The sequence below is a fragment of the Salmo salar genome, chromosome ssa13 (assembly GCF_905237065.1).
Source record: "Salmo salar chromosome ssa13, Ssal_v3.1, whole genome shotgun sequence".
In the NCBI taxonomy this organism is placed as follows: Eukaryota; Metazoa; Chordata; class Actinopteri; order Salmoniformes; family Salmonidae; genus Salmo; species Salmo salar.
Window position 1 is genome coordinate 73,623,630 of NC_059454.1, and position 282,918 is coordinate 73,906,547.

A 282,918-nucleotide genomic window follows, 5' to 3' on the forward strand; every position below is an offset into this window, starting at 1 on the left:
GCCCTTTTTGTGCAAAGCAATGATGACAGAACGTGTTTCCTTCCAGGTAACCATGGTTGACAGAGGAAGAACAATGATTCCAAGCACCACCCTCCTTTTGAAGCTTCCAGTCTGTTATTCGAACTCAATCAGCATGACAGAGTGATCTCCAGCCTTGTCCTCGTCAACACTCACACCTGTGTTAACAAGAGAATCACTGGCATGATGTCAGCTGGTCCTTTTGTTGCAGGGCTGAAATGCAGTGGAAATGTTTTTGGGGGATTCAGTTCATTTGCATGGCAAAGAGGGACTTTGCAATTAATTGCAATTCATCTGATCACTCTTCATAACATTCTGGAGTATATGCAAATTGTCTTCATACAAACTGAGGCAGCAGACTTTTTGAAAATTGATATTTGTGTCATTCACAATACTTTTTGCCACAACTGTAGATTTGGCCATGTGTTTTAGGTTATTGTCCTGCTGAAAGGTGAATTCATCTCCCAGTGGGTGGTGGAAAGCAGACTGAACCAGGTTTTCCTCTAGGATTTTTATTCTGTATAGGCTTCCTTCTTTTCAGTCTGTCAATTAGGTTAGTATTGTGGATATTGGAATAACTACAATGTTGTTGATCCATCCTCAGTTTTCTCCATGCAACGTATTATGTGACTTGTTACTTACATTTACGTAATTTAGCAGACGCTCTTATGCGCTCTTATGCTTGAACTTAGGCTTGAACTTATTTAGGCTTACCATAAGAAAGGGGTTGAATACTTATTGACCCATTTGAAAACAGATCCGACAAAGCAACTACCTAAACAATTTATTTTAATGCAGATCTCAGGAAGTGACTACTTTTCAGAAACTATTGGATTGGCTGTCTTCAATTAATGGTAGGGCTGTATCTGGAACAGCATGTTGAACATGAACTATCATGAATAGAGCATACACAATCTCCTATACTATTCCAATCATATTGTCATATTTGATCTACACAATACATTTCTATGTTAACATTCTATAAATGTTCTCCTGAACGTCCATTGCCCCAGGAGTACATTATCAAGGCAAACCAATTAACCAATGATATGTTAATTGTATGTGACTCTCATCTACTGTATAACTCTTTCAACATGCCACTGAAAAGGTTGAGTGCTGCAATGAATTTTATGATACCAGAAAATACTGTAGAGTAATTCAAAACCATTTGCAAATGTTGCTTAGCAAAAACAACTTGGAATCTGAGGGTAAGTGTTATTGTTTCAAACTCACACTACATCATCTTTAAAGAGATAGTTTACTCAGAATACAAACTAACACGATTTTCCTTCTACCTTGGCTGTAGTTGATTTATGAAGGCAGTTTTGGGATATTTTGTTTACTTTCGACACTTAATCAATCAATCATTCAAATGTATCAATATTCGTAAATCAAAAATCATCCTAAAAGGGATCTGGTAGATTAAATTAAAACAGTATGGGACTAGATACAGAAGTAAAGCAGAAAGGGTTATCACTTTCAGCACAAACAGGCGCAGTGCTTGCTCACTATTAGAAACTTGATATTTTATTTATGCAACTATTAAAAACATGACGTTCCGGTCGTCAATGTCCTTAATCAGAGTAGGTGGGATAGTGGATGGGGAAGGGCTTAAGCTTACTGATAGGGAGGATAGACCCATAGGCCTTTTCTCAATTGGATAAAATCCTCAGTGACCCGAAAACTGAAAAGTGGTTGACAAATGTAGGAGAGTGTCAATTCGTTATTAGGCGAATGAAGGATTTTCCTACTCTCTTCAATTGCCTCCTCCGGTGGAGGATGCTCAGGTGTATCCTACTGTAGAAGACTTTTGAAATCAGCCACACCCCCTGCAAACGGCTGTTGTTTCTCAGAGGAGAAAAGCATGCTTGCACACACTTAAAAATTATCCGCTAATTATCCATTTATATATAAAATGTATAGCACTACCAGCTGCACTTCTTTTTACCACTTTACACATGTATTTTGGGATTCCACCCCTATGAACATAATTTGCTAGTGGAGAATGAGTCTCATTTCTTACAAGCGCCTTTGTTTCCACGTTTCCTTTCCTCACTTCCTCACTGAGGAGAGGAAAGGATGGGAGGAGATGACGCGATGAGTCGATAAAATCCAATTGAGGAAAGGCCACAGTTCCCTCTGGTGGTGTCCACTCTACATGTGAGAGAAAGGGATTCCATATCTGCAGATGGCAGTAAATCACCAACCTTGGCTTTTTGTCTGTTCAGACAACACACTCGCGGTAGCAGTGTACACCCTTTCAGTTTGTTTACCAACTCATAGAAGTAGAAGAAATTGACTACTTTTAAATGGAGGTTAGACAGTCCTTCTGCTCATAGATGATGCATGTATGAACTACACATTGACACATCCAGCCCAAAGCGAGAGGTTTAAAAAATACTTAGTAGTCTCCAAAGTTCCAGAGCATATCTTTAACTTTATTATCCCAAAAAGTTTGTCATTTGGTCCAAAACACCATACAAAAGGGACGTAAAAAACAACAATAAATATAAAGAAATGGGCAAAGATACATCGAATTGTATCTTGTTACAAAGGATCCTGTAGACCAATGTATCAAAATAAAATACCAAATACTTTTGCCAAGTAATGTATTTAACTAAAACACCAAAAATACATCTGCAAGTAGCCCCCTAACTACAACTACATTCTCAGTAACGGTTACATAAACTTTTGACTTGTTATGACTGTTTTATGTGGTTGTTTATCGACCTTAGTTGCTCTTAATAAGAGCGTCTGCTAAATTACCTAAATGTAAATGTGCAAAGCACACTGAGTACTATTCTAATGAGCTCTGCCCCCAAACAATTTGTATTTTAACAAACCCACCACTAGTGTGTGTGGTCAAAGAGCTCTATTTTCATATCATCTGACCATAGCACCGCCTGGAGTGCTAAACGGCATTGGCACTTGGATTGAAACTGGTGCTATGGTCAGATGACATGAAAATAAACCTCTTTAGCCACACACACCAGTGGTAGGTTTGGTGTCGAAAAACTGAAACATATGGATCTGTTATGTTATGGGGCTATTTTGCCTCCACTGATCCTGGGGCCCATGTTAAGGTCAGCAGCATCATGAACTTTACCAAGTACCTAGGACATTTTAGCCAAAACCTGGTTTCCTCTAGTCTGGCTAACACCTAACTCGAAGTTTCCTGACTTCAGAATCTGGAAAGGTTATTTTGATGTTGTCTGCACGATGCATCGATAATAAAGGGGATGTGATTTTTTACTGTTTGGTTCTGCTCAGCCTTTCTCACTCAAACAAACACACAGCCCCCGTGGGGAAGTTCATAAGACCAGATGATGGATATCAAGGATCTAGAAAGATCCCCATAAAGGAATGGTCTAATATCCCTCCCAATGTGTTCTCCAATCTCAGAAAACATTTGATAAAAATGCTCAGTGCCATTATCCTCGCAAGGTGCGGTATTGAAAGCATTGAAAACAGGGGTGGCAATCATTTTGAACGTCATCTTTTTTACATTTTTTTATTACTATATTACAACAACAACAAAAAATTCTGAGCAATTGTATTACTTTCAAATAATATAATTTCTTTCTTTTTTTGCTTCAGTATTTGTATTATTTAGTTCATACAGTCTTTTTTGCTCATCTTTATCAAGGGTGCCAATAATTGTGAACCTGACTGTTTATAAGTACATTTTGTAGAACCTACACATAAAAAAACGCATATTCGATCAAATAAGCCTCACATAGCAAATTAGCAATTATATTTTATTTTGACCAAATTCGACTCTCTCTCATAGACCTCCATGCAAAAAATCCCCACTTCCACTGATTAACGCTGTACTTTTGCACAGACAGATTTTAGGGTGGCTCATTAAAATAATACCATGTGTACTTTGCAAGTGCTCATTTACATTTAGGGCCACAAAGTTGTGGATAAACATTTTTTTAATAGAGAAGTATTTTATATTTTGAAAATACAAAAATACAGGTCTCTAAAGTGTATTGTTACAAAACGCATCTAATTTTTGTTCAGGCCAGTGAAATATAAATTACGGAATACACAAAGTTAATTGAAATACGTATTTCAAATTCATGTAACAGAAATACTGCCCATCTCTGTCAACATACACTGAGTGTACAAAACATTAGGTACACAATTAATTGCAGCTCTCAATCTTTTCAGTGGCATGTTGAAAGAGTCATAATAGTACATATCTGTTCAACATATCATTGGTTAATTGGTTTGACTTGATAATGTACACTGAGTATACCTAAGATTAGGAACACCTTCCTAATATTGAGTTGCACCCTCTTTTGCCCTCAGAACAGCCTCAATTCGTTGGGGCATGGACTCTGCAAGGTGTCGAAAGTGTTCCACAGGGATGCTGGCCCATGTTGTCTCCAATGCTTCCCACAGTTGTGTGAAGTTGGCTGGATGTCCTTTGGGTGGTGAACCATTCTTGATACACATGGGAAGCTCTTAAGCATAAAAAACCCAGCAGTGTTGCAGTTCTTCACATAAACCGGTGTGCCTGGCACCTACTACCATGCCCGTTCAAAGGCACTTAAATCTTTTGTCTTGCCCATTCTGAATGGCACAAAATGGCTTAAAAATCCTTCTTTACCTGTCTCCTACTGATCATCTACACTCATTTAAGCAGATTTAACAAGTGACATCAATAAGGGATCACAGCTTTCCCCTGGATTCTCCTGGTGAAAGCAAGAGCAGATGTTCCTAATGTTTTGTACACTCAGGGTATATGTACACAAATTCATGGAAAGATACAAATAATCTGCGACCGTCTTTATCTAAAAAGAAGAACATCAACAAACTCCCATGACAAAGCTGAAATATCCTGCTAGAATTTTCTTTCTTCATTGAACTTGTTTATGGCAATCCTCGGATGAGGTCCTGATATTATGCCACAGATGTGTCAAGCCAAGGCAAGAGCTGCTCCAAGAACAGTACATGTGTTATGTATTTTCTCAAAAGTAGGTATTACTTTCTTACTCTTAGTATTGTTATTTTGAACTATGCTCAATGTGAATTCCTACGTTTGGTTTTCACCCCATAAGTCTGGGCCTCTGACTTTGCAGGACTATCCAACATCCTTGCCCTTATCTTGCCATCCCCCAGACTCTCCTTGACTAGATTCTCCCATTGGTCCAGAGATTCGCCCATGTAACTGACTGCTGAACTCATAGTGCCGTGCCCAGAGGATGCAGCAGATCTCCCAGCATACTTCACTCTCCATTCAGACACCTTGGCATGTGCTCCATAATTTATGTAGGAACTCCCAACTTCAGAGGGAGTCTCACAGCTCACTGAAAACCAGGGCAACAAACACTGTTAGAAGATCCCTTTGACTGGAATACCCAACAATAAATGTTAAGGATTCTAATAAACATTTCTAAGATAAAAAAAAAACGAACAGATTTGGAAAATGTAATGTCAAACGTACTGCTGGGGATGAAGAAATCAATGCTATTCTTCCCCTGTACAAATGGCAGTTTGGATTCCTCTGGTTCTACCACCACTGCCTTCAACATCCGCTCTATGAGTTCCTCTTCTCTCCTGTTCCATTCCTCTTCAGTCATCATGCCCTTTCCTGCTAACCAGTGAAGCATTGGCTTCTGCCTACTCTTCTGTTCAATAGTGAAATTGCGCCCTTTGTTACGTACAACCATCTCCTTTACCTTCCTCAACAGTGTTGTGACCTGAGAGCCATCATCCCAGCCATGGCAGTTCATTACATGATACCTGTTCCCACATTTTTCAACAAGTTGTTGGAGTGCCTCTCCTTCTCTCTCAATATATTCCTCAATGGCTCTGTCTCCTAGCCAATCTCCCCAGGTGAACAGCACCATTGTGTGTCTCCAGACTTTCTCAGTTAATAGCCCAAGGTGCTCCTCTACTGCTTTGAGGTCTCCCTCTGAAAATGGTGCAGAAATGGGAATGACCAGAAGAAAAGCATGGGGGCCAGGTGGACAGAGAGAAACACTGCGCACCACTTCATCTTGAACCCAATCTCGTGCATCCTGTGGGGTTCTCTTCCACCAGCCTGGTGTATCTACAACTTTGAGCTTCATCCCAGCAACTCTCTTTTGTTGCATTACACACTGCATAGTTCTGTTTTGAATTCTGAATTCCTAAATATATCAACAACAAAAACATTTATAATCAGAATAATTAAGCAGAAAATAACTTTACCTGTATTTAGGAGTTACCAACAGGGGAATGTCATAAACAAACATCACTTTATGTTTTTAATTTCAACAAACTCCTTAGTATTAAAGAAACATTTCCTGGGCTTTAATTTCCACTTTAATGATAGAGACACTTTAAACGATAGTTACAGTTACAGGACAGGAGGACCCAAAATCTCAAAGTATGTTGCACTCATACAGTATCTGAAGGGATATAAAGCAGGGTGAATTCAAGTTTCCATACCTTGGTCAAAGCTGTCGGAAACAACTCTCCAACCAGTATTGTGTTTCCTGCCACACTCTTCCCAGCCTCTCTTCTCCCAACAAGTACAATTCTCAACTCATCCTCAGAGAATATTTGTTCCTCCCCTTAAAAATAAAAATCTACTATTTTTGCATTCTCTTGTTACAAGTTTCCTAACTAATTCCAAACTAAATCAATAACAAATTGAATTTTCTTTACCTAGGAGATATGCACAAATGTTTGTCCACAGAGGAAACAGAAACAACAATGTAGAAGTGGTGAAAGTAGACATATTCTGTTAGTGTTATGCTTAGAATTCAAATAAACTCACCTTTAAACAGTTCTCTGAGTGTCGTCATTTGTCTCTGCACCTTCATCGTGATCTTTTGAGCTCTTTCTTTTCCGGCCCTCTTTTTCTGTTCCAAGTCTGCTGAAACATCTCTGTCAATTTCATAAGAACAACCTCTGTTTTCTGCCACCATCTCCTCTACTTTCTCCAGCAGCTCGGTTACCTGTGTTTCATCACTTCGATTCTTGTTGTCAAAAACATGGTATCTGTTACCACATTTCTCAATGAGCCACTGAAGACCCTTCCCTTCACTCGCAATGCGCTGCTCAACAGTTGTGTCTCCCAGCCAGTCTCCTCGTGTGAAGAGCACAATCGTGTGCTTCCAGACTGCATCTGTGAGGAGACCCATGTGCTCCTCAACAGCTCTTTTATATGATTTGTTGAATGCTGTTGCAAAGGGAACCACCAGAAGGACCGCATGAGGTCCTGGAGGACATTGAAACACACTGTGCACTATCTCAAATCTATCCATCTTGGAGGTGTTCTGTAGAGAACTATTGTAGTGCCAGCCTGGTGTGTCAACCACCGTAAGCTGCCTCCCTGCTACTTCACCATGTCTTGTCACACAGTGCACTGTTCTTCTTGTATTATCAGCAACATCAAACACACCTTCCCCCAGAATGGTGTTTCCTGCTGAGCTCCTGGCAGCCCATTGTGCCCCAACAATCACAAGCCTGAGGTATGTTGGGCTAGTTGCCTCTCCTTTAAAATTGAAAATAAATCAGAAATTTACAGTGAGGATGCAGAGCAAATGCTCTGAGGTAAGAGAGGGGGTGGGTGCTCCTGTTTTATGCAATTTTTCTGGTACTCAAGAAACTATATGTATAATGCTATGTCAGGTTTCCTTCAATCTTGTCCTTAGTATTTCACACACACATTTAAACTCACCTTTGATCAGCGCTCTGAGTCTGGTCCTTTGTTTCTGTACCTTAGCCATCATCTGTTTGGCTACTTCATTCACTGCTAATCTCTTCTCTTCCAGCTCTTCAGACAGAGCTTGGTCTGTCTCATAATGATTGCCATCGTTTCCTGCCACCATTTCTTCTATCTTCTCCAGCAGCTCTGTGACCTGGGTGTCATCACCCCTGTTATTGATATTCAGAACATGATACCTGTTCCCACACTTCTTAATAAGCCAATGAAGATCCGGCCAATCTCCTATGTGTTTCTGTAAACTTATGTCATTGGGGGGAGTGATTGTACTAAACAGCACGATAGTGTGTCTCCAGAGTCTTTCATTGAATAGCTCCAGGTGTTCCTGTAACGATCTTTTGAATATGTCGGGAAAAACGGTGTCCACGGGAATGACCAAGAGAAAGGCTTGGGGTCCAGGATGACATAGATATACACTTCTCATGATTTCCAATTGATCCAATTTGGGAGTATTATCTACAGGATAACCCCACCACCAGCCTGGGGTGTCAATCAAAGTTATCTGCCTCCCATACACATACCGTTGTCCGCTCACACATTGGGCAGTTCTTCTTCCCGTCTCAAAGATGTCTATGCCCAGGATGGTGTTTCCTATTGAACTCTTCCCGCTGGCTTCTATATCCCACATCTGTCTTCCCCCAATTAGCACAATCTTCATCTCTGACCGATGGTGGGTCTCCCCTGTCAAAGAAAGAGCTCAGTATATTCCTGAGGCACTCCTCAAATGGGAATTAGTTTTTCTTTTATAGGGTACTGTATATCCTGAACATTGCCACAGAACTTACCGAGGGAGGGAGGAGCCCTACTTGCCATTTTGTGTTCTCCACACTTCCTCCTTAGCCGTCACTGGCAGTAGGGCTTATTAACCCTAACAAAATAAAACTGACAGACATTGTTTTTATGAGAAATTTGACTAAATGAAGCACATAATACAACTTTGAAGGTTGCATCGACATCAAATTGCTCTCAAAATTAGGTATTTTTAAGATTATGTTTTTAGACAGAAATACATCATACCCAAGAAGACTCAAGACTGTAATCGCTGCTTAAGGTGCTTCAACAAAGTACTGAGTAAAGGGTCTGAATACTTATGTAAATATGATATTTCCATTTATTTATTTTTTTTACCCACTTTTTCTCCCCAATTTCGTAATCTTGTCTCATCGCTGCAACTCCCCAATGGGCTCGGGAGAGGCGAAGGTCAAGTCATGCATACTCTGAAACATGACCCACCAAACCACGCTTCTTAATTAACACCCGCACAATTAACTCTTAAGCCAGCTGCACCAATGTGTCGGAGGAAACACCGTTCAACTGAGGTGCCCAGCCCACCGCAAGGAGTCACAATTTAATCAATTTTAGAATAAGGCTGTAGCATAACAAAATTAGGAAAAGGTCAAGGTGTCTGAATACTTTCCGAATGCACTGTATACCACAGCTAAGAGCTGTTCTTAAGCGTGACGCAACGCGGAGTGCATGGATACAGCCGTTAGCCCGTGGTATATTGACCATATACGACAAAGCCCGGGGTGCCTTATTACTATTATAAACTGGTTAGCAACGTAATTAGAACAATAAAAAGTATTTTTTTGTCATACCCATGGTATATGGTCTGATATACCAAGGCGTTCATCCAATCAGCATTAAGTGCTCGAACCAGGTATATAATTGTAAATAAATCCCCTTTGCGCATGTGCATAACTATAGATAAATCCGACAGGAGAGTTTGAGTGATGAAAATTGGTCAGAAATCTGAAATCTCTGAGCAAGAAACACTTGGATGAACATTAAAAAAACGAATGTTAGACTATTTTCTGGTAATTGTGCTGTTATTATGTGCCAGATGTTAGGACTACAAACCATTACAAATGGCCCATTTGCGAGATCAACTTGTCATTTGGCCTATTTATTGCCTTACCTCCTCACGCCATTTGCACACACTGTATATAGACTTTTTAAAATGTTTCTGTGTTATTGACTGTATGTTTGTTTATTCCATGTGTAACTCTGTGTTGTTGTTTGTGTCGCACTTCTTTGCTTTATCTTGGCCAGGTCGCAGTTGTAAATGAGAACTTGTTCTCAATTGGCCTACCTGGTTAAATAAAGGTGAAATATATATATATATAGTTTTTAAATGTCAATAGGCATAGGCTACAGATTAAAATCTGGGTTTACGATTGTAATTACATTTGGCCATGGTTTGCTTATATAAAGGCAGGTAGCCTATAGCTCCTGATAGGTCTACATCACATTTCAGCTATTGTTTTCCAATAGCCTGCTGGATTGGCTACTGAGGATGGGGTCATAATTTCAATCACTGAATTAAATATGAATAATATGTATATAAACCAAATATGCTTGCGAACAACAGCCAGTGTTATTGACAAACATTTTTTGGTAAGATTTTTTTTTATTTTTTATACCTGTAGCTTAATCTGACTACTGTTGCGTCAAATGCATTCTAACAACTGATCGGCAATTGCCATAAAGCTTTGATAACTTCCAATTTAATTAACTAAACGTGTCCATTAATACTTGCAAATTACAATAAACTGAAGTCATAGGCTATTTATTAAAATTGGTTTGACAGCTCCAGGTACGCTATACAAGCGGCACAAATTGATTTGCAATGACTCCAGTAATGTCGTCATTTCAACATATTGTACTGTTTTACCCATTCGAAAGTCTCTCAGCCTATCACACAATGTTATACAAATGAGTTGCTGTATGTGAGGATGCGGGAGGCAAGGCGTTGTGTGCGGTTTGTCAGTGCTGGTGTGCACTGTCTGTTCGTCCCAAAAAATTATAACTCGAATATTCGATGGCAAATCAGTGTCCAAGACTGGTTTCGCTAGTCAACAAACAACGTGCGAGTTTAAATAGCCTATCTACAACTGGTAAAACGTTCTCACGCGACGTGTGCGCTTGCTGCTGTCTCCTCTCGCTCACGTGACTCTGCCAATAGACTCTGCCACATACACTCAATCAGTAGCTTGACTCGCTTTCTGACAGTCAGTAGCAAGTAACAGTGAATTATATATTTTCTAAGAGTATTGCTTTGGCGGCCGCAGTAAAATTTAGAGTAAGCACAAAAACCTTCAAACCGCGACCAATATATTTTCAGCCGTCAAATCGTTTTCAAAGAAGCAAGAAATAGGCGAATACTGCATCACTGGCTACGGTTTTTGTCCCCGCCTCTTATTTTCTTCTGTGGGGTTTATCGCGGTTGGCATCCAACGTTATGGTGCATTACCGCCACCTAGTGTACGCGGCCCCGACTCCCACCTATGGACAGGAGACCTAGCTTAATAAAAATTGACCAACAGATAGAGGTATGAAGAGGGGTTCCTGGACCCGTACAAAAAATATATAGCAATTTTGGTGTTTGGATGCAATATTTGCAGCTATACTGCACTCTGACTGCAAGCTTTTTTCATTAGGGCAGATACAGGAATGCCCACATACTGGAACGGCCCGAAATGAGGGCCGCAATTGCACTCCTCAGCTTTTTGGGCAACTCAACCAAATTAATCTACAAATGTGAGTGTTAAGTCTGAGAAGCGGTAGACCTGTTCTATTGGTACCATTTCTTTGCTCCCCTTAAATAACATTTTAGCTTTTACTTTCAGTTTTGTACACCAGCTTCAAAGTGCTGAAAATGTGATATTTTGGTTATTGAAAATATATTTCTCACCGCTTTAGATGGCACAATGATTCTCCACACTATACATTGCTTGTTTTGTCACAAACTGAAATTAGGCGAACCATTCAAATTTTGGCAACTGGGAAGTGTACGCATATTATTGTAAAGTAGTATTAGTGTTTTTTTATGTTTAAATACTAAGTTATATGTCAAAAGTTTGTCGTCACAGAATGGTAATAAACAGTATATAAGACAAGATCCTTGTTACGCTAAATGATTTAAGCAACTTACCATATGTTGAATGAGATGACTTGGTACAATATCTTGTCGCAAAGTCAACAAAAAGAGTAGCAAGTGAAAGTGAAATCTGAACACACACACACACACACACACACACACACAGACACACACACACACACACACACACACACACACACACACACACACACACACACACACACACACACACACACACACACACACACACACACTGGCACTAACTTTCTGAGTCTGCATTTCAGGGTTGCATTTTGAAATACAACAGAAGATTCACAGTGTAAACCTGCCTCAACCTGTTTAGGTCCCCAAAAATGTTTAAACTACAACCAATGCAGAAATGTAGACATGATCAGCATTGGCATATAGTGCCATACAGACCTGGGATCAAATACTATTTCAAATAATTTCAAACCCTCATGTGTGCTTGATTGAGCTTCTGCTGCAATTGAAAAGTCCCATAAGTGCAAACCCCAACCCACTGGCACTTCAGGCTGGCTAAAGCAAACATTCAAAATCTTTGAAAGATTTAAAATAGTATATAAACCCAGGTCTGGTGGCATACTGCCCCCATCAGGTTGTTATACTGCCAAGCTGCAGGGTGGAAAAACCATCACGGTTAAGTTGGGTTCTTGAGGCAAATGTTCTACCTATGACAAAGAAGGACATTTGGAACAAAAATTGTGACTGTGGAACAAATGGAGGTGGGTCTTGACTCTGAATATAATGTGTTGGAGAATTTATTTGGCTATTCACACCTAAATGTCAGTCACTTTCAGAGTTCAGATCAATCAGAAATGTTTTATTATCATGGGGGAGATTTGTTTTTATTTATTGAAAATGTAACATTAATTGCATATTATTTTGCAGTTTAATAAAAGACAAATACAAAGCCTATTGAGTCAAAATAAACCCTCCACATTTAAGTATACAGGTTACTCGGAGTCTCGCTGATTTTGGCAAACTTTCGGAGGACGTCTGCACTCGGACAAGACTCCAACTGGTGGTTAAAGGAGAAAAAGAGGGATCAGCAAAATGAAGATACACACTGCTCTTAAGAAAACAAATGTGTTCATTCTACCACTCCTATGATACTGGATACTGTACAATACCACAGGAGATTGGTGGCACCTTAATTGGGGAGGACAGGCTCAAGGTAATGCCTGGAGCAGAATGGTATCAAATGTGTTTGATGCTATTTCATTCACTTTGTTCCAGGCATTATGAGCCATCCACCCCTCAGCAACCTCCTGTGTACAGTACGCACTTTAACCAACTTGCTTAAACTTGTCAGAGCAGGTTTGTAGGTTTCCATGGTGACCAAGTCTGGGCTGATGACAGAGTAACATTGGTACAGAACAGCTGGAATCTGATGGACTTGGCAGTGGCTCAGTACTGAGGAAAGAATAGAGATTCATTTTAGAATTTGGGTTTTTCTGTGTGAAAATAATCCAAGAATGACCATGACGTTTTTTCCTGAACCCATGGAGAGCAGAGACAGTACGGCGGTACCTGCAGCTGGCTGTCCAGTGAGGATGTTGGGCTGCTCTACTGCAGGGCAAAAGGCCTGGCATTTGTAGGCACTGCTCTTGAGGGAGTGTATGAAGGGGATGGTGCTACCGTAGAGGTAGTCTGGCGTTTTGTACTCGGCCACAGGGCTGTCTGAAAGCACCATCACATTGAGCCCTCTATTCTGGAGGCAGCCAAACACCTAGTATAGAGGGAAGGGGAGAGAAGAGCAGACAGAAAGAGACCTTTAGTCATTGCTGAAGAATGGTTTTTGGTCACCATAGCTCCTTAATTATAACCTTACATCTGCGTAATGTATTCATATCAAGCAGTGGGCATCAACCTCTACAAGACGACAATAAAATCACAAGAGGCTTAACTTTTCTGTCCATTGAAACAGCTGGTCCTGTCACGTTGCGCCAATTCGAATCTGGTATTAGGATATAAACAAACCATGCAACTTAGTTTTGCAATGATTATTTAATTTATAAATAGAATGATAGTACAAATGGAAAATATGATGTTCGTATATATACGATCTCGCTGTGACACCACGCAGGGCAGACAGAGAAGAGAGCGACACATCCTTTGTTCATCCTTAAATACTCTGACAGAGATAGTTCCCGCTCATTGCTGGCCTGTCAGACCGAGGATGAGCGTGGTTTAAACTATCGTCGGCGTGCAGGCTGGTCCCAGCCTCGTGACGCACTTCCTGTCGCCGGGTGTAGTTCTTGTCTTCAGCAGTTGACTTATCCGTAGTTTATATACTTAATATTGTAGCATAGCTTCCCCAGTATATTATATAGGTTATGCAAACAAATAGCCAGTTCAACCCTAACAATCCCCCTTTTCACACCCCTTGGGGTGTGAACATACTCCAATAAGAAATTTCAGAGAAATGTAGGATTCCCCCTTTTGACACCCCCTAGGGTGTCACTCAACACAATTTGTATATCTTCATTTTATTGATTATATAATTCTTTATAAACCCTCACATCCTTCCGGCTACACCTAACTTGTACTAGGTTGACTACCAGTCACCCAGGAACTTCAAACCCTCACATTAGGAAAGACAAATTTTACACAGGTTACATTCAAAACATTTTACTTAAAAAACGTATAAAAAGAAGACCTTCTTGCAACAGCGGCTACACCTAACATGTGTGGGACAGACACTTTGTCCCAGTACTTTAAACCTTCACATCCACTTGCCACTACATTTAATACATATGCAATTACTGTGGATACGCTTTATTCAACCACTTCCTTAACAGCAAACCAAGGATCGTCCTCGGACAGATCCATCTTTTGCCCTGAGCTAGATTTAGTGTTCTCCGGGGTCAATTCCATCAAAGGCATCATTCCGGTTGCTTTGATAACATCTGTAAAATACTTTCTTAAGCATGGGATTATACAGGCAGCACAACATGTCAATAATAGGAACACAAGCACTAGGGTCAGAAATCTAGTAACCACCAATCCAGCATACTTACCAAACCACTCTCCTAACCAAGAGAACAGACCACTCTCCTCCACCCCAGCCATGCTCTTCATCTCCGCTGACAGTCTATCTAGACCAACTAGGGCTTTGGAAAATACTTCCATCAGGGCTGGTATTGTTAGGGATAAACGTACAGCATTGTTCCCCAAACATTTTACATACTCCCCCTTGGTTAGCCAACATCATATCTAGAGCCAGTCTATTCTGCCTAGCCACACACAAAGTGGCTTCTAACTGTTCTGATATTCCTGTAAGAGCAGTGTGTGTATAGTTTACAAATCTTTGCTGATTATAATATATGTAGTTTATACAGGATCGTTGTTTAGCAGCATCAATTGCTGGACCTATGATTGGGACTAGATGCCAGAGACCATCATTCCTGTTAAGGGCTTGGAACTCCTCTGGGACCCCCACCGGTACACCCAACAGGTTAGCATGGATTTCCTCCCCTTCTGTCCAAGGGGCGCTTCGCCTCTTTCTCCTCCCTGAGTCCCCCTTATCATTCTCCGACTGGGTAGACCCCAGGAGTTGATCTGCGGTTACATCAATGATGGTCAATGGGATGATCAGGCTAGTTAATGCACACGTACCTTTCCAATCACCTGTGAGAATCGGCGTCAATTTCCTATTTGGGCCACACATCCACCATACATCGGCTACCCCTCTAGTTTGATTCTTGCCTTTCCCTGGCCAGGTGGCATTAATGGTTACATTTCTAATGCAGTCAGGCTTAGGCAACTGACCGTAATTAATACCCTTACCTACCCCAGTGATGCAGCTATATTTACCCCCATAAGCCTTAACCCCCCTTGGAGCCTTCTGAGGCAGTACTTCTGGAAACACTAAACTCAAAGTTCTACACAGAGATGTAATAGGTTGAGACTGATAGAACCTATCCAAAATACACTTCCATCCCTCACCTTCACCTATAGCAAATGGATGGGTTGCCAATTCAGGTCTAGCATGTCCACAGATGACACAATTATTTTTCTTCAATGTTCTAGCAGTATATCTCATATATTCCAACCACATATTTTCTTTCCCCTCATACCCAGTTTCAGTACCCAATTGGTCGCTGTCCGTTATATCCTTAACATTAATTACCTGTACTAGGTTTGGTACCTTTGGGGTTTGAGTCCGAGCTGGGCCTGGAGTAGTGGTATGGTTCGACTGGACCTGTCCCTTTCCGGTCGGGGCTGGTTGCGGCTTTAGAGCCACCTTTATGTGGAATAACCCCATTGAGTCTCCCCCGATTCTCTCCAGTCCTAGAGTATAGGTACCTGTATCTGTAAGTTGCACATTCTGAATAGTTAGTAGGATTTCATCACCTTTACATGGATCATTGGGTCTTTGCCACTGCATCGAAAAGCGAGATATTCTATTTGGATCCCCTATTGTATATGGATATTCCTTTCTCCACTCCCAAAATTTCCCTGTGTTGGTAACCATATATTCCCAATAAGGGCACCACATGCCCATACAGAGATAAGCCGGTGTCACGTCCTGACCAGTTAAGGGTTATTTGTTGTTGTAGTTTGGTCAGGACGTGGCAGAGGGTATTTGTTTCATATGGTTCGTGGTGGTGGTGTATGTAGTAGGGTGTTTTATTTATGTATTCCAGGGTTTTTGGGCACTGCTCTGTGTTTATGTATTTCTATGTTAACCTGTTATGGCTAGGGGGCAGTATTTTCACGGCCGGATAAAAAACGTACCCAATTTAATCTGATTATTACTCCTGCCCAGAAACTAGAATATGCATATAATTATTAGCTTTGGATAGAAAACACTCCAAAGTTTCTAAAACTGTTTGAATGGTGTCTGTGAGTATAACAGAACTCATTTGGCAGGCCAAAACCTGAGAAGATTCCTTACAGGAAGTGCCCTGTCTGACCATTTCTTGCCCTTCTTGATTATCTCTATCCAATACAGGGGATCTCTGCTGTTACGTGACACTTCCTACGGCTCCCATGGGCTCTCAGAAGGCGGCAAAAAGCTGAATCGTGGCTTTGCAGGCTCTGGCTGAAAAAAAGTAGCGCGTTTGGATAGTGGCCGGTCACAGTACTATGAAACTCAGGCTCGTGCACGAGGGGATCCCATGCTTTTATTTTCTCTCTCTTTGTACGTATACACGCTTTCCCGGTCGGAATATTATCGCTTTTTTACGAGAAAAATGGCATAAAAATTGATTTTAAACAGCGGTTGACATGCTTCGAAGTACGGTAATGAAATATTTAGACATTTTTTGTCACGAAATGCGTCGTGCTCGTGACCCTTATTTACACTTCGGATAGTGTCTTGAACGCACGAACAAAACGCCGCTATTTGCATATAACAATGGATTATTTTGAACCAAACCAACATTTGTTATTGAAATAGCAGTCCTGGGAGTGCATTCTGACGAAGAACACCAAAGGTAATCAAACTTTTCTAATAGTAAATCGGAGTTTGGTCAGGGCTAAACTTGGTGGGTGTCTAAATAGCTAGCCGTGATGGCTGGGCTATCTACTCAGAATATTGCAAAATGTGCTTTCACCGAAAAGCTATTTTAAAATCGGACACCTCGATTGCACAAAGGAGTTCTGTATCTATAATTCTTAAAATAATTGTTATGTTTTTTGTGAACGTTTATCGTGAGTAATTTAGTAAATTCACCGGAAGTTTGCGGTGGGTATGCTAGTTCTGAACGTCACATGCTAATGTAAAAAGCTGGTTTTTGATATAAATATGAACTTGATTGAACAAAACATGCATGTATTGTATAACATAATGTCCTAAGATTGTCATCTGATGAAGATCATCAAAGGTTAGTGCTGCATTTAGCTGTGGTTTTGTTTTTTGTGACATTATATGCTAGCTTGAAAAATGGGTGTCTGATTATTTCTGGCTGGGTACTCTGCTGACATAATCTAATGTTTTGCTTTCGCTGTAAAGCCTTTTTGAAATCGGACAGTGTGGTTAGATAAAGGAGAGTCTTGTCTTTAAAATGCTGTAAAATAGTAATATGTTTGAAAAATTTAAGTTTTTGTATTTTTGAGGAATTTGTAATTCGCGCCACGCCTATCATTGGATATTGGAGCAGGTGTTCCGCTAGCGGAACGTCTAGATGTAAGAGTTAAGTCTAGTTAGTTGTGGGTATAGGTTCTAGGTTTGTTTTCTATGTATAGTTAATTGGGGTTGGACTCCCAATTGAAGGCAGGTGTGTTGAGTTGCCTTTGATTGGGAGTCCTATATAATAGGGTGTGTTTGTCTTTGTGTTTTGTGGGTAGTTGTATTTCGCACTGCTAGTCTTCATTTAGCCTGTGAAACTGTCCTTCGTCGTTCTTGTTGTTTTCTTGTTTTCTCGTGTTCAACGTCATTTAATAAATTAAGATGATGAGCACCAACTCTGCTGCGTATTGGTCCACGTTCTCAGACGACGATTTCTCTATATCGTCGGAAGATGAAGAGACTTGTGACAGCCGGAATATTTCTATATGCCTTGGTAAGCCGAACCATACAGTTACTGTATTCAACAAACCTAGATTCTGGGTTGCATTTTGTGTGGCATGTACATATGTCTCGCCCTCTGCCCCCTAGGGTCAGTATATCACATACCTTCAATACCACTACGCTTGAGTCCCCCTCAGTCAGCTGGGCCTCTAGTGGCATAGTTCCAAATGGGGTTGCCCCACTCTGCCCTAAAAGGGGCAGAGTGATTGCTACCCACACTACTAAGTTCATTGGCTGGCCGTCACGTCCGTGACAACTTGATCCAATGTTCTTCCTGGGGTGGAATCTTTAGCACAGTGGGTTCTATGATACCACGTGTCTTTCTTTGTGGAGTTTACTCTTAGGGAGTGGCTTGATACCTCTTTTACCTGGAACGGTCCTTTCCACCTAGGCTCTGTCCACTTCCTGGAATGCACTTTCACCCTCACCCAGTCTCCCACCAGGATGTCTCTGTTTTCGTCTGTGGTCTCAACAGCCGGGGTGCGAACCTCCACCACCTGTTTGGACAGTCTTTCAACAAGAGAGGTTAGCGCCTGCATGTAGTCAGTATATCTGATCTTAGCAACATCTAGCCTGGGCAAACTAAGATTATCCGCTGGTGGCCCTGGCATCCTACGCCCTGTCAACAGCTTGTGTGGGGTTAAGTGCGTATCAGCACCTGGTGAGTTTCTCATGGACATTAGGGCTAAAGGTAACGCTTCTACCCATTTTAGTTTTGTCCCTGCCATAATTTTGGCCATCTTTTGTTTCAGAGATTGATTAGCTCTCTCTACCAAACCCTGCGATTGGGGATGATACACTGACCCGAACTTGTGGGTTATCCCCAATGCCTGTTCTACCTCCCTCAGGTGTTTGTTCTTGAAGTGGGACCCGTTGTCGGAACGGATCATTCGTGGGACCCCAAATCTTGGTATAAGATCCCTTTTCAGCCATTTAATAACTGCTTTAGCATCTTCTCTGGCAGTAGGGATTGCGTCCACCCACCTGGTGAACCTGTCTACCATGACTAACAGGTACCTTTTTCCCTCTACCCTGTTGTCCTGTCCCATATCAGTGAAATCTATGCATATATCCTGGAATGGTGCATCAGGTATCGGAAAACTGCCTATCACTGCCCCTAGTGATACCTTGTTGTTATAGCTCTTACATATTTCACAGCTTTCTGATATCTCCCTTGCCATATCCAACATATAGGGGTGCCACCATGCCTTTTCAACTGCTTTTGCAACACTTTTCCATCCCCCGTGCGCCTTCCCGTGTTCCTCTCGAATGATTGACCTGAGAAGTTTAACAGGTGCCACGGTTCTTCCTGTGTGGGACCTCCAGATTCCTTGATGGTCCTTTCTCGCACCCCGTCTGCTCCACACGTTCTGTTCATAGACATCAGCTGCATCTTGTAACTGTCTTTCTGTATCCTCCGTTAATTCCTCTTGTCCCTGGGTTATTCGCTGTACCATTTGTTGGGCTCTGTAGCCTCCTGCTTCCTTGGCTGCTTGGTCAGCTCGGTCATTTCCCTCCCGCACCTTCGTGCTTTCCTTGCTATGTCCTTTACATTTCATGATTGCAACCCGTTTTGGCAGGTTGATTGGTTCGTTCGAGCTAGTCAAGAACCCTCTCCTCATCCATTGAGGACCATCAATGTGGGCAATTCCATGGGCATAGGCAGAGTCGGTATAGATATCCACCTCTGTTCCTTGGCAGAGCTCCAACGCTCTCCGCAGTGCTCTTAGTTCTGCTAGTTGTGCTGAGGCTTCTGTTGGCTCCAATTTTTCTGCTTCCATTACTTTATGTTCTCCATTTTTATCCTGGCGCACCACAGCATAAGCAGCAATGTTCCCTCCGTTCGGGTCCTTTGACCTATAACAGCACCCATCCGTGAACAAGGTTTCCTTCGCTCCGTCCAGCGGTATGTTCCCAAGATCCATCCGGACCTTAATTTGCCTTGCTGCCCTGTCCTCGCAAACGTGCGGCTCCCCTTCGCCCATTCCATCGGTCATGTTGGTGACTGTGGTCACATATGTGATGTGTTTTGCTGTAATGGCCTTGGTGATATTGGACTTTCTCTTGCTCGACAGGGTGAACAGCTTGGATCCGATGAAAGCTGCTACCCCGTGGTCTGTGTTAATTTCTAATGGATGTCGCATCACGATGTGTGCTGTCTTTCCCACTGCTTTTGCTAGTGCAGCCATGTGCCTGGCACAGTCTGTTTGTCCTATTTCAATGTTGTCTAATTTTGCACTGTAATAATGCAACACTCTTCTCTCCCCCTTTTGTTTCTGGTACAGGATGGAATGAACATACCCCTTCTGTTCCGAAACATCTAATTGAAATGGTATTGTATAGTCCGGCAGGGAGAGGGCTTCGGCCTGAGCCAGTGTCTGCTTGAGTTGGATGAAAGCCAGTTCAGCATCAGTCGTCCATTTTAAGACTGCGGTAAGGTTTCTGTTACCCACCTCCCGTAAGATGTCTCTGAGAGGTTCAACTTTCAGACAGTACTCTGGTACATGTGTTCTGCTGTATCCCGTCAAACCAAGGAACGAAAGTAGATGCTGAACTGTCACTGGTTTGGGGTACTCCAAAATTGAAGTTCTCTGTGCCATCGAGACGGCTTGGCCTTTTCCCGACAAAACCCTCCCCAGAAACTGCACTGTTCTCCTGCAACATTGAACTTTCTCTCGCTTAACTTTGTAGCCCTTTGCTGCGACGAGAGTCAACAGAGCTTTTGTTGTTTGTAAGCATGACTCGGCAGTCGGAGCCGCCAATAGAAGGTCATCAACGTACTGTAACAGAGTCACCCCTTCCGGTAGAGTCAGCTCTTCAAGATTATCTTTTAGGATGCAATTGAAGATTCCCGGGGAATCCCGGTACCCCTGTGGGAGTCTCGAGTACGAAAGCTGGCGTCCCTCGTATGTGAAAGCAAACAGAGGTTGTGAATCAACGTGCAATGGAATGCAAAAGAAAGCATTCGCCAAATCAATTACTGTAAACCAGTCCTGGGTTGGGGAGATGTTCTGCAGAGCCAGGTATGGGTCAGGAACCGGCCTCACGTCTGGGACTGTAACTTCATTGATGGGTCTAAAGTCTTGAACCATCCTCCACTTCCCTGTGCCTCCCTTCTTTATAGGTAGGATTGGCGTGTTCCATAATGAAATAGTTGGATGGAGTACATTGCCCTTCAACAACCCCTTCAGGGTTGGTTTTTTCCTCACTTAGCTGGTATTGTGATCTCCAGACAGGAACAGTCAGCCGACTATCTGTTCTTATCGAAACCATGACAGGTTCCACATCCACCAACCCTACATCTTCAGCGCTAGTTGTCCAGAGGGTACTGGGTACTTGTGCCAGAAGGTTATGAGTGTCGGGATGGTCTGACATCTCCCTCCCATGGTAACGCGATCTTCTCACCACCTCTGTCCGAGAAACATCCTCAACATTAAGTTTAACCCTCCATATCGCCACACCATCCATATAGGATGCCTCCACGTTGGGGAGTTGTGTTTTAACCCATTTTACGTAGATGGCTGTTTTCACTGCTGGTCCCAATTACCTAGCCTCGTGTCCAAACTCTACCATTAACCTCTCTAGGGCAGGCGGGACGAATTCGTCCCACCTACGTAACAGCCAGTTGAATCCTGTGGCGCGATTTTCAAATACCTTAAAAATCCTATTACTTCAATTTCTCAAACATATGACTATTTTACAGCTATTTAAAGACAAGACTCTCGTTAATCTAACCACACTGTCCGATTTCAAAAAGGCTTTACAACGAAAGCAAAACATTAGATTATGTCAGCAGAGTACCAAGCCAGAAATAATCAGACACCCATTTTTCAAGCTAGCATATAATGTCACAAAAACCCAGAAGACAGCTAAATGCAGCACTAACCTTTGATGATCTTCATCAGATGACACACCTAGGACATTATGTTATACAATACATGCATGTTTTGTTCAATCAAGTTCATATTTATATCAAAAAACAGCTTTTTACATTAGCATGTGACGTTCAGAACTAGCATACCCCCCACAAACTTCTGGGGAATTTACTAACAATTTACTAAATTACTCACGATAAACGTTCACAAAAAGCATAACAATTATTTTAAGAATTATAGATACAGAACTCCTCTATGCACTCGATATGTCCGATTTTAAAATAGCTTTTTTGTGAAAGCACATTTTGCAATATTCTAAGTACATAGCCCAGCCATCACGGGCTAGCTATTTAGACACCCGGCAAGTTTAGCCTTCACCAAAATCAGATTTACTATTATAAAAGTTTGATTACCTTTTGTTGTCTTCGTCAGAATGCACTCCCAGGACTGCTACTTCAATAACAAATGTTGGTTTGGTCTAAAATAATCCATCGTTATATCCGAATAGTGGCGTTTTGTTCGTGCGTCCCAGACACTATCCGAAATGGTAAATCAGGGTCGCGTGCATGGCGCAATTCGTGACAAAAAAATTGTAAATATTTCAATACCGTACCTCGAAGCATGTCAACCGCTGTTTAAAATCAATTTTTATGCAATTTATCTCGTAAAAAAGCGATAATATTCCGACCGGGAATCTCCTTTTCGGCAAACAGAGGAAAAAACACGAAGACGGGGGCGACCAGTGCACGCGCCTAATGCCCATTGTCCCTTGATCGGCCACTTGAGAAAGGCGATAATGTGTTTCAGCCTGGGGCTGGGATGACGACATTCAGGTTTTTCCCGGGCTTTGAGAGCCTATTGGAGCCGTGTGAAGTGTCACGTTACCGCAGAGATCCTTTGTAATTGAATGAGATGTCAAAGAAAGACAATAAATGGTCAGACAGGCCACTTCCTGTAAAGGAATCTCTCAGGTTTTGACCTGCCATTTGAGTTCTGTTATACTCACAGACACCATTCAAACAGTTTTAGAAACTTTGGAGTGTTTTCTATCCAAAGCCAATAATTATATGCATATTCTAGTTACTGGGCAGGAGTAGTAACCAGATTAAATCGGGTACATTTTTTATCCAGCCGTGTCAATACTGCCCCCTAGCCCTAACAGGTTAACGTCACATGTGGGACTGAATCACTGTTTAAGGCATACCATTTATCCGCCAGATCCACATCCCCGTCCATAATCATGCAGCTAGTGGTCACACCTTCCTTAAGTTTGTACATATGGTTGCTGGTCACAGCCGGACGCCGGTCCTCCATCTCTGTTTGCCATGCTTCCTCGTACACCTCATCCAGTTCCCTTGTATAGTTCATTGTGACATGGGGTGCATCTTCAGGTGGGTAGTAAGCATTCAGTGTCTGAATCCAGGCCTTCCATCGCTGGAATGCTCTACAAACCCGGGGTGTATCTGGATCTGAGTCCAACAATCTCAACCAGTAGATATAGGTGTCTTCTTCATAATCGGGTTCGCTTCCCATATACAGCATGCTGGGAGGGTCAGATATTTTGTCCATTATAATTGGCATCAGTTCATGTAAAGGGATGGTAGACACGTGCATGCCGGCCTGGTTACAATAAATGCTGCACTCCAGTTTTGATAGTAAGTCCCGCCCCATCAGGCCAATCGAGCATTCTGGGTTGTATAAGAACTGATGCGTTACTTTAAATTCATCCCATATCACTTCCAGTGGCACCGTGTATTGCTTTCTCATAATTGTCCCTGAAACCCCAGAAAAAGCTTGTGTTTTCTCTGTTAGTTGGTGTGTTGTCTGCACAGAAGACCAGGTGCATCCTGTGTCAATCAACATACAATGCTCCCTCCTATTATGCACTTAACCACTGGTTCAACATCAGGTGGAAAGGTATAGATGTTGGTGGTGTTGTTCTTTGGGGTCCCTGGGCAGCTTCATTGGTAGTTCTGTTCGTCACCCAGCCAAGCCATGCTGGGTTTGGCACCTCCATTCCCTGACCTCCTCCCTGTGGACCTGGTACTTGTGGTAGGTATTGCTGTTGCGTTGGCTGCTGTCCTCCCCTTCCTCCATTCCATGTCCCCCTCCCTCTTGGGTTCCACTGGGCTCGTCCCCGCGGTTGTCCTACATAACCCCTGCTCCTCGGCGGTTGACCCCTCTGCCCCTGCTGGCAGTGCTTGGCCATGTGTCCGAATATACCACAGTTAAAGCACCCCTGATCCGTATATCTTGGTGTATAGGGTTGTTGCGGATAAGGATAGGGAGCATAGTATTGCTGCTGATATGGTGGAGCAGTGTAGTTCTGCTGGGGGTATGGAGTTAGTGGGGGATGCGGTGGGTATTGTCCCTGAGCTTGCCCCACAGCCAACCGTTCTGGGGCCATCATGCCCACCATTGCTTGTATCACGGCCGTCACTGCCACCGCTGTATCTGTGCTATGAGCAGGAGATGTCGATATTGGGGTGCTCGTTACCACCATCTCTTTCCCAGGTTTATCCTCGTTAAGCTGTTTCTTCAGAACCTTCTGTAGTTGTTTGATTTCATCCTCTTCCTTCCTCTTTCCCTCTCTCCATCGCTCCACATGGTGTTGAGCGATCTCAGTAAACTCCAGCACACTCTTAGCAGTGATTCCCACCACCTTTTAACACTCCACTCGCACCTGGTCTGGCAATCCCTGTATGCAATTAGCTAGAAATAGGTGTTTCATGGTGTCTTTACCTGGTTCTTCGTTCCACGCCTGCCTCCAGAGGCCCCTCGCCCTTTTCATGCACACTTTCGTCTTCTTCCAGTGTCAGTGTCCGCATCAGCTGGGGCCTTGGCTGGGTCGGGTACTTGTGCCTGACAGCGTCCCAAGCCTTCCCTCTGTACTGGTCAAACCTGGTGGCTGCCCCCACCATCCCTCGTAACCCTGCCGCTGTCATTACCTCTCTGCACTCTTGGTCTCCCATGCACCTGTTCATTACCGCAGCCATATCACCTACCGTGAGTTCATCTGCCGCCGTCAGACTTTCGAACTCCTTAATCCATCTATCCCCAGATTCCTCTGGTGCCGACAGGCTATCTATTATGGTCTGTACGTCTCGATGGGCCCATGGTTTATACACTGTTGTTCCTCCGGGCGTGTCCCTCAATGGATACTGTCCTCTCGTCAGCCATTCGTGCGTTCTACTCCTGGTGTGGTATGCCGGGGCCTCCCTTGGGTTCCACATGTCTCCCTCAAATGTTCCACATAGAACCTTCAGTTCTCTGTCTTCTCTCCTCTCTTCCTCCCGTTACTTTTCTCCTCCTATGTCTATAAGTGAAATAATCTGTCTGTAAACAATTGTTGGAAAAATTACTATTGTCATGAACAAAGTAGATGTCCTAACCCACTTTCAAAAACTATAGTTTGTTAACAAGGAATTTGTGGAGTGGTTGAAAAACGAGTTTCAATGACTCCAACCTAAGTGGATGTAAACATCCGACTTCAAATCAAATGGAGACAGAAACATAAACCTTTTACATTATCATAAGTAGACATAATTGCAAATGATTAAATCCTTCCAATATTTTTTTTTAACTATTTAGTTACAAAATGAACTTTAATTAAATGAGTTGACTCTTCACGTGGGATGATTTCACTGAACAACAAAAGGGAATATTGAATGATCCATCGCATCTCCCAAAAATGTTTTCAACATACGAACGTCGTCTAGAAACTAAAGCTTTGGTTGTCTTCCTCTCAGGCTTCCATGTCTTCTCCCTGGACCTCCTCAATGTCCACCTCTTGAACATCAGACTGAGGCCTCATCTTTATTGTCACTTTCCCACCTTGTTGACGATGGCTCGTTGTCAGGCTCAAAAAGGCAGAAATTTGCCCGGATGGCCACCAATTTTTTAACCCTTGTATTGGTTAGCCTGTTGCGTGCTTTGGTGTGTGTGTTCCCAAACAAGGACCAGTTTGCGCTCTGAGGCAGCTGATGTTGGTGAGATTTGGAGGATGATGGAGGCAACAGGAGAAAGACCCTCAGATCCACAAAGTCCCTTCCACCAGGTGGCTAATGAGATATGTTGGCACGACTGCCTTATTGCATCTCCATCCCAAAGCCCGTGCATGGAAGTGTACTTCGCCAGACTGCCAATAATCTTGCCCTCATCCAGGCAAAGGTGGCGAGACACGGTAGTGATGACACCATGGGCCTTGTTGATCTCTGCAACAGACAGGATGCTCCTGCCAGCATACTTGGGGTCCAACATGTACGCTGCAGCATGTATGGGCTTCAGGCAGAAGTCTTCACACTTTTTGATGTATTTCAGAACTGCAGTTTCCTCTGCTTGGAGCAACAGGGAAGTGGTCAGGGCAGTACAGATTTATTCTCTTGCATCTGCAAGCAGAGTCTGAACATCAGACACAATGGCATTGTCTCCCTCAATCCATGCAATGGCTACTACTATAGGTTTCAGGCTGCTTACCACACTCTCCAAAAATACATCATCCAGGAGGATCCTCTTGATGGGTCTGTCCATATCGGCAGACTGTGATATGGCCATTTTTTTGGAGAGACTCCTTCCCCTCCAGGAGACTGTCAAACATGATGACAACACCACCCCCAACGAGTGTTGCTGGGCAGCTTCAATGTGGTGCTCTTATTCTTCTCACTTTGCTTGGTGAGGTAGATTGCTGCTATAACTTGATGACCCTTTACATACCTAACCATTTCCTTGGCTCTCTTGTAGAGTGTATACATTGTTTTCAGTGCCATGATGTCCTTGAGGAGCAGATTCAATGCATGAGCAGCACAGCCAATGGGTGTGATGTGAGAGTAGGACTCCTCCACTTTAGACCAAGCAGCCTTCATGTTCACAGCATTGTTGGTCACCAGTGCAAATACCTTCTGTGGTCCAAGGTCATTGATGACTGCCTTCAGTTCATCTGCAATGTAGAGACTGGTGTGTCTGTTGTCCCTTGTGTCTGTGCTCTTGTAGAATACTGGTTGAGGGGTTCGAGAATTATTCCTTGCCCACGAACATTCAACCTCCCATCAGAGATGATTGCAATACAGTCTGCTTTCTCTATGATTTACTTGACCTTCACTTGAACTCTGTTGAACCCTGCATCCAGCAAATTAGTAGATAAAGCATGTCTGGTTGGAGGGGTGAATACTGGGCGAAGAATATTCAGAAATATCTTCCAATACACATTGCCTGTGAGCAGCCAAGGTGAAGCAGTTGCATACACAGCTCGAGCAAGACATTCATCAGCATTTCTCTGACTAGGTTCCTCCATTGATTCAAATTCCAGGAGGACCATGAGCTGTTTCTATCGATAAGGTGTCCAAAGGTGTCCGATTCATCATTTTCACCTCGAATAGAAGCAGAGGGACTTTTGTCAGAGGTTGCTTGTTGTGAGATCTGAGGGAACTTTATGCACTTGGCCAGATGATTCTGCATCTTTGTTGCATTCTTCACATATGATTTGGCACAGAATTTGAAAATGTACATCGCTTTTCCTTATACATTAGCTGCAGTGAAATGTCTTCACACATCAGATAGTGCCAGTGGCATTTTCATGTGAAGATTAGAAAAAAATAAAAAATACAATTCCATGTACATATAAATAATTAAGCAGTCAGATTAAACAACTCCTTCGTAAGAGAAATGTTTTAAAATGAAACATGTAAGGAAACAGGTGAATTAAAACTCCTCAGTTAGCAGGCTCAAGCAAGCTAAAACCCACATCGTTGCAAAAACTAACTAGCAGAAATTGTTAACAACTTAGAAATTATTTAAACACAGTTTGCTGTAGGCTACTATTTACTAGTCAACAGAAAAATAATGCATGTCATAAAAAATATATTCACCCCAGCCAGTATTGTAATCAACACTTGCCAGAAAGCATGTAGTCCTTGGCTCTGACAGTGTAGTAGTGTGGGCTCAATAGCATCTCATTAGTGTTCAAGATCTTGAGAATCGGCTGTGATGGAAGAATGCACTGTGCACGAGGGTTGCAATTCCATTGAATTGGGGATAGTTTAACTAAAATATGCCACAAGACCTAGAATTGCCTTGTGTATCCCACAAAACAATGTTCACTGTTAAAAGCTAACTTTTTTGATGACTTTATGCAAAATTCCCCAAATTCCAGGGCTTATCTTCCCACGGAAAATGTCAGAAAAATGTCCAGACTTTGCAACCCTATCAAAGACATTCAGAGACTCATCCCACAGCCACTCCTGTGTTGTCTTGGCTGTGTGCTTAGGGTCGTTGCCCTGTTAGAAGGGGAACCTTCACCTCGGTCTGAGGTCCTGAGCGCTCTGGAGCAGGTTTTCATCAAGGATCTCTCTATACTTTGTTCCGTTCATCTTTCCCTCGATCCTGACTAGTCTCCCAGTCCCTGCCGCTAAAAAACATCCCCACAGCATGATGCTGCCACCACTATGCTTGACCGTAGGAATGGCGCCAGGTTTCCTCCAGACGTGATGCTTGGCATTCAGACCAAAGAGTTCAATCTGTAATCGGCCTGTGTGTAGCTGGTGCTGAGGTTCAGGCGCAGGACAGCAGATATGCGTAATCAACATATTTACTCAAGTAAACACAAATACAACACAATATACCGAGCCCACAATAACGGACCGTACACAAGACAAACCAATTACTCACAAACAAACATGGGGGAACAGAGGGTTAAATAATGAACAAGTAATTAGGGAATTGAAACCAGGTGTGTAAGACAAAGACAAAACAAATGGAAAATGAAAAGTGGATCGGCGATGGCTAGAAGGCCGGTGACGTCGACCGCTGAACGAACAAGGAGAGGGACCAACTTCGGCGGAAGTCGTGACATCATCAAACCAGAGAATCTTGTTTCTCATGGTCTGAGAGTCTTTAGTTGCCTTTTGGCAAACTCCAAGTGGTCTGTCATGTGCCTTTTACTGAAGAGTGGCTTCTGTCTGGCCACTCTACCACAAAGGCCTGATTGATGGAGTGCTGCAGAGATGGTTGTCCTTCTGGAAGGTTCTCCCATCTCCACAGAGGAATTCTGGAGCTCTGTCAGAGTGACCATCGGGTTCTTGGTCACCTCCCTGACCAAAGCCCTTCTCCCCCGATTGCTCAGTTCGGCCGGTCAGCCAGCTCTATGAAGACTCTTGGTGGTTCCAAACTTCTTCCGTTTAAAAATGATGGAGGCCACTGTGTTCTCGGCGACCTTCAATGCTGCAGACATTTTTTAGTACCCTTCCCCAGATCTGTGCAGACACAATCCTTTCTCAGACCTCTACGGACAATTCCTTCGACCTCATGGCTTGGTTTTTGCTCTGATATGTACTGTCAATTGCGGGACCTCATATAGACAGGTGTGTGCCTTTCCAAATCATGTCCAATCAATAGAATTTACCACAGGAGGACTCCAATTAAGTTGTAGAAACATCTCAAGGATTATCAATGGAAACAGGTTGCACCTGAGCTCAATTTCAAATATTATAGCAGAGTCTGAATACTTATGTAAATAAGGTATGTACATTTTAAAAAAAAATCTCAAAACATTCTAAAAACCTGTTTTTTTCTGTCATTTTAGGGTATTGTGTACAGATTGATGAATACTTTCTGAATGCACTGTACACCAAATAGGTGGAGTGAAATGTGTTGTTAGTGTGCATTCTGAGATTGGAAGGTTGAGGGTTTGATCCCTGATTGAGTCATAGCAAACATTGGGCCAACTTCCGCAACAACTAAGAGCATTGAAGCACAGGGCTTAACTTATCTGCTGTTTTTGTCCCGCATATGTTACATTGAATCAGCGTTCCCGGGAAATGCACCCAAGCACCTGCACATATAGTTTTGCGATTGCAACGTCTCTGCTGCTCGTGGTAACGCCATATTGCTGAGTCTCAGTTTAAGGACATGATTGGGGTTAAGGCCCTGTGACCAAATAGCGTTCTGAGACAGACTAGAGTCCAAGAATAGGCTCCTGCCCTGTTCTAGGTTGGACAAGGCTTACTTACATTAAGTGTATCCTATCAGCCTGGTCTCAGACTAGACGTAATACAGTAAACATATATCCGGGACACTCAAATTAGTTTGATATGTTAGATTTGGTATGGTTACTTAAGACAGAAGATTACTTAAGGCAAAAACGAAAGTACAGTGTTTGGTTGGGCGTATAACACAAACGTCTCGCAATCCAAAGGTTGCGTGTCTGAATCTCATCACAGACAACGTAAGCAGTGGGCGTATAACACAAACGTCTAGCGACCCAAAGGTTGCGTATTCAAATCTCATCACAGACAAATTACGTTTTTTAGCAACTTTACAACTACTTACTACCTTTTAGCTACTTAGCTAACCCTTCAACCTAACACTTAAACTTAACCCCTAGCCTAGCTAACGTTAGCTAGTTCCAACGACCCACACAAACTGCATGTGAAAGAACTCCGCTTTCAATTTCGTTTGGTACTGCTTTGAAATGTTTCACCCACAGAACTAGATTCCTATTTAGTTTCATCTTTGTTCATAGTCTGTAGCAGAGATTGTTCTTCTGAAACAGTCAATACATACTCGTCATTAAAATGACCCCGTCTTCTGTTCTCGACTGAGAACTGCTGTTTCTGTTTCGATTGCTAGTACACTATAAGAAAATATGTGTATGATTTTGACTTATAACTGTTGCTCATGTCTAACAGGGAGGTCCATATTGAGTGGTGCCCAGAAGTCACACAATCGCTAGGCTCTGGCAGCAACACATTGCAGTGTTCAGACCTCATCATCGCAGTGGGCCAAAATGCTGCAGGTAAGTTCACCTGAGACAACTCTTGTCCTCTCTCTCTTGCTACTGTATGCCATAAGAAATGATGAGCATCTTCTCCCATTGCATTTCAGGGTTTCTGTCTGCATGTGTGTTGAACGCTGAGAGCTGGGATGCAGTGGGCTGTGTGTCACTGTGGAATAAGAGGAGTCGGGGCTCCAGTAGACAGAGCAGTGCCCCACTACCTGGAGAGCCAGCCTGTCTCTTCTACAGACACAGGGACAACCCAGCAGTAAGTGGCCGACCAAACTCAACACACTCTAACAATTGTGCATAGAATCAACCTGGACTCTGTGGTAAATGTAAATCCGGGACACTCCAATTAGTATAATGTCACGTTTTGTATGGTATGTATTATTTTGTGGATGTCCATTCTCCATTTCGTATGATATGTTACGAATTTGCTAAATGTGTGATATGTTACGAATTCCAATTTTGTTGTAGCTGAAGTTAGCGAGGTGACTAATGTTAGCTAGTTACTATAGCTAGCTAAGTTACCTCTTTTCTTCTATTTCTCTGTGAATTTGCTCATCTTCTTCGTTTTCATCCAGGTCCTCGTCGCCAACTTCGACTGCACATGAGTACACTGATAAAACTTCTCCGAAAAACGTTGCCATTGTTTCTTGTATGGATATATTTGACTCTGCTAACTTTAACAAAATGTGTGTACTTCCTTGTCTTCTTCAGTTCTCCGTTTTCCCCGTCTTGTGTTTAATGCGGTAGGTTCCTCTATCGCCGCCTATCGTGCGGGAGTGTAAAGGGCCGTCCACACCAAGGACAATAACTATAAAGATAACTATAACGATAAAATAAATAACAATCGTTCTAATTCAAGTGAACAGTAGCGTTCACACTACAACGATATCTACAAACAGAGTCGAGAACGATAGTGAAAGTTATCGTTCGGATCACTTTCAGAGGGATTTTTTTTTCTCCCCCTATCCCACCAAAGACAAAACATTATATTGAAGTGTTTGAACGGTTATTCAAATTAGCCTACATCACTGCAGTTTACAGCCTTAGACAATAATTGTGTACTCACTTGATAACACTAATACATTCCTCATTGCACGGTCTTGTTGTAGCCTAGGTAGAATGTGTTTCTTGTCTAAATACGTAGTCCTAATCAATACGGGACCTTGGCGTGTCTGCGACTCCAGAGCACAGCCTGGAGGAACGCATAGATCTGCCATGTCAACATCGGTTAACCTTGTTTTCTAGCACTTTGACACAAATATGTATAGCCCTACTATTTAGCTAATGAAAGGCCTAACATCTAGCTAATATTTAGCTTCTTACTTCGGCAACACATCTCTAGCCTCTCTCTTTCAGCTGTTCCCGTGCTGAATAGACTATAGGCTACGCAATAAGCCTCCCCACCTTTCCTCTTCACTTGATTCCCAGGAAAAGCTATCTGCTCCAAAAGCTATATGACATTTATTTTTGTTAGCATTTCTTGCTCTAGGCCAAACAGCCTTTTCGTGGAGAGAAGCAGGTTTGCTCTTGCTAATTGCTGGGTGGGTAAGCTGAGATAAAGTAGGTTTTATATAGGTTTCATATCAGACATTCAACAGACGTTTGCCTATTTAAACGTTGACAACTATTTCCACTCCTCTCTGATTACTACAAAGGAATTTACTACAAATTATCTTTCAGGGGGAGAAGGGCCTTGGTCAGGGAGGTGACCGAGAACCCGATGGTCACTCGGGTGGTAAGGGTAGGAAACAACATCTCCACCCCGCTGATACTCAAAACTGGTGCCCCACAAGGGTGCGTTCTCAGCCCTCTCCTGTACTCTCTGAACACCCATGACTGCGTGGCCATGCACACCTCCAACACAGTCATCAAGTTTGCAGACGACACTACAGTAGTAGGCTTGATTACCAACAACGACGAGACGGCCTATAGGGAGGAGGTGGGGGCCATCGGAGTGTGGCGTCAGGAAAATAACCTCACAGTCAATGTCAACAAAACAAAGGAGTTGATCGTGGACTTCAGGAAACAGCACAAAGAGCACCCCCCTATCCACATTGATGGGACAGTAGTGGATAAGGTGGAACGTTTTCAGTTCCTCGGCATACACATCATAGACAAACTGAAATGGTCCACCTAAACAGACAGCATGGTGAAGAAGGCACAACAGCGCTTCTTCAACCTCAGGAGACTGAAGAAATTTGGCTTGTCACCGAAAACACATTTTACAGATGCACAATCGAGAGCATCCTATCGGGCTGTATCACCGCCTGGTACAGCAGCTGCTCCGCCCACAACCGTAAGGCTCTCCAGAGGGTAGTGAGGTTTGCACAACACATCACCGGGGGCAAACTACCGATATGGGGTGGCTATTACTACTATCTAACAGCAGTTGTTTGTATGGAAATGTTTTGTGGGCTTTGTTTTGTCCCGTTTCAGAAGTTAATGAACTTGGCAAGCTTTCACGAAGAAGAAAAAAAATTGTATGAAATGAAAATGAAATGTATGCATTCACTACTGTAAGTCGCTCTGGATAAGAGCGTCTGCTAAATGACTAAAATGTAAAATGTAAATGTTTCGCCAGTCGATGTACCATTAGAGAGAGAGCTGGTCAAAAGTTGGCTTACATTAGCTATTATTTTTGCCTCACTCAAACTTGACCTGAATCAAACGATGAAACCAGGGGGGTTCCTACTCCATCTGGAGCTTTACCTAGCATCCATTCACCCGGCTCCCTCGGGCCGTGAAAGCGTGTCCGCCCTTGTCTCCTGCCTCTCAGGGAAAGCCCTGGAGTGGGCCAACGCCATATGGGGGGAAGGAGAAGCAGTGTTGGACCAATTCGAGGAGTTCACCCGCCGCTTCCGGGCAGTTTTCGACCACCCACATGACGGTCGAGCGACAGGTGAACGGCTTTTTCACCTTAGGCAGAAGACGAGGAGTGCACAGGAGTTTGCGTTGGACTTTCGGACCCTGGCCGCCAGCGCGGTATGGAACAACAGGGCCCTGATCGATCACTACCGTTGTAGTTTGCATGAGGACGTCCGTAGGGAGTTGGCCTGCAGGGACACCACACTCCCCTTTGACCAGCTGATGGACATGTCCATCCGATTGGATAACTTGCTGGCTACCCGCGGACGTCCAAATCAGGGTCTGTTGGTTCCATCCCCCAGCACCATCGCTGCAATGCCCATGGAGCTGGGAGGTGCTGCACTCAGGGCGACCGGAGGAGGGGCCGTTCCATGCACCATCTGTGGCCGTAGAGTTCACACTGCCGGTCGGTGCTGGGGAGGTTCCTCTGGGTGTCGAGGTAGCAGGCAGGTCACTCTCGTGTCACCCCAGGTGAGTTGGCACCAGGCTTACCAAGAGCCCCCTGTTGCTCACATGTTTTTGTTTATTAATTTTCCTGATTTTTTTCCCCCGCATTCCCAGCATAAGGCGCTCGTAGATTCAGGCGCAGCTGGGAATTTTATTGACAGATCATTTGCCCATAGTTTAGGGATCCCCATTGTTCCTGTGGACATGCCCTTCCCTGTACACGCCCTAGATAGTCGACCGTTAGGGTCAGAGCTACTTAGGGAGGCCACCGCTCCATTGGGCATGGTTACGCAGGAGGGTCACAAGGAGAGAATCAGTCTCTTCCTTATTGATTCTCCTGCGTTTCCCATGGTGCTGGGCTTACCCTGGTTGGCCTGTCATGACCCCACTATTTCGTGGCAACAGAGGACTCTCACGGGGTGGTCACGAAAGTGCTCGCGGAGGTGTTTAGGGGTTTACGTCGGTGCTACTACGATGGAAAGTCCAGACCAGGTCTCCACCGTGCGCATCCCCTCAGAATATGCCAATGTGGCTCTCGCCTTCTGTAAAAAAGAAGGCGACTCAATTACCACCCCATCGACAGGGGGATTGTGTGATAAATCTCCTGGTAGATGCAGCACTTCCCAGGAGTCACGTGTATCCCCTGTCGCAAGAGGAGACAGCGGCTGTGGAAACATATGTCTCCGAATCTCTGGGGCATGGATACTTTCGGCCCTCCACTTCACCTGCCTCCTCGAGTTTCTTTTTTGTGAAGAAGAAGGATGGAGGTCTGCGCCCGTGCATTGACTTGATCGAGGTCTCAATCAAATCACGATGAGGTACAGTTACCCGCTACCTCTTATCACCACGGCGATTGAGTCAATGCACGGGGCGCGCTTCTTCACTAAACTGGATCTCAGGAGCGCGTACAACCAGGTGCGTATCCGGGAGGGAGACGAGTGGAAGACGGCGTTCAGTACCACATCAGGCCATTATGAGTACCTCGTCATGCCGTACGCGTTGATGAATGCTCCATCAGTCTTCCAATCCTTTGTAGATGAGATTTTCAGGGACCTGCACGGGCAGGGTGTAGTGGTGTATATCGATGACATTCTGATATACTCCACTACATGCGCCAAGCATGTGTCCGTGGTGCGCAGGGTACTTGGACGACTGTTGGAGCATGACCTGTACGTCAAGGCTGAGAAATGCCTGTTCTTCCAGCAGGCTGTCTCCTTCCTAGGGTATTGCATTTCCACATCAGGGGTGGAGATGGAGAGTGACCCCATTTCAGCCGTGCATAATTGGCCGACTCCCACCACGGTAAAGGAAGTGCAGCGGTTCCTAGGGTTTGCCAATTACTACCGGAGGTTTATCCGGGGCTTTGGTCAGGTAGCAGCTCCTATTACCTCACTGCTGAAGGGGGGACCGGTGCATTTTTAGGGGTCGGCTGAGGCGGACAGGGCTTTTGGTCACATGAGGGCTCTGTTTACCTCGGATCCTGTGCTGGCGCATCCGGATCCCCCTTTGGCGTTCATAGTGGAGGTGGACGCGTCCGAGGCTGGGATAGGAGCTGTGCTCTCTCAGCGCTCAGGTACGCCACCAAAGCTTCGCCCCTGTGCCTTCTTTTCGAAGAAACTCAGCCAGGTGGAGCGAAACTATGATGTGGGGGACCGGAGTTTTTGGCTGTCGTCATGGCCTTGAAGGTGTGGAGACATTGGCTTGAGGGGGCTAAACACCCTTTTTTCATCTGGACTGACCACCGCAATCTGGAGTACATCTGGGCGGCGAGGAGACTGAACCCTCGCCAGGCAAGGTGGGCCATGTTCTTTACCCATTTTGTCTTCACCCTGTCCTACAGACCAGGTTCCCAGAACGCTAAGGCAGATGCACTGTCCCAGATGTATGACACAGAGGAGCGGTCCATGGATCACACTCCCATACTCCCGTTCTCTTGCCTGGTGGCAACGGTAGTGTGGGAGCTGGACGCGGACATCGAGTGGGCATTACGTGCAGAGCCCACTCCCCTCCAGTGTCCAGCTGGGCGTCTGTACGTTCCGTCTGCTGTCCGCAACCGTTTGATCTATTGGGCCCACACGTCACCCTCCTCAGTTAGCAGGCTCAAGCAAGCTAAAACCCACATCGTTGCAAAAACTAACTAGCAGAAATTGTTAACAACTTAGAAATTATTTAAACACAGTTTGCTGTAGGCTACTATTTACTAGTCAACAGAAAAATAATGCATGTCATAAAAAATATATTCACCCCAGCCAGTATTGTAATCAACACTTGCCAGAAAGCATGTAGTCCTTGGCTCTGACAGTGTATATAGTGTGGGCTCAATAGCATCTCATTAGTGTTCAAGATCTTGAGAATCGGCTGTGATGGAAGAATGCACTGTGCACGAGGGTTGCAATTCCATTGAATTGGGGATAGTTTAACTAAAATATGCCACAAGACCTAGAATTGCCTTGTGTATCCCACAAAACAATGTTCACTGTTAAAAGCTAACTTTTTTGATGACTTTATGCAAAATTCCCCAAATTCCAGGGCTTATCTTCCCACGGAAAATGTCAGAAAAATGTCCAGACTTTGCAACCCTATCAAAGACATTCAGAGACTCATCCCACAGCCACTCCTGTGTTGTCTTGGCTGTGTGCTTAGGGTCGTTGCCCTGTTAGAAGGGGAACCTTCACCTCGGTCTGAGGTCCTGAGCGCTCTGGAGCAGGTTTTCATCAAGGATCTCTCTATACTTTGTTCCGTTCATCTTTCCCTCGATCCTGACTAGTCTCCCAGTCCCTGCCGCTAAAAAACATCCCCACAGCATGATGCTGCCACCACTATGCTTGACCGTAGGAATGGCGCCAGGTTTCCTCCAGACGTGATGCTTGGCATTCAGACCAAAGAGTTCAATCTGTAATCGGCCTGTGTGTAGCTGGTGCTGAGGTTCAGGCGCAGGACAGCAGATATGAGTAATCAACATATTTACTCAAGTAAACACAAATACAACACAATATACCGAGCCCACAATAACGGACCGTACACAAGACAAACCAATTACTCACAAACAAACATGGGGGAACAGAGGGTTAAATAATGAACAAGTAATTAGGGAATTGAAACCAGGTGTGTAAGACAAAGACAAAACAAATGGAAAATGAAAAGTGGATCGGCGATGGCTAGAAGGCCGGTGACGTCGACCGCTGAACGAACAAGGAGAGGGACCAACTTCGGCGGAAGTCGTGACATCATCAAACCAGAGAATCTTGTTTCTCATGGTCTGAGAGTCTTTAGTTGCCTTTTGGCAAACTCCAAGTGGTCTGTCATGTGCCTTTTACTGAAGAGTGGCTTCTGTCTGGCCACTCTACCACAAAGGCCTGATTGATGGAGTGCTGCAGAGATGGTTGTCCTTCTGGAAGGTTCTCCCATCTCCACAGAGGAATTCTGGAGCTCTGTCAGAGTGACCATCGGGTTCTTGGTCACCTCCTGACCAAAGCCCTTCTCCCCGATTGCTCAGTTCGGCCGGTCAGCCAGCTCTATGAAGACTCTTGGTGGTTCCAAACTTCTTCCGTTTAAAAATGATGGAGGCCACTGTGTTCTCGGCGACCTTCAATGCTGCAGACATTTTTTAGTACCCTTCCCCAGATCTGTGCAGACACAATCCTTTCTCAGACCTCTACGGACAATTCCTTCGACCTCATGGCTTGGTTTTTGCTCTGATATGTACTGTCAATTGCGGGACCTCATATAGACAGGTGTGTGCCTTTCCAAATCATGTCCAATCAATAGAATTTACCACAGGAGGACTCCAATTAAGTTGTAGAAACATCTCAAGGATTATCAATGGAAACAGGTTGCACCTGAGCTCAATTTCAAATATTATAGCAGAGTCTGAATACTTATGTAAATAAGGTATGTACATTTTTTTTTAAAATCTCAAAACATTCTAAAAACCTGTTTTTTTCTGTCATTTTAGGGTATTGTGTACAGATTGATGAATACTTTCTGAATGCACTGTACACCAAATAGGTGGAGTGAAATGTGTTGTTAGTGTGCATTCTGAGATTGGAAGGTTGAGGGTTTGATCCCTGATTGAGTCATAGCAAACATTGGGCCAACTTCCGCAACAACTAAGAGCATTGAAGCACAGGGCTTAACTTATCTGCTGTTTTTGTCCCGCATATGTTACATTGAATCAGCGTTCCCGGGAAATGCACCCAAGCACCTGCACATATAGTTTTGCGATTGCAACGTCTCTGCTGCTCGTGGTAACGCCATATTGCTGAGTCTCAGTTTAAGGACATGATTGGGGTTAAGGCCCTGTGACCAAATAGCGTTCTGAGACAGACTAGAGTCCAAGAATAGGCTCCTGCCCTGTTCTAGGTTGGACAAGGCTTACTTACATTAAGTGTATCCTATCAGCCTGGTCTCAGACTAGACGTAATACAGTAAACATATATCCGGGACACTCAAATTAGTTTGATATGTTAGATTTGGTATGGTTACTTAAGACAGAAGATTACTTAAGGCAAAAACGAAAGTACAGTGTTTGGTTGGGCGTATAACACAAACGTCTCGCAATCCAAAGGTTGCGTGTCTGAATCTCATCACAGACAACGTAAGCAGTGGGCGTATAACACAAACGTCTAGCGACCCAAAGGTTGCGTATTCAAATCTCATCACAGACAAATTACGTTTTTAGCAACTTTACAACTACTTACTACCTTTTAGCTACTTAGCTAACCCTTCAACCTAACACTTAAACTTAACCCCTAGCCTAGCTAACGTTAGCTAGTTCCAACGACCCACACAAACTGCATGTGAAAGAACTCCGCTTTCAATTTCGTTTGGTACTGCTTTGAAATGTTTCACCCACAGAACTAGATTCCTATTTAGTTTCATCTTTGTTCATAGTCTGTAGCAGAGATTGTTCTTCTGAAACAGTCAATACATACTCGTCATTAAAATGACCCCGTCTTCTGTTCTCGACTGAGAACTGCTGTTTCTGTTTCGATTGCTAGTACACTATAAGAAAATATGTGTATGATTTTGACTTATAACTGTTGCTCATGTCTAACAGGGAGGTCCATATTGAGTGGTGCCCAGAAGTCACACAATCGCTAGGCTCTGGCAGCAACACATTGCAGTGTTCAGACCTCATCATCGCAGTGGGCCAAAATGCTGCAGGTAAGTTCACCTGAGACAACTCTTGTCCTCTCTCTCTTGCTACTGTATGCCATAAGAAATGATGAGCATCTTCTCCCATTGCATTTCAGGGTTTCTGTCTGCATGTGTGTTGAACGCTGAGAGCTGGGATGCAGTGGGCTGTGTGTCACTGTGGAATAAGAGGAGTCGGGGCTCCAGTAGACAGAGCAGTGCCCCACTACCTGGAGAGCCAGCCTGTCTCTTCTACAGACACAGGGACAACCCAGCAGTAAGTGGCCGACCAAACTCAACACACTCTAACAATTGTGCATAGAATCAACCTGGACTCTGTGGTAAATGTAAATCCGGGACACTCCAATTAGTATAATGTCACGTTTTGTATGGTATGTATTATTTTGTGGATGTCCATTCTCCATTTCGTATGATATGTTACGAATTTGCTAAATGTGTGATATGTTACGAATTCCAATTTTGTTGTAGCTGAAGTTAGCGAGGTGACTAATGTTAGCTAGTTACTATAGCTAGCTAAGTTACCTCTTTTCTTCTATTTCTCTGTGAATTTGCTCATCTTCTTCGTTTTCATCCAGGTCCTCGTCGCCAACTTCGACTGCACATGAGTACACTGATAAAACTTCTCCGAAAAAACGTTGCCATTGTTTCTTGTATGGATATATTTGACTCTGCTAACTTTAACAAAATGTGTGTACTTCCTTGTCTTCTTCAGTTCTCCGTTTTCCCCGTCTTGTGTTTAATGCGGTAGGTTCCTCTATCGCCGCCTATCGTGCGGGAGTGTAAAGGGCCGTCCACACCAAGGACAATAACTATAAAGATAACTATAACGATAAAATAAATAACAATCGTTCTAATTCAAGTGAACAGTAGCGTTCACACTACAACGATATCTACAAACAGAGTCGAGAACGATAGTGAAAGTTATCGTTCGGATCACTTTCAGAGGGATTTTTTTTCTCCCCCTATCCCACCAAAGACAAAACATTATATTGAAGTGTTTGAACGGTTATTCAAATTAGCCTACATCACTGCAGTTTACAGCCTTAGACAATAATTGTGTACTCACTTGATAACACTAATACATTCCTCATTGCACGGTCTTGTTGTAGCCTAGGTAGAATGTGTTTCTTGTCTAAATACGTAGTCCTAATCAATACGGGACCTTGGCGTGTCTGCGACTCCAGAGCACAGCCTGGAGGAACGCATAGATCTGCCATGTCAACATCGGTTAACCTTGTTTTCTAGCACTTTGACACAAATATGTATAGCCCTACTATTTAGCTAATGAAAGGCCTAACATCTAGCTAATATTTAGCTTCTTACTTCGGCAACACATCTCTAGCCTCTCTCTTTCAGCTGTTCCCGTGCTGAATAGACTATAGGCTACGCAATAAGCCTCCCCACCTTTCCTCTTCACTTGATTCCCAGGAAAAGCTATCTGCTCCAAAAGCTATATGACATTTATTTTTGTTAGCATTTCTTGCTCTAGGCCAAACAGCCTTTTCGTGGAGAGAAGCAGGTTTGCTCTTGCTAATTGCTGGGTGGGTAAGCTGAGATAAAGTAGGTTTTATATAGGTTTCATATCAGACATTCAACAGACGTTTGCCTATTTAAACGTTGACAACTATTTCCACTCCTCTCTGATTACTACAAAGGAATTTACTACAAATTATCTTTCAGGGGGAGAAGGGCCTTGGTCAGGGAGGTGACCGAGAACCCGATGGTCACTCGGGTGGTGAGGGTAGGAAACAACATCTCCACCCCGCTGATACTCAAAACTGGTGCCCCACAAGGGTGCGTTCTCAGCCCTCTCCTGTACTCTCTGAACACCCATGACTGCGTGGCCATGCACACCTCCAACACAGTCATCAAGTTTGCAGACGACACTACAGTATTAGGCTTGATTACCAACAACGACGAGACGGCCTATAGGGAGGAGGTGGGGGCCATCGGAGTGTGGCGTCAGGAAAATAACCTCACAGTCAATGTCAACAAAACAAAGGAGTTGATCGTGGACTTCAGGAAACAGCACAAAGAGCACCCCCCTATCCACATTGATGGGACAGTAGTGGATAAGGTGGAACGTTTTCAGTTCCTCGGCATACACATCATAGACAAACTGAAATGGTCCACCTAAACAGACAGCATGGTGAAGAAGGCACAACAGCGCTTCTTCAACCTCAGGAGACTGAAGAAATTTGGCTTGTCACCGAAAACACATTTTACAGATGCACAATCGAGAGCATCCTATCGGGCTGTATCACCGCCTGGTACAGCAGCTGCTCCGCCCACAACCGTAAGGCTCTCCAGAGGGTAGTGAGGTTTGCACAACACATCACCGGGGGCAAACTACCGATATGGGGTGGCTATTACTACTATCTAACAGCAGTTGTTTGTATGGAAATGTTTTGTGGGCTTTGTTTTGTCCCGTTTCAGAAGTTAATGAACTTGGCAAGCTTTCACGAAGAAGAAAAAAAATTGTATGAAATGAAAATGAAATGTATGCATTCACTACTGTAAGTCGCTCTGGATAAGAGCGTCTGCTAAATGACTAAAATGTAAAATGTAAATGTTTCGCCAGTCGATGTACCATTAGAGAGAGAGCTGGTCAAAAGTTGGCTTACATTAGCTATTATTTTTGCCTCACTCAAACTTGACCTGAATCAAACGATGAAACCAGGGGGGTTCCTACTCCATCTGGAGCTTTACCTAGCATCCATTCACCCGGCTCCCTCGGGCCGTGAAAGCGTGTCCGCCCGTGTCTCCTGCCTCTCAGGGAAAGCCCTGGAGTGGGCCAACGCCATATGGGGGGAAGGAGAAGCAGTGTTGGACCAATTCGAGGAGTTCACCCGCCGCTTCCGGGCAGTTTTCGACCACCCACATGACGGTCGAGCGACAGGTGAACGGCTTTTTCACCTTAGGCAGAAGACGAGGAGTGCACAGGAGTTTGCGTTGGACTTTCGGACCCTGGCCGCCAGCGGTATGGAACAACAGGGCCCTGATCGATCACTACCGTTGTAGTTTGCATGAGGACGTCCGTAGGGGAGTTGGCCTGCAGGGACACCACACTCCCCTTTGACCAGCTGATGGACATGTCCATCCGATTGGATAACTTGCTGGCTACCCGCGGACGTCCAAATCAGGGTCTGTTGGTTCCATCCCCCAGCACCATCGCTGCAATGCCCATGGAGCTGGGAGGTGCTGCACTCAGGGCGACCGGAGGAGGGGCCGTTCCATGCACCATCTGTGGCCGTAGAGTTCACACTGCCGGTCGGTGCTGGGGAGGTTCCTCTGGGTGTCGAGGTAGCAGGCAGGTCACTCTCGTGTCACCCCAGGTGAGTTGGCACCAGGCTTACCAAGAGCCCCCTGTTGCTCACATGTTTTTGTTTATTAATTTTCCTGATTTTTTTCCCCCCGCATTCCCAGCATAAGGCGCTCGTAGATTCAGGCGCAGCTGGGAATTTTATTGACAGATCATTTGCCCATAGTTTAGGGATCCCCATTGTTCCTGTGGACATGCCCTTCCCTGTACACGCCCTAGATAGTCGACCGTTAGGGTCAGAGCTACTTAGGGAGGCCACCGCTCCATTGGGCATGGTTACGCAGGAGGGTCACAAGGAGAGAATCAGTCTCTTCCTTATTGATTCTCCTGCGTTTCCCATGGTGCTGGGCTTACCCTGGTTGGCCTGTCATGACCCCACTATTTCGTGGCAACAGAGGACTCTCACGGGGTGGTCACGAAAGTGCTCGCGGAGGTGTTTAGGGGTTTACGTCGGTGCTACTACGATGGAAAGTCCAGACCAGGTCTCCACCGTGCGCATCCCCTCAGAATATGCCAATGTGGCTCTCGCCTTCTGTAAAAAAGAAGGCGACTCAATTACCACCCCATCGACAGGGGGATTGTGTGATAAATCTCCTGGTAGATGCAGCACTTCCCAGGAGTCACGTGTATCCCCTGTCGCAAGAGGAGACAGCGGCTATGGAAACATATGTCTCCGAATCTCTGGGGCATGGATACTTTCGGCCCTCCACTTCACCTGCCTCCTCGAGTTTCTTTTTTGTGAAGAAGAAGGATGGAGGTCTGCGCCCGTGCATTGACTTGATCGAGGTCTCAATCAAATCACGGTGAGGTACAGTTACCCGCTACCTCTTATCACCACGGCGATTGAGTCAATGCACGGGGCGCGCTTCTTCACTAAACTGGATCTCAGGAGCGCGTACAACCAGGTGCGTATCCGGGAGGGAGACGAGTGGAAGACGGCGTTCAGTACCACATCAGGCCATTATGAGTACCTCGTCATGCCGTACGCGTTGATGAATGCTCCATCAGTCTTCCAATCCTTTGTAGATGAGATTTTCAGGGACCTGCACGGGCAGGGTGTAGTGGTGTATATCGATGACATTCTGATATACTCCACTACATGCGCCAAGCATGTGTCCGTGGTGCGCAGGGTACTTGGACGACTGTTGGAGCATGACCTGTACGTCAAGGCTGAGAAATGCCTGTTCTTCCAGCAGGCTGTCTCCTTCCTAGGGTATTGCATTTCCACATCAGGGGTGGAGATGGAGAGTGACCCCATTTCAGCCGTGCATAATTGGCCGACTCCCACCACGGTAAAGGAAGTGCAGCGGTTCCTAGGGTTTGCCAATTACTACCGGAGGTTTATCCGGGGCTTTGGTCAGGTAGCAGCTCCTATTACCTCACTGCTGAAGGGGGGACCGGTGCATTTTTAGGGGTCGGCTGAGGCGGACAGGGCTTTTGGTCACATGAGGGCTCTGTTTACCTCGGATCCTGTGCTGGCGCATCCGGATCCCCCTTTGGCGTTCATAGTGGAGGTGGACGCGTCCGAGGCTGGGATAGGAGCTGTGCTCTCTCAGCGCTCAGGTACGCCACCAAAGCTTCGCCCCTGTGCCTTCTTTTCGAAGAAACTCAGCCAGGTGGAGCGAAACTATGATGTGGGGGACCGGAGTTTTTGGCTGTCGTCATGGCCTTGAAGGTGTGGAGACATTGGCTTGAGGGGGCTAAACACCCTTTTTTCATCTGGACTGACCACCGCAATCTGGAGTACATCTGGGCGGCGAGGAGACTGAACCCTCGCCAGGCAAGGTGGGCCATGTTCTTTACCCATTTTGTCTTCACCCTGTCCTACAGACCAGGTTCCCAGAACGCTAAGGCAGATGCACTGTCCCAGATGTATGACACAGAGGAGCGGTCCATGGATCACACTCCCATACTCCCGTTCTCTTGCCTGGTGGCACCGGTAGTGTGGGAGCTGGACGCGGACATCGAGTGGGCATTACGTGCAGAGCCCACTCCCCTCCAGTGTCCAGCTGGGCGTCTGTACGTTCCGTCTGCTGTCCGCAACCGTTTGATCTATTGGGCCCACACGTCACCCTCCTCTGGTCATCCGGGCATCGGTCGGACAGTGCGCTGTCTTAGTGGGAAGCACTGGTGGCCCACCTTGGCTAAGGATGTGAGGGTTTATGTTTCCTCCTGCTCGGTGTGCGCTCAGTGCAAGGCCCCTAGGCACCTGCCCAGAGGGAAGTTACAACCCTTACCCATTCCACAATGGCCGTGGTCACACCTGTTGGTGGACTTCCTAACGGATCTTCCTCCCTCACAGGGTAACACCACGATCCTGGTCATTGTGGATCGGTTTTCTAAGTCCTGCCGTCACCTCCCTTTGCCCGGTCTCCCTACGGCCCTACAGACTGCGGAGGCTCTGTTCACACACGTCTTCCGGCACTACGGGGTGCCTGAGGACATAGTATCTGATCGAGGTCCCCAGTTCACGTCAAGGGTCTGGAGGGTGTTCATGGAACGTCTGGGGGTCTCGGTCAGCCTTACCTCAGGTTTTCACCCCGAGAGTAACGGGCAGGTGAAGAGAGTGAACCTGGATGTGGGTAGGTTTCTGCGGTCCTATTGCCCGGACCGGCCGGGTGAGTGGGCGGCGTTCATTCCCTGGGCAGAGATGGCCCAAAACTCGCTCCGCCACTCCTCCACTAACTTCTCCCCCTTTCCAGTGCATACTGGGGTACCAGCCGGTTCTGCCGCCGTGGCATCAGAGCCAGATCGAGGCTCCTGCGGTGGACGACTGGTTTAGGCGCTCAGAGGAGACATGGGACGCCGCTCATGTGCACCTTCAGCGGGCCGCGAGACATCAGAAGGCTGGCGCAGTGCAGCCACCGCAGTGAGGTGTTCGCACCGGGGGACCGGGTCTGGCTCTCGACCCGAAACCTGCCCCTCCGCCTGTCCTGCCAGAAGCTGGGTCCGCGGTTTCTGGGGCCATTCAAAGTCCTGAGGAGAATAAACGAGGTATGTTACAGGCTACAGCTTCCCCCCGATTACCGTATTAACCCCTCGTTTCATGTGTCTCTCCTCAGGCTGGTGGTGCTGGTCCGCTCCAGGAATCTGAGGTGCGGGAGGTTCCTCCGCCCCCTCTGGACATCGAGGGGGCTCCGCCGTATGCAGTTCGGTCCATACTGGACTCGAGGCGTCAGGCGAGGGGCCTTCAGTACCTCATGGAGTGGGAGGGGTACGGTCCGGAGGAGAGATGCTGGGTGCCGGTGGAGGACGTGTTGGACCCTTCGATGCTGCGAGAGTTCCACTGTCTCCATCCAGATCGCCCTGCACCTCGTCCTCTGGGTCGTCCCCGAGGCCGGCGTCGGCGCGCTGCTGGAGCCACGCGTCAGGGGGGGGGGGGGGGTACTGTCACGACTTCAGCCAAAGTCGGTTCCTCTCCTGGTTCGGGAGGCTCTCGGCGCTCGGCGTCGCCGGTCTACTAGCCATCGCTGGTCCACTTTTCATTTTCCATTTGTTTTGTCTTTGTTTCTACAGACCTGTTTTTCATTCCCGTAATTATTGTTCATGTATTTAACCCTCTGTTTCCCCCATGGTGTTGTGCGGGATTGTTATTGTCATGTTCGGTAATATTGGTGACTGGTTATTTCGACGGGTGCTGTTTTTTGCCCGTGCGTAAAAGTTGATGATTGTGTGTTTGTGTTTGGGCAAGTGTAGTGCTTTACCTTGCCCCATTCATTATTCTGAGTAAAGTTACGTTGCTCCCAATTCTCTGCTCTCCTGCGCCTGGCTGCATACACCAGCTACACCCACCATTATGACACTTGATGTCTGTGGGCATTTTTGCTTACTTTTGTTTTTCTAAATAGAGATGGCTAGAAGGGCCATGTGTCATAAAGAATTATGTAGAAATGTGCTTTAGATGGCCCCAAAAATGGGAGGACCAGTAGTGATGCCTCTTGCACTGAGATGCAATGCCTTAGACCGCTGCGCCACCCAGGAGCCCTAAAAAGTCATAGATTGACTATCAATAATATAATAATACCTTTTAGCAAAAACATTTTTTTTAATTTACAATATGTAGAATCTGTGAGAATAGAAAGGTACAGAACTTTTGTGGAACATCACAGCACAGTTTAAAAATATATGGCACATAGAAATAAAAACTGGATGGTGTTCAGAGATAGATGGGAGGGATGGGTTGAGTGGAGCTGTAGGATGGGAATAAAAACAAACAAAAGATAACTATTGTAAAGTATACTGTGTCCGTAAAGTGTATATAGTATGTATAAGCTGGAAGTAGAAGCCTAAGTGTTGTTGTCCATTAGTTTACTCTAATTAGGGGAGGGATGGTAGGGTTAGGGCAAAATAATAAAGAAAAATATAAATGTAAAAATATATTTACAAAAAATATATGGGGAATTGGAAATTATGCATTAATGGAAGCCACAATCTATCTGCAACATTAAAACTGATCGAACCCCCCCCCAAAAAAAAAGAAGAATGCTGGTAAACACTTGAATACATTTCGTTTTAATTTTTTTCACAAAAGTAGTGCACTGGGGCTTTACTAGTCAATCAATCACATTTATTTATAAAGCCCTTCTTACTATCAGCAGATGTCACAAAGTGCTATACAGAAACCCAGCCTAAAACCCTAAACAGCAAGCAATGCAGATGTAGAAGCATGGTGGCCAGGAAAAACTGCCTAGAAGGGCAGGAACCAAGGAAGAAACCTAGAGAGGAACCAGGCTCTGAGGGGTGGCCAGTCCTCTTCTGGCTGTGCCGGATGGAGATCAAAGATGACCAGCAGGGTAGGCCTGCATCTTATGACCTTAGCGTACGTGTAGGTATATACAGCAGGACCAAATCGGAGAGATAGGTAGAAGCAAGCCTGTGTAATGCTTTGTAGGTTAGCAGTCCTTTATTACTGGTCCTTTCAACACAGGTGTCACCCCCAGCTGTCATTTATGTTGATTTAAAATGTTAAGGGGTTAGCTATTATCTGACAACGTTTGGTAAAAAAATATATTTTATATATATATATTTTTAATGTTCATTTTCATAGAATGACCCATTTACACACTACACAGCAATGATGACAGCATATAGGAGATGTTAGAGAAATTGAGTATTATGAACTTCTCTTTCTATTTGGATTATTGTAAAAAGGAAAAAAATATATAAATATATGGTTACAAAATTGAATTTTGATTAGCTTGGTACACTCAATTGCATTTTTTTTTGTCTAAATAGATTATATTCATGACACAAGTCATTGCCTCCAAATAAATGTAGCCTATAACGTGAATTTAACATAGTATTTTAAACATAGGACTCGACTCCAGCTATTTTAAATGAAGCAACAAAATTAGACCTCTAAATAGCTATCAAACCCCCAGCCTTAATATCATAGAACCAGTAAGTGCAACATTTTCCTCTCATAAACACTTACTACAATTCTGTGGCTGGTTTTTTCAAATCATAGTCAGTGTAGCTCTTGAGCCTAATGGGGCTAGTGGCTGTGGGTCTCTGTGGCTCATCCTCATAAGCATGGTTTACATAGGGGGAAGGCTCCTTCAGGTTGTGAGTGTCATACGTGCGCACTGATCCTGGAACTTGGATTTCCTGTTTCTCCTTCCGACAGCAACTGCAGAGGACATAGAGGGTTGGAGAAATCAATGAATGTCAGGTAGCCTATTAGATACATGCTAAGTAGCCGACTATGGAAATGGAAATGAACATTGTGTCTATGAACCCTATGTCTATGAAGTTTAACTGGGAAAGGCGGTAGGTAATTTGACTCACAGGACATAGATCAGCATGATGAGCAATAGCAGCAGCAGCAAGGCCAGGAAGGAACACAGGATAGCTGTTATGACAATCATGGCCGCAGACCTTCCAGCAAAGCCATTATCAATTTTTTCGGGGTCTTTCACTGGAGGAATAGACAATGGTGTTGTTTTTACATTTAGCAGAGGTACATGGACATTTCTGATTTACTGAGTACTGTAGATTCAGAAAATATATGGGACTTCCTTACAAGAGTAAAGAGTGATGTTGTTGGACCACAAACTCTCCGCAACAACTGTTTTGTTCGCTGGGTTGATAAGAACATACTTAAATCTGAAATAGTGGAAGAACATAATTTAGGTTGGTTGCATTGAATTAACACAATGGTACTTCAACTTAGATCCAAAGTCAATGCACTGGGGTGAAGGAGGGGTTCTGACCTGGCAGTGGAGCCAACAGGCAATATTCCATTACAGTTCGGAGTGGAGCAGTTACCGTCAGAGCCAACCCTGAAGTAGCCTGTTCCAGCGACGATGGGGCAGGGGTAGGCTTTCTGAAGCCCCAACTTGGTCAGGAAGTATTTCTTCGAGGTGTTGGAAGAGAAGGCGGTTGGATAAGGAGAGCGGGTGTCAATGTAGGGCATTTTGTTGTCGGCATCATAATTGCTGACTCCTGTTGAAATGTAACAAGGTTGTAGAATAAGAAATAACAAAAATGCAATACTGTGCTTTCTTTGTCTTTGTTCTGTATGTGAAGTACAACATACTGTATCTACTTTGGTGCACCAAAACGTTCTAAAATTTTGACATTGCATGTGTTTTTCTTTATAAATCAAAGACGGAAGAATGTTCAATTGCTCTTCCTGTATGCCATTTGGTTTTATATTTCCTATCAAATGCAGAGGATTCCAGTACCTGTATCTTTGGCCGAAACGAGCCATATTTCACAGGTAGTTGTAGAATTGCAGGACAAATTGCCCAGACCGTTGAAGTAACAACTTGGGGACGTCAGTATCACTGAATTAGAGGTCAGTTTCGCAGCCAAGCTGGAAGGGGTTATTTCAGGAGTGTTGTTGACTGGTACTGTGAAAGGACAAAGAAAAAAACATTTGGACTATTCCCAAAATCTATTGATAATTTGATCATTACAATGAAAGAGAACGTTTTCTTTTCTAGAGAACTGTTTCCTTTCTTTGTTTTTACAGATTCTTCTTTTACCTGAAATGTTCCAACACACATTTCGGGTGTGTCGAGTGAAACTGCTTGACGGTTGAATAAAAAGCCAGGCCCAATGTTATGGACTTTCTATCCAACTTTGCATCAATATATTTAATTGAAATGACACATCTGTCATCTTGGCCCAATTTCTCAATACTGTCTAAACCATTGAGGGAGGTCAGGTTAATGTGCAACATATGAGACGTCACACTACTGAAGTTCAGTCATGCCAATTGGATCTGAAAACTACACCTAGTAATTAAGTCTCCTCCCAATACTATAAGTGTTCCATACAGCATACATTGTGAGTAGGTTTCCCACGCTGTATCATTTCTGCAATGTTGTTCAGCAGAAACTCAGCACATCTGACTAATACTGGTGGAGCCAGCTTTGTAGTTTCACACATTAAATCTGAAGAAAGGTTGGTCTCTTATAGTGCACATTTTGTTTTATGGAACCCACCTGTTTTTCAGCAAAAACTCTGACACGTATGCTTTCTCTGGAGCCAACTGAATACACAACAGGAACTCCAAATGACATAAAACTTTGCAAAATAGTTACATGCAGCCTAAATTCAATGCCATAAAACAAATTTCAAATCTCCACTTCCTTTAATTGCTGTGATTTGTTTTCAATTATCATCGATTTAAAATCATATGAGCTATCATACCAGGTCTCAGGGACGGCTAACTCTGGAGATCCCTTTGATCTCAACTGAGTTAACTAAATCTGGTTGTTTTTTCCTTACTTCTGGAATTATCTCCAAAGCTCTCTAAAATTGGAAGGGTTGGTTCCTCTAGGGCTGATTGAGGACCTTTTAATTGATTTGTTTTATATGATTGTGTTTTGCTTTTCTTGTATTGATGTGTATAGTGTATATTAACGTATATGTTTGATACAGGGCTCATCTGTAAAAGAGACCTTGGTCTCAGCATGACTCCCAGTCAAAATAAAGGTTAAATAAATAATAACTTGCATAACTGAAACGGAGGTAAATACCTTTAAGATCATATGTGAAAGATCATCTTGGATATTAATAACTTTAACAATCCACAAAAAAAACTATTCACTTGACATATTGTGAATATTACAACTGAAAAAATGCACTTACTTTGACACAACCCAGTCCAGACAGACAGGCACAGCACTACATAAAATAGTAATGCCATTTCTTCGAACACTTTGGTATGCTGTATGTTGCTCACTGCTCCTGGGAAAGTGACTGAACTTAGCTGATGTGAACCGTTCCTAAATAGATTCCCTACCCATCCCTTTTTAAAAGAGAATGAATCAAACACAGGTTGGTATGTATGGGTGTGTGTGGTTATTCCTGTTTCAAACCATTTGTGGTGTTTGCTACAGGTGTTTTGCACGCCTAGACATGCCTACTCTTTTGTTTAATTTTGTTTTATTTTCTTAATACACAAAAACCTCATGGCACAGCCCATGTTGACTATTATTTAATTCAGGTGAATATTCCTTTGACATATTCTTGGCAGGATTTAACCAGTTACTCAATTGTTAATTCATTTCTCCAGAGATGTGGTTTATTACATTGTAAACGGACAGGTGTAAGAAACAATCATTATGTCAAAGTTTGAGAATCTGTAAATATACCTGCAGAACTATTCATAGTTATTAGTCTTCAGTTTTTATTACAAACATATGTTCACACCTTCAAAGGTTATCCTTTGTAAGTCAAATTATAACACTTGTAGGAATTGAAATATATTAAACGGTTTAGGGTGTTTTTCAAAATGAGACAAACCTGATTTTATCAGCTATGTAAAACTGTAGTGATCACTTTTTTTTTTAGAAAAGAAAAGACATGTTATGCCTTCATTGTAAAGCAAACTGTATTTTCCTTAATGGACATTGCGGTAGTAGTTACTAAGGTGGTGTGTGTTGTAATTTGTGATCCCAGGGCTATGTGCAGAAGTCGACATCTCTATCTGGTCTTTGGAAGAGCCATAACTGAAGTCAAAAACAGACACACCTCAAGATGAGACATTAGTTGGTAAAGGATTTGTAATGGGCTGTACAACCTGGTATAACTTAGAAATTCACAATGACATTTTTGTTGCTTTGCATTCACTGAAATTAACCCCACTAACTACCCATTGTTAGGTTCTGTCCCTGTGTGCCTCACCAGTCCAGCACAGCTCCCAGCAGATCCTCAAAAAAGTTATACAGCTGCACCATTGAGAGCAGGCCAAGCTCCCTGCCATCCAGGACCTCTATACCCAGCGGTGACAAAGGCCCCCAAAAAATTGTCAACGACTCCAGCCACCCAAGCACGGCAAGCAGTACCAGTGTACCAAGTCTGGAACCAAGAGGACCATGAACAGCTTCTACCCCCAAGCAATAAGACTGCTAAACCAGGCTGCTAAATAGCTACCCGGACTACCTGCATTTACTTAACTAGCTCTCTTGCACCGACTCACACTGGTCTCTACCCACACACACTACATACGCCCACACACGCATACTGACGCCACACACTCACCATATACGCTTCTGCTACAGCTCAGTCTATTATCTATCCTGTTGCCTACTCATTTTACCCCTACCTATATGTACATAACTACCTCAATTACCTCGTAACCTTGAACATCAACTTGGTGCTGGTACTCCCTGTATATAGCCATGTTATTTTTACTAGTTGTTATTCACTGTATATATTCCTCGTGTCACTATTTTTATTTTCTTTAAATCTGCATTGTTGGAAAAGGACCTTTAGTAAGCATTTCACTTGCTAGTCTAAAAATAATGTGACATAACATTTGACTTTCATTTGACTACAAACAAAATGCGTTGAGACTGTAAACAAGACATTCAGACAGCTTCATAAATATAGGCCGGTGTTGTTTACATTGTCAACTGCTCTGCTGCATCTCCAGTTCTGCAACTCTAGAGCAACAACCCACTTCGGAGAGTTTGTGAAAAGTCTAGACTTGATAAAAGTGGAAATAAGATTAAGCTTACTTTTTAAAAATCTTAGAATAGGAACAATCTAAATACAATGTTATGTTGTAAACTTAGAGTGCAGTAGAGAAGTTGAGACCTATTCCTTATACAGTACCATTCAAAAGTTTGGACACCAAGTACTCATTCCAGGTGTTTTTTTAGTTTTTTTTACGATTTTCTACATTGTAGAATAATAGTGAAGACATAAAAACTATGATATAACATATGGAATTATGTAGTAACCAAAAAAGTGTAACAAATCAAAAGATTTTATATTTGAGATTTTTCAAAGTAGCCACCCTTTTCCTTGACATTTTTGCACACTTGGCATTTTATCAACCAGCTTCATGAGATAGTCACTCGGAAGGCATTTCAATTAACAGGAGTGCATTGTTAATTTGTGGAATTTCTTTCCTTCTTAATGCGTTTGAGCCCATCAGTTGTGTTGTGACAAGGTAGGGGTGGTATACAGAAGATAGCCCTATTTGGTAAAAGACCAAGTCCATATTATGGCAAGAACAGCTCAAATAAGCAGAGAAACAACAGTCCATCACTACTTTAAGACATGAAGGTCAGTCAATCTGGAACATTTCAAGGACTTTCAAGTGTAGTCGCAAAAACCATCAAGCACTATGATGAAACTGGCTCTCATGAGGACCACCACAGGAAAGGAAGACCCAGAGTTACCTCTGCTGCAGAGGATAAGTTCATTAGAGTTAACTGCACCTCCGATTGTAGCCCAAATAAATGCTTCAGAGTTCAAGTAACAGACATCTCAATATAAATCTTTTTTTATTTATTTTTATCTTTACTTAACTAGGCAAGTCAGATAAGAACAAATTCTTACTTACAATGACTGCATGAATCAGGCCTTCATGGTTGAATTGCTGCAAAGAAACCACTACTAAAGGACACCAATAAGAAGAAGAGACTTGCTTGGGCCAAGTAACACAAACAATGGACATTAGACAGGTGAAAATATGTCCCTTGCTCTGATGAGTCCAAATTTGCGATTTTTGGTTCCAGATGCCGTGTCTTTGTGAGATGCAGAGTAGGTGAACGGATGATCTCCGCATGTGTGGTTCCCACCATGAAGCATGGAGGAGGAGGTGTGATGTGCTTCACTGTTGGTGATTTTATTTAGAATTCAACGCACACTTAACCAGCATTGCCACACCATCCCATCTGGTTTGCGCTTAATAGGAGTATCATTTCTTTTTCAACAGAACAATGACCCAACACACCTCCAGGCTGCGTAAGGGCTATTTGACCAGGAGAGTGATGCATCAGATGACCTGGCCTCCACAATCACCTGACCTCAACCCAATTGAGATGGTTTGGGATGAGTTGGGCCGCAGAGTGAAGGAAAAGCAGCCAACAAGTGCTTAGCATATGTGGGAACTCCTTCAAGACTGTTGGAAAAGATTTCCAGAGAATACTTTGAAGAATCTCATTTTGATTTGTTTAACACTTTTTGGATACTAAATGATTCCATGTGTAATTTCATAGTTTGACAATGTAGAAAATAGTTAAAAAAAAAAGCAAAACCCTTGAATTAGTAGGTGACAAACATTTTTACTGGTACTGTATGTCATTGGATGAACAAGACACATGCAATAAAAATTACAACATACCCTGCAATGATTGCTTCCTGGTAAAGTAATTGCAGATCCAAGTTTTACCCAGGTTATTACTGCAAGCACTTCTTTATAAAAATCCTAATACAAGCATCTGCTTTCCTCTTAGAACAAATACTCAAAGAAATGCATTATCCTTCCCCAAATTCATTTCACGAGTGGAGAGTGACCCTTATAGGAGTTATGTCCTGATCAGCACTGTGAAAATTGCTTAACCATGCTTGTCCTTAAGTAAATGTATGGCTTATGAAATTGGGCTATCATATAGTAATAAACTATTCCAGAAGATTCTACAGGAGGAAAATACAGCAAATATAGGCCTTATTCTTCCCAGATGTTTATTAAAAATATATACACAAGTACAGTATAAAAAAATAAACAAGTGAGCAATTATACTACCACAAAAAAGGAAAATATTTCAAATGAGAGACACCTGTATCATTGCATTCATTAGGGCACACTGTAGCAAAAGGTTTTGCAACAGAAAACAAAAATATGTATTTCTTATAGGAGCATTTCAAGTTCAGGTATTCCCTCCCTGTTTCAGTCAGTTTCCTTCTGTGCCTAATAAATGCGAAACCCAGCTTTGTCAACCTCGATTCACTGAATTGGAACGAGGTCCTCTAAAACCAGTGTTTCCCAACCCTGTTCCTTGAGTACCCCCAAACAGTACATTTTTATTGTAACCCTTGACAAGCACACCTGTTTCAACTTGTCAACTAATCATCAAGCCCTCAATGAGTTGGATGAGGTGTGTTTGTCCAGGGCTACAACAAAAAAATGTGTACTGTTGGCGGTACCCGAGGACCAGGGCCAGGTAACACTGCTCTAAACTACAAACATGAGTTTGGAAGAATGTCAGTTCCCTAACAGAGGCTCATCTCCCTTTGTTCTCTCTCAGATGTCTATGGAGTCCATGACATTGATAAAAGCTGGGCTGTGTTGCTCAGCTGTGTTGATTTCTAAACAGGTATTAGATATTGACCCCCCTGTTCAATTTCTTCCTGGAGCGTGTCTCATGACCCAGTGGCAGGCATTCACCTCTTCCCCATGACGAAGCTGGGTGCCTCTGCATCATCCTCAGCCTCCCTCTCCTGGTCATCCTCTTCACCGCTGGAGGAGGACTTCTCAGAATCTGAACAGAGGGGACAATCTAAAAATCAGTCTCTGCTGCCATAACTTACAACCTTTACCATTTTCCACTAAGAAACTGTACTGGGCCGGGTTTAGTGTTCAACCTAAGCTGTTTTCCAAATCCATCGCTACCAATGTTGCACTTAAATGCTCGTAATCTAACAAATGCATCAGACCACTCATAGAAGTGTCTTTGGATTATGTTTCCCCTCCCACGTCACTTTACACCATAAAGGTAGAAAGAGGGCTCTAGAAGAGTTATATCCATTTTGGCATGGACAATACCATTGAGGGCTTCTGCCATTTTAATGTCAACTGGGTGGGGATTCCTATGGGTTGGGAGTAATGTTCCCCAAAAAAATGCTGTTAATTGTAAGCCTACATTCCATGAGACATGAAAAAAAACATGTCTAGGTAATCCTGTCTAACGCGGCTTTAAAAAAAAATGTATTGTGTACTAAAACTACATAAGTGTTGCTCTCCACTTTCTGGTGGACTGAGTTTTTCAAAAATCTGTGTAATTCGAGTATGATAGCTAAGGAGATTGAGAAAACACCTGTCTCCGGATTACATCTTCAAAGTACGGGCAACAATGGCATCCGACAGGAGACGCGTCCAACCATGAATGATGTATGGGTAAGAGTCTAGCTAGCAACATTTTCAGATATTATAAGTTTAAAATTGACAGAAAGAGCCATTTGCTTGGCTAGCCTAATGTTGGCTCGCTAACATTGAACCTGGTTGGTTAATTACCTGCAGATTCATGCAGAATTGTCATGAGTTGTGATTGTTCATTGTTTAGCTAGCTAGCTAACTTTAGCTAAATGTGTATTATGTGTATGACATTATTATTCGTATCTCAGCTATTTGGCTGGCTAGCTATAGCCTAATGTTAGCTAGCTTACATTAAACCTGGTTGGTTAGCTACATGCAGATTTATGTTGGCTATCAACACCGATTTCAGAGCACTCTCGTCTGAGTGTGCCAGAGAGCGCAGAATAACTGATGATTTACGAACGCTCAACACCCGTTGAATGTGGCCAGTGTCAGTAAACGTTGGCAAAAAAAGCGTAATTAAATTGTTGCCAGCAGCACAGTTAGTCACCAACGCTCTGGATAACATCAAAATAGCCTAACCAGCTCTGCTAGCATGAGTAAAATGGTCAGAATGGGGTGTTCTTATTATGCGTCTGGAAATAGCTAGCAAGCTAGCCAATGTTAGTCAGTTAGCTCGTCCAGTGTACACTCAACGTGAAACGCTCTGAATTTGCGATCTGACAACACAGTTGCAGTCACCAACACTCTGGATAACATAACAGCCTAACCAGCTCTGCTAGGTCGAGTAACATTCAGTGAGCGGTTCTCTCGCACTTAAAATGTCTGGAAACAGCTAGCAAGTTAGCTTGGGTGCTTGACTACTGTTAGTACATTAAGATCAACCCTTAAAGAGAAGGGTGGGGCTAAAGCTTAAGAGGATGTGAACAGTGCAGAATGGGGGGGGTACACAAAGAAGGGCTCTCCAATAGTAGAACCAAAACATTCAAATTCCATTTTCTCAAAAGCAAAATGACTTTCCCCATTGTTCCTCAACTGTGTATGATATAACTGTTGTAGTTCTGAGTCTCTGCTTTTATCCAATGTAAAAAAAATAAAAAATAAAAACAACTTTGAGCCAGTCGGTCACAAATGTCCTCAATCAATCTACACACAATATCCCATAATAACAAAGCAAAAACAGGTTTTCAGAAATGTTTGCAAATAGAAAACAGAAATACCTTTTTTTTACCTTTATTTAACTAGGCGAGTCAGTTCTTATTCTTATTTACAATGACTGCCTAGGAAGTGGGTTAACTGCCTTGTTCAGGGGCAGAACGACAGATTTTTTTACCTTGTCAGCTCTGGGATTCGATCCACCAACCTTTTCGTTACTGGCCCAATGCTCTAACCACTAGGCAACCTGCCGAATACATAAATATTCAAACCCTTTGCTAGGAGACTCAAAATTGAGCTCAGGTGCATCCTGTTTCCATTGATCATCCTTGAAGATGTTTCTACAACTTGGAGTCCAACCGTGGTAAATTCAATTGATTTGACATGATTTGGAAAGGCACACACCTGTCTATACAAGGTCCCACAGTTGACAGTGTGTGTCAGAGCAAAAACCAAGCCATGAGGTCAAAGGAATTGTCCATAGAGCTCCGAGACAGGATTGTGTCAAGGCACAGATCTGTGGAAGGGTACCAAAGAAATGTCTGCAGCATTGAAGGTCCCTAAGAACACAGTGGCCTCCATCATTCTTAAATGGAAGAGGTTTGGAACCACCAAGACTCTTCCTAGAGCTGGCCGCCCGGCCAAATTGAGCAATAGGGTGAGAAGGGCCTTGGTCAGGAAGGACCCGATGGTCACTGACAGAGCTCCAGAGATCCTCTGTGGAAATGGTTGTCCTTCTGTAAGGTTCTCCCATCGCTGAAGCACTCCACCAATCAGGCCTTTATGGTAGAGTGGCCAGACGGAAGCCACTCCTCAGTAAAAGGCACATAACAGCCCGCTTGGAGCTTGCCAAATAGCCCCTAAAGGACTCTCAGACCATGAAAAACAAGGTTCTCTGGTCTGATGAAACCAAGATTTAACTATCTGGCCTGAATGCCATATCTGGAGGAAACCTGGCACCATCCCTGCGGTGAAGCACGGTGGTGGCAGCATCATGCTGTGGGGATGTTTTTCAGCGGCAGGGACTGGGAGACTAGTCAGGATCGAGGGAAAGATGAACAGAGCAAAGTACAAAGAGCTCCTTGATGAAAACCTGCTCCAGAGCGCTCAGTATCTCAGAGTGGGGTGAAGGTTCACCTTCCATCAAGACAATGACCCAAAGCATACAGCCAAGACAATGCAAGAGTGACTTCAGGACAAGTCTCAATGTCCTTGAGTGGCCCAGCCAGAGACCGGACTTGAACCCGATGGAACATCTCTGGAGAGACCTGAAAATAGCTGTGCAACGGCACTCCCTATCCAACCTGACAGAGCTTGAGAAGATCTGCAGAGAAGAATGGGTGAAACACCCCAAATACAGGTGTGCTAAGAAGTCACAAGGCTATAGTCGCTGCCAAAGGTGCTTCAACAATGTACTGAATAAAGGGTCTGAATACTTATGTAAATGTAATAAATCAGTTTTTGCTTTGTCATTATGGGGTAGATTAATGAGGGGAAAACAATTTAATCAATTTTAGAATAAAGCTGTAACATAGCAAAATGTGGACAAAGTCAAGGGTTCTGAATACTTTCCGAATGCACTGTAAAGTTACTTAAAAAGACAATTGACCTATTTTTTTTATTATCTTTGACAACAATCACCTAAATAAAAGCTAGATGGGAGAATTTAAAATTCCAAAAACAATGAATATAGCAATATTGAGTTTGTTATCATGTTTGAGCAAAATAAAGTATTAGCCATGGCAAAATGCATAGAATTTAAGGAAATTAGCTTTAAAAACGGCAAAATCTTCTCTTAGCTTCATGGCAGAATATGTAGAATCACAGGAAATCATATTTAAAACTGAAAATTCTCTCTCAGCTCCATGGATAAATTTGTGGAATTGCAGGAAATTGGCTTAAAATTACAAAAATGTCTCTACACCGCCAAGATGGGGGTCTCTAAAATTCAGCAACACCGACAGGCTGACCACGCCCATTGCCACACCCTCCACCTAAACCCCTTTCTGATCCAGAAAAACCCTGCTGTAGCATAATATGCGAGTACAATTTGGCTCCTGCACTGGCCATAGCAACACAAGTAGTGGACTTGCTCTTTCGTCACACTTAAAAGTCTGAAGGGGACATGTTTCAATGAAATCCATCACTTAAATATTATTTGTTTAATTTACCTTCAACATTGTTGGCTTCCTGCTTGGCTTTCTTTGCCATAAGCTTCTTCTGCTTCAGCTTTTCCCTGAAATGCACAAACGTGCAATGTATCAAACCAGCCAGTTTAAAGTTTTACAGCAGAGAATAAAAGCGATAAGGTCTATAGATTTTATTTTTAGTGGGTCCTTGATTAATGTACCAACCTTTTCTTCCTGCGTTTGGCTGTTCTTTCATCAGCTGCCTGTTGGTTATCTGACACCTTGTCAAGATAGTCCAAATCCATCTTTTGCTGCAAGAAAAAGAAAAGAGTTTATTGCTGAACCCCACCGTTTAAAAGAAATTGGTTCCCAAGAGAAACAATAAGGTCAGCTGCCCACCTTCTCAGTCATCTTGTCCAGGAAGTCCTGTCTCTGATACTCTCGCCTGCGAAGGTGTCTGTACACATGGAACTCTCCACTGCCAGCCCCTGCACTGGAGCCTGGAGGAGGGGGAGATTCATTACACATCTCATCAGCGGGCTTAAAGTGCTTTTATTAAAATCAACTCAGTAGTAGGGGGTAAGATTTCCAGTGCCCGAACTGTGCCAACATACCATTGCCTACCTAATAATGTGATAGTGTGTATGTGCATAGATAACGAGTCTTACAAGATAAATAACCATAATTATTGCAGAGCTCGCTCGACTCTTTGGCTGCAAAAAAATTACTTGCACGTGCCCTTGCCGTTACCTGATAATTCACAAATTAATCCGCCACAGGTATTTAGCTAAAGTTTGCAGGCTTACCCATCACGTCCCGCACAAACTCCGGAGGAGCCCGAGGGTTCCATTCTTTTGGTCGGTCTGGGATAGGAGCAGGTTTATCCTACAAACATACATGAGTATTCATTTTTACGATAATTAGCTAGCTAGTATTGTCACTCACTGTTCTAGCTTGCCTAATACATCCAACTTACCATGGTTACCCCATGGACATTCAGTCTGAATTAAGTTACTCTAAAAGTCTCTACAAGCCAGAATGTTTAATAAATTATATTTAAACTTACTTTTATGGTTGCCCATTCTGTTGGTCCTTTTGATGGAAGGAAGTGGTGATAAAATGTCCACAGGAAAGCATAATTAAACCAACTTTTTAAAGCGCTTCTTCTTTTATGGTATATTGGCGATCACACAATTTAATGTGCATCCTGCCACCTACTATGCGGGATGGAAACAGGATTCCCCCAAAAAAACTGAACTACCAGAAACAAAATACATTTTTTTTTAAATCTAACTTTTGTTAAAAAATAAATACATCCCTATACAGGCTCAAGGGGAACCTGGGAGGGTGGGTCTTCCAGCACCAGTACACCTTGCAAGTCTTCAGATGTAAAATCCTTTGGTCCCAAAAACATTTCTGCCACAGCCACAATAATGTCCAGTTCCGACTTCTTTGAGACTTGTGCTGTACAGTTTAACTGTGGCAATGAACACAAAATCAATTTAACACACAGGGTCTCTTGTCTGGCAGCAAACATTTACTACAGGCTGTGGTGTATCCACTACCATATCTTCACTAGCATCACTTGTTTTCTCAATTCTTTTAAATCACCTCTGATAGGAGATTCAATTGACCGCTCTGACTTTTGCCACCTCAATTTCCTTCACTCTTACAGGGCACTCCAGGAACTCAGGATCATGATCCCCACCACAATTGCAACAACGTCATCCTTTTACACACCGTTCTTCAGTATACTCTGTTCATCTGCACACACTTGAAACATGGCCAAATCCTTTACTATTCTTACACTGCAGTGGTTTAGGGATGAATGCTATTACGGCATATCTTACATAACCAAGGTTCACATGCGTGGGTATTTGCTCTTTATCAAAAAACAACAGGACCGACAGACTTTCTTTTTCTCCATTCACCCAGCGGGTCAGACTCCGGGCACCAACCACATCAGGAATTCTCTTCAGGTATTCAACCTGAACATCCTTCGTCACCCCTGAGATGACTCCTTTGTTGTCCTGATTCTTTTGAGGCCCACTGCAATCTTCCTCTGCTCTTCAGAAATTAAATGAATCAAAATATTACCACTCCTGAGCTGTGTTGGAAAACTCATACTAACCATACTATTTGTGACTTAAATTGAGTATGTCGTATGCTTATTGGTCATAGTATGGAAAGAGTTAGTATGCCAAAATGTCCCGGATGTGGTACTACATTCACCAAAATACGAAGTATAAAAGCAATGGACAACATTTCCGTGCTTTTAGGGCACATAATGCAATTCTTCGGAAATGGGTGTGGCTTCACAACGTTTTCAGATTTGTTGGCTCCTAGTACATCGAACTTTCCGGTATATTTACTTTATGCTAACTACCCAACGTTTATTGACTTGATTATTCACGTCATTCATAGCTTAGCTAAGTGGTATAGTCGTTCGGGTCTGTTCATAAATTCAATCTGAATATCTACTCCGATTTCAGAGCACTCTCGTCTGACTGCCAGAGGCAGAATAACTGATTAATTTACAAACGATCGTAGAATGTGGCCGATGTCAGTAAACATTGGCAAACAAGCTTAATTAAATTGTTGCCAGCAACACAGTTAATCACCAACGCTCTGGATAACATGAACTGCCTAACCAGCTCTGCTAGGGCAAGTAAAATGGTCAGAGTGAGGTGTTCTCTCATTTGTGTCTGGAAGTAGCTAGCAAGCTAGCCAACATTAGCCAGTTAGCTCGGGTGCTTGACTGCAGTTGAGGTCAGAACGCTCAGATCAACCATACTCTTCCAGAGCACGCTCCGAGGGCGAAACGCTCAGAATTTATGAACAGACAATCTGACAACGCCCTGAATTTACAAACGCCCAAAACACACTCTGGCACTCCAGATTGAATTTACAAACACACTCGAAGTCTAGCTAGTAATTTGTTATGCTAATAAGAGAGCAAAAGGTTGCATAGCAACAGAATACACTTCCTGTAGACAGGCGAAGCGCTAGTATGCTCAACTGAAAGGATACCATTCGTTTACAGTATACTAAAATGAACTAATAATATATACTCATTAGTATGTACTATACAGTAAGTTAGTATAGGTATTCGAACATAGCTCAGGGCACTCTGACAAACTCCACTTTTCCAAGTGCATACGTCACCATTTTCGAAACCACAAACGGGTTTCCCACATATGCATCCGAACAAGAAGCAATTCATTATCATTTACTGCACTCCAATCTTAGACAAATTCCTTTTCGTTAGTTTTCGATACTACTGTTGTCACTACTGACTTCCTGCTTAATTCGAACTCAGCATCCACTTCCGCCATCTTCGTCAACTCGCTAGTTCCCTGTCGCCACCTACTAACGAAACCTTTTCAAAGCGCTGGTAGTGCATTCAAGTGCCTTACCACCTGAAACATTTGCGCATGTAAGTACATGCACGTGTTTGCATAGTTTTGTGACAGGTGATATAAACCATTACCAGCGTTTGGAAAAGTCGGTTTATTGATACTGTACTTTCCTGTGGATATTTTTCTCAAATTCCTACCAACAAAAGGACAAACCGCCAACACAACTGGCACAGTAACGTTACGTTGAAATAAAATAGTGTTCAACATTCTGGCTTGTGAGATGAATTTTTCCAAACAAATGAATGCCATTAATCTCAGACTGTGAATCAGGCAATGTTCTAACTAACTGTGCGTAAACACAGATCCACTGCGGTTGGCGCTAACGTTAGCTAGCCTTGCTGGCTGTGGAGATAAACATGAGCTATTTGAATATATCCTCAAAGAACCCCCCGACACTTACAGGGTTTCTCATCAATCTCTCCAATTTAAGGCGCTGCTCCTCTGCCGGAGTTTTGGCTATAATCAAAGGTTGAGATTCCTTTCCTGACGGTTTCCCTGGTCGACCATCTTTTTCCCTGGTCGCCGACATCTTTAGAATATGATGTTTGTCTTCTTCTACATTGATTTGTATGTAAAAAGTTTAGCTCCACCTAGCGTACTGGGGCTGCATACTGAGTTATAAGGGTGTGCAATGCTGGAAATTATAAATGAGTATGAACAAAATTGGTGAGGTTATTATTTTACCTATGGTATATTAGTCAAGCACTTGTAGAAAAACACAAATAACGATGTTCTTTCAAATGAAGGTAATGGATTTACCTTGCAGAATGTTATTCTAAAGAAGGCTCAGCACCTCGTTGGGAAAGTTGTAATGCAGAGTTCTTGATGAGCCAGTAGGGGGCACGCCTCCCTCTAGTTTAAAGGATCGATCTGCATTTGCGACTACCATTTTTTTTACTTATAAATTCATGATATTTATAAACTGGGTGGTTCGAGCCCTGAATGCTGATTGGCTGACAGCTGTGGTATATCAGACCATGGGTATGACAATGGGTATGACAAAACATGTATTTTTACTGCTTTAATTACTTTGATAACCAGTTTATTATAGCATTAAGGCACCTCGGAGGGTTGTGGTATATGGCCAATATACCACGGATAAGGGCTGAATCCAGGCACTCTGTGTTGAGTCGTGCGTAAGAACAGCCCTTAGCCGTGGCATATTGGCCATATACCACAACCCCTCATGCCTTATTGCTTAAGTACCTGTTGATTCTTGAACAATATAACTTATAAATGCCTCATAAACTTAGTTCAACAGTCTTACACTATCAGAACCTAAAATATAGGCTAAGCTTGTTTTACTCCAATGTTTGTAAACAAAGTAAATGTAAACAAACACTGTATAGCCTCAAAACATGCTTCAAACTATATGGATGGTCAGTACTTGCATCCATAGATCTATCTATGAATTTGAGTGTTACATTTCTCCAGCCACATCCCTCAGTTTTTTACCGAAACAGTGGCAGGGAAAATTCTTTGTTATTGTTTCAACCGCAAATTTCCTCTTTAAAGGAAAAATCTTGGGAGGCTTGGCTCGATTCTGCCTTGAGCAACAGAATCCACAGCTCTTGCGAGAGTAAAAGTGGTATCACATTGTGACCAAGTAATCAACTCTCTTACTTTAAATAAGACACATTATTTATTTATTGCTCATTGGGGAAAGAATTCCTAGTCAGTTGTACAACTGAATGTATTCAACTGAAATGTGTCTTCCGCATTTAACCCAACCCCTCTGAATCAGAAAGGTGCAGATGGCTGCCATAATCAACATCCACGGCACCTAGGGAACAGGGATTCAATCCAGCAACCTTTCAGTTACTGGCCCAACACTCTAACCACTAGGCTACCTGCCGCCATTGCTCATCGTGTAATGCTTTTTGGGCATGTTGGCATAAGAGGATGCATCACCAAGGAGAGGAGCGAGCTAAGGTTAGCCCTAACCCTCCAAAAAAATTAAGAATATGCATATAACTCCATTTCTTTTCATAATAGCAATTTTTTTTTACATTTACTGTAGCTTTCCTAGTCAGACTCTAAAAATGCTATAAATTAGCCTCAACATCAACATCATGCACATTGCTCAGTAAAGAGCAAACTAACCTCACCTATCCATACCAAAGCTGACACACAATCAATGGTCTGGTCTCGGTTATGAAAAACATACATCAACTAATGCAAAATGCTCTGAATGGTCAAAGCCACAGTGTTACAGAGAAAATGGCAGTTGTCATCTCCCGTTTGGATTACTGCAACTCGCTGTTGGCTGGGCTCCCTGCCTGTGCCATTAAACCCCTACAACTCATCCAGAACGCCGCAGCCCGTCTGGTGTTCAACCTTCCCAAGTTCTCTCACGTCACCCCGCTCCTCCGCTCTCTCCACTGGCTTCCAGTTGAAGCTCGCATCCGCTACAAGACCATGGTGATTGCCTACGGAGCTGTGAAGGGAACGGCACCTCCATACCTTCAGGCTCTGATCAGGCCCTACACCCAAACAAGGGCACTGCGTTCATCCACCTCTGGCCTGCTGGCCCCCCTACCTCTGAGGAAGCACAGTTCCCGCTCAGCCCAGTCAAAACTGTTCGCTGCTCTGGCACCCCAATGGTGGAACAAGCTCCCTCACGACGCCAGGACAGCGGAGTCAATCACCACCTTCCGGAGACACCTGAAACCCCACCTCTTTAAGGAATACCTAGGATAGGATAAAGTAATCCTTCTAAACCCCCCCCTTAAAAGATTTAGATGCACTATTGTAAAGTGGTTGTTCCACTGGATATCATAAGGTGAATGCACCAATTTGTAAGTCGCTCTGGATAAGAGCGTCTGCTAAATGACTTAAATGTAAATGTAAAATGCTATTTCAAATAGGCTTACTTTCAGTCCCACAGAGAACGGCAATTGCGCAAGGCAAATAAGATACACATAAAAAAAAATGCTTCAACTCATAGCATTTTAATGCATTAGACTGGTTACATCCCAAACAGAAAGCAGTAGGGATAATTCCTCCCTCTGCACATCCACCTTAGGGAGAATATGTTTATGGACAGTCATCCAGGCAGATATAAACACAATTGAACTCCCCATAGGCACACGACACCATACACACTTACTGAGTGAGTGAGTGTGTGTGTTTGTTCATGCCTGTGTTTGAGAATGTACGTGTGCTAAACAGGTTGAGGGAGGTCCAAAAGCAACAGGATGGATTCTCCCAGTAAATCCTGTCTGAACTGGTTTGTGAAAGCGCTCGCAGACTCTCTTCATTAATGCCAGCCCATGTCTTAATAGGCTGTAGCAGCTCTCACAACAGCTCCCTGACTAAAGCAGACTATGCACTCACAAATCACCCCAACTCTGTAACCTACTCTCTCCCAACCTTCCAAGTTTCTCTCTAGGGCACAGGATTTTTTTTAGTTCATGCCACTCGCCCTGCATGGCATTTTCTTGAGGCGTTGTGTGAGCTCTAGTCTTTAAAAAAAAATATATATATATATATATATATATACTGCTCAAAAAAATAAAGGGAACACTGAAACAACACAATGTAACTCCAAGTCAATCACACTTCTGTGAAATCAAACTGTCCACTTAGGAAGCAACACTGATTGACAATAAATCTCACATGCTGTTGTGCAAATGGAATAGACAACAGGTGGAAATTATAGGCAATTAGCAAGACACCCCCAATAAAAGAGTGGTTCTGCAGGTGGTAACCACAGACCACTTCTCAGTTCCTATGCTTCCTGGCTGATGTTTTGGTCACTTTTGAATGCTGGCGGTGCTTTCACTCTAGTGGTAGCATGAGACGGAGTCTACAACCCACACAAGTGGCTCAGGTAGTGCAGCTCATCCAGGATGGCACATCAATGCGAGCTGTGGCAAGAAGGTTTGCTGTGTCTGTCAGCATAGTGTCCAGAGCATGGAGGCGCTACCAGGAGACAGGCCAGTACATCAGGAGACGTGGAGGAGGCCGTAGGAGGGCAACAACCCAGCAGCAGGACCGCTACCTCCGCCTTTGTGCAAGGAGGAGCAGGAGGAGCACTGCCAGAGCCCTGCAAAATGACCTCCAGCAGGCCACAAATGTGCATGTGTCTGCTCAAACGGTCAGAAACAGACTCCATGAGGGTGGTATGAGGGCCCGACGTCCACAGGTGGGGGTTGTGCTTACAGCCCAACACCGTGCAGGACGTTTGGCATTTGCCAGAGAACACCAAGATTGGCAAATTCGCCACTGGCGCCCTGTGCTCTTCACAGATGAAAGCAGGTTCACACTGAGCACATGTGACAGACGTGACAGTCTGGAGACGCCGTGGAGAACGTTCTGCTGCCTGCAACATCCTCCAGCATGACCGGTTTGGCGGTGGGTCAGTCATGGTGTGGGGTAGCATTTCTTTGGGGGGCCGCACAGCCCTCCATGTGCTCGCCAGAGGTAGCCTGACTGAAATTAGGTACCGAGATGAGATCCTCAGACCCCTTGTGAGACCATATGCTGGTGCGGTTGGCCCTGGGTTCCTCCTAATGCAAGACAATGCTAGACCTCATGTGGCTGGAGTGTGTCAGCAGTTCCTGCAAGAGGAAGGCATTGATGCTATGGACTGGCCCGCCCGTTCCCCAGACCAGAATCCAATTGAGCACATCTGGGACATCATGTCTCGCTCCATCCACCAACGCCACGTTGCACCACAGACTGTCCAGGAGTTGGCGGATGCTTTAGTCCAGGTCTGGGAGGAGATCCCTCAGGAGACCATCCGCCACCTCATCAGGAGCATGCCCAGGCGTTGTGGGGAGGTCATACAGGCACGTGGAGGCCACACACACTACTGAGCCTAATTTTGACTTGTTTTAAGGACATTACATCAAAGTTGGATCAGCCTGTACTGTGGTTTTCCACTTTAATTTTGAGTGTGACTCCAAATCCAGACCGCCATGGGTTGATAAATTGGATTTCCATTGATTATTTTTGTGTGATTTTGTTGTCAGCACATTCAACTATGTAAAGAAAAAAAGTATTTAATAAGATTATTTCATTCATTCAGATCTAGGATGTGTTATTTTAGTGTTCCCTTTATTTTTTTGAGCAGTGTATATATACAGTGCCTTGCGAAAGTATTCGGCCCCCTTGAACTTTTCGACTTTTTGCCACATTTCAGGCTTCAAACATAAAGATATAAAACTGTATTTTTTTGTGAAGAATCAACAACAAGTGGGACACAATTATGAAGTGGAACGAAATTTATTGGATATTTCAAACTTTTTTAACAAATAAAAAACTGAAAAATTGGCCTTGCAAGATTATTCAGCCCCTTTACTTTCAGTGCAGCAAACTCTCTGCAGAAGTTCAGTGAGGATCTCTGAATGATCCAATGTTGACCTAAATGACTAATGATGATAAATAGAATCCACCTGTGTGTAATCAAATCTCCGTATAAATGCACCTGCTCTGTGATAGTCTCAGAGGTCCGTTTAAAGCGCAGAGAGCATCATGAAGAACAAGGAACACACCAGGCAGGTCTGAGATACTGTTGTGGAGAAGTTTAAAGCCGGATTTGGATACAAAAAGATTTTCCAAGCTTTAAACATCCCAAGGAGCACTGTGCAAGCGATAATATTGAAATGGAAGGAGTATCAGACCACTGCAAATCTACGAAGACCCGGCCGTCCCTCGAAACTTTCAGCTCATACAAGGAGAAGACTGATCAGAGATGCAGCCAAGAGGCCCATGATTACTCTGGATGAACTGCAGAGATCTACAGCTGAGGTGGGAGACTCTGTCCATAGGACAACAATCAGTCGTATACTGCACAAATCTGGCCTTTATGGAAGAGTGGCAAGAAGAAAGCCATTTCTTAAAGATATCCATAAAAAGTGTCGTTTAAAGTTTGCCACTAGCCACCTGGGAGACACACCAAACATGTGGAAGAAGGTGCTCTGGTCAGATGAAACCAAAATCAAACTTTTTGGCAACAATGCAAAACGTTATGTTTGGCGTAAAAGCAACACAGCTCATCACCCTGAACACACCATCCCCACTGTCAAACATGGTGGTGGCAGCATCATGGTTTGGGCCTGCTTTTCTTCAGCAGGGGCAGGGAAGATGGTTAAAATTGATGGGAAGATGGATGGAGCCAAATACAGGACCATTCTGGAAGAAAACCTGATGGAGTCTGCAAAAGACCTGAGACTGGGACGGAGATTTGTCTTCCAACAAGACAATGATCCAAAACATAAAGCAAAATCTACAATGGAATGGTTCACAAATAAACATATCCAGGTGTTAGAATGGCCAAGTCAAAGTCCAATCGAGAATCTGTGGAAAGAACTGAAAACTGCTGTTCACAAACGCTCTCCATCCAACCTCACTGAGCTCGAGCTGTTTTGCAAGGAGGAATGGGCAAACATTTCAGTCTCTCGATGTGCAAAACTGATAGAGACATACCCCAAGCGACTTAGCTGTAATCGCAGCAAAAGGTGGCGCTACAAAGTATTAACTTAAGGGGGCTGAATAATTTTGCACGCCCAATTTTTCAGTTTTTTATTTATTAAAAAAGTTTGAAATATCCAATAAATTTCGTTCCACTTCATGATTGTGTCCCACTTGTTGTTGATTCTTCACAAAAAATTACAGTTTTATATCTTTATGTTTGAAGCCTGAAATGTGGCAAAAGGTCGAAAAGTTCAACGGGGCCGAATACTTTCGCAAGGCACTGTATTTCACCTTTATTTAACCAGGTAGGCCAGTTGAGAACAAGTTCTCCTTTACAACTGCGACCTGGCCAAGATAAAGCAAAGCTGTGCCTCACAAACAACAACACAGAGTTACACATGGGATAAACAAACGTACAGTCAATAACACAATAGAATAATCTGTATACAGTGTGTGCAAATGTAGTAAGGAGGTAAGGCAATAAATAGGCCAATAGTGGTGAATTAATTACAATTTAGCAATTTACACTGGAGTGAGATATGTGCAGATGAGGATATACAAGTAGAAATACTGGTGTGCAAAAGAGCAGAAAAACAAAAACAAATATGGGGATGAGGTAGGTAGTTGGTTGGATGGGCTATTTACAGATGGGCTGTGTACAGTTGCAGCGATCGGTAAGCTGCTCTGACAGCTGACCCTTAAAGTTAGTGAGGGAGATATGTCTCCAACTTCAGTGATTTTTGCAATTTGTTCCAGTCATTGGCAGCAGAGAACTGGAAGGAAAGGCGGCCAAAGAAGGTGTTGGCTTTGGGGATGACCAGTGAAATATACCTGCTGGAGCACATGCTACGGGTGGGTGTTGCTATGTTGACCAGTGAGCTGAGATAAGGCAGAGCTTTACCTAGCAAAGACTTATAGATGACATGAAGCCAGTGGGTTTGGCGATGAATATGTAGCGAGGACCAGCCAACAAGAGCATACAGGTCGCAGTGGTGGGTAGTATATGGGGCTTTGATGACAAAACGGATGGCACTGTGATAGACTGCATCCAATTTGCTGAGTAGAGTGTTGGAGGCTATTTTGCAAATGACATTGCCGAAATCAAGGATTGTTAGGATAGTCAGTTTTACGAGGGTATGTTTGGCAGCATGAGTGAAGGAGGCTTTGTTGCGAAATAGGAAGCCGATTCTAGATTTTACTTTAGATTGGAGATGCTTAATGTGAGTCTGGAAGGAGAGTTTACAGTCTAGCCAGACACCTAGGTATTTATAGTTGTCCACATATTCTAAGTCAGAACCGTCCAGAGTAGTGATGCTAGTCGGGCAGGTGGGTGCATGCAGCGATCGGTTGAAGAGCATGCATTTCAGTTGGAGGCCAAGGAAAGAGTGTTGTATGGCGTTGAAGCTCGTTTGGAGGATTGTTAACACAGTGTCCAAAGAAGGCCCAGATGTATACCGAATGGTGTCATCTGCGTAGAGGTGGATCAAAGAATCACCTGCAGCAAGAGCGATATCATTGATATATACAGAGAGAAGAGTCGGCCCGAGAATTGAACCCTGTGGTACCCCCATAGAGACTGCCAGAACTCTATCTGAGAAGTAGTTAGTGAACCAGGCGAGGCAGTCATTAGAGAAACCAAGGCTGTTGAGTCTGCCGATAAGAGTACGGTGATTGACAGAGCCGAAAGCCTTCGCCAGGTCGATGAAGACGGCTGCACAGTACTGTCTTTTATCGATGGCGGTTATGATATCGTTTAGGACCTTGAGCGTGGCTGAGGTGCACCTGTGACCAGTTTGGAAAACAGATTGCATAGTGGAGAAGGTACAGTGGGTTTCGAAATGGTCAGTGATCTGTTTGTTAACTTCTCTAGGGTAGGGGGCAGTATTTTGACGTCCTGATGAAAGGCGTGCCCAAATTAAACTGCCTGCTACTCAGGCTCAGAAGGTTGGATATGCATATTATTAGTAGATTTGGATAGAAAACATTCTGAAGATTCTAAAGCTGTTTGAATGCACCTGAGCTCAATTTCGAGTCTCATAGCAAAGGGTCTGAATACTTATGTAAATAAGGTATATATATTTTTTTGTTACATATAGAGGGTCTCGTGGCCAGTTTCAAATTGAACACAGGAGAACTGGAAAGGGCAGTCAGACAGAGAATAGGAAAAGACAGGGGGACCACACGTGTCATTAGTGAACGAACCATCTGAGGAATGTCTGGCAATGGAGAAATGGGTTCATTAGGGAAAATGAATGACTGATTGGTAACAGTTACTGAGTGGAGACCAGCATAGTTAATTTAAAGACAGGTATATATGAAAACTGAATTGGAAAAGCGAGAACTTAACCTGGGGTCCACTTAGACGTGGGGCCCGATTAATGACAGGATGATTTGTTTTTAACTTAGGAACAGGAAGAGAAGTTAGAAGCTGTACCCCCCCGTGTTATGGTCCCAAGGACCAGTTGAGGTGGAGTTAATTAAAGGAGTTATTTTAGTATAAGTAGTCCCGAAGAACAAATTATAGATTTTATTAAAAGTAATATTTAATGAATACTCCCATATTTCAGTAATTGGTAGAAGGGGGGGTAATCAGAGAATGAGATGAAGCATAGTGCAATTCTCCAATGTTTTTGGTAAAGAAAGCAGCCTCGAGTAATGACTGGAGGATGTTATATCTACTCGGCTACTATAAGGAGTGAATTAGAGTGTAATACCTAGAGCTTTATGTGTACCAGATTTATATACTTTGTTTATTTAAATAAAACTAGAAAAAAACTTGTTTTACTGTGATAGATTTGATGAATGTATTTTTTTGTTGTTGTAATACTAGTATATCCTGATAGCCAAGGTTGGTTTGGCTTTACCTTTTAGGGGAGGAAATGGTTATATACTAGGGTATTATATAATGTTTTAATAAGTAATTATTAGTAATTTAGGAAAATTTGAGCCCCCAGAGGGAAGTTCAATTTTGATTTATGTAGATGATATTTTAGTGGCTAATCCTACTTGTGAAAGATGTAAAAAAATATATACTGCAGTTGTTGACGTATATGGCAGAATAAGGCCATAAGATAAGTAAAAGGAAATTATAATTGTGGTAAAGCGAGGTCGTTTATCTGGGATATATTATAATTCGAGAAGGGTGTATTCTGAACCCCTCTAGAAAAAAAGGTGATTTTGGAAGTACCGAAACCTATGAATAAAAAAAAAACAGATGAGTTTTCTTGGAATTATTAATTACTGCAGAGTCTGGGTGCTATGGTATGCTTTCTATATTGGGAAGTTGAGAGCAAAGAAGGCAGCTTTAAAACCATATACAGCAGCACAGATAAATCTTAAAGAGGACAGAACAATTGACAAAGATTTGTTACAGTAAAGCCAAGAACAAGCACTTCAAAAGGAATTGGACATGTGGAAAAAGAAAGGGGTAATTCTACGAGATAATGTCTGGTATAAGGATAATTTATTTATTTTATTAAAGTTACTGTTTAGATATGTGGTAATATTGACACACGGGTAAAGCCATGTGTCAACAGGGGGGTGGTAGAGCAGGTTAGGAAACACTGCAGGTTAGGAAACACTTTGTGGCCTTTGGGATAACAAACTACTTTTACATTTTTTTATAATAGATAAATATAGTAAATGGGTAGAAGCGTTCCCAACTTACTTGGCAGACACGATTATGGTAGCTAAAATATTAGGTCCAGATATTATCCCTAGAGTTGGTTTACTAGGATCTATTTCTTTAAACAATGGATTACATTTTAGCTAATCAGGTAGACCATATAGAATGCCCGAATTGGGAGGACCAGAGCAAGCAGATATAGAAATAGAACATACCCTAGCAGAACACATAAGAAGGTTGTTTGTTAACCACACCCGTATGTCAAAGCTTTTGTATCCCAAAGGTGAGTTACAGAAGAAGGTGATTCACTCGATCCAACCGGGAGACTGGGTGTGGATTCAATCCTTGAGGAGAAAATACTGGAAGCGGCCCCGTTGGGAAGGCCCATACCAGGTTTTGTTGGTGACCGCCTTTGCCATTAGAATAGCGGAGAGAGCCACTTGGGTCCACGTTACCCACTGCAAAAAGGTAGGAACACATACAAACACTGCTGAACACACACAGAGTTAGGGAGCAGAACCGAGTACCAATAGGGTCCGGGGGTTACCTCCCTAACGAAGATTTCCTACCCTGACCTATCATCACTGTGTGTGCTCCTAGAAGTGTGAGTGTGAGGTGGTACCTAGCAGACCGACTAAGGGCAGGAGAGGGTTGGCAGTTTTTGGGAATATTAGGGACTCTGAGCTGCATCATAGTCTTGGTAATCTTTCTGATACATCCAGATCCACCACCTTCCGGTACTAATTATACGACGCCGTTGTCATTGATAAGAAGTAAAGGACAAACTATATAACAACTGACCATCAAGGACGAGTGACTTACAGAATAGGAGTCAAAGAAGGTCAAGATGTAGGATTTAAGGTAAACATTAAACAATTCCCTAGGAAAGCAGACAACTGTACAGGGATTGGGTTGGCCAGATTGAAGTACTCGGCCAACCCACCTCGGTTCACTTTAACTCCTGGTGAGTACCAGTGTTATAGACACAAGAATGGCACCAAGAACTTAGGTGATTTTAATGGCTTTAAGGCGATAGTTAATGTGACTGACTTAGGTTTGGAAGCACAGGAGAAAATTCTTAACCTCATAGCACCTATAACTGATGTATGATGGGCTTGTACCAGCAAAGGACGCATACGACAGACACTACCAAAAGGGTGGTTAGGTACTTGCGCCCCAGTATTATTGGTGCAAACAGTTAGAATTAGTCATCAGAGGCCAGTTGTGGGAAGCTCAACTAGGAAAAATAGGAGTCTTGACCTGGAAGGATAGACGCTATTGGCATTCCTAGGGGAGTTCCAGATGAATACAAGGCTATGAATCAAATTGGTGAAGACTTTACCACTACATTCTTCTGTTGGGTAACGATAAATAAAAATGTGGACTGGATCAATTATATATATTATAATCACAACGTTTTGTGAATCAGACTAGAGATGCGGTGAAGGGGATCTCTGACCAATTCTCCACCACCTCCCTAATGACCTGGCAAAATAGGTTGGCTCTCGATATGTTATTGACAGAAAAGGGTGGAGTCTGTAGAATGGTGGGGGGGGTCATTGTTGTACGTTTATTCCTAATAACACATCACCAGAAGGGACAGTTACAAGAGCTCTAGCAGGGTTGACTGCTCTAAGTGAAGAATGGGCTGAGATCTCAGGGGTTAATACATCTGTGACAGGGTGGTTTGATGAAATGTTTGGCAAATGGAAAACCATAGTAGCTACCATCTTGGGGGCTGCTATTGTTTGTATTGGTAAGCTCGTATTATGTGGTTGTTGTTTTATTCCTTGTGTCCGAGGGTTGGTGAGCAAGGCTTTGGAGAATGCGGTGACTCAGCAGATGGTGAGGTATGGGCCCATACCTGACTCAGACCAGTGGGATGAACGCTACATTCCTCCTGGAATGGTGAATGATGCTGACCAATTCGACCCTGATGACCTACAATTAGATACAACTTTTCTTAGTTCTAACGTGTGAAGGTTATAGTGAAAATCTCAAAAGGAACAGTTATAACTGGAAGTAGAAATAGAACTATACCCAGGTGAGGTGAAATAGACGTTGTACATACATTTATGGGGGTGATGAAGCGATTTTTTAATAAACAAATGTTGTATCAAGATGTAATATTTAGTCAAAGGGTGGATTGATAAAAAATATTGTATGTTTAAGATAATTACTAAAGTATTCCACCCTGAAACCATATAATTGTATGAAATGTGTTAGAGTCATAATCCAATAATGTGTGTGACTAGACCATTGTGTTACTATTTCGCAATATGAGCAGGGTATAGTTGAGACATTCAAGGACAACTTAACTGTCCACTTGTGATAATGGTGAAACTAATAACTGGAAAGAGGCCTCCCCACCCTAGGGAGGAAAAAGCACTGTTAGGCTTGCAGAAGATGATGAAACATGTTGCAGAAGGGTGATAAACAATGTATGTGAACTTCGGAAAAATACAGCCCACCTACAGAGAGGTGGAGTTCCTACTGACATTAAAAACTTCACCTCTCTTTAGGTGGGCTGTATTTTTCCGAAGTTCACATACATTGTTTATCACCCTTCTGCAACATGCTTCATCATCTTCTGCAAGCCTAACAGTGCTCATTTGTGTGTGTGTGTGTGTGTGTGTGTGTGTGTGTGTGTGTGTGTGTGTGTGTGTGTGTGTGTGTGTGTGTGTGTGTGTGTGCTATAAAAAGATTGTGTTCTTATTTTGAAGACAGAGCGCTCTCTGAATAAAGGACTGATCTATTGCAGGCTGAGACTGTCTATTTATTTGAACTGGAGATTTACAACCTTCAGGAATTAGACAGAGATATAAAATAGTTCAGTTAGATCATTGGGATAGAAATTCTCGTGACATGTATGTGCTGTGCTACAGCCCGATGTCTTGGAGGTGCAGGGACTTACAGTGAGGGAAAAAAGTATTTGATCCCCTGCTGATTTGGTACGTTTGCCGACTGACAAAGAAATTATCAGTCTATAATTTTAATGGTAGGTTTATTTGAACAGTGAGAGACAGAATAAACATTATTTTAAAATGATTTAAATATAATACATAGAAATGTTGTGGGACTATAGTAGATGAAGAATCAATATTTTTTAGATTGAGTATTTATTGGGTCATTATGTTAGTATATTATGTATGTTTGTAATAGTGTTATATGTGAAAATGTGTTCGTATTATAAATTGTATTTTAATGTTTAAGGACTCTTGGAAGATTAGTCCAAATGGGGACTAAAAGAGAATCAAATCAAATCTCAATCAGAAAGATTTCTGGCTCCCAGGTGTCTTTTATACAGGTAACGAGCTGAGATTGGGAGCACACTCTTAAAAGGAGTTCTCCTAATCTCAGCTTGTTATCTGTATAAAAGACACCTGTCCACAGAAGCAATCAATCAGATTCCAAACTCTCCACCATGAACAAGACCAAAGAGCTCTCCAAGGATGTCAGGGACAAGGTTGTAGACCTACACAAGGCTGGAATGGGCTCCAAGACCATTGCCAAGCAGCTTGGTGAGCAGGTGACAACAGTTGGTGCGATTATTCGCAAATGGAAGAAACACAAAAGAACTGTCAATCTCCCTCGGCCTGGGGCTCCATGCAAGATCTCACCTCGTGGAGTTGCAATGATCATGAGAACGGTGAGGAATCAGCCCAGAACTACACGGGAGGATCTTGTCAATGATCTCAAGGCAGCTGGGACCATAGTCACCAAGAAAACAATTGGTAACACACTACGCCGTGAAGGACTGAAATCCTGCAGCGCCCGCAAGGTCCCCCTGCTTAAGAAAGCACATATACATGCCCGTCTGAAGTTTGCCAATGAACATCTGAATGATTCAGAGGACAACTGGGTGAAAGTGTTGTGGTCAGATGAGACCAAAATGGAGCTCTTTGGTATCAACTCAACTCGCCGTGTTTGGAGGAGGAGGAATGCTGCCTATGAGCCCAAGAACACCATCCCCACCGTCAAACATGGAGGTGTAAACATTATGCTTTGGGGGTGTTTTTCTGCTAAGGGGACAGGACAACTTCACAGCATCAAAGGGACGATGGACGGGGCCATGTACCGTCAAATCTTGGGTGAGAACCTCCTTCCCTCAGCCGGGGCATTGAAAATGGGTCGTGGATGGGTATTCCAGCATGACAATGACCAAAAACACATGGCCAAGGCAACAAAGGAGTGGCTCAAGAAGAAGCACATTAAGGTCCTGGAGTGGCCTAGCCAGTCTCCAGACCTTAATCCCATAGAAAATCTGTGAAGGGAGCTGAAGGTTCGAGTTGCCAAACGTCAGCCTCGAAACCTTAATGACTTGGAGAAGATCTGCAAAGAGGAGTGGGACAAAATCCCTCCTGAGATGTGTGCAAACATGGTGGCCAACTACAAGAAACGTCTGACCTCTGTGATTGCCAAAAAGGGTTTTGCCACCAAGTGCTAAGTCATGTTTTTGCAGAGGGGTCAAATACTTATTTCCCTCATTAAAATGCAAATCAATTTATAAGATTTTTGACATGCGTTTTTCTGGATTGTTTTGTTGTTATTCTGTCTCTCACTGTTCAAATAAACCTACAATTAAAATTATAGACTGATCATTTCTTTGTAAGTGGGCAAACGTACAAAATCAGCAGGGGATCAAATACTTTTTTCCCTCACTGTACATTCATTTGATATGGCCCCCATTAATTGGACATTGATTGGTGCTGCCCCCTTCCTCTCCTCAAATTCAGTTCTAACCCAAACCAAGCACCAGATAGACTCTGCTAAAAGACCAAAGGCGGATGAATATCTAGGTGGAACATTACAGCTGTTGCCTTTCTTGTCTTCCGTTGGGCCTTTCCTTGAATAAACACCTCCCTCCACAACATTTTCATAGGGCTAATGAGCAGCACGCACACACGCGCGCCCACACACACACACACACACACACACACACACACACACACACACACACACACACACACACACACACACACACACACACACACACACACACACACACACACACACACACACACACACACATTTTCACCTGATCCCATACTGTGAATAGTTGGAAGGGAAAACAAATATTTAAACATTTCTGCCTCAATTAAACATTAAACATTCACCTGACTTAAATATCCATGCATAGGAAAAAGGAAAATATGCTTTCATAAATCAAATGTATCTTTCAACTATTAAATATGGCTGATGATTTTCTTGGTGTGAATGAAAAGGATTATAACTGGATTGAAGCTTCAAGGAGATTGAAGGCCCACCCAATGACTGTATCACTACCCTTTGTCCAGCTGAGAGACGGCCAGGCCGGCCGCGTCGCCTACAGGGAATACAAATAAGGCCAACATCTTTAATTTACGACATTGTGTGTATTTCTACTTTGTTTGTTAAAACCTGTTTAGGATAGGGGGCAGTATTTTCATGGCCGGATAAAAAACTTACCCGATTTAATCTGGTTATTACAGTTCTGTATCTATAATTCTTAAAATAATTGTTATGTTTTTTGTGAACGTTTATCGTGAGTAATTTAGTAAATTCACCGGAAGTTTTCGGTGGGTATGCTAGTTCTGAACAAAACATGCTAATGTAAAAAGCTGGTTTTTGATATAAATATGAACTTGATTGAACAAAACATGCATGTATTGTATAACATAATGTCCTAGGAGTGTCATCTGATGAAGATCATCAAAGGTTAGTGCTGCATTTAGCTGTGGTTTTGGTTTTTGTGACTTATATGCTAGCTTGAAAAATGGGTGTGTGATTATTTCTGGCTGGGTACTCTCCTGACATAATCTAATGTTTTGCTTTCGTTGTAAAGCCTTTTTGAAATCGGACAATGTGGTTAGATAAAGGAGAGTCTTGTCTTTAAAATGGTGTAAAATAGTCATATGTTTAAAAAATTGAAGTTTTTGCATTTTTGAGGTATTTGTAATAAAAATTAGGACATAGGGACGCTATACCATCGGATATTGGTGAGGCGTTCCGCTAGCGGAACATCTAGATGTAAGAGGTTAAGATTTGATAATGTAGGCCAGGTTGAAATAATGAGATCAATGAATTCATAGTAAGTGGTGTATTGTAGTGAATCAGGCATGTAGCGTGTAAATTGCTCCTGTATGTCGCTCTGGTATGTCGTATGTCGTCTGCTAAATGACTTAAAATGTCAAATGTAAATGTGTTTCCACACACAACGGGGACAATGTTTTTTCTCCTCAAGCAATCAGGTCACTGGCAGTTCAGTGTCTAGACATCCATACCAATTGACATTTCCCTAATGAGAAACCATGATTTTATTCGGAGAGGCCTGCCCTGGGGGTGCTTTCTCTTAACACTCATATTTTAGATGCCACACGTGTTCATACAGAGAACAGGCAGAAAGGGGAAATTGACTTGACTTTCATATTAATAGCAAATTTTCAATGGAATACATACTAATAATTTTTGACATTGTGCTTGCAACCATAATCCACTGACATGAAAAGCTATGGTCTTTTCATGTCAAAAGTATAGTTTTTGTCTGAGTGAGTCGTCACCATATTCCCCTCCATTTACAGGAAAGCTGAAGGAGTATTCAGTTACCTTGATGAGGGAAGGGAAATATACTGTACTGGACAAAATGTAAAAAGCTTTAGATGTGATCCTGAAACAGAAGGAAAATCCCGCATTGATATAACATACCATTCCCCTTCATAAAGATTTTCTGTGATAGATTCTGTTTATTATCATTAGGCCTAATATCTGGGTTAGAATTGAAATCCCTCTCCAGTGGCTATGGTTGATAACTTATGGTAACCTTAACTGGAGGGTGACAGTAGACCTCGCTGTTGCAAAAGTGTTAAAACATGAGTTACGTCAATTCGCCAACATGAGCTGAAAGTCCTGGTACACTGTCAACCTCGTCAGAATGAGTAGACCAAGGTGCAGCGTGGAATATGTTCATCTTGTCGTTTAAGGCAAAAGAATGAACACTTTACAAATTAAACAAAAAATGACAGCAGACAGTTCCGCCAGGTACTTACAACTAAACGGAAAATAACTACCCACAAAAAACAAAGAAAAAACAGGCTGCCTAAGTATGGCTTCCAATCAGAGACAACGATAGACACCTGCCTCTGATTGGTAACCATACCCGGCCAAAACATAGAACACAAAACATAGAATGCCCACCCACCTATCACACCCTGGCCTAGCTAAATAGAGAAAACACAGCTCTCCTAGGTCAGAGCGTGACATACACAAACAATGTGGGTTAATTAAAGTAATCTTACTCTAATCCCTTAGGTTACACATGAACTCTGTACAATCTTACTGCCATGAAAAAAATTAGGACATAGGGACTTGCTTGTTTGTGACTACAGTCCCTCCCAGTCATGGTCGTTCTCTTTGGCATGCCTTGGCACTGGTCTCATATGGAGAAGGCTCTAAATTCACACTCACCTTTTAGCCAGCTGTGCTACAAGGTCGGTCGTCAATCATGTCCTTAGATTGACCCTGAGAGCTAAACAATGTGTTTTGTTTGGTTGGAAGCCTGACTTGTCACATGGAGATTCCTGTGCCAACTGATGTAACGGACCTGCTGTGATAGTAGTTCTCTCACAATGAATATAATGCTAATCACATCATTGAGAGAAATGTATTTTATTGCTGAAAATTTTGCGCCCCATCGATTTGAAGCGTAAAACCAGGACGTTATAATGACCAATTATCCTATTTACCCCAAAGTGCACTTCTATGCTGGACCGGTAGTAAGAAAATGAAAGAGGCAAGCAATTGTTTCATATTAAATCATAACAGTACGTGCTTCCGGCAGAAGTCTGACTTTCTCACAGAGATTCAATTTGCACGCTCTTATACTCAGTTCGGAGGAGAAATAAAAACATTCAGGAAGCCCTGAAAGAAAAAACAGCCTCTCATTTATCAGAGTAAACAAAAGCCTTTGAAGCTGGGCATTTAAAATAGGATTTCCATAAATAAGTAAACCATTCACCGATGTGAATGCTTCGACACACTGTTTGTGAAATAACAAATGCAGAGTTGTGCGCTCCTCGAGGTTTATTTGTGACGGTATTCAACTTCAGCTGAGAAACCTGGTGACCCTTTAGAAAATGTAGCCCTATTTGGGAGCCGGTCCAAAGATAACAATGTTACTGTTCCCCCAAATCCACTCTCAGCGATATATTCATCATCATTATACATGTGATAATAAAAAATTTGAAAAGCCTGAGCAAACAGTCATGTTGCCAGTATATATCTACTGGCCAGATAAATAATAAATATTAGACCATCTGCTCTAAATATGCATTTGAAAGGGGAAGCTGCATAAACACTGCCACCTATTCAGTGTTCTTTGTTCATCTTTGTGTTGTGATGTCTTGTGTTTGCGCATCAGGAAAATGGCTTGGAAATGATTCCAAAATTGCATAAATATGACTGCATCGCTTGGACCGAACTATGAAACAAGTAACAACAGGGATTTAGGTTAATAATAAACACCACAATTTGTACTTTATTGATCATCAGCAAAACGACACCAGGCCATTTCAGAGAAGCCTTGCAGTTCTCAGTCGGAGGAATGGACAATGGGGTCCTTTATGACAAACCGGAGACACTACTCCATTTGAGACATTTCACAACCCTGTGACGCCCTGACAGTGTAACATTCAAAGAAAAAAACAAACAACAATGAAAACCACACCCTGTTGCTCCTTCATTCATTCACTTGCTTGCTTTCAATTACACTTACTCCATGCTTAATGGCTTCCGGTTATCTCCTTTTTAGGTATGTTTACATTTTCTGTCATGGCTGGTGAACGTATGTGTCAGATCAATTCCACAAAGTCTTCAAAGGCCATCTTTGCGTGCATGAGTCTGGTAGCCGCTGTTTGGTTCCATGTCTAGAGACCTCCGGGGCCCATGCCTCAGCTATCGGTATAGAGGCTCAGGCTGGTGAGTGGCGGGCCTATAGAGCTGCTGTAACCGCACCGGTCTGGTTGGCCAGCCACCGGGTAATTGTCCAATGAGCCGTAGGTTCACAGGGTGCCCATGTCGCGAGAGCTGGGCACTTGGACTCAGGATGTGGGTCTGGCCCGGCTGGGAGCCCAGCGGAGGTAGACTGGCGTGTGACGGAGCAGAGGGTGAGGTGGTTGGCAGGGGGAAGTGGGGCAGCAGGATGGCGGGGGTGAGGCCGTAGCGGAGCTGGAAGACCCGGGGCGGGCCCTGGGCCACGAAGCCGTTGGGCTGCTGGGTTTCAGGGTGCTTGTCTCTCTTCACCTCCTGCGCCTTGTCCTCTCGCTCCTCTAGCTTTTTGGGTTTGCTGGAATTCTCTTTGGCTCGGCTGAGCTCCTGAATTTTCTCTGCCTGAACACGACGGATGTGGTAGCTCTTCCTGGAGCTTTGGAAGGAATCCAGGAACCCCTCCAAGGGCACGTTCCCCTCCATGAACTTCTCCAGGAGGTCCTGTGAAGCAGAGGCCCAGGTATCAGAAGACAGGAAGTCTAACAAAAGGATTCCCAACCCCTGGGAACAGTGTAAACACAGCCCCACATGTAAAAGGGGGTTTCACATTGACTTGTAATGCTTTGCCATGAACTTTGACACAGATGTGTTGATAATTTAATTGCAAGATATATTATTTTACATGGGCCACAATGGTATATCCAGTAACACTTCCACTGGAACAGCCCTAGAATGACTGTAATCAGTCTGACTGGCAACTGTACCCCCAGTCATTGGGAGCAGGTGGAAAAACCTGTCTAGCCTAGTGTTGGGGGAGTGAATAATTGATTACAGTCTGCACAGCCCAGCTCCCCACTCTAACCTCTGTCTGAGCATAGTCAATGGGAAGGACTCAATTAGCAAGAAGCCAACGGCTACGCACACAAAAAAAGATTTGGGTCATTACTGTGTATCTTCCATATCAGAGCAGCACAAATGGTGCCCATGGCACCACCATAATTTCTGTGGACATTTCTTTATTCATAGTTGCCAGCTGTAGATGGCTTGACACTAGGCTTGGGTGATATACTGTATATTGGGTGATATACCGTTTACCTGTATACTGGGGTATTTCGAAATACCAACGGTTTATTATATTTTTTCAATCCCCCCCTGGATCAAGATCCCTGTTGCCTAAATTGTTTTGTGCGTCAATATATAAATATATTTTTTCAATCCCCTTGTGTGCACATTCGGTAATACCCTATACCCCGGTATGGTACAGAAACGGTATGCCGGTATGAAATCTGGATACCGCCCAACCCTACACAATCAACTCTCTATGATGTTACCTTCAGCCTCGGGGGCTGAAAGCTGTCAGCTTCAACAGGGAGCCGCTAAAGATATTAATGAGTGGCACTGGCGATACATGAAACCTAATTGCTGCAACACACAAAAGAACCCACCCTTACTGCCATTCATTAGATATATTGATTGTGTGAAATCCATTTAATAAACAAATGGGCCATTTATTATGGCCGCGAGCTGGACGGCCTTTCATTGATATATGTTGGAAGGATTGTGTGTGGGGGGATAGTCTATGGTAGTAAGCCTTTCTCATTATGGGAACGTGCTGTATAGGACTATAGTCTGTTCACGGTTATACAGTCACTTCCTTACAGTATATGGTTTGTGAAATTAAGGTTTACAAGGACCACATGGTAATGGATCTAACTCAATAAATGTGTAGTGCCATACATTCCTCTCCAAATAAAATGTTTTATCACCTAGGAAAGTATGAGGTCGGATTAAACGTGTATAGTTTGCACCAATTGCGCTGTAAAAAAAAACAACCTTTCCTACAAGGGTAAAAACATACCAATGTGGGTATGTTTGCTGGGTAGTGTCTTGGTTAAAGTATGAAGGAGCTGAATGTAGTTGTATGAAAATTGTAGCTATAGGTTAATGAGGTATTTAAATTGTTCAGTAAACCGTGGCAGTCAACGTGCAGTGCACATTAAAAAAGTAGCTGATGCAGGTGAAAAAAACGACACTTATATATTGCGATATTACTTTTGTATCGAATCATTTTGACCATATCGCAATATTATTTTGCACTAGTTTGCTGTAACTGCAACAAAACTCCAGTATTTGTCCTTCATGGCTTGTATTTTATATTCTTTTTAAATAGGGAGACCATTTGTTTTTTCCATGGCTGATCAAAACAATTTTTTTCTCATGGCTCTCTCATGTCCCTCTGAAGCAGATATATGGTGAGCAATATTTTTGGAACATTGAATCACAATAATATGAGAATTGGTACACATATCGTATCAGCACTTAAATATCATGATAATATCCTATCGTGAGGTCTGTGTGTATTTCTATTAACTGTCTAGTCATCTATAACATTATGCGTTTAATAAGCAAATGAACATTTGAAAGACCTGATTATTTTTAAATCAAAAGGTCAAGGCAAATGTTCTCGTTCAAATTGTAGACATTTCTATTGAAATCGTGGCCAGATGGAGTATAGTGCACAGAAAACTTTGGGCAAAATTATTTTTTTGATCTCGCTTGAAAAAGGCAACCAGTTCAGTGTGGATCCTAACTCCTGCAGGCTTGAATACTCAAGTATGCATGAGTTTCACAGACTATTCCTAGAATTTGTCCGATTTTAATGGAGCGCAGAATGAACAAGTGTGGCCTGGCTGTCGACTTACGTGGAGGCTTTTCAATGATTCTACACTAGTGCTGACAATGCAAAGAACACACTCAGTGGTTTATGCTAAGACCCAACAATAGAGCTCAGGCTTTGGATTTACCTCAGACAGTTCCTCAGCACGCGCCACATCTTCGTGGAGAAGATTTTGTGCTGTTTGGAGGCTGTGCTTCTGTGTGTGGGGCACTGCAAGGACAAGGAAACATAATTGATTCACAAGGAATGACAGTGACAGAGGGATCAGTTAATTACATAAAAGAGCTTACCAAAAAGAGTGACTTATGACTAGCTCAAGAATTAGGGTGGTTCAGTCAATGAGAAACCAGGAGAGATTAAATCATTTTAAAACACAAAGAACCTTTAGGGTTGTAAAGGGAGATGGTGGGTGGACAGTTTTTTTGGCTCGGTGAGAGGGGCTTGGGAGCTGTAAACGTTGCCTGTGAGCAAACATTTCAAAACATTGAGGTTTGTTCAGCTGAAGAAAAACCTGTCGCTTCTGTCTCAGTCTGTCAACCAACCCGTGAGAGAGGAGTCCACACATCAAGGTTCCACTTCCATTGAATAATGTTTGCAGTGTCATCGGTAGGCAGAGTACGAATTAAACCATGAAATTCGGGGGTCTCTATTTTTTTCATGGAACCTGCAATTTTTCTGGGCCTAATAGTAAAGACATCATATAATCATATTTTTTGATTACCTTTTTTTTTGGCATGAACATAACGTCATCTTATTGAACAACAAATCACTTCAAAAGTATGCTACCTGCGCATGTTTGTCTACTCCAAAATAATTCCAGCATCCAAACTGTGCACTCGAGACATTTGTTACAAAACACCAAGAAGTGTAATGACAGTAACATTAGCCCTTTCAAAATATTATACTAAGGAAAAAGTTTTTATATATACACTACCGTTCAAAAGTTTGGGGTCACTTAGAAATGTCCTTGTTTTTGAAAGAAAAGCAAAAAGAATTGTCCATTAAAATAACATCAAATTGATTAGAAATACAGTGAAGACATTGTTAATGTTGTAAATGACTATTGTAGCTGGAAACGGCTGATTTTTTGGGGGAATATCTACATAGGCGTACAGAGGCCCATTATCAGCAACCATCACTCCTGTGTTCCAATGGCACGTTGTGTGAGCTAATCCAAGTTTATCATTTTAAAAGGCTAATTGATCATTAAAAAACCCTTTTGCAATTATGTTAGCACAGCTGAAAACTGTTGTTCTGATTAAAGAAACAATACAACTGGCCTTCTTTAGACTAGTTGAGTATCTGGAGAATCAGCATTTGTGGGTTCGATTTCAGGCTCAAAATGGCCAGAAACAAAGACCTTTCTTCTGAAACTCGCCAGTCTATTCTTGTTCTGAGAAATGAAGGGTATTCCATGCGAGAAATTGCCAAGAAATTGAAGATCAACGTCAACAGCGAACAGGCGACTCCGGGATGCTGGCCTTCTAGGCAGAGTTCCTCTGTCCAGTGTCTTAATCTTTTATTTTTATTGGCCAGTCTGATATATTTGATTTGATTTTGATTTGATTTGGATCTCTTTTAGTCCCCATTTGGACTAATCTTCCAATAATCCTTAAACATTAAAATACAATTTATATACGAACACATTTTCACATATAACACACTATTACAAACATACATAATATACTAACATAATGAACCAATAAATACTCAAAAAAAATATTGATTCTTCATCTACTGTAATCCCACAACATTTCTGTGTATTATATTTAAATAGTTTTAAAATATTGTTAAATGTATATATTGAAAGGTTTCTGGTTTGCTCAGTTAATTTATTCAATTTCTTTATTGCTCTAAATCGAAATGTTCTTTTGCCTATTTCTCTTTTCTGTCTGGATAACACATAGATGGTGGACAATCTATTCCTAGTATTTACGGAATGTCTGTCTCTTACCAACTGATTACCGTTGTGAATAGAACTTGGCCGTTTTAAATAATATATATTATGAAATAAAATTAGCATGTTTTTTTCAATTATCTTGTCGATTGATGACCAACCAAGAACATTGCGCATGACTGCAACAGATGAACCATATCTCCACCGTAAAACAATCCTTGCTGCTTTGTTCTGTGCAATCTGCAGTCTCCTAACTTCACTTGCTGATGCATTTCCCCAGACCACAGAACAGTAGTTCACCTGACTCTCAATTAACGCTTGTGTTATTTGCTTAAGAATTTTTCCTGGTAAATATTTAGCTATCCTTCTGATTATGCATGCTGTTTTAATATTTTTTTTACATAGATTAGTTATTTGAGACGACCATGATAAGCAGTTGTCTAGCTGCACTCCCAATAGTTTGGTTTCTGCCACTTCTTTAATTTGTACTCCTCCCATACTTAATTGTATCCCATGCTGTTTTGGCCTTTTCTTAGTGGAACAGACCAACATAACTTTGGTTTTCTTGGTGTTTAAAACAAGTTTGTTCTGGCAAACCCACTTCCTGATATTCTCCAAATCTCCTTGTAAAGCTTACTGTACCTGTTGAACCGATTGTCTTGCTGCATAAATTGTAGTATCATCTGCAAATATAGTAGCTTGAGTTTCAGCTAAGGCATAGGGAAGGTCGTTGGTATATATTAAATAAAGAAGTGGCCCAAGGCAGCTGCCCTGCGGTATTCCACAGTTTAACACATGAGGGGAAGAAAATGAATCATTGATATAGGTGGACTGTTTCCTGTCAGTTAGATATGACAGTACCCAATTCAATGCTACCTCCTTAAAACCATAATGCATTCATTTTGTCAAAATTATTTCATGATCCACTAAATCAAATGCTGCACTGAAATCTAAAAATAGTACACCCACAAACTTGCCATTATGCATTGAGCCACTGGTCAGTCATGTCAACCAATGCAGTGGTAGTGGAATGTTTTTTGCGATAAGCATGCTGATTGGCTGTAATCAGATCATTATTTTCCATGTACTCCCATATTTGTCTACTCACAATACCCTCCAATATCTTACTGAGTGTAGGGAGTAGACTAATTGGTCGACTATTGGCAGGAGAAATGGGTTCTTTGCAGTCTTTGGGAATAGGACACAGTTTCACATGCTTCCATACATTTGCAAACATCCCCTTTTCCAGTGACCAATTAAATATGTATCTCAGTGGAACTGCAATCTGGGGAGCAGCACAGTGAAGCAAAAAATTGTCCATAAGATCATAACCTGTAGATTTCCCATCAGGTAATGACTTCAATAGGTTTAACACCTCCTCCACTGACACCGTTTGCAGACTAAAAGAGCAGATCTTGTTGCTCATAATATGATCATCAATCCATTGGACAATAGCTTGTTTGGAAGAATGTATGTTTACATTGTTGCTCAGTAAATTAATTTTCTTTGTAAAAAAATCTGCAAAATGATTGGCAATATCAACTGGTTTTGTTATTATTCTCCCGTCAACCTCCACACTAGATGGGCATGATGAGATAGATGTACCAAGTAAGCCCTTAACTGTGTTCCATACCTTTTTAGAATAATTTTTACAATCAATAAAAGCATTGTTGTAAAATAACTTTTTTTCTTTCGATTCAATTTAACTGTATAATTACGCAATGTTCTATAATTCTGTTGATCAATTTCTAATTTTGACTTGGCTGCTAAGACTTTTGACATATTTCTTTGAGAAAAAGCATCACCCAGTTCATCATCAATTCATGGAGATGGACGAGCACCAACTGTACTCTTTCTTATAGGGGCATGATGGTCCATTACCTCAGTGAGCAAATCAATAAAACATTCTGTAGCGTGATTTAAATCATTCTCTAGATAAATCAGCTCCCAGGGAACAGCAGCCAAATAATTTTGAAATAGCTCATGATTAAATGTTTTAAAATTTCTCTTGACCACAATCCTAGGGGGTTTCTTTGGAATCTGATTGATTGATTGCTTCTGTGGACAGGTGTCTTTTATACAGGTAACGATGAAATTAGGAGCACTCCCTTTAAGAGTGTGCTCCTAATCTCAGGTCGTTACCTGTATAAAAGACACCTGGGAGCCAGAAATCTTTCTGATTTAGAGGGGGTCAAATACTTATTTCCCTCATTAAAATGCAAATCAATTTATAATATTTTTGACATGCGTTTTTCTGGATTTTTTTGTTGTTATTCTGTCTCTCACTGTTCAAATAAACCTACCATTAAAATTATAGACTTATCATTTCTTTGTCAGTGGGCAAACGTACAAAATCAGCAGGGGATGAAATACTTTTTTCCCTCACTGTATACACACATCCCACCAATATGGCTGCCTGGTGAGGCAGATGTACCTGAGCACATAGTGCCTCTAGTTGACATACATTAAGGTCATCCCTCCTCTTAAAAGGTATATGATTCTGAATATACAGTGCTACACTCCCATCATTCCTATTCCTGTCCCTTCTAAGTAGACTATATCCATGAATGTTAATTTGCCCATCATTTACAGATGCATCTAAATGCGTTTCGGTCAAAGCCAAAATATGAATATTATTTATGTTGACCAAGTTAAAAACCTCATGTATTTTGTTAGTAAGGCTACATACATTAACCTGAGCTATATGCAACCCTTTCCTTATCAAGTGAAGATCAATAGAGCATCTATTCGTTATAGTTGAAGTTGTCATGATACACTACAACACACAAACTCAAATTTGAACATTAAATTAAAATAGCCAGGGAGTTACTCTAGAGTCCCAATACAATTGCCCGTTGATATAAAGTTTATCCATCACCATGGAAACTCGTTGATTCAGGCAACGTTTTTCCTTCATGATGGGATATAGTTTTTTCTCCTTTCATTGATCTCGGTGGGGAAGTGATCATTCATTCCAAAATCAGTGTTTCTGAGTTCTCTGCCCATGTTCTTCGTCATTTCCTTTTGCTTAAATTTGTCAAAACATGCAATAATAGCCCGTGGCCTATTTCCAGAGGCCTTACCTATTCTATGGAGACTGGAGAAAGTGACATTATGCACAACATCAGTGGGCAGTTTTAGTTGAGCTGACATAAAGTCTCGGACTGTGTCCTCACAGCCTCTGCTGTTGTCATTCTCCGGTATCCCTGAGAATATTAGATTGTCCCGCATTGATCGACACTGTACATCAAGCAAGGTTTCTTTAAGTTGTTTGTTCTCCCTTTGTACCACCTCCACCTTGCTATGAATAGAGTCTACAGTACCTTTCAGCGCCGTGTTCTCTTTCCATAGATCATCAATCTGACGTTGGCTGAATTCTAGACTAGCACATGATGCATTGATGTCCTCTCGTAATATATCCAAGATATCAAGTTTGGCAAGCCTTCCATTGATGGATTTGAACAAGTCAACATCCATATCAGTAAACCTCTCCCCACTCGCCACACGCGCCCTCTTACTAGGGGATGGTTTGGTTCCATCGTTGATACCTATTGGCCAACCTGGTTTTGGTTTGTTTTGTTGATTGGGTTGGTTGTCCTTAACAATGCTTGAGTCCTCTGAAGCCAGCGACATGCTTCTAAGAGTTCGTAAGTATCTCTCGTCAATAAATAGTTCAAGTTCTTCAATGTGTTTACAGGCAGAGTTAAACACATGATATATGGCTTTTTCTTTGCAACTCTGCCTAGATGGCCAGCATCCCGGAGTCACCTCTTCACTGTTGCCCCACCTATCTGGATTACTGACCTCTGCCTGCCATTGACCTGCCTTTTGCCTGCCCCTGTTCGATTTAATAAACTGTTGTTACTTCGACATTATCTGCATCTGGGTCTTACCTGAAACGTGATAGTAGGATCAGTCCAACTATTATTTAATTCTGATTTATAAAGATTTTCATAGAAGCTTTTAAAATTGTTATTAATAGCATTGTTGTTTCTAATTAAATAATTTGTATCGTTATCGTTTCAAATTATAACTGGTTTGGCGTGTATCCATTTGTCATTTTTTTACCCCTTTTTCTCCCCAATTTCCTGGTATCCAATTGGTAGTTACAGTCTTGTCTCATTGCTGCAACTCCGGTATGGACTTGGGAGAGGCGAAGGTTGAGAGCCGTGCGTCCAACGAAACACAACCCAACCAAGCCGCAATGCTTCTTGACACAACGCCCACTTAACCCGGAAGGCAGCCGCACCATTGTGTCGGAGTAAAAACTGTACACCTGGCGACCGTATCAGCGTGCACTGCGCCCAGCCTGCCACAGGGGTCGCTAGTGCGTGATGGGACAAGGACATCCCTGCCGACCAAACCCTCCCCTAAACCGGACGACGCTAGGCCAATTGTGCGCCACCCCATGGGTCTCCCGGTCGCGGCCGGCTGCGACAGAGCCTGGACTCGAACCCAGAATCTCTAGTGGCACAGCTAGCACTGCGATGCAGTGCCTTAGACTGCCACTGGGGAGGCCCGTCTGAACACTTAATGATGGTGTTGGAGTCGTGCCCGGCCACACAGTCGTGGGTGAACAGGGAGTACACGAGGTGACTAAGCACACCCCCATGAGGGGCCCTGGTGTTGAGGGTCAGCGTGGCGGATGTGTTGCCTACCCTCACCACCAGGGGACGGCCCGTCAGGAAGTCCAGGATCCAGTTGCAGAGGGAGGTGTTCAGTCCCAGGGTCCTTAGCCTAGTGTTGAGTTTGGAGGACACTATGGTGTTGAACGCTGTGCTATAGTCAATGAACTGCATTCTCACATAAGTGTTCCTTTTGTACAGGTGGGAAAGGGCAGTGTGGAATGCAATAGAGATTGCATCATCTGTGGTTCTATTGGGGCGGTATACGAATTTGAGTGGGGTGTCTGGGATGCTGTAGACCTGGGAGGATGGTATTGATGTGAGCCATGACCAGCCATGACCAGCCATTCAAAGCATGGCTACAGATGTGAGTGCTAAGGGGTGATAGTCATTTAGACAGGTTACCTTGGCATACTTGGACACAGGGACTATGGTGGTCTGCTTGAAACATGTAGGTACTGGGTTAGGGAGAGGTTGAAAATGTCAGTGAAGACACTTGCCAGCTGGTCAGCGCATGCTCTGAGTACGCGTCCTGGTAATCCTTCTGGTCCTGCGGCCTTGTGAATATTAACCTGTTTAAAGGTCTCACTTACATCGGCTACAGAGAGCGTGATCACACAGATGAGCTCTACATCAGAGTCTCACAACTCAATCGCTGGTTGAAAACTATTTTCTGCCCCTCCCAAAAGATAGAATTAGTAGATAATTGGCCCTCTTTCTGGGATTCACCCACAACAGGACCAACCCTGGCCTGCTGAGGACTGACAGACTCCATCCTAGCCGGAGGGGTGCTCTCATCTTATCTATGAACATAGACAGGGCTCTAACTTATCTAGCTCACAATGAGATAGCGTGTAGGCCAGGCAGCCAGCCTTCCAGCTTAGGGATGGGCAGGTAGCCTAGTGGTTAGAGCGTTAGGCCAATAACCAAAAGGTTACAAGGTAAAAATCTGTTGTTCTGCCCCTGAACAAGGCTGTTAATCCACTGTTCCCTGGTAGGCTGTCATTGTAAATAAGAATATTTTCTTAACTGACTTGCCTAGTTAAATAAAGGTTAAATAAAAAAAATATATATAAAAAATATATATATTTGGGGGAGTCTGCCACTAGCACAGTTAGTGTAGTCAGCTCAGCTATCCATTGAGACTGTGTCTGTGCCTCGATCTAGGTTGAGCTAAACAAAACATGGCAGTGTTTGCCTTAGCAATCTCACTGGAATAAAGACCTCCATTCCTGTCATAATTGAAAGAGATTGTGATATCGCTCATCTCAAAATAGGGTTATTTAATGTTAGATCCCTCACTTCCAAGGCAGTCATAGTCAATGAACAAATAACTGATCATAATCTTGATGTGATTGGCCTGACTGAAACTTGGCTCAAGCCTGATGAATTGAATGTGTTAAATGAGGCCTCTCCACCCGGTTACACCACATCCCCCACACATCCCGTAAAGGCGGAGTTGTTGCTAACATTAATGACAGAAAATCTCAAATGATATATAAAAAAAGACTGCGTTTTCGTCTTTTGAGCTTCTAGTCATGAAATCGATGCAGCCTACTCAATAACTTTTTAAAGACCTCCTGGGCCGTTTATAGCGTTCCTCGCTGAGTTCCCTGAATTCCTATCGGACCTTGGAGTCATGGCAGATAATATTCCAATTTTTGGTGACTTTAATTTTCACATGGAAAAGTCCACAGACCCACTCCAAACGGCTTTCGGATCCATCATCGACTCAGTGGATATTGTCCAACATGTCTCCGGACCTACTCATTGCCACAGTCATACCCTGGATCTAGTTTTGTCCCATGGAATAAATAAATGTAGACACCATCTTACTACATTTGCAACCAGAACAAATAATATACTCAGACCCCAACTAAGGATCATCAAAAGCTGTGCTATAAATTCTCGGACAACCCAAAGATTCCTAGATGCCCTTCCAGACTCACTTGACCTACCCAAGGACGTCGGAGTACAAAAATCGGTTAACCAACTAACTGAAGATCTAAATTTAACCTTGCATAATACCCTAGATGCAATCGCACCCATAAAACAAAAAACATTTGTCACAAGAAATTTGCTCTCTGGTATACAGAAAATACCCGAGCCCGAAAGCAAGCTTCCAGAAAACTGGAACGGAAATGGCGCTGCACCAAACTGGAAGTCTTCCAACTAGCTTGGAAAGACAGTACCGTGCTATATTGAAGAGCCCTCACTGCTGCACAATCATCCTATTTTCCAACCTAATTGGGGAGAAATAAGAACAAACCACCAAAAAAATTGGGATACTGTCGCAAAGCTAACTAAAAAGCAGCATTCAACAAGAGAGGATAGCTTTCACTTCAGTAGTGATACATTCATGAACTTCTTTGATGAAAAGATCATGATCATTAGAAAGCAAATGACGGACTCCTCTTTGAAACTGCATATTTCTCCAAAGCTCAGTTGTCCTGAGTCTGCACAGAACTGCCAGGACCTATGATCAATGGAGACACTCAAGTTTTTTTAATCCTGTATCTCTTGACACATTCCAACAGTAATTCCAACAGTAACTGTCAAGCTGCATAATGGACCCTATTCCAACTAAACTACTGAAAGAGCTAATTCCTGTCCTTGGCCCTCTTATGTTGAACAAAATAAATGGCTCCCTGTCCACCAGATGTATACCAAACTCACTAAAAGTGACAGTAATAAAGCCTCTCTTGAAAAAGCCAAACCTTGACCAGAAAAATGTAAAAAACTATCGAATCTCCCATTCCTCTCAAAAATGTTAGAAAAAGCTGTTGTGCAGCAACTCACTGCCTTCCTGAAGGCGAATAATGCATACGAAAGGCTTCAGTCTGGTTTAAGATCCCATCATAGCACTGAGACTGCACTCGTGATGGTGTTAAATTACCTTTTAATGGTGTCAGACCAAGGCTCTGCATATCTCCTAGACCTGCTTTTGACACCAATTATCACCACATACTTTTGGAGAGATTAGAAACCCTAATTGGTCTTCACTGACAAGTTCTTGCCTGGTTTAGATCTTATCTGTTGGAAAGATATCAGTTTGTCTCTGTGGACGGTATGTCCTCGGAGTTCCTCAAGGTTCCATTTTTGGACCACTATTGTTTTCACTATATATTCTACTTCTTGGTGATGTAATTCAGAAACACAATGTCAACTTTCACTGCTATGTGGACAGCAATACATTTCGATGAAACATGGTGAAGCCCCACAATTGCCTACCCTGGAAGCCTGTGTTTCAGACATAAGGAAGTGGATGGTGGCAAATGTTTTACTTTTAAACTCGGACAAAACAGAGATGCTAGTTCTACGTCCCAAGAAACAAAGAGATCTTCTGTTGGATCTGACAATTAATCTTGATGGTTGTACAGTCGTCTCAAATAACTGTAAAGGACCTCAACGTTACTCTGGACCCTGATCTCTCTTTTGACGAACATATCAAGAATATTTCAAGGACAGCTATCTTCGTAACAGAAAATTATGCAGGAAAGCTAATCCATGCTTTTGTCACTTCTAGATTAGACTACTGCAATGCTCTACTCTCCAGCTCCCCGGATAAAGCACTAAATAAAATTCAGTTAGTGCTAAACACGGCTGCTAGAATCCTGACTAGAACCCAAAAATTGTATCATATTACTCCAGTGCTAGCCTCTCTACTTTGGCTTCCTGTTAAAGCTAGGGCCGATTTCAAGGTTTTATTGCTAACCTACAAAACATTACATGGCTTGTTCCTACCTATCTCTCCAATTTGGTCCTGTTGTACATACCTACACGTACGCTACAGTCACAAGATGCAGGCCTCCTTATTTTTCCTAGAATTTCTAAGCAAACAGCTGGAGGCAGGGCTTTCTCTTACAGAACTCAGTTTATCTTTGGACGGGGCCACAGTGTCCCCCGACCCACCCCTGTCTCAGTCTACAGTATCTATGCTGAAATAGTCTATGTGCAGGGGGGCTAGGGTCAGTCTGTTATATCTGGTGTAATTCTTGTCTTATCTGGTATCTGGTGTATCTGTGTGAATTTAAGTATGCTGGACTCCCGAGTGGTGCAGTGGTCAAAGGCACTGCATCGCACTGTGCCACTAGAGATTCTGGGTTCGAGTCCATGCTCTGTCACAGCCAGCCGCGACCGGGAGACCCATGGGGCAGCGCACAATTGGCCCAGCGTCGTCCGGGTTAGGGGCGGGTTTGGCCGGTAGGGATGTCCTTGTCCCATTGTGCACTAGCGACTCCTGTGGCAGGCCGTGCGCAGTGCACGCTGACACGGTCGCCAGGTGTACAGTGTTTCCTCCGACACATTGGTGCGGCTGGCTTCCGGGTTAAGTGGGCATTGTGTCAAGAAGCAGTGCGGCTTGGTTGGTTTGTGTTTCGGAAGATGCACGGCTCTTGACCTTCGCCTCTCTCGAGTCCGTACGGGAGTTGCAGTGATGAGACAAGACTGTAACTACCAATCTGATACCAGGAAATTGGGGAGAAAAAGGGCAACAAAAAACTATCTAATCCTCTCCTCCTGGACTACATGGCCTGATGACTCCTGGCTGTCCCCAGTCCACCTTAGATCCTGGTTCCTCTAGGTTTCTTCCTAGTTTCCTGCCTTTCTAGGGAGTTTTTCCTAGCCACCACACCTCTACATCTGCATTGCTTGCTGTTTGGGGTTTTAGGCTGGGTTTCTGTATAGCATCTGTGACATCTGCTGATGTAAAAAAGGCTTTATAAATACATTTGATTGATTGATTGATTGATTGATTGATTGATTGATTGATGGTTTTACCAGTTTTAGTTGAACGTGTCTCCACAAGCTCTTCCCTTTAAAGAACCAACAAATCACTTCAGTCAAACAATGATAATGCAATTTAGCATGATAATGGTTTATTCTGAGCACCTCAGGCAGTGGGTTCACACATAAAACAACAAACCATAGTGGACGTTCCAACAACAAGCCCATCACAACTCTGCACCTACTCGCCCCGTTCATGTCTCTCCGTTGTTTAAACATGAATAATACAAACCAACAGTAAGGCCTCTACTGGCAAAAGCTGTGTGAACATGTACCTTCATATACGTGAGAACCACGCATGCATGAAAGGATAATGGTGAGGCGTGCCACGTGCATGACCCTGTGCTCCAGTTGTTGGGGGTGTAATGGAAGGCGACAGACAGCCAAACAAACACACCAGGAGCAGCTGCATTTAATTCAGCAGGCCTGGAGGATAACTGGCTAAAACAATAGCATTACCAGGTCCTCCTCAGGCAGAATGGGGGAGGGGGCAGAGCAACACCAACCTCAGACTAGCTGGCATATGGGCGTCGGCAAATGGGGTCCCTAATAAATCAAATCAAGCCTCTGGGAGCGGCATTTGGCACGGTGACACTCACAGCAGAGGATTGAGAATTTTGCTCCCCGCTGTTTTCAGAAAACAAGATATGGTCAGATAACTGCCCCTCTTATCTGAAGCAATGGTCTACTCACGAAAGCTACCCATCCCTGGGTGGGCTTGAAGTACTAACCTTTCAGTTAAGAGCCAAACATGATAGCCGATTGCTCCAAGACACAGGAGCTATAGAAATGTGACACAGCCTGACTTACTGTATGAATGTAAGCCCTACTTGTTCCACATTTAGTTACATTACATGGATTAAATAATTTTTTCCCTCATCAACCTACACACAATACCCCATAAAGACGAAGTGAAAACAGTTTCTTTTTTTTTTACAAATGTATTACAAATATAGAACAAAAATACCTTATTTACATATAAGTATTCAGACCCTTTGCTATGAGACTCTGTAACAATGGCGCCGGAGAAGAAGGCTGACATTTTACGTGTCCCCAACCGATTGTGGTTTCTTGTTTGTTTATTTTCGTTGTTTGTAGCTTACTTTTTTACTTATTTTGTACATAATGTTGCCGCTACCATCTCTTATGACCGAAAGAATTTCTGGACATCAGGACTGCGAGTACTCACCACAGACTGGCAGAATACTTTTTTTCCTTTAACGAGTCTGACGAGCCCATGCATCAGTGACCGTACGTACATTCACCAACCAGAAGCCATGGATTACAGGCAACATCCGCCATGAGCTAAAGGCAACAGCTGCCGCTTTCAAAGAGCGGGACTCTAACCCGGAAGCTTACAAGAAATCCCACTATGCCCTCTGACGAACCATCAAACAGGTAAAGCTGAAATACAGGACTAAGATCGAATGGTACTAAACGGGCTCTGATGCTTGTCGGATGTGGCAGGGCTTGCAAACCATTACAGACTACAAAGGGAAGCACAGCCAAGAGCTGCCCAGTGACACGAGCCTATCAGACGAGCTAAACTACTTCTATACTCGCTTCGAGGCAAATAACATTGAAACATGCATGAGAGCGCCAGCTGTTCCAGAAGACTGTGTGATCACGCTCTCCGCAGCCAATGTGAGTAAGACCTTTAAACAGGTCAACATTCACAAGGCCGCAGGTCCAGACAGATTACCAGGACGGGGACTGCGAGCATGCGCTGACCATCTGGCAAGTGTCTTCACTGACATTTTCATCCTCTCCCTGTCTGAGTCCATAATATCAACATGTTGAAAGCAGACAACCATAGTGCCTGTGCCAAAGAACACTAAGGTAACCTGCCTAAATGACTGCCGACCCGAAGCACTCATGTCTGTAGCCATGAAGTGCTTTGAAAGGCTGGTCATGGCTCACATCAACACCATTATCCCAGAAACCCTAGACCGACTCCAATTTGCATACCACCCCAAAAGATCCACAGATGATGCAATCTCTATTGCACTCCACACTGCCTTTTCCCACCTGGACAAAAGGAACACCTATGTGAGAATGCTATTCATTGACTACAGCTCAGCGTTCAACACCATAGTGCCCTCAAAGCTCATCAATAAGCTAAGGATCCTGGGACTAAACACCTCCCTCTGCAACTGGATCCTGGACTTCCTGACGGGCTGCCCCCAGGTAGTAAGGGTAGGTAACAACACATCCGCCACGCTGATCTTCAACACAGGCGAACTTCAGGGGTGTGTGCTCAGTGCCCTCGTGTACTCCCTGTTCACTCATGACTGCACATCCAGGCATGACTCCAAAACCATCATTAAGTTACCCGATGACACAACAGTGGTAGGCCTGATCACAGAAAAAGACAAGACAGCCTATAGGGAGGAGGTCGGAGACCTGGCCGTGTGGTGCCAGGACAACAACCTCTCCCTCAACGTGATCAAGACAAAGGAGATGATTGTGGACTACAGGAAAAAGAGGACCGAGCACACCACCATTCTCATCGACGGGGCTGTAGTGGAGCAGGTTGAGAGCTTCAAGTTCCTTGGTGTCCACATCACCAACAAACTAACATGGTCCAAACACACCAAGACAATCATGAAGAGGGCACAACAACACCTATTCCCCCTCAGGAGACTGAAAAGATTTGGCATGGGTCCTCAGATCCTCAAAAGGTTCTACAGCTGCACCATCGAGAGCATCCTGACTGGTTGCATCATTGCCTGGTATGGCAACTGCTCGGCCTCCGACCGCAAGGCACTACAGAGGGTAGTGCGAACGGCCCAGTACATCACTGGGGCCAAGCTTCTTGCCATCCAGGACCTCTATACCAGGTGGTGTCAGAGGAAGGCCCTAAAAATTGTCAAAGACTCCAACCATACTAGTCACAGACTGTTCTCTCTGCTACCGCATGGCAAGCAGTATCGGAGCGCCAAGTCTATGTGCAAGAGACTTCTAAACAGCTTCTACCCCCAAGCCATAAGACTCCTGAAAATCTAATTAAATGGCTACCCAGACAATTTGCATTGCCCATCACCTCCCACCCGCTCTAATACGCCGCTGCTACTCTCTGTTGTTATCATCTATGCATAGTCACTTTAATAACACTACCTACATGTACATATTACCTCAACTAACCGGTGCCCCAGCATATTGACTCTGTACCGGTACCCCCCTGTATATAAACTCAGCAAAAAAAGAAACATCCCTTTTTCAGGACCCTGCCTTTCAATGATAATTCGTTAAAATCCAAATAACTTCACAGATCTTCATTGTAAAGGGTTTAAACACTGTTTCCCATGTGTGTTCAATGAACCATACACAATTAATGAACATGCACCTGTGGAACGGTCATTAACATACTAACAGCTTACAGGCGGTAGGCAATTAAGATCACAGTTATGAAAACTTAGGACACTAAAGAGACCTTTCTACTGACTATGAAAAACACCAAAAGAAAATTGCCCAGGTTCCCTGCTCATCTGCGTGAACGTGCCTTAGGCATGCTGCAAGGAGGCATGAGGACTGAAGATGTGGCCAGGGCAATAAATTGCAATGTCCTTACTGTGAGACGCCTAAGACAGCGCTACAGGGAGACGGGACGGACAGCTGATCGTCCTCGCAGTGGCAGACCACGTGTAACAACACCTGCACAGGATTGGGACATCTGAACATCACACCTGCGAGACAGGTACAGGATGGCAACAACAACTGCCCGAGTTACATCAGCAACACATTATCCCTCCATCAGTGCTCAGACTGTCTGCAATAGGCTGAGAGAGGCTGGACTGGGGGCTTGTAGGCTTGTTGTAAGGCAGGTTCTCACCAGACATCACCGACAACAACGTCACCTATGGGCACAAACCCACCGTCACGGGACTGGCAAAAAGTGCTCTTCACTGACGAGTCACGGTTTTGTCTCACCAGGGGTGATGGACGGATTTGTGTTTATCGTCGAAGAAATGAAGATTACACCGAGGCCTGTACTCTGGAGCGGGATCGATTTGGAGGTGGAGGGTCCGTCATGGTCTGGGACGGTGTGTCACAGCATCATTGGACTGAGCTTGTTGTCACTGCAGGCAATCTCAACCCTGTGCGTTACAGCGAAGACATCCTCCTCCCTCATGTGGTACCTTTCCTGGAGGGTCATGTCATACTGCTCGTTCTGTGAGTGATTTCCTGCAAGACAGGAATGTCAGTGTTCTGCCATGGCCAGCGAAGAGCCCGGATTTCAATCCCATTGAGCACTTCTGGGACCTGTTGGATCGGAGGTTGAGGACTAGGGCCATTCCCCCCCAGAAATGTCCGGGAACTTGCAGGTGCCTTGGTGGAAGAGTGGGGTGATATCTCACAGCAAGAACTGGCAAATCTGGTGCAGTCCATGAGGAGGAGATGCACTGCAGTACTTAATGCACTTGCTGGCCACACTAGATACTGACTGTTACTTTTGATTTTGATCCCCCCTTTGTTCAGGGACACATTATTCCATTTCTGTCACATGTCTGTGGAACTTGTTCAGTTTATGTCTAAGTTGTTGAATCTTGTTTTGTTCATATAAATATTTACACATGTTAAGACATGTCAAGTCTTTTTTGCTGAGTTTAGTCTCGCTATTGTTATTTTACTGCTGCTCTTTAATTACTTGTTACTTTTATTTCTTATTCTTATCCGTATTTTTTAACTGCATTGTTGGTTAGGGGCTTGTAAGTAAGCATTTCACTGTAGGGTCTACACCGGTTGTATTCGGTGCTTGTGACTAATAAAATGTGATTTGATTTGATTTGACTCGAAATTGAGCTCAGGTGTATTCTATTTCCATTGATCATCCTTGAGATATTTCTACAACTTGATTGGAGTACACGTGTGGTAAATTCTATTGATTGGACATGATTTGGGAAGGCACACACCTGTCTATATAAGAATGAATTGTCCGTAGAGTTCCGAGACAATATTGTGTCGAGGCACAGATCTGGGGAAGGGTACCAAAACATTTCTGCAGCATTGAAGGTCCCCAAGAACACAGTGGCTCCATCATTCTTAAATGGAAGAAGTTTGGAACCGCCAAGACTCTTTCTAGAGCTGGCCGCGCAGCCAAACTGAGCAATCGGGGGAGAAGGGCCTCGATCAGGGAGGTGACCAAGAACCCGATGGTCACTCTGAAAGACTTCCTGAGTTTCTGTATGGAGATGGGAGAACCATCTCTGCAGCACTCCATAAATGAAGCCTTTATGGTAGTGGCCAGACAGAAGCCACTCCTCAGTAAATGGCACATTACAGCCTGCTTGGAGATTGCCAATAGGCACCTAAAGGACTCTCAGACCAGGAGAAACAAGATTCTCTGGTCTGATGAAGCCAATATTGAACCTTTTGGTCTGAATGCCAAGTGTCACGTCTGGAGGAAACCTGGCACCATCCCTATGATGAAGCATGGTGGTGGCAGCATCATGCTGTGGGGATGTTTTTCAGTGGCAGGGACTGGGAGACTAGTCAGGATCGAGGTAAAGATGAACGAAGCAAAGTACAGAGAGATCCTTGATGAAAACCTGCTCCAGAGCGCTCAGGACTTCAGAATGGGGCGGAGGTTCACCTTCCAACAGGACAACAACCCTAAGCACACAACCAAGACAACGCAGGAGCGGCTTCGGTACAAGTCTCTGAATGTCTTTGAGTGGCCCAGCCAGAGCCCAGACTTGAACCCAATCTAACATCTCAGGAGAGACCTGAAAATAGCTGTGCAGTGACGCTCCCCATCCAACCTGACAGAGCTTGAGAGGATCTGCAGAGAAGAATGGGAGAAACTCCCCAAATACAGATGTGCCAAGCTTTTAGCATCATAACTAATAAGACTCGAGGCTGTAATCACTGCCAAACGTGCTTCAACAAAGTACTGAGTAAAGGGTTTGAATACTTGATAAATGTGATTTATTTATTTTTTTAAACAGTTTTTGCTTTGTCATTATGGGCTATTGAGTGTAGATTGACGAGGGGTATAAACTATTTAATCCATTTTAGAATACGGCTGTAATGTAACAAAATGTGGAACAAGTCAATGGGTCTGAATACTTTCCCGAATGCACTGTAGCTGTATGTCAACATTAAGATGCTAATGATTTGATAATAGCCAGTTCAACCAACGACAACAAGGCATGTTGAATGAATGGTAGCAAGTTCAAATAGGTGTAGTACAGTTGTTTCATACTCCAAATACAGTAGGCTAGACTACTACCTAGAACATGTGAAAGTGTCATTGAGACCACCTCAATTTCATTTAGGATCAAACACTAGACTACTGTTTTGGCTACAGTAGAACATATCAAGACTGTTTCAAGGACAGCTTTTTTCCATCTACGTAACATTGCAAAAATCAGAAACTTTCTGTCCAAAAATGACGCAGAAAAATGAATCCATGCCTTTGTTACTTCTAGGTTTGACTACTGCAATGCTCTACTTTCCGGCTACCCGGATAAAGCACTAAATAAACTTCAGTTAGTGCTAAATACGGCTGCTAGAATCCTGACTAGAACCCAAAAATTTGATCATATTACTCCAGTGCTAGCCTCCCTACACTGGATTCCTGTTAAGGCATGGGCTGATTTCAAGGTTTTACTGCTAACCTACAAAGCATTACATGGGCTTGCTCCTACCTATCTTTCCGATTTGGTCCTGCCGTACATACCTACACATACGCTACGGTCACAAGACGCGGGCCTCCTAATTGTCCCTAGAATTTCTAAGCAAACAGCTGGAGGCAGGGCTTTCTCCTATAGAGCTCCATTTTTATGGAATAGTCTGCCTACCCATGTGAGAGACGCAGACTCAGTCTCAACCTTTAAGTCTTTACTGAAGACACATCTCTTCAGTAGGTCCTATGATTAAGTGTAGTCTGGTCCAGGGGTGTGAAGGTGAACGGAAAGGCTGGAGCAACGAACCGCCCTTGCTGTCTCTGCCTGGCCGGTTTCCCCTCTCTCCACTGGGATTCTCTGCCTCTACCCCTATTACAGGGGCTGAGTCACTGGCTTACTGGTGTTCTTCCATGCCGTCCCTGGGAGGGGTGCGTCACTTGAGTGGGTTGAGTCACTGACGTGGTCTTCTTGTCTGGGTTGTGCCGTGGCGGAGATCTTTGTGGGCTATACTCGGCCTTGTCTCGGGATGGTAAGTTGGTGGTTGGAGATATCCCTCCAGTGGTGTGGGGGCTGTGCTTTGGCAAAGTGGGTGGGGTTATATCCTACCTGTTTGGCCCTGTCCGGGGGTTTTTTATCGGATGGGGCCACAGTGTCTCCTGACCCCTCCTGTCTCAGCCTCCAGTATTTATGCTGCAGTAGTTTGTGTCGGGGGGCTAGGGTCAGTCTGTCACATCTGGAGTATTTCTCTTGTCTTTTCCGGTGTCCTGTGTGAATTTAAATATGCTCTCTCTAATTCTCTCTTTCTCTCTTTCTTTCTTTCTCTCTCTCGGAGGACCTGAGCCCTAGGACATACCTCAGGACTACCTGGCTTGATGACTCCTTGCTGTCCCCAGTCCACCTGGCCGTGCTGCTGCTCCAGTTCCAACTGTTCTGCCTGCGGCTATGGAACCCTGACCTGTTCACCGGATGTGCTACCTGTCCCAGACCTGCTGTCCCAGACCTGCTGGAACCCTGACCTGTTCACCGGACGTGCTACCTGTCCCAGACCTGCTGTTTTCAACTCTCTAGAGACAGCAGGAGCGGTAGAAATACTCTCAAAGATCGGCTATGAAAAAGCCAACTGACACTTACTCTTGTGTTACTGACTTGTTGCACCCTCGACAACTACTATGATTATTATTATTTGACCATGCTGGTCATTTATGAACATTTGAACATCTTGGCCATGTGCTGTTATAATCTCCATCCGGCACAGCCAGAAGAGGACTGGCCACCCCTCATAGCCTGGTTCCTCTCTAGGTTTCTTCCTAGGTTTTGGCCTCTCTAGGGAGTTTTTCCTAGCCACCGTGCTTCTACACCTGCATTGCTTGATGTTTGGGGTTTTAGGCTGGGTTTCTGTACAGCACTTTGAGATATCAGCTGATGTAAGAAGGGCTATATAAATACATTTGATTTGATTTGATAATTTAAGACTCTAGGTTTCAGGAATTGGCAGTTACAGATTTATTTTAAATGCGCTTCCTGCTCCAACTTCACTGACCCCCTACCCAACCTTAGGTCTACATCAGCACCACCTTGTCAGAAAATCCTAAGGACAGCCCTGGAACATTTAAACACATTTCCAGTTAGCTACTGAAGAGCAGCCAATTGCCAAGTACCCATAACTGTCTTGCCTACCATTCCAAAATCATTATTAGGCTACAAAAAGGTGCATTTGCCACCCAAGTCATTGACTGACTGTTCTCTCTGCAACTGCACGGCAAGCGGTACTGGAGCGCCAAGTATGGGACCAAAAGGCTCCTGAACAGCTTCTACCCCCAAGCCATATGACTGCTGAACAGTTAATCAAATGGCTGCCTGGACTATTTGCATTGACCCCCTTTTATTTGTACTGACTCTCTTCAACTGGCTCTATACACACTCACTGGACTCTATCCACACACTCACACATACTACACTGACACTCCAACACACACATACTGTACATACACACACACACACACACACACACAATATATATATGCTCACACACAAAAAACACACACACACACACACACTTATTGACGACACACACACACAAACACACACAGACACACACACACATTATTTCACACTCTTTCACACTCTTCACATACGCTGCTGCTACTCTGTTTCTGATCTGTCCTGATTGCCTAGTAACTATTTCCCCTTCCTACATGTACAGCTGATGTCGGAAGTTTACATACATTTAGGTTAGAATCATTAAAACTAGTTTTTTAACCCCTCCACAAATGTCTTGTTAACAAACTATAGTTTTGGCAAGTTGGTTAGGACATCTACCTTGTGCATGACACAAGTAATTTTTCCAACAATCGTTTACAGACAGATTATTTCACTTATAATTCACTGTATCACAATTCCAGTAGGTCAGAAGTTTACATACACTAAATTGACTGTGCCTTTAAACAGCTTGTAAAATTCCAGATAATGATGTCATGGTTTTAGAAGCTTCTGATAGGCTAATTGACATAATTTGAGTCAATTGGAGGTGTACAGTCATGGCCAAACGTTTTGAGAATGACACCAATATTAATTTTCACAAAGTCTGCTGCCTCAGTTTGTATGATGGCAATTTGCCTATACTCCAGAATGTTATGAAGTGTGATCAGATGAATTGCAATTAATTGCAAAGTCCCTTTTTGCCATGCAAATGAACTGAATCCCCAAAAAACATTTCCACTGCATTTCAGCCCTGCCACAAAAGGACCATCTGACATCATGTCAGTGATTCTCTCGTTAACACAGGTGTGAGTGTTGACGAGGACAAGGCTGGAGATCACTCTGTCATGCTGATTGAGTTCGAATAACAGACTGGAAGCTTCAAAAGGAGGGTGGTGCTTGGAATCATTGTTCTTCCTCTGTCACCCATGGTTACCTGCCATCATTGCTTTGCACAAAAAGGGCTTCACAGGCAAGGATATTGCTGACAGTAAGATTGCACATAAATCAACTATTTATCTTATCATCAAGAACTTCAAGGAGAGCGGTTCAATTGTTGTGAAGAAGGCTTCAGGGCGCCCAAGAAAGTCCAGCAAGTGCCAGGACCATCTTGTGGTCAATCCTCACGAGGCGGGTGGACAAACAAAAACCCACAAATTCTGACAAACTCCAAGCATTGATTATGCAAGAATGGGCTGCCATCAGTCAGGATGTGGCCCAGATTTTAATTGACAGCATGCCAGGGCGGATTGCAGATGTCTTGAAAAAGAAGGGTCAACCCTGCAAATATTAACTCTTTGCATCAACTTCATGTAATTGTCAATAAAAGCCTTTGACACTTGTGAAATGCTTGTAATTATACTTCAGTATTAAATAGTAACATCTGACAAAAAATATTTAAAGACACTGAGACTTAGTGAAAATTAATATTTGTGTCATTCTCAAAACTTTTGACCACGACAGTACATGTGGATGTATTTAAAGGCCTACCTTCAAACTCAGTGCCTCTTTGCTTGACGGGAAAAATCAAAAGAAATCAGCCAGAAATTGTAGACCTCCACAAGTCTGGTTCATCCTTGGTAGCAATTTCCAAACGCCTGAATGTACCACATTCATCTGTACAGACAATAGTACGCAAGTATAAACACCATGGGACCACGCAGCCGTCATATCGCTTAGGATGGAGACGTGCTCTGTCTCCTAGAAATGAACGTACTTTGGTGTGAAAAGTGCGACTTAATCCCAGAACAACAGCAAAGGACCTTGTGAAGATGCTGGAGGAAACAGGTACAAAAGTATCTATATCCACAGTAAAATGAGTCCTATATTGACATAACTTGAAAGGGCGCTCAGCAAGGAAGAAGCCACTGCTCCAAAACCGCCATAGAAAAGCCAGACTACCGTTTGCAACTGCACATGGGGAAAAAGATTGTACTTTTTGGAGAAATGCCCTCTGGTCTGATGAAACAAAAATAGAACTGTTTGGCCATAATGACCATCCTTATGTTTGGAGGGAAAAGGGGGACGCTTGCAAGCCGAAGAACACCATCCCAACCGTGAAGCACGGGGGTGGCAGCATCATGTTGTGGGGCTGCTTTGCTGCAGGAGGGACTGGTGCACTTCACAAAAGAGATGTCATCATGAAGCAGGAAAATGATGTGTATATATTGAAGCAACATCTCAAGACATCAGTCAGGAAGTTAAAGCTTGAACGCAAATGGGCCTTCCAAATGGACAATGACCCCAAGCATACTTCCAAAGTTGTGGCAAAATGGCTTAAGGACAAAGTCAAGGTATTGGAGTGGCCATCACAAAGCCCTGACCTCAATCATATAGAACATTCGTGGGCAGAACTGAAAAAGCGTGTGCAAGCAAGGAGGCATACAAACCTTACTCAGTTACACCAGCTCTGTCAGGAGGAATGGGACAAAATTCACCCAACTTATTGTGGGAAGTTTGTGGAAGGCTACCCGAAACGTTTGACCCAAGTTAAACAATTTAAAGGCAATGCTACCAAATACTAATTAAGTGTATGTAAACTTCTGGCCCACTGGGAATGTGATGACAGAAATAAAATATTAAATAAATCATTCTCTCTACTATCATTCTGACAATTCACATTCTTAAAAAAAAGTGGTGATCCTAACTGACCTAAAACAGGGAATTTTTACTAGGATTAAATGTCAGGAATATAAAAACTGAGTTAAAATGTATTTGGCTAAGGTGTATGTAAACTTCCGACTTCAACTGTACATATTACCACAACTACTTCGTACCCCGGCACATTGACTCGGTACCGGTACTCCTTGCATATAGCCTTGTTATTGTTATATTATTGTGTTACTATTTCCTTTTTTAAATTTAGCAAATGTTTACTTTTTAACTTAAAAGTGCTCGTAAGTAAGCATTTCACGGTAAAGTCTACACCTGTTGTATTCTAAACATGTGACAAATCAAATTTGATTAGCGCGGTGTGGGTGTCGCACACGTGCCGTCATGGGGTCCGGGGCCCGGGGTGTCACCAGTTACGTAATCTGATTACATTCAGTTACTTTAACATCAATTGTCCCTTAAGAGGTATTAGAAGAAGACAAACATTTATGTTACCAATTGAACCACATCTATTGCAAGATAAATCAATGTTAAAGTCTACATAGCTGGCCATATATGGATGTTAAACTTTACTTTAGTGGTTGGTTATGTATGCATCTTCTAACCCATCGCTTTATACTACATATAATAACATGATTAAATGATATCTTCCCATTAAAAACCAAAGTCTATCAGAATTCCATAACAGCGCAAACTGGCTCTAACCAGAATAGAAAGAGGAGCGGGAGGCCCCGGTGCACAACTGGGCAAGAGGACAAGTACATTAGAGGTTCTAGTTTGAGAAACAGATGCCTCACAAGTCGTCAACTGGCAGCTTCATGTACCGCAAAAAGCCAGTTTCAACGTCAACAGTGAAGAGGCGACTTCAGGATGCTGGCCTTCTAGGCAGAGTTGCAAAGAAAAAGCCATATCTCAGACTGGCCAATAAAAATAAAAGATTAAGAGTGGCAAAAGAACACAGACACTGGACAGAGGAACTCTGCCTAGAAGGCCAGCATCCCGGAGTCGCCTCTTCACTGTTGACGTTGAGACTGGTGTTTTGCGGGTACTATTTAATGAAGCTGCCAGTTGAGGACTTGTGAGGCATCTGTTTCTCAAACTAGACATTCTAATGTACTTGTCCTCTTGCTCAGTTGTGCAGCAGGGCCTCCCACTCATCTTTCTATTCTAGTTAGAGCCAGTTTGCTCTGTTCTGTGAAGGGAGTAGTATACAGCGTTGTACGAGATCTTCAGTTTCTTGGCAATTTCTCGCATGGAATACCCTTCATTTCTCAGAACAAGAATAGACTGGCGAGTTTCAGAAGAAAGGTCTTTGTTTCTGGCCATTTTGAGCCTGTAATCGAACCCACAAATGCTGATGCTCCAGATACTCAACTAGTCTAAAGAAGGACAGTTTTATTGTTTCTTTAATCAGAACAACAGTTTTCAGCTGTGCTAACATAATTCCAAAAGGGTTTTCTAATGATCAATTAGCCTTTTAAAATGATAAACTTGGATTAGCTCACACAATGTGCCATTGGAACACAGGAGTGATGGTTGCTGATAATGGGCCTCTGTATGCCTATGTAGATATTCCATAAAAAAATCTGCCGTTTCCAGCTACAATAGTCATTTACAACATTAACAATATCTACACTGTATTTCTGATCAATTTGATGTTATTTTAATGGACAAAAAATGTGTTTGTCTTTCAAAAACAAGGACATTTCTAAGTGACCCCAAACTTTTCAACGATAGTGGTTGAATTCAAGAAGTTTAACCTGCCTATCAATCATTGTTTTTGAAACCAGTGGACAGTGTGCGGATCCAAGCCTATGGAATAAAAGTTGGGCTTTTATTGCTCAATAAAATTTATTGAGCAATAAAATACACATTTAGATTTGTGAACAGCCATCCACAATAACCACAATCCGTAAGGTGCAAATAGCTTAACGAGAGAGCAGCAGTGTGATTCACATCAATGATCTATGTAGATATCAATAATAAGTGATATCCATATCACTGTAGACTACAACACTGTTGTCATCCTTACCTCCAAGTGTTTATTCAAGTTGGATAATCTTTGGATGCAGACAGCAGTCGCACCATTGGAAGACATAGCTTGGACTGTAGCCTAGAAAAGCCTATTCCTGCTCTTTTCCCGTGATCCATCAAACCCATTTGGTGTGTCATCATAGTGGTCTCTGACTTGTGGTCAGACTCATTCAGGTGGAACAAACTTAAAACTTGCGGCTTTTTTCAGTGCTGATTTGAATGTCATTGAGAAAAAATATTTTTTTTCTCTTAAACATCCTTTCTGAATTTAAAAGTAATCCTTGAAGTAACCATCTAGTTTTTCAAAAGTATCTGTAATCTGACTACAATATTGTTGCTGGTAACGTAATGGATTACATATACCGTTTTTTGTAATCTGTTACTCCCCAAACCTGGCCGCCGCACTGAAGTGGTAGATCTGGTGACGGATTTTATTGACAAAACACTGACCACAGTAGAAACAAGCCCATGTTAATCTGTATATGAACTGGTTATTAATAAGACATTTGAAAAAGAGAATGCAGTATACTGAACATTTTGTGAAATCCTTTGAAAACTACAGCGTCCTTCCAAACACTTCCTTGGACAACTCTCAGTAAAGCATATAGTATAAAGGTCTCCAAGCAAGCCAACAGAAAGAAGACCGATTTCATGATTGAACTGCAGCTAACATTGTCTCATCAATGGCTATTAGATAGAATTTCTGCTGACTGGTATGCCTGAAGCACCGCAGCTAGACACCAATATAAGGCCATGTGTCCAAAGGAATCTCATATTTTCCAATGGTAATGTACTCTACCTATCAGCTCATACTGATGCCACGCAAATAAGTCATAATATCACAGATGGGGCCTCGCAGGGCTTGGAATATTTGAATGTTCAGAATCAGCCAGTGGTTCAGCAGTAAATTATAACCCTGCAGGACCCTGGCCCAGTTTAGATGCCTACAGAGCCCAACATGTCTTCTCTCTCAAATTAGGTCAGGATGAAAAAGACAAAGCACGCAAGCTCCGAGGCCACTTCATACAGCGAAATGAAAGCCCCCTCACACACACACAGACAGACAGACAGACAGACAGACAGACAGACACACACACACACTTCCTGTCAATAACAGTGGGTGTTATTTGGTCTGTGGAGATAAATACTGCTGACTGGTGCTGCTCCGCTTGACTGGGGATGATAAAATGAGCTTGATGGGCTTCACACAAAGAGACGCATGTTTCCTGAATGTGTCACCCTGTCTCCTCAAAGCTTTTTATAACACAATACACTGTGCTGACATCATCTATTCCTCCCTATGACAAGTTTGGTAGAGACTTCCCAAAAATCTTTTAGGATGTAGATGAGGCAGAGAAAATGCACACCAGCATCTTGTGTAATGTCATTTGTACAGAATAGTTTCTCAGATCAAAAGAGACAGTGTGCGAGCAGAGGTTAGAGCATAGTGCTTGCTCTCCAGACTGACGCTGTGTAGCAACTCTGTGGCTTCATCTTTACTTTACCACAGTCTGACAACAGCAACACAGTTAGCAGCAGTGCCTTCAGCAGCTAACGACATAGTTGTTTCTCCACAGCAGCTAAAAATAACATGAAAAGCATTCTTTAGACAAATCCAGCAAGATAGATTACACCTTCGGGCTAGTTGAAAGGTGGAGGATTTTGTTTCTAGATAACGTCCTACAATGTGCGCTTTAACAGCTCACCACTATATCACATTTGTTGGGACTTTTATTTTCTCCTTACAGTTCCTCCAAAAATATGAGATATTGAGCAAATTATTTCATAAGCTCTATTTCGCAATCTCTTTATGACAACTTTAAGGCCTACATACTGTGTGAGATAATGGAGGCCGCTCACACCGCGCGTGTGTGTGTGTGTGTGTTTATCACCCTTTACCTTAATGTATGCTGATAGTCTTTTCGCTTCTTGGGCTGTGCTTTCCAGTGCTCTTGAGTCTATATAACGTGCAGTGGTGCCGTTTAAGATGAGGGAGGATGATTACAGAATATTGGATGACTGTCATTCATATTCCATTCACCCAGCTCAATGTAACATCGATAGGTTCAGGCTACTACATGATACTTGTCACGGCTGTTGTCGGTGAATGAGGACCAAAACGCAGCAGGTACGTGAATGCTCATCTTGATTTTTAATTATCTTTCAAAACGAACATACAAAATAACAAAAACACGAACGATCAACAAAAACAGTCTGGTAAGGCACAAGGCGAAACACAGAACAATCACCCACAAATCACACATACAAACACACCCTAATATATGGAACTCTCAATCAAAGGCAGATAGACAACACCTGCCTTCAACTGAGAGTCCCAACCCCAATCAACCAAACATAGAAACACACAACCTAGACTAACCATAGAATACTAAACATAAACCAAAACCCGGAATTATTAAATCAAACACCCTTTACACAAAACACACCACCCCGAACCACAGAAAACAAATACCCCCTGCCACGCCCTGACCAAACTACAAAACAATTAACCTTATATACTGGCCAGGACGTGACAGTACCCCCCTTAAAGGTGCTACCCCAGAAGCACCTTAACAAAAAAATAACCCCAAGCAACACCAACAAAAAGTCCCCTTTTCTAAAGGGAGGGAAGGGAGGGTGGCTGCCGTCAACGACGGCACTGTGCTACACCCCCCTCCCCAACCCACCTATTTCTGGAGGTGGCTCTGGCTCCGGCCGTTCCAGGCTGTCGGGCCACTCTGGCTTCGCCCGGGGGGCAGTCGGGGCAGTCTGGCAATTCGGGAGAGTCGGGGCAGTCTGGCAATTCGGGAGAGTCTGGGCAGTCTGGCAATTCGGGACAGTCTGGGCAGTCTGGCAATTCGGGACAGTCTGGGCAGTCTGGCAATTCGGGACAGTCTGGGCAGTCTGGCAATTCGGGACAGTCTGGGCAGTCTGGCAATTCGGGACAGTCTGGCAATTCGGGACAGTCTGGGCAGTCTGGCAATTCGGGACAGTCTGGGCAGTCTGGCAATTCGGGACAGTCTGGGCAGTCTGGCCACTCCGGCAGTTCAGGGCAGTCTGGCCACTCCGGCAGTTCAGGGCAGTCTGGCCACTCCGGCAGTTCAGGGCAGTCTGGCCACTCCGGCAGTTCAGGGCAGTCTGGCCACTCCGGCAGTTCAGGGCAGTCTGGCCACTCCGGCAGTTCAGGGCAGTCTGGCCACTCCGGCAGTTCAGGGCAGTCTGGCAATTCGGGAGAGTCGGGGCAGTCTGGCAATTCGGGAGAGTCTGGGCAGTCTGGCAATTCGGGACAGTCTGGGCAGTCTGGCAATTCGGGACAGTCTGGGCAGTCTGGCAATTCGGGACAGTCTGGGCAGTCTGGCAATTCGGGACAGTCTGGGCAGTCTGGCAATTCGGGACAGTCTGGGCAGTCTGGCAATTCGGGACAGTCTGGGCAGTCTGGCAATTCGGGACAGTCTGGCAATTCGGGACAGTCTGGGCAGTCTGGCAATTCGGGACAGTCTGGGCAGTCTGGCAATTCGGGACAGTCTGGGCAGTCTGGCCACTCCGGCAGTTCAGGGCAGTCTGGCCACTCCGGCAGTTCAGGGCAGTCTGGCCACTCCGGCAGTTCAGGGCAGTCTGGCCACTCCGGCAGTTCAGGGCAGTCTGGCCACTCCGGCAGTTCAGGGCAGTCTGGCCACTCCGGCAGTTCAGGGCAGTCTGGCCACTCCGGCAGTTCAGGGCAGTCTGGCCACTCCGGCAGTTCAGGGCAGTCTGGCCACTCCGGCAGTTCAGCGCAGTCTGGCCACTCCGGCAGTTCAGCGCAGTCTGGCCACTCCGGCAGTTCAGCGCAGTCTGGCCACTCCGGCAGTTCAGCGCAGTCTGGCCACTCCGGCAGTTCAGCGCAGTCTGACCACTCCGGCAGTTCAGCGCAGTCTGACCTCTCTGGCGACTGTTGACTGGCGGGCAGCTCTGACGACTGTTGACTGGCGGGCAGCTCTGACGACTGTTGACTGGCGGGCAGCTCTGACGACTGCCGCTCGACTGTTGACTGGCGGGCAGCTCTGACGATGACTGTTGACTGGCGGGCAGCTCTGACGATGACTGTTGACTGGCGGGCAGCTCTGACGATGACTGTTGACTGGCGGGCAGCTCTGACGATGACTGTTGACTGGCGGGCAGCTCTGACGATGACTGTTGACTGGCGGGCAGCTCTGACGATGACTGTTGACTGGCGGGCAGCTCTGACGATGACTGTTGACTGGCGGGCAGCTCTGATGAAGACTGTTGACTGGCGGGCAGCTCTGATGAAGACTGTTGACTGGCGAGGCTGGGTTGACGCACTTGTAGCCTGGTGCGTGGTGCTGGTACTGGGATTACCAGATTATGTACACGCACCTCCAGGCTAGTGCGGGGAGCGGGAACAGGACGAGTCGGACTGGGTTGACGCACTTCCGGGTCCGCACGAGAGACAGGAGCTGGAAACCCAGGGCTATGGAGGCGCACAGCCGGTCTAGATCTTACCTCCTGCACAACCCGCCTTGGCTGGATGGAACTAGTAGCCCTGTACGAGCGGGGTGCTCGTACAGGGCAGACTGGGCTGTGCAGGGGCCTGATGGTAGCCGTGCGTAGAGCGGGAGTTGGGTAGCCTGGTCCTCGGAGGCGTACCGGCGACCAGATGCGCTGCGCAGGCATCCTCCTACCAGGCTGGATGCCCGCTCTAGCACGGCACCTGCGAGGGGCTGGAATAACGCGCACCGGACTGTGCGTGCGTATGGGTGAGATAGTGCGCTCCTCAGCGAAACATAACGCTCTCCACCCCATACGCTCCTCCATATAACCACGAGTAGCTGGCTTCCGGCTCTTCTTACGCCTAGCCAAACTACCCGTGTGCCCCCCCCAAAATTTTCTTGGGGGTGCCTCTCGTGCTTCTCCTTCAGCGCGTACTTGGCCTCGTACCACCGCCTCTCTGCCTTGGCTGCCTCAATTTCCCCCTGCGGGCGTCGATAATCCCCAGCCTGATGCCAGGGTCCGGCCCCGTCCAGAACTTCCTCCCAAGTCCACTTCTCCCGCCAGTCCAACTCGAACTCCGTCTGCTCCTTCCTCTGCTGCTTGGTCCTTTGGTGGTGGGTGATTCTGTCACGGCTGTTGTCGGTGAATGAGGACCAAAACGCAGCAGGTACGTGAATGCTCATCTTGATTTTTAATTATCTTTCAAAACGAACATACAAAATAACAAAAACACGAACGATCAACAAAAACAGTCTGGTAAGGCACAAGGCGAAACACAGAACAATCACCCACAAATCACACATACAAACACACCCTAATATATGGAACTCTCAATCAAAGGCAGATAGACAACACCTGCCTTCAACTGAGAGTCCCAACCCCAATCAACCAAACATAGAAACACACAACCTAGACTAACCATAGAATACTAAACATAAACCAAAACCCGGAATTATTAAATCAAACACCCTTTACACAAAACACACCACCCCGAACCACAGAAAACAAATACCCCCTGCCACGCCCTGACCAAACTACAAAACAATTAACCTTATATACTGGCCAGGACGTGACAATACTTGACTTTTCCTGGTATCCATCATGAGGTTGCTACAATCTAACCTATGAATGAAAGTTTAAAACGTAGGTCCACAGGTTGAAAGAATTTTGAGTAATCAAGGTGACAGACAGACCGACAGTGACACATTCAATACAGCCTCGCACACTCTTGCCTGCATCTAGCTGATCTAGGGTGTAATCATTAGCCCAACAGTTGCAAATGAGAGTTTCTATTGGAAAAATTCTGGTATGTTTATCGCCGTTTCGTTCCTTTTGCTTCCATTTAAGAAAGGTTTTTAACAGAATCGGCGGAATGAATACACCCCTGATCACAAGCAAACATTTCACTTTCATAGCAACCACATAAAGACAGCATGATCACTTTGCTCGTTGTATATATAATTTCTTCTCGCAACAATTTATGCCTTCTCCTTCTCTCACCTTCTCCCTTTGCTTGTGGACTTTAGTGCACAACACATCAGCTGTCTGTGACCAGGCGAAAAAACCTTTCCAAGCCAAAACTTCATATCATGACCGCGAACTGCTACACACAGCCTACATCGTTGTCATGTCATAGTCAACTAGAACTACTAGAACTAACATGTTAGTAAACCCGCTACAATCATGCAGTACTGTGTACAGTCAGAAAGCAGTTTAACAGTTAAACTGGAGGGCCCTGGTGGCAATACATTTATAAAACCAAAAGCTTACCTTGACTTGGAAAAGTTCCAGTGTTGGATAGCAATAGCCAGCTAGTTAACATAGCACCCCTCTCTGTTTGAGTCAGGTGTTTGACTAGGCTGAACTAGCTAGCTGCATAAGCAGTTTAGCAGTTACACAGGCAGGCCCCGATTGCAATAAATTAATCACACCAAAAGCTTACCTTGACTTGGAAGAGTTCCAGTGTTGGATAGCCATAGCTAGCTAGCTAACATAGCACCCCTCTCTGTTTGAGCCGGGTGTTTGACTAGGCTAAACTAGCTATCTGCATTTGCTAGCTAAGTGAAAGTTGTACAAAAATACAACCAAAAATAGCTTTCTCTCTCGCTCGCTTTTCCTTAATTTTGGAATAAATTAATTTGTTCAAAACTGTTCAACTATTGTCTTTCTCTCTCTTTGAGTCAACTACTCACCACATTTGATGCACTGCAGTGCTAATTGTAGCTTATGCATTCAGTACTAGATACATTTTCTGATCCTTTAATTGGGTGGACAACATGCCAGTTCATGCTGCAAGAACTCTGATAGGTTGGAGGACATCCTCCGGAAGTTGTCATAATTACTTTGTAAGTCTATGGAATGGGGTGAGAACCATGTGCCTCCTAGGTGTTGTATTGAAGTCAATGTACCCAGAGGAGGACAGAAGCTAGCTGTCTTCCGGCTACAACACTGTGCTACCCTACAGAGTGCTGCTGAGGCTAGTGTAGACCTTCATTGAAAAACAGTGTATTTTAATCAATTATTTGGTGACGTGAATATATTTAGTATACTTTTATCTAAAAAGGATAACTTTTTTAATGTTGAACTATTATTTATTTTTATGAAATTCACTGAGGATAGTCCTCCCCTTCCTCCTCTGAGGAGCCTCCACGGATAACATGGCCTAAACTATTTATAGAAATGAAAAACTAGTCCAATGTGACCTCAATATCACCCCTTATATTAAAATGCAAATAAATGTATAGAATTTATAAAACATAAATTTAGATCATATAAAACCCCTGAATATGAGTCTCATTGTGATCTTTGCTAAATTGCACAAAACTATGGGTACACAATTCCCATTGGAATGTGCAATGCTAAGAAAATCTGTTTTCCATTTGTTACATATAAGTGAGGACTGTCTTTGTCTAGCTGGCAGTTGTGGTTTGATTGTCAGGGGGATCGAGTACTAAAGCCTGCAAAGGGCCCCATTCTCCCCCCATGTGGTAAAGAGTAGTGTAAGGGGAGTTCAATAGCATTAATCCAACTTAGATAACTACCCCTACCAACACCCATACCAAAATGAAACTGAGATATTTCTGACTCTTCCACCAGGCACTGTGCGATCTCACACCTTCACACTAAAGTAGCTGGCTTCCAATCATTAAAGGCCTTGCACATCATGGTCACTCAAAGTGGACTTCGTTTGTCTAGGTCCTTCTTTTCACAATTGCATTTGTAATCACCTGATTCTTTTACCCACCTGGGGGGGTCCCTTCATATTTTTTCTTTGATCGATCTCTGTCGAGATGATCGATCTTTGTTGAGGTGATTGATCTTTGTCGAGGGAGGAGCTGATTTTTACATATTGTGTATATTTATTTATTTTGAATACATTTCTGTTTGTTGGCAATGCCAATTCTCGGAAAACTTACTTTCATGTTCGCTAGCTGGACAGGAAAACGCTGCTGAGTACTAAACCGTAAACCAGATAACGCGTGTGCTATACACTACACATGGTACTATCTCTATTGATCTTGTCTGCCAATCACGTTATCTGTATCTAAGGTCGTAGACAGCTGGTGACATCTCGAGACAGATCTTCGTCCGACAAACTGCTATCAGGTAATGTATTTTTTATTGATTTGTAATCTAACTATTTAGTTATAGAAATGTGATACCATCCATTCAAGCTGTAAAATGACTCCCAACTTAGAACACAGCAACTATAATAATGTAATGTAGCTAGCTTACTGTGTTCTAAGTTAGATACAGATAACGTGATCGCCAATATCGCAATATTATCTTTGCACTAGGTGGTGGTACCTGCACCAAAACTCCAGTATTGGGGAGCTAGCACTTTTATTTACATTACTGATGACAAAAGAAGTGCAAAGCTATTTAGCTGGAAGCCACACAAGTAAACAAGCTTACAAAAAAAGCAAGGTCTTTTTTGCAAAAACAATGCATGGCCAGAATATTTGCAAAGTTTATCATAGAAAGAATGTAGCCAGCTACATTTCCTAATGTTTTTCTTAATAAAAACCATTTTAGATCTGCATTTAAGCAAGATATTTATTGTGCGTTTTATCTTTTTTCTCTGCGTGAAAAATGCTGAATTCACCGTTAACGTGACTCCTAAGTTTAACTTGCTAGTTATCTAAGTAAGTGGCTGAATTAATAAGCAGATGGGGCATAATATAGTGTTAGCTTTCTGCTATGTTTGAGAAATCTGTACAGCTGCCAATGCTATCTTGATTTTCTTGCGTTTTTTTCTCCTTTCCATTCTCGGCCCACCCCCCTCTTTTCCGAGCAGAGCAGGCAGGCCTGTTGCCCTAGTGACTCCAGACTCCACACAGACACAGCGTGTACACATGCTGAACCAGAGCCAGTACCGTTCTTCCATCAGACAAGCATGCAGCAAAACCTTGTTAATTTGCACAATGTCTTTTGTTCACATTCACTTGTAAATGTCCAAACTCACCAAAAATGGCATTCGGTAGCTCCTTCCAATATACAGTACCAGTCAAAAGTTTGGACACACCTCATTCAAGGGGTTTTCTTTATTTTTACTATTTCCTACATTGTAGATTAATAGTGAAGACATCAAAACTATGAAATAACACATATGGAATCATGTAGTAACCAAAAAAGTGTTAAACAAATCAAAATATATTTTATATTTGAGATTCTTCAAAGTAGCCACCCTTTGCCTTGATGACAGCTTTGCACACTCTTGGCATTCTCTCAACCAGCGTTATGAGGTAGTTACCTCGAATGCATTTCAATTAACAGGTGAGCCTTGTTAAAAGTTGATTTGTGGAATTTCTTTCCTTCTTAATGTGTTTGAGCTAATCAGTTGTGTTGTGACAAGGTAGGGGGATATACAGAAGATAGCCCTCTTTGGTAAAAGACCAAGTCCATATTATGGCAAGAACAGCTCAAATAAGAAAAGGGAAACGACAGTCCATCATTACTTTAAGACATGAAGGTCAGTCAATCAGGAACATAAATGCTTCACAGAGTTCAAGTAACAGACACATCTCAACATCAACTGTTCAGAGGAGACTGTGTGAATCAGGGCTTCATGGTAGAATTGCTTCACAGAAACCACTACTAAAGGACACCAATAAGAAGAAGAGACTTGCTTGGGCCAAGAAACATGAGCAATGGACATTAGACCAGAGGAAATCTGTCCTTTGGTCTGATGAGTCCAAATTTGAGAATTTTGGCTCCAACCGCTGTTTCTTTGTGAGACGCAGAGTAGGTGAACGGATTATGTGTGGTTCCCACTGTGAAGCATGGAGGAGGAGGTATGATGGTGTGGGGTTGCTTTGCTGGTGACACTGTCTGTGATTTATTTAGAATTCAAGGCACACTTAACCAGCATGGCTACCACAGCATTCTGCAGCGATCTGCCATCACATCTGGTTTGCCCTTAGTCTGGATACCGCCCAACCCTAGCTGTGATTTATTTGTTTAATTCTTGTCTCTCACTTTTGTCTCACATGATCTACTCAGCTCTCCTGTATCTGAGAGAAGCAGAAATGAAAGAGAAATCTTTACCGATGTCAATTAGATTGTTGACGATGCATTGATCTTTCTATCGATTTATGACATTCTGGTGAGCAAGGCTTTATGTAGTATTCTAGACAAGCATCAAGTAATGACAGAAGAGAAGCTGCATGTATCTAATTATAGTGTCACACCCTGATCTGTTTCACCTGTCTTGTGATTGTCTCCACCCCCTTCCAGGTGTCGCTTATTTCCCTGGTGTTTATATCCCTGTGTTTCCTGTCTCTCTGTGCCAGTTCGTCTTGTATGTCTTTCAAGTCAACCAGCGTTTTCCCCGTACTCCTGCTTCTATTCTCTTTTGCTAGTCCTCACAGTTTTTGACCCTTGCCTGTTTTCTGGACTCTGTACCCACCTGCCTGACCATTCTGCTTGCCACTCTGTACCTCCTGGACTCTGAACTGTTTTTGACCTTTTGCCTGTCCATGACCATTCTCTTGCCAACCACTTTCGGATTGTTTAATAAATATCAAGACTCAAACCATCTGCATCTGGGTCTCGCCTTGTGCCCTTATATATAGACAAGTTGACTAACAAATAGCTTACCACATGTCAGAAAATATAAGCATATGAATAGCTAAATGAGTCTTAAAAACACATTTTCCTGCATTCTTTCCGCCGTCCCTGAACAACGTGCACAGGTACCCTACATGAGCCTTTTGAAGTAGCCTAATTGTTTGACAATCAGATGAAAACATCAGGTAAACAACAAATCTTTACTATTAGGTCCATAGAGATCCTATTAAATTAATAGGGATTCTATATGTCTTTCAATGATTAAGCCCATAACAAAATAAAGCGTGTGCACACATGAGGTCCCCATACCGGGAACAAATTAAATCTACTTTCACCCCTGGTTTCTATGCAAAGTATATGATTGAATGTTTCTTTAAACCTGCAGCTAGTTACTTAGAATGAGACATATAATCATGCCAAAACATGATTTGTAAATGTTATTCACTGACAGAGAGATAGCTAATGAAAGACAAATTGTCATTTACAGTATCTGGCTAGGCTAGTCAAACTGTAACATTGGCTAGCTTTCAATAAATTGGCTAAATGGTCAACAGAGTTATCTCTTCATACAATCAGGACAAATCGTATTGCATGCTGCATATTTCAAGTGTACTCAAAAACAGATATTTATCTTATTTAAGTCTTTGGGAGCTAACTATATCTGTCCTCTTCATCAGACAGCAGCTCGCATTTTCACAAGAGGCTGTGTTTACATCAGAAGTGGTATGTACGGGAGTTCTGATTGGTTCCAAGTTAAGCAGTTTGGCAAATTTTCCTGAGCAGACAGTTTTGAAATATACTTATTTTGAGCAAATTTGCACGAATTGAAGGTGCCAATAAAATGCCATATTCATCATAAGAGTGTTTTACTGTCATATAAAAAAATAAAAATAAGCTCCTCCCTCGACGGGGATCAATCAACTTCACGTTTTTTGGCTTCAGCCTACCACCTAACAGACACACAGGGAAAATGTGTGTTTTCATCTTCAAGTAGCATTGCGAGAAGGAGAAACTGAGCTGAATAATTTGGTACACCGTTTAGATTGAGCACATCTAAGCGAAGTACTGTATACAGTGGCTTGCGAAAGTATTCACCCCCTTGGCATTTTTCCTATTTTGTTGCCTTACAGCCTGGAATTAAATGTGATTTTTTGGGGGGTTTGTATCATTTGATTTACACTACATGCCTACCAACTTGAAGATGCTAAATATTTTTTTATTGTAAAACAAACAAGAAATAAGACCAAAAAAAAGAACTTGAGCGTGCATTACTATTCCCCCCCCCCCCCCAAAGTCAATAGTTTGTAGAGCCACCTTTTGCAGAAATTACAGCTGCAAGTCTCTTGGGGTATGTCTCTATAAGCTTGGCACATCTAGCCACTGGGATTTTTGCCCATTCTTCAAGGCAAAACTGCTCCAGCTCCTTCAAGTTGGATGGGTTCTGCTGGTGTACAGCAATTTTTAAGTCATAACACAGATTCTCAATTGGATTGAGGTTTGGGCTTTGACTAGGCCATTCCAAGACATTAAAATGTTTCCCCTTAAACCCCTCCAGTGTTGCTTTAGCAGTATGCTTAGGGTCATTGTCCTGCTGGAAAGTGAACCTCCATCCCAGTCTCAAATCTCTGGAAGACAAACATGTTTCCCTCAAAAATGTCCCTGTATTTAGCGCCATCCATCATTCCTTTAATTCTGACCAGTTTCCAAGTCCCTGCCGATGAAAAACATCCTCACAGCATGATGCTGCCATCACCATGCTTCACTGTGGGGATGGCGTTCTCGGGGTGATGAGAGGTGGTGGGTTTGCGCCAGACATAGCGTTTTCCTAGATGGCCAAAAAGCAAAATTTTTGTCTCATCTGACCAGAGTACCTTCTTCCATATGTTTGGTGAGTCTCCCACATGCCTTTTGGCGAACACCAAACGTGTTTGCTTATTTTTTTCTTTAAGCAATGGCTTTTTTCTGGCCACTTTTCCGTAAAGCCCAGCTCTGTGGACTGTACAGCTTAAAGTGGTCCTATGACAAGATACTCAAATCTCCGCTGTGGAGCTTTGCAGCTCCTTCAGGGTTATCTTTGGTCTCTTTGTTGCCTCTCTGATTAATGCCCTCCTTGCCTGGTCAGTGAGTTTTGGTGGGCGGCACTCTCTTGGCAGGTTTGTTGTGGTGCTATATTCTTTCAATTTTTTAACAATGGATTTAATGGCGTTCCATGGGATGTTAGAAGTTCCTGATAGTTTTTTATAACCCAACCCTGATCTGTACTTCTGCCCAACTTTGTCCTTGACCTGTTTGGAGAGCACCTTGGTCTTCATGGTGCCGCTTGCTTAGTGGTGTTGCAGACTGTGGGGCCTTTCAGAACAGGTGTATATATACTGAGATCATGTGGCAGATCATGTGACACTTAGATTGCACACAGGTGGACTTTATTTAACTAATTATGTGACTTCTGAAGGTAATTAGTTGCACCAGATCTTACTTAGGGGCTTCATAGCAAAGGGGGTGAATATATGTGCACGCAACACTTTCCGTTTTTTTATTTTTTATTATTTTAAACAAGTTTTTTTTCTTCATTTCACTTCACCAATTTTGACTATTTTGTGTATGTCCATTACATGAAATCCAAATAAAATCAATTTAAATTACAGGTTGTAATGCAACAAAATAGGAAAAATGCCAAGGGGGATGAATACTTTTGCAAGGCACTGTATACTTTGTCATGATGATATAAATGGATGGATGTGTTCTAGACAGGTATGCACATACCATCTATTGGCTGATTTGGTGATCTAAAGTGCAGGCAATTGTTTTAAAAGCGTTATGAAATGTTATAGTGTGTTATCCCCTATCTACTATTACGAGAACCATGTAGCTATGATGCGCTCCTACACAATTTCCTGATTTCGCAGACGGACCACATGGAATTTAAATCATGGGGGAAACAATTATTTTACCCACTGATAGAACATAGGCTTTCACCAAATTGACAGGAGTTTCATGATTTTTATTTCTGGGGTTGGATTATCCCTTCAATATCTTCCATCTCTAAGCAAGCTGCATTACTCAATAGGTCTTTACCTTGAGCCAAAACACAGTCTAACAGTTAGACTCTAACTCCTCTGCGATTGCTTGCCTCAGGAATTCTTCCTTTTTTTCACAATTTTTCCCCGTCTTTTCCCCCGTCGTCAGGCCAAATGAGAATCAGATGTTTTGTGGAGGAAGGAAAGACTCCCACCCATCCTGCGTTGCTGGTGCAGCTGGAGTGTTGGTACATTGTGTGTGTGTGTGTGTGTGTGTGTGTGTGTGTGTGTGTGTGTGTGTGTGTGTGTGTGTGTGTGTGTGTGTGTGTGTGTGTGTGTGTGTGTGTGTGTGTGTGTGTGTGTGTGTGTGTGTGTGTGTGCATGGTGGCAGGAAGGTGAACATTCCACCCTCCTTCCATCATTGGACAGCTGCTAAGGCTGTAGAAAGGGAGAAAAGGGGAGAAACGACGGGCTACAAAACATGCTGGTTGTACACAAGGTTCAGTATAAATCTGCTGGTTTTGAGATTTCCTATCTGTACATAATATGGATAAGTTTGTCTAACATCAAAATAGTTAACTGATTTAAACACATGGAGCTGAACAGCACCTGCTTCAGCCCGACTCATGAAGAGTAACATTTTTCTGAGTTTCACCCATGAGGCTCAGGATTCAGGAAGAGGGGTTTAAAGCTTCCTCTACTGAGCGGCTGCTGCTCTGCTAAAGCTAAGAGTTCTCACATACTCTACTGGTGCAGCTCTACTATTGTCCTGTCAACAGCATGACTCTGCTAAGCAAAGACAAGGCCCCTTTCCACCTCCCAAAATCCCCTGACAACTGTTCAGTTTCCTGCTGGCATTGATGCGCTCAATATTTACCATGACCATTAGCTGGTGAGCTTGCACACAGTTACAGCAGAGAAAACCGAACCTGAGGAGTGGGCCACCTGCCTTCAGAGGCTTTTGGAAACAGTTCTCTACAGTCATGTGAAACTTTCCCTTGTCTTTGAACTACCTGATAGCAGCAGGCAAAAGGCCTTACAAATAGATTTGCTGCACCACTTGGCAATGGTGTAAAGTACTTAAGTAGGTTTTGGGATATCTGCACTTTACTTTACTATTTATATTTTTGACAACTTTGATTTTTACTCCACTATATTCCGAAGAAAAAAAATGTATGTACTTTTTACTCCTTTTACACATTTTCCCTGGCACCCAAAAGTACTCGTTACATTTTGAATGCTTAGCAGGACAGGAATTGTCTAATTCACACACTTATCAAGAGAACATCCCTGAAAGTCAACATATAACTCACATCTCCTTGTCTGCTTTGAATGCTAGAACACTGGCTGAGGCTGTAGGAGAATGTGGGTCGGGATTGAATGGAAGTAGGATGGGGAAGTGCTGCAATCTCATTCCTATGCTTGTCCTCATATTGACTGCATAAATTGATGCACCTGGGAGACTTAAAGCTAATCTAGACCTTGTTAGTTTTTTTGTGCTCCCCCTACATTTTCATAATCTAAATCATTAATTCTCAGTGTGCCGAAACCGGGGTGTTGAAGATTCCGAGAGGAGTTCAATCTGAGATTACCGCTTAAAACAAGAAAGCGAGACTGAAGCTTTCTCTCTCAAGTCTCGGCAGAACTGCTTCAATAAGTGCCCCTTTGTCTCTTACCTAACACGAGGTAAGACAATGAGGGCCACTGCGGACTAAACCATGCAATTACTCAGCCCGATGAGGTTAGAGTGATTGCTCTTCTTTGGGTGCTGAGGTTTCTGCCGTTCCCTTTGGCCTTGTGGGTCGGTAGCTAAACAAGTTGCATGAACAGTACCATATCTATGAAAAATGATTTTATACTGTATTCTGTTTACATTTTTATTGTCTGTTTGAATAACATATTCCTTGGTTCAGCGAGCCAAAGATGACTCTGAGATGTGTAAGTCTGTCTGACTGTGAGAAAACAGTCAGTTTCTTACACAGCCAAGAAGAAAACATTTCATCGACGGGGCTGTAGTGGAGCAGGTTGAGAGCTTCAAGTTCCTTGGTGTCCACATCACCAACAAACTAACATGGTCCAAGCACACAAAGACAGTCGTGACCTATTCCCCCTCAGGAGACTGAAAAAATTTGGCATGGGTCCTCAGATCCTCAAAAGGTTCTACAGCTGCACCATCAAGATCATCCTGACTGGTTGCATCATTGCCTGGTATGGCTGCTCGGCCTCCAACCGCAAGGCACTATAGAGGGTAGTGCGTACAGCTCAGTACATCACTGGGGACAAGCTTCCTGCCATCCAGGACCTCTACAACAGGCGGTGTCAGAGGAAGGCCCTAAAACTCCAGTCACACTAGTCGTAGACTGTTCTCTCTGCTACCTATTGTTATTTTACTGCTGCTCTTGAATTACTTGTTACTTTTATTTATTATTCTTACTCATATAATTTTTTTTAACTGTATTGTTGGTTGGGGACTCGTAAGTAAACATTTCACTGTAAGGTCTAATACCTGTTGTATTCGGCGCATGTGACTAATTGTGACGTTCGTCGTTAGGAGTTGACCAAGGCGCAGCGTGAGTTGGGTTCATCATATTTATTTATAAATGAGAACCAACATAAACAATAAACCGAACGAAACGCTAGGCGTGCAAACACATGCAACACAAAGACAAGATCCCACAACTGACTGTGGGAAAAAGGGCTGCCTAAGTATGATTCCCAATCAGAGACAAGGAATGACAGCTGCCTCTGATTGGAAACCATACTTGGCCAATCAAAGAAAAGAAAAAAACATGGACATACAACACATAGAATGCCCACCCCATGTCACACCCTGACCTAACCAAACAGAGAAAAACGTCTCTCTCAGGTCAGGGCGTGACACTAATACAATTAGATTTTAACAGGGAGGAACACAATAATATTTCATCATTTTGGCCAAATGGAATATAAAAAAAAACAGCTCCCTTAGTAGAGGAGCGACCCTGTTCACTGTTTGGGAAGTGAAACAGGCTTATGTGGAGCAGGACTTCTATTTCATACCTGCTCCAGTGGTTATTCTTGGCTAGTGTTGAAAGTGGGGTGAAACAGCCAGGTGGGAACCCCTTGGCCTGAGCTCACCTATGGGGATACGATAGCTCTGCTACACCCCCACCTCTGGCTCCAACCCTCACACCCATGAGGGGGACGGGATGGGAGAGGGGTGGACCATGGTTTGGATCCCAACAATGCCAGCAGATTTCACCCAGTCAACCAGTCATATGGGATAACAATCCACACAAGAGGTTGTGACACTGTTCATCGCTGCCTCATAAATGAAACACAGTGGACATTAGGGTGTGTTGTTATGGAACCTTGTTGCTCTGTGATGTGTTTCCACCGACACAAAGGCACACGCCCTGGGGTTGTTTGAATGTTATTAATAAACCATTTGCAGCTTACATAAAAAATAGTTTGCTAGAACAGCTCATCAAAACCTCATGCCCTGGTCTATGATCACACCACACACAGACAATAAGACATATATTTACATAAATTGTTATCCAGATGTCTGTGTATATTCCTAATCCTGACTCATGGTGGACAGCATTATTCCCTGAACATCTGATAACAGAAAAGAAACAAAGACAGTCTTCTCTTCCTTTCTCGTCTGTCTCTCTTGGGCACATGTAGACTCACCGAGCCGGCTCTGTTTTTCCCAACAGATGGTTGCCAGATTGGCCAGCTCCTTGTATTTCTCGGCCAGCTGGAGTTTTCCGTTGTTGAGGCGGGGTCGCCTGGCGATGCTCTCGTCGGCCAAGCTCCGGTTGGAGGTCAGCAGGATCTCTCTGTCCACCTGCAGCTCCTGAAACTGGAGGCAAACATGGCATCAGGACCCTGAGGATGTACAGCTCAGCACACACAAAGGAAAGGTTAATTGATTAACTAAAACAATAGCAGACTGTGATGATGGCGTGTCATGTTTAAAATAGTATTCCAGTAATACTGGTGTATCAACCCACTTATAACATCTTGATAAACAGGAGTTTAACGTTGGCATAACAGTTGAAAAGTACTTATTTATTTAGCTATTTAGAGATTGATGTTTCCAAATCTGCCCAACTGAGCCTTCCCAGAATTTATAGTTAATCAAACATTTGTCAAGCAACAACAGATCTTCAAGGCTAACCTCACTCTGCATGAAATGCTCTACACACTGAGATTGAAATGTAGTGAGCTGGAACACTTTGTCTTATTGGGTTTGAGCAGAGAAAGCAACAGCAAGGGGATTAGTCAAAGGGGAAAGTATGAAACTGTGAGAAACAACATAGTCATTGGGGGTTAGAAACACAGGAAGGAACAAGGGTGTATATACAGTACATACATGTTTGACGGCCAGTTACTTAAGAACAAAACTTGTTCCGTGGTGTGAACTTCAGCCAGTAAGTCTATGCTACATATTGAATGTATGAAAAGATGTTCTCAGCCAGGCTAAATAAAGCTGAGGGCACATAATACTAAGAGCAACTCAGCCCGTCTCAAATCTACTTTCATGTGATGGTTAAGTAAAGATGTGTTAAACAGGATAAATAAAAGTTGGTGTTAAAAAAAATACTTATAGGCCACATTCCCAAAACCAATGTGACTTTCCACATCTGGCAAACCGCGGACTGAATTCCTGGTCAAGAGCCTTGCTCATGTTACACATGGACAGCATGGCTACGCTTGTGGCTTTGTCACACTGGGAGCATTCAGTTGATGACTTGGCATGAGTGTCCAATTTTGCTTGCTTCACATATCAGCCCTTTAAAGTAGTTTAAAAACCAAACTCAGGACTAAATTCAGGCTATTGCTTACACTTTCATCAATCTTCATACCACAAGCAAGAGCATTCATATATGCACAGTAATTAATAGTGACAGTTCCGCAGACTAAGGCTTCAATTAAGCAAAAATCAGTTTTGCATTTAAGTAAGCATCCATATATGGCAATAACCCCCAAACTGAAGGACAATTAGAAATTATGCATTGAGAAGTATTCCATTTAAAGGGCCAGCCCCAACGGTCAGGAACTAATGGCGTGTCCAGTGTTTTTTTTACTATGCATCGCTCTGGACCAAATTAGAAAAATGATGAAGAGATTCTGTGGCCTGTTATTGGGGCTCCCTCCATTTTGTTCCCAAAACGACACAAAAGGCTCCTTCAAGATGACTCCAACAGCCACCAGCAACCTTTAGCTATGGAGCTCAGGAGGAATTGAAAAATGTCGTCATGGAAGACATTTGCATATCACAGACAGGACAACAAACCACAAACCCCACTGTTAACTCCAATTGTCTGAGGCCAAAAGAGCATGGAGGTTTTATAAGGATTCACTATTTTCCATCTGTCTCGAGTGAAATTATTTGTTTTTTTAGCTGCCAATTTCACTGTTTAAAACTCAGGATATTGTTAACTCTGGCTGAGCTCACCAAAGCATAGAAGATTAATGATTTATTTATTCAATGAATATGAGATTTTTGCCTCACTTGATATTCTGCTTTAAGACCAAAACACAGTTTAGCTGTATCCATGTGGAAAGCCTCCACTTGAAATTAATTTGCTTACAGGAATGTGAGAATTTATGTTCATTGCATCATTTCTACAATCAAATACACAACAAAGTTGGTCTGTTGAAAGTGATTGAGACTGAGAAATAGCCAAGGAGGAAAAGCTTCTCAGTGACATCAGAAAGTGGGGTAAGTTACTGAGTCACAGTCGCTAATAGTGATCTTTGTCACTGATGCAGTGGGGGTGCATTGAGTTTTCTTGAAGCTTGAATTATGGATTTGAAATGCTCAGTCAAATCAAATCAAATGTTATTGGTCGCATACACATATTTAGCAGGTGTTCTTCCGGGTGCTGAAAAATGCTTATGTTCCTAGCTCCAAAAGTGTAGTTACATCTAACAATACAAAACACGCAAATCTAAAGTAAAATAATGGAATTAAGAAATATACAAATATTAGGATGAGCAATATCAGAGTCCAGAATATAAAGATATATGTATATGATGGGATATATAGACATTATGGACAGTACATGTCATATACAGTGCCTCCAGAAAGTATTAAGACCCCTTGACTTTTTCCACATTTTGTTACGTTACAGCCTTATGCTAAAAATGATTAAATAGTTTTTTCTACACACAATACCCAATAATGACAAAGCAAAAATAGTTTTTGGACATTTTTGCAAATGTATTACAAATAAAAAAAAATGGAAATATCACATTTACATAAGTGTTCAGATTCTCTACTCAGTACTTTGTTGAACCACCTTTGGCAGCAATTACAGCGTCGAGTCTTCTTGGGTATGACGCTACAAGCTTGGCACAACTGTATTTGGGGAGGTTCTCCCATTCTTCTCTGCAGATCCTCTCAAGCTCTGTCAGGTTGCATGGGGAGCGTTGCTGCACAGCTATTTTCAGGTCCCTCCAAAGATGTTTGAACGGGTTCAAGTCCGGGCTGGGCCACTCAAGGACATTCAGAGACTTGTCCGAAAAACACTCCTGCAGTGTCTTGGCTGTGTGCTTAGGGTCATTGTCCTGTTGGAAGGTGAAACTTGGCACCAGTCTGAGGAACTGAGTGCTCTGGAGCATGTTTTCATCAAGGATCTCTCTGTACTTAGCTCTGTTCATCTTTGCCTCGATCTTGACTAGTCCCCCAGTCTCTTAGGCTGAAAAACATGCCCACAGCATGACGCTGCCACCACCGTGTTTCACCGTAGGGGTGGTGCCAGGTTTCCTCCAGACGTGACGCTTGGCATTCAGGCCAAAGACTTCAATCTTGGATTCCTCAGACTAGACAATCTTGTTTCAAATGGTCTGAGAGTCTTTAGGTGCCTTTTGGCAAACTCCAAGCGGGCTGTCATGTACCTTTTACAGAGGAGTGTCTGTCTACTCTACCACCAAGGCCTGATTGGTGGAGTGCTGCAGAGATGGTTGTCCTTCTGGAAGTTTCTCCCATCTCCACAGAGGATCTTTAGAGCTCTGTCAGAGTAACCATCGGATACTTGGTCACCTCCCTGACCAAGGCCCTTCTCCCCAGATTGCTCAGTTTGGCCTGGCGGCCAGGAAGAGTGTTGGTGGTTCCAAACGTCTTCCTTTTGCGAAAGATAGAGGCCACTGTGTTCTTGGGGACCTTCAATGGTGCAGACATTTTTTGGTACCCTTCCCCAGATCTGTGCCTCGACACAATCCTGTCTCGGAGCTCTCAGACAATTCCTTCGACCTCATGGCTTGGTTTTTGCTCTGACATGCACTGTCAACTGTGCGACTTTATACAGACAGATGTGTGCCTTTCCAAATCATGTACAATCAATTGAATTTACCACAGGTGGACGCAAATCAAGTTGTAGAAACATCTCAAGGATAATGCAACCCCTATTACGAGCCTGTTCAACCTCTCTTTCGTATTGTCTGAGATCCCTAAAGATTGGAAAGCTGCTGCGGTCATCCCCCTCTTCAAAGGGGGAGACACTCTAGACCCAAACTGTTACAGACTGTCACGTCCTGGCCAGTATAAGGTTAATTGTTTTTGTAGTTTGGTCAGGACGTGGCAGAGGGTATTTGTTTTATGTGGTTCGGGGTGGTGTGTTTGTGGAAAGGGTGTTTGATTTAGTATTTCCGGGTTTTTGGTTGATGGTCTATGTGTTTGTATTCTATGGTTAGTCTGGTGTGTGTGTTTCTATGTTTGGTTAATTGGGGTTGGGACTCTCAGTTGAAGGCAGGTGTTGTCTATCTGCCTTTGATTGAGAGTCCCATATATTAGGGTGTGTTTGTGTGTGTGATTTGGGGGTGATTGTTCTGTGTGTAAGCCGTATGCTTTACCAGACTGTTTGTAGTTGTTCGTTTCGTTTTTGTTATTTTGTATGTTCATTTTTGTAGTTAATAAAAATCAAGATGAGCATACACGTACCTGCTGCGTATTGGTCCTCCTTCACCGACAACAACCGTGACACAGACTTATACCCATCCTGCCCTGCCTTTCTAAAGTCTTCGAAAGCCAAGTCAACAAACAGATCACCGACCATTTAGAATCCCACCGTACCTTCTCCACTATGTAATCTGGTTTCCGAGCTGGTCATGGGTGCACCTCAGCCTCGCTCAAGGTCCTAAATGATATCATAACCACCATAGATAAAAGACAGTACTGTTCAGCCGTTTTCATCGACCTGGCCAAGACTCTGTCAATCACTACATTCTTATCGGCAGACTCAACAGCCTTGGTTTCTCAAATGACTGCCTCGCCTGGTTCACCAACTACTTCTCAGATAGAGTTCAGTGTGTCAAATCGGAGGGCCTGTTGTCCGGACCTCTGGCAGTCTCTATGGGGTGCCACAGGGTTCAATTCTCGGGCCTACTCTTTTCTCTGTATATATCAATGATGTCGCTATTGCTTCTGGTGATTCTCTGATCCACCTCTACGCAGACGACACCATTCTGTATACATCTGGCCCTTCTTGGACACTGTGTTAACAAACCTCCAAATGAGCTTCAATGCCATACAACACTCCTTACACGTCCTGCGACTGCTCTTAAATCCTAGTAAAACGAAATGCATGCTCTCCAAACGATTGCTGCCCACACCTGCCCTCCTAGCATCACTGCTCTGGACGGTTCTGACTTAGAATATGTGGACAACTACAAATACCTAGGTGTCTGGTTAGACTATAAACTCTCCTTCCAGACTCACATTAAGCATTTCCAATCCAAAATTAAATCTAGAATTGGCTTTCTATTTCCAAACAAAGACTCCTCCACTCATGCTGCCAATCATACCCTCGTAAAACTGACTATCTTACCGATTCTTGACTTCGGCGATGTAATTTACAAAATAGCCTCCAACACTCTACTGAGTAGAGCCTCCAACACTCTACTCAGCAAATTGGATGTAGTCTATCACAGTGTCATCCATTTTGTCACCAAAGCCCCATATACTACCCAGCACTGTGACTTGTATGCTCTCGTTGGCTGGTCCTCACTACATATTCGTCGCCAAACCCACTGGCTCCAGGTCATCTATAAGTCTTTGCTAGGTAAAGCCCCGCCTTATCTCAGCTCACTGGTCTCCATAGCAACACCACCCGTAGCGCGTGCTCCAGCAGGTATATTTCACTGGTCATCCCCAAAGCCAACACCTGCTTTGGCCGCCTTTCCTTCCAGTTCTCTGCTGCCAATGACTGGAACAAATTGCAAAAATCACTGAAGTTGGAGACTTATATCTCCCTCACTAACTTTAAGCATCAGCTGTCAGAGCAGCTTACCAATCACTGTACCTGTACACAGCCCATCTGTAAATAGCACACCCAACTACCTCATCCCCATATTATTTATTTTTTGCTCTTTTGCACACCAGTATCTCTACTTGCACATCATCATCTGCATATCTATCACTCCAGTGTTAATGCTAAATTGTAATTATTTCACCACTATGGCCTATTTATTGCCTTACCTCCCTAACCTTACTACATTTGCACACACTGTACATAGATTTTTCTATTGTGTTTTTGACTGTACGTTTGTTTATCCCATGTGTAACTCTGTGTTGTTGTTTTTTATTACACTGCTTTGCTTTATCTTGGCCAGGTTGCAGTTGTAAATGAGAACTTGTTCTCAACAGCCTACCTGGTTAAATAAAGGTGAAATATATATTTTTTTAATGATCAATGGAAACAGGATGCACCTGAGCTCAATTTTGAGTCTCGTAGTAAAGGCTCTGAATATTTATGTAAATAAAGTATTTCTGTTTATTACTTAGAATACATTTCTTAAAACTTTTTTCACTTTGTCATTTTGGGGTATTGTGTGTAGATTGCTGAGGATCTTTTTTTAATATACTGCTCAAAAAAATAAAGGGAACACTAAAATAACACATCCTAGATCTGAATGAATGAAATAATCTTATTAAATACTTTTTTCTTTACATAGTTGAATGTGCTGAAAACAAAATCACACAGAAATAATCAATGGAAATCCAATTTATCAACCCATGGAGGTCTGGATTTGGAGTCACACTCAAAATAACTTTGATGTAACGTCCTTAAAACGAGTCGAAATGAGGCTCAGTAGTGTGTGTGGCCTCCACGTGCCTGTATGACCTCCCTACAACGCCTGGGCATGCTCCTGATGAGGTGGCAGATGGTCTCCTGAGGGATCTCCTCCCAGACCTGGACTAAAGCATCCGCCAACTCCTGGACAGTCTGTGGTGCAACGTGGCGTTGGTAGATGGAGCGAGACATGATGTCCCAGATGTGCTCAATTGGATTCAGGTCTGGGGAACGGGCGGGCCAGTCCATGGCATCAATGCCTTCTTCTTGCAGGAACTGCTGACACACTCCAGCCACATGAGGTCTAGCATTGTCTTGCATTAGGAGGAACCCAGGGCCAACCGCACCAGCATATGGTCTCACAAGGGGTCTGAGGATCTCATCTCGGTACCTAATGGCAGTCAGGCTACCTCTGGCGAGCACATGGAGGGCTGTGCGGCCCCCCAAAGAAATGCCACCCCACACCATGACTGACCCACCGCCAAACCGGTCATGCTGGAGGATGTTGCAGGCAGCAGAACGTTCTCCACGGCGTCTCCAGACTCTGTCACGTCTGTCACATGTGCTCAGTGTGAACCTGCTTTCATCTGTGAAGAGCACAGGGCGCCAGTGGCGAATTTGCCAATCTTGGTGTTCTCTGGCAAATGCCAAACGTCCTGCACGGTGTTGGGCTGTAAGCACAACCCCCACCTGTGGACGTCGGGCCCTCATACCACTCTCATGGAGTCTGTTTCTGACCGTTTGAGCAGACACATGCACATTTGTGGCCTGCTGGAGGTCATTTTGCAGGGCTCTGGCAGTGCTCCTCCTGCTCCTCCTTGCACAAAGGCGGAGGTAGCGGTCCTGCTGCTGGGTTGTTGCCCTCCTACGGCCTCCTCCACATCTCCTGATGTACTGGCCTGTCTCCTGGTAGCGCCTCCATGCTCTGGACACTACGCTGACAGACACAGCAAACCTTCTTGCCACAGCTAGCATTGATGTGCCATCCTGGATGAGCTGCACTACCTGAGCCACTTGTGTGGGTTGTAGACTCCGTCTCATGCTACCACTAGAGTGAAAGCACCGCCAGCATTCAAAAGTGACCAAAAACATCAGCCAGGAAGCTTAGGAACTGAGAAGTGGTCTGTGGTCCACACCTGCAGTACCACTCCTTTATTGGGGGTGTCTTGCTAATTGCCTATAATTTCCACCTGTTGTCTATTCCATTTGCACAACAGCATGTGAAATTTATTGTCAATCAGTGTTGCTTCCTAAGTGGACAGTTTGATTTCACAGAAGTGTGATTGACTTGGAGTTACATTGTGTTGTTTAAGTGTTCCCTTTATTTTTTTGAGCAGTGTATAATACATTTTCGAATAAGGCTGTAACGTAACAAAATGTGGAAAACATTTTACCCACTTCATATGTATATACTGTATTCTATTCAAGGCTGGTCATTTATAACTACTGATATACACCCGTTTTCTATTCATATACTGTCTATAATGTCTATACACACCATCATATACATATATATTTATATTCCGGACTCTGACATTGCTCGTTGTAATATTTCAATATTTCTTCATTCCTTTCTGTTTATTTTTTGGATTTGCATGCATTGTTAGGCATTAGTGACTGCACTATTGGAGCTAGGAAAATAAGTATCCCGCTACACCCGCAATAACATCTGCCAAATATGTGTATGCGACCAATACAATTTCATTTAATTGGACAACTCACACTAAATTCTTCCGCTGCTCTGTCGTTTGATACATACTTTAATCTTTGAAGTCGTTTGTGGTGATGAGGGGCACAAGGGGCATTGTACAAAACAAAGTAATCAGCGATTGGATCGTCTCTAACCAATCAGAGTATCAAAGCCAATGACGAATTTACCCATATATGTTCTAGCTCTGTCCCAACCCATCAGGGAGGTACTCAGATCCAGACTCATTGCGGAGAAGAAACTAACGTCTGTGGGCGTGACATAGCGTTTGGCCAGAGCAAGGAGTCTGGGTAGCCAGGCAAGTAAAGACATGCAGATGTTTCAGACCACTGACTGACTGGATACACAAATGAGAAGTAGATCTCTGATTAATTGTTACAATGACCAAAAAAACCCTGTGGAGGATATACAACATTATAAATGCATAATCTAATGAAGTAGTGATGGGTTGAAATATGATTTCCGCTGATCTCAGTCACAAGTCACAGGGGAAAAAAGACTGGCTTCAATTGGATAATGACTCTGGATATCACAGCTACGAATGTGATCTCATTTCAGACAGCTCTCTGAAATGACCTTGGCCAAGGGACATCTGATGTTTTTTTTCCCTGAGAAACATCTCATCTGCCATTTGACTGCCAGCCAGTTGACACTTTTCAAAGTAAGGAATGATGGTAGACACTGAAGTTGACATGAAAGTCATCAGGATAAAAAAGATTTAAAAAAACATTCCACAGATGTTACCCAAGATACTGTGGGAACACTTTTCTCTTTAACTGTCCTTGACCAACTTTTCTTTGTCAGGTCAAGATCTCGTTTAAATGATCTGGTGGGATGATACATTCTTTCCATACCAATTCATTGACGACTTAATCTAAACAAGAATATGCCCAACAGGCTAAATTGTACATTTTTCTGAATTACTTGTTGATTGCTTTTGAGAATATTGTAACTTTAAAATGTGTTCAAATTAAAGTTTATAAGCATTAAAAAGCTTGTAAAACATGTGTTTTGGGCTTGCGTGTGTTTGCTTTGAGGTTGCATTTCCTTGCAGTGTTACAAATGCTCCAAATGTGGGGTATTTTCTTCTAGTATTCCACTTCTGTATTAATTTTAAATGACAATATTAAGACACTCATTCCATGTAGTAATATAATGTGAATGTTAACGTTTAGTCTAGTTATTCATTGTAAGTTGGGAGTATATTTGCCAATACTCAAATGCATTCAAACTTTCTAAACTGAGCCCCACTCATTTTTGTATCTAGGCCAATATCCCTGAAGCATGAAACACACCGAGAATCTCACTGCCGATAGATACTTATCACAGTGGAAGGCCGTTGTTTCTCTTAAAAGCGGTACCTGCTGCTTGCTGACCCGGTAGGAACAAATTCTTCCACTTATTCTACAGATGACTCAGTCACACTTCATATACAATGTAGGCTAGCTAAGTGCAGACAATACTAAGTATTTCCTCCAAGTAAGCTAACCACTATTGACATTATAATTAAATCACAATGGATTAGATGGTTTTCAGGAAACAACTGCCAGTGTATCTATTATTATTTATTGTTTTTTACCCCTTTTTTACTCAAATTCGTGGTATCCAATTGGTAGTTACAGTCTTGTCTCATCGCTGCAGCTCCCGTATGGACTTGGGAGAAGCGAAGGTCGAGAGCCATGCGTCCTCCGAAACATGACCCAACCAAGCCGTACTGCTTCTTGACACAATGCCCGCTTAACCCGGAAGCCAGCCACACCAATGTGTCAGAGGAAACACCGTACACATGGCAACCGTGTCAGCGTGCATGCGCCCAGCCCGCCACAGGAGTTGCTAGTACGCGATGGGACAAGGACATCCCTGCCGGACAAACCCTCCCCTAACCTGGACGACGCTGGGCCAATTGTTCGCCGCCCCATGGGTCTTCCGGTCACGGCCGGCTGGGACAGAGCCTGGACTTGAACCAGGATCTCTAGTGGCACAGCTAGCAACTGCGATGCAGTGCCTTAGACCACTGCGCCACTCAGGAGGCCCCAGCTGCCAGTGTTAGCTGTCGGGTTAGTGCAGTGTCCTTAGCGAGCTAGCTAGCTAGCTATGTTGTGCTAGCTAGTGAATATGCTAACGTTAGCTAGCTAGCTAAACATTTGACTATAGGATGGCCCTGGCAGTATCGGTTTATGGAGAGTGAATTCAATTGTTTCTTTGTCATCTTGTTGGTAGCTATCTAGCTGTGGCCACCTGGCTAGTATCAACAAGGGCTTTCTACAAAATAGCAACATAAGCGCAGATAGCTTGGAATCTAGAACATAAGCAATATGCACGGATATGCATGCCAAACAACGCTACTGCCACTTTTTGGTATGGAGTATTTTAACAACGCTGAGTGGCTGATGACTTCAAAGGTGTTTGCTGTGTAAACACAAAAGAGATTGACTGCCGACACTCTGTTCAGAGGTGCTAAGTACTGTTGGCAGGCAAATGTTTGACAATCCTACCAGTGTGGCTGAGCTTTTAGGCTTGTCACACCTCTTTGTGCATACTTTCTTGTCATGGATGCAGCTTGAAATATCTGCTTTGTCACATCACAGCAGGCAAGATGGCAAAGTCTGTAGGGTATTATAATTCCATGATGCCACACTGTGTGGCTCGCACGCAATTTAGAGAGACCACAACTCTTAGCAGCCCATCTGAAAGTGCTCTAAAGATTCTATCAGTGTCTAACAGTTCCACAAGTGTTGCACTGTGCATTTCTCTCACACTTGTGGTTTGTATAATGAACATTTGCAAGGCAATCAGAGTCCCAGGTTCTGTGGAATCCAGAGCATTTGGCCCATTCAAAAGAAGCACTCCGTACACAAATCCACTGCATATCCACTGTTTCCCTTGAATTTCCTGTGACTACAAGGACACTGTACAGCTCATTTCACTCCAAATCCCCGTCATCCACGGCTATTCTTATTCACCAGAAGTTTTCCCCCAGAACAGGAATCGCAACAGACCTTCCATTTCCTGCTGTGACTGCTCCTACCCCTGTTTACCATTGAAGCGAGAGTTCCAGGAGCCCCCGGGACAGTGTGCTTGGTATGATGCACTGGTTGTAAAGCAAACCTGACAGTGTTTACTGTCACTGACAAACAACACTTGAATAGCACTTTGGATATGGAAAGATGTTGTTTGCACTTCACGAGTTGAAAATGTACTGTTTAGTTTTTGTGGGTCAATATGTGAAGACACAAAAACTGGAAATACAATACAAATGGATGTGAACCTAGTACAAAATATAATTGTTCGACATTTGATATTGGGATATATACAGTGCATTCGGAAGGTGTTCAGACCCCTTGACTTTTTACACATTTTGTTACGTTACAGCCTTGTTCTAAAATTGATTCCAATGTTTTTTCCCGTCATCAATCAACGCACCACACCCCATAATGAGAAAGCAAAATCTGTTTTTTAGAAAACTGAAATATCACATTTACATAAGTATTCAGACCCTTTAATAAGTACTTTGTTGAAGCACCTTTGGCAGTGATTACAGCCTCGAGTCTTCTTGGGTATGACGCTATAAGATTGGCACACCTGTATTTGGGGAGTTCTCCCATTCTTCTCTGCAGATCCTCTCAAGGTCTGTCAGGTTGCATGGGGAGCGTCGCTACACAGCTAATTTCAGGTCTCTCCAGAAATGTTTGATCGATTTCAAGTCCGGGCTCTGGCTGGACCACTCAAGGACATTAAGAGACTTGTCCAGAAGCCACTCTTGCGTTGTCTTGGCTGTGTGATTAGGGTCATTGTCCTGTTAGAAGGTGAACCTTCACCCCAGTCTGAGGTCCTGAGCGCTCTGGAGCAGGTTTTCATGGAAGATCTCTCTGTACTTTGCTCTGTTCATCTTTCCCTCGATCCTGACTAGTCTCCCAGTCTCTGCCCCTGAAAAACATGCCCACAGCATGATGCTGCCACCAACATGCTTCACCGTAGGGATAGTGCCAGGTTTCCTCCAGACGTGACGCTTGGCATTTAGTCCAAAGAGTTCAATCTTGGTTTCATCAGATCAGAGAATCTTGTTTCTCATGGTCTGAGAGTCCTTAGGTGCCTTTTACTGATCGGGCTGTCATGTGCATTTTACTGAGAAGTGGCTTCCGTCTGACCACGCTACCATAAAGGCCTGATTGGTGGAGTGCTGCAGAGATGGTTGTCCTTCTGGAAGGTTCTCCCATCTCCACAGAGGAACTCTGGAGCTCTGTCAGGGTGACCACTGGGTTCTTGGTCACCTCCCTGACCAAGGCCCTTCTCCCCCGATTGCTCAGTTTGGCCGGGATGCCAGCTCTAGGAAGAGTCTTGGTGGTTCCAAACTTCTTCCATTTAAGAATGATGGAGGCCACTGTGTTCTTGGGAACCTTCAATGCTGCAGAAATGTTTTGGTACCCTTCCCCAGATCTGTTCCTCCACACAATCCTGTCTCGGATCTCTACGGACAATTCCTTTGACCTCATGGCTTGGTTTTTGCTCTGACATACACTGTCAACTGTGGGACCTTATGTAGACAGGTGTGTGCCTTTCCAAATCAATTGAATTTACCACAGGTGGACTCCAATCAAGTTGTAGAAACATCTCAAGGATGATCAATGGAAACAAGATGCACCTGAGCTCAATTTTGAGTCTCATAGCAAAGAGTCTGAATACTTATGTAAATAAAGTATTTTCTGTTTTTATATTTTATAAATTTGCAAACATTTCTAAAAACCTGTTTTCGCTTTCTTATTACGGGGTATTGTGTGTAGATTGATGAGGAATTTTAGAATAAGGCTGTAACATAGCAAAATGTGGAAAACATAAAGTGGTCTGAATACTTTCTGAATGCACTGAATATTATACAAACGTGAAAAATAAGATTTATTATGCCAGCATAAGAATACTGGCTCATTTTCCAAGTCAACCTGCAAGAATCGATCAGATAGATTTGTCTTGGGGGGAAAAGGGCTTGAGTGTTACTCTTCTCCTTCACTGCCATTTGTTGTAAGCTGAGGTGCTCAAGGAGTCACTGAGTGTTTTAAAATGTAGCAGTGACAGTGTCCAGATTTCTGTTATTGAATTTTCACAGTTCGGCTAATACCCTATGTCAAATCCTATGGAGCCAGTAGAGGATAGCAATTCCGCCAGTCAGAAGGCTTAGAACATTCTCCACAAGGAGCTAGCTAGTGAGATGTGGGCTTTTTACACAAGCCTTCCATCTTATTAAGTCATTAAATCAAATGAAATCAAACTGTATTAGTCACATGCCCCGAATACAACAGGTACAACCTTACAGTGAAATGCTTACTTACGAACCCCTAACCAACAACGCAGTTGAAAAAAAATATGAGTAAAAAAACAAAATGTAACAAGTAATTAAAGAGCAGCAGTAAAATAACAATAGTGAGACTATTCACAGGGGGGGTACCAGTACAGAGTCAATGTACAGTGGCACCGATTAGTTGAGGTAATATGTACATGTAGGTAGAGTTATTAAAGTGAATATGCATAGATGATAACAACAGAGAGTAGCAGCGGTGTAAAAGAGATGGGCGGGGGGGGTATGCAAATAGTCTGGGTAGCCATTTGATTAGATGTTCAAGGGGGTCTTATGGCTTGGGGGTAGAAGCTGTTTACAAGCCTCTTGGACCTAGACTTGGTGCTCCGGTACCGCTTGTCGTGCGGTAGCAGAGAGAACAGTCTATGACTAGTGTGGCGGGAGTCTTTGACAATTTTTAGTGCCTTCCTCTGACACTGCCTGTTGTAGAGGTCCTGGATGGCAGGAAGCTTGGCCCCAGTGATGTACTGGGCCGTACGCACTACCCTCTGTAGTGCCTTGCGGTCGGAGACCAAGCAGTTGCCATACCAGGCAGTGATGCAACCAGTCAGGATGCTCTCGATGGTGCAGCTGTATAACCTTTTGAGGATCTGAGGACCCATGCCAAATCTTTTCAGTCTCCTGAGGGGGAATAGGTTTTGTCGTGCCCTCTTCACGACTGTCTTGGCGTGCTTGGGCCATGTTAGTTTGTTGGTGATGTGGACACCAAGGAACTTGAAGCTCTCAACCTGCTCCACTACAGCCCCGTCAATGAGAATGGAGGTGTGCTCGGTCCTCTTTTTCCTGTAGTCCACAATCATCTTCATTGTCTTGATCACGTTGAGGGAGAGGTTGTTGTCCTGGCACCACACAGCCAGGTTTCTGACCTCCTCCCTATAGGCTGTCTTGTTGTTGTCGGTGATCAGTCCTACCCCTTTCATGTCATCGGCAAACTTGATGATGGTATTTGAGTTGTGCCTGGCCGTGCAGTCATGAGTGAACAAGGAGTACAGGAGGGGACTGAGCACGCACCCCTGAGGGGCCCTTGTGTTGAGGATCAGCGTGGGGGATGTGTTGTTACCTACCCTTACCACCAGGGGGCAGCCCGTCAGGAAGTCCGGGATCCAGTTGCAGAGGGAGGTGTTTAGTCCCACAGTCCATAGCTTAGTGATGAGCTTTGAGGGCACTATGGTGTCGAACGCTGAGCTGTAGTCAATGAATAGCATTCTCACATAGGTGTTTTTTTTTGTCTAGGTGGGAAAGGGCAGTGTGGTGCACAATAGAGATTGCATCATCTGTGGATCTGTTGGTGTGGTATGCAAATTGGAGTGGGTCTAGGGTTTCTGGGATAATGGTGTTGATGTGAGCCATGACCAGCCTCTCAAAGCACTTCATGACTACAGACGTGAGTGCTACGGGTTGGTAGTCATTTAGGCAGGTTACCTTAGTGTTCTTGGGCACAGGGACTATGGTGGTCTGCTTAAAACATGCTGGTATTACAGACTCAGACAGGGAGAGGTTGACAATGTCAGTAAAGACACTTGCCAGTTGGTCAGCGCATGCTTGCAGTACACATCCTGGTAATCTGTCTGGCCCTGCGGCCTTGTGATTGTGGCCTTGTGATTGTTGACCTGTTTAAAGGTCTTACTCACATCGGCTGTGGAGAGCGTGATCACACAGTCTTCCCGGAACAGCTGGTGCTCTTACGCATGTTTCAGTGTTATTTGCCTCGAAGCAAACATAGAAGTAGTTTAGCTCGTCTGGTAGGCTTGTGTCACTGGGCAGCTCTCGGCTGTGCTTCCCTTTGTAGTCTGTAATGGTTTGCAAGCCCTGCCACATCCAAAAAAAGGTCAGAGCCGGTGTAGTACGATTCGATCTTAGTCCTGTATTGACACTTTGCCTGTTTGATGGTTTGTCGGAGGGCATAGTGGGATTTCTTTTCAGCTTTTGGGTTAGAGTCCCGCTCCTTGAAAGCGGCAGCTCTAGCCTTTAGCTCAGTGCGGATGTTGCCTGTAATCCATGGCTTCTGGTTGGGGTATGTACGTACGGTCACTGTGGGGATGACGTCATCGATGCACTTATTGATGAAGCTAATGACTGATGTGGTGTACTCCTCAATGCCATCGGAGGAATCCCGGAACATATTCCAGTCTGTGCTAGCAAAACAGTCCTGTAGCTTAGCATCTGCTTCATCTGACTACTTTTTTATTGATCGAGTCACTGATGCTTCCTGCTTTAAATTTTTGTTGTAAGCAGGAATCAGGAGGTTAGAATTATGGTCAGATTTGCCAAATGGAGGGCGAGGAAGAGCTTTGTTTGCGTCTCTGTGTGTGGAGTAAAGGTGTTCCAGAGTTTTTTCCCCTCTGGTTGCACATTTAACATGCTGATAGAAATTTGGTAAGATGGATTTAAGTTTCCCTGCATTAAAGTCCCCGGCTACTAGGAGTGCCGCCTCTGGGTGAGCGTTTTCCTGTTTGCTTATGGCGGAATACAGCTCATTCAGTGCGGTCTTAGTGGCATCATCAGTCTGTGGTGGTATGTAGCTGTCTACATACCACCACAGACTGGGTGATTGCCCCCGGAGACCCCAACGCGTTACTGAATTGGAGCTCTGCTCACCAGTGGATCATAGGGGCTGTGGAGCCATCCACTACAATGAGCTCAACTACCATCACATGTCAGCCAACCATGCATATGTGGGCTTTATTAAACTGTAATGGCATCTGCAGGAAGGACAATGGGAGGGGAGCACACCCAGACACCCTAGTGATGTTTACTTACACACAGTGTAAATGAGAATGTGTGTGTGAATGTCTCAACTAACCTACAGTATCATATTGCCTAGTTTATTACTGGCATGTAACACTTTGTAAATGTATTTTCGATTAAACGTCTTGGTCATGTCGAATATAACTGCAACTACAACCATTACTGAAATCTCGACCATGGCTCTAGCTAAGTAATTCTGATCCAGTCCCTTGGGAGAATTCCATGGCCTCTCTCGGTGAGATGCAACCGCTTTGGAAACATCGCTCTAATTCATTTTCTGCAGCAGCGAGGAAGGTTTCAAATGTCATGTCTTGCTCTGAATTGGACACACCCACGTCCATTCTCAAATGAGTAACGATTTTATCTCTGTCTAAGAATGAATGCCACACCTGATGATTTCAGACAGAGGGCTATGTACCATGAATGACAATGTTTTGGAACTGTGCAAGACTCCGATTCAAATAGGAAAAGAACAAACTACCCTAGTAATTTAACATTACATTCAGGAATAGTTGTTCTAGTGAGGAATAAGACAGAAATATAGAAAGAGGTGCATTTGAATGTACAAGTGTGTGAGAGATGTGTTTACTGTGTATGTGTGTGTGTGTGTGTGTGTGTGTGTGTGTGTGTGTGTGTGTGTGTGTGTGTGTGTGTGTGTGTGTGTGTGTGTGTGTGCGTGCGTCCGTGCGCGCGTGTGTGTGCATGCAACAGAGAGACCGAGATTTGTTTTTAAATGAAAATTTGAGTGCCTTTATAGTATTTCGAATAGGTTGATCCTGCTGCTCACTGAACATGTCCTGTATGGCAAGCAGGAATTCCCTGTTCAGGTTCATTGGTATGGAAAATCATCCTGTAAAAAACGAATGGAATGTGAACAAAGCCAATTGTAAATAACTATCCTACGTTTAGTTTACATTCACATGAACTCCATAGGATTGAAGGAGAACGTGGGGGAAAAATGAAAGGCTTTCAAAAACCATTGGAAGCCACGCAGACAATAATGCAGAGAGTCATGGCAGGCTACTAAAGCGGCTCATGCATTGGCCATATCCTATATCATGTGCCATAGGATGAGGCATCAAAGCAATCATAGAAATTTGAAGAGAACATAATGTATACCTATTTAAGTTTGAATTCAATATCTGGAAGAGGAAATATCAACTACATGTAACACACAGATATATTTAGCAAAACTGTGTGGCTGTATTCGATAGTTGCCACATTGTTGAACCAAATACCTTCTCATTGAGTCGGACGATCTGGTCCATTTTTTCTTTATCTTGTAAAAGCTCCTGCAATTCACTCATGTTTAGAGCCCTATACCCGTCTGGGGTAGAGTTTGTGTCCTTAAAATTGGACATTGTATTTCCTTCACAAGCAATTCAGACGAGTTCGTTTGCAAGCCCACCTGGTTCCATGTCGTTCGCAGTGAATAGCACGGCCACAAGCGCCTAGTGAAAATGGTTTAAAGCTTCTGTTGGCGGAGTCAATACAAGATGCAGTGACACATACTTACCACGATTGCATTGCAGCTAATGTAATGCTACCGACAACCACGAGAAGGTCGTCACTAGTTACCACAGCCACGAAGTCATAAACGCCGCCTATTTCTACAATTCCACTTCTTAAAATGTGATTTTAAACCTAACCCTAACCTTTACCACAAATTTAACAACACTGCTAACGTTGTGCCTAACCTTAATCCTACATTAAGACTTTTCATACATTTTTACGATATAGCCATATATGGACTTTGTGGCTGTGGTAATTAGTGGAACCCCCACGGGAAGGCATGGTCGTGGTATAAAACGTGTATAAGCAGGTTATAAAAGTAATAAACCTCTGCCAGGATTTTGTTTGGCAATGTTTTATTCTTGCCTACGTACAACCTGTATTTTCTACATTTGCACAATTATTTGTAATGTAGGCGAGTGTGCATGTACAGTGGGAACTGGAATGCTGAAACCATTTTCACTTCGCTGACTGTTATAACATCAAATATTGTTCGATCTGTGGTTACTTTGTAACATTTTGTAGCAACTACCGGTATCAACTTTTGAGGCAACTTTCGTTTCAGTGGCTTTAAAAACTATTTGTACGCCTTTAGTTTGCCCCTGGACCTGATTGGCTGATCGAGTTGTATGTATTCTGAAGTTCGTATTCATTGGTACGTTTCTGATGACGTCATTTTCAGACGACGGGAAAATGGCGGCGTTTGCTGGCGAGCGATGGAGAAGTGAGCTACCAAGTCATTATATATTTTTTAAATTACGAGAGAAACTTGATTTGGAACCCAAAGCGAATTGCAGGAAAACTGCAAAGAATCTTACATTTTGCCTCAATGGTGACATATTCGTGTGGAACGACGCAGACAGTGTTTTCTACACGACCAACCTGAGGCAGCTGAATTCGGAGGACAGCATTGAGAGTGTGAAATATCAGGTGAGCACGTTATACTCGATGGATAACGATTTTAAAGTGTGGTTTTTCATCTTTTTAACGTATTATATTAGCTAAAATAGTATCTGCGATGTAATTTCAGCCAGCTGTCACTCCCATTCATTCTTGTCCCAACATGCAATTTTATTTCACATTGACCTCATCCAGAACAACCCATAATAACCCCTGTACTGTCCCCCTAGTAACTTGTGGAGATATGGGAGGATTGGGCAGGTGTAAACAATATGGCATATTTTCCATTACTGTTAGCTACAGATTGTAATTTACGCCAGGCGCGATAGCTATGTTTCCATTACTGGGCGTTGCAGGTTAGTTTATACAAAACGCTCCCGTAGATGTTTCAACTAACCTGCTCTTGGGGACACTGTCAAATATATGATATATGTTTTGTACCGCGTCAGGTTCCTCACCATCTTAGTTGCCACACATCTAGCATTTCCAAGCATATTTGCAGGAACTACTCGTTTACATGCGACATGGCCACGTGTAGAAGACAGTGCGACCAAAGCAAAGCAAAGCAAAGATATTACTAGTTTATCTAGCCTGTCCTGCGTTTCATATAATCGATGCGGTGCGCATTCGCGAAAAAGGACTGTCATTGCTCCAACGTGTACCTAACCATAAACATCAATGTCTTTCTTAAAATCAATACACAAGTATATATTTTTAAACCTGCATATTTAGTTAATATTGCCTGCTAACATGAATTTCTTTTAACTAGGGAAATGTGTCACCTCTGCAACAGAGTCAGGGTATATGCAGCAGTTTGGGCCGCCTGGCTCGTTGCGAATTGTCTGAAGACTATTTTTTTCCTAACAAAGACAGCCAACTTTCTCCAAACGGGGGATGATTTAACAAAAGCGCATTTGCGAAAAAAAGCACAATCGTTACACGACTGTACCTAACCATAAACATCAATGCCTTTCTTAAAATCAATACACAAGTATATATTTTTAAACCTGCATATTTAGCTAAAAGAAATCCAGGTTAGCAGGCAATATTAACCAGGTGAAATTGTCACTTCTCTTGCGTTCATTGCACGCAGAGTCAGGGTATATGCAACAGTTTGGGCCGCCTGGCTCATTGCGAACTAATTTGCCAGAATTTTACGTAATTATGACATAACATTCAAGGTTGTGCAATGTAACAGGAATATTTAGACTTAGGGATGCCACCCGTTAGATAAAATACGGAACGGTTCCGTATTTCACAGAAAGAATAAACGTTTTGTTTTCGAGATGATAGTTTCTGGATTCGACCATATTAATGACCTAAGGCTCGTATTTCTGTGTTTATTATAATTAAGTCTATGATTTGATATTTGATAGAGCAGTCTGACTGAGCGGTGGTAGGCACCAGCAGGCTCGTAAGCATTCATTCAAACGGCACTTTCGTGCATTTTGCCAGCAGCTCTTCACAATGCTTCAACCATTGCGCTGTTTATGACTTCAAGCCTATCAACTCCCGAGATTAGGCTGGTGTAACCATGTGAAATGGCTAGCTAGTTAGCGGGGTGCACGCTAATAGTGTTTCAAACGTCACTCGCTCTGAGACTTGGAGTAGTTGTTCCCCTTGCTCTGCATGGGTAACGCTGCTTTGAGGGTGGCTGTTGTCGATGTGTTCCTGGTTCGAGCCCAGGTAGGAGCGAGGAGAGGGACGGAAGCTATACTGTTACACTGGCAATACTAAAGTGCTTATAAGAACATCCAATAGTCAAAGGTATATGAAATACAAATCGTATAGAGAGAAATAATCCTATAATAACTACAACCTAAAACTTCTTACCTGGGAATATTGAAGACTCATGTTAAAAGGAACCACCAGCTTTCATATGTTCTGAGCAAGGAACTTAAACGTTAGCTTTCTTACATGGCCCATATTGCACTTTTACTTTCTTCTCCAACACTTTGTTTTTGCATTATTTAAACCAAATTGAACATGTTTCATTATTTGAGGCTAAATTGATTTTATTGATGTATTAAGTTAAAATAAGTGTTCATTCAGTGTTGTTGTAATTGTCATTATTACAACAAAAAAAAGAATTGGCCGATTTAATCTCTATCGGCTTTTTTTGGTCCTCCAGTAATCGATATTGGCGTTGAAAAATCATAATCGGTCGACCTCTAGTCAGTACAGGTGCATCAAAGCTGGGACCGAGAGACTGAAAAACAGCTTATATCTCAAGGCCATCAGACTGTTAACCTCTCTGGGATATGTGGGACGCTAAAGTCAGAAATAGCATTAAAATTAATCACTTACCTTTGATGATCTTCATCTGATGGCACTCCCAGGTCTCCATGTTAGACAATAAATGTTTGTTTTGTTTGATAAAGTTCATCTTTATGTCCAAATACCTCCTTTTTGTTCGCGCGTTTTAGTCCAGTAATCCAAATGCACAAGACGTTCTCACAAAGTCCAGACGAAAAGTAAAAAAAAGTTCCATTATAGTTCGTAGAAACATGTCAAACGATGTGTATATAATCAATCTTTAGGCTGTTTTTATCATAAATCTTCAATAATATTCCAACCGGACAATTCCTTTTGTCTTTAGAAAGGAAAGGGAACGGAGTTCACGGCTGTGCGCAATAAACAACTCAAGGCTTTCAAACAGCTCTTATTTGCTCCCCCTTCACAGTAGAAGCCTGAAACAACGTTTTAAAGACTGTTGACATCTAGTGGAAGCCTTAGGAAGTCTGACCCCATAGACACAGTATATTGGATAGGCAATCACTTAAAACAAACAAAATATACAAACCTCAGATTTCCCACTACCTGGTTGGATTTTTCTCAGGTTTTCGCCTGCCATATGAGTTCTGTTATACTCACAGACATTATTTTAACAGTTTTGGAATCTTTAGTGTTTTCTATCCAAATCTACTAGTTATATGCATATTCTAGCTTCTGGTCCTGAGTAGCAGGCAGTTTACTCTGGGCACCTTATTCATCCAAGCTACTCAATACTGCCCCCCCGTTCCCAAAGAAGTTAAACAGCCATCACCAACATTGAGTGGCTGCTGCCAACATACTGACTGAAATCTCTAGCCACTTTAATAATAAAAAATTGGATGTAATAAATGTATCACTAGCCACTTTAAACAATGCCACTTTATATAATGTTTACATACCCTACATTACTCATCTCATATGTATATACTGTTCTCTATACCATCTACTGCATCTTGCCTATGCCGTTTGGCCATCGCTCATCCATATATTATATGTACATATTCATTCCTTTACACTTGTGTGTGAAAGGTAGTTGTTGTGAAATTGTTAGATATTACTGCATGGTCGGAACTAGAAGCACAAGCATTTCTCTACACTCGCATTAACATCTGCTAACCATGTGTATGTGACCAATAAAATTTGATTTGATGATTATTATTTTTTTAAACAGCCAGACACAAGATAGTTAAGGAGTGTCTGTTTATAATACATACATACACACTACCGTTCAAAAGTTTGGGGTCACTTAGAAGTGTCCTTGTTTTTGAAAGAAAAGCTTCTTTTTTTTGTCCATTTAAAATAACATTAAATTGATCAGAAATACAGTGTACACATTGTTAATTTTGTAAATGACTTGTAGCTGGAAACGGCTGAACTGATGTACTAATTAAAGAAGCAATAAAACTGGCCTTAGACCAGTTGAATATCTGGAGCATCAGCATGTGTTGGTTCGATTACAGGCTCAAAATGGCCAGAAACAAGGACTTCCTTCTGAAACTTGTTAGTCTATTCTTGTTCTGAGAAATGACGGCTATTCCATGCGAGAAATTGCCAAGAGACTGAAGATCTCGTTCAATGCTGTGTACTACTCACTTCACAGAACAGCGGTAAGCAGAATAGAAAGAGGAGTGGGAGGCCCTGGTGCACAACTGAGCAAGAGGACAAGTACATTAGTGTCTAGCCTCACAAGTCCTCAACTGGCAGCTTCATTAAATAGTAACCGCAAAACACCAGTCTCAACGTCAACAGTGAAGAGGGATGTTAGCCTTCTTGGCAGAGTTGCAAAGAAAAAGCCATATCTCATACTGGCTAACAAGTAGAAAAGATTAAGTTGGGAATAAGAACAGACACTGGACAGAGGAAGATTGGGGAAAAAAGTGTTATGGACAGACAAATCTAAGTTTGAGGTGTTCGGATCAAGAACATTTGTGAGACACAGAAAAAATTAAAATATGCTAGAAGAGTGCTTAACGCCATCTGTCAAGCATGGTGGAGGCAATGTGATGGTTTGGTGGTGGTAAAGTGGGAGATTTGTACAGGGTAAAAGCCTTCCTTCTTCAAGATCCCTATCACTCCATTTTGCAATGCCATTCCATACCCTGTGGACGGTGCTTAATTGGAGCCAATTTCTTCCTACAACAGGACAATGACCCAAAGCACAGCTCAAAAATATGCAATAACTTTATAGGGGAGAAGCAGTCAGCTGGTATTCTGTCTATAATGGAGTGGCCAGCACAGTCACCGGATCTCAACCCTATTGAGCTGTTGTCGGAGCAGCTTGACCGTATGGTACGTAAGAAGTGCCCATCAAGCCAGTCCAACTTGTGGGAGGTGCTTCAGGAAGCATGAGGTGAAATCTCTTAGATTACCTCAACAAATTTGACAACTAGAATGCCAAAGGTCTGCAAGGCTATAATTACTGCAAATGGAGGATTCTTTGATGAAAGCAAAGTTTGAAGGACACAATTATTTCAATTAACAATCATTATTTATAACCTTGTCAACGTCTTGACTATATTTCCTATTCATTTTGCAACTCATTTCATGTATGTTTTTAATGGAAAACAAATATATAAGGTTTAGGGTATAGCCTAATGACCATGCATCTGACAGAGAGAAACAATATTTTTGACTGGACATCCTGTTCTGCTTTGGTGGAATTCTCTGCTCTGTCTGGCCTGCATTCCTCTCTTGCGTTCTGTAGGCCATATAACATATTTATTGAAACAGGAATAGGCTAATTACTGCTGTGCGCTGCGATTTTAGTTCAAATAGGCTGAACCATTATCTGACACATCAAAATGTCGTCACCATCAACGATGGCTGTCAATAGACAGCCATATTGTAATATCGCCCAACCCTGTGAAGTTGAAGACTAACGTCAGTTGACTTTCATTTGTTTCCTCAGACTCTGTTGTGCATCAATCCACCACGGTTTGAAGTATGCCAGGTGTTGCTGAGCCCGACACAGTACCATGTCGCGCTCATTGGACAACGGGGTGTCACCGTTCTAGAATTACCACAGCGGTGGGGCAAGAGGTCTGAGTTTGAAGGAGGACGGAGTGAAGTTAACTGCAAGTGAGTATGAAATGTTAGCCCAATACCCCTTCTATCATAAATAACTATCTGACCCATCAAAGCATTTTTCTCAGGTTATGCTGGTCCTTTTTAGGGATATATAGAGCACTGTCAGCACTCAGCAGGGTCCTTACTAGAACAGTTAGGAAGCACCTGTATCATAGTTTATTTTCCTTTATAACAGAAGTGTGCTATGGGCTGGAACTCACCCATATAGCCTACTGTAAGAAAGGATCCCCATTCCACACTCATTGTCTTGAGTTATAGGGAAAAACTCATTTCAGTCCATATGAAATAAACATTCTTTACACCACTCCAAATCCTGTGTTGACTCTAATCCATGGAGTAGATTAACTAAAGATTCGGTTGTTTCCCCTCTACCAGGACTATTCCTGTGGCTGAGCGTTTCTTCACCAGCTCAGCCTCAGTGACCCTGCGGCAGGCCGCCTGGTTCCCCAGTGAGACGGAGGAGCCCCACCTAGTGCTACTGACCTCTGACAACACCATCAGGTAAACATGCTCTGGACCATTTACAAAGCACAATGTCAATTCCTTGATGAAATGACTTGTTGTGATAGTGTTTTCTTTTAGAATATATTTTATGTCTCATCAATCAATGGGTTTGTTAGCTATAGGGCCCCTAGTTATCTGCATCACCATCTCCTGCAGGTGATGTATGTGTGTATTAATAGTTTTATACTCATTGTATTTTTGTACTCCCTGACGAAGGCCATGCAGCTGAAACACGTCTGTTGGTTCCATTGAACATGGCATACAAATAAAGGCATTTTAATTCATTATATGTAGAGTGCCTTGGTCCTCCTTTCTTTTTGATAGTTTTATACTGTATTGACCATATATTGCACTGCATTGACATTGTATTGGCGTATATAGGTTCTATGGGTTGAAAGAGCCTCAAACTCCAGCTAGAGCGCTATCAGTTTCCCAGTCAGAGGAGGACAGCAGTGTACACACTCGCGGGTGAGTTGTTTCACCCTCTGTATTGACCAAATCAAAATGGAATTGACCTACACCCTGCTATGCAGTTTACTAATAAGATCTGTCTCTCACCCCTCCGTAGGCGCTCCTATGCAGCCTCTCTGGGCGAGATCGCTGTGGCTTTTGACTTTGGGCCAGTGGCCGGCGCCCCTCAACAGCTCACAGGCCAGCGGTCCAAGGAGGATGTGCTGGTGTACCCCCTCTACATCCTCTACGAGAACGGAGAGACCTATCTGAGTTACACCAGCCTCGCACACAGGTAAGTAGCTTAGCACCCTCGGGACGTTAGAAACGGGAAGCATCCGGTTTTCAGGGGAAAAGCAGAGAAAAGAGGCGAAGCCCGAAACTGGATGCTTCCTGAGATCCGAACTTGAAAGTGTGATCTTGGGTTTGAAAGTGTGATCTTGGGTTTGCTTACATGCATATTTGATGCACAGTACCACTCATTCAAGGTTTTTATTTATTTTTACTATTTTCTACATTGTAGAATAATAGTGAAGACATCAAATCGACAAAATAAAACATATGGAATCATGTAGTAACCAAAAAAGTGTAAAGCATATAAATATTAGATTCTTCAAATTAGCCTTGATGACAGCTTTGCACACTTGGCATTCTCTCAACCAGCTTCATGAGGAATGCTTTTCCAACAGTCTTGAAGGAGTTCCCACGTATGCTGAGCAGTTGTTGGCTGCTTTTCCTTCACTCTGCGGTCCAACTCATCCCAAACCATCTCAATTGGGTTGAGGTCGGGTGATTGTGGAGGCCAGGTCATCTGATACAGCACGCCATCACTCTCCTTCTTGGTCAAATAGCCCTTAAACAGCCTGGAAGTGTGTTTTGGGTCATTGTCCTGTTGAAAAACAAATGATAGTCCCACTAAGCGCAAACCAGTTGGGATGGCGTATCGCTGCAGAATGCTGTGTGGCTTGAATTCAAAATATATCACCGACCGTGTCACCAGCAAAGCACCATCACACCTCCATGTTTCACAGTGGGAACCACACGTGCAGAGATCATCCGTTCACCTACTCTGCGTCTCACAAAGACATGGCAGTTGGAACCAGAAATCTTACATTTGGACTCATCAGACCAAAGGACAGATTTCCACCAGTCTAAAGTCCATTGCTCGTGTTTCTTGGCCCAAGCAAGTCTCTTCTTACTGGTGTCCTTTTTAGTAGTGGTTTCCTTGCAGCAATTTGACCATGAAGGCCTCATTCATGCAATCTACTCAATTGATGTTGAGATGTTTGTTACTTGAACTCTGTGAAGCATTTACTTGGGCTGCGATCTGAAGTGCAGTTAACTCTCATGAACTTATCCTCTGCAGCAGAGTTAACTAAGGGTCTTCCTTTCCTGTGGTTGTCCTCATGAGAGCCAGTTTCATCATACGCTTGATGGCTTTTGCGACTGCACTTGAAGAAACCTTCAAAGTTATTGAAATTTTCCAAATTGACTGACCTTCATGTCTTAACCTGTTGGGGCTAGGGGGCAGTATTTGCACGGCTGGATAAAAAAATGTACCCGATTTAATCTGGTTACTAATCCTACCCAGTAACTAGAATATGCATATACTTATTATATATGGATAGAAAACACCCTAAATTTTCTAAAACTGTTTGAATGGTGTCTGTGAGTATAACAGAACTCATTTGGCAGGCAAAACCCTGAGACATTTTCTGACAGGAAGTGGATACCTGATGTGTTGTATTACCTTTAAACCTATGCCATTGAAAAACACAGGGGCTGAGGAATATTTTGGCACTTCCTATTGCTTCCACTAGATGTCACCAGCCTTTACAAAGTGTTTTGAGTCTTCTGGAGGGAGATCTGACCGAACAAGAGCCATGGAACGGTGATGTCCCATTAGACACCTGGCGCGCTAGTTCATGTTGGGTACCCTCGTTCCAATACGTTATAAAAGAGAATGCATTCGTCCACCTTGAATATTATTCATGTTCTGGTTAAAAAAGGCCCTAATGATTTATGCTATACAACGTTTGACATGTTTGAACGAACGTAAATATATTTTTTCCCCTCGTTCATGAAGTGAAGTCCGGCGGGCTTAGATCATGTGCTAACAAGACGGAGATTTTTGGACATAAATGATGAGCTTTTTTGAACAAAACTACATTCGTTATGGACCTGTGATACCTGGAAGTGACATCTGATGAAGAGAATCAAAGGTAATGGATTATTTACATAGTATTTTCGATTTTAGATCTCCCCAACATGACCGCTTGTCTGTATCGCAACGCGTATTTTTCTGGGCGCAGTGCTCAGATTATTGCAAAGTGTGATTTCCCAGTAAGGTTATTTTTAAATCTGGCAAGTTGATTGCGTTCAAGAGATGTAAATCTATAATTCTTTAAATGACAATATAATATTTTACCAATGTTTTCTAATTTTAATTATTTAATTTGTGGTGCTGACTTGACTGCCGGTTATTGGAGGGAAACGATTTCCTCAACATCAATGCCATAGTAAAACGCTGTTTTTGGATATAAATATGAACTTGATAGAACTAAAAATGCATGCATTGTCTAACATAATGTCCTAGGAGTGTCATCTGATGGAGATTGTAAAAGGTTAGTGCATCATTTTAGCTGGTTTTATGGTTTTGGTGACCCTGTCTTTGAATTGACAAAACATTACACACAACTCTTGTAAATGTACTGTCCTAACATACTCTAAATTTATGCTTTCGCCGTAAAACCTTTTTGAAATCGTAAAACGTGGTTAGATTAAGGAGATGTTTATCTTTCAAAGGGTGTAAAATAGTTGTATGTTTGAAAAATTTGAATTTTGACATTTATTTGGATTCAAATTTGCCGCTCTTGAAATGCACCTGCTGTTGATGGAGTGCACCACGGGTGGGACGCTTGCGTCCCACCTAGCCCATAGAGGTTAAGACGCGTTTGAGCCAATCATTTGGGTTGTGACAAGATAGGGGTGGGATACTGAAGATGGATTTGGTATTTTACCAAATGGGGCCATATTATGGCAAAACGGCTCAAATAAGCAAAGAGAAATGACAGACCATCTTAACATTTACATCATTTAGCAGACGCTCTTATCCAGAGCTCTAATTAACTTTTAACAAGGCACACCTGTTAACTGAAATGCATTCCAGGTGACTACTTCATGAAGCTGGTTGAGAGAATGCCAAGAGTGTGCAAAGCTGCCTTCAAAGCAAAGGGTGGCTACTTTGAAGAATCTCCAATATATAAAATATATTTTGATTTGTTCAACACTTTTTGGTTACTACATGATTCCATGTGTTATTTCATAGTTTTTGTCTTCACTATTATTCTACAATGTAGAGAATAGTCAAAATAAAGAAAAACCCTTGAATGAGTAGGTGTGTCCAAAATTTTGACTGGTACTGTAGGTCAGCTTAACATTTTGTTTTCTCTGGTTTGGTCTGACTGAATTTCAGTTAAGCTTATTCAGTGGACCTTTTATAAATATATTATGCTACTGTTTGAGGACATTTTTATAAATTATCCATTAATAAGAATCTTATTTGAATCTCATCCCTAGACGGTATTCTTCTGTTTTTCAGTTTGGGAAGCCTCAGTAAGCCCATTGGGCCCTTACCCATGTACCCCGCGGCGGAGGATAACTATGGTTATGACGCCTGTGCCGTGCTCTGCCTGCCCTGCGTTCCCAATATCCTGGTCATCGCCACGGAAACAGGCACACTGTACCATTGCGTGGTGCTGGAAGCAGAAGAGGAGGAGGAGACGGGAGTAAGTACTGTACTAGAGTGCAACGTTACAGAATATTCAGATATACATGTTCTGTGCAGAATGGTTATGATTGTCTATCTGTTAGAACAGGGAACCTGTTGGCTGTATTTTATTTATATGCAGCATTCTGACAATTTCACCTCACTGAATACACCTCAGGAGTGTACTCTGAGGACTTTTCTTCTCTGTGTGTGATTGACAGGCAGTGGAGCGTTGGTTGCGGGGCTCGGAGGCAGTGCCTTCTCTCTATGTGTTTGAGTGTGTGGAGCTGGAGCTCACCCTCAAACTGCCCGCTGGGGAGGAGGAAGAGCCTGTGGAGTCTGACTTCACTTGCCCAATCAGACTGCACAGAGGTGAGTGGGTCATGCTGATTTGCTGATATAGTTTAATGCTAAAATGTGGATCCATTGATACTTCCCACCATGTCTCAAAGGTCCACACCCCATCATTATGTTTGTCTAAGGTACTTTCAATGTGGTTTTCTTTCTGTGGTGTGTCTTTTGTTTCATTGAAACCTGCTTTATGCCAAATTTCAGACCCCCTGTGCCAGCACAGATACCACTGCACACATGAGGCAGGAGTGCACAGTGTAGGCCTCACTTGGTTCAACAAACTACACAAGTTCCTCCAGTCAGGTGAGTCCTTCATGTCCAGATGGGGGTGTCAATTCAATTGTGTTGTTTACCATATAAATCAGAGGTGGTTAGTGCATCCATTTGCCTGCTTTGCCATAATGCTCTTTCTCCACAGATGAGGACAAGGATAGTCTCCAGGAGCTGGCTGCTGAGCACCGCTGCATCGTAGAGCACATCCTCTGTACCAGGCCTCTAAGTAGCAGGTAGCACAATTATCAAGGCATCAGATATTAATGACATCAATAAAAAATATTGAGGTTCTACTTGGCACCCCTAAGTCAGAAGAGCCAGCTGATGAAAGTTGTCATTGATTGTCAGCTTGGCAGTAAAGATTGTTGGCTTGTGTATTGAACAGTTATCTCCTCTTTCTTTTTCACTCTCCAGCTTGTCAGCTCCCGTACGGGGCTTCTTGATTGTGTCAGACCTGTCTTTGGGTGCCACCATGATCTGCATTACCAGCACCTATGAGTGTCTACTACTGCCTCTCCTGTACGGTTCAGTATGGACTCAAGTGTTTTGGTCAATTACACTTATTTTTTTATTTTATTTCACCTTTATTTAACCAGGTAGGCTAGTTGAGGACAAGTTCTCATTTATAACTGCGACCTGGCCAAGATAAAGCACAGCAGTTTGACGCATACAACAACACAGAGTTACACATGGAATAAACAAACATACTGTCAATAATACAGTAGAAAAAAGAAAAGACTATACAGTGAGTGCAAATGAGGTAAGATAAGGGAGGTAAGGCAATAAATAGGCCATGGTGGCGAAGTAATTACAATATAGCAATTAAACACTGGAATGGTAGATGTGCAGAAGATGAATGTGCAAGTAGAGATACTGGGGTGCAAAGGAACAAGATAAATAAATACTGTATGGGGATGAGGTAGTTGGAGGGGCTGTTTACAGATGGGCTATGTACAGGTTCAGTGATCTGTGAGCTGCTCTGACAGCTGGTGCTTTTGATTCTGGAATGATAATAGCCTATTTTTAAATTCATTATTATATCAGTTCAATTATTGAAACTGCTATAGATGGAAAAGTGTGTCATAGGCTGATGGTGGATGTCTGTGTGTGCCTAGGAGTTCCATTCGGCCTCCCTCTCCTCCGCTGCTGTGTTCCCACCCAGGGGTAGGCTCAGCTAGCTCTCCTCTGCGTGGATTGCATGACGACTCCTTTGAGCAGCACATCCGCAACATCCTGGCCCGAAGCTCCACCAACCCTCTCATGCTCAGGTAACGCACTCACCACAGTGCATTGAAAACACCCCTTGAGGAGATCTTGGATTTGCACAGATCCCAATTGACTCCATGGCAACATGCTTTGGCATCATGCTGTGCTATTTTTACATGTAGGATCCTCCCTTGTTGCTGTTTTTGTGAAGGACAATTGTTTCTCCCTGACCAGGCTTGTTAAAGGTTAGATAAATCTCCCCCTATAACATACACAAAGGAACACTGTTACCCTTGGTTTAGTGTGTGTACTCGGTCCTGTTGTCCTGTGTGTTTAGGGCAGGGGACAAAGACACATCGTCTCCTCCTCCAGAGTGTCTCCAGCTGCTGAGCAGAGCCACCCAGGTTTTCAGAGAGGAGTACATCCTCAAACAGGACATTGCCCGTGAGGAGATGCAAAGAAGGTAAATGTCACTCTCATTAACAGATTCACTAATGCATACACATACAGTACCATCAAAAGTTTGGACACACCTACTCATTCAGGGGGTTTTCTTTATTTTTACTATTTTCTACATTTTAGAATAATAGTGAAGACAAACTATGAAATAACACATGGAATCATGAAGTAATAACCAAAAAAGTGTTAAACAAATCAAAATATATTTTATATTGGAGATTCTTCAAAGTAGCCACCCTTTGCCTTGATGACAGCTTTGCACGCTCTTGGCATTCTCTCAACCAGTTTCATGAAGTAGTCACCTGGAATGCATTTCAATTAACAGGTGTGCCTTCTTAAAAGTTAATTTGTGGAATTTCTTTCCTCAATGAGTTTGAGCCACTCCGTTGTGTTGTGACAAGGTAGGAGTGGTATACAGAAGATATCCCTATTTGGTAAAAGACCAAGTCCATATTATGGCAAGAACAGCTCAAATAAGCATAGAGAAACAACAGCTCATTACTTTCATCATTACTAACTGCCTTGTTCAGGGGCAGAAAGACAGATTTTTACCTTGTCAGCTCGGGGATTCGATCTAGCAACGGAAACGCTCTAACCACCTGCCACCCTGTGAAGCTGGTTAAGAGACGGCCAAGAGTGTGCATAGCTAATAAGGCAAAGGGTGGCTACTTAGAAACAAATAAAAATATATTTTAGATTTTTCAAACACTTTTTTTGGTTACTACATGATTCCATATGTGTTCATAGATTTGATGTCTTCACTATTATTCTACAATGTAGAAAATAGTAAAAATGAAACCCCTTGAATGAGAGTAGGTGTGTCAACTTTTGACTGGTACTGTATAATTAATGAACAACACACATGATCACTTGAAGTTTTAGTTTGGATATTAGTGCTGAGCATTTAACCAACATGTCGAAGGGCCGTCTGTTTTTAAATCAACTAATTGACCGACGTCACTTTAATTACTTGAACTCAACGTACCGTTTCTCTAGAGAGAAATTGGATCTTTCAAGAGGGAGTGAAATTAAGTCAAGAACTATGTGGGACGCTGGCCTGATTGGAAGTTGTGGTTTTCATTACGTAAATATTCAACCTAGTTCAGCACAAACTTGGTAATGAACTACGATTAACATAGTCCATTGCACCTGTTCTTAAAGGTCACAGACAGAGGTTGTTACAGACACCATATGAGACTGCATGAGAGAGTAATGACAACACAATGACGAGAGGGATGGAGACAGTTCATAAGGTAGCTCTACCCGATTGATAGTTAAAGTAGTTGGTAATAAGCAGTCTTGAAAGTATTCCTTATCTACTTTGAAGAACTAGTAAAATTAGTCACCCAGCTAGCAACTGCTAGCCTAGCCAAATAGGATGACTTGTTCAATGGGGAGCACAGAGATGATAACAGATGGATGGCTGGCTGGCTGCTACTTACTGCCTGAGCAGAGATGAGATGATGATTTGAAAGAATGAAAAATAAGTCATCAAATTAAAACTAAGTAATATATACAACTGAAATGTGAATGAATTATGGTTAATAAGTGATGAGCAGTAATGGGCATTCACTACCATCATGGGGCTCTTTATGAATTGTTTTATTCTGTGTTAATATTCCACCCACTGTCGGTGTCAGGGAAAGGGCAGATGATGACTGAGGGAAGCTCTAAAATCATTTTGATGGCCATTATTTCATAATGCATTTTGTTATTTTTTGCAATCGAGAAGTGATTTTAAAACATAAAAAAAATAATCAAACTGGCCTCAAAATGCACTAATTGCTCAGCACTTTCTGATACCCACACATCATGATGGCTCCGACGGACATGGTCGCCCTGTTTCTAGCGCCTAGCCAACTTTGCAGTGTTTCTTACGTTATTTCCTTAGAATGTTCTTTTTGCATTATTACCTACAGCCAAAATAACTTTTGAATATTAGTTCAACGGTCACTCACCAGCATTTCGACCAAAATTTTGAATTTCCTAAATTGGATCCTTTGTTTGAACTCTGAGGCAATTCCATTAATCCCGGGGGCTGCTCGACGTTGCCTTCGCCGGAGAAGAGGAACATGGAGTGGGCTCTTAGACTCAGGAGGCGTGCATTCCATCCACCGCTTCCGAATATTACTCGCTAATGTTCAGTCCCTGGACAAGAAAGTAGATGAGCTCAGGGTGAGGATCTCCTTCCAGAGAGATATCAGGGACTGTAAAATAGTGTTTTACAGAATCATGGTTCCCTCCGGATATACTGTCCCCAGTATAAACACCATGGGACCACGCAGCCGTCATACCGCTCAGGAAGGAGACGCGTTCTGTCTCCTAGAGATGAACGTACTTTGGTGAGAAAAGTGCAAATCAATCCCAGAACAACAGCAAAGGACCTTGTGAAGATGCTGGAGGAAACAGGTGCAAAAGTATCTATATCCACAGTAAAACGAGTCCTATATCGCCATAACCTGAAAGGCCGCTCAGCAAGGAAGAAGCCACTCCAAAACCGCCATAAAAAAGCCAGACTACGGGTTGCAACTGCACATGGGGACAAAGATTGTACTTTTTGGAGAAATGTCCTCTGGTCTGATGAAACACAAATAGAATTGTTAGGCCATAATGACCATCGTTATGTTTGGAGGAAAAAGGGGGTTGCTTGCAAGCCGAAGAACACCAACCCAACCGTGAAGCACGGGGTTGGCAGCATCATGTTGTGGGGGTGCTTTGCTGCAGTAAGGACTGGTGCTTTTCACAAAATAGATGGCATCATGAGGCATGACAATTATGTGGATATATTGAAGCAACATCTCAAGACATCAGTCAGGAAGTTAAAGCTTGGTTGCAAATGTGTATTCCAAATGGACACCCCAAGCATACTTCCAAAGTTGTGGCAAAATGGCTTTATGACGACAAAGTCAAGGTATTGGAGTGGCCATCACAAAGCTCTGACCTCAATCCCATAGAAAATTTGTGGGCAGAACTGAAAAAGCATGTGCGAGCAAGGAGGCCTACAAACCTTACTCAGTTCCACCAGCTCTGTCAGGAGGAATTCATCCAACTTATTGTGGGAAGCTTGTGGAAGGATACCTAAAACGTTTGACCCAAGTTAAACAATTTAAAGGCAATACACTCAATTAGTATTTGGTAGCATGTAAACTTCTGACCCACTGGGAATGTGATGAAAGAAATCGCTCTACTAGTATTCTGACATTTCACATTCTTAAAGTGGTGATCCAAACTGACCTAAGACAGGGAATTTTGACTAGGATTAAATATCAGGAATTGTGAAACTGATTTTGAATGTATTTGGCTAAGGTGAATGTAAACTTCCGACTTCAACTGTATTTACAAATAAATATGGGGGAATGGAAAGGATGCAGACAATTACATTGATGAAAGCTACAATCTAAAGCTCATCTACCACCTAATGTGGAGTTGCAATTCAACGGCTTAGACACGAGACGTATGTGACTCCAGACAATCACGGATTATTAAGGGAAAGCCAGCCATGTCACCGACGCCGCGCTCCCAGACATAAACACCTTTGCCCACTTCCAGGAAAAAACATAACTGCCAATGCTGGCCACCTCCACTCACAAGGACTGTGAGCTCTTCTCCATGGCCAACTTGAGTAAGACATTTAAGCGCCTATAAACCTCGCGAGGCTGCCGGCCCGGACCCACTACAATTTGCATACCACCCCAACAAATCCATGGATGAAGCAATCGCACTGCGCACTGCCCTATCCCATCTGGACAAGAGGAATACCTATGCCATCGGCTACAGCTCAGCCTTCAAAACCATAGTGCCCTCCAAGCTCATCACTAAACTTTGGGTCTGAACTCCACCCTGTGCAACTGGGTCCTGGACTTCCTGACGGGCTGACCCCAGGTGGTGAAGGTAGGCAACAACACCTCTGCCACGCTGATCCTCAACATGGGAGGGGGCATGCTCAGCGCCATCCTGTACTCCCTGTTCACCTATGAATGTGTCGCAAGGCATGCCTCCAACTCAATCATCAAGTTTTTGTGAAGTCAACAGTGGTAGGCCTGATTACCAACATCGACAAGACCGCCTACAGGGAGGAGGTGAGGGCGGAGTGGTGCCAGGAAACTAACCTCTCCTTCAACGTCAACAAAGCGAAGGAGCTAATCGTGGACTTCAGGAGAAGGCAGAGCGCGCCCCCCTCCACATCAACAGACCTGCAGTGGAGAGGTTGAAAAGCTTCAAGTTCCTCTGTGTGCACATCACTGACAACCTGAAATGGTCCATCCACACAGACTGTGTGGTGAAGAAGGCACAACAGGGCCCCATCAACCTCCAGGAGGCTGAGAAAATGTGGCTTGACCCCATAGACCCTCAAACTTCTACAGATGTACCATTGAGAGCATCCTGTCAGGCTGTATCACCGTCTGGTACAGTAATTGCACTGTCTGCAACTGCAGGGCTCTCCAGAGGGTGGTGCGGTAGGCCAACGCATCATCAGGGGCACACTGTCTGCCCTCCAGGACATCTACAGCACCCAGTGTCACAGGAAGGCCAAGAAGATCATCAAGGACTTCAGGCTGTTCACGCCGCTACCATCTAAAAGGTGGACGCCGTACAGGTGCATCAAATCTGGGACTGAGAAACGACTATCTCCAGGCCATCAGTCACCACTAGCCGGCCTATGTCCATTACCCGGCCCTGAACTTTAGTCACTGTTACTAGCCGGCTACCACCCGGCACTCAACCCTGCACCTTAGATTGCTGCCCGATGTACATACTCATATAAATTATATACAATGCCTTCAAACTATTCATACCCCTTATTCCGCATTATTACAGCCGCAATTCAAAATGAATTAAATCTTCTTTTTTTTAAAGTTCACCTATCTACACACAATAACCCATAATGACAGTGAAAACATGCTTGTGGAAATGTTTGCAAATGTATTAAATTCAGATCTAATTTACATAAGCATTCACAATATGTTAGAATCACCTTTGGCAGTGATTACAGCTGAGTCTTTCTGGGTAAGTCTAAGAGCTTTGCACACCTGGATTGTACAATATTTGCACATTCTTAAAGTTATTCAGGCTCTGTTTTTATTTAGTTATTGATCGTTGCTAGACAGCCATTTAAGTCTTGCCATAGATTTTCAAACTGATAAGTCAACTGTAACTAGGCCACTCAGGAACATTCAATGTTGTTTTGGTAAGCAACTCCAGGGTATATTTGGCCTTGTGTTTTAGGTTATTGTCCTGCTGAAAGGTGAATTTGTCTCCCAGTGTCTGTTTGGAAAGCACACTGAACCAGGTTTTCCTTGAGGATTTTGCCTGTGCTTTGCTCGATACTGTTTCTTTTTTATCCTAACAAAAAAAAACTCCCTAGTCCTTGCCGATGACAAGCATACCCATAACATGATGCAGCCACCACCGTGCTTGAAAATATGAAGAGGGGTACTCGATGTGTTGTGTTGGATTTGCCCCAAACATATAACGCTTCGTATTCAGGACCGGAAGTACATTTCTTTGCCACATTTTTGGCAGTTTTACTTTAGTGCCTTGAATGTTTTGGAGTATTTAAAAAATAAAAAAAAATCTGTACACGCTTTCTTTTCAGTCTGTCATTTAGGTTAGTATTGTGGAGTATCTGCAATGTTGTTGATTCAGTTTTGTCCTATCACAGCCATTAAACACTTTTAAAATCACCATTGGCCTCATGGTGAAATCCCTGAGCGGCTTCCTTCCTCTCCGGCAGCTGAGTTAGGAAGGACGCCTGTATCTTTGTAGTGACTAGGTGTATTGATACACTTTAGATGGTGTAATTAATAACTTAACCATGTTCAAATGGATATTCAATGCCTGCTTTTTATTTTAACCCATCTACCAATAGGTGCCCTTGTTTGCAAGGCCTTAGAAAACCTCCCTGGTCTTTGTGATTTGAATCTGTATGAAATTCACTGCTCCCCGGCCAAACCCACCCCTTAACCTGGACGACACTGGGCCAATTGTGCGCCGCCCTATGGGACTCCCGATCATGGCTGGTTGTGATGCAGCCCGGGATCGAACCCGACTTTGTAGTGACACCTCTAGCACTGCGATGCAGTGCCTTAGACTGCTGCTCCACTTGGCAGGCCAACACATCTCAATTTAAATCCATTTTAAATTCAGGCTGTAACAACTAAATTTGGAAGAAGTCAAGGAGTGTGAATACTTTCAAGGTACTGTCTATATACAGTGCATTCGTAAAGTATTCAGACCCCTTGACTTTTTCCACCTTGTGTTACGTTACAGCCTTATTCTAAAATTGTTTATTTTCCCTTAATCTATACAGTACCGCATAATGACAAATCCCCACCTTTTTTTTGCATTTTTTGCAAATTTGAAACTGAAATCACATTTACATAAGTATTCAGACCCTTTACTCTGTACTTTGTTGAAGCAACTTTGGCAGCAATTACAGCCTTGAGTGTTCTTGGGTATGATGCTACAAGCTTGGCACACCTGTATTTGGGGAGTTTCTCCCATTTTTCTCTGTAGATCCTCTCAAGCTCTGTCAGGTTGGATGGGGCGCGTCACTGCACAGCTATTTTCAGGTCTCCAGAGATGTTCGAACGGGTTCAGGTCTGGCCCCTGGCTGGGCCACTCAAGGACATTAAGAGACTTGTCCCGAAGCCACTCCTGCTCAGGACTTCATGGAGGATCTCTGTACTTTGCTCTGTTCATCTTTTCCTTGATCCTGACGCTTGGCATTTAGGACAAAGAGTTAAGTCTTAGTTTCATCAGACCAGTAAATCTTGTTTCTCATGGTCAGAGTCCTTTAGGTGCCCTTTGGCAAACTCCAAGCGGGCTCTCATGTGCCTTTTTTACTGAGGAGTGGCTTCCGTCTGGCCACTCTACCATCAAGGCCTGATTTGGTGGAGTGCTGCAGAGATGGTTATCCTTCTGGAAGGTTCTCCAATCTCCACCGTGGAACTCTGGAGCTCTTTCAGAGTGACCATCGGTTCTTGGTCACCTCCCTGACCAAGGCCCTTCTCCCCCGATTGCTCAGTGTAGCCGGGCGGCCAGCTCCGTGTAGCGTTTTGGTGGTTCCAAAATTCTTTGGCCACTGTTCTTGGACTTTCAATTATCATTTTTTGGTACCCAGATCTGTGCCTCGACACAATCCTCTCTGAGCTCTACAGACAATTCCTATGACCTCATGCCTAGGTTTTTGCTGCTACATGCATTGTCAACTGTGGGACCTTTAGATATAGATAGATAGATAGATAGGGTGTGTGCCTTCCCAATCCATGTCCATTCAGTTGAATTTACCACAGGTGGACTCCCATCAAGTTGTAGAAACATCAAGGATGATCAATGGAAACAGGATGCACCTAAGCTCAATTTTGTTTCTCATAGCAAAGGGTCTGAATACTTAGTTATTCTTAATACATTTGCAAAAATGTATAAAAACCTGTTTTGTCATTAATGGATATTGTTTGTAGATTGAGAAATGTTTTATTCTAAAATGGATTAAGGCTGTAACGTAACAAAATGTGGAAAAAGTCAAGGGGTCTGAATACTTTCTGGATGCACTGTATGTGTACAGTACCAGTCAAAAGTTTGGACACCTACTCATTCTAGGGTTTTTCTTTATTTGGACTGTTTTCTACATTGAATAATAACAGTGAAGACATCAAAACTATAACACATGGAATCATGTAGTAACCAAAAAAGTGTAAAACAAATCAAAATGTATTTAACGAGATTCTTTAAAGTTTGCCTTTGCCTTTGCACAGCTTTGCACACTCTTGGCATTCTCTCAACCAGCTTTACCTAGAATGCTTTTCCAACAGTCTTGGAGTTACCACATAGGCTGAGCACTTGTTGGCTGCTTTTACTTCACTCTGCAGTCCAATACATCTCAACCATCTCAATTGGGTTGAGGTTAGGTGTTTGTGGAGGCCAGGTCATCTGATGCAGCACTCCATCATTCTCCTTCTTGGTCAAATAGCCCTTACATAGCCTGGAGGTGTGTTGGGGTCATTGCCCTGTTGAAAAATAAATTATACGCCATCCCATCTGGTTTGCGCTATCGCTACAGAATGCTATGGTATCCATGCTGGTTAAGTGTGTCTTGAATTCTAAATAAATCACTGACAGTGTCACCAGCAAAGCACCATCACACCACCACCTCCATGTTTCACGGTGGGAACCACACATGTGGAGCTCATCCGTTCACCTACTCTGCTTCTCACAAAGTTACAGCGGTTGTAACCAAAAATCTCACATTTGGACAGATTTCTACCGGTCTTATGTCCATTGCTAGTGTTTCTTCGCCCAAGCAAGTCTCTTCTTATTGGTGGCCTTTTGTAGTGGTTTCTTTGCAGCAATTCGACCAGTCTCCTCTGAACAGTTGATGTGTCTGTTACTTGAACTCTGAAGCATTTATTTGGGCTGCAACTTGAGGCTGGTAACTCAAATGAACTTATCCTCTGCAGCAGAGGTGACTCTTGGTCTTTCCTGTGGCGGTCCTCATGAGTCCGTTTCATAGCGCTTGATGGTTTTTGCGACTGCACTTAAACTTTAAAAGTTCTTAATTTTCCAGATTGACTGACCTTCATGTCTTAAAGTAATGATGGACTGTCGTTTCTCTTTGCTTATTTGGGCTGTTCTTGCCATCTGACATGGCCTATTCTGATATCTTTATTTTGGGGAATGTGTATTGTTAGGTATTACTGCACTGTTGAATATAGAAACATAAGTGTTTCGCCACCCATGTGATAAAATCTGCAAAATATGTGTACACTACCAATTAAAATGTGATTTTACACACACACACACACACACGTGTCCATGTGAGGAAGCATGTTGACTGGTTTCTTTTTCAGGGTGAAACTGCTGACGGGACAGAAGAACAAGCAGCTGGAGGACCTAGCCCTGTGCAAAGAGGAAAGGTGAAATAGGGACACGTTTCTCAATAAACATAGTACTTGATGCCCATGGCCAATTTTCCCTCAACTGCTCATGTGCGCAATTGCGCACTTCCTCCAGACTGCCGTGCAGAAGAAATGCCATACTGCACTGTGACGCAAGAGATTGAACTTAACTGAGTTTGCCCAGTTTAGTTTGCACTATATAGATTTTTTTTTTCTCTGATCGAATCAGCATTTAACCAACAAAACAAATCAAGCTTTACAAGATTGAGTCTGATTTTGTTGTAGGCAGAGCCAGAGCGCAGCGTGGGTAGCCCCTACTAGCAGTCTTTCAATCACCCGTGAGTGAAAGCGCTATTCAGATCAGTTTAGCCCAGTAAGGGGCGCCTCACAATCCTCAACTGGCAGCTTCATTAAATAGTACCCGTAAAACACCAGTTTCAACGTCAACAGTGAAGAGGTGACTCCGGGATGCTGGTCTTCTAGGCAGAGTTGCAAAGAAAAATCCATACCTCAGACTGGCCAATAAAAAGAAAAGATTAAGATGGACAAAAGAGCAGACACTGGACAGAGGAACTCTGCCTAGAAGGCCAGCATTCCGGAGTCGCCTCTTCACTGTTGACATTGAGACTGGTGTTTTGCGGGTACCATGTAATGAAGCTGCCAGTTGAGGACTTGTGAGGTGTCTGTTTCTCAAACTAGGCACTAATGTACTTGTCCTCTTGCTCAGTTGTGCACCTGGGCCTCCCGCTCATCATTCTATTCTGGTTAGAGCCAGTTTGCGCTGTTCTGTGAAGGGAGTAGTACACAGTGTTGTTCGAGAACTTCAGTTTCTAGGCAATTTCTAGCATTGAATAGCCTTCATTTCTCAGAACAAGAATAGACCGACGCGTTTCAGAAGAAAGGTCTTTGTTTCTGGCCCTTTTGAGCCTGTAATCGAACCCACAAATACTGATGCTCCAGATACTCAACTGGTCTAAGGCCAGTTTTATTGTTTCTTTAATGAGAACAACAGTTTTCAGCTATGCTAACATAATTGCAAAAGGGTTTTCTAATGATCAATTAGCCTTTTAAAATGATACACTTGGATTAGCTAACAACGTGCCATTGGAACACAGGAGTGATGATTGCTGATATTGGACCTCTGTAGATATTCCATTAAAAAAAATCTGCTGTTTCCAGCTACAATACTCATTTACAATGTCTACACTATTTCTGATCAATTTGTTATTTTAAATGGACAAAAAAATTGCTTTTCTTTCAAAAACAAGGACATTTCTACATGACCCCAAACTTTTGAACAGTGATATAAGTGATTTGGTACGCCGGCAGCCTGGGGTTGATGATGCCATTAGAGGCCAAACGGAAGCATTTGATGTACAGAGGCTTCATATGAGCTTCACCTACATTTCATATACTTGAGAGCTATTCTTCATCTTGTATTTATTTTTCTATCAATAGGAAAAGTCTGCGAGAGTCTGCAGAGCTTCTGGCTGATAAGTATGAGGATGCCAAGTATCGCCAGGAAGCCACCATGAACAGGTAGCTAGATATGCTCGTCTTTCAAATCTAAACTTTCTTCCGGGCTTAGGTTCAGAAGTCATTGAAATGGTCAGATGCCCAAGCAACATAACTGGCTTCCTCTCAAAACTAATGCGATCTGCTTCAGAGCTTCTATTACAACAGATATGAACCTATTTCCTCCTTCTCTGGCTTGTGTTCTGTACTATTCCAGGGTGAAGCAGGTTCTGGGCAGTCTGCGCAGTCAGCTGCCCGTTCTGTCTGACAGCGAGAAGGACATGAAGAAAGAGCTGCAGACCATCAACGACCAGCTGCGTCACCTGGGCAATGGCATCAAACAAGTGAGCTACCGCCTTGAGGTCTATCATCGTCATCATCACCAAGCCTCGTACTGGTTCACAGTAATAACTGGACTGGTGTCTTATCTTCTTCCAGGTAAATATGAAGAAGGAGTACCAGAAGAAACAGATGGACAAAGGGCTGTCTCCAGCCAGAGCTACTGTCGCCCTCAACCCCCACCAGAGGAAGTGTGTCCAGGGAGTGATAAAGGAACAGTGAGTATGGGCAGTTCTTCCCTGGGTGGCATGCTAGTTTTTGCCAGCCTGTTGACCTTATGACACCCATTGACCTCTTTGTTTGTAGAATTGTCTCTGTTTTAATGTTGGTCCTGAGTCTTGTCTAATATGATCTGGTGTAATGGAGTTAAGGATGTACCGTAAGCTCAATCCACAGCTAGCTTGAAATGTTGCAGATGGAGACATTAATACCTTTTGGGTGGCTCAAACCATTGGAATGTTGTTAAGGAGGGCGGTCACGTGTGTTAGCAAAGTAGAGGTCTCAAGTTCGAGCCAGGTATGAACTGAATCGGAGGGAAGGGGTACTCGCTAAGCAAGCAATGTGACATGTGTAACAATGGTGCCGAGTGACTCCGATGCGTAGTTGGGCTTAGCTCGACGGCTGTTGTCACTGTGGCGTTTTAAAGTGGGTGAGTGTAAGAGTGAAGAACGTACCATAAGCGCACTCCACAGCTAGATTGATTGAGCCATCCAATTTGTAGCTTTTGGGTGGCTCAAACCGTTGGAATGTTTGAGGGCGGTCACGTGTTAGCCAAGCAGAGTTCCCAAGTTCGAGTTCGCTAGGAGCCGAATTGGGGGGGGACAACTCGCAGTGTTCTTTCCCTCAAATAGCCTCTTGACAGCCTTGTTTCCTTTTCTCTTCCAGGGGAGAGCACATAGGAGAAATGATGAAACAGATCAAGGACATCAAGAACCATTTCAGTGTCTGAGACCGTTAAGGGAGCCATCTTTCATCCACAGCTGTACCACTGCTTTCCAAACAACCAAAATAATAATTGCTAAAATAGTCTGTCTCGTGACATCAACTCAGTGACTCATAAGGCTAGTCATTGTGTCTGCCAGTCACATTTTTGGAACCAGTAGTGGAAATTAGAAAATCACCAAGGTTTTATACACTGTATGTTTGTCTATCTGGAGAATAAAATTTGTGTACAGTACTGCCATGATTGACTGCCTATTTTTAACTGCATGAACGGTTAGCTCTGCATACGGGCCTTGGTGGAGATGTTCTTCAGTGTCACCATTAGACAATGGATCCTTATCTCAGTTAATCTCCTATCGTGTGATTTACTCCTCTGTCAGTGTGACTTAAACTGCTGTCACATGACCCATGCATCTCCATACCTTTTGATGCATAGGTTAGATCAGCTAAATCTATTCATGGTCTTAAAACAAAGGGAGATTAATTTAAGGCAAGTAGGGCAGATTCAATCCAGACCACGGAAGATCCGCTCTATAGCACGATTTAAATTTAAAAGCAATGTTCCTGCGTTTGGAGACTGCATTCACAGTAAATGCTGCATATGTTCGGTCAATGGGAAATTACTTTTTAAATGTAAATTGTGCTATGATCTATCTTGCTATGGTCAAGATTGAATCTACCCCTAATACTCGTTTTCCATAGCATACCCATCTTCGAACCTTGGGTGGATGAGCTTTGTGCCCAAGATGCATTTCCCATTTATTTTAGTATCTGGACTCCCATAATTGTTTTATAGCTTCTAAGAGCCTTTTACAGGATTGCCCTCCAATGAAGCATTGTTTTTGAGAGACAGTCACGCATACCATAAAGTGCAATTTGATTTATTAGATAATACAGAAATGTACACGGTACTGTATAGACATTTGTGAAGCAGAAGCATGCAGAGAACTCATGATTTACTTTAGATTCCACACAATATTACTGTTCTGCAGGGAACATTACACCACAGTGAAATCCTAAATTAAATGCTGCCTAAAATGAAAGCCACGGCCTTGTTTATCGACAGCCCAAATAAAGGGGTTGTTTGAGACAATTACACACTAGCACCATCCAAGGGAAGGGTAGACGAGTTATTCTATAAAAATTATAGAACCCTAACGTCTTTTGTTAAGTCCGACTGTTAAGAATTCAGTGCTTTACAAATAAATGTGGTGCTGTGAGCATGTGGTAGTGAATGAGTTAAGACTACATGGCTTAGTCACTTAAGCTTAAGTCTACACCTGTTGTATTTGGCGCATGTGACCAATACAATGTGTTTATATGAATCAACCCTTTTCTGGGTAATTTGGTTCAATTTCTGCTGTCATTACCAAATGGGGAACATTGTTATGAACACACCAACCCAATGTAAGAGGTCTCTTGATGGATATCAAACACACGCACAGTATAGAAGTCCTACTGTGCCAGATCAAACTTTCAGGGAGCGAAGTGAATTTAAAAATATTACACGGAATCCCTTTTTTACAAGCCATAAACATGAATTTATCTTTCAGTACAAGTTCATCTGGCTTCCTTACTCATATCCTCAAACTATTAGATGGACAAAACATAGCAGGATTCTTTGATAAATATCAACAAGACATTTACAGATGTATCAAATTGATACAGATGTAGCACATGCAAGTCAAATAATCTCCAATGTATTCTTAATCACATTGTTGTATTATAAATGTTCAACCACGATTAAGCAGCAGGAAATATTTTTCTAGGTATTGTTTTACAACAGTTAAAAGCAATACATCAATGTCTAAACAGTTTCCATAGAACCACCCTAAGAACCCCAGTCACATCAGCCAATGAGTGATAAAGCATTTTACCCACAGAAAACTTAACTACCAGCATTTAAAACTGACTAGATAAGTTGTCTTTCCTTTAGAGAAATGAGCTGAAACATTCAAATGAAAATACTTCACGGTGCATTACATGTTTGGAAAAGTCTGTATTAAGTAGATTAAAATGTAGAAGCTTTTTCTTCTCCAAAGCCAACCATTCTTTGAAGTTAACTGCCTGTTAAGATTCCTTGAGAACAACCCATATTGAAAATATGCTATGTTGCTGAACAAGCTTTTCTGATGCCAGGGACTGACCTGAGTTCTTTCTATTGGTAATGATCATAACCCTCGTTGCCAAAACCATATTCATTCTGATCTAATAATTCATCTCCTACTAGTGCCCAGTGATCATTTGTCAATGATTTGACAGTTCTGTCCAAGGGACATGAAACCAACAGGAAGAGTACTCAACCAGTTCCTTGGAAACAAAGTACAACTCTAAGTAGAATACAACCATGATGAGCCAACTGATTTTTCACACTATTCATAATTTCCACTGAGACATGACACCTACACTTAAGCGACCAGGATGCCTTCTCTATTCCCTAGTAGAGGTGAGCGGTTATGTTTTATCCACTGATGTTAGAGAAACCTAAGAAGGTGCTCAGGAAGTTATGAGCCAGAAACTCCATGAAACCAGCGAGTGTTGGTGAATCAGATATTGTTCAATGTGGACAGACTGTACAGAAAGACTAATTATGACGTCAATGCCCCCTTAAATGACTTGAGGTTGCAAGAGTATTGCTGACTAGTGATGCAGCCGGAACAAAACTATACATGTGAAGTGAAATACAAAATATCAAGTAGCGAGAATAATTTTTTTGCAAGAGAAACAAAAGCCAGATTATATTTTCAAAAACAATTTACCATTAACATCCAGGCCTGTCGCACAAAAAGATTCACTGAAAATGTCAAAAGGAATATTGTCAGTGATCCCGACCATTTAAAAATCCACTCTTCAGAAGAAGTCAATTAGTTAGTTGTACGGATTATCTATTCCCAGGGTTGGGTAGGTTACTTTCTAAATGTAATCCGTAAGTTACTACTTACCTGTCAAATTGTAATCAGTAATGTAACTTTTGGATTACCCAAACTCAGTAACATAATCTGATTAAATTCCATTACTTTCCCTTTAAGAGGCATTAGAAGACAATTTATGTTACCAATTGAACCACATCTATTGCAGGATAAATCAATGATAATGCCTCTTTAGCTGGCCATGGATGTTACATTTTACTTTATGGGTTGGTTATGTAGGCTTCTTCTAACCCATTGCTTTCTACCACATATAATAATATTAATAATAATAATATGATTAAATTATATCTTTACATAAAAAAACCGAACTATCAGAATTCTAGTCATTCCAATAAATGTTATACCTCTTGATCTTCAAGAATAGGATTTGGGAATATGGAAGTATAGATTAGCCAAATTGTTTTACCTGAGCATGACCCCAAAACTAAGGATTTAGCAGCCAGCCCTACTCTGTTGTTTATGACTTTGTTGTCATGGAGGACTGATTGGGCTCATTGAGACGAAAAATACATCATGCGCTCATGGAATTGCATGCTTTGAGCTCTACTGAAAAATGATATTTACATGTGAAAAATGAATGCCATTTGCTATAGGCCTATTGTTTGCCTTTTTGTTGGTGAAACTGATAGCTTGATAATATGCAGCTGTTTAAAGGGCAAATCCACAGATGAAAAAATAACATAACGGACACCCCGCCTGTGTTTTGGTAAAAAAAAAAAAAACGGAGGGATGTGCCTGGATAAATGTAACCACACTCAGAATAATAGACAGAGCATCGATGCAAGGACTGACCATCCATTATATAAAAATTGTTTTAACCATGTTGAGGCTATACATTTACAAACATCGGACTTAAACAAGCTCCTATTTTGGATTCTCATGGAGTGTGACAGTTGAACTAAGCTCATGAGCCATTTATAAGTTATATTCTTCAAGAATCAATGGAATCAAAGTCCAAAAATGGATGTTGCAACTACAGATTTCCCCTTCGTCTATCAAAAGTGTGCACGTTTGAGCATGTGTCCATTAGGACTTTTTTAAATTTATTTTTAAATTAGAATTAGATTGAGCAATAAAATATCCACTTTTATTCCATAGGCTTGGATCCGCACTATGCCGCTTTTTCAAGAGCGCGTTTTTTCACTGGCTGTCCATTGGTTTCAAAAACAATGATTGATAGGCAGCTAACTCATAGAATTCAACTCTTACTGGGTTCAAATACACATTTAGATTTGTGAACATCCATCCACAACAACCACAATCCGTAAGGCGCAAATAGCTAAATGAGAGAGCAGGAGTGATTCACATCAATGATCTATGTAGATATCAATAATAAGTGATATCCGTATCGCCGTGGACTACACCGCTGTTGTCATCCTTACCTCCAAGCGTTTATTCAAGCTGAATAATCTTTGGATGCCGACAGCAGTCGCACTATTGGAAGACATGGCTTGGACTGTAGCCTACAAAAACCTATTCCTGCTCTTTTTCCGCAATCCACCTAACACATTTGGTGTGTCATCACAGTAGTATCTGACTTGTGGTCAGACTCGCTCACGTGGAACAAACTTAAAATGTGCGGCTTTTTTAGATGCTGATTTGAATGTCATTGAGTAAACAGAGAAGTGTTTTTTTTCTCGCAAACATCCTTTCTGAATGTAAAAGTAATGGTTGAAGTAATTCAATATTTGTTCAAAGGTATCTAACGTGAGTACAATTTTAGCTGGTAACGGATTACAGTTCGTTTTTTGTAATCCTTTTTGTAATCCGTTACTCCCCAACCCTGTCCATTCCATTGTGATAATTGGTCATTAGTCACTATGGCTGTGTCTCAATAGTCCTAAACGGTTCCCACAAATGTATAGACGTGAGCAATATGTTTTGTACATAACCAGTCATTTCACCTGCCTGAGGTCCTAAAGAAAAGGAGACTAGTAAAGCAAAATTAACCTATTTCATACCATTGGGACACAGCCTACAAATCAAGCAAGTGTGTTTGGCCCTCCATGCATTCTACAATTCAGAGACAACAGGCTGAGATAGATCAGGAGGACTACTAGATGCAGGCATGGAGTAAGAGACCATAGTATTGGAGCTGGAGCTGTAGACGTTTTATTGAAATGGTACTGTATGTATGTATGTATGTATACTGCATTGATTAAGTAACACAGAAATGATTACCCTGCCCTCATTCATTTCTTGGAATGCCGTCAAAGTAAAATAAGAATTTGTTCTAAATGGACTTGCCTAGTTAAATAAAGGTTAAGTAAAAAAACAAAATATGTATGTACATGTATAACATATACAGTACCAGTCAAAAGTTTGGGGACCTACTCATTCAAGGGTTTTTATTTTGACTATTTTCTATGTTGTAGAATAAGAGTGAAGACATCAAAAGTATGAAATAACACATGGAATCATATTGTAATGCAAAAAGTGTTAAACAAATCAAAATATATTTTAGATTTTTCAAAGTAGCCACCCTTCGCCTTGATGACAGCTTTGCACATTTGGCATTCACTCAACCAGCTTCATGAGCTAGTCACCTGGAATGCATTTCAATTAACAGGTGTGCGTTAAAAGTTAATGTGGAATTTCTTTGCTTCCTAATGCATTTGAACCAATCAGTTGTGTTGTGACAAGGTAGGTGTGGTATACAGAAAATATCCCTATTTGGTAAAAGAAAACAAGTCCATATTATGGCAAGGACAGCTCAAATAAGCAAATAGAAACGACAGTGCTGCGTCAGATGACCTGGCCTCCACAATTTTTATTTGATTTATTTCACCTTTATTTAACCAGGTAGGCAAGTTGAGAACAAGTTCTCATTTACAATTGCGACCTGGCCAAGATAAAGCAAAGCAGTTTGACACATATTACAACACAGAGTTACACTTGGAGTAAAACAAACATACAGTCAATAATACAGAAGAAAAATAAGTCTATATACAATGTGAGCAAATGAGGTGAGATAAGGGAGGTAAAGGCAAAAAAAGGCCATGGTGGCGAAGTACATACAATATAGCAAGTAAAACACTGGAATGGTAATCAATCACCCGACCTCAACCCAATTGAGATGGTTTGGGATGAGTTGAAGGAAAAGCAGCCAACAAGTGCTCAGCATATGTGGGAACTCCTTCAAGACTGTTGGAAAAGCATTCCAGATGAAGCTGGTTGAGAGAATGCCATGAGTGTGCAAAGCTTTCATCAAGGCAAAGGGTGGCTATGTTGAAGAATTTCAAATCTAAAATATATTTTGATTTGTTGACACTTTTTTGGTTACTACATGATTCCATGTATGTTATTTCATAGTTTTGATGTCTTCACTATTATTCTACGATGTAGAAAATAGTAAAAATAAAAACCCTTGAATGAGTAGGTGTGTCCAAACTTTTGACTAGTACTGTATATGTGTAAACATATACACATATATACATATTGTTTTTTTTATATAAACTAGGCAAGTCCGTTAAGAACAAATTCTTATTTTACAATTGACGGCCTACTGGCCTCAACTATAATGGCATTCCAATAAATTAATGAGGGCTGGGTAACAACTTCAGTTTTACTTCATCAATGCAAGTGTTCTAAAACTTTTGACTGGTTGAGTGAATATATATACATAAACTCAGAAACGTCCCTTTTCAGGACCCTGTCTTTCAAAGATAATTCGTAAAAATCCAAATAACTTCAGATGTTCATTGTAAAGGGTTAAACACTGTTTCCCATGCTTGTTCAATGAACCATAAACAATTCATGAACATGCACCTGTGGAACGGTCGTTAAGACACTAACAGTTTACAGACGGTAAGCAATTAAGGTCACAGTTATGAAAACTTAGGACACTAAAGAGGCCTTTCTACTGACTATGAAAAACACCAAAAGAAAGATGCCCAGTGTCTCTGCTCATCTGGATGAATGTGCCTTGCATGCTGCAAGGAGGCATGAGGACTGCAGATGTGGCCAGGGCAGTAAATTGCAATGTCCTTACTGTGAGACACATAAGACAGCGCTATAGGGAGACAGGACGGACAGTTGATCGTCCTCGCAGTGGTAGACCACGTGTAACACCTGCACAGGATCGGTACATCTGAACATCACACCTGCGGGAACGGTACAGGATGGCAACAACAACTGCCCGAGTTACACCAGGAACACACAATCCCTCTATCAGTGCTCAGACTGTCCGCAATAGGCTGAGAGGCTGGACTGAGGGCTTGTAGGCCTGTTGTAAGGCAGGTCCTCACCAGACATCACTGGCAACAATGTCGCCTATGGGCACAAACCCACCGTTGCTGGACCAGACAGGACTGGCAAAAAGTGCTCTTCACTGATGAGTCGTGGTTTTCTCTCACCAGGAGTGGTCGGATGTGCGTTACACCAAGGCCTGTACTCTGGAGCAGGATCGATTTGGAGGTGGAGGGTCCGTCGTGGGGCGGTGTGTCACAGCATCAGACTGAGCTTGTCATTGCAGGCAATCTCAACGCTGTGCGTCACAGGGAAGACCTCCTCCCTCATGTGGTACACTTCCTGCAGGCTCATCCTAACATGACCCTCCAGCATGACAATGCCATCAGCCATTCATCTCGTTCTGTGCGTGATTTCCTGCAAGACAGGAATGTCAGTGTTCTGCCATGGCCAGCGAAGAGCCTGGATCTCAATCCCATTGAGCATGTCTGGGACCTGTTGGATCGGCGGGTGAGTGCTAGGGCCATTCCCCCTAGAAATGTCCAGGAACTTGCAGGTGCCTTGGTGGAAGAGTGGGGTACCATCTCACAGCAAGAACAGGCAAATCTGGTGCAGTCCATGAGGAGGAAGGAGATGCACTGCAGTACTTAATGCAGCTGGTGGCCACACCAGATACTGACTGTTACTTTTGATTTTGACCCCGCATTTGTTCAGGGACACATTATTCAATTGCAGTGGAACTTGTTCAGTTTGTCTCAGTTGTTGAATCTTATGTTCATACAAATATTTACACATGTTAAGTTTGCTGAAAATAAATGCAGTTGATAGTGAGGACGTTTATTTTTTTGCTGAGTTTACAGACACACACACACACACACACACACACACACACACACACACACACACACACACACACACACACACACACACACACACACACACACACACACACACACACACACACACACACACACAGTGGCCAGTTTATTAGGTACACCCTTCTAGTACCGCCTCAGACCACCACTTTCGTCTCCAGGACAGCCATAATTCTTCGGGGCATGGAAACATTGCTCTATTGATATCAAGGTACCTAAAGTGCCAGGAAAATAATCCCTACACCAGTGGTTCCCAAACTTTTTATAGTCCCGTACCCCTTCAAATATTCAACCCCCAGCTGCATACCCCCTCTAGCACCAGGGTCAGTGCACTCTCAAATAATACATTTTGCCATCATTGTAAGCCTGTCACACACACACTATATGATACATTTATTAAACATAAGAATGAGTGTGAGTTGTCACAACCCGGCTCGTGGTTAGTGACAAAGTGGCACAAATAATAATTTTGCTCTTTATTTAATCATCTTACATATAAAACCTTTTTTGTTAATCAAATTGTGAATAACTCGCAAATGAGAAGGGTGTGCTTGAAAGGATGCACATACCTCTGCAATGTTGGGTTGTATTGGAGAGTCAAATCATTTCCCATACACAGTCTGTGCCTGTATTTCGTTTTCATGCTAGTGAGGGCCGAGAATCCACTCTCACATAGGTACGTGGTTGCAAAGGGCATCAGTGTCTTAACAGTGCAATTTGCAAAGGCAGGATACTCTGAGCGCAGCCCAATCCAGATATCTGGCAGTAGCTTCTAATTAAATTAAATTTTCACAGAACTGCTTGTTGCAATTGTGATGAGGCTCTCTTGTTCAGATATCGGTAAGTGGACTGGAGACAGGGCATGAAAGGGATAACGAATCCAGTTGTTTGTGTCATCCGTTCAGGAAAGTACCTGCGTAATTGCGCACCCAACTCACTCAGGTGCTTTGCTATATTACATTTGACATTGTCCGTAAGCTTGAGTTAATTTGCACACAAAACATACAATGATGATAAGACCTGTGTGTTGTCCTTATTAATGCAGACAGAAGGGCACCAACTTCTTTTTCAGCCTCAATTTTGTCCCGCACATTGAATATAGTTGGAGAGTCCCTGTAATCCTAGATTCAGATCATTCAGGCGAGAAAAACATCACCCAGGTTTGCAGAAGAGGATGTCTTCCTTAATTGACCCCTCATAAACGTAACGGACAAATACCAGGAGCTGTGCCAGGCCCGCCACGTCTGTTGACTCATCCAGCTGTAACACATATAATTCACTGTCTTGTATGCGAAGCAGTAATTGTTTCAATACATCTCCTGCCATGTCAATGATGCGTCGTGAAACGGTGTTTGATGTAGGCATTGTCTGTATAGTTTTTTTGGCCTTTTCCCCTGCAATGTCCCAGACAAATCTGCAGCAGCAGGAAGAATGAAGTCCTCCACAATAATATGGTGCTTGACTGTCCTAGCCACACGGTAGCTCACCATATAAGACGCTTCCCTTCTTATTAATGGTATCTGTTGCTTTTATACGTCTTACTACTCGAAAGTCGTCTTAATTCTCACTCAAAAAACTCCTAGGGCTTATTTTTGAAATTGGCATGTTTTGTTTCTAAATGTCTGCACAAGTGTGAATGTTTCATCTAGTTGTGAGATAGCCAGTGTGTTATATGTGCAAAAGTACTGAGGAAAGGCACTACTCCCAATATAAGTGAACCCCAAATCAATGTAGTTATCATATTTGCGCATCTTCGATGGTTCAACGAAACTGTCTGTTGTTCGGTGCTTTCCGGGGTAAGGTGGCTCTCTGGCTGCATCAGATGCACAACTGTCAGTGTCCATGCTAGCTGGTCTAACAACAAATGTAGAATTATTGATGCTAGCATTGGATGTGCTCGTGGAAGCAGAACAACTTGTGTCATCGACAGGTGCAGGTGAAGTACTACCAGTAGAGCTGGTATGTGTGTCTATGGACATGGGCCTTACTTATTTTAACCATTAATCAATTTTCGAGCAAACGGAATGAGCAGCAAATACATTTGGCTACATACAGACCGTTAGTGGAATTCCCGTAACGGTTAATGTGATTGGATGTTAATTATTTGACTAGGCTACCTGTATTTGACATTGTGTTGTTATTTCGCTTAACACTAGATGGTTTAATTTTATATTTGGCAGTAAAACGAGGCTACTCAGGAGAGAAAAAAACCTCACCCAAATGTATAGCCCTGTTCGAAAATCTAAATGGACTGTTTGAAAATGTAAAAAAAAAAAAAAAAAAAAAAAATTCAATTAACATTTGAATCACTTTTATTTGGTGTACCCCCGACGGAATTGAGCATACCCCAGTTTGGGAATACCTGCCCTACACCTTTACACCAGCAGCCTGTACCGTTGACACCAGGCAGGATGGGGCCAGGGGCTTATGCTGCTTATAATATATGCCAAATCTTGCATGACGCATCAGGAAACGGGATTCGTTGGACAAGGCAATGTTTTTCCATTTCTCAATTGTCCAGTGATCGCGTGCCTACTGGAGGTGCTGCGTCTTGTTTTTAGCTGATAGGAGTGGAACCCGGTGTGGTGGTCTGCTGCAATAGCCCATCCGTGACACCATCTGCGCCTGTTCGTGGCCCGCACGTACGATTCTTTCCCTTCAACCTCTCATCAATGAGCCGTTTTCGCCCACAGGACCGCCGTTGACTGGATATTTTTTGTTTTGTCGCACCATTCTCAGCGAACCCTGGACACTGTCATGCGGGAAAAGCCCAGGCTGACCGTTAGAGATACTGTAATGGGCGCGCCTGGCGATAATCACGCTCAAAGTCGCATTGGTCAGTCATTTAGCTCATTCTAACAGTCAATCGGACAGTAACTGAATGAATGCCTCGAGCCCCTGCCTGCTTTATATAGCTAGCCACGGCCACATGACTCAGTCTGTAGGAGTGAACCATTTTTGTGAAAGGGGTGGTTTACTTAACTGTTTATATTCTGTTTACATTATTAATGTACACATATTTCTATGAATCTCCTTCATTAAGTCTTTGCCATAGGCCCAACAGGGTGAAATTGAACTACAAAAGCATGGTGCGAGAAAGAGTAAACCCAAGGTGGTGTGAGTGAGAAACAGTGGGAGCATTTTATTAAACCACTTGCAGACATGGCAGAAATTTTGTGGATCCATTTGTTCCCATTACCTGAAAGAAGTTGTAGTTCAGGGTTCACCAACTGGCAGCCCACAGGCCAAATTTGGCCCGCAGTGATTTTATTTGTTGGACATAAAAGACTGTAAAAACACCAACAAATAAGCTCCATGTGATTTTAATTTTCGAAATATGTTCCAAAGTATTCCCACATAGAGAGATCTATGTGATGGTATAAAAACGTAAGCAAGGTTTGAAATGATTGTTTTAGTCAAATATCTGTTTAGGCTTCTTGTGGTCAATTTTCCGTCTACAATTATTTGTAATTATGTTCCGACCTCCTGACCATCCGCTCAAGAAAAAAATTGTCCCATGGCTGAATCAAGTTGATGATCCCTGTTGTAGAAGAAAGTGCCTTAGAAGGCTACAAACGCCTCCTTTGGTTGGGCTAGTATGGTCAGTCCAATATAATATCTACAGTAAAAACACAGGACAGATAACAGGCAGGAATTGCCACTCTGCAGGAAACAGTCATTTAGTTATTAGCAACCTCTTAGTAGTAGTGTTCACTCCTTCCTCGGTATGCTCCAAATCCTCCTGCACAGAAAATGTATTTTTTCCTATCATCTCTAATGAATTATTTTTTTGTCCTCCACCTTGGATTTAGTCTTTATTTAAAAACACCCACACCGCTCTTATCCATCCTGAGCCCTTCAATTGGGGGGGGGGATTTCATTAGGCCAGTGAGACAGAGTGGGAGGGGGAATGCAGTTTCTTCAGCCATGGGTATCATGTCTCTGGGAGCTGGCTGATGTCAGTTAAATTGGTGTTGTTGAGGATGGCTCGGATACGGTCGAGAGAGTCAGTCTGTCTGATCCGCTCCAACTGGACCTGAGGGGAAGAGTGATTGCATGATTGAATATACCAGATAACCTAGAACCCTCAAACTCAACTGTGGACCTCTAAGCCAGTTCCACTGTGTTTTTTCATTGTTCCCCTCTAATCAGGGACAGATTTAGACCTTGGACAACAGGTGGGTGGAATTAATTATCAGGTAGAACAGAAAACCAGCAGGCTCCAGGCCTCGTATACCCTGGACCTAGAAATACACATACAGCCATGTAGGTTACATCTCACATATCAGGGGCGGCACATCAGAGATAGGGTAAAATAAGTCACTATCAAATAGTGTTAAAAGCACCAATGAGGTGCTGTATATGGTTGCCGGGGAGGAATATGGTTGCCATGGTAAGAGGTGTACTACAAGCAGTTGGAGTACCATTGCCATAGTAACACCACGATCATGCGGACCTATCAAATGTAAGGTCAGACAAGGTAAAGATCAGTTTTTGTCAAATTCAAAGGTATGTCTAAGATCTACATCAAAAATGCTGATTGAAAACTATTACGCATTTTACAAGTAAGTAAGTGCTCATCTATTTCTAGGGGAAGGCATGCATTGCTTACCAATGGAAAAGGAATGGTCGTACATAACCTATAATTGGAGGTGTAGGTTAGGTGGATCCTAACCTATATCTATATCTATGAATGTTAAACACTCCAGTCTGAAGACAAAAAAAAAAACTTTGGGGTAACCAGTTTGCGATCTCAAACTGGTTGCCATGGTACCCCGGCTGTCCGTACCTGGAGGGTCTGGGAGAGCTTGACAAAGTCCCTCTGCACCTGCTCACTGACGTCCAGCTCCGTCTGCAAGCGCTGTGCTTTGTCCTTCTCATCCAACGCCTGAGCCTCCAGGGCAGTCTGCCCCCCCACACACAGACACACATCACAGATAGGTGAGAAAGGAACAGCAGTAGTGGCCAGTTTTAAAATACAGGTTGTCTGGTGTGAATGACCTCTGACCTTGGTTGTGGTGAGCTCTCTGAGCTGCTCCTCCAGACTGCTCTTCAGACCCTGGACACTCTCTAATGTCTTGCTCTTCTCTGCCAAGCTGCTCTCCAGCTGGGAAATTAGCACATCAACCAGGGTTATTAATAACTACTGGTACAAATAGTCTAGTACCAAACTTGAAGTCCTCCTGACTTCAGAGTCTGGGGAGGCTGTTAGATGTTGTCAACACGATGCGTCGATAATGAAAGGGGCTGCGCCTTAGTGGTTCTCCTCTGTCTTTCTCACTCAAACACCCACATGGACAGCCACACAGACCCCAAGTGCCACCTCCTTCCATTACAAGTGTTGGATTTTCAAATCCAACCCCCCAGGAAAAAACTAACATTTAAGAGAACCAATCAATGTGTCCACTCTCGAAAAGAGTGGAATATGGAATCATAACGCTGTGTCACGTGGTCTGCTCGCCAACAAGGCTACAAACAGTCTGCATTGCAAAACAATGTTAAGCCAGTGGCCTCCAACCCTGGTCCTGGTAGTTAGGTGCCCAGGCTTTTGTTCCAGCTCAGAACTCAAACGTCAAATTCAACTAAACATCAAGACCTTTGTTAATTCAGTTGTGTACATATAAGGCTTGAGCCAAAGCCTACACACCAAAGCCTACACAACTATGGTCAGAGACCACTGATATTAGCCAGGAGGTATTCACATTGACATATTGGTGATGGTAAATAAAAAAATCACTCACACCTACATTTGTACATATTATTCCACACATATCAAAACATAGCAACTACTACTACTCTAACAAGCCAGTGGTTTTAGGCCTAAACTGGGATTATGTTATTGAAGGCAGCCACTCAAGGAAATCTGACTTCACATTCAGAGGAGTGACTCATGCAGACTCCCTACTGTTCATTTACCTTTTCTTTCTCATCTTTCACGCGCTCCAGCTCGGTTTTCAGACTTGAGAATGACGCTGGCGGAAGGAGAGAAAAGAGATAGAAGGCTTATTACAGTGCCATTATGATGGTAAATCAGAACATCAACCTCAGACATGCGTTCTAGCATTCTAATGTGGTTCCTGGCAAATGAGTCATCAATTCATAAATAATGAATTAGCACGGTTTGCCAAGGGGAGTGGTGTGTGGGCTACTAAGCAAGCAAACACAGTGCTCCACCAAACTATACGACTGACACAAAGAGCAATCAAGGAAGTGTTGATAACTTGGGCCAGAATTCAGCCATTGCAGAACGTAGGTTTTCTGCACTGCACTTTAAGCAGTGCATTTGATTTTAACATTTCTGAGAACAAAATAGACAAAAACAAAGCTGTGATTCCGTATTACTAGCAGCGAGGCATGTTATTTTATCATACCCATGCTGACTAAGAAGAGTGATGTGAATGGCTAAGACATTGAGCAAGGTACTTAACCCTAATCGCACCTGTAAGTCGCTTTGGATAAGAGTGTCTGCTAAATGACTAAAATGTATGTGCTATGTCACATCCATGATCCTAAATGCCTATACCAATTTGGCATGCCACATGTTCAAAAACATTACTGCAGCGAGTGAGTTTCATTGTCCTACAGTCATTAGTCCAACATTTACAGCATTAACACACACAAACAGCCTCAGTAGGTTCGTCAGACAGTGTTTTTCGTACCTTCCAAGATGTCTGAACAACAATCACCAACCGAGAAAAAAGGACAGGAGAAAAAGAAAGGTTTGAGAGGGTACAAAGGAAAGGAGGGGGAAAAAACATCTTCAGAAAATGTGAAAGCCAAGGTCTTTTATGAAGTTCAAAGGAAAAGCAGAGTTCAGTTGCGCTGAAGAGTTCATTATGGGACCGTGAAGCTGAACACTTGCTCAGCACGTTTTATCCCTCAACTCTACTCAAATGTGTACTAATGAAACAACTAAGTCATACAAGTTTGAGCTAACGGTCATATTTAGCATCTTTGGCTCTTAGAAAATGCAACTTTGAAGATTGCTTTATTGCTCGTATTCACTCTCTGCACCTACAGTTTCCTCATTGGGTGTCCAGACATCTCAACTCAGAGCCATAGATAAACATTACACCTGCCCAGAAAATACAGATCAAAATGAAACTTTTGGTAAATCTGGCACATTAATCAATAGATATCTTGATTAATGAGCATGAGGATTATAGCGCAACAAAGTAACTTTTCATAAATGCCAAATATACATCCATGGTTCTTCTCACCCTTCTCTGACCTATCCTTGTGTCAAGACTAAGGAATGGGAAGGGGAGCCTCACCTATCTCCTCCTTGCAGCCATCTATCTCCATCTGTAGTGTGTCCTCCAGGTTCTCTTTGAAGCACTGCTCTGCCTGGAGTTGCTCCTTCAGGAACAGGATCTCTGCCTTCAGCTTCTCTTCTAGGTGGTCTGCAGCCGTGCGCACCGCAACTATGTCCTCCCGCAATTGCAGCACCAGTGGTTGTAGTTCCTAGAGGGCAGCGGAAATAGTTGCACGTACCAATTTAAGTGAGTCACACTAGGTATAAATGGTGAAAGAAGTACCTGATGGGCACGTAAATAGCTCGATGGTGTGAACCAGAGATGGTAGTCTGCTTCTGAGGACTGTGCATGTGGAGAAGTGTATGGTGATGACTTACTCATACATTTCAGTTGCTTCCACCCCTTTTTATACTCTGTTCTTCCAAGATTTTTGTTTTCTTCATTTACTCCCACGTATTCCCATTTCTATTCCTCATTTTAAAAGCTCTTAAGTAATTGAATACTGCAATATCTGAGTTTATATGGGATGAAAAAAACAAGAATCAGTTAGGTGGTTACGAGGGTTTAGTTACCGCACTTTCATCGATTCACGTCAAAGCGGTCAAGAAGTACACTATAGAATCTTTAACACCCCTGAAGGGCCCTAGTATGTTGTCCCCTGCCAGTTCATCAACCAAAGTCAGTGAAATATTACCTGGTCAGACAAGCAGATTGTTTCAGTTCTGAAAGACAGATTCTGTGCAGGTCTGCTAACATTACTAGACCTTTACAATTCCAGGAGAAGTATTTAACATCTCAGGAACCACATCAACATGACGCTCCTATAATGTGTGCAGAATCTGTGCATCTGGAACACAACCAAAGTCTTAGAATATGACAAAGCTAAATCCAGGCTTAAAATATACACTACATTATCCGTCTTGGATTTAACTTTTGAATCTTACTGTTGTTTTCTTCTTTGTCAATGCTATGAAAGCATGGTATGTAAGCATTGGGGGAAAAAATGAAGAGCCTGGATGGTCCTTGCCATTAACTCATGTTTATTATTCAGATGTCAAGAGACATTCTGTAAATCTATGAATGTGTGTGACAAAATAAATCCAAAACAAATCGAGGGCTATGGTTTACAGTGTTGAGATGCGCCTGAGAGCAATTCTCAAAACAGTGGCTGTGAATGATTGTCTCGTACTTGCACCGTGGTGGGTAGTTTGAAGTCCTCCTGCTGCTGGAGAGATAAGTGGAGTCGGTGTTTGCCTGTTAGGCTGTCGTTGTCCCTCTGCAGTCTGCTCAGTTCGTCCGCCACCTGCTCCCTAGACTGCATCAGCACTGCCTGGTTATGGCAAAAACAGCACTCCATCAAATCATGTCATCATCCTGTTTCCTCCTGATGATTCAATGTACTGTAAAATGGAACTGCCGACCACAGTCTTCAGGTGTGATTCACTGGCAGATAAGAGGCCAAACGTCTGCCATCTGGCAGAACACTCCATCACATTTCCACCAGCTCTATCTCTTTGGCAGGAGAAACATCCTCCTTAATTCCAGAAAAAAGCCAGTTGCATCACTAAATCAAAGGCACATGCAGCGATGGAATGTCCAAATGCTTTGGCTGCTAACTTTATTTACACAGTCTTTCTGGCATAGACAGACATTAAGACACTGGAGGGCCAAACAAAGGCTATATTGGGAGGGTGTAGTAGAGAAGTGCTGTTCACCATCTGTTCCTGTGTGTTCCTCTTGGCCTGACTGAAGGCCTCCTGTAGTGTGTTGAGCAGCAACTCCGACTCGTGGACTCTCAGCATGAGAGCAGCGACCTGAGACACAAAGAAAGAAATCAGCAGGCTTCAGGGGATAACTGAGCAAACATACAATCTTACAGAAAAGGAATGGCGTATGCCGATTTATCCACATTCCAACAGGGAGGATTGTACATTCTTTGAAGATTATAAATAACTACTCAAACAACATAAGAGCTATGCATAAAGATTACTTTACACTTACTATACTTTACGCTTTTTGCATAAGAACTCTGAAGTGTGTGTGTGTGTGTGTAATCAGGACAGACCTTGGCAGTGGTTTCCTCGTTTCCCTGTTTCACAGAGTCCTCCAGCTCCTGTTTTTCACTCAGGGTTCTCTCCAGCTGGTCGTTGGCCTGCCGCAGCATCACCTGGAGCTTCTTTACCTGAGAAGGACCAGAGAAAAGAATGGGAGAGATCGGCACCAGTTAACACACTAAATCAGATGGTGCAAATATTTCTATTCATTTAGGATTCTTGTCGACATATTTATTCTAATTCATATAGCCACACAACATATGCCATGGAATATGGAAAGACATCTATAATAAAGAACTTTGATTTTGAGATTAACCTTCCCTTTAAGTATCCTTGGCATTTAGTAAACATTTCAGAAAGTCCAACTGTAATGGAGTGTCTCAGAGAGGGTGTTACCTGATCGCGTGTCTCTGCCTCCTGGCCCTGGATGACTTGCAGCTGTTTCTCGTAGTTGGAGCACATGTCACACCGCCGGCCCAACTTCCTCCCTGCGTTCTTCACCTAGTGACAGACAGCCAAGAATCCACTTAGGAGGAATACCACATGGTAAATACGTCTAGGAGAAAGATGTATATAGAAACTGTGGGCTGTCCATGAGTGCAGACTAAACTGTACACATTTCATAGCAGTGTGAAGATTGTTTACTTTATTCTACCTTACCATTTCAACACTTAGCCTACATTGTATTTTTGCTACAGTACTTGGTACCAGGGTCTCTGTTAGCCGGTAATAGCCGGCTGTTGGCAGATAAAAAAAATGTAAAAGCTGATTAATCAAATCGGCGCCAGCCAAATTGTCCGGGAGACGAAATAATGATTTTTTGCCTATTCATTGATGGAAATACATTTGACTGGTCATGCTCATCGGACTAGATTAATTGCATAATTTAGGGGAATGAAATTGACACGTGTGCAGCATACAGATGGAGCCTTTGAGCAGAAAATCTGTCAGACAGTGCGAGAGCTGCTGCTGCTACAGCATCTCAAACAGCCAATGCTTTTACTACATATTGAGTCAAGTCTTACCTTGCTTCAAAGAAGTCTAGCCAAAATCAGAACATATCCATGAAAGCAATTATTTTATATAAACTTTCTTTCATTGTCCAGTAGCCCAAAGCACAATCCTAGTCATATTAGCAACCCATGCTGGTTGTTGCATATTAGATCTCCTCTAAATTTCGAATAGATATTTTTCTCTCGGTCACAAACCGCTCACATGTGCGGTGTGCTTTTGAGAGTGTCTTCCAGCTAATTGCATTATGGAACGAACATTCGTGCCGTAGCCTACTGTCTTGTGCGCATTGCTGTGCTTATGTGCATTTTTTTGGGGGGGGGGGATTGTGGGTGAACAGGGAGTACAGGAGGGGACTAAGTACACACCCCTGAGGGGCCCCAGTGTTGAGGGTCAGCGTGGAGGACGTATTGTTGCCTACCCTCACCACCTGGGGGAAGCCTGTTAGAAAGTCCAGGATCCAGTTGCAGAGGGAGGTGTTTAGTCCCAGGGTCCTCAGATTAGTGATGAGTTTAAAGGGAACAATGGTGTTGAACGCTGACCCGTAGTCAATGAACAGCATTCTCACATAGGTGTTCCTTTTGTCTAGGTGGGTGAGGGTATGTTCTGTTAATATGAATTACCATAATCTAAATGGGATTTCTGTCATTCTGAGCACTGAGTGGACGCCCTAATCAGGTTAAGCACACAATGCATATGGTCCGGTAAATTTCTCAAATACCCGGTAAATTAAAAGGCTGCCTGTCAAATACCCGGTGCCACATTTTCCTAACGGAAACCCTGCTTGCTAATAAGCGGTACTTGAGATTATGGAATTACAAGCCAACAACTGTAACTATGTAAACAAGGTTTAGCGTACAATATCGAACTGAAAACAAAGCCCAACGAAAACATCATACAATTTAAATGAACCAAAACACTATGAAAACTGTCTGACCTCTTGCTGTAGCAGGTTCCACTCCTGGTCGCTGACCAACCGGTAGCCTGATGGGGAAAGGAAGGCGGTGTCGGGGGGCGTGAGAAATGCTGGACATCAGCGAGGCAGTCTCCTCCTGCTCCGGTGTCATGGCCTTGATGGCCTTCTCCTGGTCCTGGATCATATCAAACTTTATTTAAAACTGCATGTAAAAATAAAATTAAAATATATAATAACAGGAACACTAAAATAACACATCCTAGATCTGAATGAAATAATCTTATCAGCCCATGGAGGTCTGGATTCGGAGTTACACTCAAAATTAAAGTGGAAAACCACACTACAGGCTGATCCAACTTTGATGTAATGTCCTTAAAACAAGTCAAAATGAGGCTCAGTAGTGTGTGTGGCCTCCACATGCCTGTATGACCTCCCTACAACGTCTGGGCATGCTCCTGATGAGGTGGCGGATGGTCTCCTGAGGGATCTCCTCCCAGACCTGGACTAAAGCATCCGCCAACTCCTGGACAGTCTGTGGTGCAACGTGGCGTTGGTGGATGGAGCGAGACATGATGTCCCTGATGTGCTCAATTGGATTCAGGTCTGGGGAACGGGCGGGCCAGTCCATAGCATCAATGCCTTCCTCTTGCAGGAACTGCTGACACACTCCAGCCACATGAGGTCTAGCATTGTCTTGCATTAGGAGGAACCCAGGGCCAACCGCACCAGCATATGGTCTCACAAGGGGTCTGAGGATCTCATCTCGGTACCTAATGGCAGTCAGGCTACCTCTGGCGAGCACATGAAGGGCTGTGCGGCCCCCAAAGAAATGCCACCCCACACCATGACTGACCCACCACCAAACCGGTCATGCTGGAGGATGTTGCAGGCAGCAGAACGTTCTCCACGGCGTCTCCAGACTGTCACGTCTGTCACATGTGCTCAGTGTGAACCTGCTTTCATCTGTGAAGAGCACAGGGCGCCAGTGGCGAATTTGCCAATCTTGGTGTTCTCTGGCAAATGCCAAACGTCCTGCAAGGTGTTGGGCTGTAAGCACAACCCCCACCTGTGGACGTCGGGCCCTCATACCACCCTCATGGAGTCTGTTTCTGACCGTTTGAGCAGACACATGCACATTTGTGGCCTGGAGGAGGTCATTTTGCAGGGCTCTGGCAGTGCTCCTCCTTGTACAAAGGCGGAGGTAGCGGTCCTGCTGCTGGGTTGTTGCCCTCCTATGGCCTCCTCCACGTCTCCTGATGTACTGGCCTGTCTCCTGGTAGCACCTCCATGCTCTGGACACTACGCTGACAGACACAGCAAACCTTCTTGCCATAGCTCGCATTGATGTGCCATCCTGGATGAGCTGCACTACCTGAGCCACTTGTGTGGGTTGTAGACTCCGTCTCATGCTACCACTAGAGTGAAAGCACCTCCAGCATTCAAAAGTGACCAAAACATCAGCCAGGAAGCATAGGAACTGAGAAGTGGTCTGTGGTTACCACCTGCAGAACCACTCCTTTATTGGGGGTGTCTTGCTAATTGCCTATAATTTCCACCTGTTGTCTATTCCATTTGCACAACAGCATGTGAAATTTGTCAGTGTTGCTTCCTAAGTGGACAGTTTGATTTCACAGAAGTGTCATTGACTTGGAGTTACATTGTGTTGTTTAAGTGTTCCCTTTATTTTTTTGAGCAGTATATTATACTTTTTATATTATACCTTTTATTATACTTTCATTTATTGCGTCTGTAAAGTATATATATATATACACACATATATATATACATACATACATATACATACATATACATATATATATACATACACATATATACACATACATATATACATATATACACATACATATATACATATATACACATACATATATACATACATACACACACATACATACATACATACACACACACACACACATACATATACATACACACACATCACACACACACATACATACACACACATACACACACACACACACACATACATACACACACACATATACATACATACATATACACACACACACATTTTACAGACGCAATAAATGAAAGTATAATAAAAGGTTGATTTAAGACCTTGGTGAGGAGGAAGTGGCCGGCCGTCAGCTGGATGGAGCTGACCGATAGTGTGTCCCCAAAGCCCGCCAGGCCCTCAGAGGCCCCGCAGTCCGCCCCCACCAGGGGCCCAAAGTCGGACTCGTCCAGATGGCTGGCCGACTTAGCCTTATGGTTGTGGCCCCCCAGGCCCTGGAGACCGGGAGAGGAGCCCAGGCTGTCTGTGGACTGGACCCTCCGCAGGCAGTCTTTGTAGGGGTCCAAGTGGCCCCCTGCCACCAGGTCTGTGTCTAAGGAGTACATGGAGCCGTGGGCACTGTGGTGCTGGAGGAGAAAAGAGGGAGTAAGAGAGTGGTTGTAATGACGAGAAGTAGATGAGTAGCGCCTCAGGCTGCATTTACACTGGAAGCCCAATTCAGATCTTTTGCCAATTATTTGCATATCTGATTACTATCTGAACTTTTCCCTAATGTGTAAACAGCAAAAAAAAGCACATGGAATCTGATCTTGACTTCCACCTACATACACTACATGACCAAAAGTATGTGGACATCTGCACGTCGAACATCTCATTCCAAAATCATGGGCATTAATATGGAGTTGGTCCCCCCTTTGCTACTATAACAGCCTCCACTCTTATAGGACGGCTTTTCACTAGATGTTGGAATATTGCTGCGGGGACTTGCTTCCAGTCAGCCACATAAGCATTAGTGAGGTCGTGGCACTGATGTTGGGAGATTAGGCCTGGCTCGCAGTTGGCGTTCTGTGCAGGCTAGTCAAGTTCTTCCACAACGATCTCGACAAACCATTTCTGTATTGTCATGCTGAAACAGGAAAGGGTCTTCCCCAAACTGTTCCCACAAAGTTGGAAGCACAGAATCTTCTAGAATATCATTGTATGCTGTAGCGTTAATATTTCCCCTCACTGGAACTAAGGGGCCTAGCCCGAACCATGAAAAACAGCCCCAGACCATTATTCCTCCATCATTCTAGAGAATGCGTTTCCACTGCTCCAGAGTCCAATGGCGGCGAGCTTTATACCACTCCAGCCGACACTTGGCATTGTGATCTTAGGCTTGTGTGGCTGCTCGGCTATGAAAGCCATTTCATGAAGCTCCCGACGAACAGTTCTTGTGCTGACGTTGCTTCCAGAGGCAGTTTGGAAGTCTGTAGTGTGATGCAACCAATGATTTTTTACGCGCTTCAGCAGTCCCATTCTGTGAGCTTCTGTGGCCTACCACTTCCCAGCTGAGCCGTTGGTGCTCCTTGACGTTTCCACTTCACAATAACAGCACTTACAGTTGACCGGGGCAGCTCTAGCATGGCAGAAATTTGACCAACTGACTTGTTGAAAAGGTGGCATCCTAGGACGGTGCCACGTTGAAAGTCACGGAGCTGTTCAGTAAGCCATTCTACTGCCAATGTTGATCTACGGAGAAAGCATGGCTGTGTGCTCGATTTTACACACCCGTCAGCAACGGGTGTAACAAATAGCCGAATCCACTATTTTGAAGGGGTGTCCACGTACTTTCTATTTATAGTGTATGTTGAGCTGAATCCTGATACACAACTGAGTCCTTTTGCGACCTCTTTCTGGACGCTCAGATCAGATGTTTTTGCCGTGAAGTACATTATTTTCTTTGCACGTGACCTGTCGTTTCCATGACAACTACACCAAAATGTAAAGGAACAGTGACCGGAAATGAGCTACTTCAGAGGCTACATCAGTGTGAATGCACAAATCACATGTAGGGCTGACCCAATTTAGTCTACTGGTCGATTGTTTGGTCGATAGGCTGTTGGTCAACCGATATTCATTTAGTTGAGCAGTAGAAAAAACATTTAATAATATCATGGTGTACAAGACACCTGTCTGATTTGCACCTGTAAGTGGACTAATCCATTGTGGAGGCCTGGGGATGGCACAGTCCATCACACCTTAGACAAGTGCTACTGAAATTGTATATGGTTTTATTACATAAGTGCAATGGTGCAACACTAATAAAAATACTATACTGCTCAAAAAAATAAAGGGAACACTTAAACAACACATCCTAGATCTGAATGAAAGAAATAATCTTAAATACTTTTTTCTTTACATAGTTGAATGTGCTGACAACAAAATCACAAAAATAATCAATGGAAATCCAATTTATCAACCCATGGAGGTCTGGATTTGGAGTCACACTCAAAATTAAAGTGGAAAACCACACTACAGGCTGATCCAACTTTGATGTAATGTCCTTAAAACAAGTCAAAATGAGGCTCAGGAGTGTGTGTGGCATCCACGTGCCTGTATGACCTCCCTACAACGCCTGGGCATGCTCCTGATGAGGTGGCGGATGGTCTCCTGAGGGATCTCCTCCCAGACCTGGACTAAAGCATCCGCCAACTCCTGGACAGTCTGTGGTGCAACGTGGCGTTGGTGGATGGAGCGAGACATGATGTCCCAGATGTGCTCAATGGGATTCAGGTCTGGGGAACGGGCGGGCCAGTCCATAGCATCAATGCCTTCCTCTTGCAGGAACTGCTGACACACTCCAGCCACATGAGGTCTAGCATTGTCTTGCATTAGGAGGAACCCAGGGCCAACCGCACCAGCATATGGTCTCACAAGGGGTCTGAGGATCTCATCTCGGTACCTAATGGCAGTCAGGCTACCTCTGGCGAGCACATGGAGGGCTGTGCGGCCCCCCAAAGAAATGCCACCCCACACCATGACTGACCCACCGCCAAACCGGTCATGCTGGAGGATGTTGCAGGCAGCAGAACGTTCTCCACGGCGTCTCCAGACTCTGTCACGTCTGTCACATGTGCTCAGTGTGAACCTGCTTTCATCTGTGAAGAGCACAGGGCGCCAGTGGCGAGTTTGCCAATCTTGGTGTTCTATGGCAAATGCCAAACGTCCTGCACGGTGTTGGGCTGTAAGCACAAACCCCACCTGTGGACGTCGGGCCCTCATACCACCCTCATGGAGTCTGTTTCTGACCGTTTGAGCAGACACGCACATTTGTGGCCTGCTGGAGGTCATTTTGCAGGGCTCTGGCAGTGCTCCTCCTGCTCCTCCTTACACAAAGGCGGAGGTAGCGGTCCTGCTGCTGGGTTATTGCCCTCCTACGGCCTCCTCCAAGTCTCCTGATGTACTGGCCTGTCTCCTGGTAGCGCCTCCATGCTCTGGACACTACACTGACAGACACAGCAAACCTTCTTGCCACAGCTCGCATTGATGTGCCATCCTGGATGAGTTGCACTAGCTGAGCCACTTGTGTGGGTTGTAGACTCCGTCTCATGCTACCACTAGAGTGAAAGCACCGCCAGCATTCAAAAGTGACCAAAACATCAGCCAGGAAGCATAGAAGTTGTCTGTGGTCCCCACATGCAGAACCACTCCTTTATTGGGGGTGTCTTGCTAATTGCCTATAATTTCCACCTGTTGTCTATTCCATTTGCACAACAGCATGTAAAATGTATTGTCAATCAGTGTTGCTTCCTAAGTGGACAGTTTGATTTCACAGAAGTGTGATTGACTTGGAGTTACATTGTGTTGTTTAAGTGTTCCCTTTATTTTTTTGAGCAGTGTATTTAATAACAAATGCGCTTTCCCCTGCGTTTGATAGTTGTTGCTATCCGTGGTTCTGAAACACATCAGTGCGCTTTTGAATTGGCACTTTTCCTAGACCATGTTCCGATGTGCCTAATAGCAAAGTTAACCAGCATATTGGTGGCGGAGGCAGCAGTGAAGAGAGGAGAAACTGCAACTTAAGTCTACAATCAATAGCCTAACTTAAATGTGCCTGGATTTATGAATCATCAATATATCTACAGAAATAAGACAGATCCTGCTTCTGTTTGAGTGTTTGTTTAATAGCCTACAGAGTCAGTGAGCACCAAGCCTCATGCAACGACCTATCAAGTAAAGAATTTCACACTATTGGCTGTTTTTAAATCTTTGCTTTTCTGTAATAAAGGCTTTACTTTTTCTCTCGTTAGAACAGCCTCTAGTATTATTTATCTAGTGTTGTTTACACTGTTCCAAATTGTCCGAAAAATTATAACTCTTTTCTTGATCTCCTCGTTATTATTACTATTATTAATAATATTTTTATGATGATAATAATAATAATAATAATAATAATAATGTCATGTCATTATCATTAATAGGCTAAGGAAGGAGCCTTTTATAACCACCATTGAGCTGTAGGCCTAAGAGCACATTCTGTTTAGTCTTAATACCATAACTTACTTAGGCCTATATTTCAATACCCGAAGAGATGTTAGATTGGGTTCATGTCCAGGCTCTGGCTGGGCCACGCAAAGATATTCAGAGATTTGTCCCAAAACCACTCTTGCGTTGTCTTGGCTGTGTGCTTAGGGTCGTTGTCCTGTTGGAAGGTGAACCGTCTGAGGTCTTGTGCAGGTTTCCATGCTGCTGCCACCATGGTTCACCGTAGGAATGGTGCCAGGTTTCCTCCAGACGTGACGCTTGGCATTCAGACCAAAGAGTTCAGTCTTAGTTTCATTAGAGTTCTTGGTGCCTTTTGGAAAACTCCAAGCGGGCTGTCATGTGACTTTTACTGAGGAGTGGCTTCCGTCTGGAAGGTTCTCCCATCTCCACAGAGGAACTCGAGCTCTGTCAGAGTGACCATCGAGTTCTTGGTCACCTCCCTGACCAAGGCCCTTCTCCCCCGATTGCTCAGTTTGGCTGGGCAGCCAGCTCTAGGAAGAATCTTGGTGGTTCCAAACTTCTTCCATTTAAGGATGGTGGAGGCCACTGTGTTCTTGGGGACCAATGCTGCAGAAATGTTTTTGTACCATTCCTAGATCTGTGCCGCGCCAAAATCTTGTCGTCTCAGACAATTCCTTCGTCCTCATGACTTTTTTGCTCTGAAATGCACTGTCAACTGTAGGACCTTAGGTGTGTGCCTTTCCAAATCATGTTTAATCAATTGAATTTACCACAGGTGGACTCCAATCAAGATGTGGAAACATCAAGGATGATCAATGGAAACATGATGCACTCGAGCTCAATTTCTAGTCTCATAGTCAAGGGTCTGAATACTTATGTAAATAAGGTGTGTATTTAATATATTTGCAAAAATTTCAAAAACACCCGTTTTCGTTTTGTCATTATGGGGTATTATGTGTAGCAGTGGCGCAGCGACCTAAGGAGCTGCATCTCAGTGCAAGTGGCGTCACTATAGTACCTGGTTTCAATCCAGGCTGTATCACATCCAGCCGTGATTGGGAGTCCCATAGGGAGGCACACATTGGCCCAGCAGCATCCGGGTTTGGCAGTCATTGTAAATAAGAATTTGTTCTTAACTGACTTGCCTAGTTAAATAAAAGTTAAATTTAAAAAATAGAAAAATAGATTGACATTTTTTTTTTTAAAGTAAAGGGGTCTGAATACTTTCTGAATGCATTGTATATAGGCTACTGTATCAATTAATCATTCATGGAATGCAATCAAGCATTTTAGTTTTGAAATAAAGCGAGCCTTGAACAATTAGCTTAAATAATAAATAAACAGTTCCATTTCTGAAATTGCATTAACAAATGAATGCGACTTTTTTAGTTTTTGCTGTTATAAAGGTTTAGCAAAAAAACTTTACAACAGACTCTCGGGTAGCATTATAATTTATTTATTGTTGTTTACATTGTTCCAAACAGTCAGAAAAATTATATTGTAATCTATACAGCACCTGTTTGGCTTGCTCCTTACCTTATTTTTCTTGATCTCCAGTATTTTCCACAACTAGTCAAATTTATTCCATACATCTGACCTCCCCTTTGCCTCCTGAGCAACCAGTAAACACTCCCGTTTCGAGTTTATTTGTCACATCCCCTGCATCCATTTTACTGTCACGTGTTACGGTGTTCAGAGTTTACTTTAACCAATTTGTTGATGTGATTATGCTATAGATCGAGCCCAATTGGTCACGTGCATGCGATACAAAGTTCTTAGTGAGAGCAGCCATTCACCCAATCACTGATGTCTAATGTTCTTAGTGAGAGCTAACCAATGATATTGTATCAGTCCTGGAAAAAGAACCCTGGATTGTAAGCAAGCATTTACAACGAACAGTAGAGTTTTATAAAGAGAGCAAGAGTTGAGGGAACAAATTAGGGATTTCAGTAATATAACTTTTCAGTCAGAAATGGCTATAATTGTTGCAGATTCAGCAACACGGAGAGTGCTATAAACACTGAGGTTCTGTGGTGGTAGCTGCAGCAGAGAGGACAAAGAGCCAATGGGTGATAGTCACAATCACTCGCTGACTTTTTTTAATGTATTTTTTTAAACACAGCAAGTCTGAGCCCAGCACAATCAAATCAATTGCTAATCGGACTCCCTCTAGTCATTTGTGTCTTAATGGTGCTTAAAAGCATCAGACTAGCTCAGTGAATATAGTTGATTTGATTAAAACACGTAGGATGTGTCAATATATGGAAAAATACACTAACATTTCAATCGATTGGTAAAAAAAGACGACTCTTGGTCGACCCAGATTTTTTTGTCATTGACAGCTCGTCACGTGTAAAAAAGACTGGACAGTCAAAAATATATAGGATATAGAAAAAAATACAATTTGGGTTCTTAGGGTGGCTGTGTAAACACAGAAAGAGAGAAGAGGGAGAGAAAAAGTGCTGTGGGGATGTGCTGTGGTTGAGCGTTGGCAAAACTGCAGTGATTGGAAATGAAAGGTGCATTGTCAGCAGAGAAGTGCTTTTAACATGCTTTAGACCAATTTCTTGAATACTTATGTCAGTGTCATAACAGGAATTCTCCAAGCCACTTAAGATGGCATTTCAGACCACAATTGACCATGCTTGTCAGAGGATTAGGTGGAAAAGTGAACATTCTACCTTCACAGAGAAGTCATTGTAAAGACGTGGAGTTAATATCCAGAGTTTATGGCAACTCCAGTCCTCAGTTCTCTCTCTTTGTACGTCATCACGCAACAGACGTCAGTGTGTGCAACAGTACGTTGTTCTGTCTACATTCGGTTTGTTGTTTTTATAAAATAGTTTATTAAATAGTTTATATCATAGCTCAAGTTTTTATTGCTACGGATCCCGCAACACGGTTAGCTTTCATGGCTGGGACCACAAGTTTGTGCGTCGGATTACTGTTAACACTAGAACCGCCATAATCAAACGTCAATGGCCGCTGGCCTTTGTAAATAAAAAAAAATACCCCCTCCCCCAAAAAGCTGTTCATTCACCTTCCCTGACCAATCCTAAATGTTTGTATTTTACATTGTGATTTCAAAATTCTGACAAACGAGCAAACAGAAAAGTATTGAGCATTTTTCACACCTATTCCCAACTTAAAAACGTCCAGACAATTCACAGTAGGATGTTGGTACCCCGCCAGGTACTAATGAGTCTCTCTCCCCCCCACTGAATGAATGACAAATGGATGATAATTGCGCACCTTAACAATTTAACTTAAATAAGGCCTAACTGAATGATAAGGATGGTGAAGTGGTTGATTTAATTTAAAAAGACAGTAATGATGAGTGTGTGTTATGCCTATTTATCAGCAGCAAATAATTTGACCACAGGACCTTGTAGGTTGATATTCTCTATTACCTTTTACTTTAGAAAAATAAGCTGTTATGGGACTTTTATTTACGTTAACTATTACTAATCACATTTAATTTAACGGAAACATATTACATGTTGTAGTAGGCATTTAGAATAATGCAAAACATATCCTTGACTATCCGAGTTGATGAAGTTGATGAGCGAAGGGACGCAAACAATGCCAGCCCACTGAATGAATGACCAATGGATGGAATGGGCGATACTTGTGCAAATTACTTCACAATCAAATGTAAATTAGGCTTGACTGAGTGATGAGGGCGAAGAGGTCCATTTAATTTAGAACAACAATAGTGTGATGAGTTTGTGCAATGCCCATTTATCATTATTGCCGCTTATGTTAATTTGACCGTGCGCCTTGCAGGTTGATACCATTCTCTTTTACTTCGTAAAAATACAGTAAATAAAACAGTGCCATAAAAATAACTATTACTAATCAAATGTATTGTAAAGGAAACTAAAACATGCTACGTGTTGCAGTAGGCCTTTAGAATATTGCAAAACATATCCTTGACTGTCCAAGATGATGAGCGGGAAACAAACAACGTGTAATCTGATGAGTGACAATATTATCAGTTGTCAAATTGTACATGAAGAGATGGCCGCATTTTGTAATTGACAGATGCAGGGTAAAGATTACTTCATCAAATCGTCCTTCAGATGCAGGTAAAAGATTTTGATTTCTATGTAGTATCAGAAAGAGCACATTCTGCCATTTCTGACACTTACCTTTGTCAAAAAATTCTCAAAACTCAAGAGGTGCAACCATTTCCAAATTCCACTTTTAAGGAAAATATACCTGCTGTCCATTCCTTCAGCACATGAACACTTGCGAGGCCTCATTGCTCTGGCTACTAAGCAAAAAACTAGTAGCAAACCTAAAATAGCCTATTTTTGTCGTCGATGAATGGGCGATAAAAACCAGATATCAGTTTCTAACAGTGATTGTAACTTCAATGAACTGAATGAGGACGGAGGGTGATTGAATTTACAACAGTGTAATGAAGAATTGTGGGCAGTCAATTTTATTATGAAAGGCTGGAAATTGCATATAATCTCCCCTAAGAGAGAGTCAAATCCGACACGGAGTACAACATACAACGTTCACAATGGCAAACCGAACCAAATTAATGGATGCACTGACAGCATTGCAAATGTTGCATATGTTGCAAACACACCAAGACAGTCATGAAGAGGGCACGACAAAGCCCATTCCCCCTCAGGAAACTAAAAAGATTTGGCATGGGTCCTGAGATCCTCAAAAGGTTCTACAGCTGCAACGTCGAGAGCATCCTGACTGGTTGCATCACTGCATGGTATGGCAATTGCCCGGCCTCCAACCGCAAGGCACTACAGAGGGTAGTGTGTACGGCCCAGTACATCAATGGGGCTAGGCTGTCTGCCATCCAGGACCTCTTGCCAGGCAGTGTCAGAGGAAGGCCCTAAAAATTGTCAAAGACCCCAGCCACCCCAGTCATAGACTGTTCTCTCTACTACCATATGGCAAGCGGTACCGGAGTGCCAAGTCTAGGACAAAAAGGCTTCTCAACAGTTTTTTCCCCAAGCCATAAGACTCCTGAACAGGAAATCAAATGGCTACCTGGACTATTTGCATTGTGCCCCCCCACCCCTCTTTTACACTGCTGCTACTCTGTTTTATCATATATGCATAGTCACTTTATCTATACATTCATGTACATACTACCTCAATTGGCCTCACCAACCAGTGCCCCCGCACATTGGCTAACCGGGCTATCTGCCTTGTGTCCCGCCACCCACCAACCCCTCTTTTACGCTACTGCTACTCTGTTTATCATATATGCATAGTAACCATATCTACATGTACTGAGCTTGAAATCGACGTTGCTGATGAAGAGTCTAAATCTGTTTCTGACTTTAACTGCCACGGTGAGACAGGAGTCTGGGAGGGATGGGATGGTTTGGGTAGAAAGTGTGACAAAAGCGCAACAGGAAGATGGCCTTCCCAGAATATTCTCACAGAGAGTAAGCCTTACACCTCACGCAAAGACACAAATTGCCAGTGCACTCAACATTTTTTTGTTTATGTGACATGCAGATGTTGCAGCACATTAGAGATTGTACCGTCGCTAATGCGCACAGAAAAGGAAACCGTACCTAGGACATGTCTATGGATGAACTCAAAGCATTTATTACACTCTTGTATGTCCGTGGAGCATACAGCAGAAAGGGCATGGATGTGTAGTCATTTTGGTCTGATAGGTATAGGGTGGACTTTTTCAGAGACCATGCCACACAACTGCTTAAAGACAGATTATGCGACACTTGTGTTACGATGACAAGGAGACAAGACCAATATGCTGCAGACAGACAAGTTTGTTGCGGTCTCAGACACCTTGAAAAGTCGTGACGAATTGCATTGCTTCTTACAAGCCAGGAGAGAACGTAAACGGTTGATGAACAACTGTCCCCAACAAAAGCTCAGTACTTTTTTACGGGAAAGATGAAACCATGCCAGCGGGTGAGTGACAGACTGTGGTTTTAAAACTGTGAGCCTTACAAAATGGGCCAAAGGCAGAAAGGTGACCATGGACAACTTCTTCACATCAATTTCCCTGGCAGACAAGTTGTTTGCAAAGACGACTAGACTGCTCGGAACAGTGAACAAAAAAAAACGGCGGGAGCTTCCCCCCTCTACGCAAAACATACCAGCGAAGCTGTACTCTACATCAGTGATAGAGAGTGGTAAAGCAACACTTGTGGTGTACAGATGTATAATAAACTAAAGTGTTTGCATCCTCAGCACCATGCATCCCACTGTTGCCATCTGCCATATACAGAGAGCCTTCCATTTTCCAAACACCAAATATTATCTCCTTTTATTACATTAATATTGTTATTACTATTAGCATTATTCTATATAATTATAACCTTTATTTTATGCAATAGGTTGGTGTGGATGCACTCGACCAGATGGCAAGACTGTACTCTGTAAAATAAGATAGTCGCCGCTGGCCTGTAGCAGTGTTCTACAAAGTGCTCGACATGGCTGTTATCAAAGCGCACATGTTGTACAAGCAATGCCTTAACAAGACAGTCAGCTGGAGAGACTTCATCATGGATCTGGCATGTGAGCTTCGTGAGAACCACATGAACACCAAGAAAGAAACCACAGCCGCCAAGCAAGCCGCCAAGGCAGCAGGTCCTGCTCTCCCTCAAGCACCACAGCTACCACTCTGGAAAAAGACGACAATGTCACGTCGGCAGGTGCACACAAAACAAGGCCCATGAAAACTGTGTGCAGTGCAACCGATTTGTTTTTGTTTGTGGCTCTTGCTCACACAAAGCCCTGAAGCTGTGTGCTGACTGTGGACCCGAAGCATAAAGAGAAGACGAGATTGAAACACGCATAAAGGCCAGTGTATAAGGGCACAATACAGTATACAACACAATATATCTTTATGAAATTCATCCTTTACAATTGTTCATGCACTGGTACTTTTGTTCAGGAATACAGCAAATCATTTCACCTGTGCACCTGGCTGGTTATATTATCACCTTTTTAGTTTCTACTTTGTCAAAATAAGCTCTAACAGGCCTTTAATGAATTAATAATTATCTCTATTACTAATCAAATCTACAAATAAATTTGATCAAAGGGCCTCCCGAGTGGCACAGTGGTCTAAGGCACACAGCATCGCAGTGCTAGCTGTGCCACTAGAGATTCTGGGTTCGAGTCCAGGCTCTGCCGTGGCAGCGCACAATTGACCCAGAGTCGTCCGGGTTAGGGGAGGGTTAGGCCGGCAGTGATGTACTTGTCCCATCGCGCACTAGGGACTCCTGTGGCGGGCCAGCCGCAGTGCACGCTGACACGGTTGCCAGGTGTTTCCTCCAACACACATTGGTGCACCTGGCTTCCGGGTTAAGCGGGTATTGTGTCAAGAGGCAGTGTGGCTTGGTTGGGTTGTGTTTTGAAGGACGCACGGTTCTCGACATTCACCTCTCAAGAGTCCGTACGGGAGTTGCAGCGATGAGACAAGACTAACTACCAATTGGATACCACGAAACTGAGGAGAAAAAATGAGTTAAAACAATAAAATAAATACAAATAAAGTTGATCAAATGGATTACACAAATGTTTTTCGTGTAAGGGAAACAAACATATGTTATCTTCACTAGGGTAGGGGGCAGCATTCTGGATGAAAAGCGTGGCCAAATTAAACTGCCTGCTACTCAGGCCCAGAAGCTAGGATATGCATATAATTGGTAGATTTGGATAGAAAACACTAAAGTTTCCAAAACTGTTAAAATCATTTCTGTGAGTATAACAGAACTCATATGGCAGGGGAAAACCTGAGGAAAATCCATCCAGGAAGTACTATTATTTTGAAAGGCTGTTTTTCCATTGAAAGCCAATCCACCATACAAAGACTTAGGACCCAGTTCACGATCTCTATGGCTTCTTCTACATGTGGCCAGTCTTTAGGCATTGTTTCAGGCTTATACTCTGAAAAATGAGGGAGATACAGCACTTTCAATGAGTGGACAGTGGAAATTTCCAGACAAGTCCAGCGCGTGATCGGGAGCGCGCCTTTCTTGTTTCTCCTTTTCTATTGACAAAGCATTTGTCCGGTTGAAATATTATTGATTATTTATGACAAAAACAACCTGAGGTTTGATTTTAAACATCGTTTCACATGTTTCTACGAACTTTTATTGTACTTTTTGGACTTTTCGTCTGGATATTGAGAGCGCTTTGTGCCTTTGGATTACTGAACTAAACGCACCAACAAAACGGAGGTTTTTGGACAAAGAGGGACATTATCGAACAAAACAAACATTTATTGTGTAACATGGAGTCCTGGGAGTGCCACCAGATGAAGATCAAAAGGTAAGTGACTAATTTAATCGCTATTTCTGACTTTTGTGAGTCCTCTCCATGGCTGGAAAATATCTGTATGGTGTTTTGTGGCTAGGCGCTGTCCTAACATAATCGCATGGTGTGCTTTCGCCGTAAAGCCTTTTTGAAATCGGACACTGTGGTTGGATTAACAAGAAGTTTATCTTTAAAATGGTGTATAATACTTCTATGTTTGAGGAATTTTAATTATGGGATCTCTGTTTGTATTTGGCGCCCTGCAATTTCACTGGCTGTTGTCGAGGTGGTACCCAATGATACCATGGATCACCAGCTCAAGCTGAACCTCGGCAAGACGGAGCTGCTCTTCCTCCCGGGGAAGGACTGCCCGTTCCATGATCTCGCCATCACGGTTGACAACTCCCTTGTGTCCTCCTCCCAGAGTGCTAAGAACCTTGGCGTGATCCTGGACAACACCCTGTCGTTCTCCACTAACATCAAGGCGGTGACCCGATCCTGTAGGTTCATGCTCTACAACATTCGCAGAGTACGACCCTGCCTCACACAGGAAGCGGCGCAGGTCCTAATCCAGGCACTTGTCATCTCCCGTCTGGATTACTGCAACTCGCTGTTGGCTGGGCTCCCTGCCTGTGCCATTAAACCCCTACAACTCATCCAGAACGCCGCAGCCCGTCTGGTGTTCAACCTTCCCAAGTGCTCTCACGTCACCCCGCTCCTCCGCTCTCTCCACTGGCTTCCAGTTGAAGCTCGCATCCGCTACAAGACCATGGTGATTGCCTACGGAGCTGTGAAGGGAACGGCACCTCCATACCTTCAGGCTCTGATCAGGCCCTACACCCAAACAAGGGCACTGCGTTCATCCACCACTGGCCTGCTGGCCCCCCTACCTCTGAGGAAGCACAGTTCCCGCTCAGCCCAGTCAAAACTGTTCGCTGCTCTGGCACCCCAATGGTGGAACAAGCTCCCTCACGACGCCAGGACAGCGGAGTCAATCACCACCTTCCGGAGACACCTGAAACCCCACCTCTTTAAGGAATACCTAGGATAGGATAAAGTAATCCTTCTGCTCTGCGTCTCACAAAAACACAGCGGTTGAAACCAAAAATCTCAAATTTGGACTCATCGGACCAAAAGACAGATGTCCACCAGTCTAATGTCCATTGCTCGTGTTTCTTGGCACAAGCAAGTCTCTTATTGGTGTCCTTTAGTAGTGGTATTTTTGCAGCAATTCGACCCTGAAGGCCTGATTCACGCAGTCTCCTCTGAACAGTTGATGTTGAGATGTGTCTGTTATTGCAGCTCCCAGATCACTGCACCTGTACATAGCCCATCTGTAAATAGCCCATTCAACTACCTCATCCCCATACTGTATTTATTTATTTATCTTGCTCCTTTGCACCCCAGTATCTCTACTTGCACATTCATCTTCTGCACATCTACCATTCCAGTGTTTAATTGCTATATTGTAATTACTTATTTATTGCCTTACCTACCTTATCTTACCTCATTTGCACACACTGTATATAGACTTTTTCTACTGTATGTTTGTTTATTCCATGTGTAACTCTGTGTTGTTGTATGTGTCAAACTGCTTTGCTTTATTCTTGGCCAGGTCACAGTTGTAAATGAGAACTTGTTCTCAACTAGCCTACCTGGTTAAATAAAGGTGAAAAATAATACAACTCTGAAGCATTCTTTTTGGGGCTGCAATTTCTGATGCTGGTAACTAATGAACTTATCCTCTGCAGCAGAGGTAACTCTGGATCTTCCTTTCCTGTGGCAGTCCTCATGAGAGCTAGTTTTATCATAGCGCTTGATGGTTTTTGCGACTGCACTTGCAGAAACGTTCAAAGTTATTGAAATGTTCCACAGACTGACCTTTTTGTCTTAAAGTAATAATGGACAGTCGTTTCTCTGCTTATTTGAGCTGTTCTTGCCATAATATTTTCCAAATAGGGCTATTTGTATACCACCCCTACCTTGTCACAACACAACTGATTGGCTCAAATGCATTAAGGAGGAAAGAAATTCCACAAATTAACTTTTACGAAGGCACACCCCACTTTTGATAAAATTAAACTGATTCCAGGTGACTACTTCATGTAGGTGTACCAAAACATTCACTGGCTATTTTATCTAAAGTGGGGTTTGATGTTTCTCAACTTTCAAAGCAGAATTACTTTCTCATTGTTTCTCAACTGCAGTGTATGATATATACTGAACAAAAATATAAATGCAACATGTAAAGTGTTGGTCCCATGTTTCACGAGGTGAAATAAAAGATCCCAGAAATGTTCCATACGCACAAAAAGCTTATTTTTCTCAAATTGTGTGCACAAATTTGTTTACATCCCTGTTAGTGAGCATTTATCCTTTGCCAAGATAATCCATCCACCTGGCCACTAAAATGTGCAGTTGTGACACACAACTTCAATGCCACAGATGTCTTAAGTTTTGAGGGAGCGTGCAATTGTCATGCTGACTGCAGGAATGTCCACCAGAGCTGTTGCCAGAGAATTGAATGTTAATTTCTCTACCATAAACCGCCTCCAACGTCATTTTAGAGAATTTGGCAGTACGTCCAACCGGCCTCACAACCACAGACCATGTGTATGTTGTGTGGGCGAGCGGTTGGCGGATGTCAACGTTGTAAACAGAGTGCCCTATGGTGGTAGTGGGGTTATGGTATGGGCAGGCATAAGCTACAGACAACGAACACAATTTAATTTTATCGATGGCAATTTGAATGCACAGAGATACCGTGACGAGATCCTGAGGCCCCTTGTTGGCCATTCATCCGCTGCCAACACCTCATGTTTCAGCATGATAATGCACGGCCCCGTGTCGCAAAAATCTGTATACAATTCCTGAAATCTGAAAATGTCCCAGTTCTTCCATGGCCTGCATACTCACCAGACATGTCACACAATGAGCATGTGTAGGATGCTCTGGATTGACGTGTACGACAGCGTGTTCCAGTTCCCGCCAATATCCAGCAACTTCGCACAGCCATTGAAGAGGAGTGGGACAACATTCCACAGGCCACAATCAACAGCCTGATCAACTCTATGCAAAGGAGATGTGTCGCGCCGCATGAGGCAAATGGTGGTCACACCAGATACATATTTTTTTTAAAGCTATCCACCTGTGACCAAGAGATGCATATCTATATTCCCAGTCATGTGAAATCCATAGATGAAATTGATTTCCTTATATGAACTGTAACTCAGTAAAATCTTTGAAATTGTTGCTTTTACATTTCTGTTCAGTATACCGTTTTCTAGCCCCAGTCTACTTTTATCAAATGTAAAAAACACAATTTCAAATTTTGCTGCACAGGACGGAATCCAGGTGGTGTTTCACATATACAATATGAACTCAAGAGAATGTTTTATGGAGCGGTTGACCTCAGAGGATCGTGTGTGTCTGGGATAATGTGCTCTCGGTAAGGTGTTGGTGAAATCATATCCCTACCTCTTCAATACTGAACCCAATAAATGAGTCTTCTAAAGGTTCGGTTTCTGTCCCGTCCTCCTCGTTTTGCTCCTTAGTCTGGATGATCCTTTCATTATCATCCTCCTCCTGGGGGGAAGCAAACAATGTCAATAAATGGTCTGAGCATGTAAATACTCTGTAAGCACCAGCTGTCAGAGCAGCTCACAGATTACTGCACCTGTACATAGCCCATCTATAATTTAGCCCAAACAACTACTGCTTCCCCTACAGTATTTATTTATTTTGCTCCTTTGCACCCCATTATTTCTATTTCTACTTTGCACTTTCTTCCACTGCAAATCTACCATTCCAGTGTTTTACTTGCTATATTGTATGTACTTCGCCACCATGGCCTTTTTTTGCCTTTACCTCCCTTATCTCACCTCATTTGCCCACATTGTATATACCGTAAATTCCGGACTATAAGCCGCAACTTTGTTTCCCAGGCTTTGAACCTCGCGGCTTAAACAATGACGCGGCTAATATATGGATTTTTCCCACTTTCAATTTTTCTTCTTCCAAAAAAACACATTCTGTGACGTGCTCAGTTTTTTGGCGGCATGAAGCTTTCATTAGACCAATGAAATTGCGGAACGGGTTAAGGTCAAACAACTTTTTTGTTTACTGTTTAGATTAAATCGAGCGCTCTCAAACTTCCCATCATTCTGATTACGGTAGTCATTTTGTCACCCTCATCATGGCAAAGACACGGAGAAATGCATATGATGCAGCTTTCAAGTTGAAGGCCATTGATCTGGCTGTTGGAAAAGGAAATAGAGCTGCTGCACGGGAGCTTGGTCTTAATGAGTCGATGATAAGACGTTGGAAACAGCAGCGTGAGGAATTGACTCAGTGCAAAAAGACAACTAAAGCTTACTGCTAATTTTTTATTTTTTGTTACAAGCCGTGTTTCGTTAAAGCCTGTGTAAAGTTCATTTGTTTCAATGTACCGGTAGGCACCTGCGGCTTATAGACATGTGCGGCTTATTTATGTTCAAAATAATATATATATTTTTTAATTCAGTGGGTGCGGCTTTTATTCAGGTGCACTTAATAGTCCGGAAATTACGGTAGACTTATTTTTCTACTGTATTATTGACTGTATGTTTGTTTTACTCCATGTGTAACTCTGTTGTTGTATGTGTCGAACTGCTTTGCTTTATCTTGGCCAGGTCGCAATTGTAAATAAGAACTTGTTCTCAACTTGCCTACCTGGTTAAATAAAGGTGAAATAAAATAAATAAAAAGTACATTTTATTTAACCTTTATTTAACTAAGCAAGTCCATTAAGAACAAATTCTTATTTACAATGATGGCCTACCCCGGACGATGCTAGGCCAATTGTGCGCCGCCCTATGGGACTCCCAATCACGGCCAGATGCGATACAGCCTGGATTCGAACCAGGGACTGTAGTGATGCCTCTTGCACTGAGATGCAGTGCCTTAGCCGCTGCGCCACTCGGGAGCAAGATGTCGGCAAATTCTCTGAAGAACCAAAAATAAATCTGATATTTCTGGATTCTATTTTGCCAGGTTGCCCATCAAAATGTAAAATCATGCATTCCCTGGATATGTTAGATGAAATAGCTTACGTTTTCAATATAGACTACCATCTTAGTTCTTACTTGGCACTGAAAGCATTTTTGTCTAGAGCCCCGCCGCTAATGTAAAGTAACTGTCTATTAAAACATTTTGTTTTATCGTTGTATTTGTAATCGAGCAAAATAGTTACATTCATCACAATATGACTTTAAGTCCATATCACCCAGCTCTAGCACTTCTGTAAAAAAGAATGGTAATTTATCGTTAGTGTGCGTACCTGGTCCCTCTTCTTGATCTCCTCCACCTGACGGAGCTGCTCGGAGGAGAGCACGTTCTCGATCCTCTGCATGTCCCTCATCAGCAGCCTCTGGGACTCCAGGAACTGGTCATTGGCCCGATGCCATGTGTGCTTCAGCTGGTTGTGCTGCTGCCGCTCCAGCTCCAGCAGGTGACAAACTAAGAAAATATGGCATTTAGGGGGGGTGAGAGAGAGAGAGCGAGCAAGAGAGAAGTGGAGGTAAAGAGAAAGAATACTGTGCTGTACTCTTGTATTGAAGTCTCTCACATCTCTTTTCCTAAAGTTTGACAGCATGCTTTTGAATAAAGCTTTACAAGCGAGTCACCTTCATGGAGCTCTTTACGTAGTTTCTCTGCATCCTCCTGAAGGACAGACTTCTGAGTGTTGAGCACCGCCACGTACATTTCCAGGTCTGTGCGGCAGGATTTCTCTGCTTCCAGGACATGATTGAGCTCCTTTACCTACAGAATGGAAATGTGTCCTTCATCTAACTCAGATAACAAATTTAACTGTAAGCCATTTTTAGAAATTGTTTCCCCCCCCTCTGTATCACTTCAGACAGTTTTACCTATGTCATAAATAATCAACACAAAAACATGTTCCTTTGTAAAGGATATAACCCATACCTCAATTGACATTTTGGATGGATAACATTGTTTTGTTAATAAAATTAGCATCATGGAGTTTTTGTATTGTAAAAGTCTAACTTCCACAGTATCCATTTTCCTTTCCAGCCCCCGTTGACTAACCTTTGAGGCTTCCAGCTCCTTTACCCTGTCCTCTGCCATTGTCAGCTTGGCTTTCAGAGCCGCTATCTCCTGCTCCATGGGCATCACCACCGACCGCAGCTTCTCTGCATCTTCCTGAGCCTTGGGGGGGAAGCCATTCAAATCAAGTCCAACTCTATTGACCTTGAATCAAAACAGACAAATAAGCCTAATCTAAAACAAAAGTGGTCAATTCCATTTAAATTCAGTCAATTCAGGAAGTAATTTAAAATTCAAATTCTCGTCAACGCTTCTGTATAAGAAAATTGATTTGTAATTGGTATTTCTGTTTCCTTCCTGAATTGAAATTGACCCCAACCCTGATAAAAGGATACATGTACTCTGATGACACCACCACCACACCCACCCCCCACCACCACCCCGGTGTGGAACCAGCCTACTTTTTTCATGTCGTTCTCCAAGTTCTCTTCCTCCTGGCCACCCTCTGAGAGGCGGTGTCTCAGCTCGCCCATTTCCCTCTCCACCGCCTCCCTGTACTGGTTCCATTGAGCACGCTCCTGCTCCAGGCGCTGGTGGAACTGCACCTCGTACTCACGCACTGTGTCTGAGAGGAGGGGGGGAGGTGAGAGCATTGACTGGTACTGTGTTGTAACTGATCCTCAGTGTAAAGCGTAGCAGTTAATTTGCAATCAGGCTTATCACTGCTTAACTATTCAATTCAATACACTTTATTTAGCCACAGGGACAGAATTGTAATCCTATTCTATTTTAATTTCTGCGTGTCAAGCTAAGATGATACGTCATCAAGGCTGTAACAGAAGCATGGCAATGACATGGAATTAATGACTGCCTTTTATGAAGGCCTAGACTAGAGTAAATGTTACATGGGTTACAGCTTTTCTGAAAGCCTTCCAACAGTGTCACCAACTAGATACTGAATGGCAAAATGAGAGCCAGAGGAGTCAAAGTAGAGTTAGCCTAGCTACCTTTCATGATGGCCTGTAGGGAGGCCACCTCCTCCTGCCACTGTCCCTTGACCTGGTCAACAGCCTCCTGTTTGGTGCTCTCTGACACAGTGGCCACTGCCTTGATGTTCTCCATGTCTGCCTGGGCCTGTTCCAGCTGGGCTTGGACACGATTCAGCTCCGACTGGGCCCCCTCCAGAGACGCTGCCTGGCACTTCAGCTCCTCTGGGGAAGAAAATAGAGGAACTGAGGAAAATACCAGAGTTACCCCATGATAAGGCCGGATATGTTCCAGGAGACCAGGGCGCCAAAGACGTGGATGTAGATTAAGGCAACCCTCCACACCTCTCTGATTCAGAGGGGTCGAGTTAAATGCGGAAGACATTTCAGTTGTACAACTGACTAGGTATCCCCCTTTCCCTCTCCCATATTCATGAAGCTTACAATTAGTTGGGAGTTTACAATTAGCAAAATGGCATGATAGCCAACATCCCTAGTTCAATGTTCAAACGTTTAAAAATATCTTGTTAAAAAAAAAAAAAATCCAGTCAGCATGCCCAATTGCACGCTCCCTCAACTTGGGACATCTGTGGTATGTTTGTGTGTCAAAACTGCACATTTTAGAGTGACGTGAATTCACAATTCAGATATGGTCCTGCATATGACCACTAGGGGGAAAATCCGGTTCAATTTACCACAGTTCTGACTACCTACCAAAAAGCGCTCACCTCCATTGCAAAGGCCGTGGGGATGGCAGTCCAAGAAGGGGAGCGTGGCTAAAATGCACAATGCACGTCTCTCCCCAACCAAGTGGTGCACATTCATTGTTTCATAACTTGTGAATTGTTTGCTTTTGATTGTTAGTGTCAATCAATTTTCCATTACATACTGTATATCACCAGTAGCACATTTACCATTAATTCCTATCATTTCTAATAGACAATGTGTTTGGTTACGGTAATTTCTGTTAATGCATTCAATATATTATTATTATTCGTCATTTACCATTCTCATTGTCAGAGTTGACACGTAGTTTGCAGAGTGCACAACCTATGCTACACTTGTGAGAAACAAGTTTTGGGTTATTTCATTCCATTTACGAGCTGTCAATTTAGTTATTGTCTTTTGTTTGAAGCGCTCGCTCCTGTCAATGTTGAGTAAGGACACGCAGCTGATTACGCATAGAAGTAGGCCTATAGGCTACCTGGCCTGTGCTCAAATGTAGCCGTATACACGTTCTCATTAGGGGATCTGATAGTATTTCTGATTGGCTTAACGCACCACGACTAACGAGCTGTGGAGCTTCTCAAAGTAATGCTTTCTTCCCCTCAAACAGCAAGCAAACAAAGTCTATTTTTACATCCATTGAGAATGACAATATTTCCTCAATGTATTTGAAAAATCTTTCGATAACCACTCCGCGAGAAAGGAAAAAAATGTCATGCTCTGATCCAGTGGAAACTTATCCCTTGAGCAAATAGCCTACAGCTGTGTCAGTCCCGAGCTCACTTGAGCTGGAAATTCTGAGGGCCCAGAATATTTTATACAATGTTGCAAGTTCGTTAGCACAAGCTTCAGGCCAGACCCAAGTTGATATAATGTTTCAAGTTTGTGGCAGACAGGCCATGTGTAGCCAATGTGATTTATAGGATTATTTTTATTAAAATCAGGATATTTTCTACCTGCAGGCTGCAATGTTTTTATTTGTTGGCTTTATGTAGGCTATTTTTAAATAGTTGGCAAAGGCAATAGAAGTTACTTTTTAGGTTTGTATCATTTGAAATTTGGATAGAATTTTGATTTACCACATGACAATGATTGATATACAGTACCTAGACTTTATTCAAATGAAATTAAACTGTTCCACAAAAATGTGCATATGAAAACCATAATGGCACGCATATCAGTAGAAATTGTAAGATAAATTGGCATTCCACATGAAAGGTTGCCGACTCCTCGTGTAGCCTACTACCTCCTCGTGTAGCCTACTACCTCCTCGTGTAGCCTACTACCTCCTCGTGTAGCCTACTACCTCCTCGTGTAGCCTACTACCTCCTCGTGTAGCCTACTACCTCCTCGTGTAGCCTACTACCTCCTCGTGTAGCCTACTACCTCCTCGTGTAGCCTACTACCTCCTCGTGTAGCCTACTACCTCCTCGTGTAGCCTACTACCTCCTCGTGTAGCCTACTACCTCCTCGTGTAGCCTACTACCTCCTCGTGTAGCCTACTACCTCCTCGTGTAGCCTACTACCAGCAACTTCAGCAGAGCAGAATCTGCTGAAAGCCAGCAGGAGGAGGAAGGTTGGGTCAGGTTAATTTTTTTTTCTTCTTCCTTCTACCGCAGATGCGGAAGGGAGACATCAGTGGATGCAGTGGATTGAGAAGCAACCCATGCAAAAAAATATATATATCTCTAGCTTAAAAAGACAGATTTTGATGGGGATGTTTTAATTATGTTAGACTTCTGCAGGGGCACGGAAATTGTAGGCCAAGGGGGGTTTCGATTAAGGATTTTTTCTAAACGTTAATGATCCCTAATTCGGGTCACACCTCTACATTGAACAGTCACCTTCTTTGGACATGTAGAGCTCTTTGAACTTGGCCCGTTTCTGGTTGAACTCAGACTCCAGTTGTTGTTTGAGCTTGGAGAACTCTGCTCTCTCCTGCTCCAGGGCTGCCATTCGCTGCTGGAGCACCACTAAGGAAGAGGACAAAACAAGAACACTAAAGAAACTTCCAGAAATAAAAAGGTATTTCTCTTTACAACCAGCAGCCTGAAAGAGGGGATGTTATTTATTTGAAGGGGGAATCTGTTCAAAAAAAAGTATTGCCCAGGCAGGACTGAGTGGGAGGGTAATTTGGTCTTCACTTCAACAATAATCACTGTTGGTGTTGTTTATTGCATAAAATAAATGGAGGTCTAACTGGTGGACAAAGAGCAAACCGATCTCACTAATTGTAGCCAATCACAAAGGACGACACCTGTGCATTACAAAATACAAAGCAACATTCTAGGGGCAAGATCTATTAATGACTATATTAGCATACTGACAATGTCTGCAAAAGGTTTGACCCGAAAGACACTCAAACTAAACAAAGATCTATGACATGAGCCTACCAACGAACAAACTCGAGGTTTTCCAAGTTGTTCAGAGATTCAAGTTTATACATATAAAACAGCATGAGGTGCCTGAAAAGTAACTTCCCCAAATATCATTCCTGGTGTCCAACATAATGGTTATATAGCCTACTTCTTAGAGTCAATTTCCAGCGCAGAAAGTACACTAGTTGCAAGTTCCAATCTTTGATGATTTGGGGCTTTAGGCCTACTTGAGGTATAGGCCCATCTGTCCACTAGCTTTAGGCTACATACTGTACAGTTTTCCCCCATTCTTAATAATGCATAACTCACTACTCAAAAAAGAACAGACCAATCTCAGTCGTTATGGAGAGCATAAACGTAGGTTTCCTAATAAATCAGTATGACGTGGAAAGTTTGCTTACAATCAAATGCATTTATAAAGTAGATGCCTGAATGTTGAATAAAATTGCATTTGAACTTAAATATACCGATTGTCTGTGCGGTTGGTCCTTCAGTGGGTTGGAATTTTAGACAAAATATCCACAGTAAAGTATTATTTATCCGACTTTTTAGAGCGTCGGTACTGCGGTTGAAATCACCGGACACATGCGCAAATCCATGTAAACACCGGCAAACACCAGCATTGTCATGACACATTTCATTTCCTCCATTACCAGATTTGGTGTAACTAGTTGGAGAAAAATAATCATTTCAATTCCATCATAGGCTCAATGTATAAAGACATGTTGGCTTACAATTTATCTGTGGAGTGTGGCTAACGTTACTAGCTTGCTAGTAAACTAGTTAACTAGTCTGGAGTTCAACGTCTTGGCCCGTCCTAACGTTACCTGTATAACTTTAGGGCTAGACGCTACAAACCAGGGCAGGGGATGGAGAACTAAATTACTGAATATTCATGCGTCAATAAAAACTGTTTTCGAAAATGTTTGCTACATGTACAAATATAACCACCACTATCCAATTTCCACTCCGTCGAATAACTCGCATACACTGTCTAGCGCTGCAAAACAATGACAGCTAGCTAGCTAACGTAGATAGCATCAACACAGTTCGACTAACTAGTTAAGCGTCGTCTGTGGCTAAAATAGATCCAGCCAGATGGGTGAGCAATCATACGCCATTCTTAATCGCGCAAAATGTAACGATGCATGTATTTTCTAACAAAGTATGCACATCTAGTTTGGTGCCTGTGAAGCTCGCTATGTATAATATACATCCATTGAGAAACGTGAAATAATGGCCAAGTATAGATAAGGTTAATGACACGTCGGGTGATGGTGCTAGCTAAACCTTATATTCACAGGCCGCTTATAGTATCTGGATTAGCTCGAAACGTCACCACATCATATACTTCAAAAAAAATAATAACAAGCTTTACCGTCGTGCTGGGGCTGCCGGGCGGATTCCGTGGCCTGTTCGGCCATGGTTTCCAGGGAGGTGGAAACGCTATAACCAGCTTGGTGTGGGAGAAAACTAGATAGAAGTCCAAGAAAACAGGCTGCCTGCTACATGGAAGGCAACATAATTGGAGAAACAGCTATTTTTCTTCTTCGGCGGTTGGCATACAACGTTATGGTGCATTACTGCCACCTACTGCACTGCAGTGTGTGCCAGCGACAGGGTGAAACTAAATCCAACCTGCCAACCCTGTTTCTCTTAAAAAATATTTGAGGTGATGAGGACGATTATTTAAGATACTTTTTGAAGAGGTATGTTTTCGGAAGATGAGCAAGGATTCTGCTGTCCTAGCTTCAGGTGGAAGCTGGTTCCACCATCGGGGTGCCAGTACAGTAAAGAGTTGGGACTGGGCTGAGCGGGAGCTGCCCTCCCGTAGAGGTGGGAGGGCCAAGAGACCTGAGGTGGCAGAACAGAGTGCTCAGGTTTGGTTTTAGGGTTTGAGCATAGCCTGAAGGTAGGGAGGGGCAGTTCCTCTTGCTGTTCCATAGGTAAGCACCATGGTCTTGTAGTGGATGCGAGCTTCAACTGGAAGCCAGTGGAATGTGCTGAGAAGTGGGGTGACTTGAGAGACCTTGGGAAGCATGAACATCTGGGTAGGGGCTGAGTGGTTAGGGTTGGAGGAAAGGGAGACAGAAAAGGAAACAAAGTAGTGATCAGAGACCTGGAAGGTGATTGCAGTGAGATTAGTAGGCAAGCAGCCTCTAGTAAAGATGAGGTCAAGCGTATTGCCTGCCTTGTGAGTTGGAGGAGATTGGGCAAGGGTGAGGTCAAAAGATGCAAGGGGGGAAAAACTGAGTTGGAATGAAATGCATCGAATCAAAGGCAGACGTCAGGAGGTTGAAGTTGCCAAGTATGAAGAGCGGTGAGCCATCATCAGGAAATTATCTTATCAAGGTGTCAAGCTCATTGAGGAACTCTCCAAGGGCACCTGGTGGACGATAGATGACAATAATGTTAAGCTTGACTGGACAAGTGATAGTGACAGTGACAGCATGGAATTCAAGTGAGGAGATGGACAGGTGAGAGAGGTAGAAAAGACAAAATCTCCACTTAGGAAAAAGGAGTAGATCTTTGCTACCACAACGACAACCAGGTGTTCTCGGACTATGAGAGAAAACATAGTTAAATGAAGAAAGAGCAGCTGGAGTAGCAGTGTTCTCTGGGGTGATCCATGTCTCCGTCAGGGGCAAAACGTCAAGGGACTGAAAGGCAGCATAGGCTGAGATGAACTTGATGTTCTTGACCGCAAATAGGCAGTTCCAAATGCTGCCAGAGACACGGAATTCCACATGGGTTGTGCGCGCAGGGTACACTAAATGAGAAGAATTGCAGCCAAGGGGTGGGGAGTGTCTGTAAAGCCTACAGAGAGAGGTGCGAATAGGTATAGAAAACACACACATAGTTGACAAAGCTACAAAAGAGCTAAATGAGATAATCTGTAAATAACTAGGTAAATTATTAAAGTGACCGGCTGTGTCCCAGCCGGTCGCTTGGAACAATCTTCTGTCCTTTCCTGGCTTTGAGATCTACCTACTGTACTGGATTGTGAGGCTCCTGTGTTTCCGCCAATTACGTATATAAACCCCATATTGGCACTCCCGAGTATGAGCAGTCCTCCATAGGAATGAATGGAATTCTACAATATTTCAATTAAATGTTTCAAGGACACAATTCAATTAATTCTATAATTTTTTTATTGTAGTGGGGACAGTAACATTAGAACCAAAATAAATAAATAAATAACTTGAAGGAAAAAAATATATTTCTATGTTTAACTCGCATAATAGAATTTAAAAGTATGCATTAAGGTGTCTGTGATATAATACATGTGTCAAAGGCAAATGTAGACATTAATAAATGCATTTCTAAATATTTTTAGTACCAAGATGGCTGAGCAGTGGCTTAAATACAGCAGCCCCTGTCAGTCATCCAGGGTTTATACACATCATTGGTTTCCACCTACTATTCTGGAGTGTGAATTCATCACACTTCGTGACACGAAAGGGAAGGGCAAAAGGACGGGGAAAAGGGAAGAAAAATTGCCCTACAAACTAAACCTACACCCATTAAAACCTCACCACTATTCCACTACTTGGCCCTATCTGATCCAACATCAGGGCAGCAGCCAGGGCAGACAGAACACTATCGTTCAACACACCTTGTAACTCCTCTGCAGTAAAATCTCGTACACCCAAGTACTTCCCTGCTACCGCAACATTTATTTTCTGTGATTTACGTTCTATTTCTGTGGTACAGTAAATAACCATGGCTATGAGCGCTAAGAAGCCAACCTTACTGAAACACAGTATTCCGATCACTCTATATTGGCCTCGGCCTACTCACAGGGAGCTTCTTAGGATCCCTCGCCCTGGACCCATCTTCCTTTATTACTCCCTTGATTGCCTCAGCATAGGACACCTTCTGTACTACTCTGATCCTGGCAACCTCGACCTGCCTTTCTCTCACCAGACACTTCTGATCGCCAGCACCATGGGTTCCCCTGCAGTTAACACACACAGTTTTTTCCCTCAACACTACACATTCCTTTGTCTCATGCTCTCCTGTACACTTCACATCTAGAAATCTCCCTCCAACACACTGCTGCAACATGACCATAAGTTTGGCACTTAAAACGCTGTAATGGGTTCGGAACAAAACCTCTCACAGGATAACTGGATAACTGACACAGTAATGGCGCCGAAAGAGTTGGCCACGGTTTTACGATCCTGTAACCAATTGTGCTATTGTGTATGTTCTTTCAAGTTATTTGTAACTTATTTTGTACATAATGTTTCTGCCACAGTGGCTTATGACCGAAAAGAGCTTCTTGATATCAGGGCAGTGATTATTCCCCTGTACTGGAGGAATTATTTTCTTCAGCGAGTCGGACGGGAAGGATTTACTCCAGACAACCGACAGATATCATGAACGACAGTCCGGGTGCCCTGTAAGGATCCGTCGCTGAGAGGGTAATCTACCTTCACCATCGGTCCTATTAGCCAACGCACAATAAATCAATAATAAATTAGACGAACTACAAGCACGTATATCCTACCAACGGGACATTAAAAACTGTAATATCCTATGTTTCACCAAGTCGTGGCTTAACGACGACAATATTAACATACAGCCGGCAGGTTTACATTTACATTTTAGTCATTTAGCAGACGCTCTTATCCAGAGCGACTTACAGTGGTGAATGCATACATTTTTGGTACTGCCCCCCGTGGGAATCGAACCCACAACCCTGGCGTTGCACACACCATGCTGGCGTTGCAAACACCATGCTCTACCAACTGAGCCACAGGTTGTAAGCTTTTTCAGCAGGATAAAACAGCGGCCTCTGGTAAGACAAGGGGCGGTGGCCTATATATATATATATTTGTAAACAACAGCTGGTGCTCGAAGTCTCGAGGTTTTACTCTACCTCAGGTGAGCATCTCATGATAAGCTGAAGACCACACTGTTTACCAAAAGAGTTACCATCTATATTTTTCGGAGCTATCTATTAAACCACCGCAGACCGATGCTGGCACAAAGACCACACTCAATGAGCTGTATACGGCCATAAGCAAACAGGAAAACGTTCATCCAGAGGCGACGCTCCTAGTGGCCGGGGACTTTAATGCAGGCAAACTCAAATCAGTTTTACCTAATTTCTATCAGCATGTTAAATGTGCAACCAGAGGGGGAAAAAAAACTCTAGACCACCTTTACTCCACACACAGAGACACATACAAAGCTCTCCCTTGCCCTCCATTTGGCAAATCTGACCAGAATTCTATCCTCCTGATTCCTGCTTACAAGCAAAAACTAAAGCAGGAAGCACCAGTGACTCGGTCAATAAGAAAGTTGTTAGATGAAGCAGATGCTAAGCTACAGGACTGTTTTGCTAGCACAGACTGGAATATATTCCGGGATTCTTCCGATGGCATTCAGGAGTACACCACATTAGTCACTGGCTTCATCAATAAGTGCATTGATGACGTCGTCCCCACAGTGACCGTACGTACATACTCCAACCAGAAGCCATGGATTACAGGCAACATCCACACTGAGCTAAAGGGTAGAGCTGTCGCTTTCAAGGAGCTGTACTCTTACCGAAGCTTATAAGAAATCCTGCTATGCCCTCTGACGAACCATCAAACAGGCAAAGCGCCAATACAGGACTAAGATTGAATCGTACTACACCGGCTCCAACACTCGTCGGATGTAGCAGGGCTTGCAAACTATTACAGACTACAAAGGGAAGCACAGCCACGAGCTGCCCAGTGACACAAGCCTACCAGAGGAGCGAAACTACTTCTATGCTCGATTCAAGGCAAGTAACACTGAATCATGCATGAGAGCACCAGCTGTTCTGGACGACTGTGCGATCACGCTCTCCGTAAGACCTTTAAACAGGTCAACATTCACAAGGCCACAGGGTCAGATGGATTACCAGGACGTGTACTCCGAGCATGTGCTGATCAACTGGAAAGTGTCTTCAGTGACATTTTCAACCTGTCCCTGACTGAGTCTGTAATACCAACATGTTTCAAGCAGACCACCATAGTCCCTGTGCCCAAGAACACTAAGGTAACCTTCCTTAAATGAATGCCGACCCGTAGCACTCACGTCTGTAGCCATGAAGTGCTTTGAAAGACTGGTCATGGCTCACATCAACATCATTATTATCCCAGAAACCCTAGACCCACTCCAATTTGCATACCGCCCAAACAGATCCACAGATGATGCAATCTCTATTGCACTCCACACTGCCCTTTCCCACCTGGACAAAATAACACCTATGTGAGAATGCTATTCATTGACTACAGCTCAGCGTTCAACACCATAGTGCCCACAAAGCTCATCACTAAGCTAAGGACCCTGCGACTAAACCCCTCCCTCTGCAACTGGATCCTGGACATCCTGACAAGCCACCCCCAGGTGGTAAGGGTAGGTAACAACACATCCGCCACGCTGATCCTCAACACAAGGGCCCCTCAGGGGTGCGTTCTCAGTCCCCTCCTGTACTCCCTGTTCACTCATGACTGTAAGGCCAGGCACAAATCCAACACCATCATCAAGTTTGCTGATGACAGAACAGTGGTAGGCCTGATCACCAGCCTATAGGGAGGAGGTCAGAGACCTGGCCGGGTGGTGCCAGAATAACAACCTCTCCCTCAACGTAACCAAGACTAAGGAGATGATTGTGGACTACAGGAAAAGGAGGACCGAGCACGCCCCCATTCTCTTCAACGGGGCTGTAGTGGAGCAGGTTGAGAGCTTCAAGTTCCTTGGTGTCCACATCAAAAACAAACTAGAATGGTCCAAACACACCAAGACAGTCGTGAAGAGGGCACGACAAAGCATATTCCCCCTCAGGAAACAAAACAAAAAAAGATTTGGCATGGGTCCTGAGATCCTCAAAAGGTTCTACAGCTGCAACATCAAGAGCATCCTGACTGGTTGCATAACTGCCTGGTACGGCAATTGCTCGGCCTCTGACCACAAGGCACTACAGAGGGTAGTGCGTATGGCCCAGTACATCACTGGGGCTAAGCTGCCTACCATCCAGGACCTCTACACCAGGCGATGTCAGAGGAAGGCCCTAAAAATTGTCAAAGACCCCAGCCACCCCAGTCATAGACTTTTCTCTCTACTACCGTGTTACAGATACAGGTATCCTGTGTATGTATCCTGTGTGTGTTTCTTTTCTCTCCTTCTCCCCTCACAGGTGACAATCATCATTCCCCAATCAGTCACCAACCAAGACACCTGCTCCTTTTCCCTCAACCAATCACATCCCTTTCCCTTGGTTTAAAAACCCAGCCAGTTGTTTTCTCTTGAGATCAAGCTCTCTCTGTAAGTTCAAGCTCTCTCCTGTATTGATCTCTTTTGTTTTGGCACCTAAATGTCTCTTTGTCCGTCAGCATGTGAGTATTGTTTTGTCATAGTGTTTTACTGTTTGTTTAGTGGGAAAAGGGGGTACCAAGACAAGTCGCCCATGGGCCTACATTACCCGTAGGAAAACAGTGTCTAAATACACTAGTTAGAACTGAGCGGACCACCCACTGTAATATTGGTTAGATAACTAGCTGTTATAGAAATAGGCTAGTCTAGCTTAGGGGTGTTTTTGGCTTATTGTTTCTTTCCTTGGGTCCAGCTCAGCCCCTCTTCCCACACCCCATTACTGTGTGTTTGAAAATAAACCAGTAGTGTTTGACGGTAGATTAAGTTGTCTGTGGTTTTTGTTCACACTGTTCCTTTTCACTATTATAATTGTGCCCCCCCCCCCACCCCTCTTTTTTACGCTGCTGCTACTCTCTGTTTATCATATATGCATAGTCACTTTAATTATACATTCATGTGCATACCGCCTCAATTGGGCCGACCAACCAATGCTCCCGCACATTGGCTTACCGGGCTATCTGCATTGTGTGCCAACCCCCTTCTTTTACGCTACTGCTACTCTCTGTTCATCATATATGCATAGTCACTTTAACCATACCTACATGTACATACTACCTCAATCAGACTGACTAACTGGTGTCTGTATGTAGCCACGCTACTGTATATAGCTTGTCTTTTTACTGTTTATTACTTTACCTACCTATTGTTCACCTAATACCTTTTTTGCACTATTGGTTAGAGCCTGTAAGTAAGCATTTCACGGTAAGGTCTACACCTGTTGTATTCGGCGCACGTAACAAATAAACTTTTGATTTGATACAACAGGTGAAATGCTTACTTACAAGCCCTTAACCAACAGTAGTTCAAGAAATCGAGTTAAAAGTAACACAAAATGGCTGGAAGCTTGGCCCCAGTGATGTATTGAGCTATACGCACTACCCTCTATAGCGTCTTATGGTCAGATGCCGAGCAGTTGCCATACCAGGCAATTTGTCAACGTGTCAGGATGCTCTCAATGGTGCAGTTGAAGAACTTTTTGGGGACCCATGCCAAATCTTTTCAGTCTCCTGAGAGGGAAAGGATGTTGTTGTGCCCTCTTCACGACTGTCTTGGTGCGTTTGGACCATGATAGTTTGTTGGTGATGTCGATAACAAGGAACTTGAAACTCTCGACCTGCTCCACAACATTCCCGTCGATGTTAATGGGGGCCTGTTCGGCCCTCCTGTTCCCGTAGTCCACGATCATCTCCTTTGTCTTGCTCACATTGAGGGAGAGGTTGTTGTCCTGGCACCACACTGCCAGGTCTCTGACCTCCTCCCTATAGGCTGTCTCATTGTTGTCGGTGATCAGGCCTACCACTGTTGTGTCGTCAGAAAGCTTAATGATGGTGTTGGAGTCGTGCCTGGCCATGCAGTTGTGGGTGAACGGGGAGTACAGGAGAGGACTAATCATGCACCCCTGAGGGGCCCCGGTGTTAAGGACCAGAGTGGCAGATGTGTTGTTGCCTACCCTCGCCACCTGTGGGGCGGCCCGCCAGGATGTCCAGGATCCAGTTGCAGAGGGAGGTGTTTAGTCGCAGGGTCCTTAGCTTAGTGATGAGCTTTGTGGGCACTATGGTGTTGACTACAGCTCAGCGTTCAATGAACAGCGTTCTCACATAGGTGTTCCTTTTGTCCAGGTGGGAAAGGGCAGTGTGAAGTGCGATTACTTCATCTGTTGGGGCAGTATGGGAATTGGAGTGGGTCTGGGGTTTTGGGATAATGGTGTTGATGTGAGCCATGATCAGCCTTTCAAAGCACTTCATGGCTACCGACGTGAATGCTAGGTAGGTTACCTTCGCATTCTTGGGCACATGGACTATGGTGGTCTACTTGAAACATGTAGGTATTACAGACTCGGTCAGGGAGAGGTTGAAAATGTCAGTGAAGACATTTGCCAGTTGGTCAGCACATGCTCTGAGTACACACTCTCTGGTAATCCATCGGGCCCTGCGGCATGAATGTTGACCTGTTTTATGGTTTTGCTCACAGACTACGGAGAGCGTGATCACACAGTCGTCTGGAACAGCTGGTGCTCTCATGCATGATTCAGTGTTGCTTGCCTCAAATCGAGCATAAAAGGCTTGTCTCGTAGGCTCACGTCACCGGGTAGCTCGTGGCTGTGCTTCCCTTTGTAGCTCATAATAGTTTGCAAGCCTTGCCACATCCGACGAGCATCAGAGCCGGTGTAGTAGGATTCAATATTAGTCCTGTATTGACGCTTTGCCTGTTTGATGGTTCGTCTGAGGGCATAGCAGGATTTCTTAGAAGCGTCTGGATTAGTGTCCCACTCCTTGAAAGCGGCAGCTGTAGCCTTTAGCTTGGTGCGGATGTTACCTGTAATCCATGGCTTCTGGTTGGGGTATGTACAGTCACTGTGGGGATGACGTCGTCAATACACTTATTGATTAAGCCAGTGACTGAGGTGGTATACTCCTCATTGCCATTGGATGAATCACAGAACACATTCCAGTCTGTGCTATCAAAACAGTCCTGTAGCATCCAAATCGTCTGATCACTTCCATATTGAGTGAGTCACTGGTACGTACTGGTTTAGTTTTTGCTTATTAGCAGGAATCATGAGGATAGAATTATGGTTAGATTTGCCAAATGGAGGGTGAGGGAGAGCTTTGTATGCATCTCTGTGTGGAGTAAAGGTGGTCTAGAGGTTTTTTTTCCCCTGGTTGCACATGTGACATGCTTGTAGAAATTAGGCCAAACGGATTTAAGTTTGCCTGCATTAAAGTCCCCGGCCTCTAGGAGCGCCGCTTCTGGATCAGCATTTTCTTGTTTGCTTATGGCCTTATACAGCTCCTTGAGTGCAGTCTCAGTTCCAGCATCGGTTTGTGGTGGTAAATAGACGGCTACAAATAATATAGATGAGAACTCTCTTGGTAGATAGTGTGGTCTACAGCTTATCATCAGGTACTCTACCTCAGGCGAGCAATACCTCGAGACTTATTTAATATTCGACATCGCACACCAGCAGTTATTGACAAATAAACACACACCCCTGCCCCTCGTCTTACCGGACGTAGCTGCTCTGTCCTGCCGACGCACGGAAAACCCAGCCAGCTCTATATTATCCGTCTCATCGCTCAGCCACGACTCTGTGATACATTACAGTTTAATGTCCCATTGGTAGGGTAGTCTCGGCCGTAGATCATTGAGTTTGTTTTCCAGTGGTTGCACGTTGGTAAATAGAACCGATGGTTGTGCCGATTTACTCACTCGCCTCTGAATCCTCACAAGGCACCCCGACCTTCTCCCTCTGTATCTCCGCCTTTTCCTCACGCAAATGAAGGGGATTTGGGCCTGTTCTCCGGAAAGCAGTATATCCTTTTCGTCGGACTCATTAATGAAAAAAATCTTTGTCCACTTCGAGGTGAGTAATCGGTGTTCTGATGTCTAGAAGCTGTTTTCAGACATAAGAGACGGTAGCAGCAACTTTATGGACAAAAAAAGTTACAATGTGAAAAAACAAACAAAATAGCAGTTGGTTAGGAGCCCGTAAAACGGCAGCCATCCCCGCCGGCGCCATTTTCACTCTTATTTTTATGTGTGTGTGCTTTCTGAACCATTCATAGCAACTAGCTAACAAATTAGATCATATTGACAACGACTCTCTTTATGACCCTACCTTAGTGGATCCATACAATGATTCTATTATTAATTGACAGCTCTTCATCTCAAGTTCCTCGGCGTACACATCACAGACAAACTGAAATGGTCCACCCACACAGACAGCGTGGTGAAGGCGCAGCAGCGCCTCTTCAACCTCAGGAGGCTGAAGAAATTTGGCTTGTCACCAAAAACACTCACAAACTTTTACAGATGCCTAATCGAGAGCATCCTGTCGGGCTGTATCACCGCCTGGTACGGCAGCTGCTCCGCCCATAACCGGAAGGCTCTCCAGAGGGTAGTGAGGTCTGCACAACGCATCACCGGGTGCAAACTACCTGCCCTCCAGACTGTTAAACAGCCATCACTAACATTGAGTGGCTGCTGCCAACATACTGACTCAACTCAAGCCACTTTAATAATGGGAAAATTGATGTAATCAATTTATCACTTGCCACTTTATATTATTTATATTAGATGATGTTTACATAACCTACATTATTCACCTCATATGTATATACTGTACGCCATACCATCTACTGCATCTTGCCATCTTGCTGTAATTAGATGTATCACTAGCCACTTTAAACAATGCCACTTTATATAATGTTTTCATAACCTACATTACTCATCTCATATGTATATACTGTTCTCTATACCATCTACTGCATCTTGCCATCCTGATGTAATGTATCACTAGCCACCTTAAACAATGCCACTTTATATAATGTTTTCATACCCTACAATACTCATCTCATATGTATATACTGTACTCCATACCATCTATTACATCTTGCCTATGCCGTTTGGCCATCACTCATTTATATATTTTTATGTACATATTCGTATTCATTCCTTTACACTTGTGTACAAGGTAGTTGTTGTGGAATTGGTAGACTACTTGTTAGATATTACTGCATGGTTGGAACTAGAAGCACAAGCATTTTGCTACACTTGCATTAACACCTGCTAACCATGTGTATGTGACAAATAAATTACATTACTGTCTAGTCCTGCTTGAGTAGTGGAGATCTCTATGGTCGACCTGTTTCTCCTTTGCACTGTACTATACTGTGCTGTTCATTGACTATAGCTCAGCATTCAGCGCCTCTTCAACCTCAGGAGACTGAAGAAATTTGGCTTGTCACCTAAAACCCTCAAACTTTTAGATGCACAATTGAGAGCATCCGGTCGGGCTGTATCACCACCTGGTACGGCAACTGCACCACCCACAACCGTAATGCTCTCCAGAGGGTGGTGCGGTCTGCACAACGCCTCACCAGGGGCAAACTACATGCCCTCCAGGACACCTACACCACCCGATGTCACAAGAAGTCCAAAAGGATCATCATGTTCACCCCACTACCATCCAGAAGGCGAGGTCAGTACAGGTGCATCAAAGCTGGGACCGAGAGACTTAAACAGGCATCACTAACATAGAGAGGCTGCTGGCTACATACAGACTTGAAATCATTTGCCACTTTAGTAAATGGATCACTAGTCACTTTAATAATGCCACTTTAATAATGTTTACATATCTTGCATCACTCATCTCATTCCTATGTACTGTATTTTATACCATCCATTGCATCTTGCCTATGCCGCTCTGTCATTGCTCATCCACATGGGGCGGCAGCGTAGCCTTGTGGTTAGTGTTGGACTAGTAACCGAAAGGTTGCAAGTTCAAATCCCCGAGCTGATAAGTTACAAATCTGTTGTTCTGTCCCTGAACAAGGCAGTTAACCCACTGTTCCTAGGCTGTCATTGAAAATAAGAATTTGTTCTTAACTGACTTGCCTAGTAAAATATGTGTATATATATTCTTATTTCCTTCCTTTATTTGTGTTGTGAAATTGTTAGATTACATTTTAGATATTGCTGCACTGTCAGAACTAAAAGCACAAGCAATAACATCTGCTAACCATCTGTATGTGACCAATACAATTTGATTAGTTGACAGTTGACTCTGTGGCTCATGGTCAAACTGATGATCAATGCCGTGGAACGAGCCGTCGGCATGGGGATCTCTATTGACAAAGCATACATCTGAGTATGTTGGCATGAACGATAATAAGTCAACAAAAAATCTGCAGCTTGTAAACAGTCAAAGACCTCCATGTTATTGGACTGATTAAACCAGAGACATGCACAGAAGCTGTCTGATAGCCTGTCTTACTCCCAGCTGAAATAAACACATTTGAGTTTGACTTCTCCGATTCGCAACTTTCCAACGTCGGGGTTGCAGCAGCATTGCTTCGTAACCACGGCACATGGTAGACCTTATCAGTCCTTTTATTCATTTTCTCTTTTTCCTTCTCTCTATCACGCGCACACACACTGCATGGTGCAGAGTGATGGGTGTGGGTAGTTCCTTTAATATGACTGAGAGGAAATGAGTTGGCTGAAGCCTCAGACCTCAGAAGTGCATCATGATCCCATAAGAGTCTCCCTATCTTCTGTACACAGCTTAGAACTAAGAATATCATTGACCCACACAATCCTAGTCTTCAGCTGTTCGACTTTCCTTGTAAGGTAAGGCATATGCCATCTATTTGAGAGGTGTATTCTATTGTCATAAGAACAAGAAAATGCTTCTTTGTCAGCAAAATATTTTCTTCTAGGCTGTAGCGTACTATAAAACTGTGCTGACCATAGAACCTTATTGTTCAATAAATGCAATAGGTGATGTTATTGTTTGATTATAGTGTTAATAAAATAACTGTATAAGAATAACCATAACCTATGGAGGCAGGTTGAGGGGGTTTATTTTGTATGATAATTACTGTTGATGGTACTTTACTACCATAAAGGTCTTATTTATCATTTATTATTCATTTAAAATATAACAATAGCCTACTCTGCAACACCTTTTAATTGTGAATACATCTCTCTCTGACTAGAACTTCTTAGAAAAAGTAAATTGCCGGAAGTTATTTAGTTCTATAAAAAGGTATGCAGCTGTGAAAGGATGTTGTGCATGTTGTCTGATAAATATGTCATTAACATCAAACTCTGGTCAGAGAGAAGTGTGAATTAGTATCATTTACCAGCTGTGTCTGTGGCAAACACAGTTCATGGGAAATGTATGAACTTAACTTTCATTACAGCTAAAATGTAAATGTAGTATTAGGTGCATGTAAGGGTGCTCAGGATTGAGCGTGACTGTCAAAAAAACTGAAGAATGAGATTTATTATGTAAAAATCAAGTCACTTTTCCCCTTTGATTTAGTACAATTGCATACACAATTTTTATTTATCAATTATAGAGATAAAACAGTCTGCTTCAATGTAAAGCAATGAGTCGAAATGGCTTATGACAGTAATAAGTGGCATGTCAACACTGCTCTTACACAGTGTAGGCTAAAATAATCACAAGACTTGGCCAGTTCAAAAATGAGGAAGTGACATGTCATGGAGAAAAAGCAGAAATGCAGAACGATGTTGATGTGGGTGCCCATCAGTTATTTACTTGTATTAGGTCTTTCCACGAAGACATGCTAAAGCGCAAAAATTCAGCATCTTGACATTTCCCCCCGTGCACCCTCTGACTTCTAGGAAGATTTAACCCACTTAAACCTAACATTTCACCAGTTTGTAACGTCATAGTTATTTTGTTGATTTGACAAAGTCATTTCTTTTTTTAAATTTCATGCGATTAGTGATTAATTTACATCTGTCCCTAATTTTAAGATCAACCCTGTTATGTGAGCTGAACTCTTTTTTTTTAATATAGTGAAACTATTCCTTTTAAAAATATTTTTTGCAAAAGAAACATTGAACATCTACAGTGGATTTGGAAAGTTCAGACCCTTTACCTTTTTCCAAATGGTGTTACGTTACAGCCTTATTCTAAAATGGATTTAAAAACAAATAAAAAATTCTCATCAATCTACATACAATACCTCCATAATGACAAGAGAAAACAGGTTTTTCGATTATTTTTTTAAATACCTTAATATTTTTAAAAGGAATAGTTTCACTAGATTAAAAAGAGTTCAGCTCACATAACAGGGTTGATCTTAAAATGAGGGACAGATGTAAATTAATAAGTATTCAGACCCTTTGCTATGAGACTTTAAATTGAGCTCAGGTGCATTCTGTTCCATTGATCATCCTTAAGAGGTTTCAACAACTTGATTTTAGTCCAGCTGTGGTAAATTCAATTCATTGTACATGATTTGGAAAGGCACACACCTGTCTATATAAAAAGGCCCCACAGTTGACAGTGCATTTCAGGCAAAAACCAAGTCATGAGGTCGAAAGAATTGTCCGTAGAGGTCCAAGACAGGATTTTGTCGAGGCACAGATCTAGGAAAGGGTACAAAAACATTTCTGCAGCATTGAAGGTCCCCAAGAACACAATGGCTTCCATCCTTAAATGGAAGAAGTTTGGAACCAACAAGTGTCTTCCTAGAGCTGGCTGCCAAGCCAAACTGAGCAATCGGGGGAGAAGGGTCTTGGTCAGGGTGGTGAGCAAGTACCTGATGTTCTCTCTGAAGGAGTTTCAGAGTTCCTCTGTGGAGATGGGAGAACCTTCCAGAAGGACAACCATCTCTACAACACTCCACCAATCAGGACTTGATGGTAGTAGCCAGATGGAAGCCCCTCCTTTTATTTAACTAGGCAAGTCAGTTAAGAACAAATTCTTATTTCAATGACAGCCTAGGAACAGTGGGTTAACTGCCTTGTTCAGGGGCAGAACGACAGCTTTGTACCTTGTCAGCTCGGGGATTCAATCTTGCAACCTTTCGGTTACTAGTCCAACGCTCTAACCACTAGGCTACGCTGCCGCCCCGCTCCTCAGTAAAATGCACATGACACCCCACTTGGAGTTTGCCAAAAGTCACCTAAAGGAGTCTGACTCTCAGCCAAGTGTCACATCTGGAGGAAACCTGTCACCATCCCTATGGTGAACCATGGTGGTGGCAGCATCATGCTGTGGGGATTTCTTTCAGGGGAGGGACTAGGAGACTAGTTAGGATCAAGGTAAAGATGAATGGAGCAAAGTACAGAGATCCTTGATGAAAACCTGCTCAGGACCTCAGACTGGGGCAAAGGTTCACCTTCCAATAGGACAACAAGCCTAAGCACACAGCCAAGGCAACGCAGGAGTGGTTTCAGGACAAGTCTCAATGTCCTTGAGTGGCCCAGCCAGAGCCGGACTTAAACCCGATCGAACATCCTCTCGAGAGAACTGAAAATAGCTGTGCAGCGACGCTCTCCATCCAACCTGACAGAGCTTGAGAGGATCTACAGAGAAGAATGTGAGAAACTCCCCAGATACAGGTGTGTCAAACTTGTAGCGTCATACCCAAGAAGACTCGAGGCTGTAATTGCTGCCAAAGGTGCTTCAACAAAGTACTGAGTAAAGCGTCTGAATAATTACAGGTGAAGTCAGAAGTTTACATACACTTAGGTTGGAGTCATTAAAACTTGTTTTTCAACCACTCCACACATTTCTTGGTAACAAACTATAGTTTTAGCACATCTAACCGACTACAGACAGATGATTTCATTTATAATTCACTGTATCACAATTCCAGTGGGTCAGAAGTTTAAATACACTAAGTTGACTGTGCCTTTAAACAGCTTGGAAAATTCCAGAAAATGTAATGTCTTTAGAAGCTTCTGATTGACTCAAATGATGTCAATTAGCCTATTGGATGAGTACCTGTGGATGTATTTCAAGGCCTACCTTTATACTCAGTGCCTCTTTTTTCTTTGACATCAAGTGAAATTCAAAAGACCTCCACAAGTCTGGTTCACCCTTGGGAGCAATTTCCAAACGCCTAAAGGTGCCACGTTAGTTCGCAAGTATAAACACCATGGGACCACGCAGCCGTCATACCGCTCAGGAAGGAGACGCGTTCTGTCTCCTAGAGATGAAGGTACGTTGGTGCGAAAAGTGCAAATCAATCCCAGAACAGCAGCAAAGGACCCTGTGAAGATGCTGGAGGAAACGGGAACAAAAGTATCTATATCCACAGTAAAACAAGTCCTATATTGACACAACCTGAAAGGCTGCTCAGCAAGGAAGAAGCCACTGCTCCAAAACCGCCATTAAAAAAGCCAGACTACGGTTTAACTGCACACTCCCTTTTTGGAGAAATGTCCTCTGGTCTGATGAAACAAAAATAGAACTGTTAGGCCATAATGACCATCGTTATGTTTGGAGGAAAAAGGGGGAGGCTTGCAAGCCAAAGAACACCATCCCAACCGTGAAGCACAGGGGTGGCAGCATCATGTTGTGGGGGTGCTTTGCTGCAGGAGGGACTGGTGCACTTCACAAAATAGATGACATCATGAAGATGGAAAATTATGTGGATATATTGAAGCAACATCTCAAGACATTAGTCAGGAAGTTAAAGCTTGGTTGCAAATGTGTCTTCCAACTGGACAATGACCCCAAGCATACTTCCAAGTTGTGGCAAAATGGCTTAAGGACAACAAAGTCAAGGTATTGGAGTGGCCATCACAAAGCCCTGACCTCAATTCTATGGAAAATTTGTGGGCAGAACTGAAAAAGCATGTGCGAGCAAGGAGGCCTACAAACCTGACTCAGTTACATCAGCTCTGTCTGGAGGAATGGGTCAAAATTCACCCAACTTATTGTGGGAAGCTTGTGGAAGGCTACCCGAAACGCTTGACCCAAGTTAAACAATTTAAAGGCAATGCTACCAAATACTAATTGAGTGTATGTAAACTTCTGACCCACTGGGAATGTGATGAAAGAAATGAAAGCTGAAATAAATCATTCTCTCTACTATTATTCTGACATTTCACATTCTTAAAATAAAGTGGTGAGCCTAACTGACCTAAGACAGGGAATGTTTACTTAGATAAGTCAGGAATTGTGAAAAACTGAGTTTAGATGTATTTGGCTATGGTGTATGTAAACTTCTGACTTCAACTGTATGTAAATGTGATATTTACATTTTTTATATTGAATACATTTTCAGAAATTTTAAAACAGTTTTTGTTTTGTCATTATGTAGTGTTGTGTACTTTTGAATAATAAGGCTGTAATGTAACAAAATGTGGAAAAAGTCAAGGGGTCTGAATATTTTCCAAATGCACTGTAATTGTCAAATCAGTGTAAATGCAAGTAACCTGGTTCTACTCCTTTTGGACATTTTCTGGTGGGAAACTAAGCACGTCGAGCATGACAGACTAGACAGGCTAGACATTTGTTTTTATACTTTGTGTAGGTTGCATCCAATTGCCACTCCCTGTTGCACACAAGCTTCGATTCCCCATCACAAGGGGATTGATGGCTGATTTAACATGAAATTGTCAACCCTGTTACTTTATTTGGCACTTAGGGAAACTTGTTTTTTATGAAGTTGAACATGTTAAAATTATGTGCAATCAAACGTTTCTTTTTTAACAAGTTACACCTCTTGAAATGGCTTCTTGAAAGATTTTTCTAAGGAATTCATGAGGTCATCATCAATTACTTACATGTATATTTGGGCTCTTTTGTGCACTGTGGACTAGATCACTCATGGAACCTTTACGGGACACTTTACGAGAACTCTTCTGGCTGTGGGTGGTTCTTGGAATGATTTTTGTTTCCTTGGTAATAGGTCTCATCTTCATTCTTATCAACAAGTGTATTTCCAAAAGTAAGTATTTTCAATTACACGATTACATCAGAAGCATTATTGTGAGCGTTACAGATCCATTTCTCAACTTATATGAACTGTCTTTTTTTTTTTTTACAGCTGCTGAACAATACAATACAAGTACACCAAGTCGCACCACACCTCAGTATTATGCCCAGTAAGTCTCTTGCACTATTTTCAGCTGATATAAATGTAACCTACATTTCTATTGACATTTATAGAGGTTGAATTTGTTGACTCATCATTCATTATCACAATTAAAACCACAAGTTTGGTCCTCTCTTCCCCTCAAACCTTTGATTCAATTTAGGGCGAGTTGTTTTTTAAGCATTCTTAGTTGTCCAGGGAAGGGAGGGATTTTGTAAAAAGTTTTTTCCAAAGTGGAGATCTAATTGCTCGGGTTTCTCCCCTATCCAGGAGCAGCAAATATCATCCCAAAGATCTGGAGGATGATTTGCCTCCTTTACCACCAAGGACTCAGTTTCTCACATCCTCTCCCAGTAAGCATCAGGTTTCATTCGATAAGCCTTGAAATGCAATCATGAGCACACATTGGGAGTAATATTACACAATGATAAGCTGTTTTGTTAGAACATTCACAATAGGAGCCTTTTAAGCCCACACAGTAACAAAACACTTTTTAGGCCCTGTACAATGTCAGCCTCAACTGTCAATAATGTGCGTCTTTGCTTTCCAGAGACCGAAAGCTATGAGAACCTTGTAGGGCTACCTGACTATGTGAAAGTAGATGACAATGCCCCTCCTCCACCGTACCATCACACAGAGACACTGGTGTGTAAGGACAATTGCCATGATGGCATTGCTGAGGACTACGATGACATCAGAGCAGACAGACAGATTGAGGAGGACTATGATGATCTGGGATAAAGCCAGAGGCAACAGAGACTATACTAAAGGAACTGTTGTGGTACATATGTAATGTATACTCCTACTAGCCAAAAATAGATGTTCTGTAGAAGTACGACTATCCCTCAGCTGATATGGCTTCATGTTTTAATCATTTATTTGGCAATGCTTTACCAGTTTGCAGAAAACTAAAGTATAGCTTTCTGGTACTTACCAAAAAGCTCTCTTGTAACAATTTCTTACTTTTAAGAATTCAACACAAATTAGTTGTGTTTCAGGGTTTACAGTCATGGCCAAAAGTTGAGAATGACACATTAATTTTCCCCAATCTGCTGCCTCAGTTTGTATGATGGCAATTTGCATATACTCCAGAATGTTATGAAGAGTGATCAGATGAATTGCAAAGTCCCTCTTTGCCATGCATATGACCTGAATCCCCAAAAAACAGTTCCTCTGCATTTCAGCCCTGCCACAAAAGGACCAGCTGACATGTCAGTGATTCTCTCGTTAACACAGGTGTGAGTGTTGATGAGGACAAGGCTGGAGATCACTCTGTCATGCTGATTGAGTTCGAATAACAGACTGGAAGCTTCAAAAGGAGGGTGGTGTTTGGAATCATTGTTCTTCCTCTGTCAACCATGGTTACCTGCAAGGAAACACGTGCCGTCATCATTGCTTTGCACAAAAAGGGCTTCACAGGCAAGGATATTGATGCCAGTAAGATTGCACCTAAATCAACCATTTATCAGATAAAGAACTTCGAGAGCAGTTCAATTGTTGTGAAGAAGGCTTCAGAGCACCCAAGAAAGTCCAGCAAGCGCAAGGACCATCTCCTAAAGTTGATTCAGCTGTGGGATCGGGACACCACCAGTACAGAGTTTGCTCAGGAATGGCAGCAGGCAGGTGTGAGTGCATCTGCACGAACAGTGAGGCGAATACTTTTTTGGAGGATGGCCTGGTGTCAAGAAGGGTAGCAAAGAAGCCACAGACTGATATTCTGATATCCCAGAAGGGACAGACTGATATTCTGCAAAAGGTACAGGGTTTGGACTGCTGAGGACTGGGGTAAAGTCATCTTCTCTGATGAATCCCCTTTCCGATTGGGGCATGCGGAAAAAAATCTTGTCCAGAGAAGACAAGGTGAGCGCTACCATCAGTCCTGTGTCATGTCAACAGTAAAGCATCCTGAGACAATTCATGTGTGGGGTTGCTTCTCAGCCAAGGGAGTGGGCTCACTCACAATTTTGCCTAAGAACACAGCCATGAATAAAGAATGGTACCAACACGTCCTCCCAACCAGCCAGGAACAGTTTGGTGTTGAACAATGCCTTTTCCAGCATGATGGAGCACCTTGCCCTAAGGCAAAAGTGATAACTAAGTGGCTCGGGGAACAAAACATCAATATTTTGGGTCCGTGGCCAGGAAACTCCCCAGACCTTAATCCCATTGAGAACTTGTGGTCAATCCTCAAGAGGCAGGTGGACAAACAAAAACTCACAAATTCTGACAAACTCCTAGCATTGATTATGCAAGAATGGGCTGTCATCAGTCAGGATGTGGCCCAGAAGTTAATTGACAGCATGCCAGGGCGGATTGCAGAGGTCTTGAAAAAGAAGGGCCAACACTGCAAATAGACTCTTTGTATCAACTGAATGTAATTGTCAATAAAAGCCTTTGACACTTATGAAATGCTTGTAATTATACTTCAGTATTCCATAGTAACATCTGACAAAAATATCTAAAGACACTGAAGCAGATAACTTTCTGGAAATTAATGTGTCATTCTCAACTTTTGGCCACGACTGTACTATGTAACTAAACTATTAGGCTGTAGTTAGCAGAAAAGCTGTGTAGTTACAAAATGAATATTGAATATAATGGAAAAATGTGCACAGAAAATTAACAATCACCATATGCTGGTCAATGGTGCTCGTTTTGCAAACTTATTAAATCCCATAGACCAAACCAGTTGTATCAGGAATCAACACAAGTGGTATATTTATCCATTTTACTCAGTCTTTATATCTGAGCAGTAATCTGATGCTTGCTGAGTTTATAAACCAGCGTAGTTGTTGAAACCCTGTAGTTCTAGGAATCATCAATGTTAGATTGTGTTTATAACTGTGCTCACTGTGGATCATGAAGCAGCAGACCTTGCCATGTAAAACATGACATTGTTTTATGAAACCAATAACTGTAAAAGGTTTCCAACAGATCGGATATAGAGTATAAGAATAGAAATGGGTGAAAAGGTGACTTCCCTTGTCCACCAGTGACAACTTCCTTTCGCAAAGTTAAAAATTAGATCCTCTGGTTATTGACAATGGAACAAATAGGCATTTCAAAATCTGTATTGATTAAAATACAAATGTAATCTACAAGCCCTGCCATAAAGGTAAAAAACTGCAAAAAAGTGAAGCGTTTACCACTTACTGTATGCAACCGAAACTTTTGAAAAAAGTAGCCGTTTAGTTTCAGTTTGAATACTGAAGGGTTTGTTGCAGGGGTTTCAAAATGGCTAGTCTCTTGTCGAGCCTAGAAGCTTGGCATGCAACACAAATGGTCGGTCAAATTTACTCCCTTCCTTCCACACTGCAATGTCTTCTACCAGAGGAGGGCAGTACAGAGTAACGTATGCATGTTTGATTTGTCCACAGTACATTTTTTTTCTACAGTTGTAATAAACAATTTAAGCGTTCTCACATTATTGATCCTAGTGCATCCAAGCACTCTTGGTACTGGAATCAAATGATTGAATACATTTCAAATTTCATTATGGAACTCCTTACAGAAAAACTTGCTTCAACTGATGCAACAGTGCAGAAAAATTACAAAGAAAATATCTCCTGCATTATCTACATATGCCACACATTTATTCTTTTTAAAAAGTAAAGGAAAACACTCAATCTGAATTCATTCATTCAGATTTTTTCCTCCACTGTTTCCCATCATTTGACAATATTGTTGAGCCTCATTTTTTCCCCACAGAGAAAGCCAAATCTCAACGCAACCAAAGGTTAACCATCAAAAGTCACTTCCTGTTACATCCACTCATGTGGTCTTAAAGTGAGTCTGGCTTATTGAACAGTTTGAGGGAGATGTAAGTCACACACCAAACTCCGAAAAGCTCTGGTTGGAGATTGGCGTTGTCCATCCAGAACTAGAGAAACAAGTCGGAAAAAAAGACCAAGTTTGTCCCTCTTGTCTCTCACTGAGGAAAAGTCCATTATAAAGTGATCCTGTGGTGGGGGGCTAGATTAACCCCCGAGGCGCTGTCCCTCTCCCCAGGCGAACCCCCCCGGACGCTCTTCAGGAAGAGGGTTGTAGTTGGCATCCTCCTCTGGAGTGTCAAACAGCATCTTACTGTGAGAGAGAGAATTACAGAGACAGGTGAAAGACCTACATACAGTGCATTCGGGAAAATATTCAGACTTTTTCCACATTTTGTTATGTTACAGCCTTACTATAAAATGGGTTAAATTGTTTGTTTTCCTCAATCTACACACACAGACACAATACCCCATTAATGTCAAAGCGAAAAGTATAGATATTTTTATTTAAAAAAAACATACCTTATTTACATAAGTATTCAGACTCTTTGCATAGAAAAATGTGAGAAACTCCCCAAATACAAGTGTGCCAAGCTTGTAGCATAATACCCAAGAAATCGAGGCTGTAATCGCTGCCAAAGGTGCTTCAACAAAGTACTGAGTAAAGGGTCTGAATACTTATGTAAATGGTTATTTCTTTTTTGCACAAAAATCGAAAAAAACCTGTTTTTGCTTTGTCATTATGGGGTATTGTGTGTAGATTGATGAGAAAAACAAAACAATTCAATCAATTTTAGAATAAGGCAGTAACAAAACATGGAAAAAGTCAAGGGGTCTGAATACTTTCCAAATGCACTGTATACCAAACAAAGCACAGGGCAATATGCTTAAGATACATAAATATAGTTGAAGTCAGAAGTTTACATACATTTAAACTCAGTTTCACTATTCCTGACATTTAATCCTAGTAAACATTTCCTGTCTTAGGTCAGTTAGGATCACCACTTTATTTTAAGAATGTGAAATGTCAGAATAATAGCAGAGAGAATGATTTCAGCTTTTATTTCTTTCATCACATTCCCAGTGGGTCAGAAGTTGACATACCCTCAATTAGTATTTGGTAGCATTGCTTTTAAATTGTTTAACTTGGGTCAAACATTTTGGGTAGCCTTCCACAAGCTTCCCACAACAAGTTGGGTGAATTTTGGCCCATTCCTCCTGACAGAGCTGGTGTAACTGAGTCAGGTTTGTAGGCCTCCTTGCTTGCACACGCTTTTTCAGTTCTGCCCACAAACATTGTATGGGATTGAGGTCAGGGCTTTGTGAAGGCCACTCCAATACCTTGACTTTGTTGTCCTTAAGCCATTTTGCCACAACTTTGGAAGTATGCTTGGGGTTGTTGCAAACCATAGTCTGGCTTTTTTTATGGCGGTTTTGGAGCAGTGGCTTTTTCCTTGCTGAGCGGCCTTTCAGGTTGTGTCGATATAGGACTCGTTTTACTGTGGATATAGATACTTTTGTACCCGTTTCCTCCAGCATCTTCACAAGGTCCTTTGCTGTTGTTCTGGGATTGATTTGCACTTTTCTCACCAAAGTATGTTCATCTCTAGGAGACAGAACGCGTCTCCTTCCTGAGCGGTATGACGGCTGCGTGGTCCCATGGTGTTTATACTTGCGTACTATTGTTTGTACAGATGAAGATGGTACCTTCAGGTGTTTGGAAATTGCTCCCAAGGATGAACCAGACTTGAGGTCTACAATTTTTATTCTGAGGTCTTGGCTTATTTCTTTTGATATTCCCATGATGTCAAGCAAAGAGGCACCAAGTTTGAAGGTAGGCCTTGAAATACATCCACAGGTACAGCTCCAATTGACTCAAATTATGTCAATTAGCCTATCAGAAGCTTCTAAAGCCATGACATCATTTTCTGGAATTTCGCAAGCTGTTTAAAGGCACAGTCAACTTAGTGCATGTAAACTTCTGACCAACTGGAATTTTGATACAGTGAATTATAAGTGAAATAATCTGTCTGTAAACAATTGTTGTAAAAATGACTTGTGTCATGCACAAAGTAGATGTCCTAACCGACTTGCCAAAACTACAGTTTGTTAACAAGAAATTTGTGAAGTGGTTGAAAAACGAGTTTTAATGACTCCAATCTAAGTGTATGTAAACTTCCAACTTCAACTGTACATACATAACGCATCTGATAAATGGATGGTATATTTCTACTTTTATTAAGAGCTATTGATGTGCCCTTCCTTTTCTAGAATAATACCAATCAGCATAGACATTGTCACAGCCACTCCCAAGGACAGCATACTTTCAGAACACCATGTCAAAACATTGGTTACAACATTGTAAATGTTGGCAATTTCCATATTGTAATAACTAATTGTTTACCCATCTCTCCAGCAACATTACCATCTCTCAGCAGACTTGTGGGGTAAACACTGCAGTTTCTATCATAAGACAAACTCATTCTTGGACAGTACTAGAACCATATCAAACTTATAAATGGCCAAACTTACAGAAAAAAGGGAGTCTTGAGCCATCTGCCACCACCTGGCTGGTTTGGGAACACATCCTCCAGAAAGAAGTACACATGACCCACAGCGATACCTTAGGGAAGGAAATACAGCATTGATCCAACTAGTCACCACTACTCAATGGTCAATAAGGCAACAACATTTTGGATCTTAAAGCCATTAATAACATTGATGCATTACAGAAATTTGCTATGGTGGTTAGAGCGACTGGTACCTAGTAAATCCACAATGATGGAGTTGCCCAGCAACAGAGAGAATCCCATGAGCACCCAAGGGAGAAAGGGCGCCTGAAAGTTCAGCAGGCCAAAGAAGTTCATGCGAACGTTGGGGTTACGCCTGCTCCACACGTACACCAGCATGATGGTGAAGGCTTGGCCCAAGAACACCAGACTCACAAAGGTGCCAAATATCTTTGTGCTTACTGAGAAAAAAAGTGATTGGTGGATTGAATTGTGGCATACAGCATTATTCGAGTTGATTTACCCTAACTTAGGAAAGGGGATACCTAGTCAGTTGCACAACTGAATGCATTCAACCAAGATGTGTATTCTGCATTTAACCCAACCCCTCTGAATCAGAGCGGTGCGGGGGGCTGCCTTAACCGACATCGGCGGCATAACGGTTGATTTACCCCCCTTGTCGGCTCAAGGATTCGAACCAGCGACCATTCGGTTACTGGCCCAAAGCTCTTAACCTCTAGGCTACCTGTCGCCAACTGCAGACAATCAACCAATTGATTCTCAAGTTTGACAACTAGCCTAAACAAAGCTTTACATTTAAAAAAAATATTATATTCAGGTGGCAAGAAATGTGACTGTTGCGTAAGAGCTTCTCATTAAGGCACCTGTGGATAACATAGGCCTACATATTTCCTGTACACACATACAGCATTATACAACAGTAGGCCTTATTAAGAGCTCAATCAGAAGCTTGCTAAAAATATCACAAATACAGGTACATTAAGTGTATGTGGTGCTGAACATGTCTCGACTCCTGCGGTATCAACTAAGACCATGAAAGTAACAGTGTTACAAGGATACAGTCATCAGAAGGCCACCGAAGAGGAACATGAAGACAAAGTCAGCGGTGCGGCCCCTGAAAGAGCCCTCCTCCAGCATACGACAGTATCGGTACCTGGAAGCCAACAGTTAAGGTAATCTGGCAAGGGCAAAGCAAATACTAAACCTATATTTCACTATGATTAGACAGTTGCATCATGATTAAAAATAAATGAAACATGGCTCGCCTTCTTGTTCAAGACAAGCATTTTATGAGTCGCATAGTGCTTCCAATCAAAGGGACGCAAAATATACATTTCACAAGTACACTCAGAGCAAGACATGTGCAACAGAAAAAGGATACAAAAAAATCATATTGAAAAGGAAGTTGAAGCCAACTGGACCAAAAAATAGAAAGTTGGTTATGAGTCTCCATACCTACAAGACAGAACAGAGAAATCAGTCAACCTAGCATTACATTTTATTTTTTAACTGCTACGCTTATACACAGCAGGCCTAAGATTAAAAACTTCAAAATGTTTTGTCATATCTGATACAGTAGCTAAATGACCAATTGCATGTACTCACCTGATAATTCCTTAGTATCAAATCAGGGTTGAAGTATAGTTGGAAAGGTGTGATGAGCTCTAATTGCTGAGTGTGAGAGCAAAGAAAGTGTCATCATTAGAATCAATAGTTCACCTGATGATACAACTTTTGTCAGAAAACGCTAAGTTAAGTCAACCATGAACTATCATCAATCTTGGGGAATTCTTGACAGTCTTTTAAACAGCAGTTAACAAACTGCAACCCTATGCTTAGCATGCTGAAGTTAACTAAGGTAAACGGTAGCTTTCGAAAACCCTTTTTCAGCGGTTATCGTTGGCCACGGCAGGCCGTGTGAACTACAATTCCGACGCTGTGTTTTAGCGTCCATAATTATCGCTTGCGAAACGGGTTTTCGAAAGATATGGCCCTCATCTTTCATATCAGCGAGAAAGAATCTTTCAAATAAAAAAGTTACAGTAAGTATAACCAATGTTCCCTCTAAGCTGTGACGCGGCCTATCAGTCCACGGAGAGAAGCACAAGATAGGGAAAACTAGAAAGTTGATGAAGTTCTGTTAGTTAATACTATCAACGTTTCCCTTTACTGTGGCAATTGTGATCGAATCAACGCAATAGCCACTTTCAATGCAACTTACTAAAACAAAAACGAACTATGCAAGAGATTTTGTTGTAGGCACAACGCAAATGCATCCAACAAGTTTGTAGAGTCACAAGCTTGATGTAATCATTGTGTGCTAGGAATATGGGATCAAATACTAAACCTTTGACTACTTTAACACACCTAAGTGAATTTGTCCCTATACTTTTTGGTCTATGTACAGAAAGAGCTGTAATTTTGAAACAGTTCAACCGATATGGATGAAAATACCCTCAAATTAAAGCTGACAGTCTGCACTTTAATCCAAAGTGTTTGAGTACAGAGCCAAAATGAAAGAAATGAGTAATTGTCCCAATACTTTTAGAGCTCACTATATATGATTTGGCATGGCACACTGTCTAAGAGCTACTGAAGATTGAAAGCAAAAATGTTATAAATACATGTATTTTTAACAACGTGAATATATAATTTTCATACAGTGGTGTAGAGTACTAACGTAAAAATACTTATTACTTACTTTTTTGTATCTCTACTTTACTATTTATATTTGACAACTTTTACTTCACTACATTCCTAAAGAAAGTAATGTACTTTTTATTCCATACATTTTCCCTGACACACAAAAGTACTCGTTACATTTTGAATGCTTAGCAGGACAGGAAAATAGTCAAATTCACACACTTATCAAGAGAACATCCCTGGTCATCCCTACTGCCTCTGATCTGGTGGAATCACTAAATACAAATGCTTCATTTCATCTTAGTGTTGGAGTGTGCACCTGGCTATACGTAAATTCAAAAAATTTAAATTAAATTGTGCCTTCTGGTTTTCTCAATATAAGGAATTTTAAATGATTTGATACTTAAGTACACTGCTCAAAAAAATAAAGGGAACACTTAAACAACACAATGTAACTCCAAGTCAGTCACACTTCTGTGAAATCAAACTGTCCACTTAGGAAGCAACACTGATTGACAATACATTTTACATGCTGTTGTGCAAATGGAATAGACAACAGGTGGAAATTATAGGCAATTAGCAAGACACCCACAATAAAGGAGTGGTTCTGCAGGTGGTGACCACAGACCACTTCTCAGTTCCTATGCTTCCTGGCTGATGTTTTGGTCACTTTTGAATGCTGGCGGTGCTTTCACTCTAGTGGTAGCATGAGACGGAGTCTACAACCCACACAAGTGGCTCAGGTAGTGCAGCTCATCCAGGATGGCACATCAATGCGAGCTGTGGCAAGAAGGTTTGCTGTGTCTGTCAGCGTGTCCAGAGCATGGAGGCGCTACCAGAAGACAGGCCAGTACATCAGGAGACGTGGAGGAGGCCGTAGGAGGGCAACAACCCAGCAGCAGGACCGCTACCTCCGCCTTTGTGCAAGGAGGAGCAGGAGGAGCACTGCCAGAGCCCTGCAAAATGACCTCCAGCAGGCCACAAATGTGCATGTGTCTGCTCAAACGGTCAGAAACAGACTCCATGAGGGTGGTATGAGGGCCCGACATCCACAGGTGGGGGTTGTGCTTACAGCCCAACACCGTGCAGGACGTTTGGCATTTGCCAGAGAACACCAAGATTGGCAAGACTGGCGCCCTGTGCTCTTCAGATGAAAGCAGGTTCACAGACAGATGTGACAGAGTCTGGAGACGCCGTGGAGAACGTTCTGCTGCCTGCAACATCCTCCAGCATGACCGGTTTGGCGGTGGGTCAGTCATGGTGTGGGGTGGCATTTCTTTGGGGGGGCCGCACAGCCCTCCATGTGCTCGCCAGAAATAGCCTGACTGCCATTAGGTACCGAGATGAGATCCTCAGACCCCTTGTGAGACCATATGCTGGTGCCGTTGGCCCTGGGTTCCTCCTAATGCAAGACAATGCTAGACCTCATGTGGCTGGAGTGTGTTAGCAGTTCCTGCAAGAGGAAAGCATTGATGCTATGGAGTTGTCCGCCCGTTCCCCAGACCTGAATCCAATTGAGCACATCTGGGACATCATGTCTCGCTCCATCCACCAACGCCACATTGCACCACAGACTGTCCAGGAGTTGGTGGATGCTTTAGTCCAGGTCTGGGAGGAGATCCCTCAGGAGACCATCCGCCACCTCATCAGGAGCATGCCCAGGCGTTGTAGGGAGGTCATACAGGCACGTGGAGGCCACACACACTACTGAGCCTCATTTTGACTTGTTTTAAGGACATTACATCAAAGTTGGATCAGCCTGTAGTGTGGTTTTCCACTTTAATTTTGAGTGTGACTCCAAATCCAGACCTCCATGGGTTGATAAATTGGATTTCCATTGATTATTTTTGTGTGATTTTGTTGTCAGCACATTCAACTATGTAAAGAAAAAAGTATTTTAATAAGATTATTTCATTCAGATCTAGGATGAGTTATTTTAGTGTTCCCTTTATTTGTTTGAGCAGTGTATATTTAGCAATTACATTTACTTTTGATACTTAAGTATATTTAAAACCAAATATTTTTAGACTTTTACTCAAGTAGTATTTTACTGGGTGACTTTCACTTGAGTCATTTTCTATTAAGGCATCTTTACTTTTACTCAAGTATAACAATTGGGTACTTTTTCCACCGGTCATGGCACGCTTTGTATAAGAACTATTGAAAATCGTTAATAGCAGCCTGGAGTGTATTAGAGGATGATTAATCAGACCACTAGGAGGAGGAGAGATCTGACTTGTTCATTAGCATGATGTCTTGCTAGCTAGATGTATGCTACGTTCAAAACAACTGGGAACACGGAAAAATACGAGGTCCATTTTTATTTTAAATGTAACCTTTATTGAACTAGGAAAGTCAGTTAAGAACAAATTGTTATTTACAATGACAGCCTACCCCGGCCAAACCTGGACGACGATGGGCCAATTGTGCACCGCCCTAAGGGACTCCCAATCCCGGCCGGATGTGATACAGCCTGGATTCGAACCAGGGACTGTAGTGACGCCTCTTGCACTGAGATGCAGTGTCTTAGACCGCTGCGCCACTTGGGAGGCCTTCAAACCATGACGTTAGTGATATTCAGGTCGGGAATTATAGAAAGAGGCCCGAGTTTCCGAGTCGGAATTCAGAATTGAATAACATTTCAAATAGACCTCAGTCGGAGCTCTTTTTTTCGCGAGTTCCCATTTGTTGTGAACGCACAGAAGTCGGAGACTCTCGAGTTCCCAGTTGTTTTGATTGCGGCAGTAAACCGCACAAAAAACAGTCATGTAAATGTTACGAGATGTAGCTGTGCTCACAGATAATCATACATTTATAAGTTTCGCTACCAACTGCATAGTCTATTTAGCTGGCTACTGACCATTGCACACATTTGGTCAATTCGATCAAGGTCGGTGACAGCCCAACTACAGTCAATAACAATTGTTTGGCGACACAAACACAGCTGTCTAGCTAATTGATGTGCACTACCGTACTGTCTTTGGCACTTCTGTTTTGCCAGAGACGCGCTAGCTAAAAGCAGCAAGCTAGTGAGTTAGCAGACTGACATCCACGGCTAAACGCCAAGCCCTGACCCTGTCTACATTGCCGACAAGAACATGTTTCAGATGAAATTCTAATATCTTACCACGGCAGCGGTGGTGAGGACGCAGGCAGTTGTGTATGCCCGAGTTACAACAGGAATCTGTAAATATTCCTGCTGAAAAGTCTGGTAAGCCATTTTGGACTAACTGAAGGCTTCCGGCACTTTCTTGACACGTCATCACATGGTGAGAAAATGCCGCGTTCATAACAACTGGGAACTCGTCAAATCATGACGTCAGTGACCTTCAGGTCGGAAATTCGGAGCTCTAGAAAGAGGCCTGAGTTCCCGAGTTGGAATTCAGAGTTGGGTGACCGTTCAAATAGATTCTCCGAGTCGGAGCTCGTTTTTTTCGAGTGCGAAATTGTTTTGAACTCTCGGAAGTCGGAGAATTCCAAGTTGTTAGGAACGCGGCATAAAGGGGAGTTGCTGTGAGTTTTTATGATCTGTCATTGGTTTGTCAGTCCACGTCCTTTTTGTGTGAGCCAATGGTGTGAGCGAACCACACACCTGTCAATCACATAGTCGATGAAACGATGGCATTCATTGATTGGTCCGCGTATGTCTCTACAGCAAATAGGATGAAGGGGGGTGAGGTTTTGACTAGATGGGAATGGATTTTCTTTCATGTATTTTTCATCCGTCACGAGGTTAGATACAGTATTTAAAATATATTCAGTGTCAACAAAGTTAACATACATTGCATTATCCCGTAACCACCTTTAATTTACATCTTATACTTATATTGTGTGTGTGTGTGTTTTCTTCAATATGGCAATGAATAAGGACAAATAACTGCGCATATTACTTTATTTATGAAGTATTCCACTAAATGAAAGAACTTGACCAATGACAGCTGACAGTATTTACTCTTCCATCTCCGTTGCGTTTTTACATCTTCCTCAATTTTAAGTCTGGGGTGTACACCATGTGATTTTATTTGCCATATGCCTTTTTCAACACCTTTTCTCATCCTTTCTCTCCCTGTTTCCTTTCGTTATATTTCCTTGCAACATCCACCAGGTGGGCTTTTTCCTCACTTGTTCCTTTACTCTCTTCTGTTCTAGCTCTGAGAGGCTCTTTTACTTTGTTCTTCTCCAACATCTCTCTTTCCTCTCCTGCTTCGCCCTGACTCTCTCAGCACTTCTAGTTTCCATAACTTTACAATGATGCATCTGAAAGAGAAGTCCCATGTAAGACAGTGATCTGCAATATTATTATTACTCATTCTCTAGCATGAAGTCAATTTAATCTATTGAATCCTAAATATGACACTTAATTGACATTCCTGAACTTTGACTGGTTAAATGGAGTACTGTACCTGTGCCTGCTCTTGTTTTCTGAACCTCAGGACATTCTGCAGCTGGTACAGCTTTATTTCTGGCTCCTTCATCCCCTCCTCGATTTCGCTCTTCTCTTTTGCTCACTTCTCTTCTTTCTCCCTTTGCATTCTCTCCATTTCACTATTCTTTCTCTCCCACTCCCCATAAACTCCCATCCCTTCTTCTTGTCCATGCAGGAACAGAATCTTAATCTTCTCTCTTTCCAGAGCCTCTATCGCTCTCTCAGCTCAACTTCTCTGTTGCCTGCATGCTCCTCATCTTAGGATGGATTGCACCAACATGGATTAACTCTTAAAAACTTGGTTAAATCAAGGTTTATCTATTAATCTTGTTGCAGCTAACTTTAAACCTGGTTTAAAATTAATCCTAGTTAAATGTAATCCTTCTAAACTAAGTTTAATTTTGACTTTAAGCCAAGGTAAAATGTAATCTTGTTGCTCCATTATTGTAAAGTCAAATTTAAATTTTGTTTAGGGATTAAATCTAAACTGCCACTGGAGGAGGTTTAAATTAATCACATTTTTAGTGTGTTTACAATTTTAGCTCCTGTGCCTTATCATGTTTGCAAAACTCAACCAGCCAGCAAACTAATTTGACAACAAAGTGCAATTAAATGCATAATTTAGCCCGAAGTGAAAACTCACTTTGCTAGCTAGCTAGCTAGCAATGACCAGTGCAGGTTTGTTTCCACAGAAATAGAATTAGAACATATAACTATGGGGAATCCATTATGACACGTGTCACAAATCATAGTTTAGTGATTTAACTTTAGATGAACTAATCCAGGTTTAAAATTAAGTGGTGCAACACATCTGATTAATTATAAACCTATATTTACAAAATCTAGATTAGCTCTAATCTAAAATTAATTAAAACTTGGTGCAAACCACCCATAATCTCCTCCTTCATCCATTTTTTACCCTGTTGATCCCAGAGGTTTCGTAGGCCAGCCTTGGACCATCTCCCCCTGTCCTCCTTTCAGGCTACTTGGGTCTGATTCCTCTCCTTGGCCTGCTTTGTACAAAGCTGTCTCCAAACCATGCCTTATGAGGTTCCTTTCATTCTACTCTCACACCTTGTCCACCTTTTTCATTTTCAGCTAACAGCCTTTTGTCCACTTTCACCTTCCCTTACTTAGCAAAGGACATTATGTTCTCCATCTTCACCTTTGCTATCTTGACCTCCATATTTTGTCTGTCTGCCACTGCACTTTCTCTCTGTTTCTCAAACACCTCTCTCTCTCTCCAGCTTCCATTGGTTGCAGTGTACCTCAAGTCTCATTCTCAGTAGCTCTTCTATTTGCTTTTGGCTTTCTTGCTCTTGTTCCTTCCTCATCTTGTTGACTTTCTCCAAAAACTCTCTCTACAACTCTCTGTACTTTAATTTAGAAAGTTTTCATAGAATATAAACTCAGCAACAACAAAAAAATGTCCTCTCACTGTCAACTGCGTTTATTTTCAGCAAACTTAACATGTGTAAATATTTGTATGAACATGACAAGATTCAACAAGTGAGACATAAACTGAACAAATCCACAGACGTGTGACTAACAGAAATTGAATAATGTGTCTCTGAACAAAGGGGGGGTCAAAATCAAAAGTATCAGTCAATATCTGGTGTGGCCACCAGGTGCATTAAGTACTGCAGTGCATCTCCTCCTCATGGACTGCACCAGATTTGCCAGTTCTTCCTGTGAGATGTTACCCAACTCTTCCACCATGGCATCTGCAAGTTCCCGGACATTTCTGGGGGGGAATGGCCTTAGCCCTCACCCTCCGATCTAAAAGGTCCCAGACGTGCTCAATAGGATTGAAATCCGGGCTCTTCACTGGCCATGGCAGAACACTGACATTCCTGTCTTGCAGGAAATCATGCACAGAACGAGCAGTATGGCTGGTGGCATTGTCATGCTGGAGGGTCATGTCAGGATGAGCCTGCAGGAAGGGTACCACATGAGGGAGGAGGATGTCTTCCCTGTAACGCACAACGTTGAGATTGCCTGCAATGACAACAAGCTCAGTCCAATGATGCTGTGACACACCGCCCCTGACCATGACGGACCCTCCACCTCCAAATCAATCCCGTTCCAGAGTACAGGCCTCGGTGTAACGCTCATTCCTTCGACGATAAAGGCGAATCCGACCATCACCCCTGGAGAGACGAAACCATGACTTGTCAGTGAAGAGCACTTTTTGCCTGTCCTGTCTGGTCCAACGACGGTGAGTTTGTGCCCATAGGCAACGTTGTTGCCGGTGATGTCTGGTGAGGACCTGCCTTACAACAGGCCTACAAGCCCTCAGTCCAGCGTCTCTCAGCCTATTGCGGACAATCTGAGCACTGATGGAGGGATTGTGAGTTCCTGGTGTAACTCGGGCAGTTGTTGTTGCCATCCTGTACCTGTCCCACAGGTGTGATGTTCAGATGTACCAATCCTGTGCAGGTGTTGTTACACGTGATCTGCCACTGCGAGGATGTCCGTCCTGTCTCCCTGTAGCGCTGTCTTAGGCATCTCACAGTACGGACATTGCAATTTACTGCCCTGGCCATATCTGCATTCCTCATGCCTCCTTGCAGCATGCCTAAGGCACATTCACGCAGATGAGCAGGGACCCTGGGCATCTTTGTTGTGGTGTTTTTCAGAGTCCGTAAAAAGGCCTCTTTGGTGTCCTAAGTTTTCATAACTGTGACCTTAATTGCCTACCGTCTGTAAGCTGTTAGTGTCTTAACGACCGTTCCACAGGTGCATGTTCATTAATTGTTTATGGATCATTGAACACGCATGGGAAACCGTGTTTAAACCCTTTACAATGAACATCTGTGAAGTTATTTGGATTTTTACGAATTATCTTTGAAAGACAGGGTCCTGAAAAAGGGATGTTTCTTTTTTTGCTGACGTCCCCCAAAAAACTTTGCAAAACCTATTGTTGAATACAAATGTGCTGTTTCGTGTTTCCATTACCTATTAGGCCAAATTGCGCATTAATAAATTGGCGACAGCCTGTGCCCTCCCACCTATCTGTTTCATCTCTCAGGCAGCCAGCATCGATAGAATGTAATCATTGACTAATATTTGCCAAATTTTAAGAATTGTCATGTGCCAATTTATCGCCACGGTCTGTGCCATTGTGGAACTTGCACTCCTGTATATCTGAAATAATTGGACGGTGAAACTAGCGAGCCAACCAGATAAGCAAGGCAAAGCAATTCAGGCATTCTTGAAAGTCAGGACAATCCTTTATTGTTGAAAAAAAATATTTTGCAAGACCTGAGCATTTAGAATGAATTATGGAGTGGAGCTTTATAGTTATGCAGTGACGTCACGTACCCAGCGTACCTTCAAAAATTATTTGTCAATCATCATCTATTCGAAAAACACAATTTCCATGATCGTTTGTCGCAATAAAGAAAGTTCGAAAGAAGAAAAATACACCCATGTCGAACGGATCTTTAGAAAATGTATCCTTTATCTGCCGTTTCCATTAGACATGTCACAATTATTTTTTGTGATATTGTCTACTTTGATGCTACAGTGCATTTGGAAAGTATTCAGACCCCTTCTATTTTTCCACATTTTGTTATGTTACATCCTTATTCTAAAATTGCTTATATCAATGTTTTCCTCATCAAACCCATAATGATAGAGGGAAAACTGTTTTTTTTTAATGTTTTGCAAATGTATAATTTTAATTTTTTTAAGTATTCAGACCCTTTGCTATGAGACTCGAAATTGAACTCAGGTGCATCCTGTTTCCATTGATCATCCTTGAGATGTTTCTACAACTTGATTGGAGTCCACCTGTGGTAAATCCAATTGATTGGACATGATTTGGAAAGGCACACACCTGTCTATATGAGATCCCATCCATAGATTATATCAAATAAAATGTAGAGGGAGGGCATAGTGGTTGAAGCCAAAAGGCTGTTCAGTAAGAATGTTGTGATTGTGGAAGGGGGGGACACAGTACAGCATTTTGTGGATTCCAGGTGCAGAAAGAGACTAGAGAGACCCAGAGATATAAAATCCTGCATAATGCATTTTATGAACACCGGTGTGCCACAGGGCTGCGTGCTGAGCCCCCTCCTGTACTCCCTCTTCACCTACGACACGGTTCCAACACATCGTCAAGTTCGCAGACGACGCCACGGTGGTAGGTCTGATCAGTGACAATGATGAGTCAGCCTACAGGGAGGAGGTCAAGCACCTGGCTGCATGGTGCACTGACAACAACATGGCCCTCAATGCAAAGAAAACCAAGGAGCTCATTGTGGATTACAGGAAGTCTAAAAGCTGCAGCCACGCCCCACTTCTCATTGATGGAACTGAGGTGGAGTGTGTGCCCAGCTTCAAATTCCTGGGTGTCTACATCTCCGATGACCTCTCCTGGACCCTCAACACCTCAACCCTGGTCAATATGGCACAGCAGCACCTGTACTTTTTGAGGAGGCTGAAGAAGGCCCGCCTGTCTCCCAAGATCCTGTTGAACTTTTACCGCTGCACAGTGGAGAGCATTCTGACTAACTGCGCCACAGTGTGGTTTGGCGGATGCTCCATGTCCGACCGGTAGGCCCTGCAATGGGTGGTGAAAACCTCCCAGCACATCACTTGTGCCCAGCTCCCTGCCATCGTAGATCTCCAGCGCAAGCGGTGTCTGCGTAGGGTGCACGGCATCATCAGGGACCCTGAGTTTTTCCCTCATTCCCAGCATAAGGCGCTAGTCGATTCAGGCGCAGCAGGGAATTTCATGGATCGTGGTTTCGCACAGAGGTTAGGGATCCCCCAGGTTCCGCTGGTAAACCCTTTCAGATGCACTCCTTAGACAGTAGACCACCAGGGTCAGGGGTGGTCAGGGAGTCCACGGCGCCACTGGACATGGTTACGCGGGGGGATCATGAGGAGAAAATTAGTTTTTCCCTCATTGATTCTCAGGCGTTTCCAGTGGTGCTGGGGATTCCTTGGTTGGCCTTTCACAACCCTACTATTTTGTGGCACAGAGGGCTCTAAAGGGGTGGTCAGAGGAGTGCCCAGGCAGGTGTGTGGGAGTTTCCATCGGTGCAACAACGGTGGAGAGTCCAGACCAAGTCCCCACAGTGCACATTCCCCCTGAGTATGCCGATTTGGCTATCGCCTTCTGTAAGAAGAGGGCGACTAAATTACCACCTCATCGACGAGGGGATTGTGTGATAAACCTCCAGGTAGACGCCGTACCCCCCCGGAGTCACATATGCAAACATATGTCTCCGAAACTCTGAGGCAGGGGTACATTCGGCCCTCCATGTCCCCCGCCTCCGCGAGTTTCTTTTTTGTGAAGAAGAAAGGAGGAGGGTTGCGTCCATGCATTGACTATAGAGGTCTAAATTCGATCATGGTGGGGTACAGTTACCCACTACCTCTTGTTGCTACGACAACGGAGTCATTCCACGGAGCACGCTTTTTCACAAAATTGGATCTCTTCGGCCGTGCGTAAATGGCCGACTCCCACCACGGTGAAGGAGGTGCAGCGGTTTTTAGGGTTTGCCAATTATTACCGGAGGTTTATCCGGGGCTTTGAGCAGGTGGCTGCTCCCATTACCTCACTGCTGAAGGGAGGTCCGGTGCGTCTGCGGTGGTCGGCTGAGGCGGATAGAGCTTTTGATCGCCTGAAGTCGCTGTTCACCGAGGCTCCCGTATTAGCTCATCCGGACCCCTCTTTTGCATTCATGGTGGAGGTGGACGCGTCCGAGGCTGGGGTAGGAGCCGTGCTCTCACAGCGCTCGGGCTCACCACCGAAGCTCCGCCCCTGCGCTTTCTTTTCGAGGAAGCTCAGCCCAGTGGAGCGAAATTATGACATGGGGGACCGGGAGTTGCTAGCGGTCGTGAAAGCGCTGAAAGCGTGGAGACATTGGCTCGAGGGGGCTAAACACCCTTTCCTCATCTGGACCGACCACCGGAATCTGGAGTACATCCGAGCGGCGAGGAGACTGAACCCTCGTCAGGCAAGGTGGGCCATGTATTTCACTAGATTTAGATTTACTATCTCGTATAGACCAGGTTCCCAGAACACTAAGGCAGACGCACTGTCCCGTCTCTATGATACGGAGGAACGGCCTATCGATCCCACCCCCATACTTCTGGCCTCATATCTGGTGGCACCAGTGGTGTGGGAGGTGGATGCAGACATCGAGCGGGCATGTCGTTCAGAGCCTACTCCGCCTCAGTGTCCTGCGGGACGGAGGTATGTCCCGCTTGGTGTCCGCAATAGGTTGATTCGGTGGGCGCATACGTTACCTTCCTCTGGCCACCCAGGCATAGAGAGGACGGTGCGAAGCCTTAGGGGGAAGTACTGGTGGCCCACGTTAGCTAAGGACGTGAGGTTTTACGTCTCCTCCTGTTCGGTGTGCACTCAGAGCAAGGCTCCTAGACACCTGCCTAGAGGGAAGTTACATCCCCTCCCCGTTCCACAGCGGCCTTGGTCACACCTATCGGTAGACTTCCTAAACGATCTCCCTCCTTCCCAGGGGAACACCACCTGGTCGTTGTGGATTGGTTTTCTAAGTCCTGTCGTCTCATCCCTTTGCCCGGTCTCCCTACGGCCCTACAGACGGCGGAGGCCCTATTTACTCACGTCTTCCGGCACTACGGGGTGCCTGAGGACATAGTTTCTGATCGGGGTCCCCAGTTCACGTCCCGGGTGTGGAAGGCGTTCATGGAGCGTCTGGGGGTCTCGGTCAGCCTAACCTCAGATTTTCACGCAGAGAGTAATGGGCAGGTGGAGAGAGTGAACCAGGATGTGGATAGGTTTCTGCGGTAGTATTGCCAGGACTGGCCAGGGGAGTGGGCGAGGTATATCCCATGGGCAGAAATGGCCCAGAACTCTCTCCGCCACTCCTCAACTAACATTTCGCATTTTCAGTGCGTGTTGGGGTACCAGCAGGTCCTGGTACCATGGCATCAGAGCCAGACCAAGGGTACAGTGCTCGAGGGAGACCTGGGAGGCCGTCCAGGCAGAAGATGAGCACTGACCGACGCCGCAGTGAGGCCCCAGTGTTCACGCCTGGGAATCGGGTCTGGCTCTCGACCCGAAAGCTGCCCCTCCGCCTGCCCTGCCGGAAGCTGGGCCCACAGTTTGTGGGGCCATTTAAAGTCCTGAGGAGGATAAACGAGGTGTGTTATAGGTTACAGCTCCCCCGTTATTACCGTATTAACCCCTCGTTTCATGTGTCTCTCCTCAGGCCGGTGGTGGCTGGTCCGCTTCAAGACGCTGGAGGTCCCTCCATCCCCCCTGGACATCGAGGGGGCCCCGGCGTACACGGTAATATCCATACTGGATTTCAGGCGTCGGGTGAGGGGCCTGCAGTACCTCGCGGATTGGGAGGGGTACGGTCCGGAGGAGAGACGCTGGGAACCGGTGGGGGAAATTTTGGGATCCCTCTCTGCTGAATGAGTTTCACCGCCTCCATCCGGATCGCCCTGCACCTCGTCCTCCGGCTTGTTCTCGAGGCCGGCGTCGGCGCGTCGGGGGGGGGGGGGAACTGTCACGACTTCCACCGAAGGTGGCTCCTCTCCCTGTTCGGGCGGTGCTTGGCAGTCGTCGTCGCCGGCCTACTAGCTGCCACCGATACCATTTTCCTTTTCATTTAGTTCTGTCTGGTTTTACACACCTATGTCTTGTTTTTCTGATTTCGGTGGGTTTATATTTCCCCGCTGCAGGTTAGGCTGTGTGCGGGATTGTTTTGCTGTAGGCTACATGTAAGGGGTGCGGCCTGCACCACGGGCGTTGTTTGTTTTTTGTACGGTATGTGTTTACCGTGGACATATTTGCTTGTGGCTAGCGGAGTTGAGCTTTCTCCCCTGTGTGTGTCGTTGTGCTTTCGGAACCGCCAAAATAAACTGTGGATTTCCCTGGAACCCTTCTGCTCTCCTGCTCCTGATTCCACACACCCCCCTCCATCGAGAGGCTTTGTTACAGCAACAGAGTTTTTAGGAGTAACAGATGTTACTGTCGCCATGATTGTTGATATGTTAACTCCTAATAATACTAATGATGGACTGTCTCCGTACGATGATAATTAGAGTTATGGTTTTTGTTATCCTTCAGTGGAATGCCAGAAGCCTTATTGCTGACGGTCAGGCGTTTAAGAAGTATGTAATAGATTTAGATGTGATATGTGTTCAAGAAACATGGCTTAGACCACATCTTTGTTTTATTATTCCTGGTTATTGTTCAATCAGATCTGATAGATCAATTGGACAGGGTGGTGGTTGTGCTACGTTCATAAGAGAAGGTCTTGTATATCTTAATATAACTGTCCCATCTGAATATGAATGTAATATTAAAACCTGTTGTGGATAGGGGGCAGTATTTTCACAGCCGGGTAAAAAAAACGTACCCGATTTAATCTGGTTACTACTCTTGCCCAGAAACTAGAATATGCATATAATTAGTAGATTTGGATAGAAAACATTCTAAAGTTTCTAAAACTGTTTGAATGGTGTCTGTGTATAACAGAACTCATATGGCAAGCAAAAACCTAAGAAGATTCCAAGCAGGAAGTGGCCTGTCTGACAATTTGTAGTCCTTCTGTTGCATCTATCGAAATTACAGTATCTGAGCTGTTACGTGACACTTTCTAAGGCTTCCATTGGCTCTCTAAAGCCTTCAGAAACCGGATTGAGGCGTCTCCTGTCTCTGGGCAGATAACAGCAGCACAGTTTGTCAGTGGACTGCCTGGTGACAGAGAGACTGGAGATGCGCGTTCACGAGACCTTGCCATTTTTTTTTTCCTCTTTGAATGAATACAACATTGTCCGGTTGGAATATTAGTGCTATTTTACAAGAAAAATAGCATAAAAATTGATTTTAAACAGCGTTTGACATGCTTCTAAGTACGGTAATGGAACATTTTGAATTTTTTTGTCATGAAATGCACTCGCGCGTTACCCTTTGGATAGTGACCTGAACGCACAAACAAAATGGAGGTATTTGGATATAACTATGAATTATTTGGAACAAAACCAACATTTGTTGTTGAAGTAGAAGTCCTGGGAGTGCATTCTGACGAAGAACAGCAAAGGTAATACCATTTTTCTAATAGTAATTCTGAGTTTAGTGAGCCCCGAAGTTGGCGGGTGTCTGAATAGCTAGCCTGTGATGGCTGAGCTATGTACTCAGAATATTGCAAAATGTGCTTTCGCCGAAAAGCTATTTTAAAATCTGACATAGCGATTGCATAAAGGAGTTCTGTATCTATAATTGTTATGTATTTTGTCAACGTTTATGATGAGTAATTTAGTAAATTCACCGGAAGTTTTGGGTGGGAATGCTAGTTCTGAACATCACATGCTAATGTAAAAAGCCGTTTTTTGATATAAATGTGAACTTGATTGAACAAAATATGCATGTATTGTATAACATAATGTCCTAGGAGTGTCATCTGATGAAGATCAAAGGTTAGTGCTGCATTTAGCTGTGGTTTGGGTTTTTGTGACATATATGCTTGCTTTGAAAATGGCTGTGTGATTATTTTTTGCTGGGTACTCTCCTGACATAATCTAATGTTTTGCTTTCGCTGTAAAGCCTTTTTGAAATCGGACAATGTGGTTGGATTAACGAGAGTTATCTTTCAAATGGTGTAAAATAGTCATATGTTTGAGAAATTGAAGTTATAGCATTTTTAAGGTTTTTGTATTTCGCGCCACGCTCTACCATTGGATATTGGTGAGGCGTTCCGCTAGCGGAACGTCTGTCCTCAACAGGTTTTAAGTTACACAGATTTTACAACCCTTGTCGTCAACTTTCTGTAGTGATGTTTGATGAAATATAAGGAGAATTGCGCTCTAGAAAGATATGGTGTGGTGACTTTAATACACATAATAGTTTATGGGGAAGCACACATACAGATGCTAATGGTACTATCTTGGAAGATATGATGGAAACAAGAGCATTAGTATGTCTTAACAATGGATGTGGTACAAGAGTTGATGTTGTTAGAGGGGTTACATCCTGCCTGGACCTCACAATGACTTCTAACTGTGTGAATGGAATGGAATTAATGATTTTACTGTTGGAAGTGATCATTTCCCTATTTCGTATACCATGAACTTTAATGTTACTATTCCAGGAGGGACCAATCAGAAGATGGGGCTTTCATGAAGCAGACTGGGAAAAGTTTGGTAATCATTGCTTAAAGTGTGTTGGACAGTTGTCTTTAGAAAGTCCGGTTGACGTATGTGCTGCCTCTGTGACCTCTCTGATTTTGAGTGCTGCAAATGTATATGTACCAGTGAGTAATGTGGGTGAGAAAAGGAAGGGGGTTCCTTGGTGGACTGAAGAGTGCACTACGGATATTCGAGAAAGAAATAGGGATTACAGTGTGTTGCATAGAAATATGACTACTGAGAATCTACTTGATTTCCAAAGGAAAGAGAGCTTTAGTATGTAGGGTCATTAAGTCTGTAATGGAGAAATGCATGGAGACAGTTCTGCTCTACAATAGGCAGGAGTCCTGAGCTGGGGGATGTTTGGTCTATATTGAAGAAGATGACTGGAAGAAGCAAGTTCACTCGAATTCCAGTTTTGGTTGTTTGTCAAAAAAATGGCCTTAGCTGATAAAGAAAAAGCTGACTTGTTGGGGAAGACATATGCTAGGGTACATAGTGGGGTTACTTTGGATTAAGTCGGAAGTTTACAAACACCTTAGCCAAATACATTTAAAAGCTCAGTTTTCCACAATTCCTGACATTTAATCCTAGTAAACATGCCCTGTTTTAGGTCAGTTAGGATCACCACTTTATTTTAAGAATGTGAAATGGGCTTCCGGTGACGCAACTTAAGAAATGGCTGCCTAGTTTTTCGTACTGCACATAGGTTGGGTATTTCCCCCCCTAAATTCAAGTATTTACTCAGAGCATTGTAATAACTTAACCTGTTGGGTCTAGGGGGCAGCATTTGCACGTCTGGATAAAAAAAATGTACCCGATTTAATCTGGTTACTAATCCTACCCAGTAACTAGAATATGCATATACTTATTATATATGGATAGAAAACACTCTAAAGTTTCCAAAACTGTTTGAATGGTGTCTGTGAGTATAACAGAACTCATTTGGCAGGCAAAACCCTGAGACATTTTCTGACAGGAAGTGGATACCTGATGTGTTGTATTGACTTTAAAGCTATCCCATTGAAAGACACAGGGGTTTAGGAATATTTTGGCACTTCCTATTGCTTCCACTAGATGTCACCAGCCTTTACAAAGTGTTTTGAGTCTTCTGGAGGGAGATCTGACCGAACAAGAGCCATGGAACGGTGATGTCCCATTAGACACCTGGCGCGCTACTTCATGTTGGGTACCCTCGTTCCAATACGTTATAAAAGGCTATGCATTCGTCCACCTTGAATATTATTCATGTTCTGGTTAAAAAGGCCCTAATGATTTATGCTATACAACGTTTGACATGTTTGAACGAACGGAAATATATTTTTTCCCCTCGTTCATGACGAGAAGTCCGGCTGGCTTACATCATGTGCTAACGAGACGGAGATTTTTGGACATAAATGATGAGCTTTTTTGAACAAAACTACATTCGTTATGGACCTGTGATACCTGGAAGTGACATCTGATGAAGAGAATCAAAGGTAATGGATTATTTACATAGTATTTTCGATTTTAGATCTCCCCAACATGACGTCTAGTCTGTATCGCAACGCGTATTTTTCTGGGCACAGTGCTCAGATTATTGCAAAGTGTGATTTCCCAGTAAGGTTATTTTTAAATCTGGCAAGTTGATTGCGTTCAAAAGATGTAAATCTATAATTCTTTAAATGACAATATAATATTTTAACAATGTTTTCTAATTTTAATTATTTAATTTCTGACGCTGACTTGACTGCCGGTTATTGGAGGGAAACGATTTCCTCAACATCAATGCCATAGTAAAACGCTGTTTTTGTATATAAATATGAACTTGATAGAACTAAAAATGCATGCATTGTCTAACATAATGTCCTAGGAGTGTCATCTGATGGAGATTGTAAAAGGTTAGTGTATCATTTTAGCTGGTTTTATGGTTTTGGTGACCCTGTCTTTGACTTGACAAAACATTACACACAACTCTTGTAAATGTACTGTCCTAACATACTCTAAATTTATGCTTTCGCCGTAAAACCTTTTTGAAATCGTAAAACGTGGTTAGATTAAGGAGATGTTTATCTTTCAAATGGTGTAACATAGTTGTATTTTTGAAAAATTTGAATTTTGACATTTATTTGGATTCAAATTTGCCGCTCTTGAAATGCACCTGCTGTTGATGGAGTGCACCACAGGTGGCACGCTAGCGTCCCACCTAGCCCCAAGAGGTTTTAAGCAAAATGGAAAATGGGAAAAGGTCGCGGATCTACAACAACAGCCCGTAACAAGACAGCAGAAGATATAATCGTCGATGAACCCGAGATGGCTAATGCTAGCGCAAATAAGATGGCAGCAGCAAAATAACCCTCATTTCGTGAGGCGCTCACAGGCTTACGAGAGGAACTTCGAGAAGATGTAAGAGCGGAACTAAGTGAGTTCAAGAAAGACATTAACCAGAAACTTGAAGAAAACTAATTAGAACTTCACAGCATATCTACAACGGGACGCAGAACAGCGCATTGGGGAAACGGATACATGGAACTCCGCAGTCAAGGGAATACTTGAACAGTCACTGAAAAACCAACACGCACTACAGGCAAAAGTGACAGAACTCGAAGGTTTCTCACGTCGAAACAACATTAAACTTTATAATGTAGTAGGGGGCACAGAAAAAGGCTCTATGCCCAAATTCGTGGAGGGTCTATTCAAAGACATACTTGAAGATGACACTGACCTGGGAATTGAGAGAGCACACCGAGCTCTGGCCCCAAAAATCCCCAGCGGCACCCCACCAAGATCAATAGTAGTACGGTTCCTAAAATGCTCAGTCAAAGAGAAAGTCTTACATGCAACCTGGAAAAAGCCTGTTAGCTTTCAAGGCCAACGAGTGTTCTTTGATCATGACTACGCGGGAGAGATACTAAAAAGGAAAGAATACACCCCCATTAAGAAAGCACTTAAAGAGAAGGGTATACGCTTCCAAACACCATTCCCGGCAAAAATTCGGGTATTTCTGGAAAATGACCCGGTTACATACGAGCACGCAGACGAGGCAGCTGAGGATCTGAAGTCGAGGGGCATCCCAGTGGAGTATACCGCCAGGAGAAAGGCGACATCACCGGCGGAAAGACTCGAGCAGGCTCTCCCATGGATCGTTATCGACAAGCAAAGCCATGGAGAAAGAGGGAAACCACCTCGGCGAGAGGACGTTCACATCCGAGAGAGACTCAGGCATTTCCAACGGGAAGATGGAAGACACTGAATCGGATTTAACAGAATTAATAGTTACCGCGAGCTGTTAAGACGTTGGGTTGTTATGGTTGACATTGCAATAGGTAAAATATCTTCCCTATTTTCCCCCAATGCTGAACAGCCAAAAGTATGGGTTCTTTATGAACACACTAAGTAGCGTCACGTTAATAACATGTATATTAGCTAAGGATTATTGACACATTAACAACGGGGTGACAGGGGCATATCAAGGGGAGGATTCATGATATGCACGCATGACCGATATAGTTTTCACTTGTAATTAACCGATGTGTATAAGCGACGAAATAGGCGCCCTTATTATTTTCTTTCCAACAGGTCTTGTTTGTGACGACGTCACGCATTTTCATATCTGAGCGATGGGCCCCTCCTGCGGACAGGCTCATCCCCTCAAACCCCAGAGGCAAGAGACAGTCCTCTGACATGGGAGTCCAAATACCAAAGTATTTTACTTTATCGTTCTTGATTTTTCGTTCATTTTTAGGCTCAAGATAAGCAGGCAGATATGATGCACAGTTTTTTTTTATATCGTTGCATCATCGGGAATTTAAGGTCATAAGTCTCAATGTAAACTGACTAGGGAGTGCCATCAAGAGAAGGTAATAGCAAAGATGAAACGGGAGCAAGTTGACATACTATTCTGGCAGGAAACTCACTTATCCACACCTGAACACGAGAAACTGAAGAAAATGGGATATAGGAATACTTTTTTTTTCTTCTGACAAAATGGGTAGAAGGGGAGTTGCAATCTTGATCCCAAATTCAGTTAATTTTGAGTTTGTCAGAAATAAAAGACAAGGATGGTAGATTTATAGTTGTTAAATGTAAACTGGATAACAAGGAAGTTACATTATTTAATGTATACGCACCCCCAGGGAGGGACATGGTCTTCTACGGGATGGTGTTTGATTTAATTGCCACAGAAACCACTTATCTGTGGAGGGGATTTTAACACAATTTTAAACTCAAAATTGGACAGCACAAATCAAAATAGGAAAATTAGTCTAGTTGCTAAAAAGATCAATATGATATTGCAGGATCTAGGAGTGCTCGATGTATGGCGTGACACCCACAAGACCGATAAGGAATATACTTTTTACTCAGCCCGCCGCACTGAATACTCCAGGTTAGACTATTTTTTCATGTACAATGCAGATAGACACAGGCTTAAGGATTGTAGGATTGGACAGAGCGACTTATCAGATCATAATGGAGTTTACCTTACTCTACACCTTGATAGCAAACCAAGAAAAACTTTATGGAGACTTAATACAAGCATGCTGAATGATCCAGCATTCAAGGAATCAATAAAGACAGAATTGAACATCTATCTGGAGAATAACGATAACGGGGAAGTATCTCCTGCTACATTGTGGGATGCAGCTAAGGCGGTTATTAGAGGAAAGATCATAGCCACATCTCTCAAGAAAAAGATTAAAGCACAGAAACTGCTGAAATTACAGGAAACACTAAGAAACTTAGAACGATCTCATAGTCAATACAAAGATCCTCTTATATTACGAGAGATTCAAAAGCTAAAACAGGAAATTGACCAGATTTATAGAGAAGAAGTAGAGAAAAAGCTCAGGTTCCTGAAACAACGATATTATGAAGCAGGCTCAAAGGCAACCAAATTACTAGCATGGAGACTGAGGAAACAACAAGCACAGAATACCATTTTCAAAATAAAAAGACCCCAAAACAAAGATCAAATGCAAATGAGATGAAATACAGAATGCATTTGAATCATATTACACAAATCTGTACAAGCAACCAGAGAAGGCAGATGCACAGACAATAGAGCATTTTTTGAACTCACTTGATCTCCCCTCAATTTGGACAGAGCAAAATGATAGACTGACTTTAGAAATATCCACCGAAGAAATTAATAAAGCAATATCTCAACTAAAAGTAAACAAGTCTCCAGGCACTGATGGCTTCTCTTCAAAATGGTTCAAGACCTTCAGAGAACAACTAACACCTCTACTTAAGGCCTGTTTTAACTGGAATGTGCGGGAGGGGGGGGGTCTCCCACCGTCATGGAGAGAGGCCATCATATCTGTAATCCCAAAAGAGGGTAAAGATAAGAATGAATGCAGTTCATATAGACCTATCGCTGTCACGTTGTTAAAAATAGCAGGAGACGGGTGAGTCAAACGCAGGAGACTGAGATCCGTATAAGAGACGTATTTAATAAAGTCCAAAGGAATCTCAACGACAAGACAGGGTAAAAATAATCCACAGAACTGAAGGAGAACAGCTCCAAAATCCAATACACGGGGCGCAGCCCGGCAACCCTAATGCCTATCCAAAATGCGTTGTGAAAACCGAACAATACAAAAAAAAAAACAATCCTGACTACGTACAACGTTACATGAAAACAATCCCGCACAAATCCCAAACAACAAACCGACAAACTAAATACACCCCCACTAATTACTAACAAGGAACAGGTGCGTACAAATACAGACATAACCAACAGACACTGAAATATCGATCGGTGGCAGGTAGTAGGCCGGCGATGACGACCGCCAAGCGCCGCCCGACCGGGGAGGAGCACCACCTTCTGTGGACGTTGTGACAATCGCAATTCTTAACACGGATTATAAACTATATGCATCAATAATAGCCAAAAGAATGGAGAACATAATCCCAGAATTGATTGACGGAGATCAAACTGGTTTCATACAAAATAGGCAGACTGTCACAAGATGTGGCTCAAGGAAGCAGGAGAGGTAGAGTCAAGCGCAGGAGACAGATGATTCCGTGAATACTTCTTTAATATATCCACACGAAAAAATACAAGCACGGTCGGGCAGAGCGTATAAATAAAACGCACCACCCTCTCCAAACATAATGCAGGGACGCAGCCCAATATAAACTCTGCGTAAACCACGGGCAGAGAAAAAACACAGACCCTCAATACCAAACAAGAGCCCTGACAAAAAAACAATCCCGCACAAAACACAAACCTACCTAGCTAGCCTAAATACCCCCCCCTACTAACAACTAATACAAAACAGGTGCGTGCCTATCCTAGACCTAACTAACGGAACGTAAAAACAGGATCGGTGGCAGCTAGTAGGCCGGCGACGACGACCACCGAACGCCGCCCGGGCGAGGAGGGGCGCCACCTTCCGTAGGTGTCGTGACACAGACACAGGACAATATAAGGAGAACACTGCATGTCATGGACCACATTACTCAGAATAAGACAAGTGCAATATTAATCAGTCTAGATGCAGAAAAAGCATTTGATTCAGTGGGATGGGATTACCTATTCCAAGTTATGGAAAGATTTGGTTTCAACAAAGAAGTGATTCAGTGCATCAAAACACTGTATTCATGTCCGACTGATAGAATAAAGATAAATGGACATTTGTCACGAACGATAACATTTGTGGGAGGGGCAAGACAAGGCTGTAATCTTTCACCCACGCTCTTCTCCTTGTTACTCGAACCATTAGCACAGGCAATAAGACAGGACCCAACCTTAGAGGGAATAACAATAAGAGGCAGTGAACATAAGATATGCATGTATGCTGATGACGTTCTGTTATTCTTTAAAGACCCAGGCTCAAGTGTACCTAGATTGATGGATGTTTTACAAACATTTGGAACATATTCAGGGTATGTGCTTAATGTACTCAAGACCCAAGCCCTAGTATATAATTATAACCCACAGGAAGAGCTGAAGAGTAGGTATAACTTCCACTGGACTTCTTCATCCATTAAATATCTTGGAGTATATCTACCAAAAGATTTATTGCATGAATTACGATCACATCAACAAGAAAATAAATGATCACCTAGACAGGTGGAATTCACTTCCCTTAGATCTTAGTAGTAGAATTGAAACAATCAAAATGACCATCCTGCCGAGGTTACTGTATTTGTTCCAATCACTGCCCATAGAAATCCCACCTAAACAGTTTAGAGAATGGGATAAACGGATACCAAGGTTTATCTGGAACAGTAGGAGACCAATAATTAGATATACAACATTACAAATACCAAAAAACTGTGGGGGTATGGCCTTACCAAACCTAAAAGATTATTATGTGTCAACCCAATTGAGACCTCTGGTGTGTTGGTGCAATTCAGAATACGAATCCAAATGGAAAGACATTGAGACTACTTTGACAGAGACACCCATACAGACAGTTTTGGGAAATAAGGACATGGTAATAGAAATATACAGTAGACAGAATCAGTGGATTAATTTCTCTCTGAAGACATGGTTTAGGGTAGTTAAGCAAAATAAATTAGACAGAGAGATCAAACTGCTGAGTTGGCCCGCATACGACCCCAGCTTCATCCTTTCAACTCAGGACAGCAGATTTAAACAATGGACGCAGAAAGGCATCACATCATTCAGTACAATTATAAGGAATGGGGACCTAGATAACTTCCAGGACCTAAGTAAAAAACATTGCTTGGATAAACAAGATTTTTACAGATACCTACAAGTTTGACACTATTTCTTAAGGGAGACAAAAGTGACTGACCCTCGAGCACCTCCAAAATTAATCCAAGTATTCACTAACGCATACAACTTGGGGAGTAACAAAAAAACGATCTCAAATCTCTACTTGGGTATTCAATCCTCAGAGAAACATTCTACAAACTATATTAAAAAGAAATGGGAGGAGGAACTTAACATGAAATAACTGATGAAACATGGTTGAACATATTAGAGACTCAACAAAGCGCCACCAACTCAAGGTCATGGAGAGAATTCTGTTGGAAGAATGTTGTATGTTTCTTCATAACACCTAAACTGAAATCAAAACAGACTGGCTCCCTACATCCTTGTTGGAGAGAATGCAGCCTATTGAGGGTGGATCACTCTCATATCTTTTGGACTTGCCCCGCAATTGAAACCTACTGGGGAGAAATAAGATCTAACATTGGAAAAATAATGGGATTTGACATAGAACAAACAATCATTTCTTTGTACTTGGGTGAAATACCTGATAACTTACACAATAGAGAAAAGTACCTCTTGAAGGTCCTACTGGCAGCCAATAAAAAGGCTATCACTTGGAAATGGCTACAAAAAGACCCTCCCACAGTGACTCAATGGATAGATATTGTAAAAGAAATACACCACATGGAGCATATGACCTTTGCTTTAAGAACAAAAGAGGAGAGAGGTCAGGAATACTGGGAAAAATGGGTTTCGTACTTGGAAAAGGTCTAATTCAAAGATGTCAATGTAACTAATATGATGAAGGTATGATGTGCACTATAACTGCCAGATCTTTTATGTTGTTCTATTATTTTACTTTATTTGTACTTTCTTTGTGTTCCTACAATAAAAACAAAGTATAACATTTTTTTAAAGAATGTGAAATGACAGAATAATAGTAGAGAATTATTTATTTCAGCTTTTATTTCTTTCATCACATTCCCAGTGGGTCAGAAGTTTACATACACTCAATTAGTATTTGGTAACATTGCTTTAAATTGTTTAACTTCGGTCAAACGGTTCAGGTAGACTTCCACAAGCTTCCCACAATAAGTTGGGTGAATTTTGGCCCATTCCTCCTGACAGAGCTGGTGTAACTGAGTCAGGTTTGTAGGCCTCCTTGCTCGCACATGCTTTTTCAGTTCTGCCCCCAAATTTTCTATAGGATTGAGGTCAGGGCTTTGTGATGGCCACTCCAATACCTTGACTTTGTTGTCCTTAAGCCATTTTACCACAACTTTGGATGTATGTTTGGGGTCATTGTCCATTTGGAAGACCCATTTGCGACCAAGCTTTAACTTCCTGACTGATGTCTTGAGATGTTGCTTCAATATATCCACATCATTTTCCATCCTCATGATGCCATCTGTTTTGTGAAGTGCACCAGTCCCTCCTGCAGCAAAGCACCCCCACAACATGATGCTGCCACCCCTTTGCTTCACGGTTGGAATGGTGTTCTTCGGCTTGCAAGCCTCCACCTTTTTCCTCCAAACGTAACGATGGTCATTATGCTCAAACAGTTCTATTTTTGTTTCATCAGACCAAAGGACATTTCTCCAAAAAGTATGATCTTTGTCCCCATGTGCAGTTGCAAACTGTAGTCTGGCTTTATTATGGCGGTTTTGGAGCAGTGGCTTCTTCCTTGCTGAGCGGCCTTTCAGGTTGTGTCGATATAGGACTTGTTTTACTGTGGATATGGATACTTTTGTACCTGTTTCCTCCAGCATCTTCACAAGGTCCTTTGCTGTTGTTCTGGGATTGATTTGCACTTTTCGCACCAAAGTACGTTCATCTCTAGGAGACAGAACACGTCTTCTTCCTGATCGGTATGACAGCTGCGTGGTCCCATGGTGTTTATACTTGCGTACTATTGTTTGTACAGATGAACGTGGTACCTTCAGGCGTTTGGAAATTGATCCCAAGGATGAACTAGACTTGTGGAGGTCTACAATTTTTTTTCTGAGGTCTTGGCTGATTTCATTTGATTTTCCTGTGATGTCAAGCAAACAGGCACTGAGTCTGAAGGTAAGCCTTGAAATACATTCACAGGTACACCTCCAATTGACTCAAATTATGTCAAATAGCCAATCAGAAGCTTCTAAAGCCATGACATCATTTTCTGGAATTTTTCCAAGCTGTTTAAAGGCACAGTCAACTTAGTATATGTAAACTTCTGACCCACTAGAATTGTGATACAATGAGCTATAACTGAAATAATCTGTCTGTAAACAATTGTTGGAAAACTTACTTGTGTTGTGCACAAAGTAGATGTCCTAACCGACTTGCCAAAACTATAGTTGGTTAACAAGACATTTGTGGAGTGGTTGAAAAACAAGTTTTAATGACTCCAACCTAAGTGTATGTAAACTTCCGACTTCAACTGTATATAAACAACGCAGGTGTGAGATTTTAAATGCTCATGTTAATGTGTATAAGAAAAGGGATACTGTTGACTCTTCTTTGGATGCTGATTTTACCATACATGAGATGTGTTCACCCTTAATAGGCTGTGGATATACAGCCCCAGGTCATGATCAGTTGTGCTATGTAATGTTTAAGCATCTACATGATGAGGTCATACATGTTCTCTTGGGATTATTTAACATGATTTGGAGTTCAGGGGTTATACCTTCTGGTTGGAAATGTGCAGTAATATTACCTTTTGTAAAGCCTGGTAAGGACCCTTCATGTGCTTATAGATATAGACCAATAGCACTGACCTCTATCTTGTGTAAACTGGTGGAAAAGATGATAGTAAATAGATCGTAATCGCTACTTTCTATTTTAACATTGAAAAAGCTTATGACACTATGTGCAGAGAAGGCCTACTGATTAAGATGGAAAGACTTGGCATTGGTGGGACATTAAATAACTGGGTTTTGGCCTTGTGATTAACATTTTTATGTTTGTGCTTTTCTAATAACCAATTTCTGTGTTCTGTTTGTTCTTGTCTGTAAAACAATTTCTGTGTTCATGCAAGTGACTGATTGAATGAATCCTCACTATCAGTATCTGCAATTTGGCAGTACGCTCAGAACCTTGTTTAGAGAAAGGGATATCTCAGTTTCAAGGTCTCAGTTTAGAGAGAAGAAGACTCGTGAGGTATTGGTCTGTCACGTGCATGACTGGGTATTGGTGGTCACATGAATGAAGAAAACATTAATTATGAATGATGAATAAGCTAAATCATGCAAATATAACTTGTCAGTATATAAGGGAACTAACGGGACTGCCCCGTTAGAGCACACTTCAGACTGGTACTTTATGCATCTACGTTTGACTGTGACCTCTCCAGCTTGCTGACAATAAAGAGTGATTCATTTAAGATTGACTTCGAGAATTTCCACAACAATTTGGCGTCAACGAACAGGATGATTGATTCTGCCTGTGGAGCTTTCCAGTGGGGGTCTGCAAGGAAAACTGGTGGCGCATTTTAAGAAAAATTCCTGTCTGACCAAAAGATCACGAGACCCGCCCAGACCAGAACCTTACTGTCAAACTTGCCCAAGTTTCACTGTGACCTCTCCAGCTTGCTGACAAAGAGTGATTCATTTAAGATTTACTTCGAGTGACACAGATAATATACAGTTGGATGGGTTTTCCGTGCATCGGCAGGACAGAACAGCTACGTCTGGTAAGACGAGGGGTGTGTGTCTATTTGTCAATAATAGCTGGTGCACGATGTCTAATATTAAGGAAGTCTCAAGGTATTTCTCGCCTGAGGTAGAGTACCTCATAATAAGCTGTAGATCACACTATCTACCAAGAGAGTTCTCATCTATATTTTTTGTAGCTGTCTATTTACCATCACAAACCAATGCTGACACTAAGAGCAGGATAAGGCCATAAGCAAACAAGAAAATGCTCATCCAGAAGCGGTGCTCCTAGCGGCCGGGGACTTTAATGCAGGCAAATTTAAATCCATTTTACCTAACTTCTATCAGCATGTCACATGTGCAACCAGAGGAAAAAAAACTCTTGACCACCTTTACTCCACACACAGAGACTCATTCAAAGCTCTCTCTCGCCCTCCATTTGGCAAATCTGACCATAATTCTATCCTCCTGATTCCTGCTTACAAGCAAAAACTAAATCAGGAAGTACCAGTGGCTCACTCAATATGGAAGTGGTCAGATGACGCGGATGCTACACTACAGGACTGTTTTGATAGCACAGACTGGAATATGTTCCGGGATTCATCCAATGGCATTGAGGAATATACCACCTCAGTCACCGGCTTCATCAATAAGTGCATCGAAGACGTCATCCCCACAGTGACCGTACATACATATCCCAACCAGAAGCTATGGATTGCAGGCAACATCCGCACCGAGCTAAAGGCTTTCAAGAGCAGGACACTAATCCGAACGCTTATAAGAAATTCCGCTATGCCCTCAGACGAACCATCAAACAGGCAAAGCGTCAATACAGGACTAAGATTGAATCCTACTACACCGGCTCTGATGCTCATCGGATGTGGCAGGGCTTGCAAACTATTACAGACTACAAAGGGAGACCCAGCCGCGAGCTGCCCAGCGACATGAGCATACCAAACGAGCTAAATACCTTTTATGCTCGCTTCGAGGCAAGCAACACTGGAGCATGCATGAGAGCACCAGCTGTTCCGGACAACTGTGTAATCACGCTCTCCTTTGCCGATGTGAGCAAGACCTTAAAACAGGATTACCAGGGTGTGTACTCAGAGTATTCGCGGACCAACTGGCAAGTGTCTTCAGTGACATTTTCAACCTCTCTTTGACCGAGTCTGTAATACCTACATGTTTCAAGCAGGTCACCATAGTCCCTGTGCCCAAGAAAGTCAATCAATCAAATTGTAACGGCTGTCTTCTGTAGAAATGGACCAAGGCGCAGCAGGTATGTGAATACTCATCTTTAATTAAAATAAAGAAGTAAAGCATCCACTTAACAATGCAAACAAAGTGACAACAGCTACAGTTCTGCAGGCTAGAAACGCAGTGCAAAAACAACCACCCACAACCCCAAAGAAAAACACACACACCTATATAGGACTTCCAATCAAAGGCAACTATACACACCTGCCTTCAATTGGAAGTCCCAATCATCCACCCAACATTTAACCAACACAAACATGCCACGTCCTGACCCAACTACACCCTCTACTGGTCAGGACATGACAGTACCCCCCCCCTCAAGGTGCAGACCCCGGGATGCACCTAAAAAAAGGAAAACACACAAAAAAAAAAAAAAATCCCCAACAAAAAGGAACACCTAAACAATAAGGGAGGGAAGGGAGGGTGGCTGCCGTCACCGACGGCACTGTGCTACACCCTCCCTCCCCAACCCACCTATCCTGGAGGTGGCTCAGGTGCAGGACGTGGACCTCGCTCCACCTTCGGCGTCGCCCACTCTGTTGGCGCCGATCGCTGCGCCGGGCAGACGGGCCACTCGGGCTGACCCTGGCAGACAGACCACTCGGGCTGGGCCGGAAGGCATGCGGGCCACTCGGGCTGGGCCGGAAGGCATGCGGGCCACTCGGGCTGGGCCGGAAGGCATGCGGGCCACTCGGGCTGGGCCGGAGGGCATGCGGGCCACTCGGGCTGGACCAGAGGGCAGGAGGGCCACTCGGGCTGATCCTGACAGGCCGGGCACCCTGGCAGATCAGGGCAGGCGGGCACCTCTGGCAGATCAGGGCAGTCGGGCACCTCTGGCAGAACAGGGCAGTCGGGCCACTCTGGCAGAACAGGGCAGTCCGGCCACTCTGGCAGAACAGGGCAGTCCGGCCACTCTGGCAGAACAGGGCAGTCCGGCCACTCTGGCAGAACAGGGCAGTCCGGCCACTCTGGCAGAACAGGGCAGTCCGGCCACTCTGGCAGAACAGGGCAGTCCGGCCACTCTGGCAGAACAGGGCAGTCCGGCCACTCTGGCAGAACAGGGCAGTCCGGCCACTCTGGCAGAACAGGGCAGTCCGGCCACTCTGGCAGAACAGGGCAGTCTGGCCACACCGGCAGTTCAGGGCAGTCTGGCCACACCGGCAGTTCAGGGCAGTCTGGCCACACCGGCAGTTCAGGGCAGTCTGGCCACTCCGGCCGTTCAGGGCAGTCTGGCCACTCCGGCTGTTCAGGGCAGTCTGGCCACTCCGGCAGTTCAGCGCAGTCTGACCTCTCTGGCGACTGTTGACTGGCGGGCAGCTCTGACGACTGTTGACTGGCGGGCAGCTCTGACGACTGTTGACTGGCGGGCAGCTCTGACGACTGTTGACTGGCGGGCAGCTCTGACGACTGTTGACTGGCGGGCAGCTCTGACGACTGTTGACTGGCGGGCAGCTCTGGTGACTGTTGACTGGCGGGCAGCTCTGGTGACTGTTGACTGGCGGGCAGCTCTGATGACGACTGTTGACTCCTGATGCGTGGGGCAGGTATTGGACGTACCAGCCTGGAGACACGCACCTCCATGCTAGTGTGTCTAGCGGGAAACACCGGACCGAAAGGGCGCACTGGCGGTCTTGAGTGCAGGGTTGGCATCACCCCTTCCGGCTCGATGCTCCCCTTGCTCTGGCACCTGCGGGCGCTGGTACTGGGCGAACTGGGCTGTGCGTCCGTATAGGCGAGATGGTGCGCACCTCAGCGTAACATGACGCCCTCCACCTCGTACGCACCTCCCTGTAGTCACGGGTAGCTGGCTTACGGCTCTTCCCTGGCCTGGCCAAACTACCCGTGTGCCCCCCCAAAAAAAATCTTGGGGCTGCCTCTCGGGTTCCCTTAGCTCCCTTAACTTGTCCGCCCAGAATTTTCTTTCGTCCTGCCAGGTCCATTCCTCCATTTTCTTCTCCTGTGGCTTCCTCCTCTTCTGCTGCTTGGTCCTTTGGTGGGTGGTTCTGTAACGGCTGTCTTCTGTAGAAATGGACCAAGGCGCAGCAGGTATGTGAATACTCATCTTTAATTAAAATAAAGAAGTAAAGCATCCACTTAACAATGCAAACAAAGTGACAACAGCTACAGTTCTGCAGGCTAGAAACGCAGTGCAAAAACAACCACCCACAACCCCAAAGAAAAACACACACACCTATATAGGACTTCCAATCAAAGGCAACTATACACACCTGCCTTCAATTGGAAGTCCCAATCATCCACCCAACATTTAACCAACACAAACATGCCACGTCCTGACCCAACTACACCCTCTACTGGTCAGGACGTGACACAAATGAAGCACTTTTTACATCAGCCGATGTCACAAAGTGCTATACAGAAACCCAGCCTAAAACCCCAAACAGCAAACAATGCCGATGTAGAAGCACGGTGGCTAGGAAAAACTCCATAGAAAGGCAGGAACCTAGGAAGAGGGGTGGCCAGGAAGATCAGGAAGATCACGTCAGTGACTCAACCCACTCAAGTGACACACCCCTCCTAGGGACGGCATGGAAGAGCAACAGTAAGCCAGTGACTCAGCCCCCATAATAGGGTTAGAGAAAGAGAATACCAGTGGAGAGAGGGGAACCGGCCAGGCAGAGACAGCAAGGGCGGTTCCTCGCTCCAGTGCCTTTCCGTTCACCTTTACACCCCTGGGCCAGACTACACTCAATCATGGGACCTACTGAAGAGATGAGTCTTCAATAAAGACTTAAAGGTCGAGATCGTGTCTGCATCTCTCACATGGAGAGGCAGACCATTCCATAAAAATGGAGCTCTATAGGAGAAAGCCCTGCCTCCAGCTGTTTGCTTAGAAATTCTAGGGACAATAAGGAGGCCTGCGTCTTGTGACCGTAGCATACGTCTAGGTATGTAGGGCAGGACCAAATCGGAAAGACAGGTACTGTAGGAGAAAGCACATGTAATGCTTTGTAGGTTAGCAGTAAAACCTTGAAATCAGCCCTAGCCTAAACAGGCTAGCACTGGAGTAATGGCTAGCACTGGAGTAATATGATCATATTTTGGGGTTCTAGTCAAAATTCTAGCAGCTGTGTTTAGCACTAATTGAAGTTAAGTTAGTGCTTTATCCGGGTAGCCGGAAAGTAGAGCATTGCTGTAGTCTAATCTAGAAGTGACAAAAGCATGGATTCATTTTTCTGCATACTTTTTGGACAGAAAGTTTCTGATTTTTGCATTGTTATGTAGATTGAAAAAAGCTGTCCTTGAAACAGTCTTGATATGTTCGTCAAAAGAGAGATCCGGGTCCAGAGTAACGCCAAGGTCCTTCACAGTTATTTGAGACGACTGTACAACCATCAAGATTAATTGTCAGATCCAACAGAAGATCTCTTTGTTTCTTGGGACCTTGAACTAGCATCCACTTCCTTATGTCTGAAACACAGGCTTCCAGGGAGGGCAATTTTGGGGCTTCACCATGTTTCATCAAAATGTACAGCTGTGTATCGTCCGCATACCAGTGAAAGTTAACATGTTTCCGAATGACATCACCAAGAGGTAAAATATATAGTGAAAACAATAGTGGTCCTTAAATGGAACCTTGAGGAAGACCAAAATTTACAGTTGATTAGTCAGAGAACAAATCATCCAGAGAGACAAACTGATATCTTTCCGACAGATAAGATCTAAACCAGGCCAGAACTTGTCAGAGTAGACCAATTTGGGTTTCCAATCTCTCCAAAAGAATGTGGTGATCCGATGCTATCAAAAGCAGCACTAAGGTCTAGGAGCACAAGGACAGATGCAGAGCCTTGGTCTGACCCCATTAAAAGGTAATTTACCACCTTCACGAGTGCAGTCTCAGTGCTATGATGGGGTCTCAAACCAGACTGAAGCGTTTCGTATACATCGTTTGTCTTCAGGAAGGCAGTGAGTTGCTGCGCAACAGCTTTTTCATTTTTTTTAGAGGAATGGGAGATTTGATATTGGCCGATTAGTTTTTTAAATATTTTCTGGGTCAAGGTTTGGCTTTTTCAAGAGGCTTTATTGCTGCCACTTTTAGTGAGTTTGGTACACATCCGGTGGATAGCGAGCTGTTTTATTATGTTCAACATAGGAGGGCCAAGCACAGGAAGCATCTCTTTCAGTAGTTTAGTTGGAATAGGGTCCAGTATGCAGCTTGAAGGTTTAGAGGCCATGATGTAATGTAAGATCAGAGCCTTTTTGCTAGATGTGTGGCAGAAGAGATGGGACTCTGAGCCCAAGGCATTTATATGCCCTCCAAAAAAAGGTCAGTGGACCAAGATTCAAAGGTGAGATTAGGAGGGAAGAGGTGGTGTTTGCTCGATTGCGCTTAGGACATTGTACATTGAACTCGTCATTACATCTGGTTGGCAAGCATGTGAATGGTTTGTGTCTGGAGTGTATGGTCGATGAAATGGTGGAGCATGTATTATATTGTTGTAAGTATGGTGAAGAGAGGGAAAGATTGAAGTGGAGGGTCATTGAGGTTTGACAGGGTTTGGAAGGGATTTTGGGAATGGGTCTATTAGAAGTTAGTAGGGCTCTTTTTAATTTTTTCAGAAGTACTGAGTTAGGTAGGAGGATTTAGAAATGGCCAGGGTAGGCCGTCATTGTAAAATAAGAATTTGTTCTTAACTGACTTGCCTAGTTGAATAAAGGTAAAAAATTTAAATAAATGTTGTAAACCGTGATTGACCATACACTCCAGCACAGTAGGTGGTGGCATGTACCTTTAACTTTGGTTTGTGGACCGTCATTACATCATCGAAGAAGAAGTGCATGTCAGAGCAAAAACCAAGCCATGAGGTGGAAGGAATTGTCTGTAGAACTCCGAGACAGGATTCTTAAATGGAAGAAGTTTGGAACCTCCAAGACTCTTCCCGGCAACACTGAGCAATCGGGGGAGAAGGGCCTTGGTCAGGGAGGTGACCAAGAACCCAATTGTCACTCTGACAGAGCTTCAGAGTTCCTTTGTGGAGATGGGAGAACCTTCCAGAAAGACAACCATCTCTAAAGCGCAACCAATCAGACCTTTATGATAGAGTGGCCAGACGGAAGCCACTCCTCACCAAAAGGCACCTAAAGGACTCTGACCATGGGAAACAAGATTCTCTGGTCTGATGAAACCAAGATTGAACTCTTTAGCCTGAATGCCAAGCTTCATGTCTGGAAGAAACCTGGCACCATCCCTACGGTGAAGCATGGCGGTGGCAGCATCATGCTGTGGGGATGTATTTCAGCGGAAGGTACTGTGAGACTAGTCAGGATCGAGGGAAAGATGAACGGAGCAAACCATCAAACTTGACAGGGCTTGAGAGGATCTGCAGAGAAGAATGGAAGAAACTCCCCAAATACAGGTTTGCTAAGCTTGTCGCGTCATACCCAAGAAGACTCGAGGATGTTATTGCTGTCAAAGGTGCTTCATCAAAGTAGTGAGTAAAGGGTCTGAATACTTATGTAAATGTGATATTTCCGCTATTTTATAAATTTTGTGCACAAATTTGTTTACATCATTACACAGGTGCACCTTGTACTGGGGACAAAAAAAGGCCACTCTAAAATGTACAGTTTTGTCACCCAACACAATGCCACAGATGTCTCTAGTTTTGAGGGAGTGTGCAATTGGCATACTGATTGCAGAAATGTCCACCAGAGCTGTTGGCAGAGAATTGAATGTTCATTTCTCTACCATAAGCAGCCTCCAACATCGTTTTAGAGAATTTGGCAGTATGTCCAACTGGCCTTACAACCGCAGACCATGTGTATGGCATCGTGTGTGCAAGCGGGTTGCTGATGTCAACATTGTGAACAGAGTGCCCCATGGTGGGGGTGGGGTTGTTATGGGCAGGCATAAGCTACGGACAACGAACGCAATTGCATTTTATAGATTGGCAGTTTGAATGCACAAAAATACCGCTATGAGATCCTGGAGCCAATTGTGAAGCCCATTTTTTTTAAGGTATATGTAACCAATCATATATCTGTATATATAGTCATATATCTGTATTCCCAGTCATGTGAAATCCATAAATTAGGGCATAATGAATTATTAGAATTTACTTTTTTCCTTATATGAACTGTAACTCAGTAAAATCGTTTAAATTGTTTCATGTTGCGTTTATATTTTTGTTCAGTATATATTGTTCCCTCTCTGCATTGATATGTGGAGAAATGTATTCATAATTTTTTATTCTGTGTGAATCTTTTTTCGTAATTGTTTTTACAAGTCTGACCATGCCAGATTTCAAACTTCAGTTAGGCCTACTTTTCTACTGATATAGAAACACTTTTAGCTACATATTATTTTCTAACTCAACTGTTGGCCGGATTCAGTCTTACCTCTCCTCCATGATTTTCGTCCAATTTTGAAGAGTTAAAAAAGTACAGGATAATGGTTATTTCTTTGGTTCTATAGTTCTAGCCTTATTGTTGCATCATAACGACATGGAGATTTTAGAACGATACAATATTATTAACGTTAGTGATGTTATGTCTAGACAAGAGTCATATCTAGCCTTCTATTTAGAAATTCTAAGCTATAAATCTTTTTTTTAAATCAGTTTTTGTCATTCTAGCTGCCCAATATGCGGTCTGGTCTCAATTCTCAGTTATAAACGAATAGGCAGCCAAATAAATGTGGTACATAGTTCCAAATAAAACAAAAATTGCACTTTAATGCCTTTTAATTGTTGTGTGTGAAAATGTTGATATGGTTCGTCGTTGGGCTTCTTGGGTCTCCACAGTGGTACTTGTGCCTTGTGGTCCACAAAGCCCGTCTCTGCCTGGTTCATCCACGGAGTTCTAGGTTCAACCAACGATGTGTTATGTGCTCCGCCAGAAAAGTAGACGGCGATACTGTGCATGCAACATCTTGTAGTACCAGCTGACGACTACAGACAAAAAGGGCGCGGGAAATTTGGAAATGGCGGAGTACATAACCAGTGAGGGTAAGGGGCAAAATAATAAGAACATTATGAATTGTTTACGAATAGACATTTCAATATATGTAAATAGTTTGTTTGACATATTCGTCTAAATTGTTGCCTATCCACTAAGCCAATAGTATGTGTTTCGCACTAAAATGCATTCCTCGACGCGTCCGTAGTCATCGTAATAGACTATGTAGCCAGCTAACTAACTAGCTACTCCAAAGATATTGATCATTCATCTGACTCTACTAGCTAGCCTAGTTGTTTCTTAGGTCGGCAAGGTGTTTAGAAGTGGCTTGCGTGGTTAACTAGTAGATTGTAACGGCCTAATGTGATGTTCCATTAGCCGATACATGTTAGGTAGCTAATGTTTAGCGTAGCACAGAGAATTTAATATTTCCTCAATTCCACACTTGGAAGACAACCAGTGTCTTCTAAACGTCCATGTCTAGTTGCAGGCTATTCGTTTGAATTTAGAAAATGCTCCGTAATTATATCAGTGCTTTCCCCCCCATTAAGTAACTTTAATACAAACCCTAGGCAGGTTTCCATTAATCCAGGTTTATTCGACAAAATAAATGTAATTGCGACGTGTAGTGGAAACGGCAGATGGGAGACATTTTCTAAACTAAAGCTCGATATCAGGGCGAACTTTCTTTGTGACAAATGATGATAGAAACGGTGTTTTTCGAATATATTGATTGCCGAATCATTTTGAAGGTACGCGGGACACGTGACGTCACCTCTTAACTATTAAAATGCCTATGTCTTGCAAAATATATTATTTCATCTATAAAACATTGTTCTGACTTTCAAGAATGCCTGAATTGTTTCACCTTACTTTTCTGGGTGGCTGGCAAGTTTGACCATCAAATTATTTCAGATCTACAGTAGTGCAAGTTTCACCATGGTGATATGTTAGCCATGAGAATTATTTAAGCAATAAGGCCCAAGGGGGTATATGGCCAATATACAATGGCTAAGGGCTGCCCTTACATGCTGACCAGACCGCGCCCGTGCCTCCGCTGTTGTGAGGCTGGTTGGACATACTTCCAAATTCTCTGGCAAAAGAGTTTTATTCCAGTCCCCCTCTAACAAACCACATTTTAGAAATTAGCTGCTCAACCGGACCTAGATAAACTGTCTCGGATGTGTTTAAGCAGTGCTTAATCAAGAGCCTGCACACTCAGTAGCTCTCCACACTGAGGATTGACCACATGTTTTATACAGTTGCGTAACAGGTATTCTACTTAACAAAATTAAAATACATTTTTATTTCACCTTTATTTAACCAGGTAGGCCAGTTGAGAACAAGTTCTTATTTACATCTGCGACCTGGCCAAGATAAAGCAAAGCAGTGCGACAAAAACAACACAGAGTTACACATGGGATAAACAAACGTACAGTCAATAACACAATAGAAAAAAATCTATATACAGTTTGTGCAAATGTAGTACTTGGGTGGGGGGGGGTTAAGTGCCTTGCACAACGACAGGAAATGGTGCATATGGGATCAGAGAGCAGCCTTCCAGTGTCGATACCACGTTACGCTTACTTTTTTATGTACGTATAAAAAGGAAGCGCCAATTGTTGGTAATGCCGCCAACAGTTGGTCATGGAAATTTGGTTAAAAGTCAAGGAAATTCTGTGAAAATGTATGAACCCTGTGCATCCCAATATAAAGACAATATTCTGCCTTCTTTTTTTCTAGAGGAGGCAATGTCTCCCTCCTCCCTCAAGCTGTACGAGGCACAGTTCTTTGGTTTCACCCCTCAGACCTGCATGGTGAGAGTATACAGTGCCTTTCAGGACTGCCTGAATGAATTGCTGCTCGTCGTAGAAGCAGTGTTCGTGAGAAAACTAAGCGGGACTGAACCAAATGGAGAGCAACTACGTTTAAGGGCAAGGGAATGCACCCAAAAGTTGCAGATATTCCTTCAGGAACGCTTCAAGCGTCTGTCTGGTCGCATGGAAACCGTTTTGGTCAACAACGTCCTCTCAGTCCCGCCTAATGTGTTGCTGCCTGACGACCAGCCACACAAAAAGTACCCTCAACGTTTAGAGGAGGTTCTTAAGCTGGAGTCTTCCTTGGCGGAGCTGCAACAAGCGTACCAAGTGGAGGTGTGTGCCAGGCAGGCCTTGCTGGCTGAACTGGAGGAGCAAAGAGAGGTCCAAGAGCAGCTGGATGGGATCCTGAGATGGATTGGAGAACTACAGGCAGCATGGATGCAGGAGGGAATGGGCAGCTTTCACAACAGCTTCTGTGTGATGATGCAGTCGGTCAAGAAACTGCAGGCTGTCATTGGAGAGATCAATAAGAAAAGCAAAAGACTGGATGAGGACTCGTCATTGGGATGGACCCACATGGTGTAAAATACTTGTTAGTGGTGTTGTGAGATGGGTAGGTTGCAGGTGTGGCAAAATTCAGACTTGGAATAGCGTCCTCTGTCGGACATAAGACACAAATAGAATTCCATGCCTTTGGATGTATTAACAATTATACAATTTGTCAGACACAAGTCTTACAAACAAGAATGTGAGCAGTTTTTAAACCATAATTCATCTTTGGTTTGATACATTTACTTTTTGATGGTTTTCTACACATTCTAAATATATTATCCACAATTTGAGTAGTAAGAGGCTCAAGCAGTTAGTCTTTTTTATTTTATCTCCCAGTCTTAACTCTGGATCTTTGAAAAGCATTTTTATTTTTTATAAATGTATGTTAATTAGTGAATGAACTTTGGAGCCAAAGTCACCACAAGGGGGAAGCATTGGTTTGTTATTGCCATCTCAAATGAAAATTGACCAAGCAGTGCCATTGTAGAGTGTGAATTATTTTTGATTCGATGCCGTAATATTTTTTTGCCAAAATCATTATAAATGTACGACACTTTAATAATTTTGAATGAATAAAAGTGTAATTGTGCAATCGCATCTGATTTAAATCAGGTATCATTTAAATCATTCCAATCCTTTCTCATCATGGTCTCTCTGTCAGATGCAGTCTAGGCTTGTCTGTGATGTCTAATGCTGTATGATGTTGACTGACTGATTAAGCAGCTGGTTTGACAGTGGGCTGCTCTGACAGTATGGTCTCGGTGGGAGTCCCAGCAGTGATCATACAGTTGTGTGATGTCCATGGCTGGAACCCCAGGCTCCATATTCACAAAGGGTCCTTCCTGTTAATGGATACTGGGAAATTAATTATAGCCTATGTTTAAAAAGTACAATTAAAAACACATTTCATTGAATGTTGGCCTACTTTTTACCAACAGAGTACATTCAAATAGGTATACAGATTTCCCCCCAAACAAGGCAATATGCACTGGACGTCCAACATGTTGTTCTGGTGCTGGGGACATGCTGTAAGAAAAGTATTTCTGTTCACAAAAGTATTTTTTTCTTTTCAGTATGTCCAGATGCACATTTGCATGCATGCACACAACCCAATTCTAAATTCATTGTATAATTATTTGAATCAATTGTTAGCCTGTTGTGGTGGATCTAGTCAGGTAACATCAAAGTAGCATAACATGTCTGTGAAGTCAGGTTCAAACCTTTTCATGCTCATAATTAAACATGAGACGTATGTCTGGTTTCTTTTTATTTCTGCAGCCTGGGGATACTTTTAGCTCAATCTCTTCATTCAAAGACTCAATCATGGACACTCTTACTGACAGTTGTGGCTGCTTTGCGTGATGTATTGTTGTCTCTACCTTCTTTGTGCTGTTGTCTGTGCCCAATAATGTTTGTACCATGTTTTGTGCTGCTACCATGTTGTGTTGCTACCACGCTGTGTTGTCATGTGTTGCTGCCTTGCTATGTTGTTGTCTTGGGTCTCTCTTTATGTAGTGCTGTGTTATCTCTTGTGATGTGTTTTGTCATTATACATTTTTTTAATCTCAGCCCCCGTCCCCACAGGAGGCCTTTTGACTTGCCTAGTTAAATAAAGATATAATACTTTCACATCTTAGTCTACTCAGCATATCAATTTTGTGGTTTATTATGTATAAACGTTCCACAGCCACCTCACAATTCCAAGACGTGTAAAGGCACTAAATAGTTATCGGATGCAGTAGATGTGAGTATGCACAATGGAAACTTAGATCACAAAGAATTGGTACCGTCTGAAAAATGTATTACATTTTTGCCAATTTTCCATACAACTATTGTGAATGTTATGGTACATAGAGTATTCTGTACAGTAGTTCTGCTCTCCCAAAAAGTGACATGTCTTAGATGTAGTGCTGCTGGAGGGCTAGCACTGAGCCTGAGCAGAATAAAAAGGATGAGGAGAGCAGTGAGGGGTCTGAATATGGGGGAGGGGGGGACTGGGTTAGCAGCCCCACCCGCTCTCTCTCTTTCATCTCTCTCTCCCGTTAAAGCCAAAGCAGCGGGGGGGCACCCAAACGAGCCCAAGGACGCAGGGGTGGAGCCTCTCATCAGTAGGGTGGAATGGGAAGACTGGACAGGCTGCCTACTGTAAGCCCAGCTTTCTCTCTCGTTCCTTCTTCCTCTCTCTTCAATCCCCTTCTTTCCCATTCCCTCTTTGCATCTCCCCAATCCCCCGCTCTCCCTTCCCTGCCACTGTTGGATTACACTTGGGCTCAAGTCCACTGATAAATAACTTATCTTTCTTTTTCCACCTTCTCACTCAGCCAGGACACGTTGCTGACAGGGCTGCAGAGTAGCAGTTATCCCTGAGTGGGCCCAAAATAGTGTTTCTGTCAGATAGGGAGCCAGTGACTGAGGCAGGAGGACAATGTTAATGAAGTTCAATCTGGGATGGGGTGATTAAGAAGAGTGGAGTGGGGGAAGAGAGACCCCATTAGTTTAGTGATAGAGTGAGAGGTCTTTCTCAGTGCAATGGGGGATACAGGGATAATACTGATGTAAGTATTGCAGGTTTGCTTGGTGCCCTTATTACTCTTGACCTGCGCACAATGAAAAGAGTGACTCTTCAGGGGTGACATTTTAACATCCCAATCTATAGTGCCACTATGATTGGTCTTGAATATCATGATATGCAAGGAGGGTAGTATAATCAATACTGTGGGTCTAGTCAGAGGTTTCTCTACGGTTGGCTAGGTCTTATGCTGATGTAGCTACAGAAATGAAAGCTTTATTTGCAGTTAAATTGCATAATGTGAATACCGACATAGTGAAGTAACTCAAATGTGATTTAGAGATCAAAAGAAGGGAAAGAATTTGACTTAATTTGAGCAGTGGTGTAAAGTACTTAAGTGAAAATACTTTAAAGTACTACTTAAGTTTTTTTTGGGGGGGTGTCTGTAATTTACTATTTATATTTTTCACAATTTTTACTCCACTTCATTCCTAAAGAAAATAATGTACTTTTTACTCCATACATTTGCCGTGACACCCAAAAGTACTCATTACATTTTCAGTGCTTAGCAGGAAAATGGTCCAATTCACGCACTTACCAAGAGAACATCCCTTTACATCCCTACTGCCTTTGATCTGGCGGCAAATGCTTCATTTGTAAATGATGTTGGAGTGTGCCCCCGGCTATCTGTAAATAAATACAAAAAACATTGTCCCATCTGGTTTGCTTAATATAAGGAATTAGAAATGATTTATACTTTTACTTTTGATACTTAAGTATATTTAAAACCAAATACTTTTGATTGGGTTACTTCCAATTTTACTTGAGTCATTTTCTATTAAGGTATCTTTACTTTTACTCAAGTATGAAAATTGGGTACTTTTTCCAGCACTGTTCAAGAGCATGTTGAACAATTTACAATTGTGATTACAGAAGGCCTGTAGTGTGAATATGCAAACATTATATAAAAAATATAAAAAATCAGGTAGTTTCAATTCTTTATGATCTCTTGTCCGTTTCCATTGTGCTTCCAACTATTGGTAAGTCCTTTTAGAAACTGTGATATTGAGATAAGATCATAAGTGTAGGAGTAATTGATGATCAATAGGGCTTGTGGAAAGTTCTCCTTGGGCTAAACTTACATGGACAGATTATGCAGCCAATCAATGGAAAATAGCTGCTCAATTATGCATACATAAATTGCTGGTTAAACAAAACTGGCTAAACAGTGACCCTATGGTCATATGTCCTTACATGCAGTTGTCAATAAGATTTAGGTGTTCATTGAGCGTTGCTACTTTTAGCTAGTTATTTCCTCATTGAGAAACATACACAATTTGGTCCCACTCAGGTTTACATAGTGGCCCAGTTGAATTATAGACACATAAGACTCAGATATGAACATTTATATAAAAAAGATATTCCGTCCAATTCTTACATGGACATAAAAGGCACATTAAAAAAACTCTGAGGGTACAGTATGTTTCAGTACGCTTGTGGCTGGCAGAACATGGATTAAAAAGAGAATTCATCTTTATTCAGCATGGCACATGGGGAATAACCCTGGCATGAGTTCCTCCACTCAAGCAATTACACATATTCAGGGTTTCTGTGGTTTCAACTACACTCACGTTCCTATAGCAACCAGAAAATGCAGGCAGCAGAAACTATGCTTGTTATTCACCTTAGGTGCTTTTAGTTTCTTCCAGACAGTCAAACAGCATTCTGAAGTAGCCAAGCATAGCCTTCTTTCACCAGCTATGTGCCATTTTTGGTGACGTTGAAACAAACATTTCTTAAATTAAATTAATAAAAGTCTAGCCACATACACTATAGATACAAAAGTATGTGGACACCCCTTCAAATTAGCAGATTTGTCTATTTCAGCCACACCCTTTGCTGACAGGTGTATAAAATCGATCACACAGCCATGCGATCCCCATAGATTGGCAGTAGAAGGGCCTTACTGAAGAGCTCAGTGACTTTCAACTTGGCACTGTCGTAGGATGCCACCTTTCCAACAAGTCAATTTGTCAAATTTCTGCCCAGTTAGAGGTGCCCCGGTCAACTGTAAGTGCTGTCATTGTAAAGTGGAAACGTCTAGGAGCAACAATGGCTCAGCCGTGAAGTGGGAGGCCACACAAGCTCACAGAACGGGACCACTAAAGCGCGTAGCGCGTAAAAATCATCTGTCCTCGGTTGCAACACTCACTACCAAGTTCCAAACTGCGCCTGGAAGCAACGTCAGCACAATAACTTTTCGTCAGGAGCTTCATGAAATGGGTTTCCATGTCCGAGCAAACCTAAGATCACCATGCGCAATGCCAAGCGTCGGCTGGAGTGGTATAAAGCTTGCTGCCATTGGACTCGGGAGCAGTGTAAACACGTTCTCTGGAGTGATGAATCACACTTCACCATCTGGCAGACCGATGGATGAATCTGGGTTTGGTAGATGCCAGGTGAACGCTACCTGCCCGATTGCATAGTGCCAACTGTAAAGTTTGTTTGAGGAGGAATAATGGTCTGGGGCTGTTGGTTCGGACTAGGCCCCTTAGATCCAGTGAAGGGAAATCTTAACGCTACAGCATACAATAACATTCTAGACCATTCTGTGCTTCTAACTTTGTGGCAACAGTTTGGGTAAGGCCCTTTCCTGTTTTAGCATGACAATGCTCCCATGCACAAAGCGAGGTCCATACAGAAATGGTTTGTCCAGATCGGTGTGGAAGAACTTGACTGGCCTGCACAGAGTCCTAACCCAAACCCCATCGAACCCCTAATTGCACAATATCAGATCCCGACCTCCATAATGCTCTTGTGGCTGAATGGAAGCAAGTCCCCGCAGCAATGTTCCAACATCTAGTGGAAAGCCTTCCCAGAAGAGTGGAGGCTTTTATAGCAGCAAAGATGGGACCAACTCCATGTTAATGCCCATGATTTTGGAATGAGATGCTCGACGAGCAGATGTCCACATACTTTTGGTCATGTAGTGTATTTTGATATAGAATGAATTGATTCCACCATAGTTTTCCCTTTTCTAAAGAAATTGCACATATGGCTTCAATTACAGAACTGTATTGGGAATTTCTGTTTGCTGCAAAACACATTTCTTCAATCCAGCGCTCCGTATGTTCAATTACATTTATTTTCCTGTGTATCCCCTCCCAACGGCCTCCAAGCCTTTGTTCCTCCGTGGCTGACCTTTGAGGACAGACTGTGTCATTGGATTGGGGTGGCCCTGGCCTGCTCTCCAGGGTGCTGAAAGGCCATTGCTCTCCTGCTGCTGCTCCTTTCTCTAGCCTCCTAATGGAACAAGGCTACTGGTTAACCTTCGCCTTCATATACCCCAGACACCACTGTTCCCATAGCTTTTCTATTTGTTTTTACTGGCCAGTTATTGAGCCTGAGCTTGTAATTACACTGATGTTCTACTCTGTTCTACTCTAATCTATGTTTACTGCTAGGACAATAGAGACAAGGTGGTTTCTGTCTACCATTTAGATGTCCAGCTCACAGCTTGGGGATATTTCTCAAAGGTCTCAGTTGAAAGAAAAGACTGGCACAAATACAAGCAGACTCTAGTCATTTCTTAGCAGCAGCTCAGG

At 43.1% G+C, this 282,918-nt stretch overlaps 9 protein-coding genes and 1 long non-coding RNA gene across 13 annotated transcripts; 3 read left to right on the top strand and 7 right to left on the bottom strand.

Moving 5' to 3' along the window:
- Window positions 1–557: 557 nt before the first annotated feature.
- On the bottom strand, window positions 558–11,749 carry LOC106567680 (GTPase IMAP family member 8). 2 transcript variants are annotated; one of them, XM_014137243.2, is made up of 7 exons: window positions 11,679–11,749; window positions 8,530–8,626; window positions 7,700–8,425; window positions 6,794–7,513; window positions 6,463–6,587; window positions 5,474–6,161; window positions 558–5,336 (listed from the first exon to the last, which is right to left on the bottom strand). In XM_014137243.2, exons 2-7 carry the CDS (start codon window positions 8,555–8,557, stop codon window positions 5,050–5,052), a joined length of 2,574 nt encoding a protein of 857 aa, XP_013992718.1. In that variant the 5' UTR covers window positions 8,558–8,626; window positions 11,679–11,749; the 3' UTR covers window positions 558–5,049. The 2 variants fall into 2 exon arrangements, with proteins under 2 accessions (XP_013992718.1, XP_013992719.1); XM_014137244.2 differs by lacking the exon at window positions 5,474–6,161.
- Window positions 11,750–12,585: 836 nt separating this feature from the next.
- Window positions 12,586–24,958, bottom strand: LOC106567737 (proteasome assembly chaperone 1-like). The gene is made up of 6 exons (XM_045692774.1): window positions 24,780–24,958; window positions 18,591–18,672; window positions 13,554–13,578; window positions 13,176–13,376; window positions 12,931–13,058; window positions 12,586–12,663 (listed from the first exon to the last, which is right to left on the bottom strand). The coding sequence occupies exons 1-6, from the start codon at window positions 24,956–24,958 to the stop codon at window positions 12,586–12,588; spliced, it is 693 nt and encodes a 230-aa protein (XP_045548730.1).
- Window positions 24,959–47,098: 22,140 nt separating this feature from the next.
- On the bottom strand, window positions 47,099–52,018 carry upk3b (uroplakin 3b). 2 transcript variants are annotated; one of them, XM_045693532.1, is made up of 6 exons: window positions 51,746–52,018; window positions 49,294–49,461; window positions 48,820–49,051; window positions 48,630–48,712; window positions 48,395–48,524; window positions 47,099–48,236 (listed from the first exon to the last, which is right to left on the bottom strand). In XM_045693532.1, exons 1-6 carry the CDS (start codon window positions 51,822–51,824, stop codon window positions 48,041–48,043), a joined length of 888 nt encoding a protein of 295 aa, XP_045549488.1. In that variant the 5' UTR covers window positions 51,825–52,018; the 3' UTR covers window positions 47,099–48,040. The 2 variants fall into 2 exon arrangements, with proteins under 2 accessions (XP_045549488.1, XP_013992717.1); XM_014137242.2 differs by lacking the exon at window positions 51,746–52,018 and adding an exon at window positions 50,708–50,880.
- Window positions 52,019–54,118: 2,100 nt separating this feature from the next.
- Window positions 54,119–63,169, bottom strand: LOC106567678 (PRKR-interacting protein 1 homolog). Its single transcript, XM_014137241.2, has 6 exons — window positions 62,993–63,169; window positions 59,980–60,058; window positions 59,573–59,673; window positions 59,399–59,484; window positions 59,216–59,280; window positions 54,119–55,335 (listed from the first exon to the last, which is right to left on the bottom strand). Exons 1-6 carry the CDS (start codon window positions 63,119–63,121, stop codon window positions 55,238–55,240), a joined length of 558 nt encoding a protein of 185 aa, XP_013992716.1. The 5' UTR covers window positions 63,122–63,169; the 3' UTR covers window positions 54,119–55,237.
- A 17,947-nt stretch (window positions 63,170–81,116) lies between these two features.
- On the bottom strand, window positions 81,117–143,810 carry LOC106567677 (vacuolar protein sorting-associated protein 37D). Its single transcript, XM_014137240.2, has 4 exons — window positions 143,518–143,810; window positions 126,085–126,256; window positions 84,403–84,485; window positions 81,117–82,099 (listed from the first exon to the last, which is right to left on the bottom strand). Exons 1-4 carry the CDS (start codon window positions 143,638–143,640, stop codon window positions 81,566–81,568), a joined length of 912 nt encoding a protein of 303 aa, XP_013992715.1. The 5' UTR covers window positions 143,641–143,810; the 3' UTR covers window positions 81,117–81,565.
- A 618-nt stretch (window positions 143,811–144,428) lies between these two features.
- On the top strand, window positions 144,429–168,992 carry LOC106567676 (nucleoporin 88-like). Its single transcript, XM_014137239.2, has 17 exons — window positions 144,429–144,721; window positions 149,874–150,043; window positions 150,428–150,553; window positions 150,938–151,024; window positions 151,125–151,301; window positions 154,608–154,794; window positions 154,997–155,147; window positions 155,331–155,429; window positions 155,545–155,632; window positions 155,814–155,918; window positions 156,515–156,667; window positions 156,943–157,068; window positions 165,914–165,979; window positions 167,420–167,500; window positions 167,694–167,820; window positions 167,915–168,033; window positions 168,701–168,992. Exons 1-17 carry the CDS (start codon window positions 144,458–144,460, stop codon window positions 168,762–168,764), a joined length of 2,190 nt encoding a protein of 729 aa, XP_013992714.2. The 5' UTR covers window positions 144,429–144,457; the 3' UTR covers window positions 168,765–168,992.
- A 10,876-nt stretch (window positions 168,993–179,868) lies between these two features.
- On the bottom strand, window positions 179,869–214,254 carry LOC106567675 (rab GTPase-binding effector protein 1-like). Its single transcript, XM_014137234.2, is given in 21 exon segments — window positions 179,869–180,786; window positions 181,540–181,656; window positions 181,759–181,857; window positions 182,667–182,722; window positions 183,410–183,421; window positions 184,025–184,214; window positions 185,196–185,336; window positions 185,722–185,820; window positions 186,072–186,188; window positions 186,457–186,561; window positions 188,009–188,083; window positions 188,085–188,162; window positions 190,088–190,390; window positions 206,007–206,114; window positions 207,847–208,025; window positions 208,193–208,328; window positions 208,617–208,736; window positions 209,036–209,199; window positions 209,582–209,785; window positions 212,131–212,259; window positions 214,043–214,254. Coding segments are annotated over 21 exon segments (2,580 nt in total). The 5' UTR covers window positions 214,089–214,254; the 3' UTR covers window positions 179,869–180,684.
- Window positions 214,255–234,504: 20,250 nt separating this feature from the next.
- Window positions 234,505–243,691, bottom strand: LOC106567674 (derlin-2). The gene is made up of 7 exons (XM_014137233.2): window positions 243,521–243,691; window positions 239,356–239,421; window positions 239,132–239,205; window positions 238,810–238,903; window positions 237,984–238,179; window positions 237,752–237,842; window positions 234,505–235,532 (listed from the first exon to the last, which is right to left on the bottom strand). Exons 1-7 carry the CDS (start codon window positions 243,611–243,613, stop codon window positions 235,427–235,429), a joined length of 720 nt encoding a protein of 239 aa, XP_013992708.1. The 5' UTR covers window positions 243,614–243,691; the 3' UTR covers window positions 234,505–235,426.
- Window positions 243,692–257,160: 13,469 nt separating this feature from the next.
- Window positions 257,161–263,554, top strand: LOC123726239 (uncharacterized). Its single transcript, XR_006758622.1, has 2 exons — window positions 257,161–258,258; window positions 258,512–263,554. It is a non-coding gene; the product is annotated as an uncharacterized lncRNA (long non-coding RNA).
- A 10,884-nt stretch (window positions 263,555–274,438) lies between these two features.
- Window positions 274,439–278,056, top strand: mis12 (MIS12 kinetochore complex component). Of its 2 annotated transcripts, none has more exon segments than NM_001146357.1 (2): window positions 274,439–274,482; window positions 276,176–277,392. In NM_001146357.1, coding segments are annotated over 2 exon segments (687 nt in total). In that variant the 5' UTR covers window positions 274,439–274,457; the 3' UTR covers window positions 276,838–277,392.
- Window positions 278,057–282,918: the final 4,862 nt, after the last annotated feature.

Excerpts from the sequence above, each read along its gene's own strand:
- LOC106567680 (XM_014137243.2), bottom strand. The coding sequence starts at position 8,557 with ATGGCAAGTAGGGCTCCTCCCTCCCTCG. Across the intron at positions 7,514-7,699 it reads ACTCAGAGCGCTGATCAAAG|GAGAGGCAACTAGCCCAACA; the intron begins GTGAGTTTAAAT and ends TCAATTTTAAAG. Across the intron at positions 6,162-6,462 it reads TTCCGACAGCTTTGACCAAG|GAATTCAGAATTCAAAACAG; the intron begins GTATGGAAACTT and ends TGATATATTTAG.
- LOC106567737 (XM_045692774.1), bottom strand. The coding sequence starts at position 24,958 with ATGGTGGGGGCAGCCACCAGGTTTGACCAGTACAGAGGGAAGGCTTGG. Across the intron at positions 18,673-24,779 it reads GGCGTGGAACGAAGAACCAG|ACTGTCCAAACAGGTGGTGG; the intron begins GTAAAGACACCA and ends TCTTGTTGAAAG. Across the intron at positions 13,579-18,590 it reads ACATCCTGGTGGGAGACTGG|GACCAGCTGTTTCAATGGAC; the intron begins GTGAGGGTGAAA and ends GCAACGTGACAG.
- upk3b (XM_045693532.1), bottom strand. The coding sequence starts at position 51,824 with ATGGCAGGGAGCTTGGCCTGCTCTCAATGGTGCAGCTGTATAACTTTT. Across the intron at positions 48,713-48,819 it reads CCTGTTGGCTCCACTGCCAG|ATTTAAGTATGTTCTTATCA; the intron begins GTCAGAACCCCT and ends CCACTATTTCAG. Across the intron at positions 48,237-48,394 it reads ATCATGCTGATCTATGTCCT|TTGCTGTCGGAAGGAGAAAC; the intron begins GTGAGTCAAATT and ends TGTCCTCTGCAG.
- LOC106567678 (XM_014137241.2), bottom strand. The coding sequence starts at position 63,121 with ATGTCGGCGACCAGGGAAAAAGATGGTCGACCAGGGAAACCGTCAGGA. Across the intron at positions 59,485-59,572 it reads TGGACAAGATGACTGAGAAG|CAAAAGATGGATTTGGACTA; the intron begins GTGGGCAGCTGA and ends TTTTTCTTGCAG. Across the intron at positions 55,336-59,215 it reads GGAAGCCAACAATGTTGAAG|ATTCTGAGAAGTCCTCCTCC; the intron begins GTAAATTAAACA and ends CCCTCTGTTCAG.
- LOC106567677 (XM_014137240.2), bottom strand. The coding sequence starts at position 143,640 with ATGTCCAATTTTAAGGACACAAACTCTACCCCAGACGGGTATAGGGCT. Across the intron at positions 126,257-143,517 it reads TCGTCCGACTCAATGAGAAG|TTTCAGGAGCTGCAGGTGGA; the intron begins GTATTTGGTTCA and ends GTTTGCCTCCAG. Across the intron at positions 84,486-126,084 it reads GGAAAAACAGAGCCGGCTCG|TGCCCCACACACAGAAGCAC; the intron begins GTGAGTCTACAT and ends TTGTCCTTGCAG.
- LOC106567676 (XM_014137239.2), top strand. The coding sequence starts at position 144,458 with ATGACGTCATTTTCAGACGACGGGAAAATGGCGGCGTTTGCTGGCGAG. Across the intron at positions 156,668-156,942 it reads ACCAACCCTCTCATGCTCAG|GGCAGGGGACAAAGACACAT; the intron begins GTAACGCACTCA and ends CTGTGTGTTTAG. Across the intron at positions 168,034-168,700 it reads CAGGGAGTGATAAAGGAACA|GGGAGAGCACATAGGAGAAA; the intron begins GTGAGTATGGGC and ends TTTCTCTTCCAG.
- LOC106567674 (XM_014137233.2), bottom strand. The coding sequence starts at position 243,613 with ATGGCTTACCAGACTTTTCAGCAGGAATATTTACAGATTCCTGTTGTA. Across the intron at positions 239,206-239,355 it reads TGATACTAAGGAATTATCAG|GTATGGAGACTCATAACCAA; the intron begins GTGAGTACATGC and ends TCTGTCTTGTAG. Across the intron at positions 238,180-238,809 it reads TCGGTGGCCTTCTGATGACT|ATATTTGGCACCTTTGTGAG; the intron begins GTATCCTTGTAA and ends GTAAGCACAAAG.
- mis12 (XM_045692208.1), top strand. The coding sequence starts at position 276,184 with ATGTCTCCCTCCTCCCTCAAGCTGTACGAGGCACAGTTCTTTGGTTTC.